Here is a 288,358-nt window from a genome sequence, read left to right on the forward strand (position 1 = left end):
CAAAACAATGCAGTAAGATCATTTCCAAAACCAGGAAATTTGTTTTCCTGATGATACGCCCTCAAGGGAAGAAGAAGACAGTGGCCGCGGCCTCCAAACGGGGTCCCTCTGCACGGCAGCTACAGATGGACAAGATTGTGGAGGAGTACGAAGACATCTTCACCTCCCCGGCAGGGGTTCCTCTGCACTGTCAAGTCAAGCACTCCATCGATCTGACCCCAGGTGCGCCGCTACCCAATGGACCAATTTATCGGCGCTCCGTTCTGGAGAACAATGAAATCAAGAGGCAGATTCAGGAGCTCCTGCAGAAAGGTCACATCCGTCCGAGTTCTTCGCCCTGTGGGAGCCCGATAGTGTTGGTACAGAAGAAGGATGGGACGTGGAGACTCTGTATTGACTATCGGGCGCTGAACAAGATCACTGTCCGTAATAGGTACCCGATCCCGCGGATTGATGACCTCCTAGACCAACTAAAGGGGGCGAAATATTTCAGCAAGATCGATCTGAAGTCAGGATATCACCAGGTACCAATTGAACCCTCAGATGTGTGGAAGACTGCCTTCAAATCCAAGGAGGGCCTCTTCGAATGGTTGGTCATGCCTTTCGGATTGACGAATGCTCCTGCAACCTTTATGAGGCTAATGGATGACATCTTGCGGCCATTCACCAACTCCTTTGTAGTAGTATACTTGGATGACATTCTGATCTTCAGCCAGAGTTGGGAAGAGCACCTCCAACACATCCGACAGGTTCTCCAAACACTGCGGCAACACAAGCTATGTGCCAATTTGGAGAAATGCACTTTTGGCATGACCGAGGTTCAGTATCTGGGATACATCATTGATGAACAGGGGGTGCATGTCGATCCAGCCAAGGTCCAAGTCATTCGGGATTGGCCCTCTCCAACCACTCTAACAGAGCTCCGCAGCTTTCTAGGTCTTGCCAACTTCTACCGCAGGTTTGTGTTGGGATTTTCTCATATTTCTTGGCCCTTGAGTCAAGTCACCAAGGGCGGGGCGAAAGCAAAATTCTTTTGGTCTGAATCTCAACAGAAGGCATTCAGGGAGTTGAAGGATCGCCTCTGCACGGCACCAGTGCTCGCGTTACCAGATTTACAACAACCATTTGAGGTCGAGACAGATGCCTCTGACTATGCTATTGGGGCAGTCCTTACTCAACATGGACATCCAGTGGCATATCACAGTGAAACACTTTTAGACACAGTCCGGAAGTACCCCACTTATGATAAAGAGATGTATTCCATTGTACAGGCCTGCCGACAATGGAAGCATTACATTTTGGGGAAGGAAACGGTCATCCACACAGACCACCAACCTCTGCAGTTCATACAGACCCAAGGGAAATTGCAGAATGATCGCCATCAGAAGTGGTCTACATACCTGCAACAGTTTCACTTGAATATCAAGTATAAAAAGGGCAGCACCAATAATGTTGCAGATTGCCTCAGTCGACCACCGATCATGGCGCTAACCACCGTGCTCAACTCTTGCGGGCACGAGACTTCTGATTGGCCACTTCTCTACAAAAGCGACCCAGAATTCGGCCACACATACCAGACACTCTTGGAGGGTCGGCAGGTTGCAGATTTTCACCTCCAAGATGCCCTATTATGCCACCTCGGTCACCTTTGTGTTCCTTCAAGCGAGCGTGCCAAGATGATTTGGGAAGCACACTACAGTCGGGCTGCTGGGCATTTCGGGGTCGAGAAAACAGTGGCAGTACTGCAAAACTATTTCTATTGGCCGAATCTTCGACAGGATGTTGGGAAGTACATCCGATCATGTACTGCCTGTGCCATTGCCAAACCGACCATTAAGAAGCAAGGCCTCTATACCCCGTTGCCTACCCCTAGTCGACCTTGGGAATCCATCTCCATGGATTACATGTCAGGCCTTCCTTCCACTAAGCATGGAAATGACTGTGTTTTTGTGGTCGTCGACAGGTTCTCAAAGATGGCCATTATGATGGCCTGCAAGAAGAATATCACAGCAGAAGCCACTGCTAAACTCTTCTTTGAACGAGTGTGGGTGCACTTTGGGATCCCACAGTCTATCATCTCAGATCGGGACAGTCGGTTTCTCAGCACCTTTTGGTCCAGTCTCTGGTCAATGCTGGACACCAAACTCACGAAGTCCACAGCCTTCCATCCTCAAACTGATGGCCAGACAGAGGTTGTCAATAGGATGATTGTGCACATTCTGCGCATGTATAACTCAAAGCATCCACGCACATGGGACGAGAGCCTCCCCTACGTTCAGCACAGCTACAACCGAGCTCTTCACAGCTCCACTGGCCATAGCCCTTTTCAGGTGGGTTTGGGATTCCAGCCACTATGCCCCATTGATGTGGCCATGCCACTTGCAGCTACTCACATGAATTCAGCTCATGTCCAGTCCGAAACAGATAAGGCCACCAGCTTCATTGAGCGCATCCAACATATTCGCCAGCAGGTCCATGACATTCTTGAGAAATCAAATGCCAAGTACAAGCAGCGACATGATCAACATCGGGTGCCACACAAGTTTCAGGTGGGCGACAAAGTCTGGTTGCATTTGCAAAAGGAACGCCTTACTGGAGCCTATCGGAAATTGAGACCACTCCGATATGGTCCTTACACCATTACTAAGGCTATGGGAGACAATGCATTTGAGCTCAGCATTCCCCCATTCCTTGGCCTGCACCCAGTATTCAATGTGGACCGCCTTCGGCCATACTTTCCACCATTGCTAGACACATCCGACATTGCAGAACAGCTCAAACCCACAGAATTAAATCCAGATTGCATGGAACAAGCTGCAACTGATCGGATCATGGACACACAGATCAAGAACACTCGCCAACAGAATATCCAACTGTATCGAGTTGTCAAAGCGGGCCAACTCCTTCAGCAGGGCAAGTGGCTCACCAGGGAACAAGTTCAGCAGAAGTTTCCTCATCTCATGGAGGAGCTCAACGCAATGGGGACCATTGCTTCCTAAGGGGGGAGGAATGATCCAGGTGGATATTGGTGGCCACCTGCCAAGTCCACCTGGACCCCCACCATTGTCTTTCTCAGCATTTTCAGTTTCCTTAATTGTAGCACAACTTACTATTTTTAGCAGTTTTTCGGGTCCTGAACTTCCGGAGCCGTTTTGAGGCCCTAAACGACGTTTTTTGGGGAATCCGGGGGCAACACAAGTCCATGGAATGGACTGTGTTGCCCGTTCCAACAATGATAGTGCTCGGATAGATCTTTCTAATGAGCTATTGTACGCGTCAAACGGAGATCATATGCCAAAGTTACGACCCCGGGAAGTTGATGTACCAACTTACCCCCAAACGGGGCCCACAGTTTGGCGTTTCATCTCCTAGGGTTAGGTTTTGGAATGTTAAGGGTTTTTCCATTGTTTCTCAACAATAAATAGGCCTTCGAGCCTCATTGTAACACAGTTCAGAGGCATGTAGCCATCACATCTCTTCTCAGAGATAAGCTACCATCGCCCTAGCTAGTTTATTTCCATTTCTGTTTGTAAGCATATTTCAGTATTTTCCATTAATGAAATGAAGTATTATTTCCGCTGCATCTTTGTGTATATGGTTATCTCTGTAAGTTGTTGCGTTCCTGTTTAAATCCGGATCACTGTCCTAACTGTCACAGTAACTGCTTCGGGAGTGAGGCTTCAGGAGTAACTACTTCAAGAATGACTTCTTCAGAGGAGTGACTGTCGCAGTTTCATATTGTGCGTTCAATTAAAAAGAACCCTATTCATACTCAGATAATCTTCTTAGATTCGCAGAGCGTCCTTTTGAACTGTTATCTGAATCACTGTCAAACACAGGTCCGAGCTTTTCAATAAATAACCTAGTCAACAGAATGTTCGACCTTCAGCTTCCTTCTTCTTTTGCTGGACCTTCGGCTTCCTTCTTCGCTCGCTCGACCTTCAACTTCCACTTTTGTTCGCTCGACCTTTGGCTTCCTTTTTCACTCACTCGACCTTCGGCTTCCACTTTTGTTCGCTCGACCTTTGGCTTCCTTTTTTATTCTAATTCACATTCATGAGTTGTGAACTGTCCTTCTTCTCTGTGATAGATGCTCGAGATCAATGCTTGAGGTGAAGTTTTTAACTTGTATATATACGAGTCTCATCAATACCCAAAAGACACGTTTATTGGAGGAGAGGCCGACTTATGATGTCGCATATTAAAATTATATCAGAGAGGCCCTTTTTATAATATTCATCCAATAGACTTATTATTTATGGAAATCACATAGGAGAGGCTATACCCACATGGAGGTCCCACATCCATGTCATCACCTTAATCGCAATCGCAACTTCATGAAAATCAGAGGTTTTACAAGTCGTGCTCATGCTCTGTTTTTCGATATAGCCGATGCCCTTACTACCGATGGAGCGGATGCGATATGATATTAAATCATGTTATAATGGTGTAGTGGGTTCGTAATAATATCGCGATCGGAGGTTTTACCGTGACAACCCTATAAGACTTGCGATATGGTGGATGCGATGTTATATTAGGGCTGTTACTATAACCTGTTCGGGTCCGCATGTATTATCACAATCGTAGTTTTAGTGTGACATTCCTTTAAGACTGGTGATATGATTTCTGACGAGGCGGACGCTGTATTACATTAGGGCGTGTTCTATTGGAGCAGTCGGGTCCACAACTCAAATCACAATCAGGGAATTCGAGTGGTAACAGATAATAAAGCTGCCGATATAATTTCTCCGATAACACTATTAACTCCTCTGTTATGGCTCCTCTTCCGATAGCTCTACTCCTTCGACATAATGTTCCTATTTGTTCTTCCGATAGCACTTACCCTTGGGCATATGCGATAACCTGCTTCTCTTGCTTCGATAACTTGCTTCTTTGATGGCTTTCGATAAACTCTTCATCTTACTCTTTGGCTTCACGATGGCTTCTCCTCTTTACTCTTTCTCTTTCTCTTATGATGGTTTCCGATATCTTTCCTCCTAGGTTCCACTATTTCTATTATGTCTGTATTCAATCTTTGGATCCTCCATGAGCAGTATTAAGATCAATGGACATCAATAGGAAACAACACATGTCACAAGATTTTTCCATCACAAACACTGCCTTATTGAAATCAATGACAACCTAGATTAACAGATTGCACTAAGAGATTGGAGGAGTTTAGGGAACCATGGGCACACACAAGATGCACTGTGATGTCAGATGGTTGGACCGATAAAAAAGGTAGAAGCCTTATTAACTTCTTGGTTAATTGTCCAAAGGGAACAATGTTTATGAAATCTGTTGATGCATCTACACATATCAAAGATGCACGATTATTATGTGATTTGTTGGATGTGTTCATTCAGGTGGTGGGTCCACAACATGTTGTCCAAGTCATAACGAACAATGCTGCAAATTATGTTGCTGCTGGCAAGATGCTTATGGAGAGGCATCCTAAATTATTTTGGATACCTTGTGTTGCACCCTGCATTGATTTGATATGGGAGGAAATTGGAAAATTCGTTTTGTCAAGGATATTGTTGAATCATAAATTTTTTTTACAAAATTTACATATAATCATGCATCTGTGCTTCATTTGATGAGAACATTCACCAAAAACAAGGAGTTGGTGTGCCCTGCCATTACACGGTTTTCCACTAGTTTCATATCTCTTCAATCCCTCTTGAATTTTATGTGGGATGTGAAGAGAATGCTTCTTTCAAAGAAGTGGCATGCTTTTTCATATAGCCGCAAAGTAGAGGGAGAGGCAATATGTAGTTTTGGTTTCATACGAGGAAAGCTTCTGGGTGGAAGTGCAGGAGGTGTGTAGCATTACTGAACCTTTGGTAAAGGTTCTTCGATTGGTTGATGGAGATAAAGCTGCAATGGGCTACTTGTATGAGGCCATGGATAGGGCCAAAGAATCCATTCCAAGATACTATGATGATGAGGGGGATGAGGGGTTTGAGAAACAAAAACTCCTATGGGAAGTGATTGATGAGTGATGGAACAATACACTCCATCGTCCCATTCATGATGCAGGGATATACCTGAACCCCACATTTTCTTACTCCTGTGGTTTCTTATTTGATGCTAAGGTCATGGATGTATTCTTCACTTGTGTTCAAAGGATGGTTCCATCTCCAAAAAAACATGCAGAAATCTCCAAAGAAATAGAGATATACAAGATGACAGGTGGCACATTTAGCTTTGACAAGACTACAATGCCAAGTAAGTTTTAGTTTGTTTCAAATTTCATTGTCTCTTCAAGTTCATACTTTTTTTTGTGTAAGCTTGGTAGTACTTCCCTTTTCTATTAGTTATCTATAAGCAGGTAACAAAATATATGTCTGGTGAGCTCAACCTGCCTGAAGGAAACTAGGTCTATTGGCCATCGATCAGCATCAAAAGTTGTCCAAAATTTAAACAGTTTGATCCTTATCATCCATGCTAAGTTTGCTGCTATATCTACTATATACTTAATGCTTGTAAAATAAATGCTATTCATCATAATAACAAAAATTAACTGACTGTCTCTCTACTTCAGTCATCAGATGATTCGACTGGAGCCGGGTCTTTAGCACTTGACCCGGGCGCTTCGCTCTGCAACAGGGTCTGGATCTGCTTTTCCATCCTCTTAAAACAAAGGTTTTGGTGATATTGCTGCACTTGTACTGACTGTATTTCCTTCTGAATATCTTTTAAACTTGGTTCCTCTTGCCTGTCCCTCTTTGGTTCTTCTCTGTCCCTGAATGTTATCATTGCCCTGGCCAATAGGTTTTTCATCACCCAGTACTACTGTATGGTCTGCCTGAACAGAGTTTGGTGGCCTCTAGTATGGCTTGGGTCGCTAAGTAATGGCTCCCATTCTGCCATTGGGAGCTCTTCATTTTCCACATTGGCATTTAACTCTGCTTCCCATGATGTTATTACCAAATTTACTTGTGCTGGGGTGCCTGCATGGTAGGCATGCAGTAAATTCTGCATGCTTTCCTCTCTCATTCTTCGACCCCTTTTCCTCTACGTTTTTCTCGCTGATGCCTCCGAGCTCTTCATCTTCTGATCTGCCTTCTTTCCTACTCGTCTGCCTCCTTTTCTTCCCTATTGCCCTCCTTCTTTCACCATCTTTTCCTGCTGCAGTTTCCTCCATCCCCTCCCCTCCCGCAGCCTCACCTGTTTCTGGTGCCGGAGCTTCGAAGATGGAAGAATACTAGAATTAATGCTACCTATAATGTTAACATGAATGTATTCATTAGAACATATACTAAATTTTTCCATAACATTCTGCCGTTCCTTTTTAGTCTGTTTTTCAACATTAGAACTTCTAGTTTTCTTCTCAGCCACCCAATTGCCCACAAGTCACAACCACTCAGTTATCGCTTCTCGCCTCTGCTCTATACCCCCCTAGTTCCCATCCCCTGGGGTCTCCACAGAGGTCCCCCACCTCTCTTGTAATCTAGCTGGCTAGGGGTTAGCTTTCTGACTACAGGGGAGCTGGGTTTTTGTAGCAATTCGTCACAGGGACAGACCCTCTTAGTTTGCTATGCTTCACCCCCCTCCTCTTGGATTTTTGAGGTTGCACCTTCCTTTGAAGACCATCACTTAATAGAGTCATAGAGGTTTGATTTTCCTCTAGCCATGCAAAGTCCTTCTGGTCTAGAATTTTCCCCTCCCTAACCCCTTAACCTTTTTTCTTCCCCATTGGTGTAAGTATACCCCCCAAAGCTAGACTATCCTAGCAAGGCCTATTTTCCAATTCCAGTTCCCTCCTCTCTCCCCCCATTGTTTTTGGAGGCAACAGGGCCCCCGAAATCTAACAGAGGCATCATAGCCTTTTCTCGGCTCTGGTCTGCAGCATTTCCTTGTGACAGGAAGAATTATCTTCCCCCCAGGTTCTATCTGCCCTCCAAGCCCTTCACAGGTCTCATATCCCCCCCCCTCCCCGTCCTTCATGGAATACAGTCAATTCATACCCAGGAAATATCAACAGGCAATTATACTTGAATTCATGAAAATTTTCATTTCTTTCCATAGTTACGAAACCAGACATTATCTTCTTAAACTAGGACCAACATTTTCCTATTTCATTCAACACCTCTCTCCTTATTTTCCAGACTCTCCTCCAATTGCACGACATTGTTGCCAAATCTACATAGAGGGGAGCTTTGTTTACATACAGTTGCTGTAGATGAAGTCCAAGTGCTGGCCATCGCACCCTCTCCATCTCTTCTCTCGACATTCACCCACTGCTCCCTTCGCTTGTTCTCCCTCTACCCTCTGCATGCATTCCCCCAACTGCCTTGCCACCTTTCTTTCCCGGCTACTCACCCACCTGCCTATTATCATTACCGATGCGTCCTCCACTTGCCACTTTTCCCTGTCCTCCTCCCCTTCCTTCGTGTGAGGTCCTCGATAGAGTCACCCACTTCCCCTCCATTTAATGCCCTCTATCATGACCTTCCGATTTCCTGCTGCCCTAACCGTAACCCGTCTTCCCTCTCTGTTATCTGGCTGTCTTGCCCACCATCTAGTTGTCCTTCCCATATTCCATCTGGCGCCAATGGCCCTGCACACCCCGATCGGGGGTTCAAGTTCATACTTTGCTTCAACATTCAAATTTCATTTTTTTTCTTATGTTTATCTTATTTGTTGTAGATGCATGGTGGAGGAGCTATGGTGGTAGAGTACCCAATCTCCAAAAGCTTGCCATTCGAGTGCTCAACCAAACATGTATCTCCTAAGGATGCGAGCGCAACTGGAGTGTATTTGAAAAAATACACACCAAGAAGCGCAACAAGTTAAAATATTCAAAATTTCCAATTAATTTTTTGAATTCATTAAATAATATATATATTTTTTTATAATTATTAATTTATTATTTATAATTTATTAATTTATGGCCCTTGTACAGGTTGGAGTCCTAGCGACTTAATGACATGGTATACATCTACTACAATCTTCAATTGTGTGTGAGGCAACTTGGGAGGACACCTGATGTGGATGCCATCTCATTGGATGGGATTGACACCACTGCTGCATGGAGGGTTGAGGCTGAGAGGCCTATCATGGAGTCGACCCCTAATTAGTTAGAGCAGGAGGTAGTGAAGGGGGTAGAGGAGGAGGAGGAGGAAGAGGAGGTGACACCACCTACCCCTGTCACCGGTAGAGGATGTGGTCTACCTCCTATAACTCCTAGTTCTTAAGATTCTAGAGCACAACAGAGTCCATTGCCAGCCCCACCACCTTCTTCATCTAGAGGGAAAGTTGTTACATTTTCTCGCAATAAGGGTAGATGAAATCAATAGTATTAGTTATTTGGTTCACTTAATCGTATATGACATTTTGACTCATGATATGAGATACATTATTATATTTTTTGTTGATATTTTGAGGCTGAGTTGGGACTCATGACTTAGTATTTAGGACATGATTCATTGTTATGTGTGATATAACATTAGACATGATATTACACATCTTATATATTACTTCTATTTTCATATTTTATGTGTCAATGCATTTATTTTATGTTGTGGATGCTTTAGATATTTCTGACTCTCGCCGATTTAATCCCGATCACGATGTTCGCAACATTTATTCAAACAATTGTCATGGCTTGAAAAACATATTCATAAGAAGAAATGATTCAATCAATATTCACTATTAATTAAGCTATTGCTTTTAGGGAATGCATTAAATGAAAATATGTTAGATTACTTCATTTCTAATCCTGATATTGCAAAATAGTTCAGAACAATTCAATATGCTGCAAAAAATAATCTTTTAGAACAAAATTTTCAAGAAAATTGCATGATGACTTCTTTACAATATTATTTTCAATAACCTTTTCCTATAAATTCGATAGAAAACTCAAATTCTAACACTGTTGAATGTATACCAGGAAAACTGTAAACATCACTTCCACATTGGAAACATCTCAAGATGATCAATTAATTCAAGTGTTAAAGAAGTATTTGAAACCATTTGCTTGGGATTACACATATATGCAAGGTATTCACGCTAGTGCATGTATTCATCATATCTATTTGGAAGAAAATACTACACCCATAAGGCAACCTCAACGACAAATTAATCCAATGTTGAAGGAGATAGTAAAAGATGAACTTCATAAATTATTAAAGGTAGATTTTATCTACCCTATCTCTGATAGTCAATGGGTTTCTCCCTTAGTTATAGTGCCTAAGAAAAATGGAAAATGGTGAGTATGTGTAGATTACAGAGAATTGAATAAAGCCACCCCGAAGGATCACTTTCCTTTTCCATTCATAGATAAAGTCCTAGATACTCTAGTCATAAAGAAATGTTTTTACTTTCTAGATCGATTTAATGGTTATAATCAAATAAAGATAGTTGCAGAGGACCAAAAAAAAATACTTTCACATGTTCTTGGGGAACATATGCCTATAAGGCATTATCCTTTGGCTTGTGTAATGCACCAACCACATTCCAAAGAGAAATTCTAACCATACTTACTAATCTAATTCATGAATGTCTTGAAATTTATATGGATTCTTTCTTTGTATATGGTGATACTTTTGAAGAATCTTTAATCAATATTAAAAAAGTTTTAAAAAGCTGTATAGAGACTGATTTGGCCCTCAACAATGAAATTTTTTTAATGTTACTAATAGAAGGAAATGTTTTGGAACATCATGTTTTTGCCGCAAGAATGATTGTAGACCCAACCAAGATTGAAATCATTGCTAATTTGCCTAGTCCATCAAACCAATGAGAAGTCCAAAGTTTTTTGGGTTGCGTGAGGTATTACTATAGATTCATTGAAAATTTTAGTGAAATAACCCTGCTTATATTTAAACTACTTGCCAAAGATGTAGAATTTTATTAGAATGCCAACTACCAAATTGCTTTTGGAGTTATTAAAGAAAAGCTATCTACTGCACCAATTTTAAGATGACCTAATTGGTCCTTACCATTCCATATTTCCACTGCCTCATCTGATACTGCAGTGGGGGGCATCATTAAAAATAAAAGAAGATTTTAAGACCTATGCTATTTACTTTATTAGCAAAAACTTAACCCCTGCAGAGGTAAACTATACTCTCACTGAAAAAGAAATGTTAGTAGTTGTGCATGTAATAAACAAATTCTGACACTGTCACAGGTTATGAAATCTTTATCCACATTTATCACTCTGTCATTAAATATTTGATGAATAATCCTATTACTAATGGAAGAACTACTTGATAGTTGTTACTATTGTAGGAATTCAATATCACTATTATTGATTGTCCTAAAGGGGAAAATTAGCTAGCAGTGACTTTCTATCCCGCTTGAAAAACCTTGGTGAGACTATTCCACTATTTGATGGTTTTCCACATGAACATTTATTTTCTATATCAATTAAAACACCATGATTTTCCGATGTTGCAAATTATTTGTCATCAAGAAAATTGCTGCCTTGTTTACTTCAAAGGAGAAAAAGAAAATAATCAAGCAAAGTGCAAGATATAGTTAGATTAATGGAAATATTTTCTACACAAGATCTGATTTTGTTATTAGATGATGTGTTAGAGAAGATGAAATGTTTGATATTCTTAAAGCTTGTCATGATGGACCTTGTGGTGGAGAATTTGTAGATAAAAGAACATCCTATAAGATCCTTAATCAAGGCTATTATTAGCTTTCCTTGTTCAAAGACAAAATACAATATGTTCGAAGTTGTGATAGCTATCAAAGGATGGGCTGAACAACAGTAGTTGATGAAATACCCTTACAACCACTAGTTCTTTTAGAGCCATTTGAGAAATGGGCTCTATATTTTATTGGACCAATTAACCCTAAGTTAAAAGGAAAGAGTTACATCATGGTATGTACTGACTATGTCACCAAATGGGAAAAAGCTAAGGCATTAGCCAAAGCTTCTAAACAATCAACAATCAATTTTCTCTTTGAAGATGTTTTTGTCAGATTGAAATTCCTATAGAGATTGCCACTGACCAAGGAGCACAGTTTACCTCCAAGTTAGTACAAGAAGTAGTGGAGAAATACAAGCTCACACACAAAAAATCCACTCCTTATCACCCGCAAACCAATGGACAAGTTGAATTAACTAATATGATTTTAGAAGCAATCATGACCAAGACAATCCAAATACATAGGAAGGATTGGGCAAATAGGCTTCCATAAGCTCTGTGGGCATATATAACTACTTGTAAAAGTGCTACTCGTTTTACTCCCTATGAACTTGTGTTTGCTAAGAAAATTCTTCTTCTTATTAAATTCCAAGGTTGAACATTCATATTAGCAACAAAATTAGGATTAGACTTATTTGAAGCTCAAAAAGAAAGAATTATGCAATTAAATCATCATCCAACAAGAAAGGTCAAAATAACATGAGAAATTAATTAGGAAAAAGGAGTTAAAAGTTGGTGATTGGGCTTTGCTATTTGCTTCCAAATTCAAAGATTTCAAAGGAAAATTTACCACTCATTGGATAAGATTCTAGGGAGTAGAAGAAGTAATTGATAATGGACCAGTCAATGTAAAGCCACTTGATGAGGAAGGAGTTTGATTTGTGGTTAATGGCCACATATTGAAGCTCTACAACAAAAATGGTTAGCCGAGATGATTTTATTTCCCTAATATTTTAGCAAGTCGAGATGTAGGTTTATGGTTATCGAGAACAATATTTGTACCCCTCTTCCATCCAAAAAATTACTTTTCCAATAAAAAAAAAGAAAAAATATATGAAAAAGAAAAATAATAATAAATTGAGAAGTTTAGTTGTGAAATTCGAGGTTCCTAGCACATCCTTACTTGAATTTTCATCAAAAAACAAAGCAATTGGCCAATAAAAATTCCAAATAAAAGATCCATCCAATTATTTTGTCTCAAAAAATTGTAAGTAATCTCTTATGATGATTGGGAGAATTTAGGGAGAATATTTCAAAAAAGTTTTCCAAACTCTTGTATATATCTTCATTTGCAAAGATTGTGTATATAATATACATAGAATTTATATATATCCAAGAATCATAGTCTTGTTTTACTACAACTCATTCATTATGTAGGTGGCTTGATAAAAAATGATAAGCTCTTTCAAAGCTTCAGAGGAAAAGAGCACGATCATTCATCAAAGACAAGAAGATCATAGAGCACTATCCTTTATGCTCGATGAAATCACTACTTATTGTGATAATGGTGATATCGTAAGGAGCATACCAAAAAATTTCATGGCACAAAACAAAGTCCTATATGAGCAAAATTTGGCCTTGATCAAAGAGACTAAGCAACTTAAAGAAGAAAATGAGCAATTGAAAGAAGAAAATCAACGACTTCATCAACAAAGGAAAACACTCAATACTGAGCATAAGAAGCTCAGGACAGTCATCCAATCATAGAGGGACCTGGAAAAAACATAAACAATTCTATCATCAAAGGGACCTGGAAAAAACATAAACAATTCTATCATCAAAGGGACCTTACAACAATATAAACAACTCTATTTTATAATCCTCAAAGGGACCTCGCAACAACATAACTAGTTCCAAATTATCCTTATCAAAGGGACTTGAAATCTGCCCTAGTTCATCATCATCAAAGAAGCAACATAATCAAACCAAATTCATCATCATAGGGACCTAAAAAACTACCCCATAACACTTTTACTAGAGAAACCTAAGTGAGTAATGCCTTCATTCATGAAAGATTTGCAGTCAACTCCAAATTGTCATGAAATAAGGACCTATCAAAAGTGAACAATGTCTTGAACAAATGCAAGCAACAAAAAAGATACATACTTATCTACAAAGGAGGTTTGATGAATTATTTCTACAATGCTTGAATTGTTACATTAAATTTTTGAAATTAAAACATTTTAATAGAATACCTCTTTCCCTAAAAATTTCCTTGTCACAAAATTTTTATGGTCTAAGACCTAAAATTTTGTGAAATCCTTAAAAGTATTTTTCATGAAACATATATCCTAGTTTATATTTCCTTTTAAAACCCTAGACTATTTTATTTCCTATATTACCATCTATATTCTCTTATCATCTTATTTTTCTACCTATAACCATTCTCTTATCACCTTGTTAGTCTACTTATAAACCACATGCGATAATTTTTATCAATAAGGATAGGATATGAGGTTTCAATACAAATATTTTTAAGCTATAAAAGTCAGTTTTGTAAGGAGAATTTTCGAAGTACAGAGACTAGTGAAAGAGAGATTTCTAAATGTGAGAGGTAAGGACACAACAACCACCCTAATCATAGCACAAGAAAGAGGAAGTAATGGAGCATTATTTTCACTATGGAGAATGCATGCTAGTAAACTTTTGAAGAGAGAAGTTTTAATGATTAATTAAGTTGGTCTTTAACTTTGACATATCACTCACAATCATTACAAACTCAAGCAATAAAAATGATGAATTAGACTTTATCCAAATGTACTCATAAGTAAACATTGTCAAACTATACTTTGTTTTGAGAAACATCAACAAAACAACAAGTGTTAGTATGCTATGTTTTTTTTAAGACATATTAGTGAAAGAAAACAATTGGAATTAGGATAGGGAAAACACGTTGGAGGCCTGATTCATATTGTCCACTATAGGTATAGAAATGAGCATAAATTAGGTTTAAGAATTCCATTTATATGCAAAGGTCAAGTATTATCTAATATTTTGTTATCAAGAAGAAAGACTAATTCATTCTTAAAACATGTAAATCCAGGTGTTAGAACGTTGTAACAAGACCCTGAGCCTACAATGCATGTGTTTAATGTAAATGAGAAGGAATTAGCAAAATGAAGAGCAACAAGGCTAATCACAATTCAAGAACGAAAGTGAAAAATCATAGAGGTAAGTGTTGCCTCTGGTAAAATATTTTGTTTTGGGTAAGAATTTACAAAAGCGAGTTCATAAGTAGCTCCAATTGTGCGTATCAAGGGAAAACATAGTGGCAGTAGCTTTTGTAGTCACTCCATTTTAATTTTTTCCTTGAGAAACCAGGTTGAGAAAATAACTACATTACACAACCCAAAAATCGATTTATCTCAAAACATAAATTGAATTTCTTCTTTAGCAATTGAAATTAGGGATATGAGTGAATTTTTTTGTAGCAAAAACAAAGGATTGAAATACCCATTTTTTTCCCTAAATTTATTTATTACCAAAATCAATTGTTGTTGAGTTTAACTTTCCTATTTTAACAAAACTTTGGAAAAAAATCAATGTTCAAAACCTTGGATAATATAATGGTTTGGTAATTTGTGAGCTGGTCATCGAATTTTAATGGTATGGTTATAAGTTTGAATGCAATGATTTTTTTTTTTTTTTTTTTTTTTTTTATGCAAAACGTTGAAATTATTATATTGCAAAACTTACATTCATATTAGATTAGTAAGTATATGCACATGGAAAAAGAGGAGAAGAATTTTTGTTTTTAAAACCAATATATTAGCGAAAATTTTTAGGGTTAATGTCCTAGATTTGGAAAAAAATCTTTCTACTCCGAATCCAAGTATTTTCCAACTACAACAAATTATCAAAAACTTAGATTTTAGTGGAGACTAAGCATTGAAAATTTGATGTTGCTATTATATTGATTCATATTATGCATATGAAATGAATTTTAGGGTAATTTGACATGATTTGATAGAGTTTTACAAGGAGAGAAAACCGACACAACACAGGGTTGATAGACAAAGAGTCAAAATGACCAACAAAATTTAACCCTTTGGCTTTGAAATCGATAATTATCATCTCGAACCGTTAAAATATTGGAGGAGAAGAATTGGGTTGACTTTCTCCTTGAGTTCAAGGGATACGACATAAATTTTTCAAAGGCATTTTTCTTATCATTTGACAACAATTGTGCTCAAGTAGGATATCTGACCATTCACTTGTTTGAGTATGTGCTAATCTAGATTACAAGTTTACCACAAGGTGGATAAAAGTGGTTCTAGAAATAACATTTGCAAGGAAAACCATGGACTTATTTTATCAAAATGTCAAGGACACATCTAAACTGGAAGAAGGGAACACCTAACAACTAGTTAAGGCTTCCATGGGATGAAGTAAATTTGATAATATAAAGGTACATAACATGTGATGGTAGATTTAGCCTTATCTACCTTTATCACATTAGAATTTTGCGACACTTAACATGACAGAGCACTTTGAATTTTCCCATTAGTTACTAAAGAGTCTCGCTAAAATGTCTAAAATAGCACAAAAAACTCCAAACATTGATAAGCATATGCGTCATCATGGCTTGATCAAGATGATTGTAGAGTGGGAACTTGCCAAAACCCATGAAACATGGGAATCTTCCTTAAGAGAAATCACTTTGTTAAAATGGAAGAAAAGGAGACTATGGAGCAAGAAGATACACAACAAGATGAAGATGAAGATGAAGATGAGGAGATAGAATAGGTATATGAACAAGAACAACTAATAAAAGAGTTATTACCAAGGAGAATGACTAGGTATATGTATAGATAGAGGGGCAGAGAGGAAGATGCAGCTACACTTCTTAAAAAGGCAAAGAAAAAAGAACTCAAAATCATTCTTTGATTGAAATCAAAGATAATGATCGAATTGACAAGGACTAGCAAGTCCTTTATGACTATATTGAATATTTGGAGAGTGAAGAAAAACAAGAAAAAAACACTGTAGACAAAGAAAATTTGCTTGAGGAATATACCTTTGTTGATGAGGAGGATGAGTACACAACTATAGAGGAAGAAATAAGAGAGATTGTAAGAAACCAATCCTAAAAACAATTTGAAACACCTTATGCACCTTCACTAGAGGAAGTCATCTTTCCTCAAGAAAAATCCCTTGAGAAAAAGAAGCGGACAATCAAGAAGTTGAAAAAGACTATATAAGAAATGCAAGTTTTAGAAACATATTTGAAGTCACAAAATGATTTGTTGACCATGCAAAAACTCCCATTGATCAAGGAAAATCAAAACGCTCAGGAGGAAAACAAAAGGCTGCAAGAAGAAAACAATATGATTTCTACACAAGCACATGAATGGTATGAAAGGAAAAATGCACTTAAGGCCGAAAACAAGAATTTGAGAGTAAATTTACTCATGAAGAAACCCAAGACAAAGGGGAAATCATCACAATCTCCCAAATGTGGACCCTGTCTTACAAGAAACCAAAACAATGTGATGCAACTCAAGATAAGTTTTTGGAATAAGTATGAGGACATACTTCACCTTCAATCTGGAGCGATGTTAGACCTCTTTTTGATATAAAAAATTCTATGGGTTTTGACTTCTTTAATCTAAAAAACACCTCCCTTTTTCATTTATGATGATATTATCCCATACTTTTCCTATATTAACACTTTCCCAAGATATTCTTATTGAATTTTTAATTTTTAAAATTTCATGTGATTAATTGCATTGTAAAAGAAAATTGCATATTTTAGTAGATTTTGTGGATCACCTTTTGTTGTTATAGTTGCAGGCAGTCTGGGTAAATCTAGAACACAGGTTTTGATCGTGAGTATCCCAACATGGTGAGTCTCCTACTCGCTCATCTCGAAACAACTCCGAGACCCCTGGTCAACGCAGACACTCTGACAACTAAAACGTAGCATGATTTGCTAAAAACCTCCATATCCGAGTTTTGGAGATTAGATCCATGATCTAAGTGCCCAATAACGTTAATTAGTTCAGATTCCATTCTTAGAATACGCTGTAATTAATTTAGAACAAGATTTTTGGATATTTTGTTGAATTTTTGCTTCTAAAGGCAAGACAACTTGGCTTGCTAAAGCATGTTATTAGTTTGAGAACTCATATTTCGACTTAAGAGCTTGGATTTGGATTGTAGACATGTTCTTATACATTTTGATCAATTTAGGAATTTCCTTTGAACTTTCAACCTCTGGTTTTAAGTTAAGTGTACTTGCTGAGCATTGGAAGGCCCCACACCACCCAAGCAAATACACTATTTTCATTGTTGTGCATTAGCATGGTAAATACATATGATTTTTCATACTTTTATTATCACATATTTCATGTTCATATGCTCTAATTGCATCCTGTACACTGATCATGAGATCAATTTTAGGCTAAAAAATGAAAGTGCCCATAAATTTTTGAAACCAACACCAAATCGAAGAGCTCGATGATATGAATCCAACACAACTCATTTCACTCAAATTCGACATCAGATGCTTCTAGAATCACGTTCTGATAATTTTGGGAAACAGGAAAAAAATTGCAGATTGGTTGTAGGTACGATGATTGTGCAGTCTGTACGCATGAATTGGTAGGTGACTGGGATCTCCATCAACCAACGAATGGTCGACACTTGGCACAGTATGGTTGTTTGTGGATTTGACTTATTTTTATTGGTTGATGATTGTGTTGAGATGACCCAATGAGGGAGTGCCACGAGGGCCAACCAATGGTTGATTGGTTGTGGATTTGACTTGTTAATATTGGTTGATGATTGTGTTGAGATGGCCCAATGAGGGAGTGCCATGTGGCATCCTCATGGTGGCCAAAATTGGTTTGAGGGCTGAACAACACCCCGGGGAGTCGAACTTGTGACCTCCCACCAAACAACCACATGCTTTACCACTAGGTTGCCTAATGTTACTTGATATGATTATGACAAAAAAATATATTTAAGTTTTAAGCGCATGGAGTATGGTGGACGGGGCCAGCCCGTAAGGGCTTAGCCACAAGACGCATGCACCCACATGACCATATGCGACGGATAAGGAGCTAACAAGAAGGGCGCCATGGAGGTGGGGCCAACCCTAGGTTCCATGACCGCCATATGACCCAGAGCCAAAGGAAAAGGAGCTTCGATGGATAGGGTGGGCATTAAGGCCCAACCCATGGACCCATGGCACAACATGACCAAGTCCCCCTATTAAGGGGCTTAACCGACGGGTGTGGGCGTTAAGGCCTAGCCCTGTGCCCTGTGTGGCCGTGTTTTTCGGCCCTAAGGAGTTAGAGGGCAAATTAATGATCCAAAAAATTGCACCTGCGACGGGCGAATTTTTCGCTCAGTTAGCGATTTTTCGGGCGAATTTGTAGAACAATTAGCCAGAAAGTCGAAATTGTGGGGTTTTTAATAGTGAAGTTCATGGATGAGCTGGTAGCTCGTAATTTTTTGAGCTTTTCACCAAATTGAGCTTAGAAAGAGGCTACTTGGAGATTTTTGGATGCTCTGAATCCAGTGGTGACCTCTGTTTTCTGTTTTGAGCACATCTAGATGGTATTTTGGCAGGTTGGAGGCTAAGAGGTGTATGGATCAAGCAAAGTTTGGTAGTATTTCTTGAGGGTATTGAGCATGAAGAAGACCTTGTAGGGGTTTCTTCACCTTCAGAATTCATTTGCAGCAGTTGATACTTGCAGGGTTAAGCTCTTGGACATTTTTCTCTCTATGTCAAGTTGAGGGAAACTTGGATTATGTCTTTCTTTATGCATGTATGCTCATTTTCAGATGAGGTCTAGGGTCTTTGAAGGAGATTCCTTGTATTGTTGTAGTTTACAAGGTGATTGCAAGTTATCATTTTGTTTTTATGTGAGAATTCTCTGTAGGAGAACATTTCCTTGAAGGGGAAATAACCACATCGTCAACAACATACTTTATGTAGTTTATTTTTACACTGAAATATGAGTGGTCTAGTCATGTTGACAAACTCGGATATGTAGCCCAGGAGGGGTGAACTTCGTCATCAAACCTTATGTTTCTTCTTCTTTAAGTCTACATGAATTATATGTGTTGTTCATTATGATTAACTTACACATGAGAACTAATTCATGTTTGAAGGGACACTAAACAAACATGTTGCTTATGAAGACCCATTTTTATGCTTGCAAAGCGTCAACACGGTCCTAGCTTTTGTTTCATATGATTTTGGAAAGAGAAGCATAAATCACCTATTCCACTTTCAGATCAATACATTTAGATTTAAAATTGATTATGAAACTAGATTCTTGATCCTTGTGTAGATAATATTTCAAGCTAGTTTAAGATCCTCTATTCATAATTGCTCTTTGATGATATTTTATGGTTGTATTACCTATTTACTAAAGTTTGTAATGTTGTTTTGGTGTAGCTATATCAAATGATTATTAGTGTAAAATCATTAGCTATTATAAGCCACATCTCACTATATTGCATAACAACCACACTCACTCATTATTTCATTAATAGAATACATCTTTTTTTGTAGGTTTAAGTGTGCTTACAAGTATTATTTATCATAGATTAATTTTTGTTTGAAGGATAAACTTGATTGGCCAAATTAACCAAAGCACTAACAGTGCCATTCACTAACTTGCTAGAAGAAGAAGGCCCCATCTTCTTAAGAACTTTTCCATAGTACCCTACTTCTATTTACTGTTTTCATAGAATAAACCGATATTTTGATAATATGTTAGCTAATGGGATGGGTAGAAGACTATGAGTGACTTCCCATCTTCATTGTCACAAATGGGGAAGGCTGCAATGCATTCTCAACCTCTTAACTGGTATTGGGTCAAAATTAATTGGATTGAATAAAATACTACCAGAGTGTCTGCTTACTTCCATTGGAAAGAAAGGCCCTAGTGTATTAGTCAACCTTTCGATTGGAAAACCCTTTAACCATTTTCCATTTCCCAACATTTGAATGAAAGCTTGACATTTTGAACATGATTGCACAGATAACTTGGATTTGTGTGAGAAATCTCAATATATGCCCATTCAAAAGTATTCTTAAGTCAAGTTAATGTGATTTAAATTTAAATCTTGTGTGATTACATTAAAAGTTGTTTTTTATGCTTCCTTAACTTAGTTGCTAGTTTTGACTTAAAGTGGCCACTAATCTAACTTAACTCATTACCTACTATAGTGTGTTTCGAAGTTTACAAACACTAGATTGATATAAAAATCATGTCCTAGTTTAGGTCTCTAAATTAGATTGCCAAATATTTCACCAAAATTGACTCCCTCGACTTAGGAATAACCTTCCGCCACCAGCTGAGCTTTGTACTTCTCGAATTGACTTATTGCATTCAACTATTTCTTGAATGCCCATTTTCAACCAACATCTGGTCTTCCATAAGGTAATTTGACCAAATTATATGTCTCATTCTTATGCAAAGAATCCATTTATTCCTTCATGACTCTCAACCAAAGTTTACCCTTTATCAACTTGATTGCTTCCCCGATTGACATAGGTTCATCATTAATGGAAAACAACTCAAAAACATAACGTAAATAAGGTGGGGTATTCCTTTCAAGTCCTTTCCTTATTCGACCAGACCTCCTTAGAATCAGAGTCTATTTCATTCGACTTAGTCAACTCATCTTATTGACTTTCTTTCGACTTAAATTCAAACACCAAATTTTGTTTTCCTTTCTCCTTTTTTGGAGTCTTTTCAGTCTTGGAAGTACTCCTAACTTCCCTGAAGATCAAATCTTGAATATAAATTGTCTTCCTTGTCACTAGATCCCATAACTTATATCCTTTTATTCCATCTTTGTAGTCGATGAAAATGCACTTAACTACCTTGTTATCTAGCTTAGTCCTCTTCTCCTTTGGGACATGGACAAAATATGTGTGAGTGATGGATTTTTTTATCAAACCGTACTTGATATGGAGTTTTGTTGACCAACATTGATGATGTAGAACTATTCACTAGGTAACATACAATGTTGAATATCCTCACCCATGATTCTTTTTCCATTCCCACACCACTGTGCATGCTCCTTGCCTTGTTCATCGATGTTCCATTCATTCTTTTTGCAATTCCATCCTGTTGAAGAGTGCATGGAGTAGTTGTTTGGCATACTATCACATGTTGTTTGCATAACTATTTAAAATTTGTACCACATAATCACCTCCATTGTTAGCTCTCAACACCTTTATCTTCATATCTGTCTAGCTCTCCACAAGAGTTTTGAACTCCTAAAATTTCTCAAAAACCTATGACTTCTTATTTAGGAAATATAACAATGTCATACTGGAGAAATCATCAATGAAGGATACACAATGTATGGAGTTACCTAGAAACTGCACTAGTATTGGACCAAATACATCACTATGAATTAGTTCCAAGACTATGAGTTAGTTCCAAGATTCCTTTTGTTCTTGTAGCACCAAATGAGAACCTAACATTATTCTATTTCCCATAAACACAATGTTCACATGAATTGACTTCTAGATAATTACTGGGAAAACCTTCGACCATGCCTTTTGTTTTCATTTGTTGAAGTCCTTTCTTTCCAATGTGTCCCATTCTTTGATGCCACAACATGGTTTCATCAACTATACAAGAGGCTGACCCGTCAGTTTCAAGAAAAAATGGACTACTAGATCTACTAAGGTTGTTATCCCCGACAACTTGTACAATGTCCCTATTTGAACAACTCTCATCAATACCATCTCTCTACAAACCATCTTGCATGAATCCTTCTCAAATATGGTATACACACTTGCATCACACAGTTGAATGACATATATCAAGTTTATAGCCAAACCCGAAATATGTAGTTCCTTTGACAATGTTCTACTTCGACTATCCTTCAACACTAGTCGAACACAACCTAAACCAACTATCTTGGTTGTCGAGTCATGCCCCAAGTAGACATCCCCTTCATCATATTCTCCATATTCACATAACCACTCCCTATGGGATGTCATATGATAGGATTTTCTTGATTCGATCAACCATTGCCTTGCGATCTAACTTTGTACTTGTCCAATCTAAATACATAGTTCTTCCTTCATCCAAAGCAGTTCCCTCTTCAGTTGACTATTGATTAGATCCCTTGATTTGTTTAACAATATTCAACTTACAATCTCTTTTATAATGCCACTCTTTACGGCATTTCCATCATCTTGTTATCGACTTAGCAAGAGACTTAGATATTCCTTTTTATCTAGATATCCCTTTGGAGAATTTTCCTTTTTACTTTTTTTAGCAGTCATTTTTTGTTGATCCTTCCATGTTCCTTTTAATCTAGATATCCCTTTGGAGAATTTTCCTTTTACCCTGTCTACCAGTTAGCCTTTCATTGAAAACATATCTTTGTTCATTCCTTCCATGTTCCCTCTCCCCATCTCCTTTTCTATGAGAGATGCCATCACATCATCAATAGTTAGTGTGGTCATATTACCCCCAATAGTCATAACTAGACTATCCCATGTTTATGGAAAAGAACATAAAAAATTGATACAAGTTTCTTCCAAAGAAACAACCTATTGACCAACAATTTTGATTAGTATAAGTTTCCCCACAGACTCTCTTGACAGTGTCTTCTCTTAAGACATTTAGCAACACCAAATATGCAAGAAAAAGTTGAATCATACTCTTCACTTTTATTTTGAGTTCCTCTGAGTCCTCCGTCAACATGCTAGCTAGAGGTGTTCTAAGATCCATAATGATCCACTATTCTTGATCTACGAGGAGATCCTCCATTTTAAGCTTCCAAAGCTCAAAATTATGGCCATTAAAATTCTCAATCTCAATTCTTGTAGTGATAGCCATCCTTCTTTAATTGAAGCTCTATATTGAGATTTCCACTCTAAAATGGTCATCTCTGATCTAATCAAGAATGACGTTCTTGAACATATCTAGATTCAAGATCCTCAACATTTGACAATATCGAGGTCCAACTACAACCAAAATGAGCTTTGATACTAGATGTCGGGCTCAAGGCAACTGATTTACACTTTAGGCACTAAAATTCGAAATACAAAGTCACTTATATGTATAAACTATACTAGAAGCTCAATTAACATAAACCTTTAAAGATGATGAGAGAACTTAAAGAACAAAAAATAGACAATGGCACATCATAAATATTTACACAACACAAAGGTTTTACCTTGGAAACCCTTGACCGGGAAAACTAGCCTTTCAACTCCATCACTCTTATATTCTCAACCAAATATTACAACCAGTTACAATGAACATTGATCTTGGTCCACATCTAAGACCAATGCATTCATACACCACCTGATCTCTACCAATTATGAAAATTTATCATACATCATCATCTCTCATCAACCTTACATCATACTTTATTTATAAGCATAAAATGCCCTAATTCGAAGCATCTCAAATTAATATAGGTGGTTGAAGATCATTGGATAAGATCCTCAGAATATTGGGATTCATAATAATTTTTTGACCAATTTCAAGTATAGTGTTATGAAACCAGCACACAAAAAGATAGAAAAGATAGATCAATGACTTAAAAATCAGCCTCTTCGAGGGGGCAACCTCCTTTACATTACACAAATGAACAATTTTTGGATGATACAAATGACAAGATCTCCTTTCTATATATAGGAGTTTAAGGGGTCCCAATACAATCAGAGCATGCATGACAATAATATTGTAGGGGCACAACAATAACAATAGTGGGCTTCTATGGGGTATAATAATAACAACATGGGGACTATATGAGCACAATAATACAATAAGGGGGTTGCACTAATAACAATAAGGGGTTACACTAGTAGTATAGGGACCTAACATGCCCCCCTCCTTCAAAAAGTGTTGTCCTCAATGCTTGAGTAGTTCTGGATGCTTATGTATAAAATTCTCATCCTCCGATGTGGAATCTTCAACAGGTAAGTTCTTCCACTTGATGAGATACTCTAAAATTGATTGATTTTGTAACTCTCGATTTCTTATTTTTGTGACTTCTTCCGGTTCCAATATGATTTTTCCTTCCTCGTCAAGTTCTGGCAATATTGTTTGAACTGGGATCTTCTCACCTATAACCTTCTTTAAGCATGAAGCATGGAAAACTGGGTGCACTCGGGAAGATGCATGAAACTCCAATTTGTATGTCGTAGTACCAATCTTTTGTAACACCTTGTACAGACCATAATACTTTGGTGATAATTTATAATCCTTCTTAGCTTCCTTGAGGGACATTTGTTTGTATGGTTGTAGTCGTAGAAATACCCAGTCACTTACATCAAAACTTCTTTCGTTGTGATGTTGATTTGCCTATTGTTTCATTATATTTTGCACCAAAGTGAGGTTATCCTTTAAGAGTTTGAGAACTTGTTGTTGATGCTCGATGTGATCTTCCACTGCTTGAACCTTAGAATTTTCTTTTAAAGATGATGTGATGGATGGTGGATGATATCCATAAAGTGCCATAAATGGGGTCATTTTTGCTGCAGTATGGAAGGAAGTGTTATACCACCATTCAGCCAGAGGCAACCACTTGACCCATTGTGTTTGTTTATCAAATACAAAGCAACGAATATATCCTTCCAAACATTTGTTCACTATCTCAGTTTGCCCATCAGATTGAGGATGATAAGATGAGCTATGAGCTAACTGAGTACCCAAATATTCCACCTCTTGTACTCCAAAGAAACATTTGGAGCTTTTTGCATATAATTGTTTCTCCTCCAATAGTTTGAGCACCCTGTCAACATGTTGAACATGATCCTTCCAAGACTTGTTGTAGATTAGTATATCATCAAAAAATACTAACACAAATTTTCTAAGGAAGGGTTTGAAAATGGAATTCATCAAACCTTGAAATGTAGAAGGTGCATTGGTAAGGCCAAAAGGCATGAAAAAAAATTCATAATGACCCTCATGAGTTCTAAATGTTGTTTTTGGAATGTCTTCAGTCTTCATTCTGATTTGATGATATCCTGAACGAAGATCCAACTTGGTGAAGTAAATTGCTCCATGTAGTTCATCCAATAACTCATCAATGATAGGAATGGGAAATTTGTCTTTAATAGTAAGCTTGTCAAGCTCCCTATAATCCAGACACATGCACCATGATCCATCCTTCTTGTGTACCAATACCACTGGAGCAGAGAAATAACTTTGACTATGTTGAATTATACCAACCTCTAGCATTTCTGCAACCATACGTTCAATTTCACTCTTTTGGGCATATGGATATCTCTAAGGCCTGCTGTTTGGGGGAACACTTCCTGGAATCAAATGAATAGCATGATCGTGATCATGAATAGGTGGGAGGCCTTTGGGCATCTCAAATACCTTGGAATGATTGTCCAAAACGTTTTGGAGATCTGGAGAAATATATGATTTCGATGTGGGAACCTCTAGTGAACATAATTGTGCAATTACGACCCGTTGTTATTTCTTTATAAGCTTTGTCATGTTGTTAGAGCTGATTATTTTTTCTGGTTTCCCTGCGATACCCCTTAATTCAACTTCCTTTCCTTCTCAAAAAAATTTCTCGAAAATTTCTCGAAAATTAAAAGCTATCGTACCCAAAGATTGTAGCCATTGGACTCCTAGTACAACATTTGCACCACCCATTAGAATGGAAAGCATTGGACTATTCAAGACATATTCTCCCATGGATAGCTTGATATTATGGCATTTTCCAGAGCAATTTATGGTTCCTCCATTTGCAACCATTACTTGACACTCTGGTGCTAGATATAGGAAGCAATTCAATTCCTTGGCTATCTTACAATGAATAAAATTATGGGCACTACCCGAATCAATCAACACTATTACCTTTTTATTCTTGATATGCCCTTCTATCTTGAGAGTTTAAGGAGTGATAATTCCCGTCAATGCATTACAAGATATGGCCAGATTCATTTCTTCTTTCTTTGGGATTGATTCCTGGTGTATATCCTTTTCTTTTGACATTTCTTGTTCCTCTTCCCCATCTATGTAAATTAATTTCTTCTCAGCACACTTATGACCTTTAGTGTATTTTCTATCACAATTGTAACAAAGCCCTTTTGCTATTTTTTCTTCCAATTGTTGTGGTGTCAACCTTGTAGGTGGTGAAAGGCTAGGAGAAACAACACTTCCATATTTATAGTTGTGAGTGGTAGGCTTCTTTGTTGCCATAATTTTTCTTTCCATTTTTCTTGCCAACCTGAATGCCTTCTCTAATGAATCAGGTTCCCAAAGGCAAACCTCATGTTTGATGTTATCCTTTAAAGTCCCTATGAACGCATCAATCCTATACTCCTCTGGAATATATTTTACCCTTATATTCAATTTTTGGAAGTCCTCAATGTGCTCCATCATTGAACCCTTTTGTTTGAGATTTATCAGTTGGCTAAAAAAGGTCTTGCTTTTTGTATCCTCATAATGTGCTATCCAATTTCTTCCGTAAAAATTTCCCAAGTGACAATTTTCTTACTAAATCAAAGCCATCGATACCATACAAACTGATTTGGTTCCAAATATAAAGTTGTAATGCGTACCTTTTGTGTGTTTTGCACATTATGGAGATCGAAATATTGCTCCATCTGTAGTATCCATGTTACGAGATCCTTGCCATCAAACTTCCTCATATCGATCTTTGGAACATGGTGGGTATTCAATCCAACGTTAGAGTCCATGAAATCATGATTAAAATTTATTTTGTTCTCATCATGAGTTTCCTTTATTAGCCTTTTGCCATTAGTAAGCATTTCTTGTAGCAAATTTCTCAAATTTGTCTTCAAATCTTCCATGTTTCCTTTAATTTTTTCTTCTATACCATCCATCTTAGCTTCCACGTCATTCATCTTAGCTTCCACGGCTTTCTTTAAACCATCCATCTTAGCTTCCACGTATTTCCTTAAACCATCCATCTTAGCTTCCACGCCTTTCTTTAAACCATCCATCTTAGCTTCCGTTACTTTTTGTGAGAGTGAATTTTGTTGCACCTGGTCTCGTAATTTTGATATATCATGTTGCATTTCTTCCTTTTCTTCATGAGTCATGCTAGAGCTTTCAGGTTCCTTACTAGGTGTTTCCATTTTCTTTCTTCGGGGCATCAATTAATGATAGTAATGCTTCACTATGCCCTTTGAATTCCTTCTAACTATTTTTTCAACCAAACTTATGCAAAATAAAAAAAAACTACACACCTTTTTTCACTTTGTAGGAGCTCGATATTGAATATGTTGTATCTCTATAATTTCAGATCTCCAAGGTCTGAAATTGCGTCCTGCGGTAGCCCTCTGAGTCCTCTTTCTAACCCCACAAGTCTGATCAAGATTGGATTCTCCAAGGAAGAGTTATGCCAAATCTCCCACGATGATAAGATTATAGGCTGGTTCAATGGAGCAAACTTGTACGAAATTTGAATCTAATGCTCAGAGAGAAAGTTATGACAATTTTCCCCAAGTCACCTGTTTGGGATGTAATTCGGAAGCTTGCAAAAACGATAAATGTCATGGACCATATCTCCAAAAATATAGCGAAACAAGATCTGAAATTTGGGCTCGATCTTCATCAAGATTTTGGCTCAAATGGGTTTTAATTTTAGAGTATGAACCTTCGTATAATAAAATTATAGCGAAAATTCCACGATGACCTGTTTGTGATGGAATTCTGTAGCTTGCAAAACCTTAACTTCTTCAGATCATATCTCCGAAAATATAGCGATACAAGATCTGAAATTCGGACCCAAGGTTCAAAATGATTTCGGCTCAAATGGGGTTTTTTTAGCTTCTGAAACTTCGTAGAGAAAAAGTAATAGCGGAAATTCCACGATGACCTGTTTGGAGCAGTGAAACCTTAGAATCCAAAGCTCTGATACCAAATGTTATAAAACCAGCTTACAAAAAGATAGAAAAGATAGATCAATGACTTAAAAATCAGTCTCTTTGAGGGGGCAACCTCCTTTACATTACACAAATGAACAATTATTGGATGATACAAATGACAAGAACTCCTTTCTATATATAGGAGTCTAAGGGGTCCCAATACAATCAGAGCCTACATAACAATAATATTGTAGGGGCACAACAATAACAATAGTGGGATTCTATGGGGCATAATAAGAACAACATGAGGACTATATGAGCACAATAATACAATAAGGGGGTTGCACTAATAACAATAAGGGGTTACACTAGTAGTATAAGGACCTAACATATAGTCAATTCCCTTCGACCACAAGTTGACCACTAGTCTAAGTTGACTATAAATGTACAACTGATTGTGATCCCTTCAATTTCTTTAGTCAATTATCAACTTATGTTGATTTCTCAATTTCCCTTCAATTTCTCCAGTCAATTATCAACTTATGTTGATTTCTCGATTTCCCTTCAACTTTGATTGAGGTAATTGTTCTCAATTTGATTGTTGACATATCGACTCAACCATTGATTTATCTTCCCATCGACTTGACTTCGATAGTCCATTGAATTGTTGTCCCTAGTAGATTATTCATCACTAGACTTGTTGCGTTCGTTTCTAGTCCTATTACCTTTGATTGACTAAACTCTAGTTGAATAAGATTACCTGCAAAGAGTACAACACCTCAACAGGATGGTCAAGTTGGTGGGTTGGTGGATAGTCCAACTAGATGATGAGGGGATGCTGGTCGATCTAGTTTAGTGCTAGGTGGTGGAGTAGAATGTGGGGATGCAATTAGTCTATTGCAGGACCAAGTGGTGGAGAATCACGAGGTGGAGGACCACCATTATCATCCTTGGATTTAGGGGCGCCATTCCTCAATGTATAGATGAGGTTGCGAACATCAAAAACTTGATGCATTAATTTTTCCATGTCATGAGGAAGTGTTGGCCATATATCGAAGATCTCCTGGGCTTGTAAGATCTCTCGAACATGTATAGGTATGACCCTCTCGATAGTTAACATATCACATATGTGATCTACCACCTCTGTGTGGACTCTACGATCCAACCTCTGTAGTAGGTTAGGTCTAAGTATTAGAGGCTGGTGATCAACCTCTTCCATCTCCTCATCATGATGGGGATGCTCATGCCCAACATAGGTGCTGATATTTGCAAACTATCAGACAATAATAATAATAAAATTGAAACAAAATGTTACAATAAATTACATGTGTATTAAATAAGAGAAAAAATATATGCAACTACATTTATCAAAACATAACAATAGTATTACCTCGATCATCCGGTGGTTCAACTAGAGTAAATAGGATGTTCAAACATCCTCTCCAATCCATCCCTGTGTATGAATATTGTACAAGATTGAGGACATAATTGTCCTATCTAGCTAAAAAATTGCATATCTCTGTTCTTACTAGGGAACTGTTATGAAACTAGCTCACAAAAAGATAGAAAAGATAGATCAACGCCTTAGAAATAAGTCTCTTCAAGGGGGCAACCTCCTTTACATTACACAAATGAACAATTCTTGGATGATACAAATGACAAGCCCTCCTTTCTATATATAGGAGTCTGAGGGGTCATAATATAAGCAGAGCCAACATAACACTAATAATGTAAGGGAACAATAATAACAATATGGGGCTTCTATGGGGCACAATTATAACAATATGGGGACTACATGGGCAAAACAATATAATAAGGGGGTTGTACTAATAACAATAAGGGGTTACACTAGTAGTATAGGGACCTAACATGCCCCTCTCCTTCAAAAAGTGTTGTCCTCAACGCTTGAGTAGTTCTTGATGCTTCTGTATAAATTCTTGTCCTCCCATGTGGAATCTTCATTGGGTAAGTTCTTCCACTTGATGAGATACTCTGACTGCTTCAGGTTCCAATATGATTTTTCCTTCCTTGTCAAGTTCTCGCAATACTGTTTGAACTGGGATCTTCTGCAACTTTTGAATGAGTTCCCACTCCTTTGGGCATATGGATATCTGTAAGGCCTGATGTTTGGAGGAACACTTCTTGGAATGAAATTAATAGCATGATCATGATCACGAATAGGTTGGAGGCCTTTGGGAGTCTCAAATACCTTGGAATGATTATCCAAAACGTTTTGGAGATCTGGAGAAATACATGATTTCGATGTGGGATCTTCTAGTGAACATAATTGTGAAATTACGCCCCGTTGTTCTTTATTTAGAAGCTTTGTCATGCTGTTAGAGTTGATTATCTTTCCCGGTTTCCCTTCGATACCCCTCAATTCAACTTCCTTTCCTTCCCAAAAAAATTTCAAGAAAAGTTCTTGAAAATTAAAAGCTATCGTACCCAAAGATTGTAGCCATTAGACTCCTAGTAAAATATTAGCACCACCCATTGGAATGGAAAGCATTGGGCTATTCAATACATATTCTCCCATGGATAGCTTGATATTATGGCACTTTCCAGAGCAATTTATGGTTCCTCCACTTGCAACCATCACTTGACACTTTGGTGCTGGATATAGGAAGAAATTCAATTCCTTGGCTATCTTACAATGAATAAAATTATGGGTACTGCCCGAATCAATCAACACTATTACCTTTTTCTTCTTGATATGTCCTTCTATCTTGATAGTTTGAGGAGTGGTAATTTCTTCCAATGCATTACAAGATATGGCCAGATTCATTTCTTGATGCTCGATGTGATCTTTCACCTGTTGAATATTTTTTTTCTTGATATGTCCTTTTATATTGATAGTTTGAGGAGTGGTAATTTCGGCCAATGCATTATAAGATATGGTCAGATTCATTTCTTCTTTCTCAATGTGATCTTTCACTTATTGAACCTTTTTCTTCTTGATATGTCCTTCTATCTTGAGAGTTTGAGGAGTGGTAATTCTTTCCAATGCTTTACAAGATATGGTCGGATTCATTTCTTCTTTCTCTGGGGTGGGTTCCTAGTGTATATCCTCTTCTTTTGATGTTTCTTGATCCTTTTCTTCCTCCTCTTCATAATCTATGTAAATTAATTTCTTCTCAGCACACTTATGACCTTTAGTGTATTTGCTATCACAATTGTAACAAAGCCCTTTTTCTCTTTTTTTTTTCCAATTGTTGTGGTGTAAACCTTGTAGGTTGTGGAAGGCTAGGAGAAAAAACACTTCCATAATTATAGTCGCGAGTGGTGGGATTCATTGTTTCCATAATTTCACTTTCAATTTTTCTTGCCAACCTGAATGCCTTCTCCAATGAATCAGGTTCCCAAAGACGAACCTCGCGTTGAATGTTACCCTTTAAAGTCCCTATGAAGACATCAACCATTTTCTTCTCTGGAATATCATTTACCCTTATATTCAATTTTTGGAAGTCCTCAATGTGCTTTGCCATTGAACCCTTTTGTTTGAGATTTATGAATTGGCTAAAGAAGGGGTTTCTCTTTGTATCCTCATAATGTGCTATCATTTCCTCCGTGAAAATTGACCACATGACAAGTGGTTTACGAGAACAAAGCCGTTTATACTATAAAAATTGATTCGGTTCTAAATAATTAGATGCAATACACACCTTTTGTAACAATGGTACACCATGTAGATCAAAATATTTCTCCATCTGTAGTATCCAATTTACCGGATCCTTGCCATCAAACATCCTCATCTCGCTTTTTCTTTATTTTAGGAGCTCGATCTTGAAACGAGTGTAACTCTGTACTTTTGGATCTTTAAGTTCTGAAATTTCGGTTTGTAATATCCCTGTGAGTCCTCTTTCTAAATCCACAAGTCTGATCACAATTGGATTCCTGAAGAAAGATTTATTCCCAATCTCCCGTGATGACCTAATTATATACTAGTTCAGTAGAGTGAACTTGTACGACGTGCCACGTGTCACTGTTTCAACCTTAGGTTCTGAAAATTATACCCAAACAAAACACAGTCCGTCCTGTTTCTGTAACTTCTTATGAAATTTCAATTTGATGCTCAGAGAGAAAGTTATGACGATTTTCCCAAGGTCACCTGTTTAGGATGTAATTTGGGAGTCTGCAAAAACCCTAAATTCCTTAGATCATATATCCGAAAATATAGCGATACAAGATCTGAAATTTGGACTCGAGGTTCAGAACAATTTCTTCTCAAATGGGTTTTTTATGTAGGTTCTGAAACTTCGTAGCGACAACGTTATAGCGACAATTCCACGATGACCTATTTTAGATGAAATTTTGGAGCTTGCAAAAACCCTAACTTCCTCAAATCATATATCCTAAAATATAGCAAGATAAGATCTGCAATTTGGACCTGAGGTGTAGCAAGATTTTGTCTCAAATGGGTTTTTTTTTAGCTTCTGAAACATCGCAGAAAAAAAGTTATAGCAAAAATTCCACGATGACCTGTTTGGAGCAGCGAAACCCTAGAATCCAAAGCTCTGATACCAAATGTTATGAAATGAGCTCACAAAAAGATAGAAAAGATAGATCAACGCCTTAGAAATAAGCCTTTTCGAGGGGGTAACCTCCTTTGCATTACACAAATGAACAATTCTTGGATGATACAAATGAAAAGATCTCCTTTTTATATATAGGAGTCTAAGGGGTCATAATATAATCAAAGCCGACATAACAATAATAATGTAAGAGAACAATAATAACAATAATGGGCTTCTATGGGGCACAATAATAACAATATGGGGACTACATGGGCAAAACAATATAATAAGGGGGTTTCACTAATAACAATAAGGGGTTACACTAGTAGTATAGGGACCTAACACGAACATGTCTAATTTGCTTGACCCCTCTTGGAAAACAACTTCCCCCACATGCACATATGCATATAATTCATATGGCTAGGAGGGAAGTGAGGTAATTTTGTCCATGTGGCACAAAATCTCTCAAAAAATAAAGTGAAGAGCTCTTACAAAAAGAGGAAGAATAATGTCTCATAAGAATCAAAGTGACAATGATCTAAAGCAAAATAAAACTCTATCAATATGGTTATGTCGTGCATGATTCTGACTCCAAGATGATGTGGCTACAAAAGGAAAGTCCACACCACTCCATCCCAAGTCCATGGATTTCTTCTATGCTCCAAATCAATGTACTCCACAAGGTTAGCTACACCATGTAGGAACATTATCAAAGCCCTAAGAATCCTTGAGTCATCTTGAATCCTCTAAATAGGAAACCAAGCTGCCACATATCAACTAGGACTTGAATCCATCCTCCATGATGCACAACACTCGACATCCCCTGTAGGGACCTTCTTAAACAAGTACCTCTTACATTAGTTCTTAATGAAAGGCATTTACCAAACTGCCAAAAGATGTCCAATTCCCAAGGGAAGAACACCAAGCCTAAAATCATCTAAAGTCAAATATCCATGAAGTAAGTTATCTCAATTGTACAGACATCATAGACCATATCTCATACTACAACCCATAGAGAACCATCTAGGCACTAAACATACACCATACACCCCAAATCTCATGAAGTATACCCCAAAATATGGTGTACATACTTAAGAGTAACCTAAAAATCTAACAACATGGCCAAGCAAGCCTAATCCAAGGGGGAATTTTTCTTGAGGAGAGGACAAGTGGCACCCCCATTGATTTTTACTAATATTTTATTATGTACTTTGACTTGTCTATTGGAGGTAGTTAGAAGATGTATTGTTTTTATTCCTCATTAGAGAGATCATGGATCTAAAACTTGTTTATTATTATTTTATTGTTGAGGGTTCTGAGTTAGAACCCTATATAAAGAAGACCCTTCACTATATTAGTGGATGAAATTTTGTGGAATTAACTCTAGGGTGTGATTGAAGATATTTTCAAGGCAAGGAAATTCAATGATTTCAGGTTGTAATGTAAGGTATATTTTCATCTTTAAATTGCTGAATACTGTTACTAGAAATTTCTTCCAAATTTTTTTGTAAGGGCTTCTTGAGATGTGAGGTTTTACTCCATTGAAATATCTAAGTGGGCTTTCCCTCTTACACTCTTTGATTCTTTATTGCTAAAGATATGAATTTCCAACCACCTTTTTAATATAAGGTTGTTGTTTGTTTATGGTTCACAAAAAACATACCGTTATAGTCATCTTTGAGTTTATGAGGAGCAACTTTGAAAGGGCCATTATAGTATATTTTTGCAATACAAATCAACAAGCATAGATTGATTTCTACATAGTATTATAGCATTATATGGTCTTGTCAATTTATAAAAGAAAGCCCTTTAAGATCAACCTCTTGATTCTTCTTCCCTTATTTGTTAAGGCACTAGTCCCTTTTTCAAGCACCTTAAAATGTAAACTAAAAAATTATTTGATTTTCCAATTTTAAAAGTCTAGAATTTTCCTTAAGCAACCATTATAAATCATATTTAGTTATCCTAGACATGGGGATGCCCCCCTTATGTCAGAGGAGAGCCAACCTAAAGAGATAATCTTTTGTGGAAACATTGGATTGCCTTTCTCAGTGTTGAGAAATGTAACTAATATCAGTCTTCATAATTGTAATTGAGTCATGATGTATTTTTCAAAAGGAAAGAAAAAAGAAAAGTGTTATGAAAGGAAAAAATTATTTTTATGAGCATGGATTTCATGCTCTATTTGTTTCTAGGTCAATCCTCCATTGAAGGCTTCTAGGAGTCATTATCATTGCCATTACATTCTACACCCTTCTTGGGCTTATTGTGTCAAAAAGAAAAGGATTATTTTATGTAAATTAATCATGCAATACTCCAACATCAAATCAACCTACCTTATTCTTCATATCAGCCTATTAAAGGAGCTTTGAACTACTATTTATACCCATACATTCAACTTATTGAGGAGCAGATTCAAGACATGTATTCGACTTGCAATTGTCAAGTGAAGAAGTGTGAGGATATCAAAATAGAAGTCTTTCTCATCTCAATGAAGAAATAGTCATGGCGAAGTAAGAAGAGATCTTTGGGAGCCTAGATTCTGTCACATGTGCAAAGGAAATAGAGGAAAAATAACAGGGCCGAAGGTGCAGACAAAGCTTCGAAATTGCAGGACAAAACAACTCATTTTCAAGGAGCATACCTGTGTTGACTTATGGAGGAATGAACTAAAGTTTGAGTTGATTAATTGGGAGGCTGACTTGATGGATGGAAGGAGTCTATGTCTTGGTTGTCTCATTTTATTTGATCCTAAAGAAGAGAAGAAGTTTTTTGGGTTTTCCCCTAGAAAGGGGGTTTTCCTTGGCTGAGTGCCTACATCTGGTGTTCATTGCGTATGATCTTTATGTTGTGGCATTTATTCGATGATAAATAACACTAACATAATCAATAAAAGTAAAATATAATATCACAGGTAAATGTCAAGTAAGAGAAATCAAGAATACGGTATCATAATGCTGCCCTAATGGATTTTCTCAACACTTAGTTCCCTCTAAGATTACATTTGTTACTATGGATTCATAACTTAAGTACATTAGACGATAACAATTTGGTGCCATTGAAGAGGAGAAAATCCACTTACAATTTGAAGTGAGTGCATCCTAACATTTGATTAATAAATAATCAAAGTTTTATAGTTGTAATTTCACTGGAGATATAAGATATTTATTTTCAAAGTTGATTTAGGAAATTCTAGTATTTTAAACATTATGGCCACACTTTGGTTAGATGAAAACTATAATCCATTGGATTGATTAACTATTACTGGAACTCCTCATGATATACAAATAAAGGCAATAAATAAATTGCCTACATTTGAAGGAAACAATACACTATAAATAAAAGATCATTGGATGACATTCATAAGCATGATTCAACAAGCAAATGTTCAGCATCAGGATGTGGTTGTAACCTTTTTGGTTTGTCTTTAGAGCAAGACACTATTCATTGGTTCACTAGCTTTCCAAATAACAACATTAACACATTGGAAGAATGTTAAACTAAGTGGGAAGAGAAAAGAGATTATAAGTTTTGATTGGTTGCCCTAAATGGTGCCAAAAATAATGAGAAATAAATTGTGGCACAATTTAATAAGAGATTTGATTACATAGTCCAAAAGTTATATAAGGATATCAAACCTCGAGTAACAACTATTTTGATCCATTATTTAGATGTATTTGATGGACATTTTGGCTTCCTGGTAGGGTAAAAAGAGCCAAAAATTCTTAATGAATCCTAGGAGATGGCGATAAAAATTGAAAGAAATTGGACATCTTCTAGAAAAGAAGATCGACATGCTTCAACAAGAGCTTCAACTTCTAGGGAAAAATTGAGAGTGAGAGTTGTGAATGCAATTGGTCTAGTTTTGAATGCAATGACAATTTTAGTAGAAGCCATAAAAGAATTGCAAACATCATTTTAAAGTGTTCAAGCCTTTGTATCAGGAACACAAAATAGTATTGTACAAATAAAAAGGCTATAATAAAATGAGTACCAACATAGAAGAAACTTTGACATAAATAAAGGTCCAGATAAACAGAGAATTCATGTGTCCATGAACCCTGCAAACATGGTAAATCAAGAAGAATACCCATGGTGTATAGGTTGCAAGAATTTAAATTTTGAAAAGACATGTCCAAAATTCCAAAGATGTGCAAACGATGGCGCTCGTGAATATCCAAAAGAACCTATTAATATAAACTTTGTTGATGAGGGTGTCTTCATTTCTGCCTTGAAAGGAAGGACTTAAAATGTTTTTGAGGAGGATATCCATGCAATAAAATAAAACATCATAGAATATGATAAGGTGACAAGAATTTTTGGTAGGAAGCCAACTCATAAAGAGGTATGGATAAGGTGTTGAATGTGTATGTTTGAAGAAATCAAGCAAAGCAATAGAAGCTCGAGGTTGGCAAGAACGTATTTCAAACATCACCCATGAATGAACATCTTGGTCCCACAGAGGGAGCCATAAAAGGGTCCTTATCCAAGAGACAAATCATAAGTATGGATGTTTAATTAAATGGTGATTCTATAGGTGAATTGTCCAAAATGGAAATATTTTTACCCTTGGTCAAGTTAACAAAGATTACATCCTTATGGGAGAAGCTAAAGAAATTCTTTCATTTTGAAGAAGTTAACAAAGATTATCAAGTTGTTTTCTAGGGCATGAATTATGAAAGAAACAATGGAAGCCTTTCCCCCTTCTCTATCACTTTAATTGTCAATGATTATTAATTCACAATGACATGTTATATTTGGGGGCTTCAACAGATGTTATTTCTCTAAAGGCTATGAATTAGCTAGGGCTCAAAACCACACAACCTTATATAAATGTATGTTCTATGGAATATAAATAAAGGTCTTTAGGTTTAGTTTGCTACATATCCAAACATTACTCTCTTAATTGATGTAAGAGTTTTTGATGTCCTAAATGCACGGGGAATGTAATTATTAAGAAAATGGACAATAAATCTAGGAGGGAGTATTTAGATGGAATTTCATAAGCCACCATGCTCACATGTGAAAATAACTACGTTGCTATTCACAAAGAGCCAATGATAGAGTACCATGTGGAAGACCTTAAGAATAATATGAATGAGTTGGTGTGTGAAGAGGATCATTTCAAGAATTACGCTATCATGGCATAGTCCAAAGTATTAAATGCAAAAGATCCTCCCACTAAAGAAAACAAACTCATTTGGAAAATGCACTTTGACAAAGCTCACAACAGGAAAAATTTAGGGGCAAGGATAATGTTCACACCCCCTCAAGGTGAGACAACTTTTTCTCCTACAAGATTGAATTTAAGTGTTCAAACAATAATGCTAAGTATAAGGTGTTATTGTTAGGTTTGGAGATGAAAAGAGAAATAAAAATAAACGCATTGAAACTTATTAGTGACTTTGATTTGGTGGTGATGCAAGTCAAAGAACAATTTGTGGTGAAAAATGATAAATTGAAAAAATATAAACATGCAACATGGGAATTAATTGAATTGTTTGATGCAATCTCTATAGTGACCATTACAAGAGAAGAAACATTCATGTTAATGCATTATCTATAGCAATAAACACCCTATAGCCACGTGAAAAAACAATGGGAGGCGATCATAGGATGGAAGAGGTTTTTAGATCTTTTATTCCAAATAATTTTGAGCACTGGTAGTTATTTCATGATCATGCTTAAACAATTATAGTTTTAATAGGATTTAGGAGTTTTCTAGTATTGAGTAAATTAGTTAAGTGAAGATGATGAACCTAATGTCAGTTAGTGGAAAGAGAAAAAGTATATGAATGGAATGTTTTTTACTACCATGATAATATAAATAGTCAAAGGAAACTAGTAATCCTTAGGATAATATAAAAATAAATATTGGAAAAATAGGCAAGGGTTGTTCTACTAAAAAGAAGAAGGGAAATTGAAACCCTCATCAGATAATGCAAATATGTATTTCCATTAACATACAATGATTTTAAGGCTTACAAGTAGATACAATTCAACACACCATCCCCTTTGAGGAAGGAGAAAAGTCCTCCACACAAAAGAAAAGGGATATGAATCCAAAATTGGCCCCAATTATACAAAAAAGATTTGTAAAAATTGTTGGAGGCTAAGATCATTGTTTCGACTGTTGAATGGTGTTGTCATTGATGCCAATTTCAGCCCTGAATGCTCTTAATATTTGTCTAGTTTGCATTGATTGGAAGCTCCAAATGATAAGAAGCCTTGGAAGAGAGGAAGGGAAGCCCTAGATGCCTCACACTTGTTGAGGAAAATGGATGTAAAGGACAATGATTTTGATCATGAGACAATCACCATTTGATTCTCCTCGTCGTGCCAATTCCAAAAGTATGTGGCACACCTCATAACTCCTCACAGTTGAGGAGATATGGCTATTCAAAGTTGTAGCCTCGAAGTTTGGTCAAGAAGCCCCACAACGAAATGATGAGGGCAATTTATTGATTGGATATTAATGTTTTTCTTCATTCCAGAAGATTAACTTAAAATTTTGATGGGCCTATCCTAGTCAAAGTTAGATTGCAAAAGAGGATTTTATCAAGAGTAAATTAAACAAAAAATTGAATTAAAGTCAACCTTTATGACTGTTGGTTTTTTGGCTCCAAAATTTCATTTTGAAATTCAAAATTCAAATTCATTTGTAGGTCGGCTCCGGGGAAAATTAGGCCATGTCGGCTCGTCCTAGAAGCTTCCACAATGAGTATAAAAGCACAAATCATCTTCCCTCAAATGACATATAATCAATACCTACTTTCTTCATGATTTCTCTTCACACTAGAATAGTCATGTATAGTGAATAAGGCCAAAGCTTGAAGAGGGTTTTTTGGACTGTTTCTTTGTTTTTATGGAGGGTTCTTCGCTGGGTTATAGACCATCCTTTGAGGTGTTGAAAATGGCAACAAGAAATGCTAAAAATAGAAGTGCTAAAAATAGCACTGCTATAAATAGCAGTTCAGGTATCAGTGTTGGACTAAGCAACAAGGAATGAAAAATGGATGCTATTTTTAGCAGTTCGTGATAGATTTCTATTTTAGTTAGTCCGTGAACTAAAATAGTGAAGTAAAATTCGAATTTGATCTTAGCAACTGTTTGTAAAATAATTAATTAATTCATCTTGAGTTAATTAGTTAAGGAAAATCAAACATGAAGTCTATGTGGGGACATGCAACAGTTTCTCCATTAATTGAGGAATTCATCCATCAGTTAAAGAGATAAGGATGAGTTGTAATTAGTTGGCTCAGTTAACTGAGTCAAGTCCAGTTAGATTAATTCAAACAGTTTGTTGAATTAATTGTGAGTTCAGTGAGTTAATGCTTACATGCATGTAACTACTACACTTCAGATAACTGAATATTCTCTCATAAATAATTCATGCATGTCAGTTCAGATAGAGACCCAGTTGAGATCAGAGGAGGGACAATGTACTATCAGTTGGATGGATTTTTCCTATAAAGGAAACTCATCTATGCAGAAGGATTTATCTCCTTCAGGTTTGTGCAGTTATTTCAGAGGTCAGATCAATGTGTGAGGGATTATTACACACAGGTGGCAGCTTGAGGACCGAGGAGAAATTGCGCAAGGAAATAGGAGGCTTGGAGGGTAGAGGAGAAGGTTTGTGAGAAGCCTTTAACTGTCTATGAGCAGCAGAGGGATTGTACTGAGAGCTGGATAGCTTTTGAGTTAAGGCTTTGTGTAACTCAGACATATTTCCACTTGTATGATAATACAGAGATCGGGGTTTTAGACTGAGGCTTTCCCCAGAGTATTATTCTGTGTTTCATGTGTATGATTTCTTCTTCTCTGTTATATGTGTTTCGATTGATCTAGCTCAAATTGATCAAGCTTCCACAAAGTTTGATTGTAGAAGTAGATCTAGTATTTTGCTTTAGTATATTGCATTATCAGGTGATCTACAGTGAGAATTCCTACATGGTATCAGAGGTAGCTGATCCATAGAGAAATTTCTACATGGTATCGGAATAAAGGTGATCAAAGCGAAGAACAATATACAAAGGAGAGGAGATTTCGAAGTTTTGAGTTTTGGGCCTCGAGTTTTCAGAGAAGATCTGAAAATTTTTGTGAAACAAATCGCAGATTTGGATTCCTTGCAGAAAAAGACCCAAATTCAAAAAAAAAAATCGGCTGAATCGGAGTTCGGATGAGGGAGGTATCGCTAATTTAAAATAAACTCTTTTTTCAGAAATTTCATGACGGCGGGAAAATGAAATAGATTGGTGTGCTAGCAAAGAACCTGTATGCACTTGAGGTACAAGATGCATGCAAAGCCTTAAGGAGCAAGGCAAAGGTTAGATACTTGCTGGTTGAGAGGGGGAGTAAATTACCTCTCAACATGTAGCACCAGAAGAAGTCTCAGACAATCGTGGAGGAGCCACAATTGGTGAAGTAGCTTCAGGAGGTTGTGGAGCAGCCACAACTGGAGAAGATGAGAGGAGACCGAGTGGAGGCATCCACTCATTCAGAGACCTCCAATAGGGGGAAATTTCGAGCCAAGTGGGTAGAGGGATCACATGCATCCATACCTCCAAGTGTGAGGTGGTGCGATGTGAAGTGACAGTCCCAAGAAGGCTGGAATAGGGGCAGGATCCTTGAGGTACCCAACCTCTTTAATTTGACTTTGCTATGGGAGCCCCGACGAGAAGTAGCAGGAATGGCTGAGTGGGTAGAGACAGATGCGGATGGAGCGGCAGAGAGAGCTACAATGCAGGAATCCCAAGACAGTGCAGAGTTAGCAGGTTGCAACAATGCGAGAGGCACATGAGTGTTGCACCAGTGTAGGATGGCACAGAGGGGTGTGCAACAGTACGAGATGCATGGAGTGTTGCAGCAGCTTAGAGGTCAGAGAGGGAGCACTTGTCAACGATAGAGGGAGCTTCAACATCAGAGTATGTTTCTAGCCCAACAGAGAGGTCAGTTGGGAGTTTTTTTGTTTCTAGAGTTGCTGGAGCGTCCACACTTGGAAGAAGTGTTGCATGTAGAACATTCCAAAGGTTCAGGATCGGGTTCGAGTTGAAGCCTTTCTTGTTGAGAGGGAGTGTTGAAAATGGCAACAAGAAATGCTAAAAATAGAAGTGCTAAAAATAACACTGCTATAAATAGCAGTTCAGGTACTAGTGCTGGACTAAGCAACAAGGAATGAAAAATGGAAGTGCTAAAAATAGCATTGCTATTTTTAGTAGTTCGGGATAGATTCCTATTTTAGTTAGTCCCTGAACTAAAATAGTGAAGTAAAATTCGAATTTGATCTTAACAGCTGTTTGTAAAATAATTAATTAATTCATCTTGAGTTAATTAGTTAAGGAAAATCAAACATGAAGTCTATGTGGGGACATGCAACAGTTTCTCCATTAATTGAGGAATTTATCCATCAGTTAAAGAGATAAGGATGAGTTGTAATATTGAGTTGTAATTAGTTGGCTCAGTTAACTGAGTCAAGTCCAGTCAGATTAATTCAAACAGTTGGTTGAATTAATTGTGAGTTTAGTTAGTTAATGCTTGCATGCATGTAACTGCTGCACTCCAGATAACTGAATATTCTCTCATACATAACTCATGCATGTCAGTTCAGACAAAGACCCAGTTGAGATCAGAGGAGGGACAATGTACTATCAGTTGGATGGATTTTTCCTATAAAGGAAACTCATCTATGTAGAAGGATTTATCTCCTTCAGGTTTGTGCAGTTATTTCAGAGGTTAGAGCAGTGTGTGAGGGATTATTACACATAGCTAGCAGCTTGAGGACCGAGGAGAAAATGCGCAAGGAAATAGGAGGCTTGGAGGGCAGAGGAGAAGGTTTGTGAGAAGCCTTTGACTGTCTATGAGCAGCAGAGGGATTGTACTGAGAGCTGGATAGATTCCGAGCTAAGGCTTTGTGTAATCCAGACATATTTCCACTTGTATGATAATACAGAGATCGGGGTTTTAGACTGAGGCTTTCCCTAGAGTATTCTTCTGTGTTTCATGTGTATGATTTCTTCTTCTCTGTTATATGTGTTCCGATTGATCTAGCTCAAATTGATTAAGCTTCCGCAAAGTTTGATTGTAGAAGTAGATCTAGTATTTTGCTTTAGTATATTGCATTATTAGGTGATCTACAGTGATAATTCCTACATGGTATCAGAGGTAGTTGATCCATAGAGAAATTTCTACATGAGGTAGATCAAGAAGCATCTTAGAGGCACAAAAAATCGATCTATCTTTATGTATTTGATCTCAAACTTTTGTGATCCATATTTATTTTTGTAAATGTCCTTTTCTTAGTCTTCCAAATGCCAACCCTTCAAAGTGCAACTTCAATCCAGAACTTCAATCTAGCAGCAGAATTTTCGGCCCAACTACTCCAAAATTTCGGCCTCCCCAACAATTGCAGAATTTCGACCTTCTAGCAAAACTCCAGAACTTCGCACGTGTGAGATGAGAGAGAGAGAAATCGAATTCTTGACCTTGAAAGAGACCTTCTTCTTTTCCCTTAGACTTGTCCTCTTCTTCCTTGGAATTTCACACTTTTCCAGCTACAATCTTCTGCAAATCGAACTTGCTTGACATCCACTTCAAATGAGGTTGAGTTGCTCCAATATATAGGGTTCTTGTGAGGTCGAATTACCTTGTTTGAGGTCGACTTGGTGGAGGATGCCTAGAAGACCTAAAATATAATAAAATAAATTTCTTCTTTGACAAATAAATCTCAAGAAGGGTTCTTTTCATTATGACATGGACAAAAACACTTGACATAAACCCTAGAAGCCTTCAATGTAGGCTTTGACCTAAAAAAATTGACCAAAGCATGAAACCCATGCTTTAATAAGTCAATTTAATAATAATAAAATTTCATTTTTCTTTCTTTTAACAAATACATTATCTTGTGACTTTACTATATTTATGAAGATTGAACCTAGTTACATTCTTCAACAAGAAGGATATTTTGAAGAGCTTCACTTATAAATTTAGGTCTTCTCCTCATTGGCAAATCATTGTAAACTTGCTAAGCTATAAAAACATGTGAATTCTTTTCATGAGACAAAATGGTGTACATGTGAACTCTCTTCTTTTGTTTGGTTGAATCAAATATTTTTCAAAAGGAAATTTTTGTAGTAACACAAAGTTATTCAAGGCTAAGCTAATTGATCCAAGCAGTCTTGGAGAAGGAGGTATAGGGTTTATCTCAAACCTTCTAATTCATTCAAGATATTGTTGTTCTATATTGGGACATGATTTGCTCTCCTCTCTAGAGGTAAAAAAATATTAGTTGCTTGGTTGGAGGATTCTCTTCTTGGAAGATCCTCATAGTAGAATTTTGGTTCCAATTCTTGTCTTGATTTTGTGCTAAGGTTGTATGCCTTGTGTTCCACCTAGCGTTTCAAAACCTTAAGCCTTGTGACACCAAGTCAAGAGAGGACATAGTTCTCTATTATTGAAAATTTTGGGAGAAGGAACATTTCCTTATTCTTGCAATTTGAAATAATTTCAATCACAAAATTACATCTCAAATTTTCTTGTATTTTGTTGTAAATTTGTAGTTTAGCCCTAAATACAAAAAGCCCTACAAATTTTAATATTTCAGAAAATTCAAAAATATATATGTACAAAACTCCAAAAAAATTTTAATAGTGGATTTCTCCATTCAATTTTAGTTATATTGCATTTATTAGCTATAGATTTGAAAAAATCACCACAAAAAAATGTGATTTAAGGAAGCCCTCGCCCTTAAGGCTGGACGACCTATCTTGATTTGCACCATATTGTTGTTCTAACCATATTTCCAAGTGTTTAAAGGCTATTTAAAAGAACTAGAAATAAGCTACAACAATTGGAATTATTTGAAGACAAACCTTTACCTTGGGATACGTGAAAATCAAGTTAAACACTTTGTATCCTTTAGAACTAATCTAACAAGCTTCTAATTGATTAATTATTCCTATTAGATCATATATTGGCTATCCAAAGTGATTTGCAGGTCCGATTATTATTTTTGGGCAAGTCAAATTTCCAACCATCACGGTTGGGGGCTCAATTCTGAGAAGTCATATTGTATATTTAATCTTTCACACTACTCATTTGAATCGGGCATTCTTGTGCTCATTGGAAAGCTATTTGATAGTACCAATATATTTGATCAAGTTCCTTGAGTTTTAGGTTCACAAAAGGTCAGTTTTAGGGCCCTGAAGTGGCTCCTTGCTTGCTGGCTTGCTGTACTCTTCAAAAATATAAAAGTTACAGGTATGAACAACAAGCATTTTTGAATTTTTATAACAATATAGGATAAATACAAAGGCTTCAATTAACATTTTATAGTGGTAAGAAGTTGTTGCACTCAATTTGTGGCATTTTAGGTCTATTATTTAAGCATATTGAGTACTTTTCATTGCTGGTATGCATAATTAATTGGCTATTTTATTACAAATCAAATCATATTGCTGCTATCATACTAACTCCTACCTCTGCGATCTATTTAAATAAGTCATTGGTTTACTAATTTGTTGGTTGAGTTGTTTTGTGTAGGGATACTGCTCATAGATTTTAGTGGGAGTGACCTAAAGTGAGAGGAATAGGCTAAGGTGATAGTAGGTGTATTCCTAATAATGCTTATCATATAGCAGTCTTGGTTGAACCTTGCCAACATTGATAATTTGAGCGGTAACAGGGGTCTTATTTTGTAGTTATGGTCGGTCTTCATAATCAATATTTTTTGGATTTGATGTATTTGTAATAATAGATATAAAAGCATGTTCTTCATGCTATTGTCAAAAGAAAATTTTAAGGCATGTTCTTCATGTCCTTTTTAAAAAGAGAAAATTCGAATTTCGAAAATTGAATTTCCCTCCTCCTAGTCAAGTCGACCCAGTCATAAAGGAAATCATTCGACTAGCCAGTCTACTATATATATGAGGCATTCAATCTCCTTTCCAAGAAAGCAACTTGGATTTTCTAAGGAAAAAAGAGAAGTCGAGTCTGAGGCCAAAAAGATGTTGGATTTGAGGAAGAGAAGAAGTTAAATTTGAGGCAAGCAAAGAAGATGATTTTGAAGTAGACCGAGCTAAGTCAGATCTGTTAAAGAATCTAGGGCAAATGAAGTTAATGAGATTCTTTTAGTCATGATAACTATTTGTGAGGTGTTTTTAATTTTTCTTATTAGCACAATCTTTAATATTAGAGTGTGTCTTCTTATTTCATCAAATAACTACCAAATCAAATAGCTACCAAAACAAAGAGACAAGAACACAAGATGTTGGCTTTTTGCCAGGGCCAAAACCTCTCACTCTTTGAGAGGAAAACCCACACAAAATTCTTCTTATAGATATTCCAATTGACGAATACCAAGACCATGACCCTTGACCTATTAGGCCACTCCAAGACCAAGACACCAATCCTCTTCTTTGTCACTGCTGAGATCATCATCATCACTGTTGCTTCACTGAGGTCATCATTAATGCACCTTTACTGAGATATTCATCATAATAATGAGATCATTACTGCTGCACCATAGCTCCACCTTCACTTAGATCATTGTTGTACTCTCACTGAGATTATCACCATGTCAACAAGGTCTCTATACTGAGATATCACTGTTGCTTCACTGAGGTCATCATTAATGCACCTTTACTGAGATATTCATCATAACAATGAGATCATTACTGTTGCACCATAGCTCCACCTTCACTTAGATCATTGTTGCACTCTCACTGAGATCATCACCATGTCAACGAGGTATCTATACTGAGATATGTATATGTATACATATGAGAGCTGCACCGAGATCTTCATCATGACCTTGTCTTCACCAAGATTATGACCGAGACCATGATCACTACTATGCTGAGATCATGACTGAGTTCAGAATGTATGCCGAGACATGTATACCGAGATAGAGTGTCATTATGGGATCACCAAGATCCTCATCATCCGAGACTGTAACTGTGTCTGCTGAGAGTGTATTACTTAGAGATCTTCATCACACATGTGCCAAGACTGTGACTGCGTTTTTCCTTGCACCGAGATCTGTATCATCAATTTACCACCGAGGAGGAGATTGTAATCACTCACTGTAATTACTCACAAAATTTCAGAGGTGTCCAAGATTGTACCCTACTGTACCCATCTGAAAGTTACAGTGATGTCCGAGATCTGTACTCATCCGAAGTTGCAGAGATGTCCGAATTGTCTGCTCCTGTAATGCTGATCTTACACGCCTATTTATAGTGGTTAGTCACCATAATAAGCCGACATGATATAGTGAAGTGTTGTGTCTCCTTATTTGAGCCGACATGATATAGTGAAGTGTTGTGTCTCCTTATTTGAGCCGACATGACTGCTTTTTATTCATTTTGCATGTCGACACGACAAAAAGGATTGTGCTTGTCATTTGGAGGGCTTCTTGACATTTCTATAGACTTGTATACATTAAACATAGGCTCTAGAAGAGCTTCTTCATACATGACATTGACTCTTTGACTTATTAATAAATCCTAAGGTTCTCAATGGGAGCCACTAATAAATAAACCTCTTGCTCATGAAACCCATGCAACAAGGCATACAAAAATAATTTTGTTCTCTTTATTACATCATTTACATCAGTCATAATTACATGTCATTGTGAAGACCGAACCTAATTACACTTTCTTCAACAAGATCGAACTTATTATTTGTAACAAACCAAATTTTTGAGACACAATAAGGCCAAGTTTCTGAGGTAAACTATAACTGCAAGACCAAATTTATTGGATGCAAAAGTAGGCCAAAATTTGGCCCTAGCAGACCTAACCAGATCGAGTTTAGTGGGCAAAATTATGACTTGACTAGAAGGCAGTTGGACCAAGTTTGACCAAGTCTATTTTGCAGGTCAGTTTGACCTTGTGGTTGACTAGAGGATCTAGGGTTGTCTCTTGTTGAACTGAAGAATTTCTAAAAGGAAAAGGTTGATGGATTTCCCAGGATAAATGTTTTGTGTTCTTGTTTGGTTGTCCCTTTACGATCCTATTGACATTTTGTTTTGTTGTTGAGATCCTCTGGGTATTATCTTTATGATGTATATGAATGTAAGAAAATATTAACCTAAGATTATATTTTCGACTTGTCTCTTTATAGTTTTACTAAAATATTAAGTGTAGGCACCTTGACATTTCAATAAACCTATTAGGAAATAATTCACAAATATGATTAAAAAATGTAGTTTTCTTATACACATCATCATCTTGAATCCGCTTGGGTTTTTTAAAGTTGATTATATATATATATATATAGAGCCCCATTTTTTACCTCAAATTTCCCCTAGACAAAAGACTAATTTGGATTTGATTATTATTATTATTATTATGTGGGGTTACAAGATGAAAGTGTAGGAATTTACAGGGTAAGTTCCTCAGAAAGAATACCAAAAGGACACCGCTCACAACCAGATCACAGATCAATACACCAGTATTTTTGACGTGGTTAAAACCCTCAAAGAGGGAAACAGTCCACGGCCTGTCCCAACGTGGGTACTACAGGCAATTTATTAATCAAAGAATGAAAATTTACATAAGCTTCTCTCATGCACGGATTACCCGAACAATGACCCTCCATGCGCTTTAAATAGAACTCATGGACCAATCGGGTGTCAAGCCACGGATCAAGTGTCGGTAATACCGAGGTGAGAGTGAACCGTCGGATCACTACATATCGTGACCGTCGGATTGTAAGTTACAAAATGTACAACGGTAAAGAAAGACACTTTACCTAACTCTATACTAGACCAAGTTGAACTTAACTATATCCTATGTGTCAGAATATCCTAACATCCCCCCTTAAGAACAACTTGGGATAGGATTGAAGGATTTACAAATATGACACAATAGGAGAAGGAAGGAGGCACTAGAGCCTATCCCCCCTTAGTGACAACTTCCTGAACTCCAAGCATATATCGAAGTTTAGTGAACTTCGCCTCTGTGAGAGCCTTTGTGAAGATGTCTGCAACCTGATCATCTGTTGAACAATATTGCATTTCAAGAACATGGTCATGAATGAGCTTTCTGATGAAGTGCATGTGTAGTTCAATGTGTTTGCTGCGCTGATGCTGGACTGGATCTTTGCATAGCTGAATGGCACTTTGATTATCACACCAAAGTGTGGTAGGATGCTGCTGCTCAAAGCCAAACTCTGATAGGATCTGACGAAGCCACAAGGCTTCCTTACTAGCTTCCACGGCACCACGATACTCTGCTTCTGCTGACGAAAGAGAAATGGCAGCCTGTTTCTTACAAGCCCATGTAATAGGTCCTGAACCAAGAGTGAAGACATAACCGGCAGTAGACTTCCGATCATCAGGGTCACCAGCCCAATCAGAATCAGTGAAACCAACTAATAGAGGAGCTGCTGTGGCACTGTAATGAATCCCAAACTGTACTGTACCTCGAACATAACGAAGTATTCTTTTAGCTGCTTTCCAATGACTTTCACGGGGGTGTTGCATAAAACGAGCAACAAGGCCAACAGCAAAGGAAAGATCAGGACGAGTATGGGTTAAGTACAAGAGTTTTCCTACAAGTTGACGGTATAAGGTAGCATCAACTTCAGGAGAAGTACAAGAGACTGAAAGTTTGACTCCAGACTGAAAGGGAGAAGGGGCTGGCTTACAGTCTTCCATGTGAAAATGACGAAGAATATCACAAGCATACTTGGACTGGGAAAGGGAAATACCCTCCTTGGATTGCAAGACTTGAAGACCGAGAAAGTAGTGTAAGTGTCCTAAGTCTGTCATTTCAAATTTCTTTTTGAGGCTAGACTTCACATGGTTTATAAGGTTGGGATCACTACCAGTAAGGATAAGATCATCAACATAAAGAACAAGGATGATAAGAGAGTTGCCCACTTTCTTGGTGTAGACAGTATTGTCAGAATGACACCTAGAAAAGCCAGATTCTAAAAGAAAGCTATCCATTTTGGCATACCAAGCCCGAGGAGCTTGCTTGAGACCATAAAGGGATTTCTTGAGTCGACAAACAAGGCTGGAGTCTGTTGGTATGAAGCCAATGGGTTGTTCCATATAGATTTCTTCCTGCAAGTCCCCATGCAAGAAGGCAGATTTAACATCCATCTGATGGACTTCCCATTTTAAAGAGGCAGCAAGGGAAAGAACAAGGCGGATAGAGTTCATTTTGGCAACAGGGGAGAAGGTTTCAGTGTAGTCAATGCCTTCAACCTGTGAAAAGCCCTTAGCAACAAGACGAGCTTTATGTTTATCAATTTTCCCATCTGGTCCATACTTGGTTCTGTAAACCCATTTACATCTTACAAGTTTGCGTCCCTTTGGTAGAGGAACAAGATCCCATGTATCATTTGTCAACAATGAATGATATTCTTCATTCATAGCTGCTTCCCAATGTGGATGGCCTGAAGCTTCTGCAAAAGTGTCAGGATCATGATTTACTGGAGCTTGAGCCAGTAAAGAAGAGGCTCTTTCAAACTGAGAACGTGTACGTCGCTGATCTGTAGGATCACCGGCAAGATCACCTGCTGCATCCCGAGTAGCACGGACCCATCTTGGAAGTTGAGGATCCTGAGAAGGTGGGGGAGGATTATCATCCTCACTTTCATCATCTGAAGAAGAAATGTTGTCAAAAGTAGAAGAGATAGGAAGAGGTGGCACATCCGCCGGACTAGGCTCGCAGGCCGATTTATTTTCATCAAATTTTACATCTCTTCTAATGATAACATTTTTGGACTTAAATGGAATAAGTCTATAACCTTTTACATCTTCAGAATATCCAACAAAAGTACATTTCTCACTCTTAGGTTCTAAAGCTTTATGCTTTTCATCTGGAATATGGGCCCATGCTTCACTTCCAAACACACGAAAGTGACTTACATCTGGTTTAATGGAACTCCAAGCTTCTTCTGGAGTGATATTCTCTAGAACCTTAGTAGGAGTGCGATTGATTATATAATTTGCACAATTAATTGCTTCGGCCCAAAAACTAAGACTGAGTCCTTTAGATTGCAGCATACAATTAGCCATTTCCTTTAAGGTGCGATTTTTCCTTTCAGCTACACCATTTTGTTGTGGAGTGTATGGAACAGTATGTTGCATTTGAATTCCATTTTCGGTGCAAAAGTTGATGAATGTGTTTTTAACATATTCTCCACCATTATCAGTTCTTAGCTTAAGAATTTGATGTCCAGATTGTTTTTCAACAAAGGCTTTGAAGGCCAAAAATGTGTTAAATACTTCGCTCTTGAGTTTTAAGAAGTATACCCAAGTGCGTCTGGAGAAATCATCAATGAAAGTTAAGAAGTACTTGCAGCCAGAGAATGAAGCAACAGGAAGAGGACCACATAAATCACTGTGCACAAGCTGTAAAGGGGCTGAGGCGTGCCAAGAGGCACGTTTGTCAAAACTGTCCCGATGATGTTTTCCGAGTACACATCCGGAACAAACACCATCTCTGCAAGATACCATAGGAAGACCTGTCACCATATTTTCTTTACATAGATGCTGAAGGGAGCGATAGTTTAAGTGACCAAATCGCTCATGCCAAAGTTTGCTCACTTCATCATTATGAGCAACAAATACTGAGGGAAGATTTGATGACCCAAAGTTGTGAAACTTATACAACCTTGTGGAATCATCAGCAAGACCAGTAGCTAGAATCTGTTTAGGATCTTTTAGATCCTTGATTACAACATCATGAGGTGAAAATTCAACAATTTTACCTTCACCTGAATGAGTTATCTGATAGACAGATAGAAGGTTGCAGGATAAGGTTGGAACACATAATACATCATTAAACTGACCATTGTCTAGATGAACAGTTCCAGTCCCTACAACATTAAGAGATCTATCATCACCAACATATATATTTTTGGTGTTACAATCATTTAAAGAAGAAAACATGGCTTGGTTTTTGGCCATGTGATAAGAGGCTCCAGAATCAATGAGCCACTCATGAGAATGAGAAGAAGAAGAAGATACATTTAATGCATAACCAGACTGAGATGATTGACAACGACATGCAGAAAGTGCCATTCCGGAAGTTGAAGTTGAAGTAGGCTCCACATGGATGTTATGTTTCTTCATTGCGGCTTCCAAGGCTTCCATCTTCTTAAAGCATTTAGATTCTAAGTGGCCATCTCGATTACAAAAGTTACAATGTCTATCAGTCTTCTTCCATTTGTTTTTATTGGTCTTATCATTTTGCTGAAATGATCTTTCATTTTGAGGCTGAGTTGGTTTAGGACCATTCTTTTGAGGATATGACTTCTTAGGATTCTTTGAATTTGGTTGCTGCTGGGCGGCTAACGCTTTCGTGGAAGAGTTTCCAAGATTAAGAAGACCAAGGTGTAAGAGTTTTTCTTGTTCTCTTATTAAGGAATCACAAAAGGAGTCAAAGGAAGGGGCCTTGTAGTCTTTTCCTTGACAAATGAAAGCTTCCCTTGTAGAATGGAAAGTGGAAACAAATACAGAGTAGGCTGGTCCCAACTTAGTAAGGATGGAATAAATAAGGTTACCATCTTCTTTCTTAACTTTAACACCTTCCAAGAGATATCTAAGGGTCTTGAATTTGGACAAGAAATCTTCAATGCAAGAAAAATTATTAGGATCCAAAGTAAGCAACTCATTTTCAAGTTGATGGGCTCTAATTTCATTTTTAATCCCAAAAACTTTAGTGAGTTTTTCTAATGCTTCATGAGGAGTCTCAAGTTCTGCAATGTGGAATCTAAGATCAGGAGAAATAGACATCCCTATCAAACCACGTGCTTGATCTTGTCTATTTTCCCATTTTGCAGCCTTGTCTTCATCTTTTGGTTTCTTCTCTTGGTCTGTGGCTATTCTGAAGAGACCTTTACTTCTAAGTAAATCTTCCATGTAGGCTACCCATTGGAAGTAGTTAGTGCTGTCAAGAATGACTTGGCATGGACTTTCCATTTTTAAAAAACTGAAGCTGAAGATGCTGGAAGTAAGTGTTCCAATGGATAGATCTCGAAAAAATAGGCGGTTTTAAAAAAAACGGCTCTGAAAAAGGCTTCCGGATGAAGAAGTTATGGCTTTTTGAAAAAAAAATTGTTGATGTTGCCGGCAAAGTGCGCGAATGTGCGGGAATGAAAAAATCCGCCCCCAAAAATGGAGACTTGAACCCAAGACCTCTACTCTCTAAAAATAGCTTTGAACCAATTGATCTATACAAAAAATTTGAGAGAGAGAGAGAGAGAGAGAGAGGAGGGGGGGGAGGGGGGGGGCCTTGGTTTGCGTGCTTGCCTTGAGAAAGCTCTTTTTCCCTACAAAACACAAAACACAAAACCCAACACGAATATGCAAAGAAAAACGAACCTTGCGGCTCGAAGTTAGCTTTAGCCAAAAAACTAGAAATTTTAAAAAAAAATCTCAAAGTTAGCTTTAGCCGAAAAACTAAATATTTTTTCTCAATGTTTCTGATTTTCCGAGATCACACTAAGGTGCAGGGAAAAGAGCATACGCATGAGAAAAATCCTTCTTTTCTGTTTCTGATTTGCCCAGATCGCACAGAGTCGCAGGGCAAAGAGCATACGCAGAAATGAAAGGTATAGATCCGGTTAAAAAAAATGGCTAAATAAACCGAAACCGAAATAAGCAGAGAGAAAATAACAGTAAACTGCAAAAAACACTGTATACCTCCCGATCTGAAAAATGACGCAGCTAGGGCTACCGGAAACCTTTTCGCGTGAAACGAAAGGGGTTCCTCACTGGAACAGATGCTCCGAACGCAACAGAGCAGTCCTCTCGGCCCGAAAGCAGTCAGAAACAGCAGATCTAGGAAACGACAGCCGCATGCAGTTCTACCGGCTTCAGATTTGGATCACCAACGGACGCGGCCCTCAAATAGCTCTGATACCATGTAGGAATTTACAGGGTAAGTTCCTCAGAAAGAATACCAAAAGGACACCGCTCACAACCAGATCACAGATCAATACACCAGTATTTTTGACGTGGTTAAAACCCTCAAAGAGGGAAACAGTCCACGGCCTGTCCCAACGTGGGTACTACAGGCAATTTATTAATCAAAGAATGAAAATTTACATAAGCTTCTCTCATGCACGGATTACCCGAACAATGACCCTCCATGCGCTTTAAATAGAACTCATGGACCAATCGGGTGTCAAGCCACGGATCAAGTGTCGGTAATACCGAGGTGAGAGTGAACCGTCGGATCACTACATATCGTGACCGTCGGATTGTAAGTTACAAAATGTACAACGGTAAAGAAAGACACTTTACCTAACTCTATACCTAACTCTATACTAGACCAAGTTGAACTTAACTATATCCTATGTGTCAGAATATCCTAACAGAAAGTGTGGACCTATCCCACCACATGTTTCCACCTTTTCTTAGCAAGATTTTAGTAGGTGTATTCAAATTCTAGAGTTCTCAAGCACTCTTCAAGTTATTGTCCCCATATGCATCTAATTATTACCATATATGATGCCTAAAGATCAATATCATGTTTGAAGACTTTTTTAATCATGCTACATCATGAAGATAAATATCATGTTTGAAGACCCTGTTCATCATGCCAATGGACGATTTTTTATTTGAGAGCCATTAATTCTAGCTTTTCATGTCTATTTTCTCATTGAGCATAATCTAGAGAAATGATGACATCTATGGCTTGTTGTCACTTTTTATAGTCTTCATCTACAAAGTGTCATGCATATTTGTTCATATAGAGGGGCATCTCATGTATCCTTAGGCACAAACACATATATGGAGTCCCACATCACTAGGGTATGGATTTGCATATATAACTTGCATTTTTTTTTACCCATAGTTAACTTCTCATTGCCACATTACACGGATTGAGGGGCTTGTTTGGTAAGTTGTTTGAGCAGAGCCTCCTTTGATCACAACCATCATTATCTTGAGGAGCACTTAGTCTATTCACGATTAATTTAACACTTGATTGCTTTCACACATGTCATTGCACACATTTTGAATGGAATTCCCATTAATTAAGGGATGCCAAGGTTGTTTGGCACATGACTTGAGGGTTTCAACACAAAGTTTGAGTGTTCCACCAATTTTTGTGCAATTTCCTAGAGTCCTCCACTTTGAGGCATTGATTAGAGATATAATGACTATGCACATGGCTATCCATCTTTTGGAGTATTATTTGTTTCATTGGAGATAGTGTTCTAGCTCTTTTTTTTGTATACTGAGTTAGTTAACTCCTTCACCTACGATAGCACTCCCTTGATTTGTTGTTCGTTAACACATTTTAAGAGGGTTCTTGATAAGTGCTATAGAGGAGGATGTGGCAAACTACTTAAGGATGCATATGACAAGGTCACACAACCCTAATCTAAGAAGGTGTTTTGCTTGAAGAGATGACAAATGGCACCCCCACTTATTTGTACTAGTATTTTATTATGTGTTTTGAGATTGCTTGCAAAATCTCTTGTAATGGCTTCTTGAGATTTGTGTTTTTTCCCTCGTATGTTCTTTGTTTTTTCATGGTTGAAGATATGAATTTCACAACCATAATTTTAGTAAAAGGTGGTAATTGGTTTATGGTTCATAGTAAAGCATACACTTATAGTCATTGATTTTATGAGCACCTTTGGAAGGACCCTCCTAATACAATAAAAAACATGAGCATCATTTGATTTATGCATGTTATTATAACAATATCATAATGTCTTGTTTCATCAATTCATAAGATAGGGCCCACTAAGCTTAACCTCTTAACTCCACTTGCCCTAATTTGTAAAGGCATCGGTGCCTCTTTCAACCACCTTAAAATATAAATTGAAAAATCATTTTATTTTAAGATTTACTAACTCTAGAATTTGTATTAAACAACCACCATAAATACAAATTTTAAATCCTAGCCTTTGAAAAGTGCAATATTGGAGAATAACCATTGACAATAAATTAATTGTTGTTGGCGAAAGAGATGAGAATTCAAGATCAATGCAAGTAAACATGGGTGGATGAAGTTTGTATTAGTGACTTCATTATGTGAACTTAAGTGAGTTACCAAATGGGAGTTGTTGGAGTTGTTACCCTTCAAACCCCCTCCTAGAGCAAAAATCCCTAACTCCAGCAAGAGAGCTTAAAGCCAACTTGGCAAGCAAGCCATCCATGGTCACTTTGGTAGCGTCACCTCACTCTTTAGACTATAGTAAAAATATCATACTGAAGGGGGGAATCCCTAAAGGTCAATCTAGCCAATTCATCATAGAGTGGGAGTGAAATGTTAGCTTATATTGATATTTTGTTAAATTTTGGTATGTTCTATGCTTAGTGCAATTTACTTCAATTTTCTTATTAGCTCAACATCAATATCCATATTAGCAATCACATTAGCATGATAGTAAAATGCAGATAGAACATAAATGTAAACAACAGAAGACCAGCCAAGACAAGAGGACACAAGATGTGGCACCAGCCAGGGACAAACCCCAATGTGGGGAAACCCTTGACCAATGCTTCTTATATTCTTCAATAGTTCAGCAGAGAGAAAGAGATAGAGTACAATGATTTGAAGTCAATACTTGACTTGCCAAATAGGAGATCAAAGATCTTCACCATGAAGATGATACAATGAAGTTGCAATTCTGGAACCAAGGACTACAGTTCTGAATACAGGTGAGGGCATACTTATCAATCCTCATTCTTCAACTGGTTCTCCAAGGTGATTACACCACCACTCTGCTCCTTGCTAGCTGACTAATCCTCAATGCAATACTTCTAACCCTTGACAATGGCTCTGTCCATCTCTTATTACAATAGCATTATACAACCCTTAGAACAGGTCTGAGGCAACCTTTCTGGAGGACTGTTCCATCCTTTATGAGCTCTCAAACAACTCCCTCTATCCTCAACCTTCTAGCAAGATACACAACCTCCTCTTCAACCCTTCAGTCTTCCTTTATCACACAAGCACCTACAGCAAACACGTTGTTCATTCATGTATCTAGGTGCTGTGTTAAGAGACTTTCTTGCTACGTTCTGGGGTTACTTGTGCTGTGTCTTAGTGTCTTTACATAGCCGAGTATTAGGGCTCATTGACAGTGGCTTTAGGCTTCCTTGACTGCAAATATAGAGCTTCTTAGGACAACATATTAGGGCTCCCTGTTTACTGTGTATAGGAGCTTCTTCTTGACAACAAATAGATCCCCCCCTTGACTGCATCCTAGCCTGCTTTATGACTGCGGATTTAGGGTCTCCTTTAGTTGCGTTTTAGGGCTCTCTTTACAGCGGATTAGGGTCTCTTCTTGACCTGCTGTAGGGCACTTTAGGACTGCGTATTAGGGCATCTCCTTTAATTGAGTATAGGCCTCCTTCACTGTGGCTAGATCTCTCTCTTTGGATAGCTACTAGGCTTCCTCCTTGAGCTGCAAATATGACTCCCTCTTGACAACATATAGGGACTTCTTTGAGCTGCATATAGGTCTCCTCTTACCTGCGAATAGATCTCCTCATAAGACTGCGGCTAGGGCTCTTTAGTTGACTGCGTCTAGGGCTCTCTTAGAAGACCCTTTCCACTACGTCCTCCTTGAGAGAGGACAACCCAAACGAGTGGAGAGGAGAGATCAAGAGAGATGAGTGTGTCAAATGACTTGAAGACCTCTTCTATTTATAATGCAACGTTGAGGATAAGTTGGGGTAATTTGGTTGCTGGCCGACCTTGACAAATTGTCAAATAACATAAATAAATTAATATTTCCATGAATACATGTCGGAATTGGATGATCTTTAGATCAATCCTACACCTCTCGAAGAGAAGAATCCAAGAAAAATATCAGCTGCCATAAATAAGATAACCCACATGGAGTTTGGCCCTAGTTGCCAATTTTAACATATTTTAACCAAACAAGTTCATTTGCAAGTGAATATAATTAAGTGTTGTGAAGTACACAAATTCATTTTCATTGTAAAATAATCAAAAGTCCCTAAATGTGGCTTGTTTAGAGAGATATTTGAACCTTATGACATACCCTAAAATTACATTTATTTCAAAGAGAATGGTATGTTCATGTAACAATTAAAACACCAATAAAGTTCCATTCAACATATAGATGTAGAAGTCCTTAATGCGTGTTTAGATGATGTTAGTAAATTGAACAATTAAAAATTCTTAAAAATGAGTGTTAGATAACACAACATTGCTCCAATAATGAATGAAAAATGTAGAATTAGAAATCAACACATGTAACCATGAAAAAGAATGTTGTAAGAGAGTATAACAGTTGTAAATAACTTCCAAAATGCAGAATTAAACTTACAAAGTATTCAGAAATATTGAAAGACAACATGGGCATCAATGAATGCTGAACATATTAGGTGTTCTAGGTTCAAATTTTGTTCCTTAGAGAAATCAACCAACAACGTTATTAGTAGTCTGAACCATGAAAGAGTAGCTCATTCAAATGATCAATCATATGAACGATATAACAACACAAATAGAGTGGTTATGTAATTAATATGTCAGTTAATTCCTTATTTTACTCTGTTGATATGAAAGTTGTTATGTTAGTACTCAAGATGAACCCACCAAGTAGTACAAGAATCAATCTTTTGAGAGTTATGTAATGTTACAAGTGGGTGTGTTTCTTGGGCTTATGATGTATGAAATTATTTCAGATCAATATCAACGTGGAACCAATATCATAACATCATTCACATGCGGGGGGAATTGATTTTCCTAAAGAAATCACTTGTGAGATATTCAATGAACATCATTCAAATCACCATAGTATCCATTTCCAGCAGGTAAAATATGAAGTGTTTTATGAGAGCAAGCTAAAATTGAAATAGTAAAGCAATGGCCAACTCTGTTTAGGACAACAATAAAAATCAATTTCAGCAAATGAGAAATCTACTGATAAATGACTTACTGATAAATTTCAGCAAATGAGAAATCATAAAAGAGACCAAACCCTCAAATTGTTCCAACTCTTCTTGCATTAATTTAGTCATTTATGAAATCTAACTGCAAGATCCAATCATATTATCCAAAATAAACCCATTACGTCTAGTTAAATTCATTTTTAATGATATTATTCTTGTTCAAGCAAAAGAAATATAATAAATTGACTTAGAATATAAGAATGGAAGGGCACAATTTGCATTTAAATCAAGTTCAACCAACTAGATGAGAATTAATAGTCTAATGAAATTGACAGAAAGAGCATTTTAGATGTAATGATGTTAATCTTTAAAACCCTAAATTGCTTTGCAAAAGATAATAAAAAAGAAAGAACAAAAAATTAAAGATTGTGATTGGAAGGCCTGAAAATAGACCAATGCCTACCTTGGTTAGGCTATGGAGTCACTTGCTTGGCTTGAAGGGACTTAGTCACTTTACTTAGGTATTAAAGTCACACGTGCTAAAAAGTGTTGCTTTATGAGCATCAAATAAACCTTTGAATCCATATCCAAGTGCTACAAGATGAACAGTAAGCTAATCTTAAAGGAAAAACCTAGAATCCTTGGATGTCTAAGCTCAATGCTCTATATCCTAAACACAAATTATCAAAGAGGGTGACACAAAGCTAGTTTTACTTTACAATATTCATCCAACGTGGCATGATGCCCTTCTATGGTCTTGTAGCAACTCCTTCCTCAAAGACACTACAGAAAACAAAGAAATTTCCAATATATAACATAAGTATAAACTCTCCAAATAAACAAAACTACACAATAGCTTACGCAAAGCAAGACTAGCTCCTCATTATTCTCCAACAAATGCAGCTGGGGAAGCTCCCTCCTTATATAGATAAAGAGCCTTCTCAATACAATGGATCGATATAATTGCTAGCTCAAACCATGGATCGCAAGTCCAAGGGTTCCCCATCTTGCATACTCAGCCCCAAAAGCAGACATTCTACCAAATCAACTACTGCTCAAGAGTGTCCTCCAAAATGGGTGGAAAACCCACCCACAAACAGCATAACACCCCCAACATGTGGGGATCCAAAACTGACAGGTGTCCCTTTCACTAATGACCAGGCCCCTAGGCTCCTTCAAAGGTGGCTACAAGATCTTTATGCTATGTCAAGAGTGTCCTTCAATCCCATTAAAAAATGCAACACCAGCCTTCAAAGTGGGCACCCCACCCCATTAGTTGCATCAACGCGGGCAACTGAGCTCCAAAGATCGGCACATTATGCCCTCATAACAAACACACCATCCAAAACAGCCAGCAAAACTCCTCCAGGAGGTTGGCTCATCAAATTTAGTAATGATATTAAGGCTTAGATCAGGTTGGCCTTAACATATGAGGGTTAAATCAATTCATACATAGGTCAGCTCAACATTCAAACTCACCCTCAAGTCAACTCAAAACTCTTTTCTAGCATTGTAAATATGTGTGTGTGTTTGTGTGAGTCTGTGTCTTAACCTTTCTATTTGAGATCCAGTTTAGAGGGGAAGCATTGCTTCAAGGTCTGAAATAGGTCACTGCAGGTCGCACATCATGTTGGAACATGCTTATACCCCAAAATCTACTCAGCTAATAACAGAGCTCAGACTACTGTTCTTATTTGATATATCAGATCCAAGTAGTTCTCTGAGGTGCTGCTGTGACCTTCCCGAGGTTTTCATACTACCCTATAACTTGCTGGAAATGGATAACCACTAGCAGAGGAGAGCAACCCCCTGTAGCACGCATCCACAGCTTCAAAACAAAGGGCATCCTGCTCTGCAATTTGGCCTACTGGTGTGCTAGGCCACAGTTCTGTGATCTGGCCGCACCTGAGGTCTAATCGGGGTATGGATGCTGCTACAGGTCTGAGTAGACACAGATCCAACCACTGCTGATCCTTACAGGAGGCTGGCATGATATCTTAGGACCTGCAGAAAAGGTGCACAGATTGTGGACACAGGAGTAAAGAAAGGCTTATTTCCAACTAATCATTTGAACCAATTCCATGAGCTTTAACACAACACATTAATGTAAGACTTGTGACCTGAATATTCATCTCTTAATGGTGTTCGTGATTGCAGACATGCTGGTAATTTTTTGTGGCATTTTCTAGGTTGCATAAACAAAGCAACGATCACCAAACCTCCTCAAGGACTTCTCCACACCTCCATCACCATAGTTATGAAGCGCTTTAAGCATTGTATCCTTGTCTACTGAGTAGGTCTGCACACACTGCCAAATGTACCCTGCTACATGTACCCCTTCCTTGCAAGCAGCTGATTCTCACTTGTTTTCATTTACTGGGATTGTCTTCCTGGTTACCCCAATTTTACCTAAGACAAAATTGTGGGCAACAAAGACCAAGGATGAGATCTATAATAGGTTTTGAGAGTTCAAAACTCTTACTGAAAACAAGACAAGTAGGAAGGTCAAGGCACTAAGATAAGACAATGGAAGGGAATATACCTCTACTGATTTTGAATCCTTTTGCAAAGAAAAAAGGATCACAAGACTTTACAATCTTTACAACCAACAACAAAATGGAATTAGAAAAAAAGAAAAATAGACCTAGTAGACACTGCCAAGTCTATGGTTCATGACATAGCCCTACCTATGTTTCTTTAGGCAGAGGCATGCTGTACAGTAATCTATATATTGAACAAGCATCCTCATAGAATGTTGAAGAAAAAGACTTCTAGAGGAAGTTTTCATGGGGAAGAAAACTGTTATTTCTCATTTCAAAGTATTCAGGAGTCCAATTTACATTCATGTTCCACAGGAGAAGAGGAAGGAGCTTGGACCTTCTAGTTTGAAGGGTATTTCAGTTGTCTACAGTGAGTCATCTAAGGCTTACAAGATCTATGTTCTATCTCAAAGGAAAATGGTAGTGAGCTGAGATATAAAGGTTGATGAAAATGCATGGTCTTTAGGGTCATACTCCAGCGAAGGTTACGGAAGTAGAAACAGTCATTGTTCCAACTGTCAATTCCCAAAAAATTAGCAAGTGTAGATGTATTATCCTAGGGTAATTTTGCCCTTAGGGTTTTCTATTTTTTGTTATAACTTCTTCAATAAAACATTACAGTAATACACATTCTATTCTGGCTAGAGATTGCCTCATCAATCAGAACAAAAACATGTAACAACACTGCATGTTTATACCATAGTTTTAAAACTCCGACTCTGACTCCGACTCGGCCAAGGGTCGACTCCGACTCAGTATCGACTCGGCCGGCTCGATTTCAATGACTCGGTCGTTGTAAAAAATACATTAAATATTTATTTTTTATAAAAACACATAATTTTAAAGATTTTCATTCATGTTTCCAAACACACAGCGTTAGAATATAGATAGAACACAACATATGATCAAAGTAGGCTCATGAATATATCCATTATATCAAAATGGCACCCAGTGCATTGTCCAATACATAACGATGATGATATAGAGATCAAAACAAAAACACATAACCAAGGAGGCTATAAATGGCCTCTACAAGAAAAGTCTGTGACCAGTACTACTGGCTACTGCTAGAGTTGCCAACATCATCTGGCTCAGTGTTACTTGGGAGCAAGAGCGAAAGTGGGGAGCGAGAGCGAAAACGGGAGCGGGAGTGACATTTTCAGAAGCTCCTGGTTTGGGAGCAAATCCCAGAGGAGTTCGACAACCAATGTCACTAACATCAAGGTAAATAGAGGGATTGGTGCTCTTGATTAAATACGAGTTCCATACCCTAATACATGACAACATTCAATGGAAACATTGCAATCCTCCAATCCTGAAATCCTGAAAAACTGATAAGTCTGCTGGATTTTGAATGAAATCTAAAATTCTACTTTCTCCATATGAAATCCAATGAGGCCGAAACCACTCTCAAACATCCCGAGTCATTTCATGGTAATGTTAAAAATTTAAGTAAAAGGATGAAAATGAAGATTAAGGAGAATGAGAATGTCACTTTTACTTTAAGAATTTAACACCATGAAATTTGAATAGCATATCAATAGTAGAGAGCATTTGAGTGTGTTAAATAGGGTTTGGGAGGGGGAAATGGACCCCAAATAACATTTAACTAATTCATAAAACAAATTGGAGTCCAAACCAATCAGCAAACACCTTAAAAAATCATTAAAAAATTGTTAAATCGATGTTTTACTGGGTTACAGGCCGCTGTTTGTGACTCGGCCGAGTCAGTATGTTGGCCGAGTCAGCCATGACTCGGTCAAACGAGCCGTTTCTTCTACCGAGTCACTCATGAGGGCAACAAAACGGATCAACTCGGTCGTTTCGGTTTCGAAACGGCCGAATTTTAAAACTATGGTTTATACAACAGTAAGCACTTTTATTGTATGCATGAATAACAGATTTCCACAACAAAACGATTATTTAATCAAAACCACAATAGAACTAGGGGTGACTGCCCCAAAACAGTAAATGTATCTAATTCCAAAATCCACCATATTTTTCAATACTCAATAGCTTGGCTGTAGACCATACTGTTTCAACCCTGTGCCACTAGATTAATTAACAGTGAACTAATTGACTACAACTTGTCTTCTGACTCAGTTAACACAGACCAGTCCGCTTCACTATGATAAATCCATGATTGTGGTATGACGGGGGCAGGTTTGGTGCCAAGAACGAACCCCCAATTATGCAATATGCTGTTCTCAGTTAGCCCCAGTCTAGGCCCTGCGGCATTGTGGCTGCTCATACTCAAATTTGATGCCTCAGAGAGGTTTGCCTGCGATTCAAGACGAATTTCTAGTGTCCAGATGTACCCCAAAGTTGTCCTTCACTGCTCTTAGACTATGTTGTACCAGAACAAGAAAAAAGGTGTCTAAGTAGGGTGGGATTAGCTCCACCAAAACTAGACAAAGAGGATTAGATAGGGTGTGATCACCTCCACCGAAGCTTAAGAAAAGAAAGGGGTCTTAAAATCCTCAGAGCCTGAAGCTCAAGAAAATCAGAGATATTCCAATCCAAAATGATGATGATCAAATGACTCCAACTTTCCTTTATTTATAGATTTGCCCATGGGTTTCTCAAATGTGAGGGGTGGCAATGCAACCCTGAATTTGGGCTTTTTTGCCCCAGTTGACCCAAAATTCACCCAATGTTGCTCCAAACATTGGAAAATTGGGCCTTTAGGCTTTTTCCGCCTAGGGGTTGGATAGGCTACTCTGTCCTCCCTTGGCCAATTATTCAATTGGGACATTACAATAGATTTAGACCTGTGAGGTTCCAATATAGTTACAAGGACAAGTTTCCCTTCTAAGAGAATTGAGAACTTGAGATGGCTTACTGATCCGTAAACTGCTATGGATATTCTACTGGACAGTTCGTCAAACAGATCTGATATTATTATATTAAAAATCTGAAATTCTACACTATTACAGTTTTATTAAATTTCTAGATCTGTAGATTTTATTGTAATTAATGCACGCATGTGAATGGAAATTACACAGAAAATAGAGAACGACAAATAAAAGTTCACACACACATAAGATACAAGATAAGATACAAGATATGCTCTGGGAAACCCTTTCGGGAGAAAACCTAGCTGGAGGGTGAGGCTGCTCCACTCTCTTTCTTTCTCTGGAAATATGGTTGCAGGTACAAAGAAGTATGGCCTGTGGCCCGTGGGCTACTACAATGCACAAATCCTCTCTGTGAGCTCTACCTCCTATTACTCTTAGCTATTTTTGCTCAACTATGGAATAAATGCACTCGAAAGAATGGAATGCCTCTTCCTCCTAGTGGCCCGATTATAACATAGCTTGATAGCCTACTAGTGGTTAAGTTTGACTACATCAACTCTTAACCAAAGTTACAATATAGATTCTTCTAGAGTCTTTTACATCACAATCACGTGGCTAGCCCCTTTTCCATGAATAATGGGGGCTAAAGCGGCATCCTCTCAAACCATGGCGGTGAAAACAGGAAAGTCAACTTCTAAGTGGCATAACTTTTGCATATGGACTCCGATTGACGTGCTTCTTGCGCTGTTGGAAATATCTACGTGTGTAGAATAACATGAAAAGGTGTCGTGCTAAAATGGCACAGTTATACCCCCAAAAAAATGTCGTTTGATGCCTCAAAACACTCCTGGAAGGTTTCAAACCCTGTTTTGCCAAACTGGGTCCTTCCGGTAAAAACGGTCCTATGAGCTAATTCCTCCACTTTTTCTACTCCGAATGCATCGAGATGGATGAAAAATAATATAACAATCTAATCCAGACCACTTACCCAACCATTGCAAGTATAGATGAACAATTTAGTGCTCCAAAGAGTTCTTTTTAGGTATGTCACCCTCAGAAATTTCCCAATTATGTTGCATTGTTTTCTTCCATCATTGACGCAAAGCCTTCTAGTTATGAGGAGGTATCAAGTGAGCATGTATGGAAAGATGCCATCGTAGAGTACAACTCCATCGTAGTGAATGTGTGGAATATTGTGCTTAGACCAAATGAGAAATCATTGGTTAATTCCAAGTGTACACACTGAAGCATGCAATTGATGGTGGCAAACAAAAGTGAAAGGTCATATTCCTGATAAGAGGATTCTCCTAGAGAAAGGAAGCTTACTATGAAGAAACTTTGCTCCAGTTGCCAAGATACATCTATCATGGCTATTACATCTTTAGCATTAGTTTTTGGTTGGTAGTTATATCAGATTGATGTAAAAACAATCTTCCTCAAGGATGCAATTGAGAAATAAGTATACATTAATCAACAGAGAGGGTTTGAGGTGCATGGGTGAGACACTGAGATATCAACGTGTGCAAGTTGAAGAAATCCCTTTACGAGGTTAAGCAAGTAATGCATGCTTAATACTCCATGGGATTCACCAGAACCTCCATAGATCCCAATATTTATTATTTATTTGATAGATCTAATCTACTTGTTTTTCTTTAGTATGTAGATAACCTAATATTTACAAGGAGTTTTGAGAAGCTCAGAGCAGGGTGCAAGGCAGAGTTGGAATATGAATTTGAGATGAATGACATTGGATTGATGCCCTACTTATTCGACCTAAACGTGTGGTCAAGTCCAGATAAAGTGTTCCTTGGGAAGGGTAAGTATGCAGTTGAGATTCTAAATAGATTTCAGATCATGCGCTGTAAACCCTTAGCTACTCCTAGGTTACCAAATCTGAAGTTGCATGTTCATTTAGATTTAGATTTGATAGATCCATCAATGTATAGACAAGTGATTAGATCTTTGATGTATTGAGTTATAATACCAAAGCTGATATATGTTTTGTAGTGAATGCTTTGAGCCAGTATATGGTTGACCAGAAGCAGATTCACTGGTTAGTTGCAGAACATGTGCTCTGTTACTTAAAGGGCACAATACATTATACTAAAGTATGCGAGAGATGTTGAGCTGATGTTGCATCGATTTATTAACTCTGACAAGGGAGGGGATGCTAGTGATAGAAATAATACATTAGGTCATTGCTTCAATTTGGGTTCAGGAGTGATATCTTGGTTCAATAGGAGGCATGTATCATTGGCATTCTGTTAAAGAAAGGAAGAGTACATGGCAGCCAACACCACTACTTGTGAAGTCATCTAGCTTCACAAGTTGATAGCGGCATTGACAGGTAGGATGTTGGAGCCTACTATGGTGTATTGTGACAATCAAAGTTGTTCCATGACTACTCCAAGCACATTGACATTTGGTAACACTTTCTCTAGGACAGGGTTAGAAGGAAGCAATGGTTCTAGAGTATGTTTAAATACATCAACAGGTTGAAAATATCTTGACTAAGCCCTAGCAAAGGGGAATAGCAAAGGGGAAGTTTGAGATGTTTAAGGAGACACTAGGTTGGTGGAGAATGCTTTCCTCACTAAAGAGTGTGAGGGAGGCACAGTTATGTGGGAGTAGAGGTCACTTATCTTAGTATATTCCCAGTTTTTCCACCTTTAGTTAAATCCAGTTTACACATCGCTTTGAATTGGCAATTCTAGTTTTGCTTCAGTTCAGATTTTAGTTCAGTCCTCCATGCATGATCCCTTATTAGGAGGGCACAGATTCCTAGTTAATCAGAACACTCTTGCATGACAAAGTTTCTGTTTAGGTAGAGAACACAGTGCCCACAAAAAGGGACGTGTTTGCATGCTCCAGTTCATCTGTTAGTTGAAACACACTTACCTAGTACACTTATTCATGTAACTAGGGCATGATTCTGAGTCACCTTGAGCACTTCATGTATGTGACCTGATACTTATATTTTCCCTTGTCTTCCTACTCGATAGAGGAGATGCTAGGCATGCCACTATGTTGGAGAGTCACTTTTTGGTTTTGCTTCACCGTAGTCTATTTTTCTTTTTTCTGTATTTAGTAGAAGATAGATGATTGAATGTTCGGAATCTGGATATGTTTATTTTCTGTTAGTTTTTCCAACAACACGTGTTTGTAGACTATAGCATTTGGAGATTGCACTTTTGATAGGTTTCAGTTTTAAGCTATCTAGGGTTTAGTTATTCTTTGAGTGCAAAATCTGCTTACAATGGTTTGAGAAATTTCAACAAGCATGTCAAGTTCGGTTAAGCTGTTCATTAACTCATGATGTTGAAAATTCCCATCATTAGTAATCTTTATATTATGTATACCTAGCTCGCTCATTTTTCTCTGAACTTCCATCTTGATTCCCACTTTCCATACTGCTTGCAGCTGGACCCAGACACGGAAAAAGAAGAACAGTAAAAGTGAAAAGATGAAGAAGACACGGAAAAAGCACTTAACTGCACATAAAGGTGAGGCACTTAGTGCTGAAATATGCATTGAAATGTGTGAACTATGCATTACAATGTAGCTGTATTACCTGAATACCAGTAACGTATGTTACTCATTTGGAGATTTATTGGGGTTGCTACCGTGATTTTACTAAACACGCCTGATGATTTATCACATATTCATGATATTGCGTATTTCAATTTTACCATATATCATTGATCAGTCCAGGAATGAAGTATTGGATGTAGTAATGTGGCACTTCACATACCAAGTAAATATGTATACACATTCACTTTAAAGCTATTACTTTTCCAAGCTGATTTTGCTGTTGTGAACAAGTTCCTTCACTCACGATGGAAAATAGTGGAAACTAATGTTCACTAAATAGCTGATCTAGAACTTTTGAATACTTATGAAATAAACGTATTGACCAAATTGGGGTTATTCTTAGAATTTTATCACCATTAACTTATTAAGATATCGCAATTTTACCCAAAACTATACTTCTCCCTATAGGACTCTATAGATTGTAAACATCTAAAGGATATATGACACCCAGTTCACGGAAGTTGTTTAGACTCTTGTAAGATTAAATCCAAGTGGTTCACATTTCATGCTGTGATTTGTATAATGATTTCATAGCTTTGATGAGAATATTCTCCCTCAAAGAATGCATTTCGCAATGCCACATATAGATATGCCCCACTTTTATTTGTCTGTAAGTAGCACGCAGTTATTGATAGGGATCTACAGTAAAAAACCTCCATAGAAAATTAATTTTTATAGCTAGCATTTGAGAACTCTACGAATATAATTAATGATAAGAATAAATCTAATGTAGAAAACTTGAGATACCAACTTTGAACCAATGGGGATATTTTAAAATCCTTTACAAATGCCAAATTACCAGCACAGAGTGAATATATAGAATAAAGCAATTGCAACCATACTATTAGTGGCTTCTCTGAACTGAAAAAGATTTCATTCACAGTAGCTTTCCTTTTGTTAGAAGTTAGAACACACAAAGTAATCCATCTTAGAGACAACTATTTTTAAAGAAAATGGCAACAAAAGCTGGATACAATAAAGGTTACTTACAAAGGAGCCCAGTGTTCCGTGGAACATGTTCACTTGCCCTCTCAAGTAGAGATTGTCTCATCTCTTTGCTGTTCCATTTAAATATGTACAAAAATTCTTTCTCTGCTAGACTATGTGCAGTACTGATCCACTTATAGATTCTATGGTATCATACTTTCATAATAATATATCATTTGCATGCCATGATGAATTCAAAATTTGTGTTCAATCCTGAACAGCTTCATCGTGACAAGATTTTATTACCATTGATATTTTGCAGCAAGAAAAACTTCTTCATACTGCTTTGCAGCATTGTCCCAGCTGAGGTCTTGGCTCATACCACGATTTTGTATACCACGCCAGCTTTGCTTGAAGTCGCGATATGTCCACAAGGCATTGCCAAGGGCATGGATTAACCTAGATGATTCTGCACATTCAAATGTCCAGCCAAGGCCAGTCTCTGAAAATGGATCAAAAGGTTTTACAGTATCTTTGAGGCCCCCTACAGCATGGACAACTGGGACAGTTCCATATCGCATAGCATAAAGCTGGTTTAGACCACAAGGCTCAAACCTTGATGGCATTAATAAAATATCACATCCTGCTGTGAAGCGATGGGCTGTTCTGACAGAAAATCCCACCCAGCCACGAACTTTATCCGGGTGGTGACCCTCAAATGAGCGCAGCATGTTTTCTAAATCACTTCTTCCTGTACCTAGCATCACTAACTGTATATCTTGTTGAACAATCCAAGGCATAGACTCTGCAATAATATCTACCCCTTTCTGATAGTCTAGTCGTCCAATGAAGCCAATGACTGGCACATCAGACCGCACAGGCAAACCAAGCTCTTTCTGCAATGCAGTTTTACATGCAGCCTTACCAGTTTCAAGTGTTTCTATAGAATAATTGACATAACCATCATTCTTGAGATGGACATCTAATTCTGGGCTCCAATCATTATTGTCAATGCCATTCACGATTCCTCTAAGTTTCCAGGCATTCTCCTTTACTACTTCATGTAAGCCCCACCCACCTTCTGATGTTTGGCATTCCCAGGAATAGCCATGGCTTACTGCAACAATTTGATGGGCAGTTTTTAGACCAGCCATGAAAATATTCAGGTGTTCTCCTCCAACAGGATCATAAAGCTTAAAACAGTCCATATAGTGCTCTGGCAAGTCTAGAAATTTATAATCATCCAGTGGCCCACGTCCCTGGAAAAGAGAGACATAGATGCTTTCATTCATTGCCTACAGTACTTTCCACTCATTGCAAATTTAACCAGAAGCAAGCATTCAATACTTTTCTTTAAATTCAGTACACGTATATAACATGAAACTCAGTAAACCAATATAAAATAAACAGAAATATACAGGGGCTTCAGCACATGCAACTAGAATCCAAGGAAACTCAGTAAACCAATATAAAATAAACAGAAATATACAGGGGCTTCAGCACATGCAACTAGAATCCAAGGAATAAACATACTTTTGATGCTGACTTTCATGCACCGGAACAACAAGATTATTCGAGACTATAAAGCTACTTTCTTACATTAGTGACTCAAGGAGTATGCAGAGCTCGATAGCAAATGCAAATAGCAACTGTGAAAATAATGATCCCATTGACACATGCCAAAGATATTGTTATGATATATTTTTAATATAATGAAAATCAGAGACATCAGGAACAGGGAAAAAGAGAAAACTGAGTTGATTAGCTTAAACAGGTAGAGCTTGTTAATAAATCTTTCAATATCTGAAGTGTATAAAAATACAATAAAACCTTTCCTCTGAATTTATATTAGCATTCCTAAGTTTAGCATAACTTTTCAATGAGTTTCATTCACAAATATTTCTTATGAAATTTTCTTATTTGCAGATTTTAATTTGGAGCACGAAGAAAGACTCAAAATATGTACAATTGGAAAAAAATAGCCTGTAAGAATTTTCTCCAAACTAAAGACTTATTAATAGCAACAGGGAAAATAATATTTCTCTGAACCTTTCAAGAATGCAAATTGTGCTGGGACACGAGGAATTCTCAAGGCAAGGTGAGGCATTAAGCATATACTGGTAAGGGATACTGCAAAAGTCTCATAAACTTTAATGTAAGTTCCAATATCAATTCACAACTTTCTAGAATGTTGAAAACAGCATTGGAAAAATTTTGAGTTCAAAAAGGGGCCCTAAAACCAAAAATGTGCTATCAACATCAAACTTTAAAAGAACCAATAGGATTCAAGATGCTGATAGTGCCTACACTTAAAATATAAGTAAACACATAAGGATATAAGTTGAAAAATACAATTAAAAAAATAGTTTTCTTTATTTCCATTTGAAAATTCATTACTTAGCCCATGAGGCATAGAGCAGATGGTGACCGGGTGTTCTGTTAATGCACTCTAGTGAAAAGGTTACCAGTTCAAAACTTTGTGGGCAAAAACCCAGCCATGCTAAGGGCAGGTGTGGCCTAGGCTAGGTGCGATCCCTGAGTGATTTTGACGACTTAGATACCCTTGGTTCATGTCTACTCAAGCCACAAGTTAGTTGTGCCAGTCATCTTAGGACTCACATAACCTAGCAAACAAAAGAGAAAAAGAAAATTCATTACTTATATTTTTACCTATTATTTTATTTCATTTTTCCTTATGAGACCCATTTTATTCAAAATTTCTCTAATTTGAAAGGGGTCAGAAAAATGTTACAACTACAAGTTCCAAAGGTGACCGTCAACAATGACTATACTAATTAAAACAACCTTTTATAAGATCCAGAAAAATGCTAAAACATATACTGGCTTGCTTCTTTTAATAATAACTCTATTATGCTTCAATTAAACATATGGAAGCAGCCAAAATATTGGATGTATTTCACGCCTGATGTCTCATCATGCCTTATAACTAAGTGTTGTTGAATCCCTAAAGACATCTTATCATCCCATGAAATTTGTCCAGTTGCCAAGTTGTGATTGTGCAGTTGTGACCTAAGTCACCAGGTTCGTGTTCGAGTTCGAGTTCGGCGACCTTGAAATTCGAATAAAGTTTGGCAACTAAAATTTTGTCGATAAAGTTCGACATAAAATTCGAAAAAAAAAATGTATATATATAAAAAAATCAGTTTTAAGTAATTCAAAGTCCATAATGCACATTGCAAAGACATAAGATTATTGCTCAAACATTTAAATCATTTCGACATAATTTTAAATTTTTATAAACCATGAAAGCGAGTGCCAAATTCCAATAAAGAACCAAGTTCCAACTTCCATACATAGTAAACAAGGTGAGAAATTCATCATAGACATTGGCAATTTGGCACACATATCAAATTCAACAAAACCATGGGCCATATCAGATTTCATAACAGATTTGGGCCATATCTAGGGTCCAAATAACATGCTGCATAATATATATATATAAAGTAGAATTTGATAATATAATTTGTATGTGTTATTTGTTTTTTGTTTAAGAGTTTTTTTTTAAGTATATTTTCTAATTAAATTTGTTTAGAATTTAGTAAGGATTTGTTGAAATTATAAATTTGAGTTGTAAGTCTTTAAGATTTGAATGTCTTCCAGTTTTTAGGTGCTAAATCCATATATATAATCAAATTATTTAGTTAACCACAAATTTAAAATAGTAAAAAACGCTATATAATTTTAAGCAAGATAATAAATTTTAATTGTTTAAAATGTCTTTTTAAATACATAAATAAATTCAAAACCATGAAAAACTCTCAAACACTTAATTCGGCAAATTCATTAATTTACTGAAACTTACTATTAAAAAAAATCCCTAAAAATAAAATTAACATGAAAAATGAGAGGAAAATATCTCAAGGTTAAACCAGGCGTTTCGTTTTAGCCAGCCGAATCCCCAAATAAAACTACCATTCGCCTGTCTGTCATATTTTAACGTTCACTCGTTGTTAGATGCGGTGCCCGACTTCCAGCTGTTTTCTTCCGACGGATTCCACCTGCCACCTGCCTTCATGAGTTTCACATGCGCAGATTAATTAATATCAAAATCAGAAATAAGGTACAGAGCCGTTTAACCGTCGTCAATTAATTTCCGAAAATAGTTGTATGAAGCTGAGAAATGCCATGGTTACAGCTTGAGGTCAGTGGTCGTCGGTCGCTCGGTGGTAGACTGGCAGTGTATCAAACCCTCCGCAAACAATGAAACCTAACCCTCTAGCGTCCGCAAACAATGAAACCAACAACAAAACGGGCCCGCAATTGATTTCGATTTTTTTTAAAACAACAAAAAAATTCGAACCAAAACGAACTTAATCGATTTTGTTCGTTTTCAAATTCGAGTTCGGCATTAAATTCGAGTTCGCCATAAAGTTTGGCGAACTTGAACGAATAAGTTCGTATTCGTTTGAAGTTCGGCGAATTTCAAACTTATTCGTTCAAATTCATTGAACCTGGTGACTAAGGTTGTGACATCCCTGGGGCACAAGCCTTAGGGACTTCATTAAAATGATCAATGTGTATAAAAATTTAAAATACACACCATGAATCATTATGATGGGTGGACTGAGGCGCTGGCATTGTCGACAGTTGGAAGATGCCATCAAATTTCTAAGGGATAGCTAGACAGGAATGGAAAAGATTAAAAAACAAGGATTTAAAAGGAGAGTTTCAAGAACAAAGAACTATAATACCGTCCAATAAAAATAACAATTTTTAAATGATATGTCCAAAAGACCTTGTTTATGCGGATATTAGCCATTCCCCCACTCAAGAATGTTGGAAATACTGGGCGGGGTAGGGGCGGGGCCGAATCAATATTTCTTTTCAATTGTTATTTTTACCAGTTAGATCACTTATAATTAGAACACAAAATGAACAATAAGAATAAATACTTTTATTAATCTCTTCTTTACAATAAATTCAATACAATAATGTGTAGGGCTCCAACCCTAGATGAAGACACCAATCTTCAATCTCCCAGGCTCCAACCTATATTTTGCCAAGCATCGACTTGGACTTCCCAAGGCTCCAACCTTGTCACTTTGAGGCACCAACCTCTAGGGCTCCAACCCTATCTCTGGTACAGGCTCCAACCTAGTCTCTTGAGGACTCCTATCCTCTAGGGATCCAACCCTATCTTCCAAGGCACCAACCTTGTCTCTATGAGGCTCCAACCTCTAGGGCTCCAACCCTCAGCTTCAATTCGTCAAGATAAGTTTGATGATTCTTCACGGCTCCCAATATCTTCTTCAACGAGCCCTGTCTATCTTTAGCAATGCCTCCTCCAAATTACTTCATCAATGACAACCTTGTCTTCTCAGAAGGTGTCACCACTGCTCTTCATATTTCCCAAGCAAAGATCTCCAAAGTCACCTCATGATTGCTTCCGTGCATCATGGTCTTCAATGATGTCTCCAAGATCAGCTAAAGCTTCTTAACAAGATGTCTTTAATAAGCCACACTAAGCCTGCTCTGAAAGCTTCTTTAATAGATCTGTACACCAACCTTCAAGGGGTCTTCAATTGGTTGCTCAAGAAGGTCTGCAAGTGCACTTTAAAAACAACCCCCTTAAACCTGCCTCAGATTGTCCTTAACAAGCTTTAGTTTAATCTTTAATCAGGCCTCCAATTATGCTTCAAAGGGTTTTCAGAATTAGCTCAATGATGATGTCTTCAAACATTCCTCAAATCAACCCAAGTCTTTACAAGGATGTTTTCAACAAACTGCTTCAGATATGATGCCCAATACTCTCAAAAGCTTCAAATAATTCACTGTTCAAAGCTTCAATTGATGTCCATGATCTTGAGAACACTGGTCCGAGTATAATAGCCCTCACATAAGTCTAAGCCTTCAACAGTCTGATCTCAACATAGATAGCCCTTAACTGATCCTTCAATGTTGGTGACTTCTTCAGCTCTCTTCAAATGATAACCTAAACAGGTATAACCCTTCTCGGCCTCCACAGTTGTATTGCCTCTATTGTATTACCACAGAAATACCCTTCGAGCCTCCACACTATGGTTGTATTACCATCTTCAATTTCAAGGTGTAACACCAAAGTTCTGAAGTTTAACACCACTGGACCAAGGTTTGAGACTTCTTAACACAGGTTCGAGACATTGCTCTGAGGCTATAATTCATAACACAGATTGTAGCTCTGTCCCTCCACAGATCTGTCTTGTCAGAGCTCAAGATAAACACTTTCTACACTTCAGGTTCACTAAAGTTCTGAAATTCTGTGGTGAGGTCTGAAGATCTATAACCCTGGTCCGAGCTGCATAAAACCAATACTGAAGTACTGTAGGTGGTCCGAGCTATCATAGTCACTATTTCAAAGTGTTGTAGGTTCCAAAAGAGTCCAAGCTTGAGGTTCAACTGATCTGAGTTCTGTGTATGACAATTTCAGGTCTGCGGTCTCAGGATAACAAAACAAATTTAACCCAACCAGTAACTCTTCAATTCCTTCTTGGTCTCCTTTAAAAAATTGCCAAAAACGCTGTAATTATGATCTCTCTTTTATCTCCTTGGCCTCCTCTTTTATCTCTATATTTTCTACTGGAATTGATGAGTCAAAGTGAATTGTTTTGACTTATATTTATACTGATTTCATCCTCCAACGAAAAGACATGTCTCTTGGTCATGGAGTATGAGCCTACACAAGTCGGCTCACCAAAAGTAATGATTTTCTTAACATAAAGATTCAATTTCTCCCAATCTAGTAGGAGTTAGAAGACAAATAATAGCTCGTTGGAAAGAGGAAGAAATCCTCTACAGGCCTATGCCAACTGCACCTACAATTACGTCATTTTTCCATCAATAAAATAATATTTCGTGAACTGTCATCATTATTTTTCAATGGCAGCCTTTAGGATTTTATCTTTATGTTTTAGGCATTCAATTTTTAGGGTTCGTGTTGAAGAAAGTGTAACTAGGTTTGGTCTTCATAAATATGAAATGTACTTTTGATTCTTGTATTTTGTAAAAGAAAGAAAAATGATTATTATTATTATTGAGCTTGGGTTTCTTGCCCAAGAAATTTGTTTTATAGGTCAAGAACTAATTGAAAGTGCTTCTAGGATTGTCCTAGGTCAAGAAGTCAAATAGGGACATTGTTATAATATGAAGACCCCATCGGGCATCTTGTAAATTGTAAAAAGAATTATTTTTGTATTTTATTGAGCCTTCCAAGACTAAGTTGACCTGCCAGCGTGTCAAGTCAACCTAGAAGCTGGGATTCGTACCCCTGGAAGACCTATATATAGAAGACAGTTCAACCTCATTTGGACACAATCATTCCTCTCTCATGCGAAGGAAGAAGCAAAAAAGGGCAAGTGAAGAAAGAAGAAGGAGAAGAAGTGTTTTGGGTTCCTCTCTCTCTCTCTTTCTCTCCACACGTGCGAAGATGAGGGCTGAAATTCTGCAGCTTTTTTCTAGGGTTTCTGCTGTCGAGCTAGGGTTTTGTTGTGGAGGTTCGATCTGGTGAAAAAAAGTTGAAGGGGCAACAAAGTCCCCTTTTAGATCCAGAAGTTAAATTAGGTCAAGTGAGGTAGCTGGAGGCTAAGAAGAAGCAGTTCTAGCTCACACGTGAGAAGTAACTGCTGCTAGCGGGGGGCCGAAGTTGCAGATCTGTAGTTAGGGACAAAACGCTGTGGCTGGAGGTCGAAGTAGTGTTGCCGGAAGAGATTCTGTTGGCTTTGGAAAGCAGTGAAGCAAGCACATTCTTGAGAAGTTGATCTTGGTCATGGAAGGGCTTTAGTGTTGGTCAAGGGTCTTGGTATTCGTCAATAAAGAATCTACAAGGAGAGATTGAAGGGTTGCCCTCTCAAGAGGAGAGGTTTTTCCCTGGCTTGGAGCCTACATCTTGTGTACTTGTATCTTGTTGATCTTCTTGTTTTGGTAGCTGTTTGATGATTGAAGAACACACTATAATAATAATAAGAAGAAGATAACCCTAATAAGTAAAAAGACATCACAAGCAGTTATCATAGTTAGAAGAATCATTAATGTCATCTTGCTTTAGATTCTTTGACATGGTATTAGAGCTATGGTTCGCACAAGGCATGAAGAAGGTCAATTCTATTATGAAGAAGCTTGAAAAGAAGTGTTCATCACTAGAAAGTCTCATCAAGAAAAGTTTCAAAGCAATATGGAATAGTCACTTCTCTTCCAATGATCTCATATCTTCAAAGAATGAAGGATTGTTCTCAGTCCTCACCGGAACATTTCAAGATGAAAATATATGGGTGATAGATAGTGGAGCTTCAAGACACATGATTGGATATCACAAGCAACTCAAAACCCTATCCAAAGGAAAGTCCTCATACTCTGTGGAGCTTGGTGACAACAAGAGCTATCCAGTAAAAGGCATTGGATCTACATCAATTGAGCTGGAAGGGGGAGGTAACATCCATCTCAACAGCATTCTATATGTTCCAGGTTTGGGAAAAAATCTTATTTATGTTTCATCATTAGAAGAAAAGAAGATAGAGTTGCTTTTATAGATGGTAAAGTAATGGTCTGGGCTAAAGATTCTAGCATTGAAAAATCTAGAACCACTGAAGTTCGAGAAGGAAGACTCTATAGACTCTCATCTCCTCTAAATCAAGCACTTGTCCACATTGAGATAAGTTCGTGTGAACTTTGGCATAGAAGATTGGGCCATCTTCATTACAAGATCTTGCCAACTCTAAACTCCATTGTAAATGGGATACCAAATCTCAAAGAAGACCATGAAGGAGTCTGCAAAGGTTGTGCTCTGGGAAAGAATGCAAAGAAACCATTTGCAAATAGTACATTTAGAGCTCAAGATATTCTAGATCTCATCCACTCTGATGTATGTGGTCCCATGTCTAAATCACTTGGAGGTCATCTATATTATGTTACTTTCATTGATGATCATTCAAGGAAAACTTGGGTTTATTTACTTAAATCCAAGGACGAAGTATTCATAAAATTTCAAGAATTCAAGGCAGAGGTAGAAAATCTTACAAAAAGAAAGATAAAGATTCTAAGGTTAGATAATGGAGGCGAGTATACCTCCAAAGAACTCATTGCTTTCTGTAAGGAGGTTGGGATTAAGAGGGAGCTTATAGTTCCATACAATCCTGAGCAGAATGGAGTAGCTGAACGAAAGAATAGAGCTATAGAAGAAAGTGTCAAGGCTATGCTCCATGATCAAGATCTACCGAAATTCCTATGGGGAGAAGCAACGAAGACTGCAGTATACATTCAAAATAGAAGTCCTCACAAGTCACTTGGCAATATAACTCCAGAAGAAGTCTTCACTGGGAAGAAACCAAATATTGATCATCTTTGGATATTTGGGTGTCTTGTATATATTCACATTCCCAAGGACAAAAGAAAGAAGCTAGATCCCGCAAGCAAGAAAGGAATATTTGTTGGATATAGCAACTCTTCCAAGGCTTACAGGATCTACATAAATGAAGGACATCAAATAGAAGTAAGCAGAGATCTAATTTTTGATATGAGCATTTCCTTCAAGAAATCCAAAGATCTCCCATCCGATTCTGATGAGGAGGATCTTCCAATGTTTGAGGAAGAAATTAATAAGGAAGAAGAAGTCTCTCATCATGAAGAAGAAGGTCCCAGTGAACCAATCTCTCTCCTTGAAAGAAGAGACCTAACTGGTTAACTTCTACACTTCAAGAAGCAGAAGGTCACACTGCAAGAGGAAGATTCAGGGAGAGCAAGAAACCGAAAAGATACTCAGGATATGCAGCATACATGTCAAAGCTCATTGAAGATGAACCTTCCACTTTCGAAGAAGCAGCCAAACACCAAGAATGGAAGAATGCAATGAATGAGGAATACCAATCTATTATGAAGAATGGAGTTTGGGAAATTGTCCCAAGACCGGAAAACAAATCAGTGGTAACCTCTAAGTGGTTGTATAAGATCAAGCATGCTGCAGATGGAAGCATAGATAAATTCAAGGCTAGATTCGTGGCTCGAGGCTTCTCTCAGGAAGAAGGCATTGACTATGAAGAGACCTTTGCTCCCACAACAAGGTATACCATGATCTAATCTCTGATATCTCTGGCAGCATCAATGGGATGGAAGGTACATCAAATGGATGTCAAAACAACATTCTTGAATGGTACCATAGATGAAGAAGTCTACATAGAGCACCATTGGGATTCGAAGTAAAGGATAGAGAAACTCATGTTTGCAAATTGAAGAAGGCACTTTATGGCCTCAAGCAAGCTCCTAGGGCATGGTATGCTAGAATGGATGCATACTTGCAAAGGTTGGGTTTTAGGAAAAGCACGACAAATCCCAATTTCTACATCAAAGTAGAGAATGATGAACCTGTCATCATTCTTCTATATGTAGATGATCTTCTATTAACTGGTAATGAAGAAAGAATTCAAGAGTGTAAGAAAATGCTGGCAGCCGAATTCGATATGAAGGATCTAGGACTTATGCATTATTATCTGGGACTAAAAGTCTGGCAGGAACCGAATGAAATCTTCCTGGGACAAGGAAAGTATGTGATCGAGCTATTGAAAAGGTTTGATATGATGGAATGCAAACCCATGACAACTCCGATGATCACAAACTTGAAAATGTTAAGGAATTCTGAATCTAGTCTAGTGGATCCTACTAAGTACAGACAATTGATTGGCTCCCTGATGTATCGGTGAATACTCAGCCATACATATGTTTTGCAGTAAATGTTTTCATTCAATTTCAAATGGAGTCGAGGCATGATCATTGGATAGCTGCCAAGCATATACTAAGATATTTGCAGGGAAATGTCCATTACTGCCTAAAGTATGAAAAAGGAAAAGATGTTCATCTTGAAGGATTTACTGATTTTGATTGGGGAGGCAAGGAGAAGGGTGGAAGAAGCACTAAAGGAGGATGTTTTAGCTTGGGATCCTCCATGGTCTCTTGGATGAGCAGAAAGCAAAAGATAGTGGCTTTGAGTAGTGCTGAGGCCGAGTACATTGTAGCCTGTGAAGTGAGCAGGGAAGCAGTCTGTTTAAGGAAGATGTTATCTGATCTGTTTGCAGGACCATTGGATCCTACCATAATACATTGTGACAATGCTAGCTGTATTAGACTATCTGAGGACCCGATATTTCATGGAAAGACGAAGCAAATAAACAACAAGTACCACTACATTCGAAAGTTGGTACAAGATGGTGTACTGAAGCTGGAGTATATCTATTAGATATTGCTCTGATACCATATCATAAACACGGAAGACTCACGAAAAGAGCTTGATCATTGCATTAACAAACATAGAAATTTATACACACGGATAGCCGTAAATTCTACAACAATCTGCCGACTGACATTTATAGTTCAACAACAATGGCCGACTACCAACGCTTGCTGCCGACTAACATTGATGACCCGCCGACTTCTAGAACCTACACTTTGAAACATCTGTTGTATTATCTAGATTAATCTAGCAACTACATTAATGCGGGTGGTTGGAATTAGTTCCTTTCAACACTCCCCCTTAATTCCAACCATATGACAAATATATTATAAGACACTATACTCTTAATTGACATGCCTGCTGGTCTAAGTCTCAGCTAGGCTTACAACAAAACATTTCATTTTTGACTTCTTGCTAAGGGGTCCATGCTTGTTCCTTTTCCTTTGCTGGTGCCGTTTCATTTTCACCTTTCTTGTCATAAGATAGTGATTGAGATTCTCCTTTCTTGATTGCAGATTAACATTCTTTGTATTCAATATTGCTTCACGTTCTTGAGACTTATACTTGTCCTTAATGCTTGCAATTTCTTCTTCTTGGCTGTCAATATATCCACACTTAAAAACAACGTTAGATTCATAAAAGTAACCATACTGATTCTTGTCATTGTGCTCTTTGAAGAGAGCTTTGCTTCCTTCATTTTTCTTTGTTGACATAGTTGATTGATTCATGTCTTCAACCTCTTTTGTCAATTCTTTTGTTGCTGCAAACATGTTGTCCTGCATTTGATTTGTGTATGGAGGTAGGCAACTCTTCTCACCAAACAACAACTCATCAATAAGATGTTTTTCTTGCATGAGATTGAACCACTCTTCATGAGACACATAATTATCATCAAATTTGACTTCATATGTTTCTGCATCACAGGTAATTTCCTCACTATCACATGCTACTCTATTGTCAACTACAGATATGTTGGCATTATGATGCATGTGTTGTACTTGATGGCAACCCACTCATAGAAGAACAACTCACTTACATATAACTAGATGAATCTACAGAAGAGATATCAAATGCAGGACAACTCAAAGGAATCAGATGATAGTTCTAAGTGTGACAAGTTAGCTTTGCCATCAAGTCCAAAGGGGGAGATTGTTGGCATTATGAGACAAGTGTTGTCCTTGATGGCAAATCACACAGATGACAGATCATAGTGCAGCAGGTCAGCAGCAAGGAATTGATGATCAGACTACAAGAATGAAGAGAAAATATATATACGCAGGTTCATCGTGACCGAGACGCGTATACACGCGGGTTAGTCGTTGAAAAGACGCGTATGCGTATACACGCACTTTCACGCAAGGAAAAGCGCGTACATGTCGGAGAACTTATGCTTGGTCCATGGTATTTAGTCCTTGGTATTTGAACCTATGGTTTTGGGCCATGGTATCTCATCAGAAGTGTTGATCCCAAGTATTGGGTCCATAGTATTGTTTTATTATGGTTTTGGACCATGGTATTGAGAAAGGCCTAAGACTATAAAAGGAGAAGAAGATCATTAGGCAAGAGCAATGAGAAAGTCTTGAATATTTGATGAAGTATAAGATCCAGTATGCAGGTTATGGGTTGATGATGCATTGCTTGATCTGAGCTAAGGAGAGATCTCACCGGTTGATGGAGAACAAGATCTAAGGATAGATCGGGATCAAATGGTTTGAAATAAACTATCTCTTTATGATTGATTATGTTTATTCTAGATCTGTATACTGACGCATGTAATGATCTGAACTGGGTATAACTTAAGTTTGAAATCGCTGCAAGTCATGATTGAATATTTATAGATCTGTACGTGGGTTGGCTTTGGTGTAAGCGCGTATGTACGTGGGTTTGGTTCATTGTAGTAGCGTATACCATTTGAGCTATGATGTTTGAAGTTACAGGTGGTTCTAGTTGTTGATGAGTTCTGATGACAGTTTAATGGTGTCAGTATTCTGCATATCTTGTTTGGTTGATTGTGTTTAGCTTCAGTGTTGATGGATGAGAACTAATATTGGATCAGGATCATAATGACTCATATTTATGTGATCTGATGGACTAGATCTAGGTGCTAACACACATATTATCCTTGTATATGTAATAATCTGGATATGTCTGAAGTCAGGAAGTGCATCAAGTTATAAGTAAGTAATTGATGACATATACGTTGGTTCACCTTGGTGAAGTTGCGTATACACGTTGGTTCAGCACTTCCAAGTAGCGTATGCACTCTGATGCATGATTTTGACGATACAGTTGGTTCTGAATATTGTTGCAGAGTTCAGTGACTGTGTTGTTGACAGGGTTTCAGTGTTTCAGTGATTCAGAAATTGATGGTGCTAGTATTGGTTGTTTTGTGCTTCAATGATATTTATGGGTCCAGTATGAAAATTTGATGAAACGTGGCCTTCAAGTTATAGTGTTGTGCTTCAGGAGTATCCAGTCTGAAAATGTATGAAATGTGGTCCCTGGAGGATGAAAGGAGATTGTAGGCCGGCGCCTACGCACTAGTACATCAGCTAGTACAAGAGCAAAGGGGGTAGTAGCTCCCTTCCAGTAGCAGTTGGAAAACAAGTAAAGATTGGAGCATTTCAGTAGGTCAGCACCTACGTACTAGTATCTCAGCTAGCACAAGAGCTAAGGGGGTTGTAGCTCCCATCCAGGAGAGTCTGGAAAACGAGAGAAGGTTGTAGCCTTCTGCAGGTAGAAGCATGTGTACTGTTATAAGGCTGCACCAGTACAGAAATATTGTAAAATGAAGTTTCTTATTAAAGGAAGATAGAGATGACTTGCGGCAGGTGGTTTTCACCCACACTGGGTTTCCACCTTATATCATGGTGTTCATGTGTGCTTCTTGTGTGTGATGATCTGTTCTGTTTTACTGCACCTGCTTACTGTTCATATGGTTAATGAAGTTCTGATGCACTAACTAAAGATCAACATTTAATGGATTAACTGAATCATAAGTATTTTGGATATACGCTAGTTGCATTAGACACAGTTGCGTATACACGCGGGTTCCATTAACTGAAGTAGCGTATATGTATCTAAGTATGGAAATGAAATTTTTTTATTGATTTGATAATACTGATTCACCCCCCCCCCTCTCAGTATTATTTCCAACAATTGGTATCAGAGCAGGTCCTTTGGTAGAAGCTTGATCGCTTGAAAGAGATTCGTGGAACTCTGGGAAAGAAGCTTAAGAAGAAAGCATCTAAGAAGAAGAAGGCATCTCAGAAGAACTATGACAATGGGTGTATTGATTGGGGAATATGTGGAAGGAGAACATCAGATTCAGAATCACTTCAGAATGAAGATGAACAAGATCTATCAGGTATGAATTTGTTATCCTCTGGTGATACATCTATTTATCCTCTTAAAGATGATGAATGTGATAGCGAAGCAATTGAATTTGCACTTATGGGTGAGCAAGAAAGATATCAAATAGAGGCAGAATTTAAAAGGCTTACAGACAAAATTAGAGATCAACAAGATCTATTGAACAAAAGGGAATGTGCTTTCAAAGAAGAAGCTACCAAACTAAAAGCTCAACTAGAGGAAGGAAACAAGGTAAGGAAGTTATTCAAGAACAAGGAAGACCAATGTCAAAAGTTGCAGGATGAAGTGACATCATTAAGAAATGAAGTCAATGAAAGGAGCTCAATCATCAAGAAACTCAGAGATAGATCCAGTTATTATGAAAGGCTTGAAGCTATGATCCGCTCACTAAAGGAAGATCTTGAAGAATCAAAGAAGCAGAATAAAGATCTACTCCAAAAACAAGAAAACGAAGTTCTTGAATTGAGGCATCAGTTGGAAGAAGGAAGGAAAGCTGAAGAAGACATGAAGAAGCACTATCGTGAAAAGGAAGAGCATCTTCAGGTTGAGGTAAATATTCTAAATGATAAATTAGAAGAAAAGGATAAGCTCTTACGATTTCACGATAGTACTAAGATCTTGGATGATATTCTTAGTAGTCAAAGGTCTCCTGCTATCAAAACTGGTCTTGGTTTTTATGAATCCACTGAAAGTGAATCTAGCTCACAAGGAGAGGCAAGAAACTCTAATGAGAAATTTGAAATGCACAACGAAGAGATGAGAAGAAAACCCCATCAACAGCCAAGGAAAGAAATTCTTCAAAGGAAATCTTTTACTCCTCCAATGCATAATGTTGAATGTTATGTATGTCATAATCTTGGACATGTTGCAGCTAGATGTAGAAGAAGAATGGTTCAAGATCATCACACAGAAAGATCATCACATTCCAAGTACTTTCAGGGATATTGTTTTTCTTGCAATATGTTTGGTCACAAAGCTGTTGATTGCTACAGAAGGAATATGAAACATGTAAGATGCTATGCATGTAACAAGCTTGGACATAGAGCAAAGGAATGTAGGAACAAAGTACAGGGACCATACCAAAAGGAGAAAACATCATCACGCTTGAAGATATGGAAGAAGAAGGAAGTACAGTAAGAAAGATGTGGCACAGCACAATATACTCAGACACAGCACAGCACAGACATAACAGACTCAGGGGGAGCTGAAAGTGTAAAACTTTAGTGTCCTAGATCTCATACACAAGTTTTATAAAGGGAAGTCGCGTATATACGCGAGTTAGACACTGCACAGTCGCGTACATGTCAGTCTGAGAAAAAGCAATGGGGACTGGCTCAGAAAAAGGGTTTGATAGGATTCAGTCCATTATTTGCTCTATTGGTTAATAGTTACAGTATGCTGAGGATGTGTGGAAATGTCTTGATACTTGTAAGATGTTTAGAAGTGTTTTGATCCTAACTTGATGATGATGATGTCTTGATGCTTATTGCTGATATATGCATGATCAGATCTAACAGTAAACAGATGGCACAAGTTGAGGGGGAGCATATGCCTTTAATAATGCATTGTTGGCATTATGGTTAATAGTCCTTGGTGATGATGCTTATATGGCTAAATGATATATCTTGCTATGATGTGGTTATGAGTTGTCCATGATAAAATCTCATATGATTCTTGGGGTTACATAGTTGATGTTCAGATCATATTTGTGGATTGATTCTTAGATGGTGCATATATGATGCTTACATGGTGATCTTCATAAGGATAAGGAGAAGTACAAAGCTTGAATACACAACTTCATTACTTGATGATGAGTCTCTCATATGCTGCTGTCGTCATATGCATAAAGATCATATAATACAGTTATGATGCAGGATTCCTATAGTTCTTGGTGCTCATATAAAGCCTTGACAAAAGATCTTGAGCTCAAGATACATAGTGCTGGATACATGAATGATTACTCAAAGTTGCATTGTTGGAGACATGATGATGATGAGTTCTTACCTATATGTTGATAGGTTGATACTTACATATGTTGATTGATGCAGATATTCCCAAGTGATGATACATGGATGATCTTGTTGATAAGATGGCTATGGTGTTTTACACATATGATATAATGTGAATGATTTTATGATGATGAGTTGATATCTATATGCAGACATATCTTGTCATAGGACATTTACAGGTTGCTGATTTGGAAATGGTTGTACGCGAGTTTAATAAGGAGTATCCGCGTATATACACTTGTTTCTGTGGATATAGACGCGTATATGTTAATTTGAAGGAAATCAGTGGGCCAAACTCAGAATGAGAAGACTCTGATATGGGCCTGATAGAAACCATTTGGCACAGATGGAACAGGCACAGAGGGAGAACATGATTGAAGGTCTAGATGTTGTTGACAGATGCTTATAGAGCAGATCATACATTGTGTATGATGACTATCATGGTCTTATCTAGATGTTTGGTCTCATGCAAAGGTCATATCAAGACTCATGATGTAATAGTGTGTCTCTATCTATTGTAGTCAATTGATGAAATCTCTTCTGGTCACATGATGTAATTTGTAACCCCTTTATGCATAAGAAGGATGATGAAATATTTCAGTCATATCAAGGTCATGTAACGGCCTATGTTGGTTTCCCCATTATGCCTGGGATGGATGATGTAATGTTCTTGTTTTATCATTTATCCCCACTTGGTTGGGTGGATGAATTAATATTGGTATATCCCCACTAGGATGGGAGATGGATGTATGTATGAGTCTTTGGTGAATAGGAAGGTCATTTATGATAGAGTCATGTTCTTTCCTGTAGAACATCTTTTTGCAGACCTTGCTTACAGTCAAGGGGAGCATGAACAACACACTTCAGCAGGTACTCAAAAGGAGCATGGACAGATTAGTACACCTTGGCATATACAAACGGGGAGCTCATTTAGAAATTTCAGCAGGCACTCAGGGGGAGTATGGTCAGCGGGATGTTTATCAAAGAAAGTGAATATCTTGGTCCACCCTTTGCCCTTGATGTCAAAGGGGGAGAGTGATTTGGTGTTATTGCCATCAAGTCCAAAGGGGGAGATTGTTGGCATTATGATGCATGTGTTGTACTTGATGGCAACCCACTCATAGAAGAACAACTCGCTTACATATAACTAGATGAATCTACAGAAGAGATATCAAATGCAGGACAACTCAAAGGAATCAGATGATAGTTCTAAGTGTGACAAGTTAGCTTTGCCATCAAGTCCAAAGGGGGAGATTGTTGGCATTATGAGACAAGTGTTGTCCTTGATGGCAAATCACACAGATGACAGATCATAGTGCAGCAGGTCAGCAGCAAGGAATTGATGATCAGACTACAAGAATGAAGAGAAAATATATATACGTAGGTTCATCGTGACCGAGACGCGTATACACACGGGTTCGTCGTTGAAAATACGCGTATGCGTATACACGCACTTTCACGCAAGGAAAAGCGCGTACATGTCGGAGAACTTATGCTTGGTCCATGGTATTTAGTCCTTCGTATTTGAACCTATGGTTTTGGGCCATGGTATCTCATCAGAAGTGTTGATCCCAAGTATTGGGCTCATGGTATTGTTTTATTATGGTTTTGGACCATGGTATTGAGAAAGGCCTAAGACTATAAAAGGAGAAGAAGATCATTAGGCAAGAGCAATGAGAAAGTCTTGAATATCTGATGAAGTATAAGATCCAGTATGCAGGTTATGGGTTGATGATGCATTGCTTGATCTGAGCTAAGGAGAGATCTCACCGGTTGATGGAGAACAAGATCTAAGGATAGATCGAGATCAAATGGTTTGAAATAAACTATCTCTATATGATTGATTATGTTTATTCTAGATCTGTATACTGACGCATGTAATGACTTGAACTGGGTATAACTTAAGTTTGAAATCGCTGCAAGTCATGATTGAATATTTATAGATCTGTACGCAGGTTGGCTTTGGTGTAAGCGCGTATGTACGCGGGTTTGGTTCATTGTAGTAGCGTATACCATTTGAGCTATGATGTTTGAAGTTACAGGTGGTTCTGGTTGTTGATGAGTTTTGATGACAGTTTAATGGTGTCAGTATTCTGCATATCCTGTTTGGTTGATTGTGTTTAGCTTCAGTATTGATGGATGAGAACTAATATTGGATCAGGATCATAATGACTCATATTTATGTGATCTGATGGACTAGATCTGGGTGCTAACACACATATTATCCTTGTATATGTAATAATCTGGATATGTCTGAAGTCAGGAAGTGCATCAAGTTATAAGTAAGTAATTGATGACATATACGCTGGTTCACCTTGGTGAAGTTGCGTATACACGTTGGTTTAGCACTTCCAAGTAGCGTATGCACTCTGATGCATGATTTTGATGATACAGTTGGTTCTGAATATTGTTGCAGAGTTCAGTGACTGTGTTGTTGACAGGGTTTCAGTGTTTCAGTGATTCAGAAATTGATGGTGCTAGTATTGATTGTTTTGTGCTTCAATGATATTTATGGGTCCAGTATGAAAATTTGATGAAACGTGGCCTGCAGGTTATAGTGTTGTGCTTCAGGAGTATCCAGTTTGAAAATGTATGAAATGTGGTCCCTGGAGGATGAAAGGAGATTGTAGGCCGGCACCTACGTACTAGTACATCAGCGAGTACAAGAGCAAAGGGGGTAGTAGCTCCCTTCCAGTAGCAGCTGGAAAACAAGTAAAGATTGGAGCATTTCAGTAGGTCAGCACCTACGTACTAGTATCTCAACTAGTACAAGAGCTAAGGGGGTTGTAGCTCCCATCCAGGAGAGTCTGGAAAACGAGAGAAGGTTGTAGCCTTTTGCAGGTAGAAGCCTGTGTACTGGTATAAGGCTGCACCAGTACAGAAATATTGTAAAATGAAGTTTCTTATTAAAGGAAGATAGAGATGACTTGCAGCAGGTGGTTTTCACCCACATTGGGTTTCCACCTTATATCATGGTGTTCATGTGTGCTTCTTGTGTGTGATGATCTGTTCTGTTTTACTGCACCTGCTTACTGTTCATATGGTTAATGAAGTTCTGATGCACTAACTAAAGATCAACATTTAATGGATTAACTGAATCATAAGTATTCTAAATATACGCTAGTTGCATTAGACACAGTTGCGTATACATGCGGGTTCCATTAACTGAAGTAGCGTATATGTATCTAAGTATGGAAATGAAAAAGTTTTATTGATTTGATAATACTGATTCACCCCCCCCCCCTCTCAGTATTATTTCCAACAAGATATACTTTCAGTCTTGATCCCAGTTATGATGCTTTCAACACAATCACTATTTTTAACACCGCCACTTTCATCATCTTCAACTTTTTCACTCCCCTCCATACTGTACTTCATTTCAAGAACATTCCAAAATATTTTTGCATTATGCATTTCACCAAATTCATGTAAAATACTAGACAAAATGTTTTCATCTAGAGCTGATATAATGAGAAGTAATGCTATTGCACTTCTACACTTATCATTCAAATTCATAGAAGTTTCTTGGACAAATTTCCATAAATCTACTGAACCAAGCAATCCTTCCATTTTAATTGCCCAAAGCTTAAAATTTTTACCTGAGAAAATTGGCAAAACTGGCATTAATCGTTTCAGTATTGCATCAGTGTCTTCAAATTCTTCTATTTGATTCAGATCTACTTTTGGTTGAAGCATTTCATATTCTTCTGCAACTATTGCCATTTCATTCTTTCTCTTCATTTGTTTCAATTCTCTCCGAGACTGTCTCCTCTGCGCTACAACAGTTCAAATGAAAACTCCTAGGCTTTCACGCCTCTTTCAACAACAATTAACCACACAAATCAGACGTAAACCCTCATCTTAATCTTCAATAAGCAGTAGAACAACTGCTACGCAGCACAGCTCCTAAGAATGCCATGGGCTTGAAACTCCACGCCGCTAAAGCCACTCCAGCTCCACGTAGCTTCCCAGCGTTCCCTTATACAAATTCTCACACCACACAATCTACTTTGGATGCTTCTCTAGGCTCAACGTTCCAACACTAATATGCCTTTGGAACTGCTCTCTCCAACAATTTCTTCAAGGGATCAGACAACAAACAACGCCCTCCATGCAACGCACTGCAACAAACAAATTCATAACACTCCCAGGTGGCACACAATCCACCACTATTCACACACAAATCGGATCTCGCTCCCCGAGACCTTCACAACTGTCTCCACTCCTCGGCCTTTAAGCTCCTTTAGCATCCACACTTCAAACAAAACGCCTCTTCTACTGCCTCTCTCGGCTCTCCTTGGCCCTCCAAGCTCCTCCAATCAGACCAGTGACCTTCTGCTGGCTGTCACAAACAGTGCTCACTAACAGCACTCTCTTGAACAAGACCCACTTGCACGATTTTTGCAAAGAATCATCTCCACGCAGCGCTCACACTCTTTCAACATCAACGCCCTTCAATCCGCAGCAAGACTCCAGGTCTTTACACGCACTCCTTCTCACGGCTAGCTTCTTAGCAGGCAACACACCAGTGTTCAAACGTCCAGGCCACAAGAGACTCCTCACCGTGCTCGAAAGAAAAATTCTACCCACAGATATCGGCCCTCTGGCACTACAGCAACAAAAATAGCACACAGTTTCCCTCCGGTGACATATCAACTCTCTACTCGGCTTTACTTCATGACAGCAACATACAGCTTCTCCAAAAGGCACATAGATTCACTAGCCAAGGTCCCCACGGCCACAATAACATGCTCATCACAGCAACGATCAGATCGGCAACACCCACAACATCACACTCTAATACCGTACAACTCGATCATAGATGTTGGCCGCTCACTGCATTACAGTATGCAGGCTCTATATCAGTTACAAGTGCACCTCATTTTGCACTAGTCCGCGGCTTTCCAGATCAAACAACGATCTGCTTGCTTTCCATTACCAAGATAAGAGCGGAGCTCTTTTCTTTAGAAAACAAAATTAAAGACTCCACACAAAAGTCTTCCTCACGACTCTCGACTCTCACGCTCGTTTTCTTGGCACTCACCTCAGTGCTCTAACAGCCCAGCAACACAGGACTCAACGCGTCCTCAAGTCCACTTCAGGTTCACTACACTCCACAACTCAGAAATCAGTGACCACCGCTCATACAACCCTCACTACAAGCTCACGGCTCAGTCGCCCTCGCTCACGGCTCACTAATACTCACTGAGCTCACACCCATACCATATCAAAGAGAGCAGGGACTCAAAGACTGAACACAGAAAACACACCTTGACTTTAACACACTGTCCCAAATATCGTCAGCTATATATGATACATAGCTGCACCATAAGCGACCCTCAAATACAATGCCTGGACAACTACATGCACGACGCAGTCAAACCCCAGTCGGAAACTCTCATCGGTTCCACACGCGCTGGGCTCCTCACGTTGTTCACACAACACTACTCTTACACAAACAGACCTAGCCAGGCGGACTGCAAGTTCACGGCAGCGCTACCGCCTCACCATTTGCAGCAACAAACAAACTCAACACTCATCCGTTTCAGCGCCCAGCTGACTACGATCCTGCGACCTTCGACCCCACAACCAGCACTACGCTCCAACGCTCCAACTCATAGCACACAGCTCTGTGACCTCACACAGTGATATCTCCACACACACTAAGCCGAACCCTCGCAGAAAACACGCAAACTCTGCCTACCCTTCACACCACAGAGCACTCGCGACCCTGGCCAAACACAGCTCACCTGAGCTCTGATACCATATTAGATATTGCTCTGATACCATATCATAAACACGGAAGACTCACGAAAAGAGCCTGATCATTGCATTAACAAACATAGAAATTTATACACACGGATAGCCGTAAATTCTACAGCAATCTGCCGACTGACATTTATGGTTCAACAACAATGGCCGACTACCGCCGCTTGCTGCCGACTAACATTGATGACCCGCCGACTTCTAGAACCTGCACTTTGAAACATCCGCTGTATTATCTAGATTAATCTAGCAACTACATTAATGCGGGTGGTTGGAATTAGTTCCTTCCAACAATATCCCCACCGATGATCAAACAACTGATATTTTGATAAAATCTCTCCCCAATAAGAAGCTTGTGTATTTTAGAAACAAGCTTGGATTGGTTGACATATCTTGCCTAGTTGAGAGGAAGAGATAGACACATCATTCTTGTCTTCATTTTGGAAGAAAGAATGGAGGATTGAGTAATCATCTGGCATCCGATACTCTTTGAGGATGTGGTAGGACATCCAAGATAAGAGTAGGCAAGAGGACCAATATTATTTGAGGGTTGGGGACCCAAGATAAGAATAGTCCTAGAAGGTCATACTCGGTGAACACCCGGGTGGGTATGTACCTTGAGAGACAATGATGAAGGTGTCTATAATCATTGGTCTTGCCAACATTGTGCTCTGATCTATTGAGAGATAGAGCTATTAGTCAAGGCCTTGCTATGTGACAATGTTGGTTATAATGATGCCATATAGATGGATTACTAGTCCGACTCTTCTTATGAGATCTCTGCAATATTGAGAATAACCATGTACCATTTATGAATACCTCCCTAGTTAAGAGGGAGTGTTGAAGAAAGTGTAACTAGGTTCGGTCTTCATAAATATGAAATGTACTTTTGATTCTTGTATTTTGTAAAAGAAAGAAAAATGATTATTATTATTATTGAGCTTGGGTTTCTTGCCCCAGAAACTTGTTTTATAGGTGAAACAATAATTGAAAGTGCTTCTAGGATTGTCCTAGGTCAAGAAGTCAAATAGGGACATTGTCATAATATGAAGACCCCATCGGGCATCTTGTAAATTGTGAAAATAATTATTTTGTATTTTACTTAGCCTTCCAAGACTAAGTTGGCCTGTCAGCCTGTCAAGTTGGCCTAGAAGCTGGAATTCGTACCCCTGGAAGACCTATATATAGAAGACAGTTCAACCTCATTTGGACACATTCATTCCTCTCTCTCTCATGCGAAGGAAGAAGCAGAAAAGGGCAAGCGAAGAAGGAAGAAGAAGGAGAAGAAGTGTTTTGGGTTCCTCTCTCTCTCTTTCTCTCCACACGTGCAAAGAAGAGGGCTGAAATTTTGCAGCTTTTCGCTAGGGTTTTTGTTGTCGAGCTAGGGTTTCATTGTGGAGGTTTGATTTGGTGAAAAAGAGCTGAAGGAAGGGCCAACAAAGTCCCCTTCTAGATCCAGAAGTCAAATTAGGTCAAGCGAGGTAGCTGGAGGCTAAGAAGAAGCAGTTCTAGCTCACACGTGTGAAGTAGCTGCTGCTGCCGGGGGGTCGAAGTTGCAGATTTGCAGTTAGGGTCGAAAAGTTGTGGTTGGAGGTCGAAGTAGTGTTGCTGGAAGAGATTCTGCTGGGTTTGGAAAGCAGTGAAGCAAGCACATTCTTGAGAAGCTGATCTTGGTCTTGGAAGGGCTTCAGTGTTGGTCAAGGGTCTTGGTATTCGTCAATAAAGAATCTATAAGAAGAGATTGAAGGGTTTTCCTCTCAAGAGGAGAGGTTTTGCCCTGGCTTGGAGCCTACATCTTGTGTACTTGTATCTTGTTGATCTTCTTGTTTTCGTAGCTGTTTGATGATTGAAGAACACACTATAATAATAATAAGAAGAAGATAATCCTAATATGTAAAAAGACATCACATGTAGTTATCATAGTTAGAAGAATCATTATTGTCATCTTGCCTTAGATTCTTCAACAACTCCTTCATCATAGACTTAGGCCATTAAGCTTATTAGGATTAGGGCTTCTTCATGACCTTCAACAATCATCATTATCATGAGTCAAGGCATTTAGGCTTTGGGGCTTCTTCATCAAGAACAAGGATATCATATAGCTAGGGTTTCATTAATGAATATGGTTAATGCTATGGCATACAAGGTAAAGGCTCTTTTACATGGGTTCTTTATTTGTGAGGGCTATGGAATTCTCACCTAGGCTAGAACATCATATAGCAAGCATTAGTTCTAGGGCTTGCAACAAGAATTTAGGACTAGGGCATTATGATCAATAATCAAGAGCTATCCAGAGCTAGGGTTTCATGGGCATCTAGGGAAACATCACACATCACAAGAATATTTGCCATCTCCAACAATGCCATATTGACATCAATGACAACCTTGACCAACAAAGAAAAGAGTAGATATAGGGTACAAGAACCTAACAAACATGGGAGTCTTTTTGCAATTATCCTCTGATTGTTCGTTTGTTTTTTTTTACCATGTTGAATTGATAACTTGTTGAAGTAATCTGCATGACGCTGAAGATCAAACCTAGCGGTTGCCCCTATAACACCAAGTGTATATCCCACAACCTGTAAGCTAGATATACTAGCAATTTATACTTAGCAAGGGCCGAGACTCCATTAGGGTGGGGTGTTGAAAATTGTAACTAGGTTTGGTCTTCATAATTGTCATTGTACTTATGTAATTATATATTTTATGTAAAAGCAAAAAGAAAGAAAAAAAAAATATTTATTTTTCAAGCACGGGTTTCATGCTAAGTCAAATTTTATTTTAATAAAGCATGTTCTTCATGCTTCTAGGGTTTTGAGTCAATAAGAGTATTTGTCATGAGTCATAAGTGTCATTTGAACTATTTGTAATTGAAAGTGTCAAGTTGTTCTCACAAGACCAAGTCGACCTGCCCGAAGGACATGACCCTCTACCTGGACAAACAACTATATATTGGTATAAATGTTTCACCATTTGTAAAGCAATTTGTGGAAGTTTTCTGAGGTAGGATCAACGGATTTCTGAGGCAATATTAGAAAGTTTTTTAAGGCAAGATCAACGAACTTTTGAGACAAGATTAGTTGATCTGTACAGTACATATTTTCAGCTTCAAGTGGGCACAAAAATCGAGGCAAAGTGAGCACGGTTTTCAAGGAGTTTTGGGTTGAAGAGATAAGTTGTATTTTGCTGTTTTGTTTTGTCTGCAAATGTATTTTTCCTGAATTTGAAAGATAAATAAATTTGAAGAGCTCTCTAACAGGTTTCCCCCAGAGAAGATTGAAGGGGTTTTGCCTGGGTCTAAGTTGACCAAAAATATGTGTATTTTTATGTGTGTTGTTGGTCTGCTTATGTCCATATTTATTTTCATCATGTGTCGACAGTCCCATGTGTTTTAATTTGAAAATTTCATTTCCATAATTCTATATGTTGAATGCATGTTTATGGGAAAGGGCATTTAACTGAATGGGAGTGATAAGGTGAAATTAAAACCGGGTTGGGATTGCAGGAAACATTTTTTTAGTCATCAAATTTCAACATCCCTTGCTCAGAAGTCGATATGTTGAACTGCTGCTCTCTCTGCCCACAGAAAACCCCAGTGCTGCCCCCAAGGGACTGCGTCAGCCCCTCTAGCTTTTGCGTTGTCTCTCCTGCTACTGCTCTGCCTCTTTGCTATGTATTCTCGGCCTTGGACTGAAGTCCCTCTGCTGAACTGCTCCTTTCATTGCAACTCAGATCACTTAGCTCCACTTTCTAAGCAAACCACACCCCAAAAAAATCGAACTCTTTGATCTCTTGGTGTCTCCAACTGACCCTCAAGCCTCCTCTTATACTTTTCCTATTGATGAATCAACAGTCGTGATCTAATCTCTAATCAACGACTAAGATTAAACCAGACTTGATCCTCGTCACTTAGAAGTTTCTCACCCATATTCTTATTAATACACATTAATATTTTTATTTTCCGAAGTTTAGACTTAGGAACTCATTAAAAATATTAATTATTTTAATAACTCCTCATTCGGGTGGAATTTCTCCAAACGATTTCTGGGTTCTGGAGATCTCATGTGTTCTAGCCCCTCCACCAAATTTCGGAGCTAGAGCACATCCGATGCTACCCAAAATCAACACCACTATCAACCAACCGTCACAAGAATTTGCACCAGAGGAACTAGAACGAGCAAAAACAAGAAAGTATTCTCATTGTGTTTCAGTTGCGTTGTTATCATACCTTGGGTTCCTTGAAGAATGAAAACTCTCTTTACGAGAAGAATGAGCTTCTATTCTTTTTTCTATAATCAAATTTGGAGCAATTGCTAAAGTTTGATCTTGGTGCTCTTCTATTTTCTGGACAATCACGGGCATAGTGGCCCTTCTTATGGCAGTTGTAGCATTTGACTTTTGATTAGTCTTTGCTCCATCTACAGAAATTGATGGGAGCAGGCTTCTTCGGATAGTGATGGCCTCTTCTTCCTTTCTTCTTCTTGCCTTGGACAACAAAGGGAGTAGGTTCTCCCTCCTTATGCTTGGGAATTCTTCCTCTGGATATCATTCTGGCTTCTTCTTAATTGCAGTTTTCCAGAACCTTATCAAATGTAGGAAACTTGTCATTATTACTAATGGTAGTAATAAAACTTTCCCAAGAAGAAGGGAGATCTCCAAGCGTAATCAGTACTAGTTCTTTATCGGAAACAACTTCACCAGAAGTTGACAGCTGATCTTTGATTTTTGATATCCTCATGAAGTATGCTTGAATGGTTTCTCCTCTATTCATCTTAACATCCTTGAGTTGATTCTTCAGAGCAAGAATTTGACTCAAGTTGTTCACTTGATACATTCCAATCAGTTTGTCATACATTTCTTTGGCTTTCTTCAAATTGGAGACATAAGTGATGAGGTGGTCTCCAAGAGAGTCAAGGATAATCTTTTTAGCCTTGACTTCTCCTTTTGTATGTGGCCTTGATAGCAGCATTGGAGTTTTCAACTGATTTTGCTACCTCTCCTTCAACATACTATAGAAGATCATGTTCCTCAAGAGTAATATCCAATCTGACTTTCCAAGGGAAGAAGTTGGAAGCATTAACCAGCTTCTCTTCATTCTTAAAGTAAGAGGAAGACATATTGATCTGCTCAAAAAATTCAGCAACAAATAGAAAGGGACAACAAGAGATATTTTAGCGGCAAAAGGGAAGAGAAATTTCAGCAAAAAGTGAACAACAAGTAGAGGGAACAACAAGAGATATTTCAACAAAAAGAGAGTTGCAAATGTAGCAGACAACAAGATATATTTTAGCAGAAAGAGAGTTGCAAATGGAGCGGACAACAAGAGATATTCCAACATAAAGGGAGCTGGAAATGGAGCAGACAGCAAGAGACTTTCCAGCAAATAAAGAGTTGTAAATGGAGTGGACAACAAGAGATATTTCGGCAAAAAGAGAGCTGGAAATAGAGCGGACAACAAGAGATATTCCAACAAAAAGAGAGTTGGAAATGGAGTTTTTCTTCACCAAAGCTCTGATACCTTGTTGAAATTTTGAAGTTCTATGTTGCAACAATTACTTATTCCAAAACTTCTTTCTTCTGCAATATTAATTAAACAATTGTAAATAGAACATACATCATATAAACCATATGCAAAATAGAAGACATCAAATAACAGAGGTAGAGAACTTAGGTCCAATGACCAGGGACAAACCCACAAGGGAAAAACCCAACCAGATTCTTCTCCTATTAGAAATCAATTGTTCAACAAAGGTACATAATACAATGAGAGAAAGAAGAAGTTCACCCAAATCTTAAGAAGATCTCTTATAGCAGTAGCTGATGCAAACTCTAAATTACTTTGGCTCACCAAGATCTACTCTTACTCTTAAGGCTTTATCTCTCTCTCTCTCTCTCTCACACAATTCTTCTCTCGTTTCTCTAACTCTCTCTTTCTCAAACTCGTACTCTCCTTTCACAATGCACAAGTGAGTAATAGAGAGGATGAGAGGCACAAATATATAAGAAGAGCAAGGAGGTTGAATTCATGAGAGAGTAACTCCCATGCCTTGAGGAGTTACATATGACAAAATATGAGTGTAACTTATGCCATAAAGGAGGTATGCTTGCTCTAGTAACTTATGCAATCAAGAGGGAGTATGCATGCCTTAGAATTCGAGCCATTTACGAGAAGTGTAACATATGCATTAAAGAGGTGTAAGAGGAATCTTTTTATGACGAGTCATTAAAGTGTTTAAGAGTGTAAGAGATGCGTAAGAGTATTAAAGAGAGAGGAAGAGAGAGTAACATATCATTGAATGAGAGAGTTCGATTTGCCATCAAAGAGAGAGAGAGATGTGAAGTGGCATTATTGAGTGCCAATTAGGAGAGGGTGACATGGAATTTCATTTTAATAATAATATTAAAGTATCATAAGGATGATAATAATATTAAATACATATATATTGATGATTAAATTAAAAATTAAACAATTGAGATTGATTAAGGATAAGTTAAGAGATTTTCCATCATATATATATATGATTACCAATTGAAATGACTTACTAATTTTGGAAAGTCATGGTTGTTGATTTGGGGTAGCATCGGATGTGCTCTAGCCATGAAAATTGTTGGAGAGGCTAAAGCATCTGAGATCTCCAAGACCCAGAAATGGTTTGGGTAGATTCTAACCGGTTTGGGAGATATTAAAATAATTAATATTTTTAATAGAGTTCCTAAGTCTAAACTTATGAAAAATAAAATATTAATGGGTATTAATATAACACTGAGTTAGAAGGATCCAAAAGTCATGGAACAAGCCAAATCTAATCTTAGCCGGTGATTAGACATTTAATCTCGGCCGTTGATGGACCAATGAAAAAAATATAAGAGGAGGCTTGAGGGTCAGTTGGAGAACACACTGAGAGAGATCAAGAACTCGATTTTCTGGGGCAGGGTTTGCTGAGGAAATTGAGTGAAGTGATCTAGGTTGCAGCTGAGGGGCAGTGAATACATAGGAGAGAGGCAGAGTTAGTACCGGGAGGATCAGCGCAAAAGTTAGGATAGGTTGACGCAGAGCCAGCTAGAGGCCACGCAGAGCCAGCTAAGAGTTGCACAGAGCCAGAGAGGGCCAGCGTATGAGACGCAGAGGCTCCAGAGGCTGATGCAGAGCTCCGAGAGGCTGACGCTGGGCCAAAGAGGCTGACGCAGGCCTTAGAGGCAGCGCTGGGAAATTTTCATGAGACAGATTGGAGCCGGAGAGTTGGATAGGGTGACGCAGAGCAGAAGAAGTTGTATTGTTACTGTGGGGTCGTTCATCCAGTGATTTAGCGGGAATATCTGTCTCCGACTGAGAGGTACTAATGCCAAGGGCATTCTCTGTTGGGTGAGCCATTTCTGGCACCCTGGTTGTATTATGAAACTGCATAATAATAAAACCCTCTAAATAGCTGCACCGATTTTCCCGCATTGGGTTTTTTCGGGGACATTAGTCCATAAATAACGGTGGCACTTATGTGCTTTTTTTATCCTTCAGTTGATGATCTGTATGTGTTGAGACTGTACGTGTATTTATTTTCAATATTCACATTGTAAATAACTTGTTAACTAACAGAACAAGTAGGAAGAAATAAATTAGAAAGTACATGAAGGATTTCTAACAGTTAGACTTAGAAATTCCAACATGGTATCAGAGCATGGTTGCAGATCACAGGATAACTGAAGGCATCAACCAAGCAGAGTAGTAGCAGCAGAAAACAGTTGTCCCGAGTAACATAAGTTGTTCCTAACAGAAAACAGCAAGGAAGGGGTGACGCAGAATGCCTGCGTAATTAGTTCGAGCCAGGAGGAGGATCAGCGTAGTGGCAGAGAGGAGCAGATCTGACCTACGAGTGCCCGGTCATCTTTCTCAGCCAGGAAGGATTGACGCTATGGCCAGGAGGTGCAGATTTTGCCAGTGCCAGGATTGCGAAGAGCCTAAAGGCTCAGTTCTTCAAGTTGCTGAGGTATAGGGGGTTGCGGATAATTTGTGAAGCGAAGCTGGTGGGGTACTGTGGTCAGAACAATATCTAACAGGGCAAGACCAAGGAGGAGGGATTTCCAAAAAGGAAATTGAGACTCAGGGGGAGTCGAATCGAGGACTTCCAGGAGAGAAGTAAAGAGACTCAGAGGAGTCGGAAGAAGAGCAGCAAGATGGCAGTGAATGGGTTGAGAGATGAGGATAAACTAGACGGAGCTTCCAACTTCGTAGTCTAGAAGGCCAAGATCTTGTCCATTCTAGACAGATATCGCATCAAGCACTTCGCCTTCAAAACGATAGCGATCCCAGTTGACCCAGCTGAAAATGAGAAGTACGAGGAGGCAATGGCCAAGGCAAAGTGCATCATCCTTGATGCGGTCAAGGATCATGTGGTGTCGCATATTGCCGAGAAGGACACGGAAAATGAGATGTGGGAGGCCCTAAAGAAATTGTACCAGCATACTTCCGTGCAGGGGAAGATGTTACTTGAAAATCAGTTGTGATCGTACCAGATACAGAAGGGAGAGCAGATAGATGTCTTCCTCGGTGGATTGAAGGAGATCCGTGATCAGCTAACTTCCATAGGGGCCACGCCGGATCAGGAACTGATGGTGAGGACCATATTGAATGCAGTCTTAGAGGATTGGGAGGTATTTTTCCAGAGCATACTGGGCAGGACGAGCCTTCCAAATTGGGAGGAACTGTGGGCGACTCTTTGTCAAGAAGAGATCAGAAGGGTGACCAAGGCAGGGAGTAGTGGAAAAAGGGTCAGAATAGAGGAAGAAGAAGATGCGGCTCTCACATTTGCGGGAAAGCAAAAGAAGAGAAAGAAGAAGGACCTCTCCAAGGTCAAATACTTCCATTGTGGGGAATTGGGTCACTATGTGAACTAGTGTCCGAGGAAGAAGAGTAAGGGAGAGGCTTCTGAGACCAAGGCAGCGCCAGCGGAGCGGAGAAAAAAGTGGAGACAAATGACGACTGTGCCATGAGTGCTCATGCGCCACTTGAGAGGAAGTGGGGAGACATCGAGCTGTAGTTAGACGAACTACAGACGATGAGGGGCAGGATCCTTGAGGTACCCAACCTCTTGGATTATACCTTGCTACGGGAGCCCCGAAAAGAAGTAGCAGGACTAGCGGATGTCGGTAGAGACGGATGCGGATGGAGTGACAGAGGGTGCTACAGTGCAGGAGTCCTGGGACAGTGTGAGGCAACAGTGCAAGATGCATGGAGTTGTTGCAGCAACGCAAAGGTCAGTAGAGGGAGCACTTGTCAGCGACAGAGGGAGCTTCAGCATCGGGAGTGTTTCTAGCCTGAGAAGGATGTTAGAGTTAGGAGGATCAGTTACTTACTTCTCAGTAACTGAGTTGCAGTGCAGCGGTTAGCAGTGGCAGTGGCAAGGCCATGGGCAGTAGCACAGATGCAGACAGAGTTGTCGTACAGATGCAGCAGTGGCAGGGTCATGGGTAGCATTACATGATGCAGTAGTGCAGAGGATGTTGGGCGGGGAGGCTTAGCATCAGCACAGGGATCGATGCTGGATGATCAAGGTATACTTAGTGAGGAGTATTACTAGAGCACAGTCCTCGCTAAGAGGGAGTGTTGAATTGGGGTAGCATCGGATGTCCTCTAGCCATGAAAATTGTTGGAGAGGCTAAAGCACATGAGATCACCAAGACCCAGAAATGGTTTGCGCAGAATCTAACCGGTTTGGGAGATATCAAATAATTAATATTTTTAATGGAGTTCCTAAGTCTAAACTTAGGAAAAATAAAATATTAATGGGTATTAATATAAAACTGGGTTAGAAGCAGTGTTGCGGGGGAGCGCCCCCCCCCCCCCCTTCCCCCCCTCGCTCCCGCTCCCAATCTGTGCTCCGGGCGGGAGAGGCTCGGGAGCGTGCTCCCGATAAAAAAATTTGCGCTGCCTGCCAATTTAGGGAGCGACATCCGGAGCGAATTTTTAACGCTCGGGAGCGATCGGGGAGCGAACGCTCCCGATCGCTCCCGAGCATTAAAAATTTGCTCCGAGAGCGAATCGCCCGACACCGGGAGCGATCCGGGCGGAAAAAAAGGCCGCAGACTCGAAAAATTTTCCAATATAGAAAAAAAAAAAAAATAAATAAATAAATAAAATAAAATAATTTTTTTTTAAAAGCCCAATGGGGCAAACAAACATTTCATTATCACTTGAATGAGAGCCAGAGCAAGGAGAGCAAGAGCAAAGGAGCGAAGAGAAGCGAGGAGCAAGTGCCGAGGAGCGAGGAGCAAGCCTGAGAGAGGTAAGTAACTTTGTAATTTAGTTAGTTTAGTTAGTTTAATTTAGTTACGTAGTAATTTAGGTAGTTTAATTTAGTTTATTAACTATATTTAGTAAAAAAATTATGAATCTAAGTTAAATTAATAGATTAAAATTATTAAATTAATTAATCTAAATAAATTAAATTAATTTGCAGATTCAAAAGCCTACAAATATCAAACATCATGGACCTGGCTATATTTCTTGGGATTTTCCTCTTCTTGGTCCCTTTTATGGTTATTATGGTGCTGGAGAGTAGGAAACGGAGGGGCCAAAATGAAGAGGGGGATGAAGAAGCTTGAGAAAGTGGATTTGATGAAAACCCCGGTGAGGAGAGGCTGGAGGAGGGTGAACATGACTCTCAAAAAACTAAACAAGACCAAACCCCATTGTGGAAATATGTTAACAGGCCTGAAGCAGGGAAAGGGGGTGGAACCATTAAATTTCATTGCCCCCATTGCAACAATGATTACACAGGTCCATACACCCGTGCCAGAAAACACCTGTGCGGGAAAAGACCATGGGATGGAGACAAACAAATAGGAATCAAAACTTGTCCAGCGGTGTCAGCAACGGATAGAGCCAAATACATAAGGGAAGAGGAGGAAGCCCAATACAAATCAAAAAAATCAAGGGGTTTTTTTGAACCAAGCTCACAATCACAAGCACAAAGAACTCCTTCAGCATCCTCCCAAGGCAGTGGATATGGAGGCACAGGGTCATCAGGTTTAAGGCGTAGAACCATATCAGATTTCCTTAATGAGGGGTGTAGGAATGATGTGGATTCAAAGGTTTACAGGTTTCTCTATGCATGTGGGATACCATTCAATATTCTTCGCTCACCTTATTGGCACAAAATGGTTTTTGCCATAAATGATGCCCCTAAAGGATACAAGAACCCTGGGTATGACAAGGCAAGAACCATTGGACTTGATCATGAAAAAGCAAAAATATCACATTCTTTGAATAGAATGACAAGTTCTTGGACTGACCATGGGGTGTCCATTATATCTGATGGATAGACAAATGTAAAAGGCAAGCCATTGATAAGTGTTCTTGCTGTGTCTGTTAGTGATGCCATCTTTCTAACTGCACATGATTACTCAGACAAGTTCAAGACCGGCATCAACATTACAGAAGCATTACTTGAAACAATTGACCGTATTGGGCCATACAATGTCATCCAAGTCATCACTGATAATGCTCCTAATTGTAAGGCAGCGGGAGTAATTATTGAGGATAAATACCCCAACATATTTTGGTCTGGATGTTTGGCTCACACATTGAACCTTCTAATGCATGATGTTGTCAAGAACAAAAATGCACAATACCAATGGATTGGTGATTTGTACAAGAAAGGCAAACAAATGATAAAATTTATTACAAATCATAGCAATACACATGGCCTTTTCCGCAATCACTCGAGATTGGAGTTGTTGAAGATTGTGAAGACTAGATTTGGTAGCTATTACCTCACCTTCAGGGGCCTTTTGAAGGTAAGAGAGTCATTGGCTAGCATGGTATCAAGTCCACATTGGTAGGTATTAAAGGAAAGGGCTACAAATGCAGCTGACAGGCAAGGTTTTGAACTGGTGGAGGAGACCGCTCTTGATGGTCAGTTTTGGACAAGTGTGAGGCAAGTGTTGGATTTCACCAAGCCCATTTATCACATGATTCGGTTTACAGATACAGACAAACCAGTGATTGGCAAGGTGTATGAGCAGATGGATACCATGTTGGGGCAAATAAAAGATATTGTTCATAACAGAGATCTCGACTTGTACAAAATGATTCACGATTTTGTGTGTGTACAGTGGAATAAACTTAATCTTCCACTACATTGCTTGGCGTATATCCTTACGCCAAAATACTACTCTACATCTTGGTTGGGCCAACCTGCACCAGGGGTGGGATTAGGACCAAACCCCATTTAGATGCAGAGGTAACTAGTGGATATTTGCAAGCATTGGAAAAGTTGATACCTGACAGGGAGGAATGTGCAGCTGTGCGCCTTGAAATAGGCAGATACTTCAGTGGCACTGGTTTGTTTGGTACCTTCCATGCAATGGAAGACAGAGACAAATTTGATGGTCTCACATGGTGGGAAACATATGGCGGCCATGGACTTTTGCCAAAATTGGCAAAAAAAGTTCTATCACAGGTTGTGAATACTTCTTTTGCAGAGAGGTGTTGGAGCACCTACAGCTTCATACACAATGTGAAAAGAAACAGACTCAATGAAAACCGAGCAGAAAGCTTGGTTTATGTGCACTACAACTTGAGGTTGTTGAGTCATTACTGTGATCGGGCTTATGAGGATCCCACATATAGAATTTGGGACAATCACCCAGAGGATGACAATTTGGAGGATGGTATAGTGCATCTTGAAGAACTGGAAGAGGAACTTATAAGGGATGAAGATGAAGCAGCTGCAGCTGCAGCAGCCATGCCACCTCCACCTCCACCATCCAGTAGCAGTGCTCGAGGTCCGAGTCTTGTTCCTTTGTTGTCGCCACCTCCATCTACACCCTCACGTGGAGGGCATGTGCCTTCTAGTTCTGGTCGTCGGTCTGTGCGGGAGACTCCTAGAAGACCACCACGACCTGCTTATACTCCTGGAGACTCTCGTGGCAAGGGCCACATGTAGATTTACAGTTTACTTGTCTTTTCTAGTTTCTATTAGACTTTAGTTTTCATAACTGTTGAGTTTTGAGTCCTTGACTCTTGACTCTTGACTCTTTCATATCATAATGATATTTTTTGTAAACAATATATGACTGTGACAATGAAAATTTGAAGTTTGAAGTTGGCAATTATAACTCATTGGTAATGATTGTGAATTATGAATATGATGCTTCGTGAAAGACTAAAGTTGTTTCATTTCATTTCATTATTCATGTATCATTTTATAACATTTCATTTCATGTTAACAGTTAGAAGTTAGGACTTAGAAATATCTAAGATATTACTTCTTGTAATGGTTAACCGTTAAACTTAGCTTACAAGTACAACTTTGATGATCAATGATGATAAATGTTATATATTGAATTTTCAATTTTGAAAGCTTGAAGTTGAGACTTTAAGATTGAATTTGATGAATCATGATTCACGAGACTCATTATGTTGCAGTTGTAATATATATTTTACTAACTTGTGGACATGGTTGATGAAGATTATAATTTCTAGAATCTAGATGATTGATGTGATATGGTTCAATGATCAATCTATGTTTTTTATATCTAATTCATCATTCTACATGTTTTTGTTGACATATATGTATCAAAAATTAAAAAATATAAAAAATATATATATTTTTAAAAAATCGCTCCCGGATTCGCTCCCAAACCGGGAGCTTCTGAAAATCGTTGCTCCCGCTCCCGTTTTTGCTCCCGCTCCCGCTCCCAAGTAACATTGGTTAGAAGGGTCCAAAAGTAATGGATCAAGCCAAATCTAATCTTAGCCGTTGATAAGAGATTTAATCTCGGCCGTTGATGGACCAACGAGAACAGTATAAGAGAAGGCTTGAGGGCCAGTTGGAGAACACACTAAGAGAGATCAAAAACTCGATTTTTTGGGGAAGGGTTTGCTGAGGAAATTGAGTGAAGTGATCTGGGTTGCAGTTGAGGGGCAGTGAATACATAGCAGAGAGGTAGAGTTAGTAGCGAAAGGATTAGCGCAGAAGCCGAGAGAGGTTGACGCAAAGCCAGGTAGAGGCCACGCAGAGGCAACCAAAGGCCATGTAGAGGCAGCCAAGAGCTGCGCAGAGCCAGAGAGGGCCAACATGTGAGACGCAGAGGCTCCAAAGGCTGACGCAGAGCTCTGAGAGGCTGACGCTGGGCTAAAGAGGCTGACACGGGCCCTAGAGGCAGCGCTGGGAGATTTTCGAGGGAAAGATTGGAGCTGGAGAGTTGGATAGGGTGACGCAGTCCCTATCAGGGTGACGCAAAGCAGAAGAAGCTGTATTGTTACTATGGGATCGTTCATTTGGTGATTTAGTCGGAATATCTGTCTCTGACTAAGAGGTACTACTGCCGAGGGAATTCTCTGTTGGGTGAGCCATTTCTAGCACCCTGGTTGTATTCTGAAACTGCATAATAGTAAAACCCTCTGAATAGCTGCACTGATCTTCCCGCATTGGGTTTTCCAGGGACATTAGTTCAAAAATAACGGTGTCACTTGTGTGCTTGTTTTTTTCCTTCAGTTGATGATCTGTATGTGTTGAGACTGTACTTGTATTTATTTTCAGTATTTACATTGTAAATAACTTGTTAATTAACAGAACAAGTAGGAAGAAATAAATCAGAAAGTACAGGAAGGATTTCTAACAGTTAGACTTAGAAATTCCAACATGGTATCAGAGCGTGGTTGTAGATCACAGGATAACTTAGAAATTCCAACAATGGTTGCAAAGATAGACATGACTTTCTATTTTTAGAAAGTAACTCTAGAATAGTGAGAAATGAAATTTTATTCAAGAAAATTCATCCCTTAACTGCGAATTTTCAACACTTCTTGATCAGCAGGAGCATCCTTTCTTCTTCTATTGTTGTTGTTGTAGTTGGACCTTGAAGTAATCCTGTTTTCGCAACAGTCTTGAGCATAGTGACCATACTTATGGCAATTGAAGCATTCAACTTTCGACATGTTCTTTCTAAATATCCTATTAGAGTCCTTAGTGTTGAGAAATGTAACTAGTATCTATCTTCATAATTGAGTCATTACGTAATGTATTTGTCAAAAGAAGAGATATTTTTATTGTAGAAGAAAAATGACTTATTAAAGCATGGGTTTCGTGCTTGGGTCATTGGTCAACAAGTTAAAGCACCCATTGAAGTGCTCTAGGATTTTTGTATTAAGTCAAAGTCAAAATCATTATGTAAAAGACCCTTCTTGGGCTCGTTAGTTCAAAGAAAGAAAATATTTTTTATGTCAAAAAATTATGTCTTATCCTCCTCCAACAAGTCAACCCTTACCTCCTAGCAAGTCGGCCTCTTCAACTGTTCATGTCGCCCTATTAGTGGAGCTTCCAACAACTATATATAGCAATGGTATTAACCCATTATGAGAACAATCAATCATGAAATCGATCTACAATTTCAATAGAAAAAGAAGTTCGAGGAAGACATAAAAGGAAGAGCTATGAAAGAGAACCAAAAGTTTGATAAGGATTACAGGACAAAAGTTTTCCAAGAAGGATTACAGGACCGAAGTTTGCCAAGAAGGATTGCAGGACCGAAATTTTGCTAGTATGATTGCAGGAGCCGAAGGTACAGGATGACAGAGAGGGCTGAGTTTCTTGAAAAGTTGTTTGATGTTGATTCGTGAAGAAATGAACTAGAATATGTCTGATCTATTTGGAAGGCTAACTTGATGGAGGGAAGTCTTGGTCAAAGGGTCTTGGATATGTCTCAACTTGACTTGATTCTATTGAAGAAGAAGTTTGACTGGGTTTTCCCCTCAAAGAGGGGTTTTGCCCTGGCTTGGAGCCTATCTTTGGTGTCTCTATTGTTTGCATTGTGATCTTCTTGTTTGGAATTTGTCTTGATGATGTACAAAACATAATAATGATGATGGACTAATGTAATAAGAATCACGAGCGCTTGTCAAATTCTAAGAGAAATCATTAATAAAACCCTAATCATGCATTGCCCTAGATTTCTCAACACGGTATCAGAGCTTGGTTCACTTGCATAAGGGTAGTAAGAAGGTCACGTAGGCTTCAAAACAAGTAAGAAAGGTTAGCTCTCTAAGACTGAGCTCCTAGGAAAAGAAAATCAAAATTTTGGGCACATTCATAAGCCCTAATCATAGTGTCTAGACCGCAGGCCTAAGTAAGGAAAGCGAAGTTTTCTTTTAGGAGCATGAAAGCCCTGTTTCAGAAGTCCAAAAGTCTAGTTCAATAGCCCATTCAAGGCCAAGCATTTTCATAAGGAAAGCGAAGTCCAGTGGCTATAAGACAAGGTCTGAAATCAACTTCAAAAGGCCCGAAATTTGTGATACCTCAGTGATTTGAATTCTCTAATCTCAGAGATCCTAAAGTCTAGAAGTTTGTGCACAATTTCTGGGTGACCGAATCCAAGTTTAAGTAGTCTCATTGTGGAATAGAAGAAGCCCTAGACAGCCAGCAAGGAAATGGATCAAGTGCTACTTTGAAGGACTGTTACCAAGCCACAGTCACCATAATATCTTAAGGAGTCGAGACTCCTATGAAATAAAGGCCCTGGGCAAACATATATATACAAAGGACCGAGCCTATAAAGTGGAAGAGAAGTCGACCTGAAGCATAGGTAGAATCACTGTTATATAAGGCATATTATGCCTGTTCTGAGCAGTCAACTACAATAATCAGTAAAGCCTTATCCAGAGGGCCATAATTTTAGTCTTATATATCAGTCACTCCTACAAATTGGATTTCATCAAAATAAGACCATTGTCAGAAATTAATATCAAATTTTGACAAGGCTTGTTGCAGCCTCTCTTGTGTCATCTAGAAAAGGAACTAATCTACATCCTTTTTGAGGTTGTAAGGGAACCAACCCTATTGAGAAGAGCAGTAAAGGAAGAAGCTTATGCATCTGAGAAAAGAGAAGTCCAATTGAGGACTAGTAACAGATCTTTCATTGTAATCTAACAAGAAGTTGAATAAAGCAGTAATATCAAAAGATATCCCTGTTAAAGACTCATTAAAATAAAGTCTTGGTGGAAACATCTAGCATCCTGGAACCAGATCTATTGTTGTAAACAAAGTCTTGGACATCTTTGTGCATAATCTACCTTTGAGCAAGCCCAAGGAAAGAAGCTCAAAATTCTTCGTGAAGATCTTGAAGCTGGCAGAGGATTAAGTTGGCACTAAGGAATCATATTGCAGTACTTTTATGGACAGATTTTGGCTTTAAAGTCTTCACTCTTAAAAGAAACAAAGAAATTGTGACCTGAAGTACAGAGGTTTGTAAACTTAAGGTAGGTACAACATGTCCATTTGTTAAGGGTCTAACATAAAATGTTTTGAATTTTAGTTGCCGATATGATTCTAGGGTTTGTGAAGTCTCATTGTAAGATTTGTAATTAGTTCCCTCTTAGAAATCTATCTCATAATGTCTAGTGTTTGTAAATAATCTAAGATTTAAAGAAGGACATAGTTAAGGTCATTCATGCTATTGTACTCGTATATTTTTGGTAGTACTTGTCAAGCTAATATTATCTTTTAAAGAAGTTCTTCAAGAAGAAGCCTCCATCTACTCACAAAAGGATACGAAGGAGCTTTGTTGCAAAGGGGGTCCTTCATTTGTAAACCCTACAAGGTTTGTTGCAAGAGCAACTCAAGGTATGTAAAATTGCAAAATTTGTAGCAAATAAGAAGGTACAATCATTTTTGAAATTTGCTTTATATTACTAACTTTTTCATGTCTAGGGTTGCGCTATAAAGATTCTTATGTTGTTAAGAATAATTGATCTTTAAATCAAATCAATCCTTATTGTACTATCTATCTTTTACTCACTTTGGTAAAACCCTAGCCTTTTGATGCTTAGGGTATGTTGAAACTCTAGCCTACTTAGGGTTTGTTAATAAAGTCCTACTCTCTTGATGTTTAGGGAACCCTAGCTTTTTAGGGTTTGTTGATATCTAGGATATTCAATGAAACCCTAGATTTTTAAGGTTTGAAGAATTAGGGTTTACAACAAAACCCTTGCAAAATTCAATATAAGATCCTAGGAATAAAACCCTAGGTGTATGTGCTTTCGTATGTTTGAAACCCTAGCTTGGTCAAGCTGTTAAAATTTTGTTGTTTGTGTCTATGGCTTACGACAAATCCCTAGTAAAGTTTGATATGAAATTCTAGGACATAATAGTGAAACCCTAGATGTAAAATGCTTTTATTAGTCACTGATATTTAAGGCTTTAGTCTCAATGATGGAATCTAGGGTTTGTGACAAAACCCTAGCAAAGTAGTTGAAAGTCTAGGATATTTCAAGATGCAATCGTCATTGATTGTCAACCTAACTAAGTTTAGGTTTTGACTTGATTTCTTATTTTGATAAATGCGCCCATTGTGAAGATTTGCTAACCCTATATTGATATAGTTAACTTCATGCTCTTGTATATTTGTACTTGGTTGTATTTGTTGTTAAAGATTTTGCAGATATATAGTCTTCAAAGATGTTGAAGATGTTTACTTCTTGATGATGATTAAACATGATGGAAAGAGGGAGTTGTAAGAATGTTAATGGATAGATGACCTTGTCGCCACAAAAAGAATAATGCTCTTGAAAAAGTGAAGCTTTGGAAAGTCAAACTTCTCCGATGACATCATGATGCAAAAGAAAAACCCTGTGTGGCTAGAAGAATAAAATTGTTGATGGTTTTGTCCATTAGTTAAGAAGAAGCTTGAGTAAAAGAAAATGTATATCTCCCCAGATAAGAGGAAGGACATATTGTCACTACTATAAGAAGAAAATGAGATCAGAGAATGGCTAAAACACTCCAGATGGATGTTCTTGAAGTTGCTAAGGCTGAGTTTGGTGTTGTTGAAGAAGTTAGAAAGCTTCCGATGAGATGTGTTTGGATAATATGATGATGATTTAAGCAGCGTCATAATATTTGAAGACCCCAGAAGTTTGTGCTAACTTTTATATATTTGAAAGTTTATTACTAATTGGGGTTGTGATTGTACAGGCAAATCTCTCCACAAGAAGGTTGAACATTTTGAAGCATGCTTGGACTAGTGGATATATCTGATTTAGTTGATAGGGAGAGATAAAGCATCTTAAGGCAACAAGATGCTTGAGAGGACATTTGGTCGGCCTGTGATAATGTCTAGATCCCAAAGTAGAGAGGGTATTGTTGGTCTTGTGGAGCTCCTACCTTGGATACGATACCTAGATCCATGGGTTGGCATTAGAGATGAAGCCTGGTGGTACCTATAGTGGCTAAAGCTTGGAACACACCTTAGTCCCAACTGGATAGATACCTTCGTCAAGTATCTGGTCCATAGCATTGCGTGTGCTAAGACTCTTCATAGAACATGTCAATTTGAGTTCATCCTTGTACCTATATGTACAATTATGAATACCTCCCTAGTTAAGTGGAAGTGTTGAGAAATGTAACAAGTATCGGTCTTCATAATTGAGTCACGATATAATGTATTTGTCAAAAGAAGAGAAAATTTTATTGTAAAAGAAAATTGACTTATTAAAGCATGGGTTTCATGCTTGGGTCATTGGTCAATAGGTCAAAGCACTCATTGAAGTGCTCTAGGATTTTTGTATTAAATCAAAGTCAAAATCATTATGTAAAGGACTCTTCTTGGGCTCATTAGGTCAAAAAATTATGTCTTATCCTCCTCTATCAAGTCAACCCTTACCTCCTATCAAGTTGGCCTCTTCAACTATTCATGTTGGCCTATTAGTGGAGCTTCCAACAACTATATCAAGCAATGATATCAACCCATTATGAGAACAATCAATCATGAAATCGATCTGGAATTTCAATAGAAAAAGATGTTCGATGAAGACATAAAAGGAAGAGCTATGAAAGAGGAGAACCAAAAGTTTGATAAGGATTACAGGACCGAAGTTAGCCAAGAAGGATTACAGGACTGAAATTTGCCAAGGAGGACTGCAGGACCGAAATTTTGCTAGTATGATTGCAAGAGCTGAAGTTACAGGATGACAAAGAGGGTCGAGTTTCTTGAAAAGCTATTTGATGTTGATTCGTGAAGAAATGAACCAGAAGATGTCTGATCTATTTGGAAGGTTGACTTGATGGAGGGAAGTCTTGGTCAAAGGATCTTGGATATGTCTCAACTTGACTTGGTTCTACTGAAGAAGAAGTTTGGCTGGGTTTACCCCTCAAAGAGGGGTTTTGCCTTGGCTTGGAGCCTATCTCTAGTGTCTTTATTCTTTGCATTGTGATCTTGTTTGGCATTTGGCTTGATGATGAACTAATGTAATTACTAATAAGAATCACAAGCACTTGTAAGAGGAATCATTAATAAAACCCTAATCATGCACTGCCCTAGATTTCTCAACACTTAGATGCCGGAGCAAGCCTTCTTGTGTTAGATGTCTTCCTCTTCCTTTCCTCTTCTTGTCTTGAGTAGCAAATGCACATGGTTTTCCTTCTTCATGCTTTTGAATTCTCCACTTGGAAATCATCCTAGTTTCTTCTTGAGTGTAATTGCCAACAAGCTCATGAAATGTCAAAAACTTGTCATTGTTGCTAATAGTTGTAATAAATGTCTCCCAAATTGGAGAAAGACTTCCAAGTGCAACGAGTACCATCTCCCTATCAGATATAGATTCTCCAGCAGTCAAAAGTTGATCCTTGAGTTGGGATATCCTCATGAAGTATGATTGCACAGTCTCTCCCTTGTTCATTTTGATGTCCTTGAGTTTATTTTTCAAGGAGAGAATATGGTTCAAATTGTTGACCTCATACATCCCAACCAACTTATCATAGATTTCCTTGGACTTCTTCAACTTAGAAATATAAGTAAGCAAATGATCTCTTAAAGAACCAATAATGATTTTCTTTGCTTTGATCTCACTTTTCTTGTACATGACCTTGATAGCAATAGAAGCATTCTATGGAGGCTTAGGTAACTTTCCTTCCATATATTCCAAGACATCATTTTCATTCAAGGTTACCTCCAACCTGATTTTCCAAGAAGCAAAATTTGATGAGTCATTCAGTGTCTCTACATCCTTGAAGTATGAGGTAGACATCTTAACTAAGTCAAATAAGCTTCTTCAAATCTCTCCAAAGGTGACTGTTTGTCTTTTGTCTTCTTGGGCTTGTCTTCACCTCAAATTTGATTCCATGTTAATTTTCCAGTGTTCTATGCTTAACACAATCACTTATTACAATTATTCTTCAGTTAACAATCACTTTATCCAATAAATTCAATCTTCCAACAACAATAAGCAATTGTAGATATAATAGTAAACCAATGCACAATAGAAGATGGCCAAAAACAATAGAGATTCGAGACATAGTAGTTTGGTCAAAAACCAAGGAAAAACCCCACAAGGGGGAAAACCCTTTCAAAATTCTTCTTTTATTAGATTGTCATCAAATGTTCAATAGAGAGATACAATGTTCAAGTTCATCAACAAAGAGTCAAAGGTCAAAGCCTTGACTATCCCAAATACCAATCCAATATCCAATCAAAGATGAGCCCAAAAAGTCAACTCTGGTCAACAAGTCAAATCTGCAAATTCTATCAAAGTCAACAGCAGCAAAAGAATCCCTAACCAGTCAATGATCAAACCAACCTCCAAAAGGCTCGATCAAACAATCAAAGAACTCAGCCTTCTTTCCTTAGTCAAACCCTATCAAAGTAGCCTCCAAAAACTCGGTCAAAGGAGAGATAAAGCCTATGGTGAAACCTCAACAGATCTGTGGTCAAACCCAGTCAAATTCTGCAGTCAAGGTTGGTCAACTTGCCCAGAAAAAATCAGTCTCTTGTCCAATCAATTCGACCTTCCTAAACAAAGATAAATTCTGAATATCCAAGTCAAAATGATCCAAGTCAAAGGCTGGTCAAAGTTGTCCCACAGAAAATCAACAAATCAAACAAAAGAGTCTTCCTTCCCTTCGCACGTGTGAGCTCGGACCTCCTATTTCAGACCTGTATGAACCAATAAAATCAAGAGAGAGAAGATGATGTGATGTGTGATGATGCCTCCAAGTGATGTGACATGATGTGTATTTATATGTGTCTAAGGAGGTCGAATTTCCTTGCCCAGGCCGACTTGTACTTTTGTGCACATGTGGGTTTCACATTAAAAATAATATTTTTCTTTGTGCAAATTAAGTTCTTCCAAGGGCTAGTAGGGTCTCCAAAGGGTGAGGAAGCCTTCCCAAAGGAGGGAATTTCTCCCTGAGCTGCCAAATTTCAACAGGATCTAGGATTTGGATATTATTATTTTATAATTGCAGGTTTCAAGCTCCTACTTATATAAGAGAAGCTCCCTCACATTGTAATATATGGTGGAAAATTCAAGAAAATAATGTTGTGTGTGTCTTACACTTAATTTCTTATGAAAGCTATGCAAATCAAAAGTTTATCTACATATCTGTGACTGTCCATTTACTTCATCTCGCTGATTTTATGTGCTGGAATCTTCTACTAAATCTGCTACAATAAAGGCTTCATAATAAGTTGGCTATGCCATTAAGGAAGGAGATTGAAAGAGGTTCTATCTATTCATCTTCTTTCTATTTTTATCTTCAGGTTTGAAGTATTGATGTTATGTAATTTCATTGAATGATTGCATGGTGTATTTCAGCTTGAAATAAAATCTCTCCTTGTTGTATTACCGTGTGCATAATTAGGGCTCCGCATTAATACGTAAATTTCTGCATGTTTAAACAGCTTATTGACCCACACCCATTCATTAATTTACAGCCTTTGTAGAGACCCTAAGACCCCATATGCCCAATTGGGTTATTGGCACTAGTCAATGACTTCCAATCACCAAAAGTATAAACTTAGTCAATCAATCTAAATTTCTGTCTTACTAAAGGAACTCTTCATCTTACCTAAGCCCATCGCATAAATCTTTAGTAATCCTAATCCTAGGGATGCCCACCTTGTGCTTGACGAGAGTTGGCCTTAATGAGAAGAAGTGCTATTGTGGTGACGATAATAGCCCTAATTGAGTTACCCTTAGGCTTGCACCTGCTGTTGGAACTTTGTAGCTTAAGTGCAAGTTCAATTGGTAACAAGCACCAATTCGGACAAGGGAGGGAATAGGTCCCAATTCTCTGTGCTACAGTGTGATTGACAAAATATTTTGAAAGGCACACTATGAAAAGTTATTTCTACCCTTTCATTCTCTTATCATCAATGAGGATAAACAGGACTCCAAAAGAACTTCATTACCCAAGGAAGTTTCGTACACTTCAAGGTGATTTCTTTAACACGTTACTTTTCATTACAATGCAATCTGGCCCAGATCTATGTTGTTCACTTATAATAATTTTTTTCCATTGAATGCATGCTTGTATAAAGGTTTAGTGTTTAACTACTGCACAATTTATGTGTGTTCAGAATTTTTTTCAGGGTTTGTCCCAGAAATATGGCGGTTGCATTAGGGATTGTTAACATGGAAGAGGCTTGAAATTCTAGTTTACAAATTCGCATTTTCATCCACATCTGGAAATGACCTCATAGTTTGTTTATATGAAATATTTTTGGATCTGCCAACAACCACTGCTTCCCCCCACCCCAACAAAAGCACATCCACATGACATGTATCACATACAGATACATGACAGATCTGTATTCGATATCTCTGAGGCACCATCCCAAGATGGATTCTGAAAAACAACACTCAAAACATCATGGGAAAAATAATTTAAAAAAATAATAATAGTCCCAACTAAACCAAACTAACAAATAAATTTCACAAGATGATTGTTTTACGGTTTACCATTAGAAAGAAGCAACAATGCTTTTTCACTATGCTATGCCATTCCTAGAGAGAGCTGCAACACTAAGATTGTTATGAGCATAAATATATAATTAATCATTAATAATAATTAGTATATTGAAGAGGCATGTCCTAAAGGACATGATTATTTGTGAAGGGGTACCTTGCCTAGTATATAAACAGGGCCCTCATTTGTAATCAAACATATCTATTGTACATTCAACATTCTTATATATAAATATTACTTGTCCTATAATGGATATTTACATATTCTATATATTTTGAATATTCTTGAGTATATGAACCTTGTTCATTACAGTCTTCGAGATTCACCTACTCTAATTCAGACAATGTGAGGTGCTGCGCAAAGGAAACTGATGGTGGATCACTCAATGGATAAAGCTGGAGATGCTGGTGACCCCCATGATGAGTGCATGGGAAAAAAGAGTACCCCGCCAGAATCCAAATTTTTCATATAGTGAAAACTCTCCTTCAAATTTTATCAGGCTTTGATGCCACTGTAACGAACAAGGTTCGTATCGTCACGAATATTCAGAATATCTGGAATATGTAAATATCCATTATAGGACAAGTGATATTTATATATAAGAATGTTGAATGTACAAGAGATATGTTTGATTACAAATGAGGGCCCTGTTTATATATTAGGCAAGGTGCCCCTTCACAAATAGTCATGTCCTTTAGGACATGCCTCTTCAATATAACTAATTATTATTAATTATTAATTATATATTTATGTTCATAACAAAGATTCTGTAGCATTTTCAACATAACACTCAGCAATTTCCTGATAGTGATCTTTGACTAAGATGTTTAGAACAGAAATTTTTTATCAAGGATCTGAGGATATTTTTCTGTGCTTCATGGTATTTATTTTGCAAATACAAATTTTAATATACAGTCTTCTATGCTGTTTCCAGTCTTATTGTATACAAATATTTTCTAAAAAATATACTCAATTCATATCCATCCCCATATCTGTATCCATGTTAATCTCTGTATCATGGTAACTTTGTATGTCTTGTAGAAAAATGAGTTCTTCTATCAAGGATGGGCCATTTCTTTGTTACAGAAGCTCTGGTAGGCAACCATGGAGTTGCTTTATCAAATTAACCTTACTTCTGAGACACAATATTCTATGCATATATAATTAATATGGAAGTTAAGGTGCAATTTGGACATAACACACTTAAATATGCAGAAACAGAAAATATGTCACTGATATCTACTTTAATTTGAATCCAGTTGCCACCGTTGCCATTGATATCTCTAGATATGGCTGCTGCTGCTGTGATCTCTTAAGCTATGAACACTTGCAAATATTCTACCTTTGTTCCTGAGGAGGCAGGAGGAAACAAGTGGATGTGTTTGAACTTTGGGTTAGAAATGAAACCTGGTGTGCGATGTTATGAATCACAAGGACAGATCGAGTGTACTTCATGAGGCCATGATCCCGATAATATGCCTGAAGATAGACAGGCAACAACGCAGTGTGCCAGTCATTCGCAACAAAGACCAGGTTGCCATCCCCATAACACACACCACCACAAGGTACCAGCCAAGGAACCTGTTCACAAGACTTCCAACTTCAGTCCCCGACCCATCAAAAAACTGTGAGATCTCTAATTTGTTAAACAATCTGCTGATATGTTTAATGAACATAACGAGCTAGAAAAGGAAAGATACACCAAGAGCAAAATACGAGAGTTCTAACAAGTAGTAATTCAGAAATCTTAGGAGGGAATATTTCAGTAGTGAAAAACAACTATTCACCAAGCTTACGGGTGCACTCAGATGACAAAAAAGTTTAAACCAAAGTTTATAGATGTAAGTGAAATGAAATGGTAGAAAAGGGTCCTAGTTATCTTGTGACATAATTTAAATCACAATAGTGAGGATATCCTTCAGATAAAGAGTAATGAGAATTAAACTACCATCCAAGACGGATTCCAAATCCTCCACATAAATACTGTTTATGGTTTTGTTCAAAACTGTTTTAATCAGTGTTGCAAATATCACAATTTTATTGCGATGTTTTCAAAAAATCGCGATTTTTTCATGCCCACAATTTTATCGTCCGATTATATCGGCAATTTTTTAACTTCAAAAAATCATGAAAAAACTGCGATTTTTACCAAAAAATCACCAGTCAATCCATAAAAGTTGTGGGAGCGGAAAACCATGCAGTTTTAAAGGCTAAATTCATTTTTTTTGGCTCATTTTGCAGACAAAGGGCAAGAGTGAAAGCTAAGGAGGAGGAGAAGTCACCTACAAGGGCAAGAGAGAAGAAAAATGAAGGAATTTGGCATCCCAAGAAAAAAAAAAAAAAAAAAAAATCAAGTTTAGACCAAGTTTCTTCAACAGAGCATGGTTTTCAGGTATGGGCATCAAGTTTGGCCATTTTTTTTTTCTTGTTTTTCCTTGGGTTTCTATCACCCATTTATTTTCCATCATTTTTGTTTGGATTTGAGTGTGTGTTTTTTGTCATTTTTGTTGCATTTAGTGGAGAGGGTTTTTTTGGTCAAAAATGCAAAATTTCAATTGTTAGTTTTATTTATTTAATTTCTTCTTGTGCCCTAGTTTTTTTCCATCATTTTTTCTTGGGTTTGAATGTGTAATTTTTTTCCATTATTGTTACATTGAGTTAAGGGTTTTTTTTGGTCAAAAATTCAAAATGTTGTATGTAAATTTTAATTTCATTTGTTTAACTTGCAATTCTTCTTGTGCCCTAAGTTCAAACTTCAAGCTTCAATCTTACATTAAAACTCAAGAGCAACAAAGTTACAAACATGCCAAGGAAATTGGACCCTCTATGGGAATTTTGTGAACCTGATGGAGGGTTTGACAGATCAAATTTGACTTGCAAGTTATGTGTGCATCATATGACAGAGGGGTATACAGACTGAAATATCACCTTGCACAAGTTCCTGGACATGATGTAGGGCCTTGCTCAAATACAAATCAAAAAATCATCCGAAGAGCCCTCAAATCATTGGAAGAAATAGAGACACCCAAATTGTCCCAGGCAACTCTGAAGAGTCAAATTAGAGTGTCAGGTTTGGAGGTGACCTGAGAGTGGTACTGGTTCTACTTCACCATCAACATCTACACCCAACCCTGTAACAACCTCATCATTTTTTGTTCCTAGAACCACACCTAGTGTGCAACCTGTTGAAGAAAGTGTAACTAGGTTCGGTCTTCATAAATGTAACCTGGTGCTCCTTTGTTATATTTATCAACGAGTTTCTTGCTCATTGATCAATCAATGCAACCAATCAGTGTCCGGGGCCAATCGCAACAATGATCCAAATAGGTCTAGCACATGTTAAAGTGTTATAGGTGGGTCAAAGAGTCAAAAGAAAATGTTGAAGACCTTAAGGGCATGTTACACCATGTATATTTACGTATTAGAGTCAAAGATATTCCTCCAAGCAAAGTCACAAGTCCTCTCCTAGCAACGACATCACCAAAGAAGCAAATTCGAAGTGGAAAAATCAGGTCAGCATCAAGTTTACTAATCGGCCTCAAGTCGACCTAAAGGAGGGGTAGACCTCTATATATAGAGGTTGTCCACTCCTCCAACGAAAATTATTCTTCACCTCTGAAATCAGCGAAGGTAGAAGGCAAGATAATGTTATGATATTCCGACACATAGGAAATAGTTAAGTATAACTTGGTCTAGTGTAGAGTTAGATAAAGTGTGTTTTTTTACTATGTACTTTTGTAACTTACAATCTGACGGTCACGATATGTTCTAGACATTAAGTGATCCGACGATTCATTCTCTCCTCGGTATTGCCGACACTTGATCTGTGGCTTAACACCCGATTGATCCACGATCTCTATTTAAAAAGCATGGAGGGTCATTTGTAGGGTGACCGTTCATGAGAGAAGCTTATGTAAATTTTCATTATTTTATTAATAAATTCCCTGAAGTGGCCGCGTTGGCTCAGGCCGTGGACTGTTTTCCTCTTTGAGGGTTTTAACCATGTCAAGAATATTGGTGTATTGATCTGTGATTTGTTTGTGAGCAGTGTCCTTTGGTGTTCTATCTGAGGAACTTACCCTGTAAATTCCTACATGGTATCAGAGCTATTTGAGGGCCGCATCCATTGGTGATCCAAATCCGAAGCCGGTACAACTGCATCCGATTGTCATTTCCTAGATCTACTGTTTCTGACTGGTTTCGGGCTGAGAGGACTGCTCTATTGTGTTAGGAGCATCTGTTCCAGTGAGGAACCCCTTTCGTTTCACGCGAAAAGGTTTCCAGTAGCCCTAGCTACGTCATTTTTAAGATTTGGAGGTATACAATTTTTTTTGCAGTTCTAGTTATTCATCTCTCTGTTTATTTCGGTTTATTTAGCTCTTTGTTTTTTATTACCGGATCTATACCTTTCATTTTTGCGTATGCTCTTTGCCCTGCGACTCTGTGTGATCTGGGCAAATCAGAAACAAAAAGAAAGGATTTTTCTCATGCGTATGCTCTTTTCCACCACGCCTTAGTGTGATCTTGAAAAATCAGAAACATAGAGGAAAATATTTAGTTTCCGGTGAAAGCTAACTTCAAGCCATAAGGTTTGGTTTTTTTGCATTCCTGTGTTGGGTTGTGTGGTTTTTTGTTTTGTAGGCAAAAATAGCTTTTTCAAGTAAGCACGCACCCCAAAGCTTCAATGACTAAAAAAAAAAAACCCTCCCTTCCTCTTTTCCAAAAATTACTAACCTTTTAAACTAGCTCACTTGGTCCAAAGTTGCTTTATGACAATAGAGGTCTTGGTTCAAGTCTTTCTTTTTGTTGAGTTACTTTTTCAAAAAGCACATGTAACTTATGTTTTAAAGTTACTTTATGTAAAAGTGTTCTCACCCATTACAAAAAGTGAGTCACTTATAATTCTAAAGTCTCTTTATCTTTTATTTAAGTTACAATTTAGTGAGTAGCTCATAAAGTACCATTGTAAAAGTGACTTTCATTTATTTATAAAAGTGGGTCACATAAAATCTTTTTTGAAAGTGAGCTAATTAGATTAAGTTTGGAAATGAGGGGGATTTTTTTTATATATAACATTATCATTCACTTCCGCACATTCACGCACTTTGTCGGCATCTTCAACAACTTTTCTTCAACAAGCCATAACTTTTTCATCCGGAAGCTGTTTTCAGAGCCGTTTTTTTTTTTTAATCAGCCTAATTTTTCGAGATCTTTCCATTGAAACACTTAGTTTCAGCGTCTACAGCTTCAGTTTATGTTAAAATGGAAAGTCCATGCCAAGTTATTCTTGACAGCACCAACTACTTCCAATGGTGGTCCTACATTGTGGATTTACTTAGAAGTAAAGGTCTTTACAGAATAGCCTCGGGGCAAGAAACTAAACCTAAAGATGAAGATAAGGTAGCTAAATGGGAAAATAGGCAAGATCAAGCACGTGGGTTGATAGGGATGTCTATTTCTCCAAACCTTAGATTCCATATCGCAGAACTTGATACCCCTAATGAAGCAATGAAACAACTCACTAAAGTTTTTGGAATTAAAAATGAATTAGAGCCCATCAACTCGAAAATGAGTTGCTTACGTTGGACCCGAATAATTTTTCTTCCATTGAAGATTTTTTGTCCAAGTTCAAGACCCTTAGACTTCTCTTGGAAGGTGTTAAGGTTAAGAAAGAAGATGATAGCTTTATCTATTCCATTATTACTAAGTTGGGACCAGCCTACTCTGTGTTTGTTTTCACATTCCATTCTACTAGAGAAGCATTTATTTCTCAAGGACAAGACTATAAGTCCCCCTCTTTTAATGCCTTATGTGATTCTTTAATAAGAGAACAAGAAAAACTCTTACATCTTGGTCTTCTTAATCTTGGAAACTCTTCTAAGAAAGCCTTAGCCGCCCAGCAGTAACAAAATTCAAAGAATCCTAAGAAGCAGTGTCCTAAAAAGAATGGTCCTAAACCAAACAAGGGTCCAAAGCAATTTCAGTGTCAAAATGAAAAATCATTTCAACAAAATGATAAGGCAAATAAAAACAAAGGGAAGAAGACTGATAGACATTGCCACTTTTGTAATCGAGATGGCCACTTAGAATCCAAATGCTTTAAGAAGATGAAAGCAGCAATGAAGGAGCATAACATCCATTTGGAGCACTCTTCAACTTCAACTTCATCTTCAGGAATAACACTTTCTGCATGTGGTTGTCAAGCATCTCGATCTAGTTATGCACTAAATGTGTCTTCTTCTTCTCATTCTCATGAGTGGCTCATTGATTCTGGAGCTTCTTATCACATGGCCAAAAACAAAGCCATATTTTCTTCTTTAAATGATTGTAACACCAAAAATATATATGTTGGTCATGATAGATCTCTTAGTGTTGTATGGACTGGAACTGTTCATCTAGACAATGATCAATTTAATGATGTATTATGTGTTCCAAACTTATCCTGCAACCTTCTATCTGTATATCAAATAACTCATTCAGGTGAAAGTAAAACCGTTGAATTTTCACCTCACGATGTTGTAATTAAGGACCTAAGAGATCCTAAACAGATTTTAGCTACTGGCATTGCTGATGATTCTACAAGGTTGTATAAGTTTAACAACTTTGGGTCATCAACTCTTCCCTCGGTATTTGTTGTTCATAATGATGAAGTGAGCAAACTTTGGCATAAGTGATTTGGTCACTTAAACTATCGCTCCCTTCAAAATCTATGTAAAGAAAATATGGTGACAAGTCTTCCTATGGTATCTTGCAGAGATGGTGTTTGTTCCGGATGTGTACTCAAAAAACATCATCGGGATAGTTTTGAAAAACGTGCCTCTTGGCACGCCTCAGCCCCTTTACAGCTTGTGCATAGTGATTTATGTGGTCCACTTCCAGTTGTTTCAATCTCTGGCTACAAGTATTTCTTAACTTTCATTGATGATTTCTCCAGACGCACTTGGACAAATTACATAGTAAATCGCACTCCTACTAAGGTTTTAAAGAATATCACTCCAAAAGAAGCATGGAGCTCAATTAAACCAGATGTAAGTCACTTTCGTGTTTTTGGAAGTGAAGCATGGGCCCATATTCTAGATGAGAAACATAAAGCTTTAGAACCTAAGAGTGAAAAATGTATTTTTGTTGGATATTCCGAAGATGTCAAAGGATATAGACTTATTCCACTTAAGTCCAAAAATGTTATCATTAGAAGAGATGTAAAGTTTGCTAAAAATATATCGGTCTACGAGCCTAGTTCGGCAAATGTTCCACCTCTCTCTATCCTTTCTACTTCTGAAAATATTTCTTCTTCAGATGATGATAGTGAGGATGACAATCCTCCCCCACCTTCTCAGGATCCTCCTTTAGCTCCTCAGCTTCCAAAATGGGTTTGTGCTACTCGGGATGCAGCGGGTGCTCTTGCAGGTGATCCTACAGATCAACGACGTACACGTTCTCAGTTTGATAGAGCCTCTTCTTTACTGGCTCAAGCTTCAGCAAATTATGATCCTAACACCTTTGCAAAAGCTTCAAGCCATCCAGATTGGGACGCAACTATGAATGAAGAATATCGTTCATTATTGGCAAATGATAAATGGGATCTTGTTCCTCTTCCAAAGTGACGAAAACTTGTTAGATACAAATGGGTTTACAGAACCAAGTATGGACCAGATGGAAAAGTTGATAAACATAAAGCTCGCCTTGTTGCTAAGGGTTTTTCACAAGTTGAAGGCATTGACTATATTGAAACCTTCTCCCCTGTTGCCAAAATGAACTCTATCCGCCTTGTTCTTTCCCTTGCTGCCTCTTTCAAATGGGAAGTCCATCAGATGGATGTTAAATCTGCCTTCTTGCATGGGGAGTTGCATGAAGAAATCTATATGGAACAACCTACTGGCTTTATACAAATAGACTCCAGCCTTGTATGTCGGCTTAAGAAATCCCTTTATGGTCTCAAGCAAGCCCCTCGATCTTGGTATGCCAAAATGGATAGCTTTCTTTTAGATACTAGATTTTCTAGGTGTCATTCTGACAATACTATCTACACCAAGAAAGTGGGTAAGTCTCTTATCATTCTTGTTCTTTATGTTGATGATCTTATCCTTACTGGTAGTGATCCCAACCTTATAAACCATGTGAAGTCCAACCTTAAAAAGAAGTTTGAAATGACAGACTTAGGACACTTGCATTATTTTCTTGGTCTTCAAGTCTTGCAATCCAAGGAAGGTATTTCCCTTTCCCAGTCCAAGTATGCCTGTGATCTTCTACGCCACTTTCACATGGAAGACTGTAAGCCAGCCCCTTCTCCCTTTCAGTCTGGAGCCAAACTTTCAGTCACTTGTACTTCCCCTAAAGTTGATGCTACCTTATACCGTCAGCTTGTAGGAAAACTTTTGTATCTGACCCATACCCGTCCTGACCTTTCCTTTGTTGTTGGCCTTATTGCTCGGTTTATGCAAAACCCACATGAAAGTCATTGGAAAGCAACTAAAAGAATACTTCGTTATGTTCGAGGTACAGTTTAGTTTGGGATTCATTACAGTGCAGAAGCATCTCCTTTATTGGTTGGTTTCACTGATTCCAATTGGGCTGGTGACCCTAATGATCAGAAGTCTACTGTAGGTTATGTCTTCACTCTTGGTTCTGGACCTGATTCCGATTGGGCTGGTGACCCTAATGATCGGAAGTCTACTGCAGGTTATGTCTTCACTCTTGGTTCTGGACCTATTACATGGGCTTGCAAGAAACAAAGTGCCATTTCTCTTTCTTCAGCAGAAGCAGAGTATCGTGGCGCCGTAGAAGCTAGTAAGGAAGCCTTGTGGCTTCGTCAGATCCTGTCAAAGTTTGGTTTTCAGCAACAGCATCCGACTACACTTTGATGTGATAATCAAAATGCCATTCAACTATGCAAAGATCCAGTCCAACATCAGCGCAGCAAACACATTGAACTACACATTCACTTCATCAGAAAGCTCATTCATGACCATGTTCTTGAAGTGCAATATTGTTCAACCGATGATCAAGTTGCAGACATCTTTAGAAAGGCTCTCACAGAGGCGAAGTTTACTAAACTTCGATTTATGGTTGGAGTTCAGGAAGTTGTCACTAAGGGGGGATAGGCTCTAATGCCTCCTTCCTTCTCCTATTGTGTCATATTTCTACATCCTTCAATCCTATCCCAAGTTGTTTTTAAGGGGGGATGTTAGGATATTCCGACACATAGGAAATAGTTAAGTATAACTTGGTCTAGTGTAGAGTTAAGCAAAGTGTGTTTCTTTCCTATGTACTTTTGTAACTCACACTCTGATGGTCACGATATGTTCTAAACATTAAGGGATTTGACGGTTCATTCTCTCCTCGGTATTACCGACACTTGATCCATGGCTTAACACTCGATTGGTCCATGATATCTATTTAAAGAGAATGGAGGGTCATTTGTAGGGTGACCGTTCATGAGAGAAGCTTTTGTAAGTTTTCATTCTTTTATTAATAAATTGCCTGAAGTGGTCGCGTTGGCTCAGGCCGTGGACTGTTTCCCTCTTTGAGGGTTTTAATCACGTCAAGAATGTTGGAAGAATCACCGCACCTCTATGGAATCCGTAATTTCCACCCTGGGGATCCTAGTTACTGGTTTGGAACGTTTACCAACACCTGCGGGTTTTGGTGTAACAGAAAACCTCCACATGGTATCAGAGCTTGGACCCAGGTTCGATTCCCCCGAGTTGCGTTTGAGGTGGGTGTTGGAAGAATCACCGCACCTCTATGGAATCTGTAATTTCCACCCTGGGATCTTAGTTACTGGTTTGGAACGTTTACCAACACCTGCTGGTTTTGGTGTAATGGAAAACCTCCACAAAGAATACTGGTGTATTGATATGTGATATGTTTGTGAGCGGCGTCCTTTGGTGTTCTATCTGAGGAACTTACCCTGTAAATTCCTACAGATAAAGGGCAGCGAAGGTAATAGAAGGACGAAAGAAGAGTCTTGAAGGGCAGCGAAGAAAGGAGGAAGAAGACCGAAGTGTAATAGGGTTGTCTTAAGGCCTATTACAATCACACGTGCGAAGAAAGGAGCCTCTTCCTGCAGTCATTACAACACTACTATCACAGTCATATAATCTCGTTGGTTGGGCAATCAAAGTATGCCTCTCACTCAAGCGAAGAAGGAAGAGTTCAATCTCACAAGGAATCCCCTCACACGTGCGAAGAAATAAGGTTGCACCACTATCATAACAAGTCTGCCACTATATCTCAAGAAAGAGCTCGGTTGGCAAGGGAGAAAGGACTCCTCATATGTGAAAGAGTTCACTAAGGATCAAGGAGAAGTATATCTTCTAGAGCTAGCATAAAAAGATCTATCATCAGCTGTCGGAAGAAGAACGAAGTGTCGGAGGGCGAAGTGTCAGGAAACAAAGTGCCAGAAGAAGGAAGGACTTGACTTGTGCTTGGAGGATATTCTTGTCAAGGGTCTAGGGTTTAGCATTGATCAATAAGAAGCTTCAATAAGAGAAACTTACAAAAGGGTTTTCCTCTCTAAGAGAGAGAGGTTTTGCCCTCGCAGAGAGCCAACATCTTGTGTTCTTGTTTTTATGTTTTTGGTAGCAATTTGATGAAGTAAACGCAGTGTTGCGAAAATCGTAATTAGGGTAATATCGGTGAGGGCAAAAAATCGAACAAAAAAAAAAAAAAAAATCGTAAAAATCGGGAAAAAATCGGAAAATACAAAAATAATAACCATTGCAGCGCCAAGTATATATTTCTTGGGCCAATACCATTTAGTGCTGATGAAGCCACCCTTTTACAATATCCCTCAAACACACATAACTGTATTCTCAATGCAAAGGTTTGTATCCAACTTTCAGTGCCCTGATGCTACAACGCTTGCTAGGTGCATTATCTGGGTGTTTCACTAATAGACAAGAACCAACACTGCTAGGCATCCTCATTCCTTCCACGATTAACATGAATCAAACAAGCTCCACGCAGATTCAATTTGACACATTAAAACTGATTTCTGGGCGTACAAACAAGCAACGCAGAGATTGAATTGCAGACAATGTAGAGAATACAAAAATGGCAGTCTAGCATTGATACATTTGTTCCACAAGTTCTGGTTGTCACATCATCCCATCGATTTTCAGAAGACACACTAGACTCTTCAAAGCAAGTAATGGATCTCAGGTTTGTTTGTAACAGTCCACAATTCCTTCCGCGTTTTTTCCCATAGAATCGCAATTTTTTGGAAAAATTCGCGATTTTTTCATAAAATCGCGATTTTTTCAGCGATTTTTTGGGGAAAAAAACTTTCATAAAAATCGCGCGATATTATCGTTTAAGTGAAAAAACCACAATTTTTTTATTTTATCGCAATATTATAGCGATTTTCACAACACTGAGTAAACGCACATGCATTAATAATAAGAAGAAGAAGCCTAAGCTAACAAGATAAATGGTAAAAGAGCTTCACAAATTGTTATCAAGTCTAGAATAATCCTACTATACCTCATTGCCCTAGATTCTTCAACATGGTATCAAAGCTAAGGTGACACATCAAGGAAAGGGCATCTCAAGAACACTCATAAGGTTACTCATCAAGGAAAAATATCTCAAGAACATTTACAAGGTTGAAGCATCAAGCCAAGAAGTCTCAATCACATCAAGGACAAGAAGGTCTACCATCCATCATTCATCAAGGAAGGCTACAAAACAAGAAGAAAAGCCTTATATAAAGGCACCTACAAGAAGAGCAAATCAAAGAGGGACCTACATCAAGCTACAAGTCATCAAGCAAATCTCATCATCAAGCAAGTCCATTTGGAGAAAGCAACTTGAAGAACATCAAGATCGAAGGAAGGCAAGCCATCAAGTCTTCAAAAAGAAAGCAAGTCCACTACATCTCAAACTCTATCAAGTAAGTATGTGTCCCCTTCTGAATATACATCAATGTCTTTCTGCAAGGAAAGTAACAAATTGGTTGTGACCAATAACTTCCTTGCATGGAAAAAGAGGACTGATTTACTTCTCAAAGAGAATGAACTTCTAGATCACATCAAAGGGAATATCACTATCCCCGCAAAGGAACAAACTCAAGCCTTAGCTAAGTACAATAAGGATGTGACAAGAGCTCAAAGGATTCTAATAGAATCTATCAAGGACTCTCTCATTCCTTATGTCTCCAAATTTGAAACATCAAAAGAAATCTATGACAAGCTAATAGAGTTATTCTCGATAAGCACAACCAGAGAAGTGATATCTCTACGAAATAATTTGTACAAGATGAAGATATCAAAGGAAGGAATAGCTCCCTACTTCATGAGGATCTTTGAGATGAGGGATCAACTTCAAGAGCTAGGAGAAGTCATGTTTGACAGAAAAATGACAACTGTAGTACTCAATGCTCTAGCTAAGGATTGGGGCAACTTCACATCAAGCATATATGCAAAGAAGGAAGCTACCCCACTAAGTGAACTATGGTCTCTATGCAAGATAGAGGAAACTAGACTCAAAGCAAAAGATGATGTGGGATCAAAGGAGCAAGCATTTGCTGCTATGGCCAAGAGAAAGGGAAAATTTGGCAAGTTTGGTACACGAAGAACAAGCAATACAGATATGTCCAAAATCCAATGCTTTGGATACCAAGAATATGGACACTACAAAAGGGATTGTCCTAAACTTAAGAAGGACAACAACAACAAAAGAAAAAGGGAAGAAGCTCATGTAACTCAAGAAGTGAAAGAAGAAGACAAGAAGCAGAAGAAGGAAGATCCTCCAGATCTCTACTATGACTAAGTCAAACTCTTTACTTAAAGTCTTCTTTCAAAGTTTTGAGTAGTATAGGAGCATGTAGAAATAGAATAGAATGCATGGTTAAAGATATCTTCTAGAATATAGGAGCATGGTAGATATAGCTCAAGATATTCATATAGAAGGAGCATACCTATTATAGGACCTCATCCACAATGAAAGAATAATTGATCATGATTAAAATCTTAGAATGCCTCTATCATCAAAAGGAAGAAACATTTGTAGGGTAAGGATCTTCAAGATCCTCTGATAGAATCTTCAAAAGAAGATTCATAAACAAGAGCAGATGTCTCATTGGGAGTCCCATTCATGGGATTCAAGAAAAGGATGATATGCAGGCAAGAAAAGATGAAGCAAGAAGGGCCACACCAAAGGCAATCAAATGAGGCCAAGATAATCAAAGGAGAATCGAGATTAGGTATGTATGCATCAAAGTTAAGTCGTCATCATATATATATATATTATTGAGTCATGGGAATAGTTCTATGACATGATCAAGTGTAAAAGGATCTCTTTTGTACTACAATGCAATGAAGGTCAACATAAAGAAGTTCTCCCATAAGGAGTATAAGGTGGTTGACTAATCATCTGAGAAGAAGCTAATGAAGAAAGAGATCAAGCATATGAAGAACACCATGGTCACAAAGAATCACTATCTGACAAGATCCATTAAAGACATCTCCCGAAAGAAGGCATGACAACTCTGACAAAGGAAGAAAAAGATCAAAGGACCCTTGACACCTATGAAGGCCTTGGAGATAGTAAGGTACAGATAATTGATTCAACTCTACAAAGATGTCATGATGAAGAAGCCATCCAGCAAAAGCACCATTTGATGTTGAAGCAATATCAGGATGAAGTCATAAAGGACTACTAAATCAAAGTATGGGAACAAGCAAGTACAACTAAGCATCCATGTGAAAAGTATTCCGAAGCATAGACAAGATTACAAACAAGTAGCCAGATGACAAGAGGACCTGATATATATAAAGAAGGCCACTTTCCATGAAGGGCGCAATGACATGACAAATCAGGAAGGAAATTGATCGATGGTCGTTGCCCTACCAAGAAGAAGTTCAAACAAAGGACTTTATGACATCGAAAGAAAGAATGAGATCAAGCAACTGAAGGACCCATGAAGAAGAAGTTGTTGATGAATGGATAAGTCCCAAGCTAAGAGGGGGTTCTAACAAGTTCCCAACTACAAAGTTGCTTGGGCAAGTTCCTTGTTAGAGGAAACTTGGGCATGTCTTCCTCAATTAAGAGGAAGAGATAGACACAACATTCTTGTCTTCACTTGGGTAGAAAGAATGGGAGGCTTAGGTAATCATCTAGCATCCAATGCTCTTTGAGGATGTGTAGGGCAACCAAGACAAGAGTAGGCAAGAGGACCGATATTCTTTGAGGGTTGGGAACCCAAGACAAGAATAATCCTAGGTCATACTCAGTGAACACCCAGGTGGGTATGTACCTTGAGAGACAATGACTAAGGTGTCTATAAGCCATTGGTCTCGCCAACATTGTGCTCTGATCTTGTGAGAGATAGAGTTGTTGGTCAAGGCCTTGTTATGAACAATGTTGGTTACTATGATGCTATAACAGATGGATTGCCAATCCGATTTCTCTTATGTGAATTCTTCAAGATTAAAATTAGCCAAACACCTTGTAATGATTTATGAATACCTCCCTAGTTAGGATGGAGTGTTGAAGAAAGTGTAATTAGGTTCGGTCTTCATAAATGTGCTTTTGATATTTGTATGTATTCAAGAAAATAAATATTATTTTTGTTATATTTATCAATGAGTTTCTTGCTCATTGAAATAGGTCTAGCACATGTTAAAGTGCTATAGGTGAGTCAAAGAGTCAAAATAAATGTTGAAGACCTTAAGGGCATGTTACACCATGTATATTTATGTATTAGAGTCAAAGATATTCCTCCAAGAAAAGTCACAAGTCCTCTCCTAGCAACGACATCACCAAAGAAGCAAATCCAAAGTGGAAAAGTCAAGTTGGCCTCAAGTCAGCCTAAAGGAGGGACATACCTCTATATATAGAGGTTGTCCACTCCTCCAACGACAAGCATTCTTCACCTCTGAAATCAGCGAAGGTAGAAGGCAAGATAAAGGGCAGCAAAGGTAATAGAAGGACGAAAGAAGAGTCTTCAAGGGCAGCGAAGGTAATAGAAGGACGAAAGAAGAGTCTTCAAGGGCAGCGAAGAAATAAGGAAGAAGACTGAAGTGTAATAGGGTTGTCTTAAGGCCTATTACAGTCACACGTGCGAAGAAAGGAGCCTCTTCCTGCGGTCATTACAACACTACTATCACAATCATATAATCTCATTGGTTGGGCAATCAAAGTAGGCCTATAAGGCCTCTCACTCAAGCGAAGAAGGAAGAGGTCAATACACGTGCGAAGAAATAAGGCTGCACTATTGTCATAACAAGTCTACAACTATATCTCAAGAAAGAGCTCGGTTGGGCAAGGGAGAAAGGACTCCTCATATGTGAAAGAGTTCACTAAGGATCAAGGAGAAATATCTCTTCTAGAGCTAGCATAACAAGATCTATCATCAGTTGCCGAAAGAAGAAGGAAGTGTCGGAGGGCGAAGTGCCGGGAAACAAAGTTTCGGAAGAAGGAAGGACTTGACTTGTGCTTGGAGGATATTCTTGTCAAGGGTCTAGGGTTTGGCATTGATCAATAAGAAGCTTCAATAAGAGAAACTTACGAAAGGGTTTTCCTCTCTAAGAGAGAGAGGTTTTTCCCTGGCAGAGAGCCAACATCTTGTGTTCTTGTTCTTATGTTTTTGGTAGCAGTTTGATGAAGTAAAAACACATGCATTAATAAGAAGAAGAAGAAGATTAAGCTAACAAGATAAATGATAAAAGAGCTTCACAAATAATTATCAAGTCTAGAAGAATCCTACTATACCCCATTGCCCTAGATTCTTCAACACAAACATCTGTCTCGTCAGTTATTAAAAAAAGGGAGAAGGAAGACACTGACAAGTTGTTAGGCAAATTTCTTCTTTGGAGTGATATTCCTTTCAGCGTTGTCACGAACAATCCATTTTTCCAGCCCGTAGTTGATGTTATTGCTACTGTTGGCCCAAAGTACAAAGTCCCTTCATATGATGACTATAGAGGGCACATTCTTCAAAATGAAAATATTGACTGCACTAAGAGATTGGAGGAGTTTAGGGAATCATGGGCACACATAGGATGCATTGTGATGTCAAATGGTTGGACCGATCAAAAGTGTAGAAGCCTTATTAACTTCTTGGTTAATTGTCCCAAGGGGACAATGTTTATGAAATTTGTTGATGCATTTGCACATATCAAAGATGCACGGTTATTATGTGATTTGTTGGATGTGTTCATTCAGGTGGTCGGTCCACAACATGTTGTCCAGGTCATAACGGACAATGTTGCAAATTATGTTGGTACTAGCAAGATGCTTATGGAGAGCCATCCTAACTTATTTTGGACACCTTGTGCTACACACTGCATTGATTTGATGTTGGAGGTCATAAGAAAAAATCCTTTTGTCAAGGATATTTTTGAATTAGCAAAAAGCATTACAAAATTTATATATAATCATGCCTTTGTGCTTCATTTGATGTAAACATTCACCACCAACAAGGAGTTGGTGTGCCCTGCCACTACACGGTTTGCCACCAGTTTCATATCTCTTCAATCCCTCTTGAATTCTCTGTGGCATGTGAAGAGAATGTTTCTTTCATAGGAGTGGTGTGCTTTGTAATATAGCTGCAAACCAGAGGGAGAGGCCACATGCAGGTTAGTTTCATACCAGGAAAGCTTTTGGGTGAGAGTGCAGGAGACGTGTAGCATCACTGAACCTTTGGTAAAGGTTCTTCGATTAGTTGATGGAGACAAGCCCGCAATGGGCTACTTGTATGAGGCTATGGATAGGGCCAAAGAATCCATTCAGAGCTACTATGATGATAAAGGGGATAGGGGCATGAGAAACAACAACTCCTATGGGAAGTGATTGATGAGCGATGGAACAATACACTCCATCGTCCCATTCATGCTGTAGGGATCTACCTAAACCCCACATTACTCCTGTGGTTTCTTATTTGATGCTAAGGTCATGGATGGATTCTTCACTTGTGTTCAGAGGATGGTGCCATCTCCAGCAGAATGTGCAAAAATCTCCAAAGAAATGGAGATATACAGGATGGCAGGTGGCACATTTAGCTTTGACATGGTTGTTGTGGATAGGAAGACTAAAATGCCAGGTAAGCTTTAGTTTGTTTCAAATTTCATTGTCTCTTCAAGTTCATACTTTGCTTCAACTTTCAAATTTCATTTTTTTCTTATGTTTATCTTATTTGTTGTAGATGCATGGTGGAGAAGCTATGGTGGCAGAGTACCCAATCTCTAAAGGCTTGTCATTCGAGTGCTCAGCCAAACATGTAGCTCCTCAGGATGCGAGCGCAACTGGAGTGTATTTGAAAAAATACACACCAAGAAGCACAACAGGTTAAAATATTCCAAATTTCCAATTAATTTTTTGAATTCATTAAATAAATTTTTTTAATTATTAATTTATTATTTATAATTTATTAATTTATGACCCTTGTACAAGTTGGAGTCCCAGCGACTTAATGACATGGTCTACGTCTACTACAATCTTCGATTGTGGGTGAGGCAACTTGAGAGGACACCTGATGTGGAGGCCATCTCATTGGATGGGATTGACACCACTGTTGCATGGAGGGTTGAGGCCGAGAGGCCTATCATGGAGTCGACCCCTGATTGGTTAGAGCAGGAGGTAGTGGAGGGGGTAGAGGAGGAGGAGGAGGAGGTGACACCACCTACCCTTGTCACCAGTAGAGGACGTGGTCTACCTCCTATAGCTCCTAGTTCTTCAGCTTCTAGAGCACAACAAAGTCCACTGCCAAACCCCCTGCCTTCTTCATCTAGAGGGAAAGTTGTTACATTTTCTCGCAAGAGGGGCAAAGGAAATCAGTAGTATTAGTTATTTGGTTCATTTCATTGTATATGACATTATGACTCATGATATGAGATACATTGCTATATTTTTTGTTGATATTTTGAGGCTGAGTGGGAACTCAAGACTTAGTATTCAGGACATGATTCACTGTTATGTGCGATGTAGCACTAGACACGATATTACACATCTTATATATTAGTTCTCTTTTCATATTTATGTGTCAATGCATTTATTTTATGTTGTGTACACTTTAGATATTAAAAATTTGAAAAAGATGAATATTTTTGTATTTGCTCATTTTTACCGATTTTTTCACGATTTTTCCTGATTTCAGACCCTCGCCGATTTAATCCTGATCGTGATGTTCGCAACAATGGTTTTAAAAACTTAATAGGTAATAGAATCTATATCTGGCCTTCATTTCCTATCTTATCATTGTCAACATGACCATCTCTCTTTCCCCATCAATCTCTTGTTATCTTAATCTTAACATTCAAGTCAAACACAAGTTTGCTATATGTCTTCAATTTGTGCTCTGCAATCTCTAACAATACTTAATGAGCATTTTTTTTTCTTCCCCATCCTATCAGTGATATTATCATCCCGACTTGAATTAAATATAATTGAAGCTAAATATGAAATGCTAACAATTGATGCTTACATGAGACTATAAATAATTTATTACAGTTTTTTGGTCATACATATTGATATTCTACCTAGGTGAAGTAGCATCTCTCTTCACAAGTTAAAACTTGTTGTTATGTAAAAATTTAATAATTTTGTAATTATAGGTTAATTAGGCAAAAGGGCACGATCATAAGATCATGCCCTTTCACCAAGAGGCACCTAAGGTGGTATATAAGCCAAAGGCCCTTATATGTAATTCATCATTTAAGTAATTAATAAAATATATATCTTTTTATCATCAATTTTTTAGCTTATCCGCTCCATCTGGTATCAGAGCATTCTTCTGAGTATACGAACTTTGTTCATTACATTGGTATCAAACCATTCCTTTGAGCATATGAACCTTGTTCGTTATATTGGTATCAGAGTTGTTCGATCCTCTGGTCGCTTAACCACTGCACAGAGTCACGTTCTCTGATCCAGGTCCTTGGCCGTCAAAATTCGTCAACCTTGTTTCCGTTGAAGTGTTTCGCTACACAATTTGGAGCTTCTTCGTTTCGCCATTTTGGCCATATAATTATAAACAAAAAGAACAATATATTAAAAATAAAAATAATAAAGAGAAAGAGAAAATATATTGGAGGGCATAAATTATAGGAAAAAAAATATTGAATAAATAAAAGAGCAAAAAAAAGAAAAAAAATAGAAGTCAAAATTATATATAGGAAGTTTAAAAAAAAATCAAACAGATTATATTAAAAAAAAGAGTTAATAAAAAATAAACCCTAAGTTCATCGACGAACAAAAAAGAAGTCCATTTCTAAAAAAAATGGAGTCTAATTTGAAAATAAAGAAAGGAAGATTTTCCTATAAAGGTTTTTTGATCACGGATTACAAAATAATTGCATTAAAAGGGAGCACCAGCATATGTAGTGCAGTGTCATCAGATGGAGATGTTGGCTTCAAGATTGGTTAGCAAAGAAGCACCTACAGTTCAAGAACTACCACTTGAAGTTCAAAAACTGATCCAAAAACACAAAAAGGTGTTCCAAGATCTTCCTATGAAGATGTCGCCTGAAAGAGAAATTGAGCACATAATCGAAGTCAAATCAGGGTCAAACCCTGTCAACATCAAGCCGTATAGGTATCCACACCACCAAAAAACTGAAATCGAAAGATTAGTCCAAGATCTTTTAAAGTGTGGAATCATCACAAAGAGTAGAAGCCCATACACTGCTCCAGTGGTTTTTGTCCGAAAGAAGGATGGATCCTTTAGACTGTGTGTAGATTATCGAGGACTGAACAAGGTAATGATTAAGAATAAGTTTTTGATCCCCTTTATAGATGAAATGCTAGATGAACTTCATGGAGCCCAATACTTTTCAAAATTAGACTTGAGATCGGGATACTACCAGATCAGAATAAGGCTAGAGGACATAGCGAAGACTGCTTTTCGAACACATGAAGGTCATTATGAATTTAAGGTAATGCTAACATCTCCAAGTTAAGAGGATTCTTAGGGTTGACTGGGTACTATCGAAGGTTTATTATAAACTATGGCCATGTAACCGCACCCTTAATGAACCTTCTAAAGAAGAACTCATTATGTGGGATGATGAAGCAAAAAAGTGTTTTGAAGACTTGAAGGGAATTATGTCTAATGCACCTGTATTGGCAACTCCAAACTTTTCAAAGATGTTCGTAATTGAATGTGACGATTCAAGATTTGGCATAGGAGAAATATTAATGCAGGATGGTCATCCAATCACGTTTGAAAGCAAGAAGCTCAACAAGCGAGAACGTCTCAAGTCTACATACAACAAGGAAATGCTCGCCATTATGCACACCTTAGCCAAGTGGAGACAATATCTTTTGGGAAGTAAATTATTAATACAAACAGATCATAACAGTTTTCAACACCTACTCCAACAGAAAACAATCTCCACAGAACAACAAAAATGGATCGAAAAAATTGTTGCCTTCAACATGGATATATTACATAAGAAAGGGAAAGATAACGTAGTAGCAGATGCTCTGTCCAAGAAAGACAAAGAATCATCATTACTTGCAATTTTAGTTGTCGTCCCAAAATGGCTTAATGAATCCCGAAGTGAGCATGCAAAAGATCTAGAAACCCTTCTCATAATTTGAAGTTTGAATGGAAAAACGATATTTTGTGGTACAAGGGAAGAATTTACCGAAGTCCAAATTCCAAATTTAAAGCCAAAGTTCTAAAAGAGTCCCATGATTCACTGTTAGCCGGACATGTAGGTTTCTTTAAAACCTACTATAATGCATGCCAATCATTTTTCTAGAAGGGAATGAATAATGATATTCAAAAATATGTAGCAGAATGTGATCAATGTCAGCGCAATAAAAGTGAGAACATTATGACCCCAAGTCTACTCCACCCCTTAAATATTCCCAACCAAAAGTGGGAAGAAATATCAATGGATTGGATTTTATTGAAGGATTACCCATGTCGGACGAAAAAGACAAAATTCTCGTAGTAGTCGATAGACTCACCAAATACGCACACTTCATAGGAATGAGGAAATCAGACTCAACAAAACAAATCATCGAGCTATTTTGCAGAAATGTCTATAGATTACATGGGTTTCCCAAGGTCATTGTTAGCAATAGAGATGCCAAATTCAAAGGTAATTTCTGGAAGGAATTTTTCAAACATATAAGAACCTACCTCAACATGAGTTCAACATACCATCCTCAAACAGATGGTCAAACAGAAGTTGTCAATAAATGTTTAGAAGCCTACCTATGTTGTTATGCAACAAACAAACAAAATAAGTGGGCTCAATGGTTACATCTCGTCAAATGGTAGTACAATTCCACTTACCACACTTAAGTGAAAATGACTCCATTTCAAGCTTTGTACGGTTACGAACCTCCTAAATGGAAAGACCTTACCATTATCAACACAACTTCTAGTAGTTAAAGATCAATTAGAAAAAACAAAAAAAGTCTTCCAAGGACTAAAGGAAAATCTAAATATTGCAAGAAATCGTATGAAGCAGCAAGCTGACCGAAACAAAACAAAAAGAGAATTTGAAGTTGGAGAGTGGGTATTTGTTAAACTTCATCCTTACAAGTAGTTGTCCTTAAAACATAAAGGAAAAACAAAATTGGCACCAAAATTCTATGGACCGTACTAGATTAACAAAAAGATCAACCAAGTAACATACAGTTTAAGCCTTCTCGATAAAATTCGCGTTCACAATGTCTTCCATGTGTCTTGCCTTAAAAAAGCACTTGGCAAACACCAAGTGGCGCAGACCGCACTTCCGACATTAGATGATGAAGGAAAGATCATTTTAGAACCATAAGGTATCATCTCCACCAGGGAAAAGAAGTTGCGATCACAAGTAATCAAAGAATACTTGATTAAGTGGAAAGACCTACCAGAAGAAGAAGCTTCTTGGGAGACAGAAGCATTTCGTCAACAACAACCATCATTACGTATGCTTTGAGGACAAAGCATCTTTTCGAGAGGAAGGCAATGTTATGTAAAAATTTAATAATTTTGTAATTATAGGTTAATTAGGCAAAAAGGCACGATTAGAAGATCATGCCCTTTCACCAAGAGGCACCCGAGGTGGTATATAAGCCAAGGGCCCTTCTATGTAATCCATCATTCAAGTTATTAATAAAATATATATCTTTTTATCGTCAATTTCTGAGCTTAATCGCTCCACTTGTGCTTTTGAAGAGGATGTAAAGGCTTCTTTGGACGGGAATTCCTCTCTTTCCTACATTGCTTTGCAGTGCATTCAACTTGTTTTTTTGGAAGATAAATGTGCATCAATCTCCTCCATTATGTCTGTTAGATAGATTCATCCTAGTAGAACATCATTTTCTACAATGTAAATGTTTCATTCAAGAGGTATTAACATGATTGAGTGTTTTAGTGATTTTAAACATATTTCTAGGATTTATATTGAGTTACAGATAAATGTACCAGACACCTGTTTATAAAACTATGAAGTACATGCAAACTAAATCTAAGAAGAATAGAATGATAAAAAATGATAAATCCCAAACCCAGTCAGCTAGGCTCCCCACCTCAACTGCAGCTTTGCAAAAGAGTACCATGCGCTTCAAAATATCCTGCATTCATATTACTTACCATCAGTCATCAGCTAACAGAGAATCAAAAACAGCAAAACCTCTTAAGCTAGGAACATAGTAAGCAGGAAAACAAAGTCATGCTTTGAACAGATTTCAGATAACTAAGACTGCCTGGAAGAACTAGCAAGATATCTAGATGAAAATTACTTGCTCTTTTCTATTCATTCTGTACTGGTCCATTTTCTTGTTGGCAGAGCTCAACAATATACGTGATGCACATGAATCAGACACATACATTTCATGTATGTCAAACTTGACAACAATATATCTATATTACGATCAAGTTCTAGGACATTCAAACGATCTTAAATGCTTTAAAGTCTTAAATATGTCTTTTGCTCAAAATGTCTCAAAGGATTACATATTCGATCTGGAAATCACAGCACATTATGGAGATCTTTGAAAAGATCATGACATTGTAGCTTCCCATGACAAGCAGAAGTTAGATGCAAGTGAAAAAAAAGGCAATATGGGAGGAAACAGGGAAACAAGATGTGAAATCACCTCCCGATTTCCCTGATATATGTTGTTGTTAAATCCCTTAAATATTGGACTATTGATAAATACGAAATCCACATTATCAATGTAAGCTTGGTAATAGCCAACTTCAAAGTCCTGCAGTCAATATATAAACCAGTAAGCATGCCACCCTAAAAATCATGACAATCTTACTAAATAAAACATGCAACTTAATAGGAAGATGCTCCAGAACTCAGACTTCTCTACCTGTCCATGTATTCTATATCGCTTGTGAACTCCTATGTCCTGTCCTTCAGGATAATCACTATATCGAGGAGCCACGACCTACAAAAAAGAAAATACATTCACATCTACAAAAAGAAAATTCCCATTAAAGGCAACAGTTAAGCATCCAACATGTAACATCTTGTGTGCCAATAGAAAGATTATAGTTTGCTCAGCATTTAAAACTAAATGTTATACAAAAGGAGACCTATCAGCAAAATAAGAAAGAATCTGAAAATATTCTAGTGATAAAACATTTTTAATTTTACATCAGAACCGATACAAAGCATACAATAAATATGTAAGATGATAGCACCCAGTCCCCTATAGGGTTGTTTAATTGTTTAAGTGGATTCACTTGCAGTCACAGTAAAAGTGCCTTTTTTGGATATGTATAAAAATGTGTGGTCAAAATGACACATGGGAATATCAATCCTTCCAAGTTAAGACCCTTGTCCACCCTTTATTTTATGCCAAAAGATGCCTAGAACAGACTCAGGTATTATAGCCACATGTGGAAATAATAATTGACCATGAATGCCCACAACAATGGCATTCATGCCTTTGAACTTGAAACCATACAACTACCCAAACAGATGTCAGGAGTCGGAAGGACACTGGCACATTCATTAAGCATTTTTATGAAGTTTCGCAAACCAAAAGCTCATTGCAGATCCTGGACAGTGTTGAGGCTCAAAAAAGATCAAGATTATCGCAGGAGTGGTTTAAGCAAGAAAGAAATAGAAATCAAGCAAAAGAACACTCAGTAAATCATTTCTCAAAAAAATCAGATTACACAGCAAGCCTCTCAGAAGAGGTGTGTAAGCATGTCAAAATCAGATTCTCTAACCTTTTAACCTAGTCCAAAAGAGTCGAGACCAAATGTATAGGTACAAATTACAGTTAATGATCAAGAAAATGTTAAAATATGAAAGTTCTATGCAGATAACTGAATGTACTTTACAGAAAACCAAATGTAATTTGTAGAAAATTGAATGGAACTTAATGTACTTTGCAGAAAGCTTAATGTACTTCACAGAAAACTGAATGTTATATGTTGTTACAATTACGTAGAATGCAGATTTCTTCTTCAAAACTTTTCAGATCAACAATTGTAGATAGACCATAAACTTAAAGATCATATGAAGACAGCCAAGCACAAATATAAGACACTGATATTTTGGTCCAATGACCAGGGCAAAAGCCCTCAAGGGGCAAAACCCTCAAGGGGCAAAACCCAAATGATTCTTCTTCTATTAGATTTCTTCAATTGTTCAGCAGAGTACAAAGAGAGAGAAAGAAAGAGAATGAATAAAGTCACCAATGTCTGATCAACTTGCCGCTGAAGTGCACTTGCTCTTTGCTTGAAAATCTCCTCTTTTTCTTGATCAGATTATGTCCTTCACACTTGCTCCAGTTTTTCCCTTGCTCTTGCTCTTCACTAGTTCTCACACTTCTCTTGCACACACTCAACACTTGCTCTCCTTCTTCACAATGGACATGCTACACTCAACTCTCACTTGCTCTTGCTTAAATAGATGAGGAATGAGAGGAGTTACAAAATGAATTCATGCAATGAGTCAATAATACGAAAATCAAATTCTATGAGGAAGGAGTTACTTGAAGAGAAGTGTAACTCATCCCAAGAATAGAGAGAGGTACACTTGTCTTGAGGAGTTACAATTCGAATTAGCGAGAGATAGAATTACACTTAGACATGAGAGAATATTTTGGTGAGTTACAAATCGAATTGAATGAAGGAGTTACAAGTGCATTTAATGAGGAGGAGTTACACTTTTTCCATACATTGAATTAGTGAGGAAGAGTTACATTCTCCTTAGTGTAAAGTTACTATTTTATTCCAAGAGAGAGGTTCGATTTGCCAAGTAAAAGATTCTTAATTTAATTTACTTATTCCATCAAAGAATTCGATTTTATTAATCCATTAAAGGTGAATGACTTTAGACTATTTTATAAATAATAATATTATTATAATAATAATACTAGTAAGGATAAAAATATTAATTATTGACTTGTGTAATCATGATTGATTTGATTTTAAAGTGAATTCCATATGTTGAGATCATCCTTGATCATTTAAACATGACTTTTTATTTTTGGAAAGTCACTTCCAAATTGATATGTGACTTACTATTTTTGTAAAGACTTATTAGACTTGTCAAAAATGAAATTTTATTATAGGTGGTTCAAACATACTAAAAGATATGATTTCTTCTAGTAGAAATTGATCCTTGAGTTGCCAAATTTTAGCACTCCCTCTCAGCTAGGGAGGAATTTCTTTCTGCATCAAAAATCTATGCTTCCTCTGATCTCTTTCATTCATCTCAGTTCAACTCTGCTCTGTAACAATGAAGTCGCAATCTAAAGAAGAATCATCCACTTGACACAAATTTGGAAAGGAAAGGATCATCACATGGACAAGACTCAAAGAAGTCACATAGACAAGAATCAAACACAACCAAGTTTCATTAAACGTCAAGTGGTGGAACACCTACATCCTAGACAAGTCACACAGACAAGTCTCACTACACCTATTGGCCAGATAGGTGGCTCTTCCCACGTCTCAGACTATGGGTTGGATGCATACTGAGGCCTACTCTTGTGGCACACACTACACAAGAGGTCCCTCATCCTCAGGAGCTTTTCGACATCATTCCTTAATCCTGTGAGCTCTGATAAGGGGGAAAGGCAGTTCGGTGTTCTCAATCAGAGGTGACCACTTCCTAGAAGGGTTATGTCTACAAGTCCAAGCGACTCTCTAAAAACCAAGAACTTTCCTTTCGGTAAAGGCTTGGTAAGGATGTCAACTATATGATCATTAGTGGAGATGTAATGGAGCCTCACTGCTCCTCTCTGCACCATATCCCGGATATAGTGATACTTGATCTCAATATGCTTAGACTTATCATGAAACACAGGATTTTCTGCAAGACGAATCCCACTCTTCTTGTCACATATATAACTGTTGTGTTTGGAACTTGCTCAAATAATTCCCAAAAAAACTTTCTCAGGCAAACTGCCTCACAGTTAGCCATGCTAGTAGAGCAATGTACTCAACTTCAGTTGTACTCAGTGCAACAAACTTCTATTTTCTACTCATCCAAGAGATCATGGCAGATCCCAAGCTAAAACAACACCCAAAAGTGTTCTTTCTATCAACAGAGTTACCAACCCAATCAACATCAATATATCCATGAAGTCTTACATTTTTAGCAGTGTATTTCAATCCTAGATTGATAGTTCCATGCAAGTATCTGAGTACATGTTTTGCAGCAATCCAGTGGACATGAAAGGGATCAATCATATGTTGACTTAAAGTGTTTACAACAAAGCATATGTCAGGCCTAGTGTTTACCAAAAACATCAAAGCACCAATGAGTTGTTTATACTCTGTGGGATTTGTCAGATTAGGTCTTGCAGCTTTGCCACATAATTTCTTAAAGTTCATTTCCATAGAAGTATGCATGGACTTACATTCTACCATAGCAAATTTTTCAAGAAGCTTAACAACATATTTTCCTTGAGAAAGATAAATTTCACCACAGATCTCTAGACCTAGAAAGTAATGCATCAAACCAAGATCTTTCATTTCAAATTCAAAAGCTAACTCCCTCTTACACTAGAGGATAAGAGGTTCTCCTCCTGTCAAGAATAAATCATCAACATAGAATACCAAATCAAAGGTATACCTTGGACTGACTTGAGGTAGAGTTTTGGATCTGCACTACTTCTTGCGAAACCAAGCTTTATTAGGTAGCTATCAATGCGAGCATACCAAGCTCTTGGAGCTTGCTTTAGCCCGTATAAGGCTTTCTTCAATCTGCATACATGAGTTTTCCTGTCATGCTCTTCAAAGCCTTGTGGGTGTTGCACAAATACCTCTTCCTTGAGGAAGCCTGCAAGAAAGCAGTGTTCACGTCCATTTTGTGAAGAGTCCATCCCTAGCTAGCAGTTAAGGCAACAACAAATTGAATAGTAGTATATCGAGTTGCAGGTGCAACAATCTCATCGTAATCTATTCCCTCTTTATGAGAGAAACCTCTAGCTTAAAATCTAGTCTTATATTTTACAATACTACCATCTGCACCATGTTTAATCTTAAGCAACCATTTCGAAGTGACAACAGATTTACCTTGAGGTCTAGGAACCACTTCCCAGACATCATTCTGGATGATGGACTCGCATTCTTCAGTCATGGCATCTTTCTAGACTTGTTCGTATGCATCTTCTTCAAAGGTGCATAGTTTTTCCTAAATTAGGATCATGTGGTGTAGGATCTAGAGGATCCATGGAACCCATTAGATTATTAGCAAGTTCATTCTCAAGTTTCGGTTCAAACTCAAATGCAAGCTCTTTTCCATCAACAACTTGTCTTTCAGCAATGGCAAGAGGAGGAGAGTCTCTTGCTTTTCTAAGAGTTGCATCTTCATCAAATGTTAAGCCTCTAGTAAACTCTATAGTTATTTGACCAAGTACATAAATTCTATAAGCTTTTGAATTATCACAATAACCAACAAACTACCTTTCTTACCTGAAGCTTCCAGTTTGTTCCTCTTCTCTTTTGGCACGTGGAAGTACACAAGACAACCAAAGATTCTCAAATGAATCACCTCAGGCCTTTCACCAGTGAAGACTTCTTCAGGAGTCTTATTGCGTAAGGCCTAATGAGGATTTCTGTTTTACACATAAACAACAGTATTTGCAGCTTCTCCCCATAGAAATTCGAGTAGCTTTTGATTATGCAGCATGGCTCTGACTACTTCCATAATGGTTCTATTCTTCCTCTTAGCCACACCATTTGTTGTGGATTGTACGACATAGTGGTTTCTTTCTTTATTACAGCGTCTTTGCAAAGATCATTAGAATCATTGGAGGTGAACTCTCTCCCGTTATCCGATCTAAAAGCTTTGATCAACTTTCCAGTTTGATTTTCAATGAAAGCCTTGAAATCTCTAAACATGTCAAATGCTTCCCCTTTCTTTTTCAAAAAAATATCCATGATAAAAAGAATATCCATGATTTGCGAGAAAAATCATCAACAAAAATCATGATATACAAGTAGCCACCAAGAGAAGTAACAGGCATAGGTCCACATAAATGATAAATCAGAATGTATGAGCTGAAGTACCTGACAAGATTTTGTTGTGCTTGATGGGAAGAGTCCCTTTATATGCTTTCCATTTGCACATCTTGGGAAAACTTCTTCATGGTCCATTATGATCTCAGGCATTCCAGAAACCATCTTCCTTACATGAAGTAAAGTTTTGTAGTGTAGGTGAACAAATCTTTTGTGCCATAGCTCACATTGAAGATTAGTATCATGGACTAATGCATGAATGGATTTAATATTGACTTTGTAAATGTTGATTTGGAGTAGCATCGGATGTGCTCTAAGTCTCAAATTTTGCAAGGAGGCTTTGGCATAGGTATTCCAAAGAACCCAGAAAACATTTTGGGAAATTCCACCCATAAGTGATTTTATTAAAATAATTAATTTTTTAATGGGGTTCCTAAGTCTAAACTTGGGAAAATTAAAAAATTAATGGGTATTAATCTAATCAGGGGTGAAACTTCTAGAAAAAGCCACGGATCAAGAAAAAACGATCTAAGCCTTTGATTATGTTTTAATTTAGGTTGTTGGTTGTCCAACAGGAAGATATAAGAAGGGGCTTGAGGGTCATTTGGAAAACACACAGAGAGATAGAGAAAATCGATTTTCTGAAGTGAGAAGTTCTCAGGAAGAAAAATCGATTGCGGAAATCTCTTGCAATTGAGGGGCAGGGATAGCAACTTCCAGAGAGTGATTCTCAGCCGGAGATACATCAACAAAGAGAGGCAGTAAGTCATCCGGAAGGCTTGATGCAGAGGTTGACACAGGGCTAGAAGGGCCACATAGAAGTGATGCAGGGGCAGAGAGAGAGTCGAAAATCAGTGCTGTGAGTTAGTTTCAGCAGTCGGAAGCTGGGGTGTGAAACCGAGAGGCTGAGAACAATGACTCTGGGCTACTGACCGATTTCCCAGTTGGGTGACGTTGTGCCTGAGATTGACGTTGGGACAGCGTAGAGGTAGCGCAGTGATAGCACAGAGCCTGCCAAGGGCACCTCATCTAACAGCCGAGACTTTTTCTCAGTGATTGTGTGAGGTCAAACTCACAAAGCTTATGCCAATATTTCTCTCTGTAACTGAATCACCCTATGAGGTATTCAGTGATGTATTCGGATTTTGCAACTGCTTAATAAGAATAAACCCTCAAAGTTGTTGCACCGATTTTCCCGCATTGGGTTTTTCCAGGGACTTTTTGTCTAAAAATAATTGTCCTATGTGTTTCTATTTTCCTTGCTCAGTTTCTATGTTTCAGAATCATATTTAATTTGGTGTAGGCTGCTTCAATAATTTGCTTCGATATTTCATGAAGAAATCTGAAATAAGTTTGTAACTTAATTTACAATCTAGGAGAAGTAGATTCAGTTGGTTGCAGTAGTATTCCTGAGATTGTTAGATCTAGGAATTTTCACATGGTATCAGAGGTGTTGATGTGAAACAAGGAAGAGCAGATCTAGCACTGAAGCAAGGGCCAACTTGTTGCAGCAAGCAGCAGTTCGAATCCTCTGAGGGATTGCACAGGTCTAGTCAGGAGGGCTATATTTTCGTGGGTGTCTCTCTCTAAGTGAGTCGACAGAGAGGCATGACTGCCAGATCAAAAACTTGCCAAGGCAGAGGGAGCTACACAGAGCCACCCAGAGCTAGACAGACGCAGTTTCTGCAAGCTAAGTGTTGGGCAGAAAAGTCGTCAAAAGGAAGAAGCAGATCGCATAGTGAGGGAATACTTCCTCAATGATTTCTTGCCGAGGAAATCAGTATTTCTCATTTGCTGAGCAGCAGAGGAGTAGCAGCTTACCAGCTCCATCAGGGAGTGCATAAGGCAGCCTAGGAGCTACGCAGTAGGGAGAAAGAGGGAGATGTTCGACATTTTTCGAAAGATATGGAAACCAGTGGCTTGAGGGATCAGGACAGGTTGGACGAGACTTCCAACTATGCCATCTAGAAGGCTAGGATGACTTTCCTTCTAGATAAGCATGCCCTCAAGACGTATGTTAATAATGTGGTAGTTGTCCCAACGAATACAGATCAGCTAAAGAAGTACAGAGCTGAGATGGCTAAGGCGAAGAGGATGATCCTGGATGGATTCAAGGATCATGTGGTGTGCCACGTTGCTACCAAAGGGATTGCTAAGGAGATGTGGGATGCCTTGGCCACATTGTATCAGGGATCTTCCGAGCAACAAAAGATGTACTTAGAGCAAAAGCTTAGATTTGCTCAGATGCAGAAGGGAGAACATCTGGATCCATTCCTTGTGAAACTGAAGGAGACCCGTGATGAGTTGTCAGCTGCGATGAGCTGTCAGTTGTGGGTCATACACCTCGGGATTCAGAGTTAGTGAGACTGGCTCTAAATTCTGTCTCGGATGAGTGGCAAGTCTTTGTCAAGAGTATCCTGGGCAGAGCAGCATTGCCAAATTGGGACGAGATGTGGGCAGCTCTGAAACAAGAAAAGTTGAAGAGGGACCTGCTCAAGGTCAAACTTAACGGAAGCAACAGCAGTAGTGGGTCGAAGCCCAAAGTAGAGGAGGAGGATAACGCAGCCCTTGCATCGAAGGGGCAGCAGGGGCGACAGAGACAAAAGAAGGACATCTCCAAGGTGAAGTGCTTCAAATGTGGCGAGATGGGCCACTATGCATCCCAGTGTCCTTTGAAGAAAAAGGACAAGGATGAGAAGCACGATCCTAAGGTTGCAGTCGCAAAGATCGAACAGGAGGAGGAGTTCGCCATGACAGCCAAGATACCTCCAAGAGGGAGGTGGGGTGATATAGAACTGTAGTTCGATAGAGCTACAGATGGGCAGGATCCTTGAGGAGCTTACCTCTTGGATCATCACCTTACTACGGGAGCCCATGATCAGTGGTAGCGAGATGGTGGAGTTTCAATTGATGCCATGGAGTGTTGATTCGACAGATGTAGTGGTTAGTAGCGCTAGAATGTGAGCAGCGCAGAGCAGAGAGGCAACAGTGAAAGGAGGCACAGTGCAAAGCTTCAGCAGTGTGATGGCTTCAGAAGAGAGCATGGGACTAGCAGCAGTCAGGATTTCAGCATCGAAGTGTATCCACTGGATACTTGTCCAATTTTGGGTGTTTTAAGTTGCTTCTCTCAACAACTGAGTTGCAGTGCAGATGCAGTGTTGGGTAGCAAGACCAGTAGCAGCACGGATGCAGAGGGAGCTGCAGTACAGATGTAGCATTGGCAGTGGCAGTGTCAAAGGCAGCAGTACAGTAGCAGCAATAGTGCAGTGGTTGGTGGACAACATGTCAGGCATCAGCAGCACAGGGATGATGCTTCAAAGTCAGAGCAGTATGCAGTAGCAGTGTATTGCTAGAGCACATTCCTCGCTAAGAGGAAGTGTTGATTTAGGGTAGCATTGGATGTGCTCTAAGCCTCAAATTTTGTAGGGAGGCTTGGGCATAGGTATTCCAAAGAACCCAGAAAGCGTTTTGGGAAATTCTACCTAGAAGTGATTTTATTAAAATAATTAATATTTTTAATGGGGTTCCTAAGTCTAAACTTAGGAAAATTAAAATATTAATGGGTATTAATTTAATCAGGGGTGAAACTTCTAGAAAAAGCCACGGATCAAGCCAAAACGATCTAAGCCTTTGATTATGTTTTAATCTAGGTCGTTGGTTGTCCAACAAGAAGATATAAGAAGGGGCTTGAGGGTCATTTGGAAAAACACATAAAGACATACAGAAAATCGATTTTCTGAAGTGAGAAGTTCTCAGGAGGAAAAATCGATTAAGGAAATCTCTTGCAGTTGAGGGGCAAGGATAGCAGCTTCCGGAGAGAGAGATTCTCAGCCGGAGATACATCAGCAGAGAGAGGCAGTAAGTGATCCAGAAGCCTTGACGCAGAGGCTGACACAGGGCCAAAAGGGCCACGCAGAAGTGACGCAGAGGCGGAGAGAGTCGAAAATCAGCGCAATGAGTCAGTTTTAGTAGTCGGAAGCCAGGGTGTGAGACCGAGAGGTTGAGAGTAGTGACTCTGGGCTACTGATCGATTCCCCAGTTGGGTGACGTTGTGCCTAAGAGGGTTGATGCTGGGACAGCGTAGAGGCAGCGCAGTGATAGCACAGAGCCTGCCAGGGGCACCTCATCCAGTAGCCGGAATAGTCAGGACTTTTTCTCAGTGATTGTGTGAAGTAAAACTCACAAAGCTTCTGCCAGTATCTCTCTGTAACTAAATCACCTTGTGAGGTATTCAATGATGTATTCAGATTTTGCTACTGCTTAATAAGAATAAACCCTCAGAGTTGTTGCACCGGTTTTCCCGCATTGGCTTTTTCCAGGGACTTTTTGTCCAAAAATAATTGTGTCCTATGTGTTTCTATTTTCCTTGCTCAGTTTCTATGTTTCATAATCATATTTAATTTGGTGTAGGTTGCCTCAGTAATTTGCTTCGATATTTCATGAAGAAATCTGAAATAAGTTTGTAACATAATTTACAATCTAGGAGAAGCTAAGTCACATGACACGAGGACACGAAACACGAAGGACATGTAAATACGAGTATTCGACACGAGACACAAGGACCCCAGAAATAGAACACGAGGGACACATTTTATATATATATTAAAAAAATACAGAAATATAGTGTCTGATCCATATTTTTTAGAAATTAGAACATCTACAGATATGAATCATGATGATATCTATTTAGTAATGTACTAGTTACTAGTTAGTTTATTAATTTACCACATCAATGATGTTCACAATTCAATGTTCATTGTTCATGTTATTAACAATTGTTCAAGCACATAAAAAACTACGAACTAGAAATTTAGAAATGTCATGATTGATAAAATAAAACTAGAAATTTAGAAGAACTTGTGAACTGTGCTCTCAATGTGAAGTTGTAAGCACTACGCTCGAATCTAACAAAATTCCTCACACTGCACTGCAAATTCGATTTTGGCTGTGAGAAAACTTGACTTCGGCAGTGAAAAATGACAAAAACAAATCCAAAAATAAACCATGTTTTTAAATGTGACTTTTCAAGGGACACGTGTCCTAAGAACCAAAAACGTTAGGGCACGTTTTCGCCACGTCCAAAACACGTGTCTTGATTGGAGGACACGAAAAAAAACGTTTTAGGGCACGTTTCGTGTCCAACACGTGCAATACGGGACACGAGACCTTGAGGGACATGTCCTGTGACTTAGAGGAGAAGTAGATTCAGCTAGTTGCAGTAGGATTCCTAAGATTGTTAGATCTAGGAATTTTCACAGTAAAACCCTTCACATTTTGATCCAAAAGTGAAGGCTTCTCTCATATTTGAGTTCAAAGGTCGGGTTAGAACTTTTCCATTAATAAAAACAACTTTCACTCCTTTATCTTCTAGAGTAGATATGGATACAAGATTCTTTTTTAAACCAGGTACATACAAAACTTCTTACAAAAAGTAGCTTTGGCATCAACTAACTGAAATGAAACTGAACCATAACCTTTAACTCGGTGAGTAAAATTATCTCCAAGGATAACATTTAAATTAGTCTCCCTCTCAACTAGATTAAAGAGTGTTTCTTTGTAACCAGTAAAATGTTTGGAAGCATCACTATCAACTAACCAGCTATCAAATGAATCTACAAATGTAGAAATGGAAAGAGCAAAAACAAGAAAATATCCAGATTGAGTTTCTGCTGCATTATTTCTATACCTTGGATTTCTTGTTTTCTTAGGATGGTCTTTTCTTTGATTTTCAGAAGTGTCTTTTCTATAATCAGATTTGCTTTTGAATATAGGTGTTTTTCTTCTTTCTTTACAATCATGAACAAAGTGACCATGCTTTTGATAGTTAATACATCTAACTTTTGACATGTCTAGATTACCTTTATTTGATTTGAAAACAAATTTCTTTTTATTACATTTCTTTCTCTTGCCATAGGTTGAAAATGCAGTGGATTCTCCTTCTTCATGATGTGAAATTCTACCTCTGGAAATCATTATGGCCTCTTCTTGGATACACTTTCCCAAGAACTCATCAAATGTGGGAATAGTGTTGATATCGCTGATGCTGGTGATAAAAATCTCTCAAACAAGAGAAAGACCTCCAAGTGCAATCAACACCATTTTTTTGTCGAGTACAACTTCACCAACTATTGACAGTTGATTTCTGATTTTGGTCATTCTCAGGAAATATGCTTGAATTCTCTCCTCTTTTCATGTTGATAAACTTCAGTTGATTCTTCAAGGCAATAATCTGGTTCAAGTTACTAATTGCAAACATGTCAATTAGTTTTTCATACATTTCTTTAGCTTTCTTCAAACCAGAAACATAAGTAATAAGATAATCACTAAGAGTATCAAGGATAATTTTTCTAGCTTTGATTTCACCCTCCTTTTATGTTTAGATTTGACAGCAGCACTTGAATTCTCTAGTGGATCAACTATTGTGTCTTCAAAATACTCCATAACTTCGTGTTCTTCAACAGTGATATCCAACCTTGCTTTCCATGGACCAAAGTTTGAAGCATCATTCAACTTCTCCTCTACCTTGAAATAGGACGAAGCCATCTTGATCAGAAAACTTTGGCAGCAAGTGGGTCTCTTCAGGTGATCTCTGGTCTCCTTGGACTTGTCTTCACTAAGGCTCTGATACCATGTTAAAATCTAAAAGTACTATGCAGAATTTTAAAAATTATTTGCAAACACTTGAAAGTTCTACGCAAAAAACTGAATATACTTTGCAAAAAATTGAATGGAATTGAATGTACTTTGCAGAAAACTAAATGGAACTGAATGTCATATGTTGTTACAATTACTTAGAATGCAGATTTCTTCTTCAAAACTTTTCAAATCAACAATTGTAGATAGAACATAAACTTAAGGATCATAAGAAAATAGCCAAGCACGAATATGAGCCACTGAGATTTTGGTCTGATGACTAAGGCAAAACCCCTCAAAGGGGGAAAACCCAAATGATTTTTCTTTTATTAGATTTCTTCAATTGTTTAGCAGAGTACAGAGAGAGAGAAAGAATGAGAATGAATAAAGTCACCAATGTCTGATCAACTTACAACTGAAGTGCACTTTCTCTTTTCTTGAAGATCTCCTCCTTCTCTTGATCAGATCATGTCCTTCACACTTGCTCCAACTCTTCCTTTGCTCTTGTTCTTCACTAGCTCTCACAATTCTCTTGCATACACTCAACACTTGCTCTCCTTCACAATGGACATGCTACACAATGAATAAAGTCACCAATGGTTGATCAACTAACAACTGAAGTGCACTTGCTCTTTTCTTGAAGATCTGCTCCTTTGATCAAATCATGTCCTTCACACTTGCTCCAGCTCTTCCCTTGCTCTTATTCTTCACTAACTCTCACACTTCTCTTGCACACACTCAACACTCGCTCTCCTTCACAATGGACATATTACACTCAACTTTCACTTGCTCTTGCTTAAATAGATGAGAAAGGAGAGAAGTTACACAATCAATTCATGCCTTGAGCCAATAATAGGAGAATCGAATTCTATGAGGGAGGAGTTACTTGAAGAGAAGTATAACTCATCCCAAGAAAAGAGAGAGAGGTACACTTGTCTTGAGGAGTTACAATTTGAATTAAGGAGAGATAGAATGACACTTAAACATGAGAGAATATTTTGGTGAGAGTTACAAATCGAATTGAATGAGGGAGTTACAAGTGCATTTAATGAAGAGTTACACTTTTTCCATACATTGAATTAGTGAGGAAGAGTTGCATTCTCTTAAGTGTGGAGTCACTATTTTATTCCAAGAAAGAGGTTCAATTTGCCAAGTAAGAGATTCTCAATTTAATTTACTTATTCCATGAGAGAATTCAATTTTATTGATCCATTAAAGGTGAATGACTTTAGACTATTTTATAAATAATAGTATCATAATAATAATAATACTAGTAAAGATAAAAATATTAATTCTTGACTTATATAATCATGATTGAATTGATTTTAAAGTGGATTCCATATGTCGAGATCATCCTTGACCATTTAGACTGACTTTATATTTTTGGAAAGTCACTTCCAAATTGATATGTGACTTACTATTTTTGGAAAGTCATATTAGAATTGTCAGAAACGAAATTTTATTATAGGTGGTTCAAACAAAACTGAAAGATATGATTGCTTCTAAGAGAAATTCAACCCTGAGCTGCCAAATTTTAGCAAAAAATGCTAGAGAAATGACTTTTAACCTAGTCCAAAAGAGTCAAGACCAAATGTATAGGTAAAAATTACAGTTAATGATCAAGAAAATGCTAGAGAAATGGTTAGGTTACCCTGTAGTTACAAATGTTGGAAGAGTGGGTGACGTTGTCAGAAACGAAATTTTATTATAGGTGGTTCAAACAAAACTGAAAGATATGATTCCTTCTAGGAGAAATTCATCCCTGAGCTGCCAAATTTTAGCAAAAAATGCTAGAGAAATGGCTTTTAACCTAGTCCAAAAGAGTCAAGACCAAATCTATAGGTACAAATTACAGTTAATGATCAAGAAAATGCTAGAGAAATGGTTAGGTTACCCTGTAGTTACAAATGTTGGAAGAGTGGGTGACGTTGCATTAGCACCATGTGCCAACCCATCAAAGTGGCACCAATTTTCACAACTGCACAATTGCAGAATGCAGGTATTGCTAGATTTTGGTTGTTGAACAGAGCTCGCACCTATGCAAGGTTTGCACCTAAGATGCATGGTACCAATACAAGTACCAACACCTGTAGACAAATTTGGTATTGGTACAATGGCCAAGAAAACTGATCCACATTTGATTCATGACTTGACCAATTTTTTACAGTTTTATGTATAATATTACAAAATTATGGATAACTTTAACATTTCCCTACATTTTTTTTTCCATTCATATTACTCCCCTCACTCTATCCATCACACAGAATTCATCAATATACAAGCTGCAATTAATTTTAAAACTTCAAACTTAATTTTCAACGTCTTTGCAAATCCATGGACCAAAATTTCTAATTAAACTTTGAACTTCATTTTCAAAGCATCCTAGTATGGATCCAATGACCAAAAACCAGATGCAAAGTAGACTCATCGTCAAAACCATTCCAATACTTTTTTGGTTGCATACATGTACCAAAAAACAGTTAGGAATGATTTAGGTACCAACAGTTTATGGGAAACACATATTAGTGCAATTATGATTTGTGTTGGACTCTGCTTTTGTGGCATGAATGCCAACAAACCTTGTTGTCATTGCAAACTTTAACATTTTAGAACAACCTCTAGAGTTTCACCTGCACCTGCAAACACCTAGTGTAGTGATGGGTATTAGTTATATTACAAAAAATAAGAGGACCATCGCACATGTGTGTCCCCACTTGATCAACAATGGTCCTATTACCCACCAGAAAGTGGGTAACCCATAGGAGAAAATCTTTCTCCTTAGACAGCCAGCCAGCCAGTAACCCTATTTGATCAGCACATAACATGATGCCAAGATCCTCTACTTCTTGCTCTGGTCAGATTTCTCTCTCCCATCTAGCATTCCTTCTTGAAGGAAGGTGGGTTATCCATTGGCAAGTACTTTAACCATTCTATAATCATGTGCTTTCACTTAATATTATGGGAATACTAATATGGATCAAGGCGCGAACTAGATAATTGACCAATCTTGATTGTATTTGTTAATCTAGGTTGTCATTCATGTCAATATGACATTATTGGGGATGGAAAATATTCTTGTGATACATGAACCTCATGAAAACCCTAGGTGCAAGACATTAACCATAAAACCCTAGGTGCAAGACATTAACCCTAAGGTGTGAAATTATAACCCTAAGTAAAAAACCCCAGGTCTATGTTAATCTAATGTTGAATTCCTCCTTTGCTTGTTAAAGAACCATAAGGCGAAACCCTAACCCTAAGTCTAGAAACCCTAACTCTATTATAAAAACCCTAGCATGATGTCTAAAACCTAGACCTTATCCTAGAAACCCTAAGTATTTATTCCCCAGCATAATGAAACCTACCTTTATAATATAGAATCCTAAAACTCTAAAAAGCCATTCATAAAAATATAAATTATTAATTAAAAAAAAGGGACCTCAAAACATTCCATTCTTCCATGTTCTACCATAATAATATTATACATTAATAAAGCATTTATAATGCTCCTCCATGACATGCAATAAGCTTTATAACATTAAACCATATTAGAAATTTGACATTGGACTTTGGTCAATGCCATTCTCTTGGCATGTATTAAACTTTTATAACGCTCCAAGCTATGCAATAAACTCTAAACATTAAAGTGTTTTAAAATGTATTAAATATTTGATGTCGGCCATTCTTCTGGCATGTCGACTCTCCAAAACGTAACATTTCCAGATGCAATGAATTCATATATGTTGCAATAACGCCTCAACATTTGACCAACACATACAGTTCAGAATTTGGTGAACACAGATAAATATAAAGATTATACTTCTGCGGACCTGTGGGTGGAAGAACAAAACATGACTTGGACTTCGAACTCGTGACAAATCATTTGCCTACCACAGAACTCGTGATGGACAGCTAGATAGTTCAGCGGATGATATGTGAAGCTTGAACCATTTCCAAAAAGCTCTGTCTGCACCTTAGTTAGTTTCCAGATTGCAGTCTTGGATAAGCAACAAGACTTGTCTGTGGTGAGCATCCACCAAACATCGGACCTACATCCAATAGCTTACTCTTGTTGTGAATAAACTTGAAGACCTCGATCTGTGGGCAGCTACCTTGAGGAGAGCTCGGTGCAACCTCAATTTCAAGCTCAGGATTACATTCTTTTAGACAGACCTCAAACAGTGGCTCAGTTATCTCACAGATTCGGATTGGACAGTTGCTTGGTTATCTCACAGACTCCAGTGGCTCAAACTTCTAGTTATGACTTAGACATATAGTGAACTGGCAACATACCTAATATTGGACAATCAAGTTTGCTTTTGAAACTAATTGAGCATACATTAGTTGGAGAGCTGGGTGTTGGACAGTGACTAGAATTTGAAGCAGCCTTTAAACAACAGTATTGAAGACCTTGAGAATTTGGATTGTTGAAGACACCTTTTAGAAGTTGGAGACTTTGATTGAAGCCTTGTGGAGTGACCTTGAAGAAGGATCCAGATTGAAGACCTGAAGGTTATCCTTGGATCAATTAAATACATTGTGCATTTCTTGATTGGGCTTTGGGTTTGAAGTACTTTTGAAGGAGCATTGTTTTGAATATCTTTTTGAGCACATTGACGACACCTTGGAGCATCTTGTGAAGACACTTTGAAACTGAACTTGGAAATACTATTGGAGATCATGATGCATCATGAGGTGACTTGGAGAAATTGCTTGGATATGAAGAGCAATGGTGAAACCTTCTATATGACAAGGTTGTCATTGATGATGTAAAGTGGAAGACTACAGTGAAGCTAAAGATTGATAGGGCTCGGTGAAGAAGATTTTGGGAGCCGTGAGTTACTACCAAACATATCTTGATGAAGTATTGCAGTGGGTTGGAGCCCAAGAGGTTGGAGCCTCAAAAAGACAAGGTTGGTGCCTTGGAGGATAGGGTTGGAGCCCTAGAGGATCGGTGTCCTCAAGAAACTAGGTTGGAGCCTATACCAGAGAAGGGTTGGTGCCCTAGAGGTTGGAGCCTCTAAATGCAAGGTCGGTGCCTTGAGAAGATAGGGTCGGTGCCCTAGAGGTCGAAGCCTCACAAAAGACCAAGTTGGTGCTTGGAAAATACAGGTTGGAGCCTGGGAGATTGAAGATTGGTGTCTTCATCTAGGGTTGGAGCCCTACACAAACATTGTACTTGATTTATCGCGATTAATAAAAGTGTTAGATCTAAGACTTTTCTGATCCATATTGTAGATAAATGTCTTTCAGCATAATCACATCATTAGGATTTGGTCGATGTTTCGAACCAACCAATGTGGTTCATCCTCAGGACAAGGTGAAAGAAATCGTACAATCTTCAGGAATAAATAGTGAGGATGCATCATTGCCCAAGGTTAGCCGTTTGCATGATGCATCCTCACTATTTATTCCTGAAGATTGTACGATTTCTTTCACCTTGTCCTGAGGATGAACCACATTGGTTGGTTCAAAACGTCAACCAAATCGTAATGATGTGATTATTCCGAAAGACATTTATCTATTAATAAAAGTATTTATTCTTATTGTTCATTTTGTGTTCTAATTATAAGTGGTCTAACTGGTAAAAGTAACAATTGAAAAGGAATACTGATTCACTCCCCTCCCCCCCTCTTAGTATTTCCAACAATTGGTATCAGAGCCAATACCTTCACTCAAAGCCTAATAGCTTGAAGGTTGATCATTAGAACACAAATGGCGAAGCCAAGGAAGAAAGTCTCCAATCCTCCTAAAGATGTGTCTCCCTCAACCACCGAAATTGAAGTCAATCAATTTGTGAAGGCTCCATTGTTCAACGGAAACTTTGAGATATGGGAGGCAAGAATGAGGAATTTCTTAAAGACTCAAGGCATTGAAGTCTGGAAATCGGTGATTACTGATAGCATAATGGATGGAGAATCTAAGGAACATAATACGAGAGCAATGAAAGCAATCTTGAACGGGCTATTTGATTGTATGAAGGCCAATTTTGAAAAATGTTCGTCAGCAAAAGGCATATGGGATAAGCTTCATGATCTTCACTCAAAAGGAGCATTGACAATGATCTATGGTCAAGAAAATGATGGAAAACAAGAAGGAAATCCAAAGTATGTCAAGGAAGGTGAAGATAAGAGTGATAACATCAAGGCTAAAGAAGACCTAGAAGATGAAGAGAATGAAAAATATTTTGAAGAAGATCTACTCACTAAACTTATGGCTACCATGGAAGAGATTAACAATTTGAAAAAGGAAAATAAGGAACTTAAGAAGAAAGCACAAGTTGGTGACCAGGACAAGACAAGGAAGGAAGTTGACCTTGTCAAGCTTCAAGTACAAGAAAGAGATGAGGAGCTCGCCAAGATTAAGGAAGAATTTCATCAAAACAAGAGAAAGCATCATGAAGAAGTCATATCCATGACAAATCAATTGGATAAGGCAAAGAAACGGGAAGATACCTTGTCAAGCCACCTTGAACAAAGGCACAAGAGCTTGAACAAACTTGAAGCAGAGATTGGTCAATACAAGGAAGAGGTCTCCTCCCTTAGATCTCAACTAGAAGAAGCAAGGAAACAAGCACAAGAAGTTGAGAAGGTGATGGAAGCTTTGACATTCATAGAAGGAGAAGTTGATGAAGCAGAAAAGGAGAGAAACACCATGATATGCCAACTAGAAGAAAAGGATGATGACATCACCAAGTTAAAATTAGAAATCACTTCTCTTAAGGCCCAATCGTGTGAAGCAACCAAGATGATGGAAGAAATGAAGAAGCAACTAGTGATGAAAGATGAAGATTGTGAAAAGTTGAAAGGAAAAATTGTCTTTCTTAAAAAGGAAGTTGACTTGCTGAATAAGAACTTGAAAAGCTCAAACCCTAGATGACATCTTAAGTCATCAAGAAAACAACTACTATTCATGAAGAAAAGAAGCAACTCGACAGGGGGAGTTCTTGGACACCCCGTTTGCCATTGATTTCAAAGGGGGAGAGAATATTTGAAAGGGAAAGAATATTGCCATCAATGACAAAGGGGGAGATTGTTAATCTAGGTTGTCATTGATGTCAATATGACATTATTGGAGATGGCAAATATTCTTGTGATACATGAACCTCATGAAAACCCTAGGTGCAAGACATTAACCCTAAGGTGTGAAATTATAACCCTAAGTAAAAAACCTCAGGTCTATGTTAATCTAATGTTGAATTCCTCCTTTGCTTGTTAAAGAACAATAAGGCCAAACCCTAACTCTATTATAAAAACCCTAGCATGATGTCTAAAACCTAGACCATATCCTAGAAACCCTAAGTATTAATTCCCTAACATAATGAAACCTACCTTTATAATATAGAATCCTAAAACTCTAAAAAGCCATTCAAAAACAAATAAATTATTAAAGAAAAAAAGGGACCTCAAAACATTCCATTCTTCCATGTTCTACCATAATAATTTTATACATTAATAAAGCATTTATAGTGCTCCTCCACGGCATGCAATAAGCTTTATAACATTAAACCATATTAAAAATTTGATGTTGGACTTTGGTCAATGCCATTCTCTTGGCATGTATTAAACTTTCATAACACTCCACGTTATGCAATAAATTCTAAACATTAAAGCGTATTAAAATGTATTAAATATTTGATGTCGGCCATTCTTCTGGCATGTCGCCTCTCCAAAACGTAACATTTCCAGATGCAATGAATTCATATATATTGCAATAACGCCTCAACATTTGACCAACGCATACAGTGCGGAATTTGGTGAACACCGATAAATATAAAGATTATACTTCTGCGGACCTGTGGGTGGAAGAAGAAAACACGACTTGGACTTCGAACTTGTGACAAATCATTTGCCTACCACAGAATTCGTGATGGACAACTAGATAGTTCAGCGAATGATACATGAAGCTTGAACCAGTGCCAAAAAGCTCTGTCAGCACCTCGGTTGGTTTCCAGATTGCAGTCTTGGATAAGCAACAAGACTTGTCTGTGGTGAGCATCCACCAAACATCGAACCTACATCCTGTAGCTTACTCTTGTTGTGAATAAACTTGAAGACCTTGATCTGTGGGCAGTTATCTTGAGGAGAGCTCGGTGCAACCTTAGTTTCAAGCTCAGGATTACATTCTTTTAGACAGACCTCAAACAGTGGCTCAATTATCTCACAGATTCGGATTGGACAGTTGCTTGGTTATCTCACAGACTCCAGTGGCTCGGACTTCTAGTTGTGACTCAGACATACAGTGAACTGGCAGCATACCTAATATTGGACAGTCAAGATTGCTTTTGAAACTAATTGAGCATACATTAGTTGGAGAGTTGGGTGCTGGACAGTGACTAGAATTTGGAGCAGCCTTTAAACAACAGTATTGAAGACCTTGAGAATTTGGATTGTTGAAGACACCTTTTAGAAGTTGGAGACTTTGATTGAAGCCTTGTGGAGTGACCTTGAAGAAGGATCCAGATTGAAGACCTGAAGGTTATCCTTGGATCAATTAAATACATTGTGCATTTCTTGATTGGGCTTTGGGTTTGAAGTACTTTTGAAGGAGCATTGTTTTGAATATCTTTTTGAGCACATTGACGACACCTTGGAGCATCTTGTGAAGACACTTTGAAACTGAACTTGGAAATATTATTGGAGATCATGATGCATCACTGATGTCATCATGAGGTGACTTGGAGAAATTGCTTGGGTACGATGAAGAGCAATGGTGACACCTTCTATATGACAAGGTTGTCATTGATGATGTAAAGTGGAAGATTACAGTGAAGCTGAAGATTGATAGGGCTAGGTGAAGAAGATTTTGGGAGTTGTGAGTTACTACCAAACATATCTTGACGAAGTATTGCAGTGGGTTGGAGCCCAAGAGGTTGGAGCCTCGAAAAGACAAGGTTGGTGCCTTGGAGGATAGGGTTGGAGCCCTAGAGGATCGGTGTCCTCAAGAAACCAGGTCGGAGCCTGTACCAAAGAAGGGTTGGTGCCCTAGAGGTTGGAGCCTCTAAACGCAAGGTCGGTGCCTTGAGAAGATAGGGTCGATGCCCTAGAGGTCGGAGCCTCACAAAAAACCAAGTTGGTGCTTCCCATTTCACATGGGAGGTTAGTCTTTGACTCTAATCTAGTGGGACCTCCTCTGACGCCTTAGGGTTTTAAGAAGGACACTAATGGGGAGACTTAGATATAAGTAGCATGTCCATGATATCCCATACCGACCACTTTCCATCTTTCCCATTATTCCATCTCCATTCTTCTAGTTGGTGGTCATTGGTCATGTGGATTGGCACCCTTTCATCGTCATCCTCGAGTTTGCATTGGAAACTTTACCTTGGAAGATGATGTAGCTAAAAGAAAGATTAAAGCATAAGAAAGCCAAATAGAAAGAAAAAAACAAAATACAAAAGATGGTTGGGACATTTAATTAGCGTGTGGGAAAAATCATAGCATGAGCTCTACTTCAGTAGCCATCACCTAGTTCCTTGAGCACATGATGCTCCATCTATTAGAGGAAATCTTGTATTGTCCCAACCCTGATGAGCAATAAATTGGCTCGTCATTAAGGGGTATTAAATGAAAAATCTCAAAAAGCAAGCTTGGGCTTTGTTACCACCATTGTAAGCCCATGGTCACAAGTCAAAGCCTTGTAAAAAACCATGTGAATCCATGTACTAGGCATCCCAGACCCGCTGTCTTGTCTTTGAGTCTATATTCATTATGATTGGTCAGGCCATACCTCGTCACTAACCGGATTCGAGGACCTTGGGAGGTTTTCATGAGGACTCATGGTTCTATTTGAGCCTTGTCTTTGAAGGGGTGATCATAGGTGTATGGGCTAGTCCAGCCTGTGTCAAGGTGCACCTATGTCATTCCACATGGTTTCGTGTCTATCAAGATTGTAGGTGACCTTGGCCTTGGTGCAATATTGCTTATTGCTTATGATTAAAACTTAACCACACTCTTAATTGCTTACGAGCAACCTACGAATGGGTCTTTTGTGTGTTGATCATCTAAAATTTTGTGCAAATTCACTGATTAGATGGCAACATACACCCTTGTAACGCTGAAAAAGCACCAACCTGAATGGAGAAGCTTCACAACCATGATTAAGATAAGTTAGCCGATTATTGGGAAAAGATTCTTGTGCAAATTTGTGTGATAGCAAGACGACAAAATAATTCCTTGCTTTTGTGAAGGAACAACTAACAAGACACCAAAACTCCACTACTAATGTTGTGATAAAATAGGATTTGTTAATGCTCATCTTATGCAATTGGGCAAGAATTTGATTCATTGGATGGTCACCAAGAGGAGAGGTGTACTCAAACGATGGTACATTTGCAACAAGAAATGGAAGCAAGGGAGGAAATGATGACAAAACTTCAAGTAAAGTCCAAGTAATGAAGGAAGAGGAAAAGCCCTTCACTTTTGTAATAGATGCTTACACCTTGACTAAGAAAAATGTGATAATCACATCATCCAAAAAGCTCTCATTCTGACTCAACAAAAGAGACTCTTGGTATTTTTGAATTGCACAATAGGGGAATGAGCTCTAAGACGATGAAGTACATGGACTACAATAGCCAAGAACTTGTCAAGAAAGGCCATGGGATTAAATAATAAAGATCTCATTGTAGTGGAATCTTGACTAAAGAATGAAGGCATAAGGTTTGGTGTTAAAGAGGAAGTGGGTGAATGGAACATAGTTGTCAAAGATTTAAGCATGTGGAGGCAAAAGAATGCAACCTATTAGCAAGTAATCTCACACCCAAAAATGTAGAGCTTGACACCTGGGTGAAGACATGTTGATCTAGGATGTTAGCCACTATCACCTCACCAACTCTCCTCTGCATTTTAGACTAAGGTTAGACCTAGGTCAAGGGGGTATTTCCTATATGATTTTTAGGCTCACTTTGTGTAGCATGGAATGGGAGTAAAAGGAGCTTAACAACGACATAACAAATGGAAATGGGACAGTTTAAAAAGGTGGACTTTGAGATGATGGATAGAAGGGGAAATATAGTACCTAGTTGCTTAGGTTATGGAGTCATCAATGTATCTAAGAGAGTTATTCATTAAATGGTTAGGAGCTATCAATGGACAAGATCACATTCCTTGTAGCATTATCTAACATAGTAAACAATAGATCACAAGGTTTTGAAGAGAAGGGATCCACAAAAGGAGTTCCACAACCAAACTAATTACAAAGGGGCGGTTAAGATTTACTCACAAGGAATGTCAAGGCTTTAAGCCCTTCTCTCTAAAACAAAGTGCAAGCTTTTGCCCCTATGCATGCATAGCATTTTAGCTACTCTCCTCAAGACAAGGTTGCTCCTAAAACTTAGCTTTGACAATCCAACCTATAATCAAGAGTCTACCAATTTGTGTACTAGACATGCCACACATAAAAGACTATACAAAAAATGAAACAACAACTTACACAACAAATTCCTTCATTCCTAAGGCTTGAAGCTAACTTGCTCACAAGTTCTTCCATTTATCACTCAATTCTAATCCAAGCTAAAAATTGAGAGTGCAAATCTTTATATAAATTTGAGCTCTATCTCCTCATACAATAAAATATCATTTGTTTTCCTAGAGTCACTATCCCTCCAAGGAATACAATAAAATAAGACTCAACCAACTTGCTTACTAAAAGTAGTAAGAAGTTTGTTGAAATCCTCAACTTCCCCCAAGAAAATATTCTAGGAAAACAAAATTATATTATCTTCATCTAACTCCAAAAGCTAAGTCAACAATAAAAAACAATGGAGTTAGTTATATACAATCTTCAACAATAGCCAATAGACTAACAATAGTTAATAAACTAACAACTTCCTCAACAACCTTTCCAAAAGATAACATAAACATGTAACTCCTCTTCGATGTGGTTGACCAAGCCCCCATAACCTCCTAAGTGAATAAACATGTGTACAAAAAAAGCTTTTAAGACAAATCAATTCATTTATAATATCAATAGCATGAATAAAAAATTGGGCCACCTATATGATTCCCTAGGTATGAAAAGGAAAGATATGTTGACCCATATGCCAAAGGTAACGACACATACCACTAAGCATAGTTGCAGGAAGTGTCCCCCCCCCCTCGCTTCGGCCCTAGAACCGCGCTTCGTGTAAGAGCACCCCTCAGAGTGCACTTCCAAAATCCAAGAGCACACTTTAGACCTTTTGGGTATGCTCCTTGCCAAATTGGGGGAGTGGCACTCCTACGGATGCTCCCGAAGCCAATGAGCACGCTCCAGCGACGGCCCTTAGGCATTCCCTATGCTCCCTGGACACTCCTAATGGCAATGTTAAAATCTTAAAGTAAACAGATAAACTTTTACTTAAATTTTTAACATTACCATTAATAGGTTTAGGATGTTTAAGAGGTTCCAACCTCATCGGACTTCATATGGAGAAAATAGGATTTCATATCCCATTCAAACTTCAAAAGACTTAATAATTTTCAAGATTTCAAGATCAATGAGATTGCATATTTTCATTGGATTATGTCATGTATGAGAGTATATGATTGACATTTAATCAAGAGCACCAAGCCCTATATGTACCCAAATGTCGATGGTGTTGATAGTTGAACTCCTTTGTCATCGCCTTAGCGAAAATGTATCCTTCACTCAAACCAAAATCATTGATTGGGCATGTTAAGCTTTTTCCACCATATTTTAATTCTTGGATTAGGCAATTTCAACAAAATTCGATGGTGTCGACTGATGTCCCCAGAGGATTGAGGTACAAGAAAAGGCTAGACAAGAGGCAAGGAATAAAGGATGATACAAATCCTGAAGATCCTGATGTAAGCAATGGTGGAACATTGCTTGTCAAGGAGAGGTGGAACATTGCTTGGTGGTGCTACCCCATAACTACAACATTTGGCAACATGGGTGCTTTCACAATCAATGAAAACTTCTTCTACAAAGAGGTTGTTGAAATTCTAATATTCTATGTTGAAACAATCACTTATTACAAAACTTCTTATGTTGCAATATTAGATAAGCAATTGTAGATAGAACATAAATCAAATGCACGATAGAAGGGCACCAATAATACAATGAGACACAAAGAATTTAGGTCCAATGACAAGGGAAAAACCCAACCAGATTCTTCTTCTATTATAAATCAATTGTTTAGCAGAGATACGGAGTACAATGAGAGATCAAGAGAATGAGTAAGTTCACCCAAATCTGAACAAGTTGTAGCATGAAGATCACTGGTAGCAGCAACAGATGCACACACTAAATCAACCTTCCCTTCAACTGAATCAACACTAAAACATTGAAGCACTGAATCAACCTTGGCTCACCAAGTTCTGCTCTTACTCTTCAAGACTCTCTCTCTCTCTCTCTCTCTCTCACACACACACACAATTCTTCTCTAGACTCTCTAACTCTCTCTTTCTCAAGTTTATACTCGCCTTTCACAATGCACAAGTAGTGGGAAGAGAAAGAATGAAGCACATATATATAGGAAGAGCAACGAATCCATGCCATAAAGGAGTAACTCGCATGCCTTGAGGAGTGTAACTCGTGCCATTAAGGAGGTATGCATGCCTTTGTAACTTATGCTTTTAAGAGAGAGTGTAACATATGCATTAAAGAGTGTGTAAGAGGAATCTTTTATGACATGCTTTTATTGAGTTTAAGAGAATCTTTTATGATGTGCTTTAATGAGTGCAAGAGAGTGTAATAGGAATATTCCATGCCAATAATGAGTATAAGAGAACATTATTGAGAGCCGTGATTGAGTGACTTGAATTTCTTTTTAATAATAATATAATAGTATCATAAGAATATTAATAATAATAATATTGATGATTAAGTCGAAATTGAACTATTAGGATTGATCGATGATCAGAAAGGATTTTCCATCAACAATATTTAATTACCAGTTGATGCAAGGTGATTTACTATTGTTGGAAATTCATACTTGATACTTTCTATTTTTAAAATTCATCCATGAGCCGCCAAATTTTCAACACTCCCTCTCAGCTAGGGAGGAATTTCTTTCTGCAACAAAAGATTTATGCTTTCTTTGTTCATATTTGTTCATCTCTGCTTTGTATCATCTGGAACAATGATGTCTCACTCTAATGAAGAAGAATCATCATAGGGGAGCTTCGGCTACCACCTTATATTCACTCGGGGACATTGGTACTTGCTAACATATGACAAGTATCTCACACAACCAAGTCTCATCTTTGCTTGCAGGGATAACCCACTTGACAAGGATCTCACACAACTAAGTCTCATCTCTGCTTGGGGGGATAACCCACTTGTCAAGGATCTCGCACAACCAAGTCACATCTCTACTTGGGGGGATAATCCACTTGACAAGAATCTCGCACAAGCAAGTCTCATCTCTGCTTGGAGGGATAATCCACTTGACAAGAATCTCACACAACCAAGTCTCATCTTTGTTTGGGGGGATCCACTTGTCAACACATGACAAGGATCTCGCAAAACCAAGTCTCATCTCTGCTTGGGGAGATCCACTTGCCAACACATGACAAGGATCTTGCACAACCAAGTCTCATCTCTGCTTGGGGGGATCCACTTATGAACACATGACAAGGATCTCGCACATCCAAGGCCCATCACTGTTTGGGGGGATCCACTTGCCAACACCTGACAAGGATCTCGCTCATCCACAGCTCATCACTACTTGGGGTCCACTTGTCAACACATGACAAAGATCTCGCACAACCAAGTCTCATCTCTGCTTGGGGTGATCCCCTTTGTGAAAATTCCAGAAACTGGAAGCCTATTGCAACAACTGGTATTATTTCTTCTAATTGATAAATTAATTATTCAGTTTATTGCTACAGCAACATCAAAATAAACACACTGCAACCTTCACAAATAAAAGTTGCGAAAATAAAATAGCGTTGGAACTGAGAAACGCTAGCACACACACATAAAAATTAACACCGTTGTTTTTGGACAAAAGTCCCCAAAAAAACCCAATGCGGGAAAACCGTTTAGGTAGATGAGGGTTTTATTTTATATGCAGCAGTGAAATCTTAGTACAATCTATGGATGCCCAACTCGCAATCCAAACAGCAAGAAAAATCTGGGAAATTTTATTTTAAGGGAATTACCCTTCTTTAATAAGCAATCCCAACACAACTCCCTTCAGAAAACTCGGCCTTTTGGACACTCTGCGTCAGCGTTTGCGCAGACCCTATTACGTCAAGTCTCTGAACTACCTCTGATGAAGTCGTTATGCCTGTCTCTGCTGAGGAAATCACTTCTCCGGCACTCTAGACTCTCTGTCCAGCCTCTGGAACTGAAAGCGAATTTCTCTCCAGCAAAATCGAGTTGCTTCTAAAGCAACTGCGCAGTCCTCTGTGCTGCCTCACTAGGAATAACTCGGCCCCTTGCTGCTGCCTCTCCGAATCTAGAAAAATTCCTCTAGATCACTATCGCTGCCCCTCACTGACCCTGCTTCGACCTTGGCTCTCCAAAAATTGCTGCTACTCTCCGGAAATCGATCTGCCAAGAAAATCGAACTACATAAGTGTTTTCTTCAAGTGCCAATCGACTTCCTCTTATAATCCATTGTTGGAGCACCAACGACCAAAATTAAAACTTAATCAATGACTAGGATCATCTTGGAGTCGATCTGTGTGAATTTCTAGATGATTCTCACCTTATCTCAATTAATACCGATTAATTAACCATATTGCCTAAGTTTAGACTTTGACCTGGGCAACTCGACTTTTCTGCAACCCTGCAACTAAAAATCGAATTCCTGCCCTAGCAATTCGGCCTGCCTTCCTGAGCATTACGCTACCTCTAAGAATTTCGTCCTGCTGCTCCCTCTGAGCAACAAAATTCTTTCCTTCGCTTCTGAGTTTCCCGACTAATCACTCACACTCTGATACCATGTGAAAATTCCAAAACTGAAATCCTATTGCAGCGACTGGAAATTATTCTTCTAATTGTTAATTTAATTTAACAATTTATTTGCCCACACAACAATGAATAATTCAATACTGCAAACTTCACAAATAAAAACTGCGGAAATAAAATAGCTTTGGAAATGAGAAATGTTAGCACACAAAAATTAACACTGTTATTTTTGGACAAAAGTCCCCGGAAAAAACCCAATGCAGGAAAACCGGTGCAACAAATTAGGGTTTTATTTTATTATGCAGCAGTGCAATCTGAGTACAAACTATGGATGCCCAACTAGCAATCCAAACAACAAGAGTACAATTTTAAGGGAATTACCCTTCTTCCATAGCAATCCCGACACAACTCCGTTCAAAAAACTCGGCCTTCTGGACCCTCTGCGTCAGCGTCTGCGCAGACCCTATGACGTCAAGCCTCTGAACTGCCTCTGATGAAGTCGTTATGCCAGTCTCTGCTAAGGAAATCGCTTCTCCGGCACTCTAGACCCTCTGTTCGACCTCTGGAACTGAAAATGAATCTCTCTAGTAAAATCGAATTGCTTTTGAAAGAACTACGCAGTCCTCTGCGTTGCCTCACTAGGAATAACTCGGCCCCTTGTTGCTGCCTCTCTGGATCTGGAAAAATTCCTCCAAATCACTGTTTATGCCCCTCACTGACTCTGCTTCGATCTCTAGCTCTCCGACAATTGTTGTTGCTCTTTGGAAATCGATCTGCCAAGAAAACTGAACTACAAAAGAGTTTTCTTCAAGTGCCCATCGACTTCCTCTTATAATCCACTGTTGGAGCACCAACGACCAAGATTAAAACTTAATCAGTGGCTAGGATCATCTTGGAGTCGATCCATGTGAGTTTCTAGATGATTCTCACCTTATCTTAATTAATACTGATTAATTACCATATTCCCTAAGTTTAGACTTAGGAAATATTAAAAAAACAATTAATAATCTAATTGAGACACTTCTAGGTGGAATTTCCAGAAAAGATTTCTCGGTTTTGGAGATCTCATGTATTCTAGCCTATCCACCAAATTTCGTAGCTAGAACACATCCGATGCTACAAAAACTAACACCCTTGTCAACACATGACAAGGATCTTGCACATCCAAGGCTCATCACTACTTGGGAGGATCCACTTGTCAACACATGACAATGAACTTGCACATCCAAGGCTCATCACTACTTGGGGGGATCCACTTGTCAACACATGACAAGGATCTCGCACATCCAAGGCTTATCACTGCTTAGGGGATCCACTTGTCAACATATGACAAGGATCTTGCACATCCAAGGCTTATCATCCATGACCACCCTCTCTAGGAAGGGTCACATCTGTCAGTCTAAGCTGCTCTCTGAAAACCAAGAACTTTCCATTTGGCAAAGGCTTGGTAAGAATGTCGGCGATTTGGTCATCAGTTGCTATATGATGGATTCTTAATTTCTTACTGCTTCTCTCTGCACCATATCCCGGATATAGTGATATTTGATCTCAATATGCTTGGACTTGTCATGGAACACGAGATTTTCTGCAAGTCGAATCCCACTCTTATTGTCGCAGTAAATTATTGTTGTGTCCAAAACATGCTCAAACAACTCTCCAAAGAGCTTCCTCAGCCATACTACCTCACAGCTAGCCATGCTAGCAGCAATGTACTCAGAGCTTCAGTCGTGCTAAGGGCTACAGAATTTTGCTTCCAGCTCATCCTAGATATCATGACAGATCCTAAGTTGAAGCAGCACCCAGATGTGCTTGCTCTATTAGTAGAGTTACGAGCCAAATCAACATCTGAGTATCCATGTAGTCTTATGTCGCCAACAATATATTTCAATCCCAGATTGATGGTCCCATGCATGATGCAGGTATCTCAACACATGCTTTGCAACAATCCAGTGTGAATGAGATGGTTTAATCATATATTGGCTCAGAGTATTGACCACAAAACATATGTCCAGTCTAGTGTTCACTAAGAACATCAGTGCCCCAATCAGTTGATGATACTCAGAAGGATTTTCCAAATCAGGACCTGCAGTTTCACCACATAGCTTCTTGAAGTTCATCTCCATTGGAGTATTCATGGATTTACATTCTGTCATACCAAATATTTCAAGCAGCTTGACAACATATTTTCGTTGAGAAAGGAAAATCTCACCAAGTTTATGGCATACTTCAAGACCCAAAAAATAGTGCATCAAGTGAAGATCTTTATTTCAAAATCAGAAGCTAACTCCCTCTTACACTGGAGGATAAGAGGTTCATTACCAACCAGAAATAAATCATCAACATATAAGACTAAAATCAAAGGCATACCTTTGATTGTCTTGAAGTAAAGAATTGGATCAACATTACTTCTAGTAAAACCAAGCTTCAATAAAAAGCTATCAATGCGAGCATATCAAGCTCTTGGAGCTTGCTTCAAACGATAGAGGGCTTTCTTCGGTCTACACACATGAGTTTTCCAGTCATGTACTTCAAATCCTTGTGGTTGCACCACAAATACTTCTTCCTTGAGGAAGTCATGAAAAAAAAGTAGTATTCACATCCATTTGGTGAAGGGACCATCCTTGGCTAGCAGCTAGAGCCACAATAGATTGGATGGTTGTATAATGGGCAACAAGTGCAAAGATTTCATCATAGTCTATTCCCTCTTTCTGAGAGAACCCTCTGACCACAAATCTAACTTTATATTTGGGCAATTCGCATTTCTCTCTCGACAATTTCTGGGCAAGTGAGCGAAGGACAAAAAGGGCAAAGAAGGACGAGGAAGAAGGCCAAATTTCTCTCTCCTATCTCTCTCTAGCAACTCACGCGTGTGAAGGAATCTCTCTCTCTATGATTCGCAATTTTTGGGGAAAATGTTGCAGGGGGCCAAAATTTTCTAGGTCACTAGGGCAACTGCTGCAGGGTCGAAATACGAAGTAATTGGCTATTAAAGGAGGGTCAAAATTCTAGAAGTGCAGGATCAGTTTGAGTGACTTGACTTGGAGGAGAAGACCAGGTTTGACCATAGGTCTAGGTGTGTCTCTCATTGAACAAGAAGAATTTCTCTATTGAAAAAGGTTGTTGGGTTTTTCCCCGTAGTGGGTTTTCCCAGGGTAAATCTTGTCTCTCTTTTGTGCATTGTGATCTCTATTGTTCTACTGTTCTTTATGGTTGAATTTCTAAAGTATAATTGTTGAATGATATATTGAAATAAGCTAAAAGAAGATCTACATCAAAAGTAATTATCAGAATTTCAAAAATATTGTGCTAACCCTAATTGCACTTGAAAATCAACACAATAGATAATTCGGCCTCCCCTTTCTTGTCTCCCAAACACTGATATACTGAAAAAAAAACTTCCTCTAGACTCATTGCTCCCAAATCTTTACTGCAACCCTCACTCTCGATGCTTCCCTAGCTTCAACTACACCCTGCAACTAGGTAGTCAAATTGTTCAAATGATACTCAATGCCTCTTCTCCAAGCACTCGACTTGCTCTTATAATCTTTTGTTGGGCAACCAACGGCTAAGATCTTATCGCAATCAATGGCTTAGATCACTTTGACTCCATCAATACAAGTCTCTAGAGCAAAATTGAATTAGCTTAATTAATTAACCAACTTCCCTAAGTTAGACTTAGGAAATAATTAAATTATTGGTTAATTAATTTAATTAAAAGCATTTTTTCGTCTTATCTCGCGAAACCTTTTCGGGGTTTTGGAGATCTCATGTTCCTTAGCCTCTTAAACATCACAGAGACTAGAACATCAGTCCCCTGCTACCATAAACTAACAAAATGAAGCCGAGTTGGAGAAGTTTTTTTTTTTTGTGACATATTTGCAGCCCCATCCAAGTTGTAGGAAGGTCTTTAAAACACTTTTTGGGGAAGGGTTTTCAGTCTGTTTTTTAAGGGCTAGCCACAGGCCAAGTTACAGTTGAGCCTATTTCTGTTGAGGAGGCCGAGTTCAGTTGGAGACCGAGACCGAGTTCCTTTGAAGGCTAAGTTCTGTTGAAGGTCTAGCTCTATTAGCAGTGGAGTTCTAGACTGAGTTCTGGTTGGAGGCCGAGTCCTGGATAGAGGTTGAGTGCTAGCTCTAGAGCAGTGTTGTGTACAAGCTGACAAGAGGGAAAACCTTCTTTTGAACAGATACTAAGCCTAAATATTTACTCTTGAACAGTGAACAACTATAAGTTGGTGCTTGTTGAGGATTGATGTCCTCGTATTCTTGATAGGTTGGAGCTTGCAATTTTGTAAGTTGGTGCTTACAGAGGATTGGTGTCCTCACAAGTGGTTGCAATAAATTGAAGACTGTTAGAAAAGCATTCAAGTGTTTTTTCTTCAAGTTTGGATTTCCACATTAATCTCTGTGTCCATGCATTGTGTTAATGATTGATTATGTGATGAGATTTCAGTTTTAAGATTAATAAAGAGAAAAGGATTTAAATCTATGTGATACTAATTCACCTGCACCCCCCCCCCAACCCACCCCTTCTCAATATCATTGTGTAATTCCAACACATGTTCACTTGTATTTTGTGGACAACGTGTCAACCTTTGATAAACTAAGGGTTGTGCCAGTAACGCATCTACTTTTTCGGTTAGTTGATTAATTTGTTTGACATGGTAGCTAGTGTCCTGGTAGTTTTGTCCTCGTCATCATTCCTCATTCTTAACATGGTTATCGATCTTCGGACTCTGCAAGTCAGATTATCAATTCTGTTTCCCTTCCTATTAGTTGATTCATTTTTTCAATTAACACCTTTTGTCCTTCCCAAAACTCCATCTGCACACTTCTTACGCTATTGACTTCATCTCTCTCTCAATTAAGATCTGCAAGAATTTCTTCATTGCAAACCACTTTTTCCCTTGCAAGCCCACTTCCTTTATATATATATTATTTTTAATATTATATAATATATATAATAACGTAACCTTATAAAGTTTTAATAATTGAATTTTTAGAATAGAATTAATTAACAAAACAAAACAAAAAAAAACTTATCTGATTTTGTATGGCGTACGGCGGCAGTGGCTTTGGTAGAGTAGAGTATATTGACAGCAGTGCAAATCATATGCGCTGTACAGAATTGCAGATATGAATAATTATGGCTGCATATGGTGTCAGCTGTGTATGGCGGTCCAAACCATAGTTTTAAAATTCGGCCATTTCGAAACCGAAACGGCCGAGTTGATCCGTTTTGTTGCCCTCATGAGTGACTCGGTAGAAGAAACGGCTCGTTTGGCTGAGTCAGCCATGATTCGGCCGAATCATTGAATGACTTGGCCGAGTCATGGCTGACTCGGCCAACTCGGCCGTTTCCATACTGACTCGGCCGAGTCACAAACAGCGGCCTGTAACCCCAGTAAAACAGCGATTTAACAATTTTTTAATGATTTTTTAAGGTGTTTGCTGATTGGTTTGGACTCCAATGTGTTTTATGAATTAGTTAAATGTTATTTGGGGTCCATTTCCCCCTCCCAAACCCTATTTAACACACTCAAATGCTCTCTACTATTGATATGCTATTCAAATTTCATGGTAATGTTAAATTCTTAAAGTAAAAGGATGAAAATGAAGATTAAGGAGAATGTCACTTTTAATCTTCATTTTCATCCTTTTACTTAAATTTTTAACATTACCATGAAATGACTCAGGATGTTTGAGAGTGGTTTCGGCCTCATTGGATTTCATATGGAGAAAGTAGAATTTTAGATTTCATTCAAAATCCAGCAGACTTATCAGTTTTTCAGGATTTCAGGATTGGAGGATTGCAATGTTTCCATTGAATGTTGTCATGTATTAGGGTATGGAACTCGTATTTAATCAAGAGCACCAATCCCTCTATGTACCTTGATGTTAGTGACATTGGTTGTCGAACTCCTCTGGGATTTGCTCCCAAACCAGGAGCTTCTGAAAATGTCACTCCCGCTCCCGTTTTCGCTCTCGCTCCCCACTTTCGCTCCTGCTCCCAAGTAACACTGAGCCAGATGATGTTGGCAACTCTAGCAGTAGCCAGTAGTACTGGTCACAGACTTTTGTTGTAGAGGCCATTTATAGCCTCCTTGGTTATGTGTTTTTGTTTTGATCTCTATATCATCATCGTTATGTATTGGACAATGCAATGGGTGCCCTTTTGATATAATGGATATATTCATGAGCCTACTTTGATCATATGTTGTGTTCTATCTATATTCTAATGCTGTGTGTTTGGAAACATGAATGAAAATCTTTAAAATTATGTGTTTTTATAAAAAATAAATATTTAATGTATTTTTTACAACGACCAAGTCATTGAAATCGAGCCGGCCGAGTTGATACTGAGTCGGAGTCGGAGTCGGAGTGTTATGAAACCAGCTCACAAAAAGATAGAAAAGAGAGATCCACGCCTTAGAATTCAGCCTCTTCGAGGGGGCAACCTCCTTTACATTACATAAATGAACAATTCTTGGATGATACAAATGACAAAACCTCATTTCTATATATAGGAGTCTAGGGAGTCACAATATAATCCAGCCGACCTAACAATAATAATATAAAGCCACAAAAATAACAATAGAGGGATTCTATGGGGCACAGAAATAACAATATGGGGGTAATAGGGGCACAACAATATAAATAAGGGGTATAACTACAATAGTAATGGGGTAATCACTAGTATTATAGGGACCCAACATGCCCCTCTCCTTCAAAAAAGTGTTGTCCTCAACGCTTGAGTAGTTCTGGATACTTCTGCATAAAATTCTCATCCTCCCATGTGGAATCTTCAGCGGATAAGTTCTTCCACTTGATAAGATACTCTGAAATTGATCGATTTCGTAGCTGTCGAGTTCTTGTTTCTGTGACTGCTTCCGGTTCCAATATAATTTTTCCTTCCTCATCAAGTTCTGGCAATATTGTTTGAATTGGGAGCTTGTCACCTATAACCTTCTTTAAACATGAAACATGGAAAACTGGGTGCAATCGAGAAGCTGCAGGAAGCTCCAATTTGTATGCCATAGTACCAATCTTTTGCAACACCTTGTACGGACCATAATACTTTGGTGATAATTTATTATCCTTCTTAGCTTGCTTTAGGGACATTTGCTTATATGGTTGTAGCCGTAGGAATACCCAATCACCTACATCAAAACTTCTTTCACTGCGATGTTGATCTGCCTGTTGTTTCATTCTATTTTGTGCCAACACTAGGTTATCCTTTAAGAGTTGGAGGACTTGTTGTTGATGTTCGATGTGATGTTCCACTGCCTGAACCTTAGAATTTTCTCTTAAATATGATGTGATGGATGGTGGTTGATACCCATAAAGTGCCATAAATGGGGTCATTTTTGTTGCTGTATGGAAGGAAGTGTTATACCACCATTCAGCCAGAGGCAACCATTTGACCCATTGTGTCTGCTTATCAGATACAAAGCAACGAAGATATCCTTCCAAACATTTGTTTACTATCTCAGTTTGCCCATCAGATTGAGGATGATAAGATGAGCTATGAGCTAACTGAGTACCAAGACAAGAAAATAATTCTGTCCAAAAATTTCCAGTGAAAATGGGATCTCTGTCACTTACAATAATCTTTGGGTTTCCATGTAGCTTTTGAATTGTTTCCATAAATGCAGTAGAAACTGTACTGGCTTTAAATGGATGTGATAATGCACAAAAGTGTGCATACTTGGTAAGTCTGTCAACTACCACCATGATGACACTCTTTCCCTCAGACTTGGGTAAACCTGTGATAAAATCCATTGAAACCTCCTCCCAACGTTGGCTTGGAATGGATAAAGGTTGTAATAGACCCGGTGTCTTAATTGTTTCAACTTTATTTTGCTGGCAAACCAAACATTCCGCCACAAACTTTTGAATATCTGATTTAAGGCCATCCCAAAAAAATTCCTTCTTAACCCTGTGGTAAGTTTTTAAAAATCCTGAGTGCCCTCCTAAGGGAGAAGTGTGCAATTCCATAAGAATCTTTTGTTTTAGCTGGGAATTCTTACAGAGGTATAAGGGATCTTTGTACCATAACGAATCATTTTGCCAGCTAAATGTATCAGAAGTACTGGAATCTTGTTGTAACTTTCGAATAAGTGCCCACACTTCTTCGTCATTCTTCCATTCCTCCCTTGCTTCGTTTATCCAATCTGGTTGGATAATAGAAATGGCACACAACAATGCTTCCACATCCTCATCCTTTCTTGAGAGTGCATCTGCCACCACATTTTGCTTCCCTTTTTTGTAGATGATTTCAAAGTCATAACCCAACATCTTTGTGACCCACTTTTGTTGCTCTTCAGAGGATAATCTTTGTTCTAAAAAGTATTTAAGGCTATCATGATCCGTTTTTACCTTGAAGTGTCTTCCCATTAGGTAGGGTCGCCATTTCTTAAGTGCATGGAGTATTGCCAACATTTCCTTCTCATAAATAGCTTTGCTTAAAAACTTTCCCTTGATTGGACGACTTTCAAAAGCAATGGGTCTTTCATCTTGCATTAGAACAGCACCAATTCCATTTCCTGAAGCATCACATTCCACAATAAAGGTTTTTGTGAAGTCCGGTGTAGCTAAGACCGGTGCTTGGCACATTGCCTCTTTAAGATGTTCAAAGGCCTTTGTTGCTTCCGGAGTCCATGAAAATGAATCTTTCTTCAATAATGTTGTTAGAGGTGCTGCTATTCTCCCATAATTCTTAACAAACTTGCGATAATACCCTGTCAACCCAAGAAATCCTCGCAGATGCTTTATGGATGTGGGGATTTTCCATTCCTTAATGGCTTTAATTTTGCTAGGGTCTACCTTAACTCCTTCATGAGATACAATATGACCCAAATATTCCACCTCCTGGACTCCAAAGAAACATTTGGATCTTTTTGCATATAATTGTTTCTCCTCCAATAGTTGTAGCACCCTGTCAACATGTTCAACATGATCCTTCCAAGACTTGCTGTAGATTAGTATATCATCAAAAAATACTAACACAAATTTTCTAAGGAATGGTTTGAAAATTGAATTCATCAAACCTTGAAATGTTGAAGGTGCATTGGTAAGGCCAAAAGGCATGACCAAAAATTCATAATGACCCTCATGAGTTCTAAATGCCGTTTTCGGAATGTCTTCAATCTTCATTCTGATTTGATGATATCCCGAACGAAGATCCAACTTGGTGAAGTAAATTGATCCATGCAATTCATCCAGTAATTCATCAATAACAGGAATGGGGAACTTATCTTTAATAGTGAGCTTGTTGAGCTCCCTATAATCCGGACACATGCGCCATGATCCATCCTTCTTGTGCACCAATACTACTGGAGCTGAGAAAGAACTTTGACTCGGTTGAATTATACCAGCCTCTAGCATTTCTGCAACCATACGTTCAATTTCACTTTTTTTGACATAGGGATATCTGTACGGCCTGATGTTTGGAGGAACACTTCCTGGAATCAGATGAATAGCATGATCATGATCACGCATAGGTGGGAGACCTTTGGGAGTCTCAAATACCTTGGAATGATTGTCCAGGACTTTTTGGAGATCTGGAGAAATAGATGATTCCAATGTGGAAACATCTAGCGAACATAATTGTGCAATTACACCTCTTTGCTCCTTTTTTAGAAGCTTTGTCATGCCATTAGAGCTGATTATCTTTCCTGGTTTCCCTGCAATACCCCTTAATTCAACTTCCTTTCCTTCCACAGAAAATTTCATGAAAAGTTCTTGAAAATTAAAAGCTATTGTACCCAAGGATTGTAGCCATTGGACTCCTAGTACAACATCAGCACCTCCCATTGGAATGGAAAGCATTGGGCTAGTCAATACATATTCTCCCATGGATAGCTTGATATTATGGCACTTTCCAGAACAATTTATTGTTCCTCCATTTGCAATCATCACTTGACACTCTGGTGCTGAATATAGGAAGCACTTCAATTCTTTTGCTACCCTACAATGAATAAAATTGTGGGTGCTTCCTGAATCAATCAACACTATTACCTTTTTCTTCTTGATTTGTCCTTCTATCTTGATGGTTTGAGGAGTGGTAATTCCTGCCAATGCATTACAAGATATGGTCGGATTTATTTGTTCTTCATCTAGGCTTTGTTCCTGGAATATATCCTCTTCTTTTGACCTTTCTTGCTCCTTTTCTTCTTCCTCTTCACAATCTATGTAGAATAATTTCTTCTCAGCACACTTATGACCTTTTGTGTATTTGCTATCACAATTGTAACAAAGCCCTTTTGCTCTTTTTTCTTCCAATTGTTGTGGTGTCAACCTTGTAGGTTGTGGAAGACTATGGGCAACAACACTTCCGTCTTTAAAGTTGTGAACGGTATGCTTCCTAGTTGCCATAATTTTGCTTTCCATTTTTCTTGCTAACCTGAATGCCTTCTCTAATGAATCAGGTTCCCAAAGGCGCACATCATGTTGGATATTATCCTTTAAAGACCCTATGAACACATCAATCCTATGCTCCTCTGGAATATCTTTTACCCTTATGTTCAATTTTTGGAACTCATCAATGTGCTCCATTATTGAACCCTTTTGTTTGAGACTTATCAATTGGCTAAAAAAAGTGTTGCTTTTTGTATCCTCATAATGTGCTATCAATTCTTCCGTAAAAATTGCCCAAGTGATAAATTGTTTACGAGAACAAAGCCATTGATACCATACAAACTGATTTGGTTCCAAATATAAAGTTGCCATACGTACCTTTTGTGTTTTTTGCACATTATTGAGATCGAAGAATTGCTCCATCTGTAATATCCATGTGGCGGGATCCTTGCCATCAAACTTCCTCACATCGATTTTTGGAACATGGTGAGTCTTCGATCCAACATTAGAGTCTATGGAATCATGATTAACATTTCTTTTATTCTCATCATGAGTTTCCTTTACTACCTTTTCACCATTAGTGACCCTTTCTTGTAGCAACTTCTTCAATTCATCCATCTTATCATCCATGCCATCAAATTTAGCGTCAATCTTAGCTTCCATGCCATCCATCTTAGCTTCCATTCCCTTTATCTTAGATTCCACGCCATTTACCTTAGATTCCACGCCACTTATCTTAGCTTCTGTTAGCTTTTGTGAGCGTGACATTTGTTGCACTTGTTCTTGTAATTTTGATATATCATGTAGCATTTCTTCCTCTTCTTCATGAGTCATGCTAGAGCTTTCAGGTTCCTTACTAGGTGTTTGCATTTTCTTTCCTCGGGGCATCAGTTACCGATAATAAAGTTTTACTATGCCCTTTGAATCCGTTGAACCAAGCTTACACAAAAATTAAAAAAAAAACTACACACCTTTTTTCACTTTATAGAAGCCTGATATTGAATCTGATGTATCTCTGTAATTTCGGATCCTCCAATTCTGAAATTGCTACCTGTAGTAGCCTTCTACGTCCTCTTTCCAATGCCACAAGTCTGAGCCAAATTGGATTCTCCAAGGAAGAGTTATGTGAAATCTCCCACAGTGACTTGCTTTTAGACTGGTTCAGTAGAGCGAACTTGTACGACGTGCCACGAGTCACTGTTTCAACCTTTGAATCTGAAACACACACACAAGAAACTACAGTCCGTCCTCTTTCTGTACCTTTTTACGAAATTTCAATCCGATCCTCAGAGAGAGAGTTATGACGATTTTCCCCAGGTCACCTATTTTGAATGTAATTCAGGAGTCTGCAAAAATACCAACTTCCTCAGATCATATCTCCGAAAATATCGCGAGAAAAGCTCTGAAATTCGGATCCAAGGTTCAGCGCCAATTCTTCTCAAATGGGTTTTTTTTTGCGACTTCTGAAACGTCACAGAAATAAAGTTATAGCGAAAATGCCACGATGACCTGTTTGGAGCAGCGAAACCCTAGAATCCAAAGCTCTGATACCAAATGTTATGAAACCAGCTCACAAAAAGATAGAAAAGAGAGATCCACGCCTTAGAATTCAGCCTCTTCGAGGGGGCAACCTCCTTTACATTACATAAATGAACAATTCTTGGATGATACAAATGACAAAACCTCCTTTCTATATATAGGAGTCTAGGAGTCACAATATAATCCAGCCGACCTAACAATAATAATATAAAGCCACAAAAATAACAATAGAGGGATTCTATGGGGCACAGAAATAACAATATGGGGGTAATAGGGGCACAACAATATAAATAAGGGGTATAACTACAATAGTAATGGGGTAATCACTAGTATTATAGGGACCCAACACGGAGTCGACCCTTGGCCGAGTCGGAGTCGGAGTCGGAGTTTTAAAACTATGGTCCAAACAATTCATATGACAGCTGAGATTATTTTTTTTAAGTGGCTGTGCGTGTATGGACAAACGACATAGATGGTGGCTGTACACACTGACTGCAGACTATATGAACACAAATTTACTGTGCTGTGGCTACAAATTGTGTCTGTTCAGCAGCCGACTCTAGTAAAATTGTTGTTAGGGTCGACTTGCTCTGTTACCAGTGTTACAAGAAAATACTTGCAGGTAATAATTATTATTATTGAATAAGAATATGAAATGATGATACAATAACCCTCGTGACAGTTTACTTATAGCATCGACTGGTCACAAGGTGAAAGAGTATGTGCCCCTTGACTTTTCATTTAATTAATTAATTTATTATTATTTATATTTATAATTATATTTATAACAGCTCGAATTCTAGAACAGCAGATAGTTGGTTCATTGAGGCACCGAAAGTCATTTTGGGAAATTGCCCACGCTGCAGCAAGGAAGTAGGAGGCAACCTTCTGATTGACAATAAAGGAGATCCAGTACTCATGCAGAGAGGAAGATTTTGCCTCAACTTTTGAAGTTTTTGCCAGAGCAAAAGGAGGACAAACTTGTTGTTATGTCTACAGTAAGAGATCACCTACAGTTTGGATGATGAGTCTTTCTTTTAAATAAGAGGAAGCCATTCCTGACTGCTTTGTCATAATCTAGAGGAAATAAGAATCCCTGTTCTACACCAGTGTTTTCTTATCTGAGTGTAACATACAGACTTTATATATAATATGATACATAGTATATTATGATTCAATGCCATATGTCTTTTACATATACAAGTTACTGCATCAAAAAATCGTGATACATTTTCCTTTTGCCTTCAGTCAATGGTATAGGAATAGCAGAGCTCAGCCTGATCTGTAATCTACTGTTTTCTGAAATTCTAGCATACATATTGTTTAGTATAGCAGACATTTGAAATTAAATATCTATATAAGGTAACCTAATTTTTATGTTCAACAAATACTAGTGCACTAGGCTACTCCAAAAGCATAAAACCAAAAAGAATACATGAAATAAATAATACATCAAAGAAAGAGAAAAAACAGTGAAATAAAGAAATATCTACTAGATAAATGAAAGATGAGAAAAAACAACCATCTTGAACAGAAAAGGTGCCCTTAACCTTCATATTTAACAGTACTGCCTGATAGGATTGACGCAAACTTGTAATCTGAGGAGTTTTGAAGCACACAAATGACTCGAAATACATCTTATTCAAAGGTATTTGAATAAAGTTTAGTGACTCAGTGACACGGTAGTGATGTTTATCATCAAAATAATAAAACATGTCTATCTTTACCAAAAGTGCTACCCAAAAGAAAACAAGCAGAGTGTCAAAGTTTCCAACAGCGCACATGAGATATAAATGCATGCAACCTAGGCGAAAAGTTAAGAACTAGCCTTTCAAAGACTCCAGCTTGTTTCAACCGTGAATCTTAAATTTGTATCTTCAAAACTTGCAACTTTAATAGGTCTTTGCAATACTATCTCCCAAAGTTATTCTGTAATTTCTCTAACTAGATATTCATCTAGAAAAATAAAATAATGCAAATCTAGCATCAAGAAAACATTGGTTCTTTAATAAGGGTCGCTCACTTTTACCACCTACTCAATATATTGACTTCTAGTTGCCAGAAAATATACCATTACTCTATGTCCACGCCGAGCCAGAGCCTTGGGTAGAGCACCAACCACATCACCCAAACCACCTTTACAAAAAGCCATCAATAAGCAAGAAGTTACTCCAGTCCCATCCTAACATCAAAGTAGATTTACCAAGAAAAAATGATAATACTTATCCAAGAACCAGATATAATAAACTAAGACACAAAATGCACTTACGTTTTTTATCTGCTGAGGACATAGAGAGAATGAGAGGAAAGGAATGAACATGGAGTGAGCTAATCAAAGAAGAAACCAAAAGGAACAATTGAAGAAAAAAATTAAGAAATAGTTTTCGAAATCCAGACCTTATAAATGCAAATCAATTAATGAAGGTTATCATCAAGCAAAGGAAATAAACAATAAGTACCAGTTTTAGACCAAGGAGCACACTCTGCAGCTACCACTATAATATTCATAACATTTGTGCCAGCCAATGGAGGGGGCTTTGCCTCTCCCTCACCGGATGCTGTAGTAATTTCAGCTTTAGCATCAGTTTCAATTTCTGGTTCTGGTCCTGGCTCTTTCACAGAATCATAGAGATCTTCACTCTTTGTTCCAAGCACGCTTGGCATACCCGAAGTTGTTGACAAAAGTGATTTTGGTGAACTTGTGGAGGACGACACAGAAGGTCGTCCTGAAATTTCCAATGCATTAAACCTCTTCATGTCAGGTACAGATCCTGGCAATGTCTGGTCTTCAGATAAAAATTCTGCAGATGTTGTATTTGACAAATTTGCCAAAGACTCTTCAGAAAAGTTTTCTTGTACCTCAGTCTCTTCATTTTTTCCGAGTACCACGTCATCCTCAGAACTATTATCCTCATTAAAATATTGGGCTTGCTTGTATGAACCGCCTAATTTATCTTTAAAAGATGAAACAAGTTTCCTCCGTTCTGCAATCTGCACACACAATTGTCAAACATGTGATAAGTGGCAAGCAAAAACTTCAATAAAGAAACAAAGATTTGATTAATCAATAAAATAATTGGTTTGGTCACCTCATTATCCGAGAACAATGATGGATAAAATATATAATTAAAAAACCAATTAACATATCTCCTTTGATACCAGAGTAAATTTGTTCATACTACTTGTCATGTGAAAATAGATAAGCAGTAATAATGCCACAGATAAGATAATTTTATTAATGTCCAACAAATGATCACAAAGGTAGGTCAATGGGACAGAAGAATACAACAGGCATGAATACAATGTAGAAATGCAAGTCCAACTGCTAGACAATGCTGAAAAAGTACAAAACACTTGAAATAAGTATCTTATGATCATTTTTAAAAACATTTAGCCTCTGACTCTGCCATAGCAACAACTTAGCAAACACACGATTTCTCCAATATATATTAGGATTAAAGGTAATTGATATATCAATAAAAGAAACCCTTGTAAATGAGATGCCAATAAATAAATCTGTAAGTGTTTGTGTTTAGGTAAATACTTCAACATCTTAGTCTCATGTTATGTCTATTTAATATTCAATCCAAAAGCATGGTATCAGGACAAGAAAAGAAAAGAAAAAATCCATGCTGAGAGACTTTCCCCCCATTATGGACTCATACGTATCCTATTTGGAAACATACACATTTTGCAAAACCAAAAATGGAGAACAGACAGAGATGGAAATAAGAAACAAAATTATATAATTGTGCTTAAAAATAGGATACGAATGTGGTGTATATATGTCAAGCAATTTCTATTATTCATGTTAGGAACAGTTCACCTAATATCCTTATTACTGTTGAATATTAATGTAGCTATGGTCAGCATTTTTCATTGCAAATATGAAAAAGAAACAAATTTTTTGTCATCTACAAGTCGGCTCCAAGAGATCTTCGTGTCGGCCTCATTAGGGCTAATTAGCCCACATATAATGCATATATATATGAGCTCGTTGGCACTCATTTCGACCACCAATTCAACTCAAATTCAATCTGCAACTACAGACAGAGATACCACTCGTGCGAAGGAAGAGAAAAAGGTTCTTTTGATTTGTGTTAACCCTATTCTTGGAGCTGAAGGTGACCGCATTTGTCTTGGGCATTTTTATATTTGTTTGGGCTTCTATTTTGTGTCATCTTGAAGACCGAAGACTTCAGAGACTTGGTTATTTTCGCTGACTGTAATCGTTGCTCCTTGACCAAAATTTCTTGACTGAGTTTGTGGCCAAGCTTCTGTGGATGGTTTGTTGACAATGTTGTGGTGACTACAGTGCTATTTTCGGCCTCCTATAACAGTGATCACAGGCCCTAATTTCGGCCTTGTTGAGGAGTTTAGTACAGTCAAATTGAAGTTAATCTCTCTCTCTACATTGACAGACTTTGACTGGTGTTGCTCATTGAAAACTGAATTGGATTCGTTTGAATACTTTGATGTACTTTTGATAGACAGAATCTCTCTCATCAGGAAAGAATTTTGGGTTTTCCCTTTGTGGATTTTGCCCTGGCTGTGAGGCTAATCTTGGTGTCTCTTGTCTCTTATTGTTCATTGTCTACTGTGATCTCTATTTACTGCTCTTGTTGAAGATTTGAATGGTTGAAGTTTTTCATGTATAGCTACTTGTTGATTAAAGTATAAAGAAGAAACTGATTGCATCAATAGAAGTAGTTATCAATTGTGAAAAATTATTCTAGTCCTTGCAACACTAGAATTTCAACATGGTATCAGAGCTTTGGTGAAGAAGAAAGAGCAGAGAGATCATCTTGAAGAGCACTTGAAGGGCATCCAAAAGGTACTCTAAGAAGTTTTGGGTTCTGTCCTCTATTGTGACCAGCAACCTTCATCATGAATTCTTCCTTCATGAAGACTAAAAGCAATCTTGAAGGAGCCACTAACTACAAGGCTTGGAAGGCAAGGGTTGAAATCATTCTTGAAAGGAACAAAGTCTTGGGAATTGTCACAGGTAAAGTTACTGAACCATCTGATCAAGCAGGAAAGGAGAAGTTTCATGAAGATGATACTTTGGCAAGAAGCATTTTATTGGATTCTGTTAGGGATCATTTGATTCCCTATATTGCTGAACATAAGACTGCTAAAGCTATGTATGATGCCATCATTGGATTGTATACCATTAATAATGTAAATCAATCCATCAATCTGAGGGGACAGCTTTGTAATATTAAGATGACAAAGAATGACACAGTGGCATCATGTTTTGTCGAGATATCTCAAATTAGAGACCAACTCAAAGCCATTGATGAAGAAGTATCTGATAAAGAATTGGTAGTTGTTGCTTTGGGTGGTCTCCCTAGATCTTGGGATTCGTTTGCATCAGGTATTAGTGCAAAGGAAAATGCTCCAACTTTTGACAAGCTATGGGCAGCATGTACTCAAGAAGAGTCAAGACTCTATTCTAGAGGAGATATTGAAGATCCAAGTATAGAAGCATTTGCATCTCCTGCGAAGGGAAATAAGAAGAAACCAAATTTTGGCAAGCTGGTAAAAGACAAGGTCCTAGATCTGCTTCAAAGAAGGATTCTACTTCACAAAGAAGACCTCCTCCTCCCTCTCCAGATAGAAGAGATAGAAGAGATAAAAGAGATCTATCCAATGTTCAATGCTTTCGTTGTCAAGCTTATGGTCACTATCAAGCTCAATGTCCTCGAAAGAATCGAAGAGATGACTATGAAAGGGATGATGATTGTAAAAGAAGAAGAAGGCATCATGCATCTGCTGCTGATCTAAATGAACCATCTTCAAAGAGGAGGCATAGGAGACATGATTCTGAATCTGAATACTCATTTATTTGTGCTCTTACAGGTTCCATTGAAAGTCATGATGAAATTTGGCTTGTGGACAGTGGTGCTTCTAGGCACATGACTGGAAACTATGATCATCTATCTGAATTGACTGAAAAGAAGTTTACTCAAAAGGTTGAGCTTGGAGATAATGGAATATATGAAGTCAAAAACATCGGTACGTCATCCTTTCAATTAGAATCCGGAGGTAATGTATCTATCAACAATATCTTATGTGTTCATGGTTTGAATAAAAATTTGTTGCCCATATCATCTCTTGAAGACAAAGGATATAGAGTTGCTTTTGTTGATGGACAAGTCCTAGTATGGAAGAAGAATAAATCTTTTGAATCTGCTAAAATCATTGGGGTTCGAATTGGAGGACTATATCGTCTCCTTGGTCACTCAATCCAAGCTCTTCTAAACAACACTACTGAACTTAGTGAGATTTGGCATCGAAGGTACACTCATATGCACTACAAAGCTTTGGGAAGATTAAAAGATTTTGTTAAAGGTGTAACTGAACTTAAAGTAGACCATGATGGAGTATGCAAAGGATGTGCTCTTGGGAAAAACATTAAAGGAAGATGCACTAGCAGTGATAGTAGATCAAAAGGAATATTGGAGCTTCTGCATTCTGATGTCTGTGAGCCCATGCCTAATAAAACCTTGGGTGGATGCTTGAATTATGTATCCTTCATTGATGACTATTCTCGCAAAAAATGGATATATCTTTTGAAGACCAAGGATCAAGTATTTGAAAAGTTTTGTGAGTTCAAAGCACGGGTTGAAAATTCTACAAGAAGAAGAATCAAGACTCTAAGGTCCGATAATGGTGGGGAGTATGTATCAAATGAATTCACTGATTTCTACAAGGATGCTAGAATGAAGAGGGAGTTGATAGTTCCCTACTACCCTGAACAAAATGGAACTACAGAGAGAAAAAATAGAACTATAATCGAAGTTGTCAAAGCCATGCTTAATGATCAAGAGTTGCCTATGTTTCTTTGGGGTCAAGCTGCAAGGACTGTTGTCTGCGTTCAAAATCGGTGCTCACATCGAATCTTGGATTACAAGACTCCTGAAGAAATCTTTACAAATGAGAGACCTAACGTTAAACATTTAAGAATCTTTGGTTGTCCTGTTTTTGTTCATGTTCCCAAAGAGAAAAGGACAAAGTTGGAACCATCCAGAAAGAAGGGAACCTTTGTTGGTTACAATGAGAATTCAAAGGCCTTTAGGGTCTATATTCCAAGGCAACGATATATTGAGACTTGTAGGGATGTTATTTTTGATGAGGATGTTGCATTCTGGAAGTCCAAGGGTTCACACCTGGACTCTGATGATGAAGTTCAAGTAGCCCCAAAGAATGTGGAATCAAGGTCCAAAGAACCTGAGCCTATGAATGAAGACCCTCATGTAGAAGACATTGATCATGAACATGTTGAATCTTCAAAAGCCCCTGTGGTTGAGACAAGAAAGAGACCAGCCTGGTTAGAGAAAACATTGAAGGAAGCCAAAGGTCATGTTGCTGCTCGTGGAACTTTCAAGGAGAGTAAGAAGCCAAAGAAGTATTATGGTTATACAGCCTTGATGTGTAAGATCAAGGAGTCTGAACCATTATCCTATGAAGAAGTTGTTGAAGAACAAGTATGGAAAGAAGCTATGGCTGAAGAATACCAATCCATATTGAAAAACGATGTTTGGGAGATTGTGCCTAGCCCTGAGGCTAAATTTGTTGTCTTCGAAATGGATCTACAAGATAAAACATGTCATTGATGGAAGTGTTGAAAAATTGAAGACTAGATTCATGGCTCGTGGATTCTCTCACAAAGAGGGAGAGGATTATGACGACACCTTTGCTCCTGTTGCCAGGTATGCATCTATTAGATCTGTTATTTATCTTGCATCTATAGCCGGTTGGAAGTTGCATCAAATGGATGTCAAACCAACTTTTCTGAATGGGATCATTGAAGAAGAAGTCTATATTGAACAACCTCAAGGGTTTGAAGTCCATGATAGAGAGACACGTGTTTGTAAGTTGCAGAAGGCCCTGTACAACCTGAAGTAGGCTCCTCGTGCATGGTACTCCCACATTGATGGTTATCTATTGAGTCCTGACTTCAAGAAGAGCGATGCTGATACAAATCTATTTTTCAAGGTTGTTGATGGTGAACCCCTGATATTGCTATTATATGTAGACAATTTGTTTTTGACAGGAGTCAAAGTATTGATTGTTCAGTGCAGGAGGGCGTCGGTTTCCAAATTTGAAATGAAGGATCTTGGCCTCATGCATTACTATTTGGGATTGGAAATCTAGTAAAAAACTGATGGTATCTTTGTAGACCAAGGCAAATACATCGTTACTATTCTTCAAAGGTTTGGCATGATGGACTGCAAGTCCATGGACACTCCTATTGTGACGAATTTGAAGACGAACCAGGACAGTGACTCTGAGTTGTTTGATCCTATTATGTATCTGTTGACGGTGCTGAACCCGCCAACATCAGGGGATCTCCCCGGTATGAAGTCCCAACTAGACCTCACACCGTTTGGTGTAGGAGTCCCATCCAGTACAATGGCCCGATTGCCATTATCTTAAAGATCTACCTCAACTCTTGCTTGTCAGCACAGGAGAGTGGTTTGCTTTGTCTTCGAGAAGTGAGGTTCGCGTGCCTGGTGAGTGTAAGTGTCACTTGTGTCAATGGTTCTTTCACTGTCGAGGGAGAGGGTGAGAGTGAGTTCCAGGTCGATTGGGAGCAGTCCCAACACTGCTAGGAACACACAACACAACAGGACATGCACAGCTTCCGGAGGAGCAGTCCACACGGATGCGACAGTCACAACATACAAGGTAAGATAACACGTACAACACTCAATGGATCAATCCGAACGAGTGCAACAATTGTTACAGCAAGCTTCATGTGAAAGGTCTGTTTGATGTCCAGGAGAGCAGTCTACACGGGCGAGACAACATTAACAGCATATACAACACATTTCCATTAATAGATTATGCATTACAACAAATGAAACAGTTCAGATGTAGAACACAGGTTAAAGCAACATGCATTACAAGTGTTAAAGATTAGTCTTACAACAGATACAATACATGTGTGAAAACGTGTTGGCCTGTTAGCAGGCTTCTGAATTAAGCGAAAGTTCCAAGACACATCGTTACACCATACATCACTAACCCCAAGTGCGGGGCGTTGGAGCCACTACTTACTCCTCAAAGAAAAGATTACAGACTCTCTTGGCTATGTGGGAGGAGCTGAGGTGAAAATTCCTTTGCATGTACAAATGAGGGGGTATTTATAGCCAAGGGTGAAACTGACCCTTGTGGTTGTTCGACTACCCTCATGATCGTTTGGCTTCCATGACTTTTCAACTTACATGACTCTTTGTTCAACAAGTGGGTCTCTTGGACTTCCACGTTACATCACATTGATTGACAACATAGCCCATAGTGGAGATGTGGGCGACATGACTCGACATGACTTGACATGACAGTGTTGGTACATTCGTGTTGTTGTTGGAGTGCATGTCGAGCTACAGTGTTGTTGGGTGATGGATGTCTTCATGGTGTATCATAGCTTCACCTCCACATGGCGAAGTGCGCGGAGTCTTTGATGGTCCTTGGTTCGCTTGATGAAGCTTTAGCATGTTGTTCCTTGCTTGCATGCTGGAAGGCTTGACAGGCTCATCTGTTCGTGAAGGTGCATGTTCGTCGCGTTCGTCTGCTTCGCATGCTTCGTTCATTCGTCCGTTGGTGAACTTGTCCTTCTACATGTGCTCCCTTCGTTCATCCCATTCGTCGTCTTGCCATGTTTGTTGGTGTACCTGTACCTGCAGTCACTCATGACGAGACGACATCAAATCCAAAACCTCCTAATCTACCATGGCACATGATCATTTTGGATGCAGGTGACCAGGAGAGGCGGCAAGGTTGTGAAACAGGATGATGGCTCCGGGCACTGTTGATGAAAACTGCGCAAGAGTCACTGAGTGATGGAGACGGGCGATCTGAGTCAACAATGACTACCTGCAAGTTCTGGCTCGGCTGGGAGGCAAAATTGCGCAAATTTTGGGAGGGGCAATCCGGGCTGCAGGAAGGCGAGGCAGGCATGCTCTGCGCATTTTTCAGAACGAACGGGCAACGGGGGTTGGACAGCCAGATTTGCGCAATTTTCCAGAGGAACGGGTCGGGCTGCATGAAGGGTCAGCAGGCAAAAATTGCGCAGTTTTTGGGAGGAACTGCCCAGGAGACTGGCAGCCAAAACTGCGCAATTCCCAAAGGGAACTAGCAGTTGGCTGCTGGGGTCACTCGCAGCCAAAACTGCACAATTTCCAGAGGGAACTGGTAGTTGGCTACTGGGGTCACTGGCAGACAAAACTGCGCAATTCCCAGAGGGAATCGATAGTTGGTCGCTGGGGTCACTGGCAGCCAAATCTACGCAATTCCCAGAGGGAACTGGCAGTTGGCTGTTGGGGTCACTGGCAGCCAAAACTGTGCAATTCCCAGAAAGAATTGGCTGTTGGTTGCTCAGTCACTGGCAGCAGAAACTGCACAATTCCTGGAGGGAACTGGCAGTCTGCTGCTAGGAGCTGTTGGCGGGGAAATTGCGCTGAAGCTAGGAAGTTGGCCTACTGATCATCTCTGCGCAATTTCTAAGCTAAGCGGACTGTTGGATAACAGAAAGTGTGCTCATGAAAACTGCGCAATTTCTTAGATGAGCAGCCAATTGATTGTCCGGATGACTAACTAGGAAAACTGCACAATTTGCTGAAGGAGACAGGGACGGGCACTTGGTGTCTGTCCGGCCTGTCTGCGCAATTTCCTCAGTCAGTTGAGCGAGTGAGGTCAATGGCCTCTGCGCAATTTTTGAAGGTAGTCAGTCCTGGGGTGACTGTCGGGTCCGACTGTCAGGGTGGTCAACATGGAAGTGTTGATTTGGGGTAGCATCGAATGTGCTCCAGCCACGAAATTTGGTGGAGAGGTTGGGGCACATGAGATCTCCAATACCCAGAAAGGGTTTGGGCAGATTCTATCCAGATCAGGAGATATTAAAATAATTAATATTTTTAATGGAGTCCCTAAGTCTAAACTTAGGGAAAATAAAATATTAATGTGTATTAATATGAATCTGTGTTAGAATGGTCCAAAAGACATGGATCAAGCCAGATCTAATCTTAGTCATTGATTGGGGACTTAATCTCGGCCGTTGAGATGTCAACAGAAAAAATATAAGAGGCTTGAGGGTCACTTGGAGAGCACACCAGAGGATCAGTCATTCTATTCTTTAGAGCGGGGTTTGCTAAGAGAGATAGAATCAGTGATCAGGAGAGCAGCTGAGGGCATTGAGTACAAAGGAATAGAGAAGGCAGAGATTGTGTCGGGAGAGCAGCGCAGCAGCCAAGGAGGGTGACGTAGAGCCAGCAAGGGCTCACGCAAGAGGCAGCCAAGTGGTGCGCAGAGCACCAGAGGGGCCAGCGTAGCTGACGCAGAGGCTCCTAGAGCTAACGCAAGGGCAGCGTGAGACAAAGAGGGGCTGACGCAGTCCAGTTTGGATAGACGCTAGGGTTGCAGGAGCAGTTTTGTGCTGAAGAGCTGCCGGAAGGTTTTTCCCGAGTTTCAGCCAGGAGATTTCTCTCAAACTGTGAGGTATAGCTGCTAAGGAAATTCTCTATTGGGTAGGCCAGTTTCGACACCCAAATTGTACTCTGATATTGCTTAATAAGAAAACCCTCAGATAGCTACACCGGTTTTCCCACATTGAGTTTTTCCGGGACGTTGGTCCAAAAATAATGGTGTCATGTGGTGTGTTTGTTCTTGTTTCTTTTAGTTGTTGATCTGTAATATGTTGAGCATGCACTGGTGTTTATTTTCAGTATTTACTTTGTAAATAACTTGTTAAAGAAAAATAACAAGTAGGTAGGAATAAATCAGAAAAAGTGCATGAAGGGTTTCTAACTAAGGAAAATTAGAAACTTCAACATGGTATCAGAGCGTGATTGCAGATCACAGGAGGACTAAAAGACATCAGCCGAGCAGAGAAATAACAGCAGAAAACAGTTGTCCCGAGGTGACAGAAGTTGTTTCTAGCAGCACAGAAGCCAAGAAGTGTGACGCAAAGCCAGCCAAAGCCACGCAGAAAAAGTCGAGAGTTGTGCAGAACCTCAGAGAGGCCAGTGTTGCTAACGCAGAGGGCCAGAGGGCTGACGCAGGGCATCCCAGGGCTGACGCAGACCCATTTGGGGTGACGCAAAGCTAGCATGAGGCAGAGAGGGGCTGACGCAGTTCATAGAGAGGCAGTTTCTGGAGTCTAGAAGGCTGCAGAAATATTGAAGAGTGGAGTTGGTGAGGTACTGTAGTCAGAACAGTACCTGACAGAGCAGGGCCAGAGGAGTTGTTACCGAGGGTTTCTAGCCGAAGAACTTGGATCAGCAGTGCAATTGCACAAGACGATCAAAGTAGGGGGCATCTCGACAAGCGGCAGAAGGATTTCCAAGAGGGAAATCAGGACTCAAAGGGAGTCCAGAAGAGAACTTCTAGACAGGAAGTAGAGACTCAAAGGAGTCGAACAGAGAACTTCCAGGAGGGAAGTAGAGGAGCGTCATGGCACTTCACGAGGTAAGAGACCAGGATAGACTGGATGGAGCATCGAACTTCGCAGTCTGGAAGGCCAGAATCTTATCAGTGCTTGACAAGAATCGTGTCAAGAACTTCGCCTTGAAGACGATAGTTATCCCAGTCGACCCAAATGATAATGACAAGTACGAAGAGGCGATGGCGAGGGCCAAGTGCATTATCCTTGACGGGGTCAAGGATCATGTGGTACCACATATAGCCGAGAAGGAAACGGCAGTTGAGATGTGGGAGGCTCTCAAGAACCTGTACCAACATACTTCTATGCAGAGAAGAATGTTGCTCGAGAACCAGATGAGGTCGTATCAGATGAAGAAGGGTCAAACGATTGACTCCTTCCTCGGAGGACTGAATGAGATCCGAGATCAGTTGACTGCTATAGGAGCGACACCGGATCAGGAGCTTATGGTGAGGACAGCCCTGAATGCTGTCTCAGAAGAGTGGGAAGTGTTTGTCCAGAGCATCCTAGGCAGAGGGACTCTCCTACCTTGGGACGAGATGTGGACAGCTCTTCGCCAAGAAGAGATCAGACGACAATCAAAGACAAGTAGCAGCAGCAAAGGGATCAAGGTCAAGCAGGAGGAGGAGGATGTGGCCCTAACATCTGAGGGAAAGCAGGAGAAGCGGAAGAAGAAAGATCTCTCCAAGATCAAGTGCTTCCACTCTGGGGAGATGGGTCATTATGCGACCCAGTGCCCAAGGAAGAAGAGTAAGGGAGAGTCTTCCGAGACGAAGGCAGCGCCAGCACGGGCAAAGAAGGAAGTTTTGACAGACGATAACTGTGCCATGAGTGCACACACGCCACTTGAGCGGAAGTGGGGAGACATAGAGCTGTAGTCAGGCAGACTACAGGGGATGAGGGGCAGGATCCTTGAGGTACCCAGCCTCTTGGATTAGACATTGCTACGGGAGCCTCAACAAGGAGTAACAGGACTGGTTGAGTGGGTAGAGACGGATGCGGATGGAGCGGCAGAGAGAGCTACAGTGCAGGAGTCCCGAGACAGCGCAGAGCTAGCAGGCTGCAGCAATGCGAGAGGCACAAGAGTGTTGCACCAGTGCAGGATGGCACAGAGAGGTGTGCAACGATGCGAGATGCAAGGAGTTGTTGCAGCAGCGCAAAGGTCAGAGAGGGAGCACTTGTCAGCGGCAGAGGGAGCTTCAGCATCAGAGGGTGTTTCTAGCCCAACAGGGAGGTTAGTTGGGAGATCAGTTACTTACTTCTCAGTAACTGAGTTGCAGTGCAGCAGTGGGCAACACGATGCAACATGATGAGAGGAGGTGCAGTGTAGATGCAGTGTTGGGAGAAAGGACCAATAGCAGCACAGATGCAGAGGGAGTTGCAGTGCTGGGAGGAAGGACCAGCAGCAGCACGGATGCAGAGGGAGTTGTCGTACAGATGCAGCAGTGGCAGTGGCAGAACCATGGGCAATAGTACAGGAGGCAGCAATGCAGAGGATGTTGGGCAGGAAGGCCTAGCATCAACACAGGTACCAATGCCGGATGATCAGAGTAATAATCAGTAAGGAATATTGCTAGAGCATAGTCCTCGCTAAGAGGGAGTGTTGATTTGGGGTAGCATCGGATGTGCTCCAGCCATGAAATTTGGTGGAGAGGTTGGGGCACATGAGATCTCCAATACTCGAAAAGGGTTTGGGCAGATTCTAAACAGATCAGGAGATATTAAAATAATTAATATTTTTAATGGAGTCCCTAAGTCTAAACTTAGGGAAAATAAAATATTAATGTGTATTAATATGAATCTGTGTTAGAATGGTCCAAAAGACATGGATCAAGCCAGATCTAATCTTAGTCGTTGATTAGGGACTTAATCTCAGCCGTTGAGATGTCAACAGGAAAAGTATAAGAGGAGGCTTGAGGGTCACTTGGAGAGCACACCAAAGGATCAGTCATTTTATTCTCTAGAGTGAGGTTTGCTAAGAGAGATAGAATCAATGATTAGGAGAGCAGCTGAGGGGCACTGAGTACAGAGGAACAGAGAAGCCAAAGATTGTGCCGGGAGAGCAGCGCAGCAGCCAAAGAGGGTGATGCAGAGCCAGCAAGGGCTCACGCAGAGGCAGCCAACTGCTGCGCAGAGCACCAGAGGGGCCAGCATAGCTGACGCAGGGCCTCCTGGGGCTGACGCAAGGCCAGCATGAGACAGAGAGGGGCTGACACAATCCAGTTTGGGCAAATGCTGGGGTTGCAGGAGCAATTTTGTGCTGAAAAGCTGCCGGAAGGTTTTTCCCAGGTTTCAGCCAGGAGATTTCTCTCAAACTGTAAGGTATAGTTGCTAAGGAAATTCTCTGTTGGGTAGGCTAGTTTCAGCACCCAGATTGTACTCTGATATTGCTTAATAAGAAAACCCTCAGATAGTTGCACCAGTTTTCCCACATTCGGTTTTTCCGGGGACGTTGGTCCAAAAATAATGGTGACATGTGGTGTGTTTGTTCTTATTTCTTTTAGCTGTTGATATGTAATATGTTGAGCATGCACTAGTGCTTATTTTCAGTATTTACTTTGTAAATAACTTGTTAAAGAAAAATAACAAGTAGGTAGGAATAAATCAGAAAAAGTGCATGAAGGGTTTCTAACTAAGGAAAATTAGAAACTTCAACATGAAGTTGATTGAACTGCTTGTGGGAAACGCAACTTGAAAAGACTAGCTTGGTGCTGCTGCGTTGTTCTGGTTGACAGTCGATCGAGTCGATGGCGGGGTGATAGTTCGACTATCAAAGGGGAGTCTGTCATCAGAACTTCAGCAAAAATGACTAAGTGTTTGAACGATCGAAAGATGCATAGGTGATCATGCAAACACACACTCACATGACTCAACGACGAAATGACTCAAACCATCCAGACACACATGTTCAACATGACTGACCGACGGTGCAAGTGACAAGCGCGGCACTCGTGATTAATCGTTCATTGATCGAGACAACGCTTGTGCGACAGTGAACGTGACTCTGTGTGTGAGTGCGACAGATGCTTTCATAGTGAACACAACAAGCACATACAAAGCGAAGACTTCGAGCATAACCAGAACATGGTCGCAAGCATGACTTAGACACCAGCATGCAGAAACTTGAATGAAATGAACAAGCAAGGCGGATGCGAGGACTCACACGAGCTCACAGAGCGAACCTGCGTGTGTGCAGTCATCAAGTGAAACTCTCAAGGAAGGCTCCGGAATTGGTGCAGGCCAAAATTTTGGAGGGTGGTTGTAGTCGCTACAACAGTATCGCAAGTTGATTGCCTTGCTGAATTATCTTGTGAACACCAGGCCTGATATTTGTTATATAGTGAATACAATGAGCCAATTCTTGGTTGAGCCTCGTCGTGTACATTGGGTTGCAGCTAAGCACATATTGAGATGCTTGCAAGATACCATTGAGTATGGTCTAATGTATGCTTCTAATGGGGATTGACAACCGTATGGTTTCTCTGATGTTGATAGAGTTGGTAGCTCTGATGATAGAAAGAGCACCTTTGGATATTGTTTTAGTTTGGGCTCTGTTATGGTTTCTTGGTCTAGCAGGAAACAAGCCTCTATTGCTTTGAGTACAGTCGAAGCTGAATACATTGCTACTAGTGTGTTGAAGAATCTAGTCAAGGTTAATCAGATTCTTCTCGCCATGATAACTATTTGTGAGGTGTTTTTAATTTTTCCTTATTAGCACAATCTTTGCTTGTTATTATTAGAGTGTGTCTTCTTAGTTCATCAAATAGCTACCAAAACAAAAGAAACAAGAAAACAAGATGTTGGCTTTCTACCATGGCCAAAACCTCTCACTCTTTGAGAGGAAAACACACACAAAATTCTTCTTATAGAGATTTCAATTGACAAATGCCAAGGCTATGACCCTTGACCTATGATGTCATTCCCAAACCAAGATACAATCATCCTTCTTCCTTGATTCTCCGATTTCTTCATACTGTCACTAGATCTGAGATGCATCATGTAGCTCCCAGCTGCATCATATAGCACCTCCCATCACTGATCATTATAGCGCTAATCATAGCACCTTGAAATCATTGAGATCTTACAGCACCGAGACTTCATTCAAACTGTATCTTCAATTAGCACAGCACCTTCATATTATTGAGATCTTACAGCACTGAAACCTTTATTCAAACTATACTATAGTGATATGTCCATCTGTATTATAGTGAGTATGTGCCAAGACTATGAGGAAGACATCACTGCAATGTCATCCAAACTAATCTGCATAGTGATCACTATGGTAACCGAGATCCTTACTGTCTCAACCATCCGAAAGCCTTAGAGAGATCCAAATCCTGATCTTTGTCACCCATCTGAAATCTCAGACTTTCTCTGTTGTACCCATCCGAAGTGTCTCACTGTTTTGCCATCTGAAATTTCAAAGATGTATGCAAAGATCTCACTATGTAAATGCGAGGTTACATGCTCCTTTATATAGTTGCTTGTCCCTATATTTGAGCCAACATGTTCATCGAAAGGATGTGTATCCATATGTGTGCCGACTTGACATTTATATACATTCTGAGGCTGACATCAAGAAGAGGATGATTGTTCTTGTTTATTGGAGGGCTTCTAGACTTTTCTATAGACTTGTATACATTACACATAGGCTCAAGAAGAGCTCCTTCATATATGACATTGACTCTTTGACTTAATAAAGCCTAAGGCTCTCAATGGGAGCCACTAACAAATAAACCTCTTGCTTGTGAAACCCATGCAACAAGGCATAGAAAAATAATTTTTTTTCTTTTATTTCATCATTTACAAAGATCATGTCATTATGAAGACCGAACCTAGTTACACTTTCTTCAACACTCCCTCTTAACTAGGGAGGTATTCATAATGGTACTTAATCATTCTCAATCTGAAGAATTTCTCATAAGAAGAATCGGATTGATAACCCATCTGTATAGCATCATAGTAACGAACATTGTTTCCACAGCAAGGCCTTAACTAACAGCTCTATCTCTCATCAGATCAGAGCACAATGTTGGCGAGACCAATGACTATAGACACCTTCATCATTGTCTCTCAAGGTACATACCCACCCGGGTGTTCACTGAGTATGACCTTCTAGGACTATTCTTGTCTTGGGTTCCCAACCCTCAAAGAATATCGATCCTCTTACCTACTCTTATCTTGGATGCCCTACACATCCTCAAAGAGCATCGGATGCCAGATGATTACCCAATCCTTCCATTCTTTCTTCCCAAGTGAAGACAAGAATGTTGTGTCTATCTCTCCCTCTCAACTAGGGAAGATATGCCCATTCATGTAAAGGAATGTACCCAAGTTCCCTCTAACCAGGAACTTGCCCAAGCTCCCTCTCAATTAGGGACTTGTCAGAGCTCCCTCTTAACTAGGGACTCTCCTTTTCATCAGCAGCTTCTTCTTCGTGGGTCCTTCAGCTGCTTGATCAATTTCTTTCCTTGATGTCATGAAATTCAATCGAGCTTCTTCCTTGTAGGGCATCAGCCATCCATCACTATCCTTCTTGGTTCGTCATGTCATTCCTTTCATGGAAAGTGGCCTTCTTGATACATATCTGGAACCTTCGACATATGGCTACTTCTTCATCATGTTTCTTTCAGGGATTTCCATCCACCACATGAATGCTAGTTGTACTTGTACTTACAACTCTTGTGCCAATAGCCCTACATGAACTCATCCAAATATTATTCAAGAAATCAAAACATAACATTAAATCAAATTGTGCCTTTTGAGATGGCTCTTCATCATGAAATCTTCCTGTAGGTATCAGCATCCTGCATACACGTTGACACATCTCCCAAAGATATCCATTGTCAAGGGTCTTCATCTTTTCCATCAGAGTCTTCATATCTTTCCAGGAGATTTCCTAGTCAAGTCTTCTTGGTCTTTTGGATGTTGATTGCCTTTATCATGGTTGCATATCTCACAATCTCTTCCTTCCTCACACATTCCATTCTCATGAGCTTTCAATCAGAGTTTCTTAATTGTAGTCAACCACCTCATACTTCATATGAGAACATATTATGTTGATTTCATCTAGTGTGACTTATGCCTTCCTGCATCCTTTCAGAGGAGGAGATAATTTTTCTCTTGATCATGCTTCTCAAGATAGAAGTAATGATCCATGTTACCTGCAACCATATGACATGACATTATAATATTAAATACAAGCATATATACCTTATTTTACCTTTAGGTCATCTAGGCTTCTTCCAACAGCTTCCTTGATTGAAAAGTGTTGAAGGAAATGTAACTAGGTTCAGTCTTCATAAATGTACTTTTGATATTTGTATTTATTCAAGAAAAGAAATATTATTTTTATAATATATGTCAATGAATTTCTTGCTCATTGAAATAGGTCAAGCACATGATTAAGTGCTATAGGTAAGTCAAATAGTCAAAAGAAAATGTTGAAGACCTTAAAGGCATGTTACACTATGCATATAATTGTATTAAAGTCAAAAGGAATACCTCCAAGCAAAGTCAAGTCCTCTCCATGCAACGACATCCTTCAAGAAGCAAAAACGATGAAGAATCTTCAAGTCGGCCTAAAGGAGGGACAGACCTCTATATATAGAGGTTGTCCACTCCCTCAAACGACAAGCACTTACCTCTGAAATCAGCAAAGAAGTATAGCCGAGAAAAGGTGAAGAGAAGACGAGTTTGAGGAGCCTCTAGTGCAACAAAGAAGGAGAAATCAAGACTGAAGTCAAAAAGGATTGTTTTTAGGGTGAAAAACAGTCACACGTGCAAGAAACAGAGTCATCTCTGTGGTCATAACAACAGCAATATAACAGTCCCATATCTATCATTGTTTGGGCTAGTAAGTTAGGCCTATAAGGCCTTCTACTCTAGCGAAGGAAAGACTCATCTAAGCGAAGATCAAAGGAGCATAATATACAAGTAAACCATCCACACGTGCGAAGAACTAGGACTGTTGTACAGCCACACCAAGTCTACATCTACATCTCAAGAATGAGCTCGTTTGGTTGAAAGAAGGAAAGTATCTACATAAGTAAAGGATATCATTGAGTATAGAAGAGAAGCATCTCATCTAGAGCTCACATAAACAAGGTCTATGTACAGCTGGAAGAAGGAGGACGAAGTGTCGGGGAGTGAAGTGCCGGAAGAAGAAAGACTAAGTGTTAGGGAACAAAGTGCAGACATAAGGAAGGACTTGACTTGTGCTTGGAGGATATTCTAGTCAGGGGTCTAGGGTTTGGCATTGATCAATAAGAAGCTTCAATAAGAGAAAACTTACCAAAGGGTTTTCCTCTCAAGAGAAGAGAGGTTTTGGCCTTCGCAGAGAGCCAACATCTTGTGTTCTTGTTCTTATGTTTTTGGTAGTAGTTTGATGAAGTACACACACATGCATTAATAAGATTAAGCTAACAAGAAAAAGTAAAAAGACTCCACAAATTGTTATCAAGTCAAGAAGAATCACACTACACCTAATTGCCCTAGATTCTTCAACATGGTATCAGAGCTAAGGTGACACATCAAGAAAAGGGCATCTCAAGAAGACTTGTCAAGGAAAGGCATCTACAAGGTTGAAGCATCAAGCCAAATCTACTCAAAGAAAAGAAGGCCTACCATCTATCATTCTTCAAGGAAGACTACAAAGCAAGAAGAAGAGCCTTACACAAAGGCACCTACAAAGAAGAGCATATCAAAAGGGACCTACATCATCTACAAGTTACCAAGCAAATCTCTTCATCAAGCAAGTCCACTTAGAGAAGACAACTTGAAGAACATCAAGATCCTAGGAAGGCAAGCCATCAAGCCTTAAGGAGGAAACAAATCCATTACATCTCAAAATCTATCAAGTAAGTATATGTCCCCTTCTGAATATACATCAATGTCTTTTTGCAAGGAAAGCAACAAATTGGTAGGTACCAATAACTTTCTGGCATGGAAGAAGAGGACTGATCCACTTCTCAAGGATAATGAACTTCTAGAACATGTCAAAGGGAATATCACCATCCCTGCTAAGGAACAAACCCAAGCCTTAGCCAAGTACAATAAGGATGAGACAAGAGCTCAAAGGATTCTGATAGAATCTATCAAAGACTCTCTCATTCCTTATGTCTCCAAATTTGAGACATCAAAAGAAATTTATGATAAGCTAGTAGAGCTATTCTCGGTATCCATAGCCGGAGAAGTGATATCTCTAAGAAATGAATTGTACAAGATGAAGATATCAAAGGAAGGAATAGCTCCCTACTTCATGGAGATCTCTAAGATGAGGGAACAACTTCAAGAACTTGGGGAAGTCATGTCTGACAGACAAATGACAATTGTAGTACTCAATGCTCTACCTGAGGATTGGGGCAACTTCACATCAAGTATATATGCCAAGAAGGAAGCAACCACACTCAGCGAAATATGGTCTCTATGCAAGACAGAGGAAACTAGACTTAAGGCAAAAGAAGACGTGGGATCAAAGGAGCAAGCATTTGCTACCATGGCCAAGAGAAAGGGAAAATTTGGCAAATTTGGTCCACGAAAAACAAACATCAAAGACATGTCCAAAATCCAATGTTATGGACGCCAAGAATATGGACACTACAAAAGGAATTGTCCTAAGCTAAAGAAGGACAACAACAACAACAACAAAAGAAAAAGGGAAGAAGCTCACATGACTCGAGAGGTGAAAGAAGAAGAAAAGAAGCAAAAGAAGGAAGATCCTCCGGATCTCTACTATGACTAAGTCAAACTCTTTACTTAAAGTCTTCTTTCAAAGTTTTGAGTAGAATAAGAGCATGTAGAAATTGCATGGCTAGAAACATCTTCTAGAATCTAGAAGCATGTAGTACATAGAGTTCTAGATACTCATGTAGAAATAACATTTATAATAAGAACAAAATGCATGGTTAGAAATATCTTCTAGAATATAGGAGCATGTTAGATATAGCTCAAGATATTCATGTAGAAGGAGCATACCTAGTATAGGACCTCATCCACGATGAAAGAAAATTGATCATGATTAAGAATCTTAGAAGACCTCCATCATCAAAAGGAAAGAAACATTTGCAGGGTAAGGATCTTCAAGATCCTATGATGGGATCTTCAAAAGAAGATTCATAAATAAGAAGCAGATGTCTCATTGGGAAGTCCCATTCATGGGATTCAAGAAAAGGATGATGTGCAGGCAAGCTAAGATGAAGCAAGATGGGCCACACCAAGGACAACCAAATGAAGCTAAGATGATCAAAGGAGAATCAAGATGAGGTATGTATGCATCAAATTTTAGTCATGTTATCATATGTATATTATTGAGTCATGGGAATAGTTCTATAACATGATCAAGTATGAAAGAATCTCTTTCACCAAGGACATGCTCAAAGGCATGTACTACAATGCTATGAAGGTCAACAAAAGAATATGCTCACATAAGGAGTATATGATTACCAATTAAGAAGTAAGAAGAAATGTTGAGTAGCCCAAGAAGCAAGCAATGAAGAAGTGCTCTCACAAGAAGCATAAGGTGGTTGACCAATCTATCCAAGAAGAAGCAAATGAAGAAAGAGATCAAGCATGTGAAGAACACCATGATCATAAAGAAATATTATCTGACAAAGAACCATCGAAGATATCTCCCGAAAGAAGGCAGGACAACTCTAACAAAGGAAGACAGGACCCTTGACACCTATGAAGGCCTTGGAGATATGAAAGATGCAGATAACTGATTCTACTCTACAAAGATGTCATGATGAAGAAGCCATCCAGCAAAAACACCATTTAATGTTGAAGCAATATCAGGATGAAGTCAGGAAGGGCTACTAGGTTGAAGCATGTAAACAAGCAAGTACAGCAAAGCATCCATGAGAAGAGTATTCCAAAGCATGGACAGATGACAAGGAGTAGCCAAATGACAAGAAAGCCACTTTCCACGAAGGAAGCAATGACATGACAAATCAGGAAGGAAAGTGATCAATGGATGGTGCCCTACCTAGAAGAAGTTCGTACAAAGACTTCATGACATCAAAGAAAGGAAGAAGATCAAGCAGTTGAAGGACCCACGAAGAAGAAGTTGCTCATAAACGAAAGGGTCCTTAGTTAAGAGGGAGCTCTGACAGGTCCTTGATTAAGAGGGAGTTTTGGATCACCTCTGATTACAAAGGAGTGACAATTGTGTTTTTCCATTTCATGTATCATGCACTAGACTAGGACTAACAGCTGTAAATCTAAATGAAGGACATGAATGGAAATGTAGACACAAGATAGACACAACATTCTTGTCTTCACTTGGAAGAAAGAATGGGAGGATTAGATAATCATCTGGCATCCGATACTCTTTGAGGATGTGTAGGGCATCCAAGACAAGAGTAGGCAAGAGGACCGATATTCTTTGGGGGCTGGGAACCCAAGATAAGAATAGTCCTAGAAGGTCATACTCAGAGAACACCCAGGTGGGTATGTACCTTGAAATACAATGATGAAGGTGTCTATAAATCATTGGTCTCATGGTCTCCTGAAGGGATGGATTTGTTAGTCAAGGCCTTGCACTATAACAATGTTGATTGATATGATGCTATAACAGATGGATTGGAAATCTGGTTTCTCTTATGTGAATTCTTCAAGATTGAAACATAGCCAAACACCTTGTAATGTTGTATGAATACATCCCTAGTTAAGAGGGAGTGTTGATGGAAATGTAACTAGGTTCGATCTTCATAAATGTACTTTTGATATTTGTATTTATTCAAGAAAAGAAATATTATTTTTATAATATATGTCAATGAGTTTCTTGCTCATTGAAATAGGTCAAGCACATGATTAAGTGCTATACGTAAGTCGATAGTCAAAAGAAAATGTTGAAGACCTTAAACGCATGTTACACTATGCATATAATTGTATTAGAGTCAAAAGGAATACCTCCAAGCAAAGTCAAGTCCTCTCCATGCAACGACATCCTTCAAGAAGCAAAAATGATGAAGAATCTTCAAGTCGGCCTGCAGTCTTCAAGTCGGCCTAAAGGAGGGACAGACCTCTATATATAGAGGTTGTCCACTCCCTCAAACGACAAGCACTTACCTCTGAAATTAGCGAAGAAGGATAGCCGAGAAAAGGTGAAGAGAAGACGAGTTTGAGGAGCCTCTAGTGCAGCGAAGAAGGAGAAGTCAAGACTAAAGTCAAAAAGTACTGATTTTAGGGTGAAAAACAATCACACGTGCGAGAAACAAAGTCATCTTTGTGGTCATAACAGCAGCAACATAGCAGTCCCATATCTATCATTGTTTGGGCTAGTAAGTTAGGCCTATAAGGCCTTCTACTCTAGCGAAGGAAAGACTCATCTAAGTGAAGATCAAAGGAGCATAATATACAAGTAGACCATCCACACGTGCAAAGAACTAGCACTATTGTACAGCCACACCAAGTCTACATCTACATTTCAAGAATGAGTTCGTTTGGTTGAAAGAATGAAAGTATCTACATAAGTAAAGGATACCATTGAGTATAGAAGAGAAGCATCTCATCTAGAGCTCACATAAACAAGGTCTATGTACAGCTGGAAGAAGGAGGACGAAGTGTCAGGGAACAAAGTGCAGACATAAGGAAGGACTTGACTTGTGCTTGGAGGATATTCTAGTCAGGGGTCTAGGGTTTGGCGTTGATCAATAAGAAGCTTCAATAAGAGAAAACTTACTGAAGGGTTTTCCTCTCAAGGGAAGAGAGGTTTTGGCCCTGGCAAAGAGCCAACATCTTGTGTTCTTGTTCTTATGTTTTTGGTAGCAGTTTGATGAAGTACACACACATGCATTAATAAGAAGAAGAAAAAGATTAAGCTAACAAGAAAAAGTAAAAAGACTCCACAAATTGTTATCAAGTCAAGAAGGATAACACTACACCTAATTGCCCTAGATTCTTCAACAAAAAGATCTTGATCTGTTTCATTTCTCATGTCATCATACCATCCTCTCATGAATTCCATAAGTTGGATTTCCTAATGAAACACTTGCTTCCTCTCTAGATTAGTGAACCCTCCGATGAGGTTTCCTTCAGAGAATCTTGAGAATCTTGAATATCCCCATCTAGCAAATGTTTCCTTTTTGACTTAATGTATGATGAGCCTTGTCCTGGATTACTTCTTCCTTTCCTGCAATGTCCAATGAGGTTCCCAAGAGCTATATCCTTCATGTTTGATTGCCATGGATTTTGTCCTTCATGATTCCCATGGTGATGTTACGAGCTCTTGTTTCTAATGCTTCCATGATAGGATGCTTTTGTGAGGGATACCATCTCAATCATACTAGAGGTATGTTACTCCCTCTTTCCTTGGCCCTTTTCTTCAGCTTCCTCCATCTTCCTGGTGATATGAGCTTCTTTCCATAATCTTTCCATAGCATTTAATCTTAGTTATACTATTCTGTCTTGTTTGAGGACCAAACTTCCCTTTCCTTTCTGCACATGTTTGAGTCCTTTAACCTTCAACACTTTTGCCCTCAACTTGTCTTTTTCTATCTAACATAGAGACCACAAGTTGTTGAATGAGGTAACTTTCTTGTCATTTGTTACCTTGCTTATCAATTAGTGTATTTCAGAACAATGATGATTATCTTCTTATCATCTCTCCCAGATCTCCCAATTGAGATCTCATGAAGATATTCCTTCATTCTTTGATACCTTCAATCAGGTCTAAGTGATATGACCTTCTTCACTGCATTTCAAAGAGTATATCTTCTAGCATTTCATATATCTCTTTTATGTCTCCTTTCTTGCTACATAGGGATGAGAGGACCTTAAGAGTTCCCTCCCATGAATTCAAAGGATACATTTTCCTTCATATGTTCACTAACTTCTCTTATCTATGAGGATTATGACAATCCTCCTTATTCCATGCAAGGACCTTTGATGACCCATCCAGCCTATAGATCTCCTTGCAATTACAAAGTCATTTTTCCAAATTGATTAAAGAATTAAGAATACTTACTTGACATGTGAAGATGAAATCTTCACCTTGATCACGTTGAAAGTGGTTGAAGCAGATGCATTGATGCTTCTTCCGGATGAGATCCTTGATGTAATGATAGGAAGCTTGCCTTCTTGCCTTCAAGTTACTTCGACTTATACATCTGATCCTTATGATTAACAAATTGTTGATAAACTTGAGATGGCACTATTATTGCTATCACACAATTGAACCTTTGTAACATTCTATTGAAGTTGCAGCATCGTGTAGAACCATAGAGCATCGAGGTCACTTGCTATGATCATCTCCTTATAGTACCGAGACCTATCACTTAGTATTACTGTGACTGCATCAACGGACACCTTCATTCCACATCAAGCACTATCCATACAATCTATGATTGTGGTATAGTGAGACTTATTTCTGAGTACTATGCTACTGCCATCAGGTTAAGGGAATCTGAGTTGTCAAGACTGTAATTTTTATAGAAATGATTTAATCTGAGGTAGTGACTATCACTGGTATGATGAGATCATGTTATTATTGAGATCATTGTATGACATAGACCGAAACTATGGGAGACACCAAAACTATTTCCATGTACCCGAGTTCTGAACACTTCATCTTTTGACTAAGATTTCTTGATCCTAGAACTTCAGATAAGGATCCAAATCAGTCTTGTTGTAGGACTAAATTGTCTTGCTATTGTAGATTGTCTCCTTGATTATATAGACAAAAGCCCTTGCCATTGTATATTGTTGTTGTAGACTGATCCTTCAATCCTTGATGTAGGTTTTGAAACACAAAGCCCTACAACTTGCTTTGATGCCCTTCTTGAAAATTGATCCTTGAATGTCTCTTTTTGCTGCCCTTCCTTTGACTTCAACACCTTAGCTCTGATTCCATGTTGAAGAATCTAGGGCAATCAAGGTTAATCAGATTCTTCTTACCATGATAACTATTTGTGAGGTGTTTTTAATTTTTCCTTATTAGCACAATCTTTGCTTGTTATTATTAGAGTGTGTCTTCTTAGTTCATCAAATAGCTACCAAAACAAAAGAGACAAGAACACAAGATGTTGGCTTTCTGCCAGGGCCAAAACCTCTCACTCTTTGAGAGGAAAACCCACACAAAATTCTTCTTATAGAGATTCCAATTGACAAATGCCAAGACCATGACCCTTGACCTATGATGCCATTCCCAAACCAAGATACAAACATCCTTCTTCATTGATTCTTCGATTTCTTCATACTGTCATTGGATCTGAGATGCATCATGTAGCTCCCAACTGCATCATATAGCACCTCCCATCGTTGATCATTATAGCATTAATCATAGCACCTTGAAATCATTGAGATCTTACAGCACCGAGACTTCATTCAAACTGTCTCTTCAACTAGCACAACACCTTCATATTATTGAGATCTTACAGCACCGGAACCTTTATTCAAACTATACTATAGTGATATGTCCATCTGTATTATAGTGAGTATGTGCCAAGGTTGTGAGGAAGATATCACTACAATGTCATCCAAACTAATTTGCATAGTGATCACTATGGTAACTGAGATCCTTACTGTCTCAACCATCCGAAAGCCTTAGAGAGATCTGAATCCTGATCACTGTCACCCATCCGAAATCTCAAACTTTCTCTGTTGTACCCATCCGAAGTGTCTCACTGTTTTGCCATCCGAAATTTCAGAGATGTATGTGAAGATCTCACTATGTAAATGCGAGGGTACAGGCTCCTTTATATAGTTGTTTGCCCCTATATTTGAGCCAACATGTTCATCGAAAGGATGTGTCTCCATATGTGAGCTGACTTGACATTTATCTACATTCTGAGGCCGACATCACGAAGAGGATGATTGTCTTTGTTTATTAGAGGGCTTCTAGACCTTTCTATAGACTTGTATACATTACACATAGGCTCAAGAAGAGCTCCTTCATATATGACATTAACTCTTTGACTTAATAAATCCTAAGGCTCTCAATGGGAGCCACTAACAAATAAACCTCTTGCTCATGAAACCCATGCAGCAAGGCATACAAAAATGATTTTATTTCTTTTATTTCATCATTTACAAAGATCATGTCATTATGAAGACCGAACCTAGTTACACTTTCTTCAACATTGCCTGTTGCGAGGCTATATGGTTTCGAAAATTGTTCTCTGATTTGTTTGATCAAATGTTGGAACCAACTACTCTCTATTGTGGTAATCAAAGTTGTGTGAAGTTATCTGAGAACCCAATGTTCCATGACAAATGAAAGCATATTGAAATCAAGTATCACTACATCTGGAATATTATCCAAAGAGGAGTTATGAGGCTCGAATATGTTCCTACTGATGAGCAGGTTGTTGATGTATTAACGAAACCATTGTCCCGAATCAAGTTTGGCTATTTCAGAGAACAACTTGGAGTTGTTGAGAACCCCTCTCTGAGAGAGAGGGAGCACTGATTACATAACATCATGGACCATCTCCTGTAGGTTGTGTGTCATGAGACCTTGTGGTCCGAGAGATGTATTTTTTATTCCTCCTGTAGGTTGTTTGTCGTGAACCTTGTGGTCCGGGAGATGTATTGTTGATTCCTCCTTTAGGTTGTGCACCATGAGACCTTGTGGTCTAGGAGATGTATTGTTGATTCCTCCTGTAGGTTGTGTGTCATGAAACCTTATGGTCTGGGAGATGTATTGTTAATTCCTCCTATAGGCTATGCGTGAGACCTTGTGGTCCAAGAGATGTATTGTTGATTCCTCCTATAGGTTGTGTGTCATGAAGCCTTGTGGTCCGAGAGATGCATTGTTGGTTCCTCCCTTAGTTTGTGTGCTATGAGACCTTGTGGTCAGGGAGATGCTTTGAAATGGATGCTATGTATCTTTCCTTATGATGAGTTTGAGAGAGAGTAACTTGGATTGTGATCTCTTCCTTAGGTTGTGGGTCGTCGGACCTATGAATTGGTCGGGAAGACTGATCTTGAGAGAGAATAAAAAACTACCTCCCTAGCTAAGAGGGAGTGTTGAAGATTAATGTAGCTATGGTCACCATTTTTAATTGCAAAACATGAAGAAATAAATTTGTTGTCATCTACAAGTCAGCTCCAAGAGATTTTCATGTAGATTTTCATGTTGGCCTCATTAGGGCTAATTAGCACAACATATAATGCATATATATATGAGCTCATTGGCACTCATTTCGACCACCAATTCAACTCAAGTTCAATCTGCAACTACGAACAGAGATACCACTCGTACAAAGGAAGAGAAAAAGGTTCTTTTGATTTGTGTTAACCCTATTCTTGGAGTTGAAGGTGACCGCATTTGTCTTGGGCATTTTTATATTTGTTTGGGCTTCTATTTTGTGACATCTTGAAGGCCAAAGACTTGGTTATTTTCGCTGACTGTAATCGTTGCTCCTTAACTGAAATTTCTTGACTGAGTTTGTGGTTGAGCATTTGTGGATGGTTTGTTGACATTTTTGTGGTGACTAATCTTGGTGTCTCTTGTCTCTTATTGTTCATTGTCTATTGTGATCTCTATTTACTGCTCTTGTTGAAGATTTGAATGGTTGAAGTTTTTCATGTATAGCTACTTGTTGATTAAAGTATAAAGAAAAACTAATTGCATCAATAGAAGTAGTTATCAATGGTGAAAAACTATTCCAGTCATTGCAACTCTAGAATTTCAACAATTACAACAATATATTAACATGTCATCCTTTGATACATGCATAAGCTAACTTTATAACATCAATTTATCATCACCCTTGCATTATATAGACATTACAATGTCTAACAACCACCCCCCCTCCTAATTCACATATATTTTGTTTTCCATGACTCCTAACACCTCTCCAAATTTCTGAACTTTCCCTTGCTAAGCACGTTAGTGAAAAATCTGCTACTTGATCTTGTGACATACAAAAAATCAATTCTATCTCTTTGTTCTAGACCTATCCTCTTATGTAGAGATGATGGACTTCTACATGTTTTGTTTTTAATGAAAAACAAGATTCTTCCTCATTCTGATTGCACTTTGATTATCACAGTGTAAAAGAGTTCAATGCCTCTATTGAAGTTTCAAATTACATAAAATCCTACAAAACCACATTGCCTCACAAGTTGCTCCAACCATTTATTTGTGCTCTACTTCCACTGATGAAAGGATTGTTACAACAAAATCTCACACTTCTAAAGATAAAGTCCAAAAGCTCAAGTGTGAGATCCACTGCACCTCTAAGGGGGGCACCATCACCTCACCACCCTCTTCTCATTTATGGCCAGCTCTCCTCCAACTCATAGGGAGTTTTCCCTGTAGATCTTAGAGATCAAATGGCCTGGTCAAACCAAGTCAAAATCTCTCCAAACCTTCTACTTCACACTCCACCAATCAAATGATATGACCAATTGGGGTTAAGGTGGAAGATAGGATTGCCACATTCTTTAGGGTGATCAAGGTTATAGCTCAAATGAAATATCCCCAAACATAAACAACCATGAGATTCCCTAGAGAGTAGAACCCTAGCAAAATTATTAGAATGATTTTAAAAAGGTATCAGGTGATGGAAAATGAAGGATTAATGCCTTAACTTATCAATGAATTTCTAGGTATATGGAGTCAGTCAAGGAGCAAATATATGGAAGAAAATTGATGGAAGCAATTTCAAGGGGAGAGAGGAAGCTACACTTAGGTTCCTCAATTCCTTAAACCCTAGTGTCCTTCTATCTTATTTGGAGATTGAAAGGGAGTTCGCTACACTTAGGTTCCTCAAGAGAAACTTGATGTAGATCTTGTTCAAGGAGATGTTAGAACAATAAAACATTCAGCAACACTATGGTGAAAATTTCACTAAAAGCCTAATTCTTCAATAGACATGAAATGGATGAGAATACTTACAATACATTCTCACATATCATCAAAGAATCACGAATAATCGTCCAAAAGAGAGAGTCATCCAATCAACATAACCTCCTCAAGAAATTTCACTCAACTTGAGATATTTATAGCCAATTTACAAAAGAAAAATCACACAAAATTTCAAACTAGCTATGGGATTTCTCCCCCAAAACTCCATGCCAAAATGAGAGGAAGTGCATCCCTATTTACAGAGGTGCTCAACTTCCCTCACAATCAAATATTATCTTCCTAAGCTAAAATCTCCTTAAATAGCCTATGGGAGAGAAAAAGGCCCTCCTCAACAACTAACTAGACTAAAATACATAATTTGAGGGCATTTATGGCACATGCACAAAAATTAGGGACTCAAACACTCAAAGGATGACCCTTTCTCTATAAATGAAGGGAATAGCAAGAGCTTTGGTGCAACGTCCAACCTTGAAAATCCCTCTCAACCACGTACAATCTTCAAGTAACCTTCAAACCTGTCATCCACCAGCCCCTAAGCTCCCTCAAATATAGGCAAGTGGGCTTCAAATCGCATGCTTCAAATCCAAGTCACCATGCAAGCGTAAAGGCGAGGTTCCAACTTAATTGTCCAACCTTCAAGGGTTTGCCAATTCTGTAAGCAAGACCCAAACTGTGTTATTAGCTCTAAAACATCCATAAATCCCAACAGACCTAAAAATGTGCAAGATCCACAACACCCTCAAACAGGAGTTGGCCCTTAAATGTGGTAATATTAAAGCCACATCTCAACTCAATGCTGATATAACAGCCGATTCAAATCAGGTCGGCTATCCAATAAAATCAGAACTTTAAATTCATATAGATCAGCTTGGTATCGTTCCTTAATTCTATTTCAAAACTCACAAGGTTTTACGATTGGCTTTGGCTGAAGTTACTCTAGCACTCATACGAGTATATATATAAGTGCCATTTCGCTCTCTCATGCTCCTATTACTTAGGTTTGTTCTGTACTTACGTTGAGGTCGCAAGCAATCTGTTTGTACACACTGATGGTGAGCAGTTTGATACAATTGTCTACCAATATGGGAGCTCTCCTACAAAACAGTATTCCTATCCTCTCTGACTAGGGTACCTTTTCATTCACAGGTCTAAAGTAGGCTTACCAGGTCTGCTGATCCTTCTAAACATAGATCATCACTGAGGAAATATACATCATTAAACTGTTGGTTCAGATGACAAGTCCATCGTGTTGTCATGCTACCTTTGCACCCTGAAACTTGCGCTTCAACATCATGTTGGAAATACTGAGAGGGTGGGTTAATCAGAATTTCATTATTTTTATTGTTTAAAACATTTGATGCACATAAATCATGAAACACATATCTTTACATAAGAAACACTTATACAATTTTTCTTTGTAAATATTTTGTAAACTTCCTTATACAAAGTAAGCACCAACTTACAACTTTCGTAGGCACCAACCTACAGGAGACACCAATCCCCCCCAGTTGAGCACCAACACAACAAACTGTAGGCACCAACCTACGTCTTCAAGTTGTTCCTTAGATCTGTCATCAATAACTTCTGGTCCTCAACAAATTCTTCAATGAGTTGTCATCTAACCATGCAACCCTCAAGTTTGCACCTTCAAGCTTGATCACAGCCACTTGACCTGTACACCTTAACTTTCTACTCTTCAACTAGGCTTCTTGACTTGGCTCTTTAGACTTGATCTCCTACATGTCAGTTCTCTGTATTTGATCAAAAAGAGGTCTGCCCATCTAGCACTTCAACTTCCTCAACTCTTGTTCATTGTTCAACTGTCATTGCTTAGGCTTATTATATGTTCAAAGAGAAGGTTTGCCCACCTTGGTGCTTGTACTCAGCGCTATAGATTTCTTTCAACTATATAATGTTTTTCAACACACTTGGAACCAAACAAGTGTTTAAGTTAATGAGATTGCTACTCGATATAATTGGAAATTGTCATTGGGCTGCTAAAGGAACATTGAAGTAAATTGTGCCAAAGAATAGAACATACCATTGTTATCTAAAATTGACAATCCCTCACCAAGTGCTTAACATAGAAGGCCATCTTCAGATGTAATTCACCCTCTGGATTTGTCCAAGGTAGTACACAATGTCTGCAGATGTCATCTCAGATGATCCTATTCAACTCCTGCCTAGTGGGTAAGAGGTGGCCAAGCACATGCTAGGATTATCTGAATGGAGGAAGAAGGTCCATTGAAATACCAACTTATTCCAAAATATTTGAGACCCGTACAAACCAACATCTGGTACGGCCCGGAGGGCTAAATATAGCAACAGACTGTGATTAATGGTAGGCTATGGGAAGGAAAGGTAAACACTCCCATGAACTAAATGGCATGCACAGCAACAAGCCCAATAAAACTTCCCCTAGTTAAAATTTGATGGGGACCTACCACGTGAAAGCAGGAGGTCTAATCTGAAGAAAATGAGAAAGTCTGATTTTGCAAGGCCAGAAAGGCCTCCAGGCAAAAATGAAAATTGCAGGGATGAAAGCAATAGAAACCCCTTGTCAAGATGGCTCCAACATTGCAACTCCAGGGATGTTGTCAGGAAGATGTAGACCACAGAGAAAAACTGTGATTAATAGAATTTGCAGATAGGAAAGTCGCACGTTGGAAACGTCACAAGCTAGAAAAACTGTGAGATAGAAACGCTGTGATATAACAAAGTTGCAGGCACCATAAAGTTAGGTTGCAGACACATGAAAGCCTCGCATTACCAACTTATGGGCTAGTTGAGTTATGGAAGATAAGGTTATACTGCAAGGCTAGGGGGCTGCAGTGGAACCATGATCAAGCCTCTATTAACTTCAGTGCATAACTGCAGTCTGCAGAAAACATTTACAAAAAAGCTATGCTCTAATGGTGAACAACTATAAGTACAGAAGATCCAGACTACTCCCTATTTCAGAGTGAATCAATACTTTCTGTTATACAAACAAAATTTCTTATGTTACAATCAATGTTCAGAATTTCAGATTACCTCACTGGGGGCTCTTGCTCTCCTCCTATCTCACTTGCACTCTCACCTTCTATTAACTTTCCACAATCAAAAACTATGAGATTATTTATCTGTGTCTGTTTATGTTCAGAATGCTCAAGAGTCATGTTTGTGTCTCTCCACCTTCTACTCCTGGGCTGCTTCAACTTTTGACTGTTTCAGCTTCTATATCTGTGCTTCCCTTTATCTTCTCGAAACTGACTTACCAAAACTACACTCCCAATTCAGCTTTTAAAATTGCTCAATCTGTCCTTTATCGATCCCAATTCACAGAAGAGGACGGTCTCCTGCACTGCTTCAACATTTGACTCCTTAGCTTCTACATCTGTGCTTCCCTTTATCTTCTCGAAACTGTGCTCCTCATCTTACCAAAACTACACTCTCGATTCAGCTTTTAAAATTGCTCAATCGGTCTTTTATCGATCCCAATTCACAGAAGAGGGCAATCGCAACAGAAGCAAGCCCACAACCCATATTTGTGAGGTGGACACAAGATTGCAAGTTGTAGATTGGAATAAGTTGTGAGATAAAGAAAGGAGCAGGAACCACAAGGTTAGGTTACAGACCTGTGAAGGGATTGAAAATTTAGGCTGTAGGGCAATCGAGCTACAGATGATGCAGTTGTACCAGAAGGCCGGTGAAAGGTTGCAAGCCTAAGATTGCAAAGCAATAGAGGACTTTAAACCCAAGGATGCCAGTCCAATCGTGGCAACTAAGCTGTTGTAACATATTTAGGAAGCAAGAAGTTGAACCGATAGGCATTTAATCTTTCAACTAACAGGCCTTTTGGGATTCTAGTTCCCCAGCACAAACACTGGTATAAATATGTATAGAAATGCAATAGATATATGCAACATGCGGTTTATTCTAGACATTTAATATGATTCAGTTTGTAGACCAGAAAAATGGATATAATTGTATGTAAAGAAACCCAATGAAGCCCCTTTAAAACACAAGCCAAAGGCACTTGTATAACTAATCCGCGAGTCTTAAGAACCGCAGTCTCAATAAATAATTTCAGATTTTTTGGTATCACACTGCAGTGAAAACTGCAGCACATGGAAGGGGGGGAAATTAATCAGATCGTTTTGGTGCCAAAGCCATAGCGAAAACCCCATGGCACAGATAAGACAGGATAAAATACTTCTAATAATTTCCAACAAATGACCGAAAAAAGAGTCAATGAGACTAAAAGTACAGTCAATTATACCGATCAATAATCAGATCATCCAGTATCAGTCACAGCTAAAGCCGCAGAATAGAGACAAAAACAAAAGAAACAGATCAAAAAGCACTCCATGGAGAAATCATGAGGAGTATAAGTAGGATATATTGGCCTTTCATTCTAATGTAGGCGTGAGGATCTGGTGTGACCGCTTGCGTCGCCTGAATATGTTATTCTTGATGTACATGGGAATCGAATTTCAATGTTACACATGATTCGTTTACTTCTCTTCTTCTTTTTTAGAAAGAGAAAGAGTAAATATTACCTGCTGGAGGAGCTCCTTCTGCAATGCCAATACCTTCTTGCTATGTTGTACAGTAGCTTGCAAGGATGCTTCCGAGGCCTCATCCTCACTGCTGGGTCCTTCATTCTGCACATTTACGATAACCCCACCTCTGTTCTTTAAGAATTTTGTTGAAGAAAGTGGTGAGGAGAGACCCGCCTTGAAAACTGTGAAATGTCTTCCAGAAAAAGCTCTAACTGATCCACAATTGGGGAATTTTCTGAAAGTGCTCAATCCCTCCAGTGGATCAAATGAAGAAAGTATAGATATGGAACTGCAGGGTCTCTCCAAAGGCACCATGGTTTTTGGAACACGGGAGAAGAAAATGAAAGTAACCTACAAGGAATGAGGCTGAATTTGAACAGAAAGAGAAACATGCAGAACAATCAGAATATATAGGGGCAATCTCGGATAAATTGGGCAGAATGTTATTTGAAATATTAGCTCACCAGCTTGCAATACAGAGAGTAGGGAGGTGAGAAGCAGGAAGAATCCACTTTAGATGTGACTGCAATACAGCGAGTGGGAGATGAGAAGCAGAAGAATCCACTTTAAATGTGGCTGGTGGAAAGGCGGAAATAGAAAAAAAACCCAAATCAGATTCTTATATAAAACAGAAGCAAGGAGGATAATTCACAATAGAAAAGAAAATGCCAGAGATTGCCATGACAATGCACAATGTAAATGTGCTCACAGGAAAAATAGTGGCTGCTAGGCAATGCCAACAGAACCGAGTGCTATGCTTTGTCCTTTGTCTATCATGTTTTATACTGTGTCGGGGGAATGAAGGGCATTCTGGATTAGTTTTAAAATTTATGGCCCAAATGACAATATTGCTCCAAATGACGGAAAAATAATGGAGTTGGAGTTGTATTTAAATTTTTTTGTGGGTTTTTTCGGTTAAGTTCTAGCAGCAATTTATTAAAATTGCAAATTTGATAGCTAATTTCTGCACAATCAAATCATCCCAGGGGTTTTTCAGGGTACTGAATCTAAATATATAGTTAAAAAACCATTTTAAATAATACAAATCAAAATTTAACCTCAATTTTTCGACCAGATTCCCTCACCAAAATCTCCAAAAATCACACTAAACACAATTCCCTAAAGTGAATCTTAAGTGAATCTTACACATGATTCACTCTTACACATACACACCACACCCTGACCTACAGGTTTGAAAAAACGGCACATGGCATAACTGAAGGTAGTTGCATTAACCCCAATAATCATTTTATTTTAAGTCCGCTCGAGTTTGGATAATTGAACTTTCGTTGGCGTTCTCTCACATGTCATTGTTTAAGATTTTACACTTCCATCTCTGCCACATCGACAACCGAGTTTTTTTTGTTTTTACAGTCACAAGTTTAAGTATTACATTAATCCTATATTTTTGAGTAGAGATTTGACTATTAAGTTAATGAAGGTATATATATTTTATTTATGGTTTTAAATTTATGATCTTTTGAAAAGGAATACATGTTATTAATCATTAAAGATGATTTAATCACTTTAAATTATTCGTAATAAATAAGATATAGATAATTATAGTTATTTATATAAAAGATAGTAATTATACTTATTTATATAATAAGTAGTAATGAAAGTAGTATAATTGAGTTTGTTTTATATTTATTATATTTTTTATTGAGTACAAAAGAGTAATTTGAAAGAAAAAAATTGATTTAGGATTTAATATAATTATATTAAATTAATTTGATGAATATTTGGCATTGAGGTTTTCACAGTGTATTATATTAGATATTATTTGATTATTTCTCATAAAAATGATTATAAATGAATGACTTGTATAACACTTAAATTTCAAAATAATATCTAATTTGATGAATATTAATAAATATATATGGAACATCATATCTATAATAATGTTGTTTTAGTGAGGCATGGAAATTTAATTTTAATAGAAATATACCACTAATTTGTATTTATATGTCCTAAGTTTTTAATTTTATAATATAAATCAATCATTAAATATTTTGTAATTTCCATGAAAATGTGAAAGATAAAAAAATAATTATTGTTACATTAAAGTTGTTAAAAAAATGTGTAATATGGAAAAGTGAGTTTGCATAGAAACAATGAAAAAAAAAATTTAAAAGTATTCTCACTTTTCAAATTAAAGGTAAAAGTGGAGCAACTTAAAATGGCATAAATGAATATAAAAAAATTGGATGTCATAGTCAAAGCCCATTTGCATAATATGATGCCATCGTACAACCAATATTGAGATAATGGAGCATTTGTGTAGAGCCTATTAGATTGTTTCGTAACCTTATCACACAAGTTAAAAGGTGAATTATACAGATGGATGTAATTGGAATATAAGGATCTTATCATATAAGCAATGTTGAATTGGTGGAGCATTTGTTTGTAATTTGTTAAATTTTTTTGTATACTAATATTTCAAAGTTGTTGATAGTTTTTTGGATTGAATTGTATGCAATAGTTTGAGATATTTTAAATTAATACACACAATTTATTTCATATTTTAAATTAATACACACAATTTATTTCATATGTTTCACTATGGATATGGATATATATTTTTACAAGTTTAAAAGTGCATTTACCAATGGGTGCAATTTGAATATGACTACATTGAGCAAGTGAAGCATTTATTCCAAACCCTCGATATTTTTGGTAAGATAAGAAGACAAATTAAAAAGTGTATTGATATGAATGGGTGCAATTGAAATATGGGTTCTTTTCACATAAGCAATGTTGTGTTGGTGGAGCATTTGTTTGGAGCTCCTTAGAATTTTCGATAAGTTGAGAATACAAATTAAAAGGTACATTGATGCACATGGATGCAATTAAAATATAGGGACTTTATCATAAAAGCAATGTTGAGTTTGTAGAGCCTTTGTTTTAATCACGTTAGTATTTTTGGTAAGGTAAGAAAACATGGTGTATTAACATAAATGGGTGCAATTTGAATATGAGTTATTTACACTAGTGGGGCATTTATTTAGAACCTTTTAGAATTTTTCATCATATAAGTTATGCAGACAACTTCAAAGGTGTTTTCTTACCCATGGTGCAAATGGAATATGATGATTTTATCATACAAACAAAATTGAGTTAGTGGAATATTTGTTTCGAGACATTTATAATTTTTGGTAAGTTAAGAAGATAAAAATAAAGGTGTATTGATATAAATTGGTAAAATTTGAATATGAGTTGTGGAAATGAAGTATTTGTTTGGAGCTCTTTGGCATTTATAGTAAGTGAAACAGACAAATTATAAAGTAGGGATAAAAATGGGTGTAATTGGAATAAAAAATATTGTCATATAAACAAGGTTGAGCTAGTAAAACATTTGTTAAATCTCATTAGAGTTTTGGCAAACTAAAAAAACAAATTAAAAAGTGCATTGATATAGATGGGTATGAGTTTTCTCAACTTCATCTATATGGAAACTTCTAAAGAAATTTATATGCTTTGAAGATAAATTAAAATGAATATTGATAGAAATGTGTGCATTGATATAGATGGGTATGAGTTTTCTCAACTTCATCTATATGGAAACTTCTAAAAAAAATTATATACTTTGAAGATAAATTAAAATGAGTATTGATAGAAATGTGTGCATGTCATTATGAGGTTCTTATCATACAAGCACAAATTTTATTTTGAGCCCTTCAGAGTTTTTGGTAAGTTGAGAACATGACTTAAAAAGAATATTAATACAAATGCATGTTGTTAGAATATGAAGTTCTTATTATAGAAATAATGTGAGCTAGAAAAGCACTTGTTTGTATCTCTTTAATATATATGGTAAGTTGAAAAGTCAAGTTAAATAATTTATTGATATAAGATGATTCTTAAAATACATATGGTATTGGTTTCAAGATTGCTTCAACTCATATATTAGTTAATAAATCCTCACAAATGGAAATTTATTAATTCTAATAAAGATAACACTCAAATATACTCTTTTGAAAATCATTTATATTTGTACATTTATTTTTATTGTATCGAGATGCGCTCTCCAACTCAGTATGGTAGAGATGTTGTAACTAGATCTATCTTAACTCTAGATCTACCAAGAGAGAGATCAAATCTCTTGAGATGCAAACCTCTTTTAGAGTGAGAAGAGATGATCTCGAATTAAGATAGATCTAGACATGTTAGATAGTATACCAATTTAATTTCTTTATTATAACTCTCACATGAAATAAGTGCAATCACTTGGAAAAACAATGCTTGACATGTATCTGGGGGTCTACATCCTATCCTCCTCTTCATAAATTAAGTCATAACCAAGGAGATTTGAACCTTGGATCTCTTAATTTCCACAAATTTGACATTACTTTGATCACCAATTGAACTGTCCTAGACTAATATAATAATATATTTTTAAATTTAATATTATAAACTCTCACATGAAATGAGTGCAATCACTTGGAAAAACAATGCTTGACTTCTATTTGGGGTCTACATCCTATCCTTCTCTTCATAAATTAAGTCATAACCAAAGAGATTTGAACCTTGGATCTCTTAATTTCCACAAATTTCACATTACTTTGATCACTAATTGAACTGCCCTAAACTAATATAATAATATATTTTTAAATTTAATATTATAATTTTAATTTCATAAATTAACCTAAATTAGACCATTGTTTTATATATATATGAGAGAAACATATATATAATATAAAAGTGTATATATATATCACAGTGAAACATATATATATAATGTGAAAGTGAAACACATAGATATAATGTCAAAGTGAAACATAAATAGTTTTTGCACTTCAAGATAAGTATTCTAAAAGAAATTCCTATCCTTGTCTTTGTATTGACAATAGGTCACGATAACACTAAATATGGATGATAATATAGAGGTGCAAGTGTCATAATTGATGTGAATGTGTTATCATGCCAATATAAAATCTTAAAATAATGTGAATGGATTTGTTGACTTGATATTTAATGAAATTTATAATAAATTTATTTATATTTAATATATTATCCAAAATAAATATTATAAATTTATATGTGGTTCTTATATATTAAATTTATTTATTTATGTTTTTTTTTTTTTAATTTGAAATATATTAACTATTTTAGTAAAGTTTATGTAAATGTTTAAGTTTTGTTTTTTTAATTATTATTTATAATGATATTTTATAGATGTATTTGAATGTATTGTTGTAGGAATCTATAAACTCTTTTGTTTGGGTTCAAAATTTTGGTTTAATTAACATATAATTGGTTTTATATATAAAAATGATATTATTTTTTTGTTGTTTTTAACTTTTATATAACTAACAAAAAAAATATAAAATTAGACATTCTTTTTTTGGAAGGTTTAAAATTGATTTTATAAACGAGTTTGATCCTATAAATGAAAAGAATTAGTGTAATTTTTTTCTTTTTATAAGAAATTGGTTAGTTTGGAAAGTTAGAGATTGTAAAAAGGTAAAATTTGGACTTGAACTTTGATATGCATGTGAGGAACAATGTCACATATTTTGGAATCTAATAACTAGATTAAGCAGTTAAGGTTTTTTAGTACTAGGTCATGCAACAAATTTAATGACAACAAATTTATGGCAACAAGGATGGAAGTGTGCAGAGGGATTAGGTCTAAAAGGAGTGTTAGCAAGACAATGAAAAGGTTTTTCTAAGAGTTGTCCAAAGCCCATATCTCACAAGAAGATGAATGTTTGGTATGGTCCAAGAATCTAGTTGATGGTAAATTAATTGTAAAACTAGGCTATGTTTAAAGAATGTAATGAAGAAGAAGTATGGTGGTGGAGCAAAATTTGGAAAGTGAGGGAACCACTTAAATCTATAACCTATATGTGGCTTTCACTAACAAAGAAAGCACTAGCATGGGAAGTACATGAGAAAACTGAAGCAAGGCAAGGGCCAAGAAAATGCAGTTTGTACATAAAAGATGGAGTATATGTGGATCATTTGTTGGAAATTTTGTATACACAAAGGAGGTATAGGGATCCATCTTGATCTCAATAAATGGAAAGGGAAACTATAATGCAAACACTGATGGTAAACAAAGAGACTTGGTATGTTGAAAAATACTCAATTAGTTCACAACAATTTTGTTAATAGTGTCATGGGTAATTTGGATAGCAAGGAATGCAAGCATATCTCCCCCATTCCAGTTCAACAAAATAAAAAACTTTACTTGATGGAATCAAGATATTTCCAATACTGAAAATACCAAGAAGTATTGAACTATTACAGGTAAGTAAGTCACAGCTTTGGGCCTTTCTCAATGGAGATTGTGAAGGCAGGAATGGTATGTGTGGAGCGGGAGGTGTTATCTACCTTTCATATTTCCACGAAATCTACTTCAAGGAAAGTTGACGGTGAGGACTGAATAATATGGTAGAATAGAAGTCACCAATGGCTCTTCTAATACTAGAAAAAGAACAAGGCATATCTCACAGTCAATTGTTTAGATATTCAAAATTAGTCATAGATTGAGTAAAAGTCTTGTTGGTATGCATAATCTTACTTTGAGACCCATGCTTAATCAACTCAAGTGATTTGAAGTGGCATTCTTAGCCATCACTTATGTTCATATATTTAGAGAGCTAAATATGGAAGGAGATCATAATCCAAGAAAGCACAAAAGATAGAAGAGGGGAGATTCAATGGAGAGGGAATTGGATAGTTTCTTTAATATCTTTGTGTATTGCTTAAAACAATAGTCATGCTTCTTTTTAGATTTGTTTTACAAACCATGGGTAACTTAGAACCCTTTAGAATTTTTCATCATATAAGTAAGCTAAGAAGATAAAATTAAAAGGTGTATTGATACAAATTGGTAAAATTTGAATATGAGTTTTTTTTAGCAAATGAAGTATTTGTTTGGAACTCTTTGGCAATTATAGTAAGTGAAACAGACAAATTAAAAAGTGTATGGATAAAAATGGGTGCAATTGGAATAAAAATATATTGTCATACAAACAAGGTTGAGCTAGTAAAACATTTGTTAAATCTCATTAAAGTTTTGGCAAACTAAAAAATCAAATTAAAAAGTGCATTGATATAGATGGGTACAATTTAAATATGAGTTTTCTGAACTTCATCTATTTGGAAACTTTTAAAAAAAATTATATGCTTTGAAGATAAATTAAAATGAGTATTGATAGAAATGTGCCTTTCATTATGAGGTTCTTATCATACAAGCACAAATTTTATTTCGAGCCCTTTAGAGTTTTTGGTAAGTTGAGAACATGAATTAAAAAAAATATTAATACAAATGCATGTTGTTAGAATATAAAGTTCTTATTATAGAAAGAATGTGAGCTAGAAAAGCACTTTAATGTTTGTATCTCTTTAATATATATGGTAAGTTGAAAAGTCAAGTTAAATAATTTATTGATATAAGATGATTCTTAAAATACATATGGTCTTGGTTTCAAGATTGCTTCAACTCATATATTAGTTAATAAATCCCCACAAATGGAAATTTATTATTTCTAATAAAGATAACACTCAATTATACTCTTTTGAAAATCATTTATATTTGTACATTTATTTTTATTGTACCGAGAGGCACTCTCCAACTCAGTATGGTAGAGAGGTTGTAACTAGATCTATCTTAACTCTGGATCTACCAAGAGAGGGATAAAATCTCTTGAGATGCAAACCTCTTTTAGAGTGAGAAGAGATGATCTCGAATTAAGATAGATCTAGACATGTTAGATAGTATACCAATTTAATTTCTTTATTATAACTCTCACATGAAATAAGTGTAATCACTTGGAAAAACAATGCTTGACATGTATCTCGGGGTCTACATCCTATCCTCCTCTTCATAAATTAAGTCATAACCAAGGAGATTTAAACCTTGGATCTCTTAATTTCCACAAATTTCACATTACTTTGATCACCAATTAAACTGCCCTAGACTAATATAATAATATATTTTTAAATTTAATATTATAAACTCTCACATAAAATAAGTGCAATCACTTGGAAAAACAATGCTTGACATGTATCTGGGGGTCTACATCCTATCCTCCTCTTCATAAATTAAGCCATAACCAAAGAGATTTGAACCTTGGATCTCTTAATTTCCACAAATTTCACATTACTTTGATCACTAATTGAACTATCCTAGACTAATATAATAATATATTTTTAAATTTAATATTATAATTTTAATTTCATAAACTAACCTAAATCAAACCATTGTTTTATATATATATAAAAGTCAAATGTAAAAGTGTATATCAAAGTGAAACATATATATATATGATGTGAAAGTGAAACATATATATATATAATGTGAAAGTGAAACATAAATAGCTTTTCCATGTGCAAGATAAGTATTCTAAAAGAAATTCCTATCCTTGTCTTTGTACAGACAATAATAATAATAGAGGTGCAAGTCTCATTTTTAACGTTTTGCTTCCTTGGAAAATAGACAATAATAATAGAGGTGCAAGTCTCATTTTTAACGTTTTGCTTCCTTGGCAAATGTGTCATAATTGATATGAATGTGTTATCATGCCAATATAAAATATTAAAATAATGTGGCAAATGTGTCATAATTGATATGAATGTGTTATCATGCCAATATAAAATATTAAAATAATGTGAATGGATTTGTTGAGTTGATATTTAATGAAATTTATTTATATTTAATATATTCCCAACAAAAAAATATTATAAATTTATATGTGGTTTTGTGTATATTAGATATTTTTTATATATTATTGAATTTGAAATATATTAAGTATTTTAGTAAAAGTTTATGTAAATGTTTTGTTTTTTTTTAATTATTATTTATTATGATATTTTATAGATGTATTTGAATGTATTGGTGTAGGAATCTATAAACTCTTTTGTTTGGGTTCAAAATTTGGTTTAATTAACATATACTTGGTTTTATATATAAAAATGATATATATTTTTTAATTTTTATAAGTAACAAAAAAATATAAAATTAGACATTCATTTTTTTGGAAGGTTTTAAATTGATCTTATAAACGAGTTTTGATCCTATAAATGAAAAGAATTAGTGTATTTTTTTCTTTTTATAAGAAATTGGTTAGTTTGGAAAGTTAGAGATGGTAAAAAGGTAAAACTAGCAATTGCCCCAAAAGGTGCAAAGAGAGGCCGATAGAAATGTTAAATTGAAAGAATTGTATTTTGGTTTAAAATAATAAAAATTGTTCAGGACTACACCACTGAATATAAGAAATCAGCAAGCTTGCTAAATCTCAAAGTAGAAGTTCCTCAAACGTTGATAAAAAATTGAGGAGAACTACATGGCTACATCAGAAAGGAATTTACCCCATTTGAAGTAAAGAACCTTAATGATTCTGGTAAGAAGGCTCTATTTATTGAGTACAAGAACAGAAAACCAGCAGTAAGTGGGGAAATGGAAAACCAAGGAAAGGCAAACGAACAGAAATATGACTTTCACCGCTGCTTAGTGACTCAAAAGACAACACCAGGAATCACTACAATCATTGCAGTGTTGATTTATGGGCACACTGAGATATAATGCTGGAAATTACACCTGAAATTATATCCTACAATTTGGAAGAAAACATCTACAAGAATGTTGAGGGACAAAACTGGAAAGTTTCCAGAAGAGAAGAATATCGCTTATATGAGTGCAGACCACCAACTAAAGAGGACACATTATTTAATCCATTGTCACATATTTAAAAGCATATGTCACCTTTTGAGGTGTTTTGGGATAAGGACACAATGTTGAGGTCTTCTCTACAGATTTAGAGGCTAGCTCTTTCCTTATGGAGATGACAAGTAGCATTGTGGGCCTATTTTATTCACTCAAAGGGAAAAAAAGGAGGATACCAGGGTCTTTTGTAAAGAAATATTATTTTATTATTCAGGTTTTAATTTGAATGTTATAAATAGAAAAGAGGATTCACTTGCTAAAGTCACGGTTGGAGTTGTGGCAGTTCCTCTACAAGCTTAGTTGAAAAACATTTGGGAGAATGCAATTAAGGGGCAAATTCAATGTGAGGTTTTCGCTCTATGTTTCTCTTTTATCGATGACTAGGTTTTTTTGCAAGGATTGCCATTGTTTTTCCAACTGATATAAGCTTTGAAGAAGGTCAGTCTTTCTCCAATAAGAGGACGTTAGGGTTTAGGTTTTGCTAATGGTAAATATCTTAAATACTGGCAATAATTCTAGACCTTGCTTTAGCATATCACAACATTTGCACTTGCAATGATTATATCAGATCCGGTTTAATATTGCTAAAAAAGGAATGGATGTTTTTACTTTGAGACGAATTACAAAGAGTGGGCCAAATGACTTCATTCAAAATTTTCAGTTGACAGTTTAATAGTTTAATGGTTGGAATATTTTCTTAAGGCTATACTATTTAAGGGCAGATTCAGTTTAAGGCAGAATCAAGAGAGTAATACTTCACTTGGAATTATTTGTATAGCATTTTAGATGTTTTTGTTTTCATTCATTTGCAATCACTATTTCTTATGATAACATTGATATATGCCATACTTTGAAATATTATCTCATTGCTTATATTGTGATCATACACACGTACTAAGACAACGCTTCAAATTGATAACCACAACTACTTACAACCTAACACTTTGATAAGCGCTATTTGAGCGTGTCAATACCCACTGGTTCTAGAGATATTGGATATGACTCAAATTCGCTGCATTTTTGTGAATAAGATCACTCTCTTAAGGAGTAATACATGAAGCAAAAATGATTTATCACAAAATCTTATGGTCTTCAGTTGCAATTTTTGAATGGTATTTAAAATTGGCCTTTATGGATTACTTGTTGCAATTTCCATACGTGAATGGTCTCTATCTAAACAGGGGTTTTAGATTCAACATTACCTTGTGACTTGAATCAATCTAATTTTATAACAAATTATGCATCACTTGGGATACTTCACAATTGTTCTCAACATTAATCTACATTTTGTAATCATTTAAGCATCACTTTGGGATTACTTCACACTTGTTCTCAACATTAATCTACTTGTTTGTAACCATTTAAGCATTCACTTCGGGGGTATTTCACACTTGATCTCAACATTTGCAAATTCTCACATCTTTGACGAATGAATCGATTTGATTGAGTTAAGTATAAGAGTAGTCAATTCATGCTAGTATTTTCCAATTTCTCTCCCAACAATCTAAGTTTAAATTGATCATGCGGATTCCCCCTGGGATAGGCAGTCTCCTTGGTCGGGCAAGGCCATCAAGGTGTCATGCTAGTATTTTCCAATTTCTCTCCCAACAATCTAAGTTTAAATTGATCATGCGGATTCCCCCTGGGATAGGCAGTCTCCTTGGTCGGGCAAGGCCATCAAGGTGACAGTGAGTGGCTTGCGTATTATGCGTCCAGGTTGTCCCATTGAGGTTAGGACTTTTCCTCCTAGGTGATAATTTGAGTGGTAACAGTGAGTTTGGGTGATATTTATGAGTTAAACTTTAAAGAATAAGTCGGGATTGATTCAGATTCAGCTGATTAGACTCTGTTTCCTCTTAAAACATAGTCAAACTCCCGACTCCACTTGGACTGCGAAGAGTCTGATAACACTGCCAAGAAGCTTCGTATGGCATAAATTGCAGAGCAGTAAAGGCATTAGTGGACTGAAAATAAAATGTCATACAGATCAACTTGGTTAATAATTTACTCAGTCCATCTATATTTAAGAAGCACATCTATAATAATTGAAAAGCCACTGACCTTGAAGAAGAGGGGATGGTTGAGGTTCTGTTCCTCCATCTGTTTGAGGACTGCAAGCCAATCTACTCTTTTGGGCTTCATTATTCTCACCCACTTCATGATTAATTCAGATGGATCATCCTCTTCTGATAAACAAATTATATGTTTCATCAAGGCCTTGCTCCTTCCAGACAACTTTGGAGGCAGAGCTTCTATGAGCCTTTTTTTGCGTCTTATCCAATCCATTGTCGTCTACATCAGCCCACCTCAATCCCTTGCCCTTTACTTGTTGGTTGTCTTTATCTCCCCAACATCAGAATCTGATTCGTCCTCTGCATCTTCAACCTCAAATTCATAATACTTTTCTTCTTCGGTTGTCGCTGTTGCTATCGTTAATGGGTGTCCGGGGCTTTAATGTTTTGGACTTTTGATTTGTGGATTTTAAATCATTTGCTACGTTTCTTTCCATCCATTTTACCTTGTGCTTTTGCTTGTTCTTGCTGGGTTTAAGGCAACCTTTGACTATCATTTAGCATCTTAGGAGCAGGAGCCTTGGTTTTGTCTAGTTTTAGGCCTTCAGCTGCTGTGTAATTATTTGAATAATTAATCTTAATATTAACTTAAAAGGGATAAACGTATTATCACTCTATTCATCAATCTGGAATTATTCTCTGAACGATCTGTGGGTTTGTTTCAACTTTTCAAGTATGGTAGATGATTTACGAGGGTTGGTTGTGATCTGTTGGGTGCTGTAGCTAAATTTCAGTCTTTATGTTTGGTTTATTTGCCATTGAGGTAGTAAAAAAATGACTGGTGCTATATATCTTTTGTGCTGAGGGTGCTATACCTTGGATCTGCAGGTGATGAAGACTTTGGAAGGCCTAAGTTTTCTGGTCATGTGGATACAGATCTTTTCTTGTCTCTTGCACCTCGAATGGAAGTACTTTGCCCTCCTCGGAAAAGTCTCCGTGGTAATTTCATCATACCATTCAGAGAGACAAAGCGAAGGCAAGAACAGAAAGATCTTATTAGCATGCTGCCTGATGAATGTCTTTTTGAAATATTCAGACATCTACCAGCAGCTCGAGACCGCAGCGTATCCGCGTGTGTGTCGAAGCGCTGGCTTATGCTCCAGAGCAGCATGCAGAGAAGTGAAATCAAGAGATCCAAGCCAAGCCCCAAAACTTGTGGAGAAACACCTAATAGAGACTGCTCAGAACAATGTAAACTGTGTCAAAAGAATGCAAGTTTTACTGAGAACAATTTTGAAGAGTTTTCCGATGATGGATTTGGTGAAGTGGAATATTTAGAGTCAGAGTCAACGGAGTTGGACGTAGGATGGAAAGGAACAGGTGAAAAGCAGCCAAGATGGGCTATTAGAGACCTGTCCAGGTGTTTGGAAGGAAAGAGAGCTACTGATATTAGGCTTGCAGCAATTTCTATAGGCATGGGTGGTCGAGGAGGACTAGGCAAGCTCAAAATCCGAGGAAATCACCCTTCCCGAGGGGTGAGTGATCTAGGTCTTAGTACAATTGGTCTTGGATGCCCAGCACTCAGGGTCTTATCTCTCTGGGATTGCCCCTTAATTAGCGGTAAGGGACTGTTGGCAATTGCTAAGGGCTGTCATCTGTTGGAAAAGCTTGACCTGTTCAACTGCCCATTGATTGGAGACAAGAGTTTGGAAGCTATTGCGGAAAATTGCCCTGGCTTATTAACCCTCAACATAGAAAGCTGCCCAAAAATCGGAAACAAGTCCCTGGAAGCAGTTGGGCAGCACTGTCCCAATCTTAAATCCTTATCCGTCAGTGACTGTTCTCTTGTTGGTGACCAAGGGATTATGTCTTTAGTGTCAAGTTCAACAAAGTTGGAGAAGGTGAAGCTGCAGGCCGTAAAAGTTACTAATCATACTTTAGCTGCTATCGGACTTTACTGCAAGAATTTAACTAAATTAACATTTGTAAATCTCCAGAAAGTCACAGAGAAGGGTTTTCAGGCTCTGGGAAATTCTTCAGTTATGCAAAAGCTGAAACTACTGTCAATTACCTGTTGTCGAGGATTAACAGACCCGGGTTTGGAGTCCATAGGACAAGGCTGCCCTAGTGCGCGCAAGTGTGAATTATTGTCTGACAAAGGTTTGAAAGCATTTACCAAAACTGCAATTTCGCTTGAGAATTTACAGTTAGAGGAACGCAATATGATATCTCACTTTGGCCTGATAGATGCTTTAGGAAGCTGTAGTGGAAAGCTGAAGGTGCTCACACTTGAAAAATGCACCGGGATCAAAGAGTCTGGACTTAGGGAAGTTTCAGTACCCACCTGTGAATCTTTGAAATCTCTTAATATTCGCTCATTCCCATTCCTTGGAAATGGATGCTTGGCTTTACTGGGACTCTGCAGGCATGGCACAAGATGCCATGGGCTTGGGACTCTTGTCGACCTCGACGAGACACGAGACACATACGGCGATAGACAGGCGGGATACCCATGTGATCAGCATATGCATAGTTGCTAAAACTGAGCGTATATTTACAATTTCAGAAGAGAGGGAAGGCAAGGCAGGGCAGACTAAATACGTCATGACAGGATTCGAAGGCTTGAATCATGGCCTTAACATTCCCCGTGCACTCGATACTGTAGTCCACCCCTCCATCAGTTTTCTCAGCAATAACCTGTAAAAGAATTTAATCAGCAGTTCTTGCAAGGCAAGGTAAAACTGTATTCAGCTTTAAAAGTTAATTAATATAAACTAAGTGACCTCTTGAACAGGCTTGGCGTGGTCCAGTGGGTTAATAAATTCTGTTACACCAAAGAGTTTTGCTGTAAAAGGATCAAAAAAATTAGAAAGGAAAGGCAATTCTTCAGTCAAACATATACACACTGACTCACAAATGACGGAAATGGGCAATTTAACATATATACACTGATTAACAAATGGTGGAAATGGTCAATTTTCAACCTTTTTCAAATCTTTCACTGTTTAAATCGATTCCAATTATTCGAGAAGCTCCTGCAATTCTTGCCCCTTCAGCAGCCTGCATAGATTAACCCAAACAAGATGCGTAACAGAAAACTAAAGGGTACACTCATGATATTGGTCCCAAAATATTTAGGAACAGTGCTGAACTGTTAAATAATCATCATAATCCATTAATGACTGTAAAATAAGAGTATTGACACGAACATAAAGAGAGTACACTTTTCGTTAGTACTTACACCAAGCCCAACAGCCCCAAGGCCAAATACTGCTACTGTTGAACCCTTCTTGGGTTTGGCTACATTCAAAGCCGCACCCATCCCTGAATCCACAGCAAAATGAAGTTTGCATGACATTTCTAATCTAGGAAACGATCATGGGTTTCACAATCATCAACCAAGTACATTAAGAAGTTCGCATGAAGTAGTTACCTGTTGAGGCACCACAACTCAGAACACAGACTTTGTCAAGAGGGGCCTCTGGATTAATTTTGGCAACACAACCGGCATGAGCAACAGTGTACTCGCTGAAAGTCGATGTACCAAGGAAATGGTAAATCGGTTTCCCATCTTTTGAAAACCTTGTTTTTCCATCATTTATCATAACCCCTCTCTCAGTGTTAATTCTCAGAAGATCACACATGTTGCTCTCCTCTGACTTGCAGTGTCTGCATTCTCCACATTCTCCAGTAAATACAGGAAGCACAGTGTCACCCTCCTTGAGGTCAGTCACCCCTTCTCCAACACTCTCAACAACCCTGTGTCAACCAACCTATAGTTAGTGAACAATAAATCACAAAGTTTCTGTCTCGTTTTCCCTTCTGAAATTCTACATGCCTACTAGTATAACTAATTAATTTATTTTGAATAAAAAACAGAGTGCATACCCAGCTGCTTCATGTCCCAAAATGCGGGGAAAGAGAGGGGTTTGGCCCTGCAACAGAAAGCAGTATGAGTATCAGTAATTTAATTTCACTGTTGAAAATATGTAATAATCAATGTTTGTAGTGACTTAATTGTATAAAGAGGAAGCTAATGTATCATACAGTGCAGGGGAATGCCACATATCCAGACTTTAATTTTTATTGATGTTTAATAAATTTAGTTCCAATAATTTTTCAAAGCATACCTTTGCTTCCCAGAAATAAACGTCTGTATGACACAAGGCAGTATAATGAATTTTAATTCTGACTTCCATTGCCTGTGGGGGAGCCACCTCCACTTCTTCAATCTTCAGAGGCTCCCCTGCTGCCCAGGCAACAACAGCTGCAACAGATATACAAATATCAAAATATATCAGATTTCAAGAAGCACACATACAGTTTGCATAAATCCAACTTAACCCTGAAATTCAATTTTGCCCTGAAATGATATACATGAAATAAATAGAATGTGGCCATGACTCTTTGCATTGAACTGAACTCAACTGGAGTAATTACCTTTGCATTTGATAACCTGGCCTGCAGTAGAGCTCGCCATTTTCCTTTCTGCGCAAATGGTCTTCTCTCGCTATGGTAGTATTATGCAGGACAAACAAAGGCTTGCTTCTTGCGTTGGTGGTGAAGGCAGATATGGTTCCTGAATTTATATCCCACTTCCCTTGAAACACTGATAATCGAATGCGGTGAAGGCGTTGCGAAGTCAGGCATGCCATATTTGTCGGGATAAGCCTCCATGTCATTAGTTTGAATTAATGAGGGCATAGTTATCTGCAATATTTATGGAGTCCATGGTTATCTGGTGGCCTTACCTATCAGCCATACAGGATCTATGAAATCCGAGTCTGCGTTTTGCGTTTTTCCACTTAACTGCTAACAGAAACGCTTGAACAATTTCCCGCTGAATGTGGATGCCAGGTGTCAGTCTCACAAACAAAAGGACGACGAAAAAGGTCTTTCAAAGGAAGGCCTATCGGCCTAATTAGGACTTGAACTTTGGTATGCATGTAAGGAACAATGTCACATATCTTGGAATCTAATAACTAGATTAAGCAGTTAAGGTTTTTTAGTACTCGGTCATGCAACAAATTTAATGACAACAAATTTATGGCAACAAGGATGGAAGTGTGCAGAGGGATTAGGTCTAAAAGGAGTGTTAGCAAAACAATGAAAAGGTTTTTCTAAGAGTTATCCAAAGCCCATATCTCACAAGAAGATGAATGTTTGGTAAGGTCCAAGAATCTAGTTGATGGTAAATTAATTGTAAAACTAGGCTATGTTTAAAGAATGTAATGAAGAAGAAGTATGGTGGTGGAGAAAAATTTGGAAAGTGAGGGAACCACTTAAATCTATAACCTATATGTGGCTTTCACTAACAAAGAAATCACTAGCATGGGAAGTACATGAGAAAACTAAAGTAAGGCAAGGGCCAAGAAAATGCAGTTTGTACATAAAAGATGGAGTATATGTGGATCATTTGTTGGAAATTTTGTATACACAAAGGAGGTATAGGGATCCATCTTGATCTCAATAAATGGAAAGGGAAACTATAATGCAAACACTAATGGTAAACACAAAGACTTGGTATGTTGAAAAATACTCAATTAGTTCACAACAATTTTGTTAATAGTGTCATGGGTAATTTGGATAGCAAGGAATGTAAGCATATCTCCCCCATTCCAGTTCAACAAAATAAAAAAATTTACTTGATGGAATCAAGATATTTCCAATACCGAAAATACCAAGAAGTATTGAACTATTACAGGTAAGTAAGTCACAGCTTTGGGCCTTTTTCAATGGAGATTGTGAAGGCAGGAATGGTATGTGTGGAGCAGGAGGTGTTATCTACCTTTCATATTTCCACAAAATCTACTTCAAGGAAAGTTGACGCTGAGGACTGAATAATATGGTAGAATGGAAGTCACCAATGGCTCTTCTAATACTCAAAAAAGAACAAGGCATATCTCACAATCAATTGTTTAGATATTCAAAATTAGTCATAGATTGAGTAAAAGTCTTGTTGGTATGCATAATCTTACTTTGAGACCCATGCTTAATCAACTCAAGTGATTTGAAGTGGCATTCTTAGCCATCACTTATGTTCATATATTTAGAGAGCTAAATATGGAAGGAGATCATAATCCAAGAAAGCACAAAAGATAGAAGAGGGGAGATTCAATGGAGAGGGAATTGGATAGTTTCTTTAATATCTTTGTGTATTGCTTAAAACAATAGTCATGCTTCTTTTTAGATTTGTTTCACAAACCATGGGTAACTTTTATAATTTTATATATGTTAAATATTGAACAATGGACCAAGCTGACTATTTTGGATTTCTATGGAAAAGGTACATTATATGCAAAGATAATGATAGTTTATGATGTCCCTGGACTTTGTCAAATATTGCTAGTGGGTTTCTTTTATGTCACTTTAGTCCATATTTTATCTCTTGGCATTGAATTCTATAGGGATTTTCAACTCTTTCTAAATGTCATTTGCCTTTCATAATGAAAAATAAACTATGTTTTTTTTCAAGGAGTGTGTGTGTGTGGCCCCAAGGGTTAGCTCAAGTGTTCATCAGCCAAATATCTCTCCCTTGACATTCATAAGCCAAATATATCTCCCTTGAAGTTGGGCAGGTCATGAGTTTGACTCTCTTGATACCCTTGGGGTTAGGCTCCATAATAAAGGCTTACATTTTACTGCATTTGCCATCCATGGATCATGAAGAAATTCTTGAAGGGTTTTCTCCCAAGTTTTCTTACAAATGTTTTAGTAACTAGACATAATGTCTTCATAGGTTATGCATCCCAAGAGAATGTGTTTTTGATCCTCTACAATATCTATCCCACAGGCTTTATAAATCCTTTTATGCCAAGGCATTTTTAAGTTTTGTCCATGTTGTAATTTTAAATCCACATCCTACACAAATTTGCACTCACAAAATTAACCTACAACTTAAAACAAAAGATTGGTAACACCAATCAAACTTTTATATATGCATAAATACCACCATTGAATGGAAAACTTGTAAACACCATATATTAGATGGGATTAGTGTTATTGACAAAAAGAAACTAAATTTAATAAATAAGCACCATGAATATAGTTAAACGAAAGTTTGGAATGAAAAACATTGTCTTTTAATTCACACAATAGAAAAGTTACAATATTGTCCTTGATGGAATATAATGGTTTCTCATAAGCTTTAGGCACAGTCTTGGTTATAGAATCACTCTAATCAAGCTCACTTTATATAAGCATAACTTGTTGAAAATAGCAACAAGAAATGCTAAATATGGAAATGCTAAAAATAGCATTGCTATAAATAGCATTTTGGGATACATTCCAATTTTAGTTAGTCCCTGAACTAAAATTGAGAATTAAAATTCGAATTTGATCTTAGCAGTTGATTGAAAAATAATTAATTAATTCATCTTGAGTTAATTAGTTGGAGAAAATCAAACATGAAGTCTATGTGAAGACATGCAACAGTTATCCCTTTGATTGAGGAAATTATCCCTTAATTAAGGAGATAAGGATGAGTTGTATTTGAGTTGTAATTAGTTAGCTCAGTTAACTGAGTTAAGTCCAGTTAGATTAGTTCCAACGGTTTGTGGAACTGATTATGAGTTCAGTTAGTTAATGCATGCATGCATGTAACTAGTGTACTTCAAATAACTGAATATTCTCTCATAAATAACTCATGCATGTCAGTTCAATCAGAGACCCAGTTGAGATCAGAGGAAGGGACAGTGTACTATCAGTTGCAGGAATATTCCCATGAGGATATCTCTTGCATGCAGAAGGAATTCATTCCTTGAGGATTGTGCAGTTTAGTCTGAGGACAGTGTTGTGTGTGTGAGGAGAATTCACACAGGTTGCAGCCAGAGGACCCAGGAGAAACTGCGCAAGGAAATAGGAGGCTTGGAGGACTGAAGGAAGGCATATGTGTTGTCCATTCTGTCTATGAGCAGCAGTGAGGGATTGTACTGAGAGTTGGATAGCTTGTGAATGAAAGCTTTGTGTAATCCTGAGATATTTCCACTTGTATGATAATACAGATAGCAGGGTTTTTAGCTGAGGCTTTCCCCAAAGTATTCTTTTGTGTTCATGTGTGATTGATTTCTCATTCTTTGTTATATGTGTTCTATTTGATCTTTCTCAAAATCGATTAAGCTTCCAAGAGTTTGTTTGTAGAAGTAGATCAAGTAATTTGCTTTAGTATATTGCATTATCAGGTGATCTACAATGAAAATTTCTACATGGTATCAGAGCAAAGGTGATCAAAGTGGAGAACAATATGCAGAGAAGTTCGAAGTTCAAAGTTTGAATTTCTTGATTATAGAAATTGAATTCTTATCACATCTCAAATTTCACCAATGGCGTTCAACGGTTTGATACTCAAGTATGCCCTGGATGGTAACTCGAATTATATAGCCTGGAAGGATCACATGGAAGCAGTATTAGAGGACAACGGGTTGAAGGAATTCATTGATCAAGAAGTCCCCAAGCCAGCAGCTGCTAATGCCTAAGAATTGGAGGAATGGAAGAAATGTGTGGCTAGAGCGAGGAGAATTCTTCTGGAGGGAGTTCGAGACCACATTGTCTCGAGTCTCCATGGGAAGGAGACACCATTTTCAATGTGGAAAACATTGAAGGATCTATATCAGAACAACAACGATCAGAGGAAGTTGGCACTGAAAGACAAGCTTCGGAAAATCAAGTGTGAAAAGGGCGACACGATCTCTACATATCTAAACAAGCTCACCACCTGCAGGGATGAGCTTGGAAGTGTAGGAATCACGACAGATGATGATGACATGGTGAGTATTGCTCTCCTCGGTCTTCCTAAGAGCTAGCATAGCTACCAAGAATCAGTAAATGGAAGAGAGAAACTGCCAGATTGGGAATGACTGTGGTCGGATCTGATGCAGGAGGAGATCAGGAGAAGCACCAGAGATGGATCTTCATCAAAGCATGATGATGAAGAAAATCTAGCCTTAGTGAGTAAGGCGAGGAAAGGGAAAGGGAAGGCTTCCCATTCCAAATCGAGTTCTTCCCATGGTGGGAAGAAGATTGACAAATCTAAAGTTCGATGCTTTAATTGTCATGAGGTGGGCCATTATGCAACAAATTGTCCACAGAAGAAATCCAAGAAGGGATCCTCGAAAGGATCAGATGGTGAGGCACTGGCCTCACAGTTCGAATTGGATTTCACCCTCATCGCATGCATGGTTTCATTGATGGTGGGTTGTGTTTGGTACCGAGAGAGTGGAGCCTCATTCCACATGATTGGCGACAAGATTTTATTCAGTACCTTGGAGGAGAAGGACCTCCAGATGCACATAGAGATGGGCGATGATGGAAAGTACCATGTTTCAGGTGAAGGCACGGTTGTGTTTTAGAAGGAGCATGGAGCTCCTCTCACCTTGACTGATGTAAAGTATGTGCCTAGACTGAAGAAGAACCTGGTATCTGTCGCTATGTTGGAAGACAAAGGCTATGATGTAGTCTTTAGTAAAGGAAAGGCATTCCTGAGACACATGGGCACTAGACAGACCAAGAGGATTAGGATTCGAATAAAGAAGCTCTACAAGCTGGAGGTAGATGACTGTGCTGCATTGAGTTCCAAAGTAGAGTTGGTGCAAAGCCTAGATATCAATGAGCTATGGCATAGAAGATTGGACCACTTGCACCATGGGGCCTTAAAGATCATGCAACAAATTTCTACCGGACTTCCCAAGGGTAAACTGGAGCAAGTGGATACATGCAAAGGTTGTACCTCAGGTAAGTATGCAAAATCTTCCTTTCAGGATTGAGATAGTCGAGCTGGAGCAATCCTGGAGTGAGTTCATACAGATGTGTGGACCATTCTCGATATCCTCCACCGCTAAACAAAGGTACTATGTTATTTTCATTGATGATTTTTCTCGTAGATGTTGGATCTACTTCATGCAGAAGAAGGATCAAACCTTCTCAAGGTTTTGTGAGTTCAAAGCTTGGTTGAGAAAGAATCAGGAAAGAAGATAAGGGCCTTGCGAAGAGAAAATGGTGGAGAGTATGTCTCTCAACAGTTTAAGGATTCTTGTGCAGCAAAAGGAATTCAACAGAAGTTATCGACACCCCATAACCCAGAGCAGAATGGGGTGGCCGAAAGGAAGAACAAAACGATTGTGGGAGCAGATCGGGCGATGCTGCTTAACCAAGGCCTACCACTTCATTTGTGGGCTGAGGCATGCAATATAGCAGTATACTTGCAGAATAAAAGCCCGCATCGTATATTGGGGATGAAGACACCAGAGGAGGCCTTCTCCGGGAAGAGACCAAATGTGAGTCACTTCAAGATCTTTGGCTCATCGGTATTTTTCCATGTGACCAAAGATGCCCAGAAGAAGTTAGAGCCAACAGCTGAGTTGGGGATACTTGTGGGGTACACTAATACACCCCACAACTATCGGGTCTTCTTGCCTACCAGTCAGAGGACAATGGTACGCAAAGATCTAAATTTCAATGAGCAAAAGACCATGCGAGTTTCCCTTGAGAGGGAGCTCAAGTTGCATGCAAAGGAGGAACTTTTGGTTCCTAAAGAGGAGGAGTCTCAGACTGATGCGGAGCAGCCGCATGCAAAGGATCCAGGAGTGGAGACATCCACTCATGCAGAGTCTTCCAGAGATGGGCAGAAATGCTCAAGGGAAGCTGATAGATTGTTGATGGATGTAAGAGAAAATGTGGGACAACCATCTTCTCAGTGTAGACAGAGGAGGTCACCTGAGCAGTACACTGGTTACATGGCCCTAGTTGGGGAATGTATAGAGACAGAGGAGGTCACCTAAGCAACTCTCGTGGAAAAGGAAAAGAGAATATTGAAATGGTCCCCTCTAACTCATCCCCTTTCATATGATCTAGTGCCCTTTTTTTGGTTTAATCTCTGGGTTTTATGTTAATTTGTCTATTTTAGTTGTCAAACTAGCTAGTGAGGGTCCTAGGACTAGACTTTTAACACCTTTTAATATATTTTTGAACTCTTAATAATTATTTTTGGAAAACTTAAGGTTTTCCCAATGTTCTGGATTCCCCAACATGAAGCCAAGACGACAACTTCTATTTTCTAATGACATATCGATAGAATATATAATTTACCCACAAAATATTTTAGATTAATGATTTTGTTGTAGTAATTCAACTTTGTCATTCTTAATATCCTTATTGCTCCTTGGTTTCTTAATAACCTTTGTTATGATAGTGATTGTAACAATATTGATGTCTTGGAGGGCATCCTTATCCATTGTCCCCCATTACTTTAATGAAGAAACTATATCTCTACTCCAACCTCTTTCGAGCCTTGTGTGACTTTTACTGATGTTTGAAGTAGTGATAGGAAGCCTCTCATTTTTTATATTAATTAGCTCATACCTATATATTAATTACATGATCATATCCTTACTCTCAATGGGTGAAAGTTTGATTTCTAAAAGGAGTATAACATTAGGTGCATTCCACTTAATTTTAAGGTTGTTTACTACAAATTGCTTAGGAGTCTGCTCACATTTCCTCTAAATTTTCTTGGAAATATGATGGCCCCAAATCTCATATCCATTAGAATCACTATGGTAACAAGGGTGTCAAAGGAGACTATCTTTTGATCCAAAACTAAAATTCAACAACTTTACACTTGTTTTGAACACCAAAAAAAGCTTTCTAACCTCCATTGATTCTCATTTAAAATTAAAATTCAAATGTAGCTTATGATGAAAATCAATTCCGACAAATACTTATAAAATGAGACTTCCAACTTTCTATTTTATAATATAATCCGGGTAATGTGATTTAATTTGATTTAATAATCATTAACTTTACACACACACACAATCTAATTTTTGGGCCACAACCAAGCCAAACACCAAATTGTTGTATGAGACCCCCTTGTTTGTGGGACAAGGGACCCCCCTCCACATAGTAAATTGAATGCTAAATCATATGAAGGTTTACATACTCCTCACCCATCTAGATTTGATTGTATTACCTCTTAGGAGAAAACACATGTTCTTAACCAGTAGGACTGCTCAAGCAATCCTATACGCCCCAAAGAAAAAAAAGGTGTATATATTTACCCTAATTTCCAAAAGTGCATTGGGCACACGAAAAAATAGGGAGGAGACATAAACATCAGCCATGTTTATAGCTCCATCATTGTTAACTTGTTCACTAACTCACATTATCACCATCTTACCTAAAAAAATTCAAAAAACATTACAAAACTCATAATTCAACAATATTTAACAATGTATACTAAAGTCTTCAAAAAAAGTATTGAAACATACTAATCTTCAAGTTCAGTCTCCTTATTAGCAAATTGGAAATAAAAATATGCATAGAATAAAATTAATAGCATCATCCTTCTCTTAGTTAAGGCTCTCTTGATGCCCTCTTGATGCATTTCATCAAATGAATAAGCCCATCAATGCATTCAACTCTTTGTACATATAGAAGAATTTAATTAGATCAAATATCTTGGAATTTTATTTAAGTTACTGTTGTCGTTGTGACAAACACCCTCCAAAATGTTGCTTACACTTGAATTTTAAAGCCTACTGCGAATCATGTGATTGATCGTTCCATAGTCACTGTCGTGGCGGAAAAAGTCGTTTGTGCGGGCACAACTGACCTCCCTAGGAGTCTAAACTCTCTAGCGACAAACAAGACAAAATGGAGTGATCTTTCTCTAAATATACCTTTTAAAACATGAAAACTACAAGTGTTTAGGCTTACCTTATTCCAAAACGTTGTTGTTGTAGTCCGTCCTTGCCGATCCGGATGAGCTCCTCCTTCACATCAATTCCTGCAACCACAAACAATCAAACAATTACCAAGCACTTGCATTTCATATAATAAAACATATATTCAACATGCAGACCAAGGAACACATGAAATAACTCATTAACACAAGCTATTGAGAAAAATAAACCAGTTTGTATTAATAACGAAACAAAGAAACTCTTACAACCTGGCCTTGGTGTTGTGCAAGTTCCTCCCAGGGTCCATCAAGGGTTTTCCTCTACTTTGACAAAGCTCACCCACTTCCAAGTAGAATCAAGCAAAGACAATCTCTCCTCACAAGGTTCTAAATGGGAGTCCTAATTCCTGCAGCATTTACCCAAAGAAAATGTATAGCTTCAACCTCTCCTCCTTCTGGCTCAATGCCTTTATTTATAGTGCTGTAAAGAGGTTATTCAGGTCCACCATCAATGGGATAATCCCCCTCTTTGGGTGGGATAGCTCCCTTATTGATGGGATAAGTTCCCCCTTAATAGAGATACATGAACCAACTGGAGGCGCATCCATTTCATCAAACCGACCTCTAGAAAGTTCTAGAAGTAACCAGGACGCACCTGTCCTTTGACATACAGAGCGTCCAAAGACGCAGACTTTGTGAACATTGTGAGCGTCCCCGCAGGTAAGGCTCGAGAGAACCTGCGACCCCAGAGATAAACACATTTTTTACAAGACTTTCTCTCTTCTTTGAGTTTGAGATGGATAGCAGAGGCATAAGACTTGCCTAAAAAGGGTAGTATGACTGTTGATTTGAGCCATACTAACTGTAAGTAGTCATGGTGACATTTTTTAGTGTAACAGATTGCCCCCTAAAGTGCGAAGCCTGGAATAGATTAGGGTTTTGTAATATCTAGGAAGGGTGAAGCGCTTTATCATTTCAAGGATTGTCTTGTGGATGACCTGGTTGGAACCTGCAATTTTCAACACAAAATACATGTATAAGATTATATCATCACTGAGGTAGGCATTCCCATACTCAGATTCAAAACTTTAACTAATGGACTAACTATTCTGATACAGGAATGATCTTGCAGTACATCATTTTTATAGACTTTTGTAGACACAGTATGGACGCAGCCATCTGTTTATGATTAGTCTACATAGATAATGAATACAAAACTCCTCGCAGCCTGGATGGTAGAAACTAGATCCAGGGTCTTCACTTCTACTTCCCGAATTGGTACGATTCTAGCCATGTGATTTAAATGATTTGATGTCGAACATGTTAGAAACCACTTGATTACCAGTCGATGATGTAAACTGTTAACAAGCGTGAGAGAGACCACCAGTAATGTCAATGGTTCTCAAAGTACCAAGCACAACCCGTGAAATGTGAATAGATGTTTTGATGTCGAACACTTCACGGAATCCTTTGATTGAAAGTCAATGATGTAAACTGACGTCAAAGGCGAGAAACCTGCCATTGATGCATGCAGACTTCAAGGTACTGTCGATTCCTAAGTCATCTTTCTAGATAATGTGTCGATGTCGATAGAAAGCGACCCGTTGCAGGCAAGCCCGCAACACGAAATCATATTCCAAGTTGAAGAAATGTTGCCGTAAGGACTGACTCAAGGATGATCAAATGGATGACAAGTATTTTGCAGATGAAAGTTTTTGCTTGCAGACCTCTTGAACACATAACGACACGACGGATGGCTTGGTGACGAATAACTCAAAGTTAATCCCCGAAACCCGGTTAAAGACTTTCAAAGTGGTTTGGTCAACTGTGAGGTAAAAGATTTCCCAACCCAGGTGAACGAGACAGTGTCGTGTTCAAGAGCGGTGATAAAGTTTCTTTCGAGACAAAAGGTAACAAACAGGTTCATTCTTCTCTCTTTTCCCCAACCATTTCTGGCAAGTACCTCTTTATTTTTAACAAGCTTGAGGAGGATAACATATGCTTGATTATGAGCTCATCCTTCGGACGAGTCCAACCTAGTTTAAATTCGAACCCTAGGAAGGAGTGGTTCGTTCCTGTTTGTAATTGAACAGGTCCTCTACTGTAAAAGTTTAACGAGCCCAGTATAAGAGAAACTCGGCGTTTTTCAATTTTAGAGAGTTGAAAAAACTAAAGGAGACTCCACGTTGAACTTTTTCGTATATTTGTGTCCCTCAAGCCCGAAAAAGTATAAAATAATACCTGGGGGAACCGCTTGATCTTGCGACCAAGGAGTACTTTCATAATAGTGTCGTTGACCTGAAAAGTAAAAAGCGATCAAGGACACGTTGTTTTATTTCCTTATCGAGTTTGAAACGACAAAAACCCGGCAATCTTTTCCTGATTTTGCGGTCAGAAAAGAGCTAAAAGAGGACCGTCTTTTAATTCCGTTTTAACGAGTGTAAAAGAAACGCTCGGCGATCTTTTCATGTTTTAGGAGTCAGAAAAGGGCTTAAAGATGACTCTGATATTTTTGTTTGTGAAAAATTACTATTTCCCTCGAGATCCCTTTGTCCTGCACAAAAGCAACACATTACTCATACCTGTTTAAAATAGGCAAAAATACATCGAGAAATACCTTTTCATGGTAAAAAATGAACTAATTCATCCAAAAAACCTATAAAAAGACTTTTTACCATGTCATTTTTACCGTTTCACTGTTGAGGTTGAAAAAGGAGCTTTTGACAAGAAAATTTCCCGTGGTCGCTGCAGAAAATCCGACCGTCGGAATCGAACGCCGTTTTATCCAGGTATTTTACACATCCTACTCTGCATTTCTATCCGTTTAGAATCAATTTTTAGGTCTTAGTTTTATTTTTTGGGGGGGTTTTGGTTTTGGAATGCGCCTCTCGGCGGACGCGGGTGCCCTACGGATGACCCGCGTCCCCCGACTTTTTCTCATACGGGAAAACGGTCGGAAGACGCGGCCCACCTTCAGGAAAGCCGCGTCCGGGCGCCCTGTGCTACAAAGCTGGGGTGCGTCTTCCGAGAAGTGCGCATTTCAAAACCCCAACTCCCTCAAAAAACTACCAAAAATTCCCAAATCAATTTCTAATTGCTATTTTTGATGTGCAGGGTATTAACCATGTTAGATTGGAGAGAACGAGAGCATGTAGAGGATGATGAAGTTGCAATAAATCATCAACCTTCCCTGGATGCCCTAAGAGCATGCGGGTTATACAAATACTGGACCATACCGGGCATGAGGGGCCAGGTAAGATTCTTGGAATGGCTGGTTGAGCGATGGAACGTTCAAGAACAATGCTTTTACATAGGAGGGCACCAGCTCGAGATAGAGCCCTCGGATGTATACTTTCTTACTGGCTTGCCGAACAGAGGTGAGCAACTTAGTCTTGCGGGGACTAGGCCGGGTGGCCAATCCCTTGATAGTCTCCGCGACGAGTGGTGCACACCTGGGGCTCACCATTCGAAAGGCATAGAGATAAAACACATCACTCTGCGTGAACTCAAAGTCATAGCGTTCACGGTTACCAGAATTTGCGGCGCGGCCGCTTTACACATTGCTTCCGGATCCCAAATGCGGATGGCAATTGACTGTTACCAAGGCACCATTTTCAACTGGTGTGAAGCTGTGTCGGCTCATATGAAGAGCCAACTGACCAAGGCAAAGAACGGACGACTAAAGACTTTTGGATATGGGCCTATAGTCGTGAGCTTTGCCTTGGAGAGAGTTCCAATGTTGATCCCTCAGCAACTCACTGTTGATATCTTGGGTCCTCGACAGCCAAAGCTGATACGATGGGTTGCGGTGATGGCCCGGCATCCTGACGAGGGCGCGACGGTGGTTCGATTCTCAGATAGTTACTTTCACTGGTTAGAGGACCAGGTTTTTTCGATACAGGACTTTCCGTATGCCGGAGTGGATTTTAGAGGTGATCCGGACATGGTTCTTCCACCGGGAGAACAATGGGATGACAGAGGTACTTTATTTTTCACAAGTTTTCTAATTATGTATTTTTTTATTTTTCATATATATCGTCTCAAAACTAACAGTAAAATTTTCAAAATGCAGATGTTGGTCCACAGCGTCCAGCCAACCTCCGGCCTTTTGATAGACTACATCCAGCTGCACCGGTACCGGCCCCACAGGACGCGGCTACAGAAGTACTAGCCGAGTTGGAGCATGATCTAGAGCGTCTCACGGCAGATATACCTGAGACTACTATGGACGACATTCCTACCAGACTTCAGCGCTTCGTAGTCGCGGTCCCTGGACCGTTTAGGAGATTTTTGCGTAAGGTAGCCCGTGCAGTGGTGTCATACAGAGAGCACCACCAGTGATTGACTAGTCACTTTTGTAGTCACATGTGACATTTTGACTTTTTGTACTTATCATTTTGCCGATCATAAGGTGTTTTTCAACCTATGATCGAAGACGATGTATATATTTTTGACACACTCCTATCTATATATATCACTATTACCGGCTTATCTTGTTTAACATATGTGATGAAATGTTTTTAAATTTACTTGGATGATTTTCGTAAATGTCTGTCCAACATTCGAGAAGCAATTGCATCTGCTAATGTATTTAAGGATCTTGGAATATGCTGATATTCAATGTAATCAAATTCACGTTCCAAGAGACGCACTCTCAAAAACAACCTTAATAACACAGGATTTCTAATGGCATAAACTCTATTAAGCTGTAATACAACAAGTTCAGAATCTAACCTCACTATCAAACGTCGAATTCCAAATGAAATAGATTCGGATAATAATTCAACCACTGCACTGTATTCTGCAATGTTATTCGTTGTTTGACCGAGGCTTACCCCATGCATAGAAACTAACTCGTCAGAGGGCGAATAGATAACCGAAGCTGCGGAAGAGATATTCCGTGTACTACGACAAGCACCATCAGCAAATCCAATGTATGTTTGGAGAGGCGTCGACATCTGCAATATCAAGAGTAAAACCAAGATAAGCCAGAATAATGACGAAAAAACACACTCTCTAAGCTAAGCACACTGGCTAAACTAACAAATACGCTAGCTAGAAAGAAAATCTAACCTATCTAAAGATTTCTCCATCCACCATTTAAGCATAATACCTCTTTAAGTAAAGTCCATTTCTAGGTTTACCCAAAGAGTCCCCATCAAAATCAACCAGCTCATAAGCCCCTTTTGCTAGTTTTCGCTTTACAATGTAGGGTCCATGCCACATGGGAACGAATTTTCCAGCACCTAGCTTATCGTTAGCTTGATCATATAATAGCACTAGGTCTCCTTCCGAAAAACTTCGAGGGGTTACATTTCTATCATACTGAGCTTTCATTCGTTTCGCGTGAGTCTCGATTGCCAATGTAGCGTCATGTCGAGTCTCATCTAATTTAGCCAAGTATAATAAACGTTTCTCCTCTTCGGAAGTAGCTGGAAGTAATTCGACAGCCATTTGAAGTGATGGGATTTCGCATTCAATGGGTAACACAGCTTCCAAGCCATAAACTAGCTGGAAAGGAGTGAACCCTGTTGAATTTTTCACTGAGGTCCGGTATGCCCATAGCGCTGAAAATAACATGTTGTGCCAATTCGACCGATGAACACCAATGGTTCGTCGGATCATGATAACCAGAACTTTGTTGATAGACTCAACCAAACCGTTGGCTTGCGGATAATAAGGAGTAGAGCTATCGTGGCGCAAACCAAGCTGGCTTGTAAGCTCAGTCATCATGATGTTTCGAAAATGGCTCCCATGGTCAGTGATGATTGCTTGTGGGACACCAAACCTAGTTATGATATGATTGAATACGAAAACTGCAGCTGTTTTGCCGCTTGCGTCGAATGTAGGCATCGCCTCGGCCCACTTAGTAAAATAATCAACTGCAAGGATGATATACGCATGCCCCCCGGCCGAGTGAGGGTTACAAGTAATAAAGTAGATACCCCATTTGGCGAATGGACCAACGGCAATTATAGGATGGAGAGGAGCAGGTGGAGCGTGCATCTTGCGATCAAACACTTGACAGTTGTGGCATTTCCTGACGGCAATGATACAATCTTTAAACATAGACGGCCAGAAATAGCCAGCGCGCAACACCTTCTGAGCTGTGGCATACCCAGACATATGACCGCCACATGCTCCCGAGTGACAATCATTCAAAACTCTCTCAGCCTCTTCGTGAGTTAAACAACGTCGAAAAACTAAGTCTTCCCCCCGGCGATAAAGTGTATCTCCAATAATTCTGTATGGCTGGGATTGAAACCGAATTTTTCGACGTTCCGCTTTGGAAGCTTCAGGCCGAAAGGTTTGGGTTTGGAGATAGATGATTATATCCCCGTACCACGGATCTACAGTACTGATAAGAAACAAAGATTCGTCCGCAATGGACTCTTCTGCCACAGTCTCTGTGTTAGCACTAGGGAAATCACACATCAATTCCGCGAAAACTAAGGATTTCTTAGACTTGGACTTCTCGAACTCCAAGTCGAACTCTTGCAGGATAACTATCCATTTAGAGTACTTGCCCCCTAGCAATTGTTTTGTCAAGATATAAATCATAGGGTTGCAATCCGAAATAACTGTAGTTTTACGGAGAAGAATGTAGTGACGAAAATGCTGGACAGCTTGAACGGCTGCCAGGGCCAATTTCTCCACATGCGAATATTTTAGCTCAGTGGGATTCAAGGTCCTACTAAGATAATATATCACATGCTCCGCTCCGAATTCATCTTCTTGAACTAACACCATTCCAATGGTGGAATGCGAAGCTGCGAGGTATAAGAAGTAGTCTTGGTTGTAGTTGGGAGGATGCAACAACGGTGCATGGGTCAACGCGTGTTTAAGTGCATCAAAAGATTGTTGGGCAATCTCGTCCCAAAAGAATTGTGCGTTCTGTTTCAACAACCGTGTAAAACCTTTAGTGACCTCGGCGTAATTTGGGATGAATCGGTGTAAAAAGTTCGCTTTCCCTTGCAAACTTTGGAGTTGGCGCAAACTCGAAGGAGGAGGCAATTTGATGATAGCCTCGACTTTCGAGGGATCGACGCGAATACCGGCTTTTGAAACAACAAATCCCAGCAATCGACCTGTTTCTATACAGAAAACACACTTGTGGGGATTCAACCGAATTCGATAATGCCTACACCTCAAAAAGATGGCTCGTAGATGGACAAGGTGATCAGCTCGATGTAAAGAATGAGCAGGCAAATCATCGAGATAGGGTTGCACAATGTGCTTGATGTCGTGAAATGCATAAGACATCGCCCGTTGAAAAGTAGCCCCGGCATTCTTAAGCCCGAAAGGTAATTTGCAATAAGCAAATGTCCCCCATGGACAAATGAATGCCGTTTTCGGTTGGTCGGCAGGTAGAATATTGATTTGATTATAGCCCGAAAAACCATCCATAAAGGAAAACATTTCACTTCCGGCACAATCATCAATAATTTGATCGATATAAGGCGTAGGATAGTTGTCTTTTGGACAAGCTCGATTTATATCCCTATAGTCGATACAGATTCTTATTGTTCCTTGTTTCTTGTTAACCAGAACAATATTCGATACCCAATCCGTTAACGGGATCGGATAAATGAAACCTGCTTTCAACAGCTTTTCGACTTCTGCTTTAATCGCAGCCGCTTTTCGAGGGTGAATCTGACGCAACCGTTGCCGGACGGGTTTAGCATCCGGGTAGGTCTTTATTTCATGAACAACAATAGCTGGATCGATTCCCGGCATTTCCTCGTAAGACCAGGCAAACACATCGCGGAATTCTTGGAATAGGGCCTTGTAAATTTGGATTTCTTCTTCAGTACATGCGGCACCTATATGAATGTTCTCCTCAATTCCGGGCTTCACTGAAATATCAATGGGAATAGTACGAGAAATATTCCCTAAATTCAGCTCTGAATCAGAATGTTTCGTTGGATCCTGAGCGTCTTTGACATATTCAGCGGTAAAGATAGATGAAAAATCATTTTCAAATGCATCATCCTTAGGTAAAAACGAAGATCTGTGATGGAGATCCTCCCATGGTAGATCATCTACACTTAGGATTTCGCGAAGTTGTTCGTCAGATGACACGACTTCGGGAAATGCTATCCGTTCTAAGGTTGAGGTGAAAAGGGATTCTTCACTGACCACATTCATTTGGTCGATTTCGGTTGAATGCGAGTCGGTAAAAGACATGACAGCTTCATAAGCAATTTCATATGGACTCAAAGGCATAGCATCACCGAATGAGTCTATCTCAGAGTCGGATGGGACAAGCCAAGGATCGTCATAAACAATGTTTTCTGATGTAATCATATGAATTGTCGCAAATGAAGGGTCTACGTTGAGTGGAGGGAGAGGAAAAGTTCCCAGTAAATCGGAATCCTTAACTAAACCTACACCAACGTCCCTATAAGGGATTGTCGTCTTACCGACATGCTGGATACTCTCTGAAGAGGCTGGGTCGGATGAAAAGTATGTCAGCTGATCAATAGTCACGATCTTACCGTTATGTGGAAACTTGATTATTCTGAAGACCGATGAAACAACCGCTGTCATAGCATATGACCAACTTCGACCCAAAAGAAGGTTGTAGTCTAGAGGGGCATCAACCACTTCCACATCTAGAGTAACGGTTTTACCTTCTATCCCTATAGGCAATTCTTGTAGAATACCAAACGGACGGAACCCACGGCCGTCAAAGGCCTTAAGGATGGTGGGGGATTGCTTCAACGTAGGAGAACCAAGGGATCTCCAACATTGAATCGACATAATACACGTAGAAGCTCCCTCATCAATCACAGTCCGATGAATAGGTCTGTTTTTGACTATCACTGGAATTTGGAAAGCCATTTGATGGGGGAGACGCGGTGTACTATTTTCTAGATCGAAGATCATTAGATTTGGATCCTGAACATCAACAGCTCCGATAGCCGACAAAAGCAATTTTCGTTGTGCTGGGCATGATTGCAGCACTTCTAACGCCGACATTGCGGAGGGTGAAACAGCTAAGTCCTCAACAATGTTGTAATTCTGGGCTGCTCTCGCATGTGGATTGAAAGCAGACCTTCGAAGTACACCCTTGGCGGGCGGCTTAATCACTAAGTCTGGGTTAGGTTTTTCGATCTGTAGTGGATCGGAACCAGGAGCTGAGGTTGATGGGTTAGAGTGAGAAGATTCTGCTTCCTTACCATCAACAGGATTCTTACTACCATAATCTTGCGATCGAGTCGCAATCCTCACATGAGACATCATCAAAATGGGTTCTTCACTGGCATTCGAAGAAGAACCTATCATCTTATTCTCCTGCTCCGGAAATGGATTTTTTAACACAGCAGGAGTGGGAGCACCTTTGACTATTTTCACAACCTCGGCCCGATGAGGGCAATCTCTCGTAAAATGATCCTCTTCACAAATAAGACAAGGATATCGAGGTTTGCGCTTTTCGTCATTGGTTTCCGACTTTTCTGTTTTCTCCTTCGGAGCCTTGTCTGCTTTAGCCTTCTTCTTTCCTTTCTTCTTCCCACCGTTTTTTGATTTGGCCGTAGATGACTCTACAGCGTGAATATCGGCGGTAAGTTCAGGAGGAGAAGACTCTCCTGTCGGAGAATCAGGCAAAGTGATAATTGGAGTATTCGAAGCCTTGGAAGACTTCTTCTTGCTCTTCGTAGTCACGATACCAATCATACCATCAGCGGCATGAGATCCCGAAGGAGCGGCAGCGGTTTGATTCGACTTTGGAAGATCCGGAATCTTCTCGTGTAATGTACCCGACTGAGTGTAAACTAAGTCAAGGTATTGTGCCTGAGCAATGACTTGCTCCTCAGTAACTACTCCGGCCTTAGCTACATCTTCAGTAATCTTCGGTAATAATGATTTGACAAACCATTCAGCTAAGATTTGGTCCGGGATAAAAACTTTCACTAACCTCCTACGACGTCTCCACTCATGAATGTGATCAGAAATATACGTGGACGTCGATTGTTTTAGTGAAGTTAATAACTCCGTGCCGTTATCGTATCTGACCGGCAACTGAAAGTGAGTTAAGAACGACGTAGCTAACTGACTAAAGTTGTAAAAAGAGGCCCGTGGTAACTCAATGTACCACTTGGCCGCGAGACCAATGAGTGTACGTTGAAAAAGACGTAAGCGGATGGAATCATCTAAGATAGAATTCGAAGCACACCAGAGGTGGTAAGTCATCACGTGATTGGACGGATCCTCTCCAGACTTACCTTCAAACTTGGGTATATCACTGGGCAACTTGTTTGGCATTGGCGGCCAGAACGGAAGATATTGAATTGGATCGTTCGTTAGGTGCGTCAAGTCTGGTAAATCTAAAGTTGCGATAAACGGTAACTGCCGGTTAGGATCTCTAAAACTCTGGGTCACAATACCAGCCCCAGGAGGAGGATATCCAGGATAACTAGGAACAGGAGTTGCATTTGGGATATTATATCCTCCTGGAAAACCAGGATTAACCGGACCGTACTGGGGTTGTTGAGGTTGTTGATAAGTATACCCAGGATACGGTTGATACTGGTAAACCGGTTGTTGGACAGCTTGCCCATGTTGGTACTGTCCCTGGTACGGAGGTTGAACAAATTGAGGTTGAGTAGTCACAACCGTACTTATACCAGGCTGACCTATAGGCATCTGGACCGTGGTTTGAATCGTAGATCCAGACAACGGTAAAGATGTCTGAGGTGTGGTAACAGGGACAGTAGAAACTGGAGCCGTCGATACTCCAGAAGTAAGTATGGTAGATGTAGCGGTAGTTGCCGCAGTCGCTTGGGATGGAGTGCTAGGTGCAATTGGCGGCTGAGTAACTACCGAAGTTACAGAAGTTTGAACATTTGGTTGGACAGGTTGCGGTTGCTGGATTGGACCAGAAACTACGGGTTGTCCAGCTTGAGGAACCATCTGTACACTTGGCTGCAACACCTGTTGACCCTGTGATGGATCCCATACTAACATTCCAGGGTATTGACCCGTAACAGGTTGAGGATACTGAGATCCATAACCGGGTTGAGGGTAGGATTGATAATTGTAAGGTGCAGTTCCCATACTTGGAACATATGACTGACCTTGAGGCGGTTGATAACCTTGACTCGAGTATTGACCTTGAGGTTGATAACCTTGAGGTAAATACTGATACTGGGGTTGACCTTGACCTTGAGGTTGGTACCCTTGAGGTTGATAACTTTGGGGTTGATACCCTTGAGGTTGCCATCCTTGAGGTTGCCATCCTTGAGGTTGATATTGATACTGAGGTTGACCCTGGGGTACATATTGAGGCTGGGGTTGACCTTGAGGCGCGTATTGCACCATAGGTGCATACTGACTTTGAGGTTGCCCCCCAGACACGATTTGTGTACCTTGAGGTTGTCCCCCAGGCATTAACTGCGGTTGCCCCCCAGGCGGTAATTGGCCACCTTGAGGTTGAGAAACGGGAACTGAACCTGACATCATGTAAATGTCTCCTACACTCAATGGTACATTACCACTGTTTCCAATTAATAACCCACGATCAATGGGTTGAGGAGATGCCCCCGCAAAGGTACCAGAAAGAGATTGATACCCAGTGGGAACAGAAGGACCGCCGTGTAAAAAAGATTCAGGACTTTGAGTAAACACGGACGACTGACCAGTCATATTTACAGGAGTGTAAATACCTCTAGGCGGAAAAGGAGTACGAGGTGGAGAAAAACCTACCCCTGAGTTGTCCAAATAATTGGTTAAAGAAAGGTACCAGGTAGTACTTCTAGGAGGACTGTAAAATATGGATTCACGCTCCCTTAGATCAATAGTAAGTTGACCTTCAAGGTTAGAGACACCTATATCCTCCTCTGGAGCAAGTTCTTCTATAGCAATCAAACCAGTAGGAAGATTTTCGGTGATAATTCTTTCTATTCTTGGTGAATCTGGAACACTAGAAGTTGGAGTAACAGGTTCAGATATTTCAGGTTCTTCGCCTGTTTCACTGGCAGATGAAAAACTACCAGCAAGCTCGGAAACTGTAACAGCTTCGGGATTATAACCTGTCTCTAAACTTTGGTAATCTGGATGGACTACCAAGGAAGATTCTCCTTCTTCAGGTGAACCTACTCTACTGTCACTAGGAGGAGTTACAAGGACCTTTAAACCTTCTAAATTACCCGGGTCGTCTCGAGGAGGTGATCCCCTAAGTCTACGGGATCTTCTCAACAATTCGGCCACAGAAACAACTTCAGGAGACTGGCCCCGAAGTCTACGGGACTGTCTCGGTAATTCCGCCACAATTAAAGATTTTTAACTACAACGCACGAAAACAAAGTAAAAAATTCAAATCAAACCACCTAAAGTCTTCTAAAGAAGCAAACAAATTTGAAGCACACGCCTAAAGAATCTAGAGCGTCAAACCAAACACAAACAGTAGTCTTCCGGACCAAAAGCGCTAGTTGGTGATGAAATCCAACCTCGCTGGATTCAGTACAGAAATGGCGGGTGGAACAGTTACCCCGGCAACCTGCTTAATGAATAGACCGGCACAAGTTCCTCCACTTTAACCGTCTCGAAGTGAAGTGAACCCCCCGGAAAATCCAAGTGAGTATAACCGACGTCTGCTCCAGGTACAGTGGGACCTTCCCTCCACCGTCACCTCGGTAGAACCCTAAAGATTATGGTCACTAAAGTTACCAATCACAACAATTACACCTGGGGGAACAGTCTAAACTCCGACAGCACGCAAGGGCAGAGTAACAAGCTCAATCCCCTTACCGGCTCCTTGACAGTAATCCAAGGTTTACCGATAAGTGACCCCTGGCTCCTCGACAATGGTTAATCCGAGGTTTACCGTTTGTAATACGTACTGTCTGGCGTCGTTCCCAACGAGGGGGGAATGATCCCCTCACTGGTTCGGACACGAGCTCGTGCTTCTCCTTTAAGAGGAGCTTTCCCAGAATGCAATTGAAACAATTGGATTTATTCTACTCAAGATAGACTATCCGTTTGGTTTTGTAGTCTTGGAGAGTTAAGTACTCACCTACTCCAAGACCCTAGCCTAAGCTATGTTGGTGTTTCAGAGCCCTAGAAAAATAAAAATTACTAGATTGATTTTAATTTAAGTGTTACTTTTAAGGTTGTTTCTTAAGTCAAAAGGTGATGGAAGTGAAACCAGTGGTGTGTTGACTCGACTCGAAACCACTACAAAATGCACCTAGGATGATTTACCCACTACTTTACTTTTTCGATGAATTGTTTAACTAAAAAGTTGAGAGAATGCACTTTTTATAAAAGCAACTTCTTAATTAAGGACAATCAAAGAAACAATTCGTTTGTCTTTTCCAAGCATAAAAACATGACCACTCTTTACTTGCACGAAAAAACTCTTTTTCTCTTTCAAAAACAAAAAGCTACTTGAAACAAGACTTTTAAAGAAGATGTTTTTGTATTTTCCTATTTAACGAAAAACATAAATCTATTTTAATAAAAATCAATTGCAAACTATGAAATCTATGAAAATTCACTCAGAAACAAAACAAATCAAAAGGAAATTACCCTAATTAATCCTAATGAGGCAAAGCCAACAATGATTATTCTAAGGTGTTTTACTTGATCACAATCAAATCAAGGACTAGCTTATTGCAGAACCAAAAACTAGTCAAAACAAAACTCTAATCTTTTTGTTCTTTTGTAAAATGGAAATCAACACTTTATAAACAAGTAATTCGAAATTTGACCCAAAAGACAACTTAAATGGCAAGCTGCTCACACAAGGAGACTTTACGACAGGCCCGACTTCTAAGAAGGCTGACAAACCAGAGAGATCTAAGGTTGGACAACTTTCTACCGTCAAAGTCACTACAGGACCTATTCAAAAATCAAACCCTAGGCCTAAACTTCGTTGAAATCCACTAAAACACTCAAAGCTCACAAAACAAGTTCAGGTGAAAATTTTTGACAGGGTACTAAAGGATCTGGGCAGAAAACACTGAGAAAAAACGAAATCTAAAAGCAATTAAAGCAAAAATGGAGCTTTCCTAAATTCTACAGGAAGACGCAGGCAACCCGTTATAACAGGCGCGGGCCCGCTCTGTGCAAACGGCAACAGCGCGTCCAAAGACGCACTGTGCAGAACTCAGAGGGTGCGTCTCTCTGGAAAAGTTAAGAAAAACCAAATCTAACTAAATCTAAAGCTAAGCCACCCAAATACTAATTCTCACAGTCAAAAACCAGAAAATAAAAATGATTTTCTCAGAGCAAAGTTCACACAAAGGAAAAGACTTTCTCATTAATGGATTCCCCAGCGGAGTCGCCAATTTGTCGTGGCGGAAAAAGTCGTTTGTGCGGGCACAACTGACCTCCCTAGGAGTCTAAACTCTCTAGCGACAAACAAGACAAAATGGAGTGATCTTTCTCTAAATATACCTTTTAAAACATGAAAACTACAAGTGTTTAGGCTTACCTTATTCCAAAACACTGTTGTTGTAGTCTGTCCTTGCCGATTCGGATGAGCTCCTCCTTCACATCAATTCCTGCAACCACAAACAATCAAACAATTACCAAGCACTTGCATTTCATATAATAAAACATATATTCAACATGCAGACCAAGGAACACATGAAATAACTCATTAACACAAGCTATTGAGAAAAATAAACCAGTTTGTATTAATAACGAAACAAAGAAACTCTTACAACCTGGCCTTGGTGTTGTGCAAGTTCCTCCCAGGGTCCATCAAGGGTTTTCCTCTACTTTGACAAAGCTCACCCACTTCCAAGTAGAATCAAGCAAAGACAATCTCTCCTCACAAGGTTCTAAATGGGAGTCCTAATTCCTGCAACATTTACCCAAAGAAAATGTATAGCTTCATCCTCTCCTCCTTCTGGCTCAATGCCTTTATTTATAGTGTTGTAAAGAGGTTATTCAGGTCCACCATCAATGGGATAATCCCCCTCTTTGGGTGGGATAGCTCCCTTATTGATGGGATAAGTTCCCCCTTAATAGAGATACATGAACCAACTGGAGGCGCATCCATTTCATCAAACCGACCTCTAGAAAGTTCTAGAAGTAACCACAAGTAACTTTTTTAAGATGAAACTTGCGCATTTTGCCTTTTACAGAAGGACGCACCTGTCCTTTGACATACAGAGCGTCCAAAGACGCAGACTTTGTGAACATTGTGAGCGTCCCCGCAGGTAAGGCTCGAGAGAACCTGCGACCCCAGAGATAAACACATTTTTTACAAGACTTTCTCTCTTCTTTGAGTTTGAGATGGATAGCAGAGGCATAAGACTTGCCTAAAAAGGGTAGTATGACTGTTGATTTGAGCCATACTAACTGTAAGTAGTCATGGTGACATTTTTTAGTGTAATAGTCACTTCTTCGTTAGTTGATGCTTTTGAGCTCCCTTCTTGGATTGGAAGTGTCGAAGGTACTTGCTCACACATGCTCAATCCACAAAAATTTCATCAGCGCATTCTTTTACGCAAGCCTGAAAAATCATATCACAGTCCATCAAAACTTTTCCTGTGTTATGTCCAATCCATGTCAACAGTCAGTGTGCACTGACATCGACAGTTTCTCACTTTTAGCTGCGTTTGTACTTCTATTTCGGCGAGTTTTGCAAACTATCGCTTTTGTGCACCTTTGTTTTCGCAAGTTTCATTTTCATGTTCTCTGTTGTCACTTTTGCTTGCTTTCACTCTAATTAGTGTCATTTTCATGTTTTCTTTGCTATGGCATGTGTCTCTTCCATTGTCGTTCGCATATCGTTAGTGTTGTTCACACTTTAACACTTGTCATCTTCTAACATGTTTAGTATCGTACAATGTACATAAGCTTGTTTTGGTGGTTTCAAGAGGTTATCCTTGTGTAAATGAGTCGATCTTACCATGTAAACCTTTGTTGCACTCATTTCCAAACTTTTAAGCATTGTCCCACAAGTGTCGTCACTGTCATTGCAAAGTGCATCTTTAGTGTCGCACTTGTCGTAAGTTGTTGTAAAGGTTGCCACACTGAGAGGATTATGTTGTTAATGTGTACCATATGATCTATGTTGTGTTGTCAAGAACTCTAAGTGTGTGATCACGGTCAAGTCTATCACTATTCACATCAATTTCGCTGATCCCACACTTAGCCAAATTTCAAAAAAATCCTAGCAACTTAGACTCATCTGGCCTTCCTGAACTGCGCATTTCGCAGTCTCAGCCTTCAAGCTACAAACTTGCCTCTTGACACTATGCAATGCGCAGTTCCTGCCTACCAGGACTGTGCATTGCATATTTTCAGTGCTTAAGCCCAAGCCTTTGCCTCCAAAATTTCACAATTTAGCCCTCCAGCCTGACCCCAACTACGCACTGTGCAATCTTTGAGCTCAAGCCCAAACCCTGAGCTCTTGAACTACGTAATCACCAAGTATGCTCTGTCTCCAAGAACTATGTAGTTGACAGAAACAATGCAAAACCCTATAACCAGATTCATTGAGCCTCAAAACTGAGAACTATTCATGGACAATCCAATATGAACTGTGCATTGCACAGTCTCAAGGCTTAAGCATCAACCCTGAGCTCTTGAACTACGCAATTGCGTAATCACCTGGGCTCCTCTGTCTTCCAGAACTATGCAATCAGAAAACTCATTGTTCAAGCCCTTAGTCTGGCTCCCTGAGCTCCCCAACTGCGTAATATTTTTGCTCAGTCCAAGCCTGAATTGTGCATTGCACAGTCTCAAGGCTCAAGCCTGACCCTTGACTGCCTAAGTTGCACAATTGCATAGTCACTTAGCCTCTTCCTCATCCTTCCACCCGGTTTCGGCTCAGTTAGTGGATCATCATGCAACATCTTAGACTAGGGGTTTATCAGACTGATGGCGTCTTATCATGAGTGGATTTCAGATGCAGGAACTTTATGATGCTATGGAAAGATGATGAAGAAGGAGATGGAGAAGGAGGACATCTTAGAATACACATATGGAGCTAAAGAGATAAGATGATCATTAGGCGAGAAGACGAAGGAACACTAGATTACAACAGAAGATCAAAGATCAGGACCGCATGAAGACTCCATCTGATTCACAACCCTTTGGAGGGTGGATATGAATAATAAAGCATATCTCTCATGAATATGAAGCATTGCACATCTCTTGTTGAAGACAAAGGAGCAGCAAGAATGGATTGACATTGCCATGTCATCAAGAAGTCCTTGTCAACAGTGTTATGCCATGTCATGTCATGAGTCGTCATATGCCACATAATTCTTGTGTATTATGCAATTTCTTATTAAAAATGTAGCGTAAAGTGGAATTCCAAAGGACATGTATAGAAGATGAAGAGTCATGTAAAGTTAAAAAGTCATAGGAAGTCAAACAATCATGAGGTTAGTCAAAGAGTCACAAGCGAGGTGAAGCATCAACCAGTTGGTTATATATACACCCTCATTGTATGAGAAAAGGACTTTTCACCTTGGCTCCTTCTACAAGGCATTAGAGAGACAGACTATTTCTTTTGGGGAGCAAGGAGTGGCTCCAACACTCCACTATTGGAGTTAGTGGTGTTCATTGTATACATGTGTCTACGAACTTTTACTTAATATATGAAGCCTAATGTCCATCATGTTCTTCATGTATGGATTATGACTATGTGTAAGACTGTTCTATGAATGTTTGTAGTTCATGTTTGTTTTCACCTGTGCTAAAGTAGTTGAACTATTTTAGTTATTTTAGTGCTTATCATATTGAGAATGTGTTGTAATGGTTGTTATGACTGTCACATCTTTGTGGACTAATCCGTTGGATGTTAGATAGATCCTTCTTGATAAAGTTGGTTACATGACTGTCACATATTTGTGGACTATTCCGCTAGATGTTAGATAGATTCTTCCTATTCGTGTGTGTTTCTACTAGAGTGGTATTATTACCTCTATCTTAGAGGCTCACCTTTCTTCCCCTCCACAGTAGAAGAACCTTGACACACCTATGATTAAACACTCACCAGGAACACTCACTTGCCTTTCGAAAGTACATGTGTATCCCTCTCTCTTGCTGATAGTTAGAGCCAAGGAAAATCTATAAGAATATATGGAAACCAGACCGATACTCCAGATGGGTCTCCTATTCCAAACAATGTGAGGTCTAATTGGGACTTCACATCAGGGAGACCCCCTTGGTTGATAGATTTCCAGCACCGTCAACAAAATGCCACTAGAAGGAGGGACAGAAGACAGGATATGCCCTTTGAGTGTGCTTTGAATCTCCTATAAAAAATGGCTCTTCCCCAAACCAAAATCACAGGATGTTTTTCTAAAGAGCTTAAGCTTACCATCCCTGCGTAATTTTTTCATAACCTATCCCAATTTAAGTATGACAGTGAGGGTGAATTGACTCTTCATAAACATCTGTTTCAAGTTGTTTGTTTTTGCAAGGATTTTATGGCTAGATTAATCACCCTCACATTTGAAGGTCATTCTAAGAGATGGTATCATACATTACCCATTGCTTCAATCCATTCATTTGACCAGCTTGCGTAGTATCTTCATAAAGAATTTGATAGGTATGATTACCGGTGTGTTCTTAAAAGAATTAATAAACTAAGAATGAAGCCTAATGAATCAATTGAGGATTTATTTTATCGTTTCCTTCACCTTTTCTAAGAATTTCTTGAAGAAAATATGGATTGGGATTTCTTTAAACAAAAGTTCAAGTGTTTGGTTCATATCTCTTTGCACGGTGAATCCAAACCACCTGATGTTTCTGCTTCCCCAACTCTTGTAAACCATGAGACACCCCTAATTTCAGAGGAGGAACCTAGTGTTCCTTTTGTTCCTTGTCCTCATCCTTTTCCAGTTTCGATCTGGGTGCCTCCTTGCAGTGAAATAAAGTTGGGAAGTCTGTAAATCAATTTCCTATTCCATCTCTTCTTCCCCTTCTGCTTCTCATGACTCAAATTCAATGGAGGAAATCCCATAATGGCTCATGAGGCCCATGGTGAAGACTAACTCATCCATTCCAAAAGATGATGCTAATATTCATAGCTCTAGTCTCGAATCTGATCTGGATTTATGTTATCCTCTATCTTCTACATGTCAGGACTCTTTGTACCACGACCAACTTGATCAATCCCTCCACCAGCTAATTTTTCACACTCTCTTGATTTTCGAGTTAGAGGAGGAGGAAGACAGACACATTACACAGGTAGAGGAGGAGGAAGGTGAAGATGCTTTCAATCCTTCTTCTGTTTTTCAAAATCCTCCATGTGAAGATGATGTTCTTCCATTCTTGGATGCTTTTCAATCTCCTATTTCGGTAGTGAATCAAATGCAATCAATTATTTGAATTAATCTGTAGCCTTAGGCAACAACAATTCTGATGATCATGAATCTATTGATGTATGCGGCCACTAATGCCCAGGTGCATTATCTGATCTTTCATTTTCTCATGAAGACTTTACTTTAGATATAGAATCTGATTCGGTCAAAGAAGATGTCCTTATCGAAACTTCCTCTTCATATCACTATCCCTTATGGTCTATAGTTTGTGATGCATCTACTTGCGACGGAGATACTCCATGTTCTTAAATTTCTTCATCTGACGAGTTAACTTCTCAATTGACACAAGGTGGTGAGATTATCCATGATGAAAATGAAAACAATCAAATCATTGAGTACTCTTTCCATCCCTCATAATCTCTTCTATTGCATGACAACAACTCTCCAAACTAGCTTGCTCACCAAATTTATTTGATTCACACATCTCCATATTTGTGATCAGATGAATCTTTCAACTTGAGTAATCTGGTTGTTGAAGTTGAAAAATCCAGTCAAGTCAGTGACAAAGATGGTTGTCATCTAGTGAGTAGTGGTCTTATTGAAACCAGTGGTAGCAACTATCTTCACACCATGCACGATCTGGTTCAATATTCAAAATGCAATTTTGCAATCTTTAAAATTTTCGGGACTTGTCAACAAGTCGAGGCACTTCAATTTTTGTTGATGGTTATGTCAGGATCTCATGACTCTGGTAAGCCCCTCGAACTAACCTAGATTTTTTTTTCTCGCACAATACTTCTCTTTGCATGGTTTCACTCGATGTAAATCTCCTTTTGAAATATATTTGGTATCTTGGATGTAATCTTTCAAACTTTCGAGATTTTGTTTCTGATCAGATTCAAGAATCTTCTTTAGTTGATCCATCTTCATGCAAATCTCTCGCATCAAACTTGGGTTTGGAATGTGTATATCTCATAGAGTCATGGAATTGTGAAGTTGATCATTTCAAATACTATATTTGACCGAAGGAATCATTCCTATTGGATTCATTTCTTAATAGCTAGCTCCTAGTTTTTCTTGCAAATGTTATACTGCAAATATTTCACTTCATCACACCTGAAATCCTCTTGACTGACAATGAATGAACGATTGTTCACGTGAATCGAATTCTTCTTCATTCATTATGTCCTGAATGATCTCATGTGTTTGTTGCGCTGGAATTCCTTTTAAATTATTTCTATGATTATGATGCTTGTACAGTTTGTCTCTAGTTACAAGAAAATGGTGCGTCACATTCGACATGCGATGCAGTTGGTTCTATTGTTTAGAGCATTTGCAGAGCTGCTCAGATTAATTTATCTTTGTTAATTACAAACTAGGAATATGATGCTTTAATCAACCCATTTGATCATGATTCTATCTCTGATGATTGTCATTTAACTTATCATTTTCCCATTAGCACATCTAATGAAAATTCTTTTACACCCTTTGGTCTTTATGGTTTAACATTGCATTATTCGGGTAATTGTCAAGTAGTTGAGGCACTTCCGCACTCACTGATGATTATGTCAAGTCCTCACTGTGGTTGCATGATTTTTGAATATGATCAAATATATTTTCCCTGATGAGATTGTCATCATAATTCTGTGTCTCTAATTGGAAATTCATCTTTTCAAAGATTTTGGCGTTTTCAAGAGGATTATCATGAATTTTACGATCCAGTTGTTGAATGGTTGGAAGAATTTTACCTGGCAAGCTCTGTCGTAAATAACAAGTTCCGATCTTTCTGTGTTCTTGCTAAGGAGTTCCATGTAGATGGAGACACATCCACGAGAAGCTTCTGAGGCTTGTTGAATGATGGTTCTTGTCGAAAGGGTAAGAATGCGAATTGGTTAAAAGTATTAACTATGACATATATTTTTGCTGATAGGAAAGACCTCATTTTTTTGTGCAAGTTATACAAGCTCTTATCTTTTCCATTGCAAATTGTTTTATATTTGTTGGAAATGCCATTATACGTGACCTTGATCTTCTAGCTGGTTAGGTTAGGATTAGGTCTAGTCGCATTTTAGTTTACCTGCACATTCATCCTGGATTCGTTTTCTGTGGTTTGTCTTGTGTTTTCTGGTTTCAATTTCACATCATGTTTTGGTTTAGCCATTTTTTGTCTTGTCTTCTAGTTTTGTTTCCTTGTTGTGTGTTGTCTTTCCTTTCATTTTGTGAGACCTTGCATGAAGATTATTTGTTGGCTCAAAAGGGAATGTGGCAAAATAGAAAAGGACTTTGTGACACTGCAACATTTGGCTAACTCTTTGTTCTTCTTCCTTGTCTTCGTTACATATTTTGGTAAATGATGTTCTGATAGAAAATACGATCCTTGAGTTAAGAAATCGTTGTATTAAACCATGATCTCCATGTCTATTATGGAAACCTCATGCCTACACTCGGGTTTTTATGTTTCAGTGTTTTCAGGTTTATCCAATCAAGTAGAGAAGGACAAGGGGAAAATCTAAATGAGAAAACCAATATAAGAGGTCTTATATATGCATCTTTGAAGGGAAAAACCCTCCTGCTCTCAATAAGTCGGGATCCCTCTTCCACCTATGAAATAAATAAGTGTCGATGCATAATCCTTTATAAAATAAATAAATAAAGGCGAAAGAAGAGAAAGGCTTCCTTTGTAGAGAGGTGAAGCAAGCAACTCCATCACGGTACTGTCCAAGCCTGCTGGCAGCAGAGCAACACCAAAGATGAAAAACTATACTTTGACAATATAAAGCTTGCGAACTTCGTTACCGTATCTTGATTCGAAAAATTGTGTGATCGCTAACATTATGTTTGTGTTTAATCAAGTAAAGGAATGAAGGGTACTATGTTTATGCATGGGGTAAATGGGGAAGCCATGGTAATCTCAACAATGAATCAACACTCCCTGAAGAACTAGACCTTGCATGAAAGAATTGACCAAGGCATAGAAGCTTGAGTTATACCAGTGTGTCGACAAGTGTTGTTGCTGCAACAAACACCCTCCAAATTTTTTCCTACACTCGAATTTTGGAGCCTACTACGGATCATGCGATCGATAGTTCTATAGTCATTTATTGGTTAGTTAGTGCTTTTGAGCTCCCTTCTTGGATTGGAAGTGTCAAGGGTACTTTCTCACACATGCTCAGTCTGCAACAAGTTCATCAACACATTCTTTTACTCAAGCTTGAACAAGCATAGCACGATCCATCAAGATTGTGGTTGTGTGATGTCCAATCCATGTCGACAGTCAGTGTGCACTAACATCGACAGTTTCTCACTTCTAGCTGTGTTTGTACTTATAATTATTGTGAGTTTTTCAAACAGTCGCTTTCGCACCCCTTTATTTTCGCGAGTGTCGTTTTCATGTTCTTGTTTGTCACTTTTGCTTTCTTTCACTCTAATTAGTGTCATTTTCATGTTATATTCACTCTGGTATGTGTTGTGTTCACTGTCATTTGCACTTTAGCACTTGTCGTCTTCTAGCATGTTAAGTGTCACACAATGTACATAAGCTTGTTTTGGTGGTTTCAAGAGGTTATCCTTGTGTAAATGAGTTGATATTACCATGTAAACCTCTGTTGCACTCATTTCCAAAGTTTTAAGCACTATCGCACAAGTGTCGTCATGGTCGTCGCAAAGTGTATCTTTAGTGTCACACTTGTCGTAAGTTGTCATAAAGGTTGTCGCACTAAGGGAAGTATGTTGTTAATGTGTTATAGATGATCTATGTTGTGTCATTAATCACTCTAAGTGTGTGATCACAATCAAGTCTTATCACTATTCACATCAGTTTCATTGATCCCACACTTAGCCAAATTTTAGAAAATTCCCAACAACTTAGCCTCATTCAACCTTCCTGAACAACGCATTTCATAGTCCTAGCCTTCAAGTTGAAACCCTGCCTCTTGACACTGCGCAATGAGCAGTTCCTACCTTCCAGGACTGCGCACTGCACAGTTTCAGTGCTCAAGCCCGAGCCTTAGCCTCCAAAATTGCGCAATTCATCCCTCCATCTTGGCCCCAACTTCGAACTGCGCAGTAGCTAAGCTCAAGTCCAAAACCTGAGCTCTTGAACTGTGCAATCACCAAGTCTGCTTTACCTCCTAGAACTGCGGAGTTGACAAAAACAAAGCAAAACCTTGCAACTTGACTCACTGAGCCTCAAAACTGCACAATCTTCTTGCAGGTTCCAGCCTAAACTGCGCATTGCACAGTCTCAAGGCTCAAGCCTCATCCATGAGCTCTTGAACTGCACAATCACCTGGACTTCTATGTCTTCCAAAACTGCGGAATGGGAAAAATTAATGTTCAATCCCTTAGCCTGGCTCCCTGAGCTCCCCAACTGCGCAATCTTTTTGCTCAGTCCAAGCCTGAACTGCACATTATGTAGTCTCAAGGCTCAATCCTGACCCTTGACTACCTGAGCTACGCAATTGCATAATCATTGAGCCTCTCCCTTAGCCTGCCACCCAGTTTTGGCTCAGTCAGTGGATCATCATGCAACATCTTAGATTATGGGTTTATTAGACTGATGTCGTCTTGTCATGAGTGGATTACAGATGCAGGAACTCTATCATGCTGTGGTAAGATGATAAAGAAGGAGATGGAGAAGGAGGAAATGCTAGAAGACACATATGGATTTGAATAGATAAGATGATCATCAGGTGAGAAGACGAAGGAACCCTTGATTACAACAAAAGATCAAAGATCAAGACCGCATGAAGACTCCATCTGATCCACAATCCTTTGGATGGTGGATATGAAGAACAAAGCATATCTCTCATGAAGATGAAACATTACACATATCTTGTTGAAGACAAAGGAGCAGCAAGAATGACTTGATATTGCCATGTCATCAAGAATTCATTGTCAGTAGTGTCATGCCATTTCATGTCACGAGTCATCATATACCACATAATTCTTGTGGATTATGTAACTTCTTATTCAAAAATTTATCTTAAAGTGGAATTCCAAAGGATATGGATATAAGATGAAGAGTCATGTAAAGTTGAAAAGTCATAGGAAGTCAAAAAATCACGAGGGTAGTTAAAGAGTCACAAGGGAGGTGAAGCATCACCCCGTTGGTTATATATACATTGTCATTGTATAAGCAAAGGACTTTTCACCTTGGCTCCTCCCGCAAGGCATTAGAGAGACATACTAGTTCTTTTTGAGGAGAAAGGAGTGGCTTCAACGCTCCACTATTGGAGCTGGTGGTGTTCATTGTATACTTTTACTTAATATATGTAGCCTGATGGCCAACACATTCTTCATGCATGGATTATGAAGATTTGTAAGACTTTGATGTTAATGTTTGTAGTTCATGTTTGTTTTCACCTGTGCTAAAGTAGTTGAACTATTTCGATTATTTTAGTGCTTATCATATTGAGAATCTTAGGTAATTGTTGTTATGGTTCTCGCATATTTGTGGACTAATCCGCTAGATGTTAGACAAATCCTTCTTGATAAAGTTGGTTACATGATTGTTGCATCTTTGTGGATTATTCTGCTGGATGTTAGACAAATTATTCTTGTTCATGTGTGTTTCTACTAGAGTGGTGCTATTACCTCTCTATTAGAGGCTCACCTTTCTTCCCCTCTACAGTAGAAGAACCTTGACACACCTACGATCAAACATTCACCAGACACACTCACTTACCTTTCGAAAGTACATGTGTATCCCTCTCTCTTGGTGACAATTAGAGCCAAGGTAAATGTATAAGAATATATGGAAACCAGGCCAATACTCCGAATTGGGCTCCTATTCCAAATGTTGTGAGGTATAATTGGGACTTCACATCGGGGAGACCCTCTTGGTTGATGAATTCCCAGCACAGTCAACATTTACCTTGCTAATTGTTACAGTGCCAAGTTTTGAATTTAATGTTCGTTAATCCACCATTTTATAGCTAGTTAGGTGTCTTCAAAGATACAAAGTTGTGAAATTTGTTAAGATATTACCAACTTCATGAGAGCTCTTATTTCCACCACCTCAACGAAATTATTTATTGAGAGTCCTATATTTTCTCTAAATTTTATATGAAAATTGTCATTATAATATATAATGACCCCTTATATTGCTTAATGCTTAAGACCTTTGCAAGCTACACCAAAGAAGCCCTAATGATAAGTCTTATCCACTAATAGTTCACCCACCTATCTATTCTTAGGCATTCGAATAGTCACCTTCCATAATTGATAAATAACACAAATTTGAGAAAATACTTGAAATGTTTGCATTTATCTCCTTTCAAATTTTAGTGCATTGCATCCCAACCATGTGCCCCAAATTGTAATAAAAGGGACAACTCTGTAAGCTTTAAGTTCCTTCCTTTGAAACTATGATTATAAACATAAATCAATTGTAGATCTTTGCTATGGATTCTTTGAGCCCAACCATTTGATAATATCACTCTAAATTTGTTGAGAAAAAAAGGGTTGTGAAGAAATAAATATTCACCAAATTCCTCACTCCTCATACACATTATACAAATATCTCAATTATGTTTGCCTCTTTTCTACAAAAATCAAAGTTCCCTTTTGTTACTTAAGACAAGCCACATCAACAGCTTAGATTTCTTAGAGGTATACACTTGCCAAATTTCAGACCACCACCAAGCCCTTTCATAATTATTATATTCTACCAATTCCTTATAATCTTCTTTGACTTAGTAATCACCCAAAGTTTTATTTCTAGCCCACAACAATTTATCTAAATCATTCTCTAGTCTAGGATATCTTCTTACAAATTCCTTTAAAAACATATTCTAAGTATCAATAAGTCCCCATCTAATACCAACATTTCTATTGATTTCCATCTTAGATTCCAAATGTCAAATATTGTAGGTTTTTTATTGATGGAAAATACCCCCTTTCTTGTAAACGAACAATATTGCTACACCCCATAGTTGCAATATACCACTAATCTAATTTGGTTGTCATTTCCCTCCTTGCATGCAAGAATAGATCCAATAAGTGGAAAATCACCTATTGATGCCTTCCACTAATTTTTTAATCCATTTTCTTAGGTTTTTATCCAATCCACTAGTAAGGTGCCATTTGGATTGACAAAAGCACTAGTTACCTTCATGTGCTTAATGAATGGTATATTTGGAAATTATTTGGATAAGTTTGTCATCATATTCCTAGAGGGCATTCTTATTTATTCCAAGTCAAGAAAGGGCATGAACAACACTTAAGATAAATACTACAATTGATAAGAGAACATCAATTATATGGATTGAGTTACCATCTATGAATGAGAGGAAGTGCTTAGTAGTTTCCCCGCGAGGTATTCCTTGGAAAATTGTATATATATATATATATATATAAAGGAAATCATCTTGGGATCTTACTGTCTTCTTCAATATATGAGGATGGGGGATGGCTAACTTTTTTCCATAATAATAGTTAATAATCTAAGGGACTTAGGGGTGGCAAGTGTCAGGGTGTGCTAATGTGCCCTAATGGACAAGTTGAACTATCCTTTTCTTGGAGTCTCGGGTAGGCCACCAACAACTAAGCAGAGACTTATGTTTTATTTTAGGCGCTGCTCCAATCCACCTTGCTCAATCTATGTAATATATTCATATTAGCGGGCTCCAAGATTATGATTTGGTACCTTCATCTTGATTCCTGTATAACAAATTTCAAGCTCAATATCCTATTTAAAAGAATTTGATCCCATTCGAATATTTTGAATAAGTTCACAATGGTCCATGTTTTGCAACATAAAATTTCTACAATGTATCAATTAGTAAACAAGATGACATATTAGAACTTGACACCCTTCTTGTAAATGAAACAATGAGTCACCTGCCAATTCTATAATATCATGACACACGGAGGTGAGTGCCGAAGTTGGTAGGCTATTGGGGAAGTGAAATTTGTGTATATGCGGACAACTACTTCAATGGAGATATTGAATTTCCAAAAGAAAGAATACCAAAATACTCAAACTTGACACTTTGTGGAAGTTAAATTTTGTTTATCAAGGCCACATTGGAGAATTTACAATATTGGGATCTATATTATGGAAGTCTTGTTAAAATCATGCTATGTTATCAGGATTTTTAAACAACTAGAAGTTGATATTCTGAATTTTTACTTTATGTATCTCTAATTTAATGTTGTGTTGATAAGGGAGTTGACAAGATTGAAACTATGACCTATGGTATCCCTATTGACAACAACCCTTTCTTTGTTGATTATTCAGTGGATTGAGCTAATCCTTGGGTGTACATACATATATGAGGTTAGTTCAATTGGTTTGAATACATTGTTTCAAGGTAGATTCCATGTGAGGTATCTAGCTATAGTCTGATGTTTGAGTCTATTTAGGTTGGTCATTTTATTATGGTTTGCATTAAGATACCCTGTATCTTGGTGGTGGGGGGGGGGGGGGGGGAGGGTGGTTCTAGTGAGATTCTCATTAAAAAAATAACACAATCGAGAATAGATCCCCAAGGATATGCTCAATTGGCGTATGATCTTATGCTAGGCTCATAAAGATCTCAAAATCAAATTTGACTAGGTCCTTTAGGATTACCAACTACTTATACAATTGGCAATGGACACACCTTTTATCAAGAGCTTTTAGGATGTAAGGGGGAGAGAAGTATGAGGGTTGGCATGGCACCAATGCCCCATTTCTTCACTCAAGGGTTTGAGGATTCAATACGGTTATTCTCTCCACACAGGCAAAAAAAAAATCAACTTATATTCATATTAGCTTGATATATTTTAAGTACTAGGAAGCTTGTGCCTCAACTTTTATTTTATCTCTTTCAAAATTTTATAAATTCAACATTAAGATGAATTTATATTAATTATTCTATAAAATATGTAATTAGATGATCTACTCTTTAATTTAGTTTTAAAATCTCATATAAACATAAATTTAAATACCACCCTGATGAAGGTGGATGAATGAAGAATTGGTGGGGTCACCGGGGGGGGAACCATCCACCCCACCTACTCGCAAGGCTCATAAAGAAGGGGGGTGGCATGGCGAACCACCCCCCACACAATATATGTGCGCCTTAAATCCTTATAACATGGCGAGTATAGAGCTGACTATTGTGATTTTTTTCGTATAGTTGGTCGTTGATGTAAGAAGTTTGGTATCTCGAGGGGTGGCAGGTTGGCTCCATTATGGCCTTGTATGTCTGGTTTTAAATTGCTATGCAAGTAGGTTGTTATTGTTTTAGTGACATTTCTTCAAGCGATTCTACTACGGGTAAACATAATATTATGAAATCTGGGACCCTCGTATATAGGAAATCTTGAACCGTTGGCAACAATTAGGTGTAGAAGGGGCATGTACAATGCTTCACATATTCACAATGTACATGTAGCTCAGTCCTCCTACTTTCTCGTAGTTTTTCTATGAGGCAACTCATAATATCTTGTAGGTTTAGCTTCCAATTCCTGGTGTTTAGTTATGTTGGCGTATTTTTGGGTCTTGGATCCTCTCTTCCTTTATTGTGTGTATTAGTTTTTATGGTGTACTCACTTTATCATTCTGTGTTTGGTATCCTCTGTATTCGTTTTAGTCTCGGTTGTCTGGCCTGAAAGATAAGGCATAGGTTGTTGACATTCCAAATAACGTATATCACCTTTGGTGGCATGGAACTAGTCTAGTTGGAGGGACTTTGTCTACACTGTATCCACATTACCTGCAGATCAGGGGTTTTCACCACCCTTTCCTTCTGTGGGATTGTGGAAAGTTTCATTTCAGTGGTTTTACAGGTGTACACTATTTCATGTGGAGGTGTTCTTCTTGGGTGGTGCAAGAGGCTCTTTCCCTCAAACTTATTAGTGCTCACCCAATGCTTTGGTTTACCTATTCCTTGGAGATTTATACCATGCCAAGTTAGTGTGGCTGAGTCCATCGGGGGGTTGGGGAGAGGGGACAACCAAGTTGTCCTCACTTGGAAGCTGTGGCCGAGGAAGAGGAAGTGACCTCTCACCCAGTCAATTATGTTAGCCTCCACGGGCACACTCACGACCTAGAGAACACTTGTTGCCAACATAGACAACTCAAAAGACTCTTGGACTAGCTTCTCATAGAGAGGCATGGTGACAAAAATGTAATTATCTCTTTCATGAACAACTTTCAAAGGAATCAATGGCATATGCAAGACAACTTGGTGCATGCAAGAAAGCTTGGACTATTTAGATGGCAGATTGGCCCAAATGGAAAAACACGTAGATTGCAAATTCCAACCTCCATCCCCCCTAGCTCACAACCAAAGAATCTTGCTCTGGTTTCATCTGAATCCTAATGGCTTTTTGTTGTGTCTTGATCTCGATGGTTTTTTGGTTTTGTGTTCCCCTCTTGTAATATATTGTAAACTCCTTTTGTCATGGTGTAATCATTTGAAACTACCTACTAGCGAATAAAGCAGGAAAGAGTAAGACTAATAGAATTTTGGAAAATAATAAGCAATAATATAATATTTTTGTGTAAATAAAAAACTTTAAATTAAAATAAATTAAAAAAATAAATAATAATTAAATACCAAAAAAACTTAAATCTTATTTTATATATTATTATTTAAATTGAATTTTTCCAAAAAAAAAAAAAAAACATCTAAACATTAATTTATAAATAATACTTAGTATAAATCTATTAATATTGATTATGGTACTTAGCTTAATAAGAACATGAGTATTAAATAAAACGTATCACAAAAACATTTAATTAAAAAATCCACTCTAAATCTTTTTAAATAAAATTTAAAATACTTAATCATTCAAAATAATCACTATACTAAATTATATATATATAAATAAAATAAAAAAATAAACTTCGTATCTTTTAAATTTTAAAGCACTGAATTAAGCATTTTCACACATATTTCTTATATCAAAAGTATAGAACCACTAATTTAATTTAATAATCATGGCTGGGAAACGTGAATAAAATTAGTTGTACATCAAACTAGTGGTCCCGTGGAATCCTCAAATTCGATCACCATCTCTTTGGATAAAGATGATAATGTTTCTTATTCGTATATTCTCCTGGAAATGTGGAAATGGAGTTGGTAGCTCCTCACTTTTATATTAATAATTAAGTATAAAGTTTTTAAAATAAAAATGAAAGATATAATTTTCCAAAGATGTTGTAATTCTATTTTGGTAATAGAATTATTCTAGTCATTAGAATTGTATAAATATTTTATTACAAGTTTATAGAATTATATAAATATTTTATTACAAGTTTATATAGATATGTATTGTTTTTATTTTGAGAGTTTTATAGGTTGTGTAGAGATTTAATGGAAGTTATTTTAATGAATGAATCTCATTTGGTCTAATCTTGTATTTTTTTTGGTTGCAATATATTGTATATGTAAATTTAAAAATTTTAAATATGTATTTTTTTAAGTCAATGTGTTCTATTAATTCAAAAATAGTAATATCGTGAGGAGCTTAAGTTCAAAAAATCATTGGCTTCATTTTTATCAAATTTGTTGGCCAGATGGTATAAATAAAAATGTACTAATAATAGCAACAAAAAACACACTACCCATAAACAGATTGCTCATGATAGCCAAAACCTCTCAAGTATCAAAATACAACCCACCTTCCTTCGTAATCAGTTAAATTATCTGGAGTTGGGTCATCTGGATCGTTCCCATGTTGGAAGGTTTCGCGGACATGGGCTGCCATATGTGCCAATTGACCTTCAAAGTTGTCCAATTGCTCTTGTAGTCGCTTTTGTCCTTGCTCAATGGAAACCAACCTATCAATCATGTGCCACTGGTTGTGTTGGAGGTCATTGAGAAATGCAATGACCTCATTGCAATTGTCATGCCTTTTCCAGGCCAACTGCTCCAATGCTATCAAAACCTGTCGAGTTTGAGCCTCTAGCGAAGCGAAAATTAGAGGTAGATCCACACGATTAGGTGAGGTAGTTGGTTGTTGGTTGCCCCCCTCCCCATCATCTTGTTGCTCAACGATGTGCACTGCTCCTTGACCTCGCGGGCCACCACCTCTTTTAGCCCTACCATGATGGCCCTGCATGGTGTACTCGCCAATCATCATGTGCAATCCACTTGCACCTCTACACCATGATCCACCAAGGCCCCCACTACTAAGCTCACTCACCCAAATCGCCACACTAGACGGATGTCCTCCAGAACCTCCAATAGCCTTCTTAGATGTCAGGATTACCAAATTCCTTTTTACATAGAGGCTACCTCTCGGTGGCTACCCTACCGCCCAAGACTAGATACCCTGCTTAGCCTGACCCACCCACCAACACTAGCACCTCAAGCTTGCACCACTACAAAACCCCTCGTCCAACACTTGATGCCTCGTCTTCTTCACTGAGACTAAGATACCAAGAGCCACCAGGGCATGTACACACCACCACTCCAAAGGCCAATTACAAATGAGAGGAGGACCGTGAACCAATTTAGTGGCGCTACCAACCGCATTAACGACCCTAACCAGATCCCCGTATCTTCCAAACACCCCCATAGAACACCAACCAAGCAAAGACTAAACGTACACTAAAAACACACAAGGATATGGTACTTGGATTGAAGAAGACGAAACTACCTCCATGGGTAGCTCGAAGAAAGTCCCAATGTCGCTAAGCTCCACATGCACCAGCACTAGCACCATAAACTCTCCCTCGACTAGTGTCGCCCCCCACGAACCAGGATCCCATATAGTTATGACAATAACCTCTTTCCTTGATTGAATCAACAAGATTGCACCTAGGTCTTTTTTATCAATGGCAACCTTTCAGCCCAAAGTGCATGGTGAAGCCTTAATCTGTATCCCCTTGCTCTCTGCACACATTGCTCACCCCAAACGAGTGAACTCCTATCCCTTGTAACCGCCGAACAAGAAACTCTATCCACCAAACTAGGCATATAGCTCTTGCCCTTTTCCCCTCTCAATGTTTTATAAATTCAAAGTTAAGATGGATCTATATTAGTTATTTAGTAAAAAATACATATAATTAGATTATTTACATTTTAGTCTAGTTATGTTAATAGAAATGTCTATTTGGAGTATGGATCCAAGAATTTTAATTTAATTATCAATAATTATTAGGTGGATGACATGGATTTAGCCTCCATGGAATATTCTAGAATATTCTTAGTTGTATTAGCAAATAAAAAATAATATTTATCTCCAATATAGTTATGTCCTTTTAGTCATTTTAATTACATTGATCAATTAAAAAAAAGGTCATATGAACAAGTGTTATATGAAATGAATTATGTTTTTTTGGACATGTGGTATTGATAAGCCATGGTATTAGCCAATATTATAGTAACAAAGCCTATTTATAGGTTAAGAATATCGATGGTAATGTGGGGTTGAATCTTCATGGTTAAGAATCTTATTCCATGTTTTTTAAGTGCATGTATGCTTAACTCATATATTCAATCTTTTTATAATTAATGATAATACTAATAATTTAAAATAAAGTTCTAATTTAGTTAATTTTTATGATTTTTTAAATCTTAGCAACATGAGATGTATTATAAAGTGTTTTAATGCTTATCGTGGATTAATGCCTATCGATGTTTACCAACCATTTTATTTATGCGGCTACTCTAATTTTAAGATTTTAAATAAACATCAAGTTAAACAACAAAAGGTAAACATTATTTCAAATCTTTATATTCTTCTATATATTATTACTCCCTTCCCACACAAGACTCTAACAATTGATTTTCCTATTGACCACTATCAATTTAACATTGACCAATGCAAATTATAATGTTTAACTTTATAAATAGATAAAGTATATTATAATTGAAAAAAAAATTGTTAACATTTACTTGGACAAAAAATTGAATCTTTTATTTTAGGTTTGGTGTCATTTGTCCCATGTCATCGATAAAGTTCGTTAACCATGAGAACTCACCTATATTCATGGGAATCACGCTTTTGGAAACATCTTTTCCAGGATGATCTTGTAACCTGAGCTTCTACTGTATCGAACAATAGGACTTCTATGTTGGTGCTTTTCACATCGTATCTATCTGGCTTCGTCAAATTTTCTTTAGTCATTGTCTAATGTAGCAAAAACTAGGCAAGAAGAACCCAAGTTCCAAATATATTGAGCATCGGAGGTCATCACTTCGTTAATGTAACTATTTTATTCTTGCTTGAATCATCTCTCTCTCTCTCTCTCTATATATATATATATATAGACACACACACACATATATAACCATTATCATATATGTATATGTATACACACACACACACACACACATAACCATTATTTGATTGGATTGGATTGAAAAATCATCTCCATCTCGCGAACTAATTTTCTTTGTATTCTTTCTTTTTGATTGGATTGGATTCAATAACAACAACTACCTATCTATGGATTTTCTTCTAGTGATTTCGGTTTTTGTCCTCTTGTTCATTGCGGCTACTACACATACACAAATTACTGCCAACTTTTACAAGGAATCAAAGTGATCTCCCTCATATTGAAGAAAAGAAGCAATATCATTTTGAAGAAGGAAGATCGTCCTCCTTATACATATCACACAAAGACATCATCGTCAAGGAAGCATCTAGAGGAAGGCATCATCTTCAGGGAAGCATCTTCATTTATCAAGTAAGCACTTTATATTCATGTCTCAACCTACAAATCAAATGACTACTTTTTGCAAGGATAACAATAAACTTGTTGGGACATCAAACTACCTTGTATGGAAGAAGAGAATAGATTTGATTCTCACATAAAATGAAGTTTTTGAGTATGTCAAGGGCTCCATCACAGAACCTCCATAAGAGAAATCTCAAGCATTATCAAAATATATGAAAGGAGAATTAAGGGCTCAAATAATCCTCATTAAATTGATCAAGGATTCTCTCATTCCCTATGTAACAATGTAAACTTTGAAACGGGAATTGATACTGTTACCCGTTTCGTAGAGATAGCAAAAAAATGACCCGATTTTGAAAAGGGGCGATGCAAAACACACATATTATTTTTAGAACATAGTTTTTGGCACTTTAAATAACCGATACGATTACCCGTTTCGTAGGGGTAGTAAAAACATGATCTGATTTTGAAAAGTGGGGACGCAGAATACAATCTTTTTTTTTTAAGCATATTGTTGACAATTTAAATTTTCTTATGTATCAAATATAAATATTTGTTTTTTAAATGTTAGTGATTTTCATGCTGATTTTGAAACGTGTTGATGCAATGTGTTGATACATCATACCTTTTTTTTAGAGGACTTATTTTTTCACACTTAAAAATTATTATGTCCATTTTTAAAAATTATGATTGCTTAATGAATTTTCAAGTTGTTTTATTTTTCTTTTTTTAAATGTTGATTACTTAAAAAGACAAATATATATATATATATATATATATATATAAACAAAAAATAAATATATAAGATTATGATTGAAGAGTATTAGTGATGCCTGAAGGATGGGAGCGGCTGCGAGGATGAACCATGGTGGAACCCTAACCTAGGGTTTGTTACAGGGACCCCGTTTCATGGCGGTTGGCACCTGGAGCTACTTGGGATCGACAACACTGACCGCCTGAACACCGACAGAGGCTTCGGTATTCACGGAGTTTTTTGTCTTCTTCGCTGCGGTCCCCTCCCCGTTTACTTTCTGGCGCACTGACCTCCGTTCTTCTCGCTAGACGGACCCCGGCTCGATCTCTGTTTCTGGCACTATACTCCGACAGCAAGCAATGGGAGACGAAGATTTAGTGGATTATGAGGCGGACCCCATGCCCCACCAGGATATCTGGGCTCACACTAGTAGGCCTCACATGATACCGAGGAGTGTAGCGCTCGGGGTTGAGACAGGTGCTTCTTCGCGGCACCCGCACTTGCCGCACAAAGGGAAGGATATATCTCCTGAGTATACTCTCGCGGACGCCACCCCGCTGGAATGCCCGCCGTTATCTCCTGCTACATTACAGATATTGGGTTCTTGTTTCCAAACCTCGCCATCTCTGGACGCTCCGCTTCAGCTTCACAATAGGCCTGACTTACCTCCGCCCCCATCTAGCTCTCACTCTCTCTCAGTCTCCTTTATGCCGCAGACCCAACGGCTCCCCCCCCACTCCTCCCTACCCTTCCTTCCGGGTACTAGTACCTCGGCTCCCCGTTCCCCTATTCGTTCTGGCTGTTTCACTACTCCGCTGATACCTGTTCGCTCCGCGGGCTCCGCACAGCACAGCTCCTCGGACCCTTGCCGCAAACTTCTGAAGGAGACCCCCTTTGGCAAGCGCTCTGAGAAGGTGACGAAAGGTAGATGCCTACGTGCTATTGATTCTGAATTCAGTGTTATCTTTGGGCCTGAAGCTCCGCTGCCGGACGTGATGGACGCTGCTCGCAAGGTCCTGGTTGGTAGGGTCCGTGGACGCACCTACACGGCAGATCGATTAAAGCTCTGGGTGGAGGAGATATGGGGCTCACTGCTTAAGGAATTACCTGAGGTTATGGTCCTCACAAGGGGCTGGTTTGCCTTACACTTCCGTCGTCCTGATCTCACCCAGTGGATTCTTTCACAATATTGGCACATTGAGCTAGCTCCAGTCATGCTCAAGCGATGGGATCCTTTATTTGATCCTGAACGAGAACAATTGGGGGCCGGCCCCATCTGGGTTCGTCTACCTGGTCTGCCATGGCAATTTTGGAGCCCGTATGCATTCAAGAGGATTGGGGACACTCTGGGCACATACTTGGAGCACGACCGATCATATGAGAAAACGGGCAATAGGACCATGGCTCGAATTCTTGTCCACCTGGATACCAAACCTGGCCTTGAGGAGAAAATCACTCTGCACCACGGCCATGTTTCCCGGAAACAGTTACTGGATTATGAAGGCGTCCCCTTCCGCTGTCGTAGATGCCATAAAATTGGTCACCTGTATAAGGATTGCCCATTGGTTACAGGGGGGACATCGGAGGACCCCAAAGGACCTCGACAGCAGTCTACTGTGGACCAAAATGCCGGAGATAACATTCCAACTGAAGGTGGACTGGCTCATCAGGAGATTCCAACAAAGAAGCCGGGTGATAGTGCAAAAAAGAGTACTCGAAGAAAGGCATTGTCTTCCTCAGAGCCGCCGCGTACCCGCTCTAAGACTGCAGAGGCTGCACCAAAGTCGGCGGAGGCAGCATCTATTCATACGGGTAATGCTTCCACCCCTATCTGTAATCCTTTTTTTTCTGATGAATTGCAATCTTTTATGCACTCTTCCTTTCGGACCTCCTTCACAGAAAATGTCTCCCTCCCCTCCATTCTGTGTACCATTGCCCCTCCTCCGCCCACCTTCTCTACTACCCCCCCTCCCACAATCCTGCCTTGGAATGGCCTGACTCCCCTCCCTCCCCGGTCGGTTCCGGAGCACATCATTACCACCTGCGGTCCCGGGCACGCACTAAATTTCTGGGCCTGGGATCATCCCCTGGCCGTCACCGCAAGCAAAAGCGCGGTAGACCATCTCATATCTCTTCGGCAAAGCTTAATGCGGTTGCGGATGTCGCCATGGGACGACAGTTTACTATTGAACGGGCACTTAGAGCAAATGAGCCCCTGACCTGTGTTACCCCATGATCTGGCTCTCCTACAACTGCAGGGGACTAGCCAACCCCAAAAAACGCCTGGCTCTGAAGCGGCTCATTCAAGAATCTAGATGTGACATTATCTTCCTACAGGAAACCCTCTGCACCGCTGAGTTGGCGGTGAAAACTCTACAAGCTATGCTCCCTGGATGGGTTTTACATGGTCTGGATGCCTGTGGCAGATCTGGTGGTCTGCTTATCGGCTTAAACCCTAGAAAAAGCAGGCCTCTCTCGGCATGGGGGGGCTGTGGATTTCTGGGGATGGACATTATTTTGGGAGAGCTCGGAATCCCAATCAGAATAATTAATATTTATGGGCCAAACCAGAACAGATTAACTTTCTGGCAACATTTCCTTTCTGGCAACCATATCACTCAGAACACTGTCATTGGGGGTGATTTCAATTTCTCTCTGGGGGCTGGGGAAACCTGGGGTCATCTGGCGCAGAGTGATCCTCTTGCGGAGCAGATGAGCATGTTACTTGATGCTCACCACCTCGTGGATATCCCCATGAACAAGAAGCTTCCCACTTGGCACAACCAAAGAACTGGAGAGGCTGCTCTTGGAAGGCGACTAGACAGATACATGATGCATGAAGAATTGATACAGATGTTCCCCTTATACAGACAGTGGGTCAGCACTGGGGGCCTCTCAGATCACCACCCGATTCTTCTACAGATTAGTGACAATAAATACAAGCCGCGCTCTCCCTTCAAATTTTTTGCTGGTTATCTCCAAGAACCAGAATATATCAAGCTGGTCACGGATTTTTGGGCATCTCAACCCCCATTGAGAGAGCAGAGGAAAGCTTTGGATTTTTGCGAAAGGCTAAAGAAACTCAAATCTATGACCGAGATATGGGCAAGGTCAAAACGGAATAGAGATGATCAGATTCTGAAGGATACGGAAGAACAGATTGCTAAACTGACTGATGAGAGAGGGGCTGGATATCAATCCGATGCCACAAAAACACTTCTATGCCAGCTGTTTGAGCAAAAATCGAAGTTATTGCAAGAAAAGGAGGAACTATGGAGACTCAAAAGCAGGGCCATTTGGCTCAAAGCCGGGGACAGCAATACAAAGTATTTTCATAATCTTGCAAACGGCAGAAAGGCATCCAATACCATTTGGAAGCTACCAAAGGAACTAGATGGATGGGCTACCACACACCAACAACTTGCTAGGTTGGGGGTTGATCACTTCAAGAGACTCTTCACGGCCCCAAACACCGTCAATCTGCCAGATATTATCAGACTTGCAGGAAAGTTCCCTAGATTTGTAGGGCGGGAAGACAGTGAAGAACTCAGTCAACCGGTCACAACTCAAGAGCTGGAAAGTACTCTCAAATGGTTTAAGAAGGATAAGAGTCCAGGGCCAGATGGCTGGCCAGTGGAGTTCTACCTGGCCTTCTATGATCTGATGGGAGATGACTTATTGGCTGTCGTCGAGGAAAGCAGGATCACAGGGCACATTCATCCTCCTATGAACCAGACCTTCATTGCCTTGATACCTAAATCTGATGACCCCACATCCTTCAATGATTTTCGCCCTATCTCCCTCTGTAACTGCCTTTATAAAATTATTGCCAAAATCATAGCTAATCGCATCAAACCTATCCTATCCTCGCATATCTCGGCTGAACAATTTGCTTTCCTCCGCAACCGGCACATCCAAGAGGCCATTGGCACTGCCCAGGAAGCCTTACACTCCATAAAACTGAAGAATCTTAAAGGTATCTCATTAAAGATTGATCTTGCAAAGGCTTTTGATAAAGTAAATTGGCTCTATCTCAAGATGATCCTTACACATCTGGGATTTCCTCACCTACTTATTAACTGGATTATGGGATGTGTCTCCTCTGTTTCCTTTGCTATACTAATCAATGGTGCAGCCTCAGACAGATTTAATATCAATAGGGGGATCAGGCAAGGATGCCCCCTCTCCCCACTACTCTTTCTCATTGTCATGGAGGGTTTGAGTAGGCTCATAGCGGAAGCTAAAAGGAATGGAGATATCAGCGGTCTCAAAATCACTGAACAATTTTCTCTTACCCATTTATTGTTTGTTGATGACATATTAATCTTCCTTAATGGAAGTGTCTGAGACATTATTGCTTTAAATGATATTCTGCTGCTCTTTTGTAAAGCTACGGGCATGGAAATAAACAAGGACAAATCCACCAGATCTTTGATGCGTTGCTCTCAACAGGAAACTCTGCTGGCTGCTCAGCACTTTCCCTTCTTGGAAAGCCAGTTGATGGATGGCATAAAATACCTTGGCTTCAGATTAAGGCCGGATGGTTACAAAGTGGCTCACTGGACATGGCTCATAAATAAAATTGAAAATAGGATTATTGGCTGGCAACACCGTCTACTGTCAAAAGCAGGCAGACTTCTATTGATCAAATCTGTGCTCGAGGCTACCCCTGTCTATTGGATGTCACTCACTTGGATTCCAAAAGGCATACTACAAAAAATTCAACAAATATGTAATAGATTCCTGTGGAATGGCAATAAAAAGGGTAAGATTTTTGCTTGGACCAGATGGTCTCTTGTTTCCATGCCAAAGAGATGGGGAGGATGGGGAATAAAATCACTGTCAGATTTTGCACAAGCTTTAACTGCAAAGCAGGGTTGGTCACTCATTAAGATGGACAGCTTATGGGCGGAAGTTGTACACCACAAATACATTTGGCCTTCCAGCATTACGGAATGGCTCCGCAGACCTAATTGGAACCACTTAGGCATATCCTCAATCTGGAGGGCCACTCTAAAAGCTATGCCTCTAATCCGCGATAATCTGCTATGGAAAATAGGGAATGGTGCACAGGTTCGCATCGGTTTAGACCCATGGCCTGGTTCTGGGAATGCACATCTACTGCCTGAAGGCTTAATCCGACATCTCAACAACAGAGGCATCAAATATTTGGCACAGATCGGTGATCCCCAACGATCAACTATATTTACACAAGCATGGGTCACGGATCGGCAATGGCATCTGCCAGAGGATTGGTCTGCACTTTGGCAAGGATACATTCAGGCTCTTACTGAAACTCACATCAAGTTACAGGAGGAGGAAGATGAACTAATTTGGGCACCCGCTAAAACAGGTTCATATGCACCAAAGCTCGGCTACTTAAAGTTAATTGAAGCGAAGAAGCCGGACATTCTTAAAAGCTGGTGGAGAGATGTCTGGCAGCTACAAGCACAGCCTCGTGCCAAACTACTTATGTGGAACATCATAGCTGATAAGCTTCCAACAGGTGTCACTCTTAGGAAGCGGGCATTCTCAGGACCATCTTGGTGCGTCCTCTGCAAAAAAGAGGAGGAATCGACGCCCCATCTTTTCCTACACTGCGAAGTTACAAAGGACATATGGCATCAAGTCACTCAGGCGCTCAAAATTAGCACAGTTTGGCAAGGTGTTGATATACCCTCGGCCTGGGATCAATGGTGGTCTGCGGTGTCCTCCGAAAAGGCCAGGAACCTTCCTCCGGTGGTGTCCTGGTTCATTTGGAACAGCCGCAATGCCATAATATTTGAGGACTATAGAGTAAACTGGCATCATCTTCCGCCATCTATCTGCGCGGCCTACACAGAAATTCCTTTCGAGCATAAAACAAATAATCCTAGGAACATCCAGCCTGAAATCATCAACAAGGAAATGCCTTGGGCATTTTTTGACGGGGCGGCGCCTCTACAAGGATGTGGGGGGGGTATTGTATTTCATCTAACAGATTCTCATTATTATCACCTGAGATTGGGAATAGGGACAGGCTCAAACAACTATGCTGAGCTGATCACTCTGAGACATCTCCTCTACTTTGCTCTTACCAAACATTGCAGACAAATACAAATATTTGGGGATTCAAAGATTGTGATTGATTGGGCAAACAATAAAACTTTATGTCATGCATATTCTTTGAAACATATCTTGGAAGAAATTGTTTTTCTAAAAACACATTTTGACCAGATCAGTGTTTCTCACATCTACAAGGAAAGAAATGCGCTTGCTGACCGGCTCTCGAAAGAAGCGGCAGATCGCCCTATAGGAGACTGGCAGATTGAAGAATACACTCCAGAAGGCATGCACAGATTCTACCACCGCCCATACATCGACGGCCTGCAACAGGGGGCCCCCCCCTATACTTAGAAGTTTTTTGATCTACATGTTCATATTTTTTGTATATATCAGCTATGCACTAATTCGGCACTATATCTATCATTCATAGCATGAGGATGTTATGCCTCAGTTACCTGTCTATTTACCGGTACATGAGACACTGTTATTTTGGTTTCTTTTTGTTTTGGATACTGAACACAGTACCTACAGTTTGGACAATTTCAGGATGTTATTTTGTAATCCTTTGATCAGTGGTATAACCACATTACAGCATATGCCTTGGCATCAACAACATGTAATCTCTATTATTTTCTTTTTAATAGAAATTACGAACTCTATTTCCTCGGAAAAAAATAAATAAATAAAAAGAATGTTAAAAAAAATTATCTCATAAGCCATAAAAGAATTTGGAATATATATATATATATATAAAAGTCAAAATAGAAGAATTAAAAAAAAAAGAAAAAAATAAAATAAATTAAAAACAAACTAGATTAAAAAAAATATAAAATTAACAAAAAAAAAAAAAAACTAGCAAAATTAATATTAAAAACATTTTAAAAAAACCTAAAAAAACAAAAATAAGCTCAATTTAATATCTATATATATATATATATATAAATTTTAAAAATATATATGTATTTTCAAGTTAAAAAAAAAAACAAAAAAAAAATTAAAAAACATTTAAAATTTATAAATAAATATGCATTTTTTTATTGAAAAAAAAATTTAAGTTTAATTTTTTTTTTTAAACAATTATTATTATTATTACTTTTTAAATTAAATATTAACAAATTAAAAAAAAAAATCTTTTCTTTTCCTTTCTTTTTTTTTTAACAAAAAAACTAATTATTATTATTATTATTATTTTAAACAAAAATATTACTAAAAAATTTAAACAAAATTTTTATTTTTTTAAATATTATTAAAAAATTAAAAAAAAAATTACAGGCGACCGGGCGGGCGAAGACCCGTAGTGGCGCGGCCCTGGGCGGAGGGTCCGCACGCAGGCCCTCCGCCCAGGGCCATGGTGGAATCGCCCCTCCGCCTGCCCGGCCGCCTGTGGTGGCGCGACCCTAGGCGGAGGGTCTGCACGTAGGTCCTCCGCCCAGGGCCGCGTCACCACAGGCGGCCGGACGGGCGACCGCCCGTAATTTTTTTTTTAATATATTTAAAAAGAAAAAAGAAAAAAGAAAAACAAAAAAAATTATTATCATATATATATATTTTTAAATTATTATTTTATATATATATATATATATATATATATATATATATTTTAATGTAAATTTAACAAAAAAATATTTGTTTTTGTAATTTTTTAAACCAAACATATTTCACATATATATTTTTAAAATTTTCATAATTTTTATTTTAATTATTTATTTATTTATTTTTTTAATTTGAGTTTACTTTTGTGTTTTAAGCTTTTTTTTAATGTTTTTAATATTAATTTTACTAGTTTTTTTTGGTTAATTTTTTTTAATATTTTTTTAATCTAGTTTGTTTGTTTGTTTGTTTTTTTACTTAATTATATATATATATATATATAATTTTGTTTTTCTTTTTTGCAAAATCTTTTATGGCTTATGAGATAATTTTTTTCTTTTTAACAATTTTTTTTTTTTTTCGAAGTAATCAACATTTTATTCTTAATTTTAGTAGTTTTTAATTTTTCTATTTTGTTAATTTTCTATTTTTTTATAGTTTTTTGTTAATGTTTTTTAATTTTTTCTATTTTTACCTACTTAATTTTGTTGTTGTTGTTTTTTTTAATGGTTTACAAGAATTTTTTTAATTAATTTATTTCTTCTTCTTCTTCTTTTTAACTATTTATTTGTTTATAATTTTTAAGTTTTTTTTAGTTTTTTAGTTTTATTTTTTTTTAGATTTTTATGATTTTTTTTTAGTATATACTTTAATTTATGTTTTGTTATTTTTTAAATTTTTTTTTTTGGTTTGTGTTTTTTCATTGTTGTCATTATTTTAATTTTTTAATTTTATTTTATGTTTTCATTATTTTTTTGAAATTTTAATGTTTTTCAGGGTCATGATAAAATATTTTACGCCATTATTTCGAAATGTTGAAATATTACCCTTGAAAAAAAAAATGTTATCCCAACGTCAACACTTTTCGTTTTGAAGGTGTTTTTTGCAGAAAATTTACCATTGAAAACAAAAAAAGTGTTATTCAAACATCAACACTTTTCATTTTGAGGGTGTTTTTTGGACAATTTTTGCACAAAAAATTGGGTTTCACTGCCATGTTCAAAATTTACCCTAGAAAAAAAAAGGTGTTATTCCAGCATCAACACTTTTCGTTTTAGCAATGTTTTTGATGTTTTTTAGGGGTTTTTTGGCCAGAGTTCCCGTTTTGAGTTTATAGTTCCCGTGTCAAAGTTTACATTGTTATGTAGAAAAGTTGAAGATATCAAAAGAAATTTATGACAAGTTGGTGGAATTATTCTCTGTAAGTACAACAAGAGAAATAATATCTTTAAGAACCGAATTATACAATATGAAAGTATCAAGAAAATAAGGGGTGGCCTTATATCTCATGAAGGTATCTCAAATAATAGATCAACTACAAGAGCTAGGATAAACAATGTCAAATATAGAGTTGACCACTCTTGTACTCAATGCATTACCAGATGAATGGGGCAACTTTCTATCAAGCATTTATGGAAAGAAGGAAACCACTCCATTCAATGATCTATGGTTGAAGAAACCAGATTCAAGGCAAAGAATGACGTTGGATCAAATGAAAAAACACAAGCATATGCAACTATGACAAGCAAGAAAGGGGAATTTGGAAAGTTTGAGCCTCGAAAAATATTTCCAAAGAAAATTGACATATCTAAGATTCAAAGCTATGAATGTAATGAATATGGACACTTCAAGAGGAATTATCCTAAATTCAAGAAAGGGAAAAGCAAATAAAATAAAGAAGTGAGGCCCATGTGACCAAAGAAGTAGAAGAACCAAAAGAAAAGAAGTCAAAGACGAAAGAAGTAAAAAACCTCTACTATTGAAGGTCTCACATACATTTAAGTTTATTTTTCAGTATATAGAAGTTAGCAAGTCATGGTAGGAAGCATTACAATCATGACAAAATGCATTATAGCATAAATTAAGATGACATCATTCTAGAAGCATGAAAGAATAGTTGAAGTAGCAATTTGTATGGTTAAAACAATTCATCTAGCAATATAGGAAGATAAGAGATCGTCACATCTCATCATCATTAGAAAGAAGCATTTACAGAATCAGGATCATAAAGATCCTCCATATGAGTCTTTGTTAAAATAGTTTCACTCTACCTAGAAGAAGCAAGTGTTACATAAATAGTTTACATTCCACCTAGCACGGGATCCACAATTTAGAAGGATGAAGGCATAGTAACAAAAGAAGTGCAACATGTTGAATCTTCAAGGAAGGGAAAGGTAGCTACTAAAGGAAGTCTAGATGATCACATGAAGGAAGAGGTATGCATATTTTTTGATAGATAATTGAAGTCATATCGTCACTTAGTTGTAGGTAGAATAATTAGAAGGCTTTATCTCATAAGCATGATTGAAGAAGAAGGAAACTCTTCCTTCTGAATGATACATGAATGCATAAAATTCAATATGCCTTGAACTCTTCTACATGATGCCAAGATGAAATCAACATTACACGACCTCATGGAGAATAAGAGTTGGTTTGCAACTATGATGAAGGAACTATGTATTGAGATGTTGAGGAGGCAGTATATGAAGAAGTTGGAAGAAGAGTTCGTAAAGATGTACCTATAGCCACTTGAGATGAGATGAGTAATCAACATCTGATAATAATTAGAAGGATTATCTATGAAATTTCCATGAAAAAGTTATGAAGACTCTGATAAGTATGACAAAGAAGGGGAACCTTGGTAGTCAATGTCTTTGAGATGGATTCATTGAATGTGTAGAATGTTGATATTGCAAAAAGAAGATATTATGACAAAAGGCCATTATGAAGAGGTAATTATATTTTTTGAACTTCAAGTTTTTATTCTTGAAAGCAAGCATATGGTTGGATTGAAATAGGGCTACCAACAAGAGGGTTGTAGAAATTCACCTTCAACTAGTACACATAATATTGGATGAATAACTTTGGAACGAACACAACTTGGAAAAGGCAGCAATATGAAGAATAACCAGATGATGACAAAGGAAGGACACTTTTAGATGAAGAGATGATGACATGACTAGCATTACTTGGTTCAACACTATGAAAAGGAAACGGAAAGTGATGTACAAGATTGCCGAAGCCCTACGAAGAAGTTATGGAAGAAGATCACTCCATGATGAAGAAGTTCAAGTTTATTCAAGACATGATGATGAAAAAATAGGTGCCCCACTAGTAGCTAAGAATACCATGATCTCCACCAAAGAGCAGATAGTTGTTGTTGGAAACAAGTCCCTAGTTAAGAGATGGCTTGGGTATATTCCTTTTACAAGAATGAGTATATCCTCCCTAGTTGAGAGGGAGAGATAGACACATTATTCTTGTCTTCACATCATGAAGAGAGAATGGAGGATTGGTAAGCATTTGAGAACCGATACTCTTTGAGGATGAGGTAGGGCATCCAATGGGTAACAATAGTCGATGATGAAATTCCTTGAGGATGGGGTATGTGCCTTGAGAGACAATGATGAAGGTGTCTATAAATCATTGTCTCCCCAACATTGCTCTAATCTAATGGAGAGATAGAGACATTAATCAAGGCCTTTCTATATGAAAATGTTGGTTGATATGATGAGATACACTGATATAAGCTGGAAATATGTCTTATGAGATGGCTTACCAATTCGACTCTTCTTATGATAATTCTTCAGTATGAGAATATCCATGTACCTTCTATGTATTATGAATACCTCCCTAGTTAATAGGGAGTGTTGAAATATGTAACTAGGTTCAGTCTTCATAATGTCTCTTGTACTATTGATCTTATGTATTTGTTGTAAAAGTAAAAGAAAATTATTATTGTCATTTTGTAAATCATGGGGTTTCATGCTCAAAGTCAATTTGTTTTAGGTCAAAGCACCTATTCTGTGCTTCTACGATTTGTCATAGATTCAAGGAGTCAAAAGAGTCATTGTCATATGTAATAGACCCCATTAGGCATCTTGTATCAAGTCAAAGCATTTATTTGAGTCAAAATTGTGACAAAAGTCCCTCCACGACCAAGTCAACCTCCAAGAGAATAAGTCGGCCTCATGAAGGGTAACTTGGTCTCCTAAGAAGCATATTTATAAGAAGAACTTGACTGCATTTGAATGATCATCCAAGAAGTTTGATCTCAAGGAGAAGAGAAAGAAATAGGAACAAAGGACAAGTCAAAGACTAGAAAACAAAAAATCAAAGTTTTTGGGTCAATTTCTCTCACAAGTGCGAAGGGGAAGATAGGGTTTCTACAACATCAAGGACGAAATTTCAGATCTCCAAGGAAGGTTGAAATCTATGATCAAACAATAAGATATTTCATCTATTTTTCAAGGAAAGAAGAATCAGGACAAGTGAAGGAGAAATGTGTCCTAAAATAGCCTCTTCGTACCATAAGTGCAAATTTTTAGCTACTGCAGGAGGGCTGAAAAGTTGGAGATCTGCAGTGAAGGTCGAAATTGTTTCTAGAAGTTGAAGTTGCTGGAAGATCATAGTTTGTTGCTAGAAGTTGTGTAAGGAAAGTTCATCAAGAAGGAAGGTTGACTTGGTCTTGGAGGGGTATCTATCTTGGGTCTAAAGGTCTTGGAATTCATGAAGAATTACTTATGGGTTTTCCTCTCTAAAAGAGGTTTTGGCCCTAGCTAGCAGCCTATTTATGGTGTCTAATGTATTCTATTTATCTTCATTTGTTTGGTAGTTGTTTGATGATTAGAAAACAATAATAATGCTAATAATAATAAGAAATACAAGTTGAATAAAGGAATATCACATCACAAGCAGTTATCAAAGTAGAGAGAATTCACACCAAATCTAGTTGCCCTAGATTTTTCAACAACCTCAACTCTGCGCGAGGTTTCGAAGTCATAGATGACATCAAATCCACGGTGGAGAAAGCATGCCCTAGTGTTGTATTGTGCATCAAAATTCTCACCACTTTTTGAGATTATGTGGTCTTGGTATAATACTATCATCAATGCACTCTTCATTCTGGACTTATATTTAAAGACATAATGGATTATGCATATACTAAATTTGCATTGACATAGAGTGTGGGCCCTTATTGGGAAGTGGTACTAGGAAGGAGGGACTCCACAAGTGCTAGTGTAGATGACACAAATAGATATATACCTTCTCTAGCATTTGATGTGAATCAACTTGTTTTGGCTATCCAAAATCAAGGGCTTTATCCTCAAGACATTGTTGCACTTTTAGGTACACATACACACCCCATGGTCCACAATATAACAATATTAGAACTTCACACATTCAATAAGGCTATTGAGTTGTGGAACAATTATCATTAACAACATCTCGATGTATGTTTTATATTGTACAAGTGTTCACACCAGAGGACAGGAAAACTATGTACATTTTAGAAACATAATCTGTAACGAAAATGCGACCATAGATGAGCGATATGTGAGTGTGATGCAGGGTAGGTGTTATGCCTCTGGAGAAGATAAAAACTTTTCACCTCTCGATTTTAGGAGTGCCACAAGGTTTGAAAACAATTATTTCATAAACGTGGAGGCAAAGAGAGGGCTAATCATTCCAATCAACAACCATTTTCAGGTGGGGACACTTCTATAGCCTACATAGTCGACTCATATGTAGTGAATCCTGCAATTTTTTTAATGATTTTCAACAAGCCATGGGAAACATTAAACCCCTCACTGGTACTAACAGTCAGATCTGCATCAACTATAGAATGGTAAACAATTAATCAGAATGGATGGTGATTTATCTGACTAGTCTCCTCTACGAAGATGCATTGTTTTTCAAAAGATTCATAAGATCCGCAACGGAGTGGTATACTTCATTTGTATTCACAATTATCTGTCCATCGTGGCAAAAGGTTTTGCCTATAAATATGTTAGATCTAAGAATTTTGTGATCCATAATGTAGATAAATGTCTTTCAGATTAATCACATAATGAAGATTTGGTCGACGTTTGGATTCTTAGCCGACCTTGGGAATCCACCTCCATGGGCTATATGTCTGGCCTTCCTTCTACCAAGCATGGCAATGACTATGTATTTGTGGTTGTCGACAAATTTTCTAAGATGGCCATATTAGCTACCTGCAAGAAGAGTATCACAACAAAGGCCATTGCCAAACTCTTCTTTAAATGTGTGTGGGTACATTTTGGGATCTCACAGACCATTATATCAGATCAGGATAACAAGTTCCTAAGCGTGTTTTGGTCGAGCCTTTAGTCATTGTTGGACACCAAGCTCACCAAGTCGACTGCATTCCACCCCCAGACTGATGGCAAGACAAAGGTCGTCAACAAGATTATTGTACACCTACTACACATGTACAACTATAAGCATCCACAAACATGGAACGAGAGTCTTCCCTATGCGCAAAACAAATATAACATAGCTCTCCATAACTTGACTGGCCACAACCCCTTCGAAGTGGGCTTGGGATTTCAACAATTATGTCCCCTTGATGTTGAGCTGCCTTTTGCAACTACCTAATTTGCCCATGTTTAGTCTGAAGCTGATAAAGCCACCAGGTTTATTGAGCGCATTCAACACATCCACCAACAACTTCATGATATCCTGGAAAAAGCCAAAGCTAAATACAAACAACAACATGATCAACATCGGGTGCCCCATAAGTTTTAGGTGGGTGACAAAGTTTGGTTACATCTACAGAAAGAGCGCCTCACTGGAGCCCATCGTAAGCTTCGACCACTCTGATACAGGTCTTACACCATCACCAAGGTTATGGGAGACAACACTTTCGAGCTCAGTATCCCCCCATTCCTTGGCTTGCACCCCATATTCAATGTGGACCGCCTTCGGCCATACTTTCCAGCATTGCTAGACACATCAGACATTGTTGAGAAATTGATACTAACAAAGCTCAAACCGGACTGCATTGAACATGCCACAACTGATCGGATCATGGACACACAGGTTAAGAACACTCGCCAGCAAAAGATCCAACTGTATCGGGTTGTCAAAGCTAGCCAACTCCTGCACCAAGGTAACTGGCTCACCAGGGACCGAGTTTAGCAAAAGTTTCCCCATCTCATGGATGCACTCAATGCAATGGGGGACCATTGCTTCCTATGGGGGGGTGATTGATTCAAGTGGATATTGGTGGCCACACACCTATTCCACTTGGACCCCCACCGTTGTTTCTTTTATTTTCCTTAATTTGTACCACAATTTACTATTTTGGGCAGTTTTTTTGGGTCCTAAACTTCTCAAGCCGTTTTGAGGCCCTAAACGTCATGTTTTTTGGAAAACAAACAAACATGTAGACTACAATAGAGGTTTGTAGTCAAAAGTTTTATTCCTCGAATAGATCTCTCTAATGAGGTAACATACGTGTCAAACAAAGATCGTATGCCAAAGTTACGATCTTGGTAAGTTAATATACTAATTTACCCCAATGGGGCCCACAGACTTTTGGCGCTTCATCTCCTAGGGTTAGTTTTTGGATGTTTAGGGTTTTCCATTGTTTCTCAATAATAAATAGGCCTTTGAGCCTCATTGTAACATAGTTCAGAGGCATGTAGCCACCACATCTCTTCTTAGAGATAAGCTACCATCTCTCGAGCTAGTTTATTTCCATTTTGCATGCAAACAATTTTCAATATTTTGTTATCAATGAATTAAAGTTTAGTTTTCATTGCAGCTCTATGTTTCTATTTAAATATGTATTTCATTATGTTCCTACATAAATCCAGATCAGATTTTTCTGCAAAAGCTTTTCCATTTGCATATTCACCTCATTTGAATTGGAGAGTAGAACATTCCACTACATTTTCAGACTGTATGTGTAATTTTATTTGAGTTGAATTCTTGTAGAGAAGAAGAATCTCTTCTATTGGATAGTCTTCATATCATTGTAATATTCATTTGAGTTGTCCTTGGGAATCATTCATCTGCATAGCCACTGAAACTTGAATGCAGTACACAGAAAATATACAGAGCCTAGATTCCAATACCTTCTTTAACATGATATCATCTGTTATGAAACCAGCTCAAGAAAATATAGAAAATATAGATCAATGCCTTAGAATTCAGCCTCTTCGAGGGGGCAACCTCCTTTACATTACATAAATGAAAAATTCTTGGATGATTCAAATGACAAAACCTCCTTTCTATATATAGGAGTCTAAGGAGTCACAATATAATCCAGCCGACCTAACAATAATAATATAAAGCCACAAAAATAACAATAGAGGGATTCTATGGGGCACAGTAATAGCAATATGGGGGCAATAGGGGCACAACAATATTAATAAGGGGTATAACTACAATAGTAATGGGGTAATCACTAGTATTATGGGGACCCAACATGCCCCTCTCCTTCAAAAAAGTGTTGTCCTCAACGCTTGAGTAGTTCTAGATACTTCTGCATAAAATTCTCATCCTCTCATGTGGAATCTTCAGTGGATAAGTTCTTCCACTTGATAAGATACTCTGAAATTGATCGATTTCGTAGCTGTCGAGTTCTTGTTTCTGTGACTACTTCCAATTCCAATATAATTTTTCCTTCCTCGTCAAGTTCTGGCAATATTGTTTGAACTGGGAGCTTGTCGCCTATAATCTTCTTTAAACATGAAACATGGAAAACTGGGTGCAATCGAGAAGCTGCAGGAAGCTCCAATTTGTATGCCATAGTACCAATCTTTTGCAACACCTTGTACGGACCATAATACTTTGGTGATAATTTATTATCCTTCTTAGCTTGCTTGAGGGACATTTGCTTATATGGTTGTAGCCGTAGGAATACCCAATCACCTACATCAAAACTTCTTTCATTGCGATGTTGATCTGCCTGTTGTTTCATTCTATTCTGTGCCAACACGAGGTTATCCTTTAAGAGTTGGAGGACTTGTTGTTGATGTTCAATGTGATGTTCCACTGCCTGAACCTTAGAATTTTCTCTTAAATATGATGTGATGGATGGTGGTTGATACCCATAAAGTGCCATAAATGGGGTCATTTTTGTTGCTGTATGGAAGGAAGTGTTATACCACCATTCAGCCAGAGGCAACCATTTGACCCATTGTGTCTTTTTATCAGATACAAAGCAACGAAGATATCCTTCCAAACATTTGTTTACTATCTCAGTTTGCCCATCAGATTGAGGATGATAAGATGAGCTATGAGCTAACTGAGTACCAAGACAAGAAAATAATTCTATCCAAAAATTTCCAGTGAAAATGGGATCTCTGTCACTTACAATAATCTTTGGGTTTCCATGTAGCTTTTGAATTGTTTCCATAAATGCAGTAGAAACTGTATTGGCTTTAAATGGATGTGATAATGCACAAAAATGTGCATACTTGGTAAGTCTGTCAACTACCACCATGATGACACTCTTTCCCTCAGACTTGGGTAAACCTGTGATAAAATCCATTGAAACCTCCTCCCAACGTTGGCTTGGAATGGATAAAGGTTGTAATAGACCCGGTGTCTTAATTGTTTCAACTTTATTTTGTTGGCAAACCAA

General features: G+C 38.3%; 3 protein-coding genes across 3 annotated transcripts; 1 reads left to right on the forward strand and 2 right to left on the reverse strand.

The window, feature by feature from the left end:
* Nucleotides 1-68,678: 68,678 nt before the first annotated feature.
* Nucleotides 68,679-213,174, reverse strand: SS2 (starch synthase 2). Its single transcript, XM_089432387.1, has 8 exons — nucleotides 212,348-213,174; nucleotides 180,006-180,537; nucleotides 179,618-179,682; nucleotides 138,037-138,114; nucleotides 137,815-137,925; nucleotides 137,245-137,289; nucleotides 116,182-116,355; nucleotides 68,679-69,936 (listed from the first exon to the last, which is right to left on the reverse strand). Exons 1-8 carry the CDS (start codon nucleotides 212,663-212,665, stop codon nucleotides 68,980-68,982), a joined length of 2,280 nt encoding a protein of 759 aa, XP_089288513.1. The 5' UTR covers nucleotides 212,666-213,174; the 3' UTR covers nucleotides 68,679-68,979.
* Nucleotides 213,175-224,997: 11,823 nt separating this feature from the next.
* Nucleotides 224,998-226,575, forward strand: LOC149165806 (EIN3-binding F-box protein 1-like). The gene has a single exon (XM_089429942.1). It carries the CDS (start codon nucleotides 224,998-225,000, stop codon nucleotides 226,573-226,575), a length of 1,578 nt encoding a protein of 525 aa, XP_089286068.1.
* Nucleotides 226,576-226,597: 22 nt separating this feature from the next.
* LOC149165807 (alcohol dehydrogenase 1-like) lies at nucleotides 226,598-228,823 on the reverse strand. The gene is made up of 8 exons (XM_089429943.1): nucleotides 228,476-228,823; nucleotides 228,166-228,302; nucleotides 227,924-227,970; nucleotides 227,469-227,794; nucleotides 227,277-227,359; nucleotides 227,020-227,095; nucleotides 226,819-226,880; nucleotides 226,598-226,732 (listed from the first exon to the last, which is right to left on the reverse strand). The coding sequence occupies exons 1-8, from the start codon at nucleotides 228,513-228,515 to the stop codon at nucleotides 226,598-226,600; spliced, it is 906 nt and encodes a 301-aa protein (XP_089286069.1). The 5' UTR covers nucleotides 228,516-228,823.
* Between the last annotated feature and the right edge of the window lie 59,535 nt (nucleotides 228,824-288,358).

Source organism: Pinus tabuliformis, chromosome 5_1 (assembly GCF_031772625.1).
Source record: "Pinus tabuliformis cultivar Carrire ecotype Pingquan chromosome 5_1, CPIR1, whole genome shotgun sequence".
NCBI classification, from domain to species: domain Eukaryota; kingdom Viridiplantae; phylum Streptophyta; class Pinopsida; order Pinales; family Pinaceae; genus Pinus; species Pinus tabuliformis.

Bases quoted from the DNA above. Each gene is read 5' to 3' on its own strand.
- LOC149165807 (XM_089429943.1), bottom strand. From the start codon at position 228,515: ATGGCGAGCTCTACTGCAGGCCAGGTTATCAAATGCAAAG. The intron at 228,303-228,475 runs GTAATTACTCCA...TATCTGTTGCAG, and splicing joins CCAGGTTATCAAATGCAAAG to CTGTTGTTGCCTGGGCAGCA. The intron at 226,881-227,019 runs GTTGAAAATTGA...ATCCTTTTACAG, and splicing joins CAGTGAAAGATTTGAAAAAG to CAAAACTCTTTGGTGTAACA.
- SS2 (XM_089432387.1), bottom strand. From the start codon at position 212,665: ATGGTGCCTTTGGAGAGACCCTGCAGTTCCATATCTATACTTTCTTCA. The intron at 180,538-212,347 runs GTAATATTTACT...TTGTGTGTGCAG, and splicing joins AGAAGGAGCTCCTCCAGCAG to ATTGCAGAACGGAGGAAACT. The intron at 69,937-116,181 runs GTTTCATTTCTA...TCTCTTTTCCAG, and splicing joins TTCATAACATCGCACACCAG to GGACGTGGGCCACTGGATGA.
- LOC149165806 (XM_089429942.1), top strand. From the start codon at position 224,998: ATGGAAGTACTTTGCCCTCCTCGGAAAAGTCTCCGTGGTAATTTCATC.